Consider the following 288,358-nt stretch of genomic DNA (forward strand, 5'->3'; position numbering starts at 1 on the left):
TCCTCTCCTGCCCAAATCCAGATCTAACATATAAAACACCCCAACAAGTAAAAATATTTATTATATAATTGAACACAAGCACTTTTTTTTTTTCAGAGGAATTAGAGGGCAATGAGTCACTTGTCCCAGCTGTGCCCACACACAGAACATACAGACCTGATTTTCATGTGTGTCACTTCAATGGGGGCCTGCTTTAAAAGAAAGCTTCCTCTGAACAGTGTCATCTTGAGCATTAAATACATGCTTCATGCACATGTATTTTTAACCATGATATGAAAGATGAGCAGCACTAGGCTAACAGCTTTCTATATTGTTCCCCAGGGTTTTTCTGGCAGCCCTGCTGGGGCAGGCTGTACTGAACCCACTCCTGCAGGCCTAGTCTGTCCAAATGTTGGCACAGGACAAGGCCTTCCTGCCCCCCCACTCCACCCTGCCCTGACCCGTGTGTTTCATTCCATCCCTGGCTTTGCCAGGAGGCCTGAATGTCCCTCTCTTTTTGGATGCTCCAAATCCAGAAGAGCTCAGACTACGGGAGCTTAGAGCAGACATCCTTGAAAGTATAGAAATGAACCCAGGAGAAGGGAGAACTTTGGGCAATAACGCCCATCACAAGCAAGACACTTTTGCAGTCCAGCAAAAGCCAAGTATCATTGCTGATAACCAGGATAGATAACTTCCATTCTGCTCTCTGGGGCCATGGGAAAATGCCAGAGCCTTACAACCATCACTGAAGAATGGCAATCCCGTGCTCTTGGTAGGCTCCCAGCCTCTCATTCGCAGCAACTGTTACGCTCAGACTGCTGCAGAAACCTAAGAAATTTGGCATACAAAAGGTCAGTCAGGCCTTGCCTGCCAGGAGTCTGGAAGATTTGGAAACCGTCAGGTGAAGCCTCTCTGGCTCTGCCTTTCCACAGACTCCTGAATGAAATCTGCTTATTTATCCGAGGCTTTTATCTCCAGCCTGCTCAGCCTAGGCAACGCAGCCAGGTGACATGGGTAGCACAGCACATAACCATCTAATGAGAAAGCCCTAAGGATAAAACAACGTATCTTGGCCCTCTGCAGTGCCGCTAGGCTGCTCTTGTGTTTCACCCTCATTGCAGAATGAGCTCACAGCCTGTTTCAGGCACAGCTCTCCTCTAAAACCAGGTGTTGGTGTTCTTCCAGGACAAATCCATGAAGATTGTTTTCCTCAGATATGAGAAAGCAAAGTTTGCTTTCTGTCAGTGATGGTACCTTTCCCCACTGCCAGCTCTGCAAGCTGCATGCATTCCTAAGAGTCCTGGAAGTATTTTTCCCTCCCTAAAGCAAGTGGGCTGGGCAACAGTCTGCATTTCCTAGGAATGGCCAATACAGACGATGTTATATCCTGATGCCATCCTGCCAAGGGATGCTTCCACAGAGCAACGCCATCACTGTTGTACTAATAAAATAAGCATTGCCAAGGACGTGGGTTAGGACAGTGCCAAATTCCAGCCCTGCCAGGTGCAGTTTGGGAGCTGCCACCGAGTGTTCCCAGCAAGTAGCCTGGATGCAGCCACTTGGCTGGGAGGATAAGAGGTTTTCAGCTCATATCAGGAGGGATAGTGCTTCTTCCCTTCCCACCTTCCTGCATATGAGTGCACAGATACAAGCATCAGGCAGTAAGGGACACAGACAAGCAACCCTGAGACAAATAAATAGAAGAGATGCTTCAAAGAGGTGACTATGCCATCTAGGCAACACAGACTATGCTGAATGGCATTTCCTTCTTTTGCACACAGTCTAGTCTGAAACTAGATAGGAGTAGGACAACTAGTGGGTCATCTTGTGTCATCGGGTCTCTCTGAAATGGTATCTTGGGTTCTATCAGAAGAGGGGTGGCCAGCAGGGACAGGGAGGTGATTGTCCCTCTCTACTCTGCTCTTGTGAGGCCCCATCTGGAGTACTGCAGGTGTGGAGCCCTCAGTACAAGAAAGACAGAGAGCTGTTGAAGAGGGTCCAGAGGAGGGCCACAAAGATGATCAGGGGGCTGGAGCACCTCCCCTATGAAGGCAGGCTGAGGGAGCTGGGCTTGTTCAGCCTGGAGAAAAGAAGGCTGTGGGGTGACCTCATTGCAGCCTTTCAGTACCCAAAGGGAGCCTACAAACAGGAGAGGAATCAACTCTTTGAAAGGAATCAACTCTTTTCTCTTTGTCCTGATAACTGCAGGACAAGGGGAAATGGTTTTAAGTTGAGGCAGGGAAGATTTAGGTTGGATGTCAGGGGGAAGTTCTTTACAGAGAGAGTGGTGAGGTGCTGGAACAGGCTGCCCATAGAGGTTGTGGATGCCCCGTCCCTGGAGGTGTTCAAGGCCAAGTTGGATGGGGCCCTGGGCAGCCTGGTCTAGTATGAAATGGGGAGGTTGGTGGCCCTGCATGTGGCAGGGAGGTTGGAGATTCATGATCCTTGAGGTCCCTTCAAATCCTGGCCATTCTGTGATTCTGTGATTCTGTGAAATATGTTACCACTTCTGTTTTTGGAGAAGATAAGGGTAGAGTGGGTGTGCAAGATGCAGGCTGGTTAGAGATGGATGGGAAGGGAACGTAAAAGCCATGAAATATGGAGAATGAATTCTTTGTCCCATTCTCTGTACCAACTTTCAGTGGTGCTGATGGCTGCTCAGGTGCCAACGCTGAGCCACTTGCTAATGGCTGAAGAAATAAAAGAAGCAGGGGCATGCCCAGTCAAACATGAGCCCCGAAAATGTAATGTAGTTGCATTAAAATGATATAAGTCTAATGGCACTGGCTAACACAACAATTAGCTGGTGGGAAGCAAGACAACATCACTCACCTCTGCTTCACTGAACTGTGTATGTCTCTGAACTGGATAATTTTATTTTCTGTTTTATCTGCTCTTGCTTTTTACATTCCTAATAAGCTTACCTCTTCCTGCTGCATTTGGTTGTATAAGGCATTGACTTTGGATGCTTTCCCAGAAAAGCTCTGGTAGAACATCCCCTGCATTTGACACCAGCAGGTACTGAGTTGCCTGGGCCTTATGTTAGTTTAAATGATGCAGTGTAAATGTTTGCATGACTAATTATGTGGGCTTTCCAAACATGAGCAATATTGACTGCTGATACTTACCATTAAGGCAATCAACTTGGTTGCACCACACTGTAATTGCTAAAAAATGAATTTACCTTTGAAGGTTTAGGATCTTAGTACATATCCTTGTGGGTGACTACGGGATACTTTGTGAGATATAATAAGCAACTTCAGTGCATTACATTATGGTCCACAGACCCAAATGTTGACACATAGTAACAAGCTTGAGTTGGATCCATTACAAATTTTTCAACAACATTGTGACAGAGTTTTAAAGAGTGGGATTTTTAAGAAAGATTGGCTTTTTGCATTTTACATAGAATGTAGTGCTACTTCCTCTCAACTGAAAGAACTCTGTCCATCTGAAACTGCGTGGAATGCATGGGATAAATATTTCAAAGCAAATACCATTTTCATGAACCCCAAGTGTAAGATTCCATACACAAGTTAAGTCAAACTTTGTAGCAAAAATGTTGATCCCCATATGAGCCCCCTGGAGTAACTGAAAAGTGTAAGACTGTCCCCAGATGAAGGAAAAATCTCATTTAAGGATCAGGGGAGCTGGTAGATCTGGAGTTCTTTTTTTTTTTTTTTTTTTTTTTTTTTTCTTCCAACAAAGAGTGGAACTGATGTTATTTTGAAACATTTGGAAATTAAATTAAAAGATTTTGCAGATGATCCAGTCATTAGAGATGCAGGAATTTTTAATTTGTTAAATTGTTCTAGTGACGATGACTCCCTCAAGACCCTGGGAGAAAGAAATGCTTCCAGCAGCTTGGTGCAAGCACCTTTTGGAACCTGAAAGATACAGAAGCACCAAACTGTTGCCACAGGAAAAAGAGCTTGAATCTGCATCCTAAAAGTGAACCCTGCACAGATTGTTTCTGCACTGTATGGCAGAAGGTATTGATTTCCTCATTTATTTGGAAATCATGAAGTCGTAGTAGCATTTTTGCCTTAAAATTGCCCTGCAGAATCCCAGCAAGTTTTGCATACTTCAGAGGGAGTTTGTGTTCCACTGAGTGTTCATATAAATAAGGATTAGAGAGCAAAACAGATGGAAGCTTTTCTGCTTTACTGATTTTGATGGACAAAGATAATGCAAATATAAACTAACTGCATCAGTGTCTGTTTAGATGGTCCCTCACACCAAAACAATTTCAGCTCTTTATCCTGTTACACAGGACCACATAAAATATAGAAGAACTTAAAGTTGAGACTAGTTGTTCCTTGTATTGTTATCCAACCAAGCCCCCTGCTTGCTGGGCCCCAGGATGTCTGAAGTCACAAACTTTGCATTGGAAGCTGGGGATGATGTGTGTCACCCTCCCAGTTACTTCATAATCCATTGGTCTGCAGGAGTTACACAGGAACTAGGAGGTTCATTATACACAAGTTGATGAAGAGACTTCCACTTCTTTGCTGACAGTTTCAATTAATACACGTTATTAAAGCTGATTACTGCTTTTTCTATTTATTTCTCTTCCCATTTTTCCATGGAAGTGGTGAGCCAGTCATCTGCATCCCAACACATAATTTTGTAATATCCAATAATGCATATGTACAACATATACCTTTATGTACATACTAAGCACTGAACTGATCCAGGTTTCACTAGGACACCTACTGTAACTCTTAATTGGATGCTTAAACATAGGAGACAGCATCATAGACCACCTTCTGATACTCCTTTAACAGTCTCACATGTGCCTTAACTCTACAACTTTCTTGTGCTACAAATCCATACTTAGTGCTCATCTCTCTACAGTCAATACAGAACAAATTCAGGCATCTTCACAGGTATGCCAGATTGGATGCTACCACATAACACCTGTCCCCTATTGGATTCAACTGTTTTGGGTTAATGTTGACATATCATTAACATCTACTTCCTTCTTTCTATACAGCTGATCTGTATTTTCTTTCTTTGTTCTCTTTTATTTCATACATCTCAAGACCTTTTGTCATTTTCTTCGAAGTTCGCTGTGCTCAGTTTGTTTTTTGGCATCCCCAGTAGCATTCCATTGCATTCTGAACCACAGATAAGTAGGTTAGCAGATTAAAATGATCTGTTAACTCACTTTTCCCTATTACCCAGTAAGTCTAACGCTGTTTTTTTTTTTTTCCTTTCCACTCTTGCATAGCTGCAAGTTACAGTCTTCCTCTGCATTCAAATCCCTAAACTTCTTAATGGAGATTATTTTACTGATAAGTCCAACGAATTCACCACAACTTCTGCTTTCAAAATCACAGAGCTTAGTTGCAACACTACGATGATTTCTTTTCCCTTTATCTGAAGTTGATTCATCTAGTGACCACTTAGGTCAAGGCTATTCCCCAGAGCCATATTTAAAAAAGAATACATTTCAAAACCGAATTTGAAATTACATCAGTTCCTGATGTTTAAATTACTGTTCAGAAAATACTCTAGTTTAATTCTACCACAGTGACTCCAAATCTCATAGCTATTTACTTTTTAGGTCAAATTACCAAGGTTAGTGTTCCTATGCTAGATGGTCTTTATCAGTGTGAGTCACTTTGACCGAAATGGTTTCTTGTTTAGCTACATTTTCCTTCCTTATTTTTTTGCAATCTATTTACAAAAAGGACTTGCAAATGATTGCCTCTTTCCCTTTGTCTAGAGCAGCACATATCCCACAAATCAGTATTTCGCTCTTAATTTCTGTGTCACTGTTTTCATGTCTAGTCCAGTCCTAATCTTAAGTATTTATCAGAAGAAAGTACTCAATGGCAAAGATGGAAATTCCATTTTTTCACTTAGAGAAGACAAAAAGCACATTTTATAACATGATTTTCAAAACATTTTCTGTCTAGGATCAAGAAGTGGCGCTAGTATTCAACAACTTGAGACGTGAAGGAAACATGAAAGGAAAACAAAACAGATGAGTAACTGCAGCTTTGTGGAAGGTGTTAACACAACAGCTGCTGTGCTGACCTCGGTGGAGCTATGGCAGAATGAGGCTCTTCTCTTGGAGCTGGACTTTGGACAGAGAAGTCTGAAGTATGTGTGTCACGCAGCTGAACGTGGTAGGTCAATAAACACTTTCAAATGTGTTTTTTCTCTTTTCTCTGAATGAGATTTTGTACATTTCCAGAGCTGAGGAGGTGGCAGTTCAGTAGTTACTCATCAATTGCCCTTCTCAGTAAAAATACAGCTCTTACTTCCATCAAATCCCAAATAGATCGGCGATTTAAGATTATAAATCAGTAGCAAGGAATGAGACAATGACACCTTCAAACAATTGCACTTTCTTGCACAAATTATAGAGATGAATTGTACTGCACTGGAACAACAACAACCATTGCAAAAAGTATGTTTTTCACCACTGCTGAAATCTACAAGCTCTCTATAGGAAACCAGAGATTGTGGTCAGAAGGTGATTGTTACAGAAGAGGTTTCCACTTAGTCCCTTCCAAATTTGAGAACCATTTGCTTTCTGGAATTTGGCCAATGATAGCCAGGGAAATAAAGAACTGGAAGGATTGTAGTTGTCAGCCCAAATGAAAAAATGTTTTCTGTTCTAGACTAATTGAAGCTATGTCAGCAGTCTTATTTTGCCTAACGTCTATTTGCAGTCTTCTCTTTTAGAGTCCTTCCTCAAAAGCATAAAGGTTTCCAGGCTAAATTGCCTCTTGCCTGATAACAAAGAATTCAATATTAAAGAAAGACAAAAGGACAGTTTTTCCTTGCAAAATGAAATGTGGCTTAGACAATAAGGTGATATTGACTTGGACAGTAGCAGTGTTTTCGAAGCTCTTTCCCATCAGGCTCCAGCACAGTACTGATCAGCTCAGCCACCCAAAGTGAAGATGGTGGTTTTGTTCAGGACTTCCAGGAGCAATAAACACAGGCAATATATTTTTGGGACATAACAGAAAAGCTGTTATTCCTACTATGAGATTAACATGGACTTCAGCTCTAGATATTGACCCAGTGAGTGTACCAATGGCTACCCATATTCAGAAATGGATCAGCACCAGACAGTGACTGACTGCAGAATTCTGTCCTCCTCTCCCTTTTCCTCTTCCCTTTCCATCTTCCGCTTTCCTCACCTCTGTTTCTGGTCCTGCCAACAGCTTGTCTTTCAGGAGGGAGGAGGTGGGGAGAGGGAGAGGAAAAAAAGTGAGTTCCCTCAGTCCAGGGCCAAGGACCAGATGGGAGAAGGGCACAATTCTTCTCACATGCACTTTACTCCTGGAGTCCTGAGAAGCTGGCGCCACATAGGAATACACAATGATCATCTCTGGCAAAGCTTAGCCTCTCAGCAATAAAACTCTCATTTCCCAGCTACTCTTCCAAAAGCTTCTCAGCAATAGCAGCCCCCATTCCTACCTTCATCTTTCCCTTCCTCAGCCAAATGTAATTATACCAGTAAACTACCAACAGTAGCACGATGTATATAATGATAAATGTAGTTTCACAAGAAGGCACTTATTTTTCACTAATTGCAAAAGTAGTTGAAACCACAACATTGAATCAACTATTCCATATAGGAAACGGTGGGACCATTGCAATATTTTGATTTTCAAGCACTATGAGACACATTTGGCTACTTCTGTGGAATTAAGCAGAGCACAGAACAGGAAAGGATGTTCCGTAAATCTGAAAAGGTACATCTGATATAATTCCAGGGTTTAAAATCTTAAAGAGGAGTAAGTTTTAGTGTTGGTTTCAGGTGGGAAGCAGTTAATTTTCTTACTAGTAGCTGGGATGGTGCTGTATTTTGGATTTAGGTGATGAGAATAATATCCATAACACAATGATGTTTCAGTTGTTGCTGAGCAATGCTTACAATAAATCAAGGACTTTTGAGTTTCTTGTGCTGCTTTGCCAGTGAGGAAGTGAGAGTACACAAGGAGCTGGGAGGGGACAGAGCCAGGACTCAAACAGGCTGAAGGGATAACCCATGCCATATGGCATCTTGCTGAACAATGAAACTGAGGGAGCTGGGTTCAAGGGATCTGCTTCTTGGGGAATGGCTGAGCATTGCACATCTCTTGTTTTTTTATTCTTTTTTTGTTTTGTTTTGTTTTTTTTTTACCTTTCTTATTAAACTGTCCTTATCTCAACCCACAAGTCCTTATACCTTTCTCCTTTTTTCAATTCTCTCCCCTATCATGCTGTGGGGGAGTGAGCAAACAGCTGTTTTGTGCTGAACTGCTGCCAAGTTATACCACAACAAAATGTTATTCGACAAGTTGTTCCCAAGTGGACTGGATTTACTGTGCCAAAGCAGCTGTTCATGCGCAAGAGTGATTGTTTAGGATGGCCTTGTTTCTTCATTTCCAAGGACTAGTACTTATACCAAGGCTTCCTGTGCTTTTCCTTAAAAAAACCTTATTACTATCTTTCATTTGGAATGATAAGGCAGAAAGTGTTTCTTTAATATAATTAACATCAAATATTACTTTATTTTAACACACTCCTTGTGATATATCAGATAATGACACACGAGGATTGCTCAATTTCCTGTTCTGGAAAATCATGTCTTTAGAAAGTACTCAAGAGTAATAACTGAATATGAGTTTGCAATGCAGTGCCATGGAAAAGAAAGTTAATGAGATTCTTCTGGATTAAAAAAAAAAAAAAAAAAAAAAAAAAAAGAGGAAAGGCACTGGTGCAGGAAATATCAGATTATAACTTTCAATTTTGGTGCCTGTAATTTGACAAGAATGCTTAAAAATTGGAAACAATCCTAGAAATTTTCTGAAAGTCCAAGAAGATACTTGATGAAAGAGACTAAAAGACTTTTTCTGTTCAGTTTATAAAAACTAAAAAGTTTGCAAAAAACTAAAAGACTAATCTGTTCAGTTTATAAAAACTAACTGAGGACCATTTATGTACTGACTCCTGTATAAAATTGTTTCCAGAACAGTCAGTGCTAAACGGCTGTTTGATAAGCAAAAGAAGAGACACAGGATGCTGACAGTGAATTTAAATACTGAACAAACCATGCTTGGAGCAAACTGCTCAGTAACACATTCCAGTCTGCAGCTTCATCCATTAAATCAGAAGCAAATGCCTTTTCCTAAGAAAGACTAGTCAGAATAGCCCCACTGAAAGGGGGAAGTGGTTGAAATCTAATTCAGGTTGGGATGTATATAAAAATGATTTTAAGATAATGCAGTAACAAGCACTGGTAATGTATATGGGAGACAGCTAATGAGCACTGATCAAGATGTGGCATAGCAATTCTTCTCTTATTCTGTATCTTGCCTTACTAACAGTAAAATGCTGAGCAGGGCCAAGGCCTCAGTGAATAGCCAGCTTTCTGGCTACTCTCAGCACTGCGTTCATCTGCTGGTTTCTACAAGATGAGTGAAACTTGCCTCAGCCCATGGAGCACCATGACTGTGCCCTTCTGGATCCTGACAGTTTTGGAAGGCATTAGTGTGGTTAAGTGGTTCTCAGTCAGGTGTGTGTGTCATGGGCGACGGACTGCCTGGATGTGTTTTTAATTAGCAGCAAAGGTGGAATTAAGAAAAGAGCTGCAGCCACTGGCTATAAGTCCAACTGGGTGGCAAGCTATTTACATACCAGCAAACCAAGAGCTGTGCCTCTGGCTGATGACACATGCTCTCCACATGATCTGTTTGGAGATGTGAGGCAGATGTGTGTAGTCACCTTACTGCTCCTGGACAGCTTGCTAGGCAGAAATATTCAGAAAGGCTGTCTGAACAGTGCTATTTTGTCTTTGGTTTTATACTTTAGGCTCTGGACAGGATTATCTGCCATCAACCATGGCTTGGCCTAATACATTGCTACCTGAAAAGTGAAGAGGCACGGGACTTTTGGGGTACTGCAATAGACTTTTCTTTGAAAGAATGATTGGAGACCATCCAGACCAGAAAGCTAATTCATGTGTGTGGTGTGAAGCACTAGGTCTGGGCTTTTCAGCAGACTAAACAGTACTGCAAGATTCAAAATGGAAAAATAGAATATATAACCCCATGAGTCCTTTCCTGAAAAGGAAATGGTCTGAGACAAACATGGCTGGAGTAAGAATCCAGTACTTTGGGCTGTTCCCAGAAGAAATACTGGGCTCTTTTGCAAGACAAATCTACCAAAATGCTGGTAGATTTGACCCAAAAACCTTGGGTCAAGTGATGAAGAGTTGTATCTTGCATGACTTGGACTTGGAATGTCAGCAGGGACAAGAAAATATCTTAATAGCCCTATTGTAGAGAATTTCTCAGTGACATAAATGAGTTAAACTACCAAATTCTGCTTTCAGAATCATATGAGCAAGTCATAGGAATTGATGCCTAAGTGTGTATGCATAGTTCTTTGTTCTGCACATCAGCTTTAGCAGAAACCACCTAGCTGTTGTTGGAGAAGTGGTATTAAAGGGCCTTATGTGAATAGGAGAGGTTGGTGTTTTATGTCATGTTCAGTATCTGTTACTGCAGATAAAAAATCTATCTGTTCTTGTGAGCAGATATGTTTCTCCTGCCTTCAGGCAAAGAATGACTAACAGCATTGCAAAAGTCCCTGGAGCAGCACCTGCCCAATGAATGTAGTCATTCAGAAGAGAGGTTGGTTCCCTGCCACACCACAATGGGAAGCAGCCTGGGTGGAGGCATCCTCGTGAGAGAGGTGTGGATGGGAACCGGTGAAGGAAGGGAACAGCATTTTTTTTCCTTCTTGCCTGTGTGAAGCGACAGTATCCCAGAGGCCTGGTACCACCGCAGGCTGGCAGACAGAAGAGATGAGTGTGCTCCATTCCTTATGAGCTAGGCTGATGGAGAGAGTTTTGAGGTCTGATTGAGTGTTGTACTCTAAAGAGCTATGTTATCAGGTGGAATATTGTGGAGGCATGAAAATATTTTCTGATCTGCAAAACACAGTACTAGCGGTAGTCCTTCATTGACTCATTTGCATTATAATTTTTATATCATTACTTTATGCCAAAGTATCTTATGCAATTATGATATGCAAATTTGACACAGTTGGACCTCATCTTCAAAATTTACACTACTGTTTCATGGATATTCTTACCATTATATTTTTGTAGCTTTCCTGTTCTGTGCCTGTAACTCAATCATGTGTCACAGCATTCAGAAAAGAATGATTTCCATATACTTTCAAATGCACTCATTCGAAGTTAGTAAAAATCAGATAATGTGAATTATGCATTGACAGGATTGCCGATTAGTCAGCTCCACCGTAATTTTGGCCACAAACAGACAGAGATTTAGATAATGTCTTCTCAGGGCATGAATTCCCACGGCAGGTAGGTGGCAGGGCAGGGCCTAGCAGTCAGTCCCACTGCCCCATCTGGGAGCCGGGCAGATGGGGAGCCATAGTCCGTGGTGACAGTGACCTGGGTCAGACAAAGCCTTGGTGGGCAGGTCCGTGGGATGGGCCAAGTCTGAGGTCAAGCCGGGAATCAAGCCAGCAGGTCAGGGACAGGGTCCATATCCAGACCAATGGTCCATGGCCCAGCACAGGCTGGGCTGCAAGGTGATGGGAGCAGGAGCTCAAGCAGGGGCTGTCCTCTTTCCCAGTATCTTCCTTCTTCATGAGTACTGCAATCATTTCACTTTGTATCTGCTGTTTCTCAAAGCACCGAGCTCTGGTCCACTGAACCCTGAAGCTTGTTCACATGCAATCCTACTGCTTCCAGTAATGCTACCAGCACACTGTAGCACAGTGGTTCTAACAGCGGCTTCATTTGATGAATTCACTCTATTTAAACATGATGTCTTCACTGAGCACCTAATTTTATCAACGCCTGTTCAGAAGATCTCATAAAAGCACAGTTAGCTTTATTTCATCCTGGCTCGCAGCACTGATCCAACATATGACTTGTCCTACAATTTCAAATTTGCTGCATTTTAGTGTTTTGCATTTCTTGTAGTTTTATCTAGATACAACCATTTCGACTTTCTGCTACTCACTGCAAGTCTAGACAGTATGCCAACAATAACAATGTACTTAATTACAGTAAATATTATTAACCTAAATAAGTTTGCTAATGTCCAGTGTTAACCACATAAATCAAAAAGTGTAAAGCAAGAGTGACCGACTGCCCTATTGCCCAACTCATCTGCTATCCTTAATGTCCAAGTAAGGAGAATGATGAAGAAACAAGGTTAATCCTGTGCATTTTTATTCTTCCATCAAAAATTCCCCCACTTGTGTTTGCAATCCCACACATTCCTGGGCAAATACTCAAAAAGTAATAATATTACATGAATAAGTAGTTAGCTTATAAAAAAACTAACATAAAATGCTTACAAATGTTGTAAAGCATAGCTTGTATTTTCTATATTGAATACATGCGTATACTGATATGCACATGCATGTATATTCTTATAGACACATAAACCTAACTGATATAAAGTGTAAATCCTGAACCAGGCTACCCTCTGTGCCTGTATATCCTCAAAATCTTTTTCCTAGTGATTAGAATATGAGGCTTCTCTTTCCATACTGTATCAATACAACATCTGCACTATGAATAATAGGATTATACTACAAAATATAATACCAATATTGTAACTGTATTATTACATTGTCTCTGCAATGCTCAGTAAAAAACAATGAATTTGGAATAAGACTCTGAGGTAACCTCCTCTAGCTGTGTAGGTCACCCACCACCTTTGGAATAAAAGGTGAGCAGCAAACACCTCACCCTACAATTACTACATCCAGGTGTAACTGCATGTGGTCCTTTTGCTAGAGAGGTGTGAAATTGCCAATTCCTATAGTGTTTGCATTTCCAGTGATTTCATTGCCCCTTGAAGCTCGTCTATAGTTTTCTTCCATCCAGCTTTGGCCATCTACTCTGTCTACCTAGTTTCTAGGAGGCATTTATCTGGAAGGAACAGCAGGAATTGGAACCTACTGGAATGCAGCCTTCCTACTTGCAACATAATCTCTTACTTCACTGCCAGTTCTCAGGAACCTATTTTGTGTTTGTGCTATTAGCCCAATCATATTTTCACACAACTTAGCCCTTCCCTGTACTGATGTCTTCAGGCCTTTTGATTACTTCACCATATTAGACACTGCTTTTACTTCTTCAGCTTCTGCAGAAGTCATGAGTCACAAATTTGTCCCTGTAAATCTTTGTTTTACTGCTTGTCCAACTTTTTCACAGTTGTATAGGCCTACCATAACCCCTCCCACAGTGCCCAGGATCAGCTTGTGTTGTCTACCTGTGCTGCAGAGGGGTGGATTGCTTCAGCATTACTGGTTACTTATCTAGCATGCCCTCCCTGTGTTACCTGAACTGTCTCATTTGAAGTGCTCTCCTTTTGCTTATCCAGACAATGTCTGGAACAAATTGCATGTAGTTCTTTTGTTGATTTTACCATAGCTATCCTCACAGCTAATTTGGTTTAGCAAAGTGTGTATGTCTTCATGGGGAAACCATATGTTGTCACCACTCGTATCTGTATCAGCCAACATATCAGCTTTGGGAAATCTTTACTCCTCTAGTGATCAGATTACAACACTTAACATAGGCATCATAAGCTGGATGCTACAGCTTACCATTGTTAACGTCTTTGCCCTGATTTTTGAGCTCCAGTAGATGGTTTCATATGCAATGCATGCCATTAAAATGGACATTCTGGAACAGCATACTTCGTACAAAGCAGTTGTGTACATAGGCACATAATTTCCAGCATGTGAATATTTGCACTGTATTCCCAGTGCTTTACTTAATTTCTTCATATACCAAAAAGAGTACTGGTAGCTGTTACAAATCTTGCTGTCATGCAAGATATCTGCAAAGGTATCAGCCCTGTTTAAAATCTGGGGCTGGACTGATTTCCAAAGGGAGTATCTGTAGTAACAGTAGTATCACACAATAGAGCTGTATATGTCACACAATCAGATAGTGTCTTCTGTGGAGTTTTTGAAAAATGGTTCAAGAAAGGCCTGTAGCAGTGCTTTCCCTTTTCCAGCTTTATACTTAAACACTCATTAAACTATCATCTGTTTTCCAACTGTTGTCTGTTCAGTAACAAAGTAAAGAAGTTCTTCTTGTAATGAAAAACACCATTAACAGGTTAACTTTCAACTTTCTCTTGAACTTCTTAAATGACTGATTAACTTGCTTCCTGACAGTTTATAGAAGAAATGAGGGTTGTAAACAGGACTGCTTACTTCTTTCTTATCACTTAAGTATCTGTTTAATTTATTCATCACTCACACAATAACTGCCCAGAAACATTGCTTGGTGAAAGTGTGTCTAACCATGAATTCCGCAGAGTCATCCACCAAATGAGAATTGGGAGAAAGGCCAAGAAACCACAAAGTCCTCCTCAGGCCTGAAAAACATAGTCCAGATACAGTTCAAGTGGTGCCTATGACTCGTGCAGGCACTTTGTAAGTGGTCTTGAGTGTCCCATGAACGCAGCACTCGTGTCTGAATGTGTACCAGAATGGGCCTTCGTGTATGCAAGAGTGAGAAGGGAAAAGTGCTTAGGATATTGCATCAGTTGACTAGAAACAGAAATGTAAAGCCCCTTCCTATCTAGATTCTGGTTTGAAACAGAGAGATGTCAGAGAGGAGGCACCATTGCCTTTGGTTCATGTCATGAAGAAGAAACTATGGAACCTTAGTGGCTCGTCACACACCCCAGTGATAAGGCACACTGCTGTGCATTACAAAAGACAGAGTTGGGAGGGATAGGGCAGCATTGGCATTCAGCCACCTTCAGTTTCTGAGCCCAAACAAGCCAGCATCAGCCAGGAGAGCACTCAGGAAAAGTTCTGTCCTGAATTCAGTTGCAAATCCACATTGGTAATTTGTGAGCACTCAGCCAGGACCATTGTCACTGAGCTGATCTGAAAAAATGGGTATTAGTTCTCTGGAATCTGCACCAAAAGTGGGCCATTATCTGTCAGGATTTTCTTGCTTTAAATTTGTCACTCCATATCACATTCACAGACACAGCCTCCAAGATATTACTGTCTTACGGCTGTCTGTATGATGGCTGGCTATGGGTGAATTAATTTCACAGCCTTTTAAGAATGCATTTTTCAACTGTTGTGTGTTTCTTCTAAAGTGTTATGGTAATCTGTTAAATAGCACTGTACAGTTTGGACTCTGGACTTCTTTTGCTAGATGTGATGTTTTTAGGTTTCCAATTAACTAAAAATTAAGCATTAACTGGAATAATGAAATCGAAAAAAAAAACGATGAAAAGATTTTAATTATTTTTTACAATTAGCAATCAGTAAGTACCAGTAATTAGCTCCCATAAAGTTGTACCTTGTCTTTCATTCTAAACATTTGCAATGCCCGTGGCCTTTCTTAAATCACTCAAGCATGACAAATTCTTTCAGCCACATTAACTTTCTGTAGCAAGAAGAACTGAGCTTGTTCAAGTATAATTTGCTTATGTTATGCCTTTTTCTTACTCACATGACTAAAGCATTTTTTTCTCCACACAGTGGCATTACCCAGTCCTTGGGTTACGGAGAAACATGCTAGGAATACAGATTATAGCTTTTATATTTTCTTTTTGTGGGTTAGCAGCCACGATTGCTGCTACTGCATCGAATGAGTGGAAAGTCACAAGCCGAGCATCATCTGTTATCACTGCAACCTGGGTTTTCCAGGGTCTGTGGATGAACTGTGCAGGCAACGCGCTGGGTGCTTTTCACTGCAGACCTCACCTTACTATCCTCAAAGTGGAAGGTAAGTGGAATTTAACTGCAAAATACACAGGGTTGGGTTTTTTTTCTTTTTTTTTTTTTCAGGATGGGAGCCTGAGGAGAGAGATTATTTCAGCTTGTGCAAGAGATCATGATTAAAGCACTGCTATGAAAATAAGGATAGCATAGGCAGAATGTCAGAAAAAAACACGTAGATATGTACTTCAAGAAAGAGTGCAAAGCTCTACTGGGTGGTCGGTAATTCAAGATAAATACTCTGGACAAATTTCCAGCAAACACGCTATCAGTAGCAATCCAATGTGAGTAGAGAGATGCACAGAACTGGCTTCCAACTCTAACTTCCATGCAAACATAAGCATAGTGCTTGCTGGATGGGGTGAGGAGGAAAGACAGCAAGATCTATGACAGCAATCAGTGCTTTTTTGGTATACAAGGAAACTAGGTAGAAAAGCACTACATCCACAAATACTATGCAAATACTCACATGCAGAAAACTAAGTGCATGTGTATATACTTGCTGTATCACAGGCTAATATTTTAACTTTAGAGATCAAAGGTGTATTATTCCCATTTTAATGGTAAGCATTGTATTTAAAGCCATCTATCAGAGCACGAAAGCAAATGGGGGTCTTCATACCTTAAATCAGGAAAGGGTTTCCTCAGGGACAGGGGCTCACTGAAAGTCTACAGCACAACAGGTTTTCTGTATAAAGCAGTGTGTGAAGAGATTTGTTTTCTGTTTGTTGAGCCTTGAGACTGTAGGTAAGGTGGTGGTCTCAGTGAAACTGCGTAACTTCTGAGGGCAGGGGCAGACGTACTGCTCTTTTCTGGATATGAGCGGTGTAAGAGCAAGATGGGGTCAGGCTAGGGTAGGAAAAATGTGTCAAGACACAGGTGTTTTAGGGAAAGAGAACAGAAATCCAGCCGAAATAGAATCAGTCATGCAATGCTTTTATGAGACCAGCAAGAAGCACGGTTATGAAGCGGGCGCAGGCAGCGGCTGATACAAAATGCACGGCTGCTTGGTTGTTCCCATATGGTGTAAGCAGGGCTGTGCACACACGTCCCCACACCTGGAAACACAGGGATGCTACAGACCCATGCATTGCCTTCCCCATCCGCCACATCAGACTGCATGCTGGGGCCTACAGATCAACCCCTACACGTACGGACGATTTTGAGATTTTGTGCAGGTTGCCATCCCTGCTCAACACCATCACAAGTGACACGCAGGGGATCTGAATGGGTGAGGTGATTTGCACTGCTTTTATAGAATGCCGACAATCAGAAATGAATTAACAAGCATTAAAACTCAATCCTACTTTGCTTTAAATGTGAATGTTATCCTTTTTGCAAATAACAATTTACACATTATTTTTGTTGAGATTTAAATAAAAAGAAACAGCAGATTCTTCTCAGGCACACATAATCAAATTTGTTTAAAGCACTTTAGTAACTATAAACTTCCATTATTCCTCTTACAATTCATATAAAAGCTGATTTCAGAATTATCAGCTGTAATCCATTTGCCACTTGCACTTTGTATTCTTACTGTTATTATTTAGATCACAGGCAGACTGAAATTCGAATAAACAAACTGCACATCAGTATGTGAATATCTTTTAAATAAATACTTAGGCATCTGAGTAAGATTTTGTTCATTTGCTCCTTAGAATAACGTAGACAAGAAATCTACAACAAATTAAAGTTGCGTGCTCTTGTTAAAACAGGAGGGTGGCAAACTTCTAGACTGACATTTAAGAAGTCTAATTTTAAACTGCAGGCAGCAGCACAGGGTAGTGTTACACGTAGCTTAAGCACTACTGAGAAAGAGAGAGGCATTTTGTTTGTTTGGAAAATCTGCTAAACATAAACTCCTGCTAATCCAAGGAAATCAAGAGTTCAGCAGGGAAAGAGCTTTCCACTCTCTGTTCTTCATTGTAAAACACTAAAATGTTTATGTAAAAGACCATCAATTCACCATCGTTATTGGCTTATTGACTTTGGGAGGGCTGGTAAAATAACTTGTACCACTGCACTTTTATGATTTTATGGAGTCTGGTTGCAATTTGTCCTCCAGCCAAAGACAACTTTGTTACACAAGCTCCTCGTTGCACTCCAGTCTATCCTTAGGTTCCCCCACAGAAAGTAATACCAGTAAATAACAGAAGTCACTTCTACTCCAAAGCAGATTCATTTGATCATAAAAGTTTTTATTGCACTTTTCAGGATCTCTTACAGCAGAGGCTTCCATACAGTCTCTATCAAGTTTTAAGATGTTTATTTTTCTCCATATTGAAACCACAGCAAACAAACAATGAAAAGAAACAGATTTCAATGATCTTTCTTTGAGCAGTACTATCACGCTGTCATTGGCAGTATGTGGGTATATACCAGAACTGACTTTCTATGCTGATAGGAGCAAAGGCATGAACATAGCCTGTGCAGCCCAGACTACCTGCTACCCCATCTCCCCCTAATTCAGTGCTTCAAAGGCAACAGTCATCTCTCCTCTTCATGCTGATCATGCTGAATTCATGCAATCTCCAATTTTTTCAGATTTGTCCCCTCTCCTATGACACTTCCACAGTCAATCAGGGCAGCTGCTAGACTTCTTCAAATAATGAGTTCAGCATTTGGCACTCTCACCCTATGGCATGGACTCCTCTGCACTCTGGTTTTCCCTGTCATGAGTTTCTGGAGGTGTACCAGAAAGCAGTAGAAATGTACTTTCCTCACCCTTTGCTTGATCAGATCTTTCACTGGCATTTCTTAGTCTTGTCAGTGTCTGTCTGAGTGCAGTGAAGTAGTGCAAGTAGAGCTATCCCAAATGGCAGCAGAACCAAAAGGAGGATGCCATGCATCAGATGTAGCACTGAGGAACGTGGATAGTGGGCATGGTGGTGTTGGGTCAATAGCTCGACTTGATGCTCTTAGTGGTCTTTTCCTCCCTTAATGATTCGAAGATTCAGAGCTGCCATTTCATGATGCTGCAGTAAAGCTGAAAACAGGAAGGAAGCTGCAAAAGGACAACCAACTACTATTTACTGCATGCAGGCCTGAGGCCCCCGGTACACAATTCTGTGATTCTGTGACATGGAGCTCTTGGAGCGGGTCCAGAGAAGGGCCACTAAGATGATCAGAGGGCTGGAGCACCTCTCCTATGAAGAAAGGTTGAGGGAACTGGGCTTGTTTAGCTTGGAGAAGAGAAGGCTCCAGGAAGACCTCATTGTGGCCTTCCAGTACTTGAAGGGAGCACATGAATAGGAAGTGGAACGGCTGTTTACGAGGGTGGATAGTGACAGAAGAAGGGGGAATGGTTTTAAACTGAGACTAGGAAGTTTAGGTTAGATATCAGGAGGAAGTTTTTCACACAGAGGGTGGTGATGCACTGGAACAGGTTGCCCAAGGAGGCTGTGAATGCCCCATCCTTGGAGGCATTCAAGGCCAGGCTGGATGTGGCTCTGGGCAGCCTGGTCTGGTGGTTGGCGACCTGCGCATAGCAGGGGGGTTGAAACTGGATGATCATTGTGGTCCTTTTCAACCCAGGCCATTCTATGATTCTGTGATTCCATTGCAGCCCAAAGCAGCCGTGCTCAGCCGGACGCCATCCAGACGTGGAGAGCAACGCCGGTGACGCTGCTGCGGGGTGACCCGGGGCGAGGCTGGGCCCGGAGCACCCCACGCGCTGGGCTCCCAGCTGCCCGCTCTCCATGGTGCTGCAGGCGCGGCCCAGGGCAGAGCCGGCCGTGCCCAGGGGCGGCAGCGCCTCCGCCGGCGGGTGCTGCGATCTGCGGGGTTCCCCCTGTCGCCGTGAAGGCAGCGCTGCTCGGGCTCCGCTTTCCCTGTGGAGCGGCCAAGGGAGGAGCAGTGAAGCTTGCCGCCGAGTGGTGGCAACGCGGTATAGGATCACAGAATTATAGAATCATTGAGTTTGGAAAAGACCTGTAGGACAATCTAGTCCAACCGTCAACCCATTCCCGCCATGCCCGATAACGATGTCCCTCAGTGCCACATCTACACAGTTAAGGAACAGCTCCAGGGACGGTGACTCCACCACCTCTCTGGGCAGCTTGTGCCAGTACCTCACCACTCTTTCAGAGAAGAAATTTTTCCTAATATCCGACCTGAACCTCCCGTGGTGCAACTTCAGAGCCCATACCTCATGAAGTGTGCTTTTGGGAGGGGAGATCAGAAGAGAGAGAATACACTAGGATCAGTAGCTCAAATTCGAGAATAGGGACCATGAGACATGATGTTTATGGCTTAATCCCCAAGCATTCTCCATTTCTCAGTAGGCAGAAAGGTCAGCATTTCGACTGATGGAAATGCTGGTTCCAGTACAGAGTTTTGTTTATCCAGAACTATCAGGTTTTTAATCTTGGTAATGAAAGGCTACTAATTCTGGCATTAGATTACTCGTTCTTCTCTCCACTCAACTGAGACAGCTTGAATGCATGTTTAGTCCCTAGAGAAAGCTCTAAAGATCCTCAGATGTAGTAACAACGTACAGCAAAGTTTTGGTGTTATCCGTAACATATTTCATATCACTGCCCTACTTTTGAAAAAGAAAGAAGAAACTACATTAAATAGTTCAGCCTAGGTAGGAGATAGTTTGAGAAATAATGAGTCTTGGTAGAGTGGCTTCAAATAAGGCAAAAAATTCATTTGTAGGGCCATTCATGAAGAGGAGCCATGTTTGATATAACAGCCCCTTACACAGTGTGTGTGAACTGAAGAAGGCTAACTCCCTCTATCCAAGACATTTGCACTCAGGGATCTCCAGCAGCAGTTTTACTGTAGATCCAGAGCAAGATTCAGGGATTCCTTGTGGCAGAGTGTTGCTGAAGAAGCATCTAGAGCCCAGGAGTCCTCAAGAGCAAGAACAACTCTGTGAAACCTGGATTTTTTTAATCTCAGAGCTGAGGCATTGCAAGTTAGAGATTTTGGAGTGGTTCTGAATCCTGCTGTCAAATTTTGTTTTCTAGCCTTTTGTTTCCAAGATTTTAATCCATAAGCTCTGAAAATTCATTAATCTAAACCACAATGAATCACTGCTTGCTGTGATTTACTACGAAGACACTCTGAACCTGGCCGGTTTGTTGAAGCAGAATAGTTCAGCACTGTGGGAGGACTGGAAAAAGGTGTGCCTACTGGGAGGATGTATGACCACAAAGATATAAAAGATAAACAAATGGGGTCCAAGAACTGCAGGGCCAGACTGCCCTACGGCCTGATGGAAAACATGGAGGTGGAGGCTCTGACAGTCAGTTGCCAGTTACAGGGGGGAGCAACTGACCCATAAGTTACAAAGAACAGATTCTGATACTGCCTTAAAATCTGCGGGATTCTAGGAAAAGGTAAGGCATTACAGAGCAGCTCTCTTTTTTAGTTCTTTACAACTGGAAGTTTGTCAGCATTTCTGCAATTCTGTTTTTATGCTATGACCATCCTGCCTTCCCATTTCTGTAAATGAGAAGATGTTAAGATGCTGAGCATCTTTCTCACTTTTGTCAAGATCAAAAAGTAGTGCTGCCTGTGCTTCTCTTCACTAATCCTCACTCCAATGATTTTGCTTGGGACAATCCCAAACGTGTGGTCTTTATTTGCAGAAAGTTGGTGAGGAAGTCTGGAAAGTGCTGGCAGTTGCCAACATGTTTTCCACGCAGCTGGTGCAGGGATGAGAATGCAAAGATTGTTATTGGGGCATTAATAATAACGCTCTTTCATCTTCGCTAGAAAAGATTGTAATCTCTGGTTTGCTTTTAGTTTTCTTTGATTACTCCTACATAGCAGCAGAGAGTGTACTGCAAAATGAATAGGTCTCTGCAGTAATTGGTATGGAGCCAATGCCTTAAAATACTTCTGTTCAAACAAGTTTTCTACCCTGGTCTGCCTTGTGAGCACTGAGGTGGGTGCAGGGAGCTTTCCTGTTGCATGCACTGAGGAGCCCAGAGCTAATATACTTCTAAATTTTCGGTAGTAAGACCTTCATTCAAAGTCATGGAGATAAAATCCATCATTTTTGAAAATCACTGCAGCAGGAGAGAAGAGGAAACCCGGCAAAAATAGCCATGCCAGATGGATGGGAGAGAGAAGAAGACAAGTGCAAACCCTTACAGCTTATCCTTTTGGCATTCACATTTAAGATTTAAAATCTTCAGCCTTCTAGTATATCTGACATTTCCAAAGAGTAGTGGGAAAGGGAGGAAAGAGGCTGAATGAATGGTTTGTGAGTAGGCATGTGAGAATGAGCATAGCCAACTGCTACAGGAGCAGGAAAAAAATCTGTGTGCATAAAAAACTCCACTGTGGAAACTGTGGACCAGGCTGGGCAGGTGTGAGTGAGGAGTGAGGTGCTGTGGCGCTCACTTGTGGCTTGGAGGCTGGTTAGAGTATTCTTTAGGCACTGTCATAGAGGATGTTACACGCTTCCCTCATAAGAGAGAAGCAGCAATATATTTTATTGCTATAAGATAGTGATTTAACAAAGTCACCAGGCTTAGAATGGACCCAATGGCCAACATTTTACATCTAAAGGATGATACCGCCAATTGATCCTTTATATCACTCAGTACCTTACAGCCTGTTAGCAAACTATTAGTAGATCAGAAATCTCAGCCTTGCAAGAAGTTTCAAGAAGTTCACTATTAGTCACTTACCGAGTGTCTGCCACAGGTAAGGAATCCCTCAGCCTTGAGGAGCAACCCTGAGAGGTGTCCCTGCTCAAAGACAGACGCTGGTATGCAGCCCTCAGCCATGCAAGGGGAGCTGAGCAGGCTCTGTACTGTCCCCTATTTATGGACTACGGTGATTGACCACTTGTCATTTTTGCATACCAGCTATATTTGGTGGGTGCATGCTATCTGCCCTGAATCCTCTTTGAGTCCAATTCAGCTATCACCACTGGATGCACCCACCACAGCCATCACTGATGGTCGTCATCGGAGCAGGGTTACAGTAGAAAGGTCAGGCTGGGGGGAGGAGGATGTGCAGGGGAAGCACACCACCACACTCTACCCCATGACTATAGATCCTCCTTACCGTCACAGAGTCATGGTGCAGTCACCTCTTATCTCTGTACCATTAGTAGTATATTGATAGGCACTTACAGATCCATGGGAAATAGTGCAGTGTTGCTATTAGTTATGCACTCCTTTGTATCTTTTGGGTGGTTGAAGCTGGGTTATTTGCTTTATAATGTGCCAAAGTTTTATATACAGTATGATTATAAGCAATAGGTACACTAACGTTAGAGTCAGTACTATCACAGCTGGATGAAGCATGTAATTAAAAATTCCTGTTGCTCTCACTGATCACCCAAGAAGAATTTTCCACCAATTTTGTACTCTTCTCAGTTTTTCCAGAGCATGGTGTTTCTTTTCTGCACCATGATAAATAGTGATCAGGGGCTTTGTCCATTGCTTCAGACATGCTCTAGCAGCTGATACTATCAGGTCATCACCTTGCAACATTCTCACCAGCATGAGATTTGTTCCAATAGAATCTGGACTCAATGTATCATCAGACTGTAATAATTATAATAATAATAACAGGAGCTGAATAATCAAATTTGTATTGTATAATTATAGTCAAGTTACAAATACAAATATTTGAACTACTTATATCTACAGTAATATTTTCTACATATATAAAATCACAAAGATTTCTCATACAAGAGTTCCCTCACATCCCTTTCCAATATATTCCTGTGCAGTTTCAGGGCTTTAATCAGAATTATTTGAATATGAGAAACATTATGTTCAGTGTCAAGACAAATATCTCACATTACTGTCACAAATAAATCCTCGTAGTCCCATGCAACATATGCGTTATCATCAACAGTTTGCCATTTGTTTCTGTCTTGTTAGCTTTTTCTTGGCTGTCTTCTGTGTTCTAATGAATATACTTCCACTGAGATATAATCCTAGTGCAATGATTGAGTATATGATATATACCAAAGCATTGCGTATGTTAAGACAAAAGCAGTGGCTTTTTTTTTTTATCACAGAGAAGACCTCCTAAGACCATTAAGTTCAACCATTAATCTATCATTTCCAAGTCTAGCTCTAGATCATGCACCTAAGCATTATACCAGCCCACCTTTTAAATATCTTCAGGGATAGCAACTCAACTAATTCCTTGAACAAACTGTTCCAATGCTTAACAACCTTTTAAAGGAAGACTTTCATCCTAATATCCAACCTGAACCTCCTCTGGTACAACTTGAAACCATTTCTTTGCTTTTCCTAAGACTTATTCTCTTGACCCCTCAGCAGCTTTGTTGCCCTTCTTTGGACACGCTCTAGGACCTCACTGGCATTCTTGCAGTGAGGAGCCCAGAACTGAACACAGTATTTGAGGTGCATCCTCCCCAGAGCTGAGTACAGAAAGAACAATCATTTGCCCTAGTCTTGCTGGCCACAAAATTTCTGATACAAGCCAGGATGCCACTAGTTTTCTTGGCCACTTTGGCACACTGCTGACTCATGATCAGCCAGCTGCCAACCACTAATCCTAGGTCCTTTTCTTCCAGGCAGCTTTCCAACCACTCATTACTCAGCCTGTAGCATTATTGTTACCCAAGTGCTGGACCCAGCACTAAGGCTTGTTGAATCACATATAGTTGGCCTTGGTCCATTGATCCAGCTGACCCAAATCCCTCTGTAAAGCCTTTCTAAGCTCAAGGAGATCAACAGACCCGCCTGACTTAGTGTCATCTGCAAACTTACTGAAGGTATGTTTAATTCCCTCATCCTGATCCCTGATGAAGATATTAAATAGAACTGGCACCAATACTGAGCCCTGAGGAACAAAACTTATGACTGACCTCCAACTAGATTTAACTACATTCACCACAGATCTTTGGGCCAGGTCAACTTTTAGCCAGAGGAGCGTGCATACATCCAAGTTATGAGCAGGCACTTCCTCCAGAATGATGTGGGAAACACTGTAAAATGTTTTATGAAAGTCTAGGTAGAAAATACCCACAACTTATTCTTCATTCACTAAGTAACCTAATCGTAGGAGATCAAGTTAGTCAGGCAGGACCCACCTTTCATAAACCCATGCTGACTGGTTCTGACTATCTTGTTGTCCTATATGTGCCAGCTGATAGCAGCCAAGATGATCTGCTCCATAGCCTTCTCCAACACTGAAGTCAGACTGATAGTCCTGCAGTTCCTCAAGTCCTCTTTCCAGATCTTCTTGTAGATGGGTGTCACATTTGCTAGCCACCAGTCAACTGGGACCTTCCTGAACAGTCAGAACTGCTGATAAATTATAGAAAGTGGCTTAGTGAGCACCTCCTCAGTTAATATCCAAATCCATTTATATTTCAGTTCCATTCATGATCTCAGTGGAAAGATTCAAATCTTCCTTACTAAAGTCTATTCCCATACATCCAATAGACTCACATGAGGTTAAGACTATGGCCACTCTAAGGCTCTTTGACCACAGATCAAAGCAACATTACTGGTGTTTTGGAGTAACAGCATGAAAACAGCATTTCTGCCTGCTGTACTGGAAGAAAAGTGAGTTTTTTTTTTTTGGGGGGGGGGGGGGAGGAGGGGGGGGCAGGAAGAGTCTGAACAAATAAGCAAAATCCATTGTGAACTATTTTTAGTTTTGCACCACTGCTATTGGTAGTTTCCCAGACAAGTGGGACACCAAGCTTAGTTAAGGTCATAGGCATAGCATCAGTGAACGGTAAATTGATCATCACAGGCTGTCTTTGATGTATTTTCTCAACTTGTTTAACTGCTTGGAGTAAAGATAAATGCTCCTTTCCCCATTCAGGTTATTGTTGTTCTATTCATTTAAATGCAGTCGAGCTAAACAGTTAAGGTCTCTTTGGGTTTACCAGGTTCACTTTGGAACAGATTATAGTAAATAGCATGTTTGGGACAAGCCCATTTACCTATAATAGGGTCATAGGGACATACTGGTTCCAGTGACTGTTACGTTCTTAATTCTTCAATTAGAATTTTGACTGTCTCCTTATGTTCTGATTCCCAATCTGATATTCAGTTGTCAGATGCTACTTCTTGACTGGTTTCTGAACTGGCTGGACTGGTGAGTGGATGGGGGGTGAGTTCTGGAGATAAGTGGAGTGAGTTCTGTCATTTCTCCCAGTCAGTTACAATTGGATATTGTAGTACGTTGGTAATATTTGAATCAGGAAGTGCAGGGGCTGCACAAACTACATGCATTGCAGCCTCCCTATTTTTGTTGGGCTTGGGATTGATATTAGCCAAAAGACTACATTTAGCAGGCTCCAGATCCATCTATTCAAAGCATTGAAACCTAAAATATTTTCTTCATGGTCTTTAATTGCAAAACAAATAGCTGACATGCACTTACTGAGTGGGAGCCATAAACTGACCTTGGCAGTTTGGCAAACAGCTCTTGCTCCATTCACACATATAAAGTTAACTTCTTGCCATCTGGGTCTCACACACAACTTCTTGGCATCTTGTTGTGATTAGTATTGAAATTTGTGCTCTTTTATCTATTCAAAATTTCACAAATTATCCTTAAGGACTAACTGGAATAAAAATATAAGTGATAAGTGTCTACTTTCCAGATAGACAAACCCAATTGCCGCCAGACAGTGCTCATTTATTTTGTTTCATGCCATGCAATTCCTTGCTAAGGGGGAGAAAATGTTCACTCGCTTCCCAGGAACTGGTGCCAAAGGAGTCAAAATGCACTCTTTCTCTCCGCTGCTATCTAATTTCTGGAATATTTCAGTTAGACTCAAAATAATGCCAGTGGGCTGACCTCAAGTCACAGTCCTGAGAATACTGTGAGATTTCTCTGTTTTTGAAATTCTGCTTGCAAGGGTTTAGATTTATTTTCTTACAGCTTAGTTTCTGCTCCCTGTTTTACATATCTCACCCTATGATCTCCTTCCCAAGGACTTGCGTTTTGTTTTTCCACTAGTGCATCACCCCAGTATATTTCACAGCTGTCATTAACAATGCTGTGCATTAATTCTGCCCACGTAGGAGTCGCCTGAGAGCATAACAAACACTGTCACCTAGTGCTTCATTATCTCTTATGTCTTGTCTTATTCCATCCCATGTCGCAGTTAGATAGGGATTAAGAATTGCCAGGGCTCCCCTAATTAGTGACTCTAACATCACAAAATCTACAGTAACAGACAGTGGGAAACCAAGGGGCTTTTGTTTCTGCGTGGCTTGTCTTCAAGCAGCTTCTATGTTGGCTGTAGAGAGCTCACTTAGAGAACTGATGGGGATTATGGTTCACCTGTTCCCCCAGCCCAATTCACTTCTTGGCTGGTGATAGAATCGGTATGCTTGCCAGGTTGGGTCCCAAATTTAAGAAAACTTCTGGACCCCAGTGGCCATTTGCTTTGTCCCCGCTCAACGCTATTTGTCCCCACCACTTAAGCATGCTTGTAATAAGTATTCAGTTTCAGTTCCACCTGGATTTCTGCTGTATCTTCCTTGCAAATTTTTCAATTGCAATGGGTCCCACAGGATGGTTCATATAGCATGTCACAGAGCATTACCCCAAGGTCCCTCAATTCTTTCTGTTTTAATAGCAGGTCTGGCTTTGTCTTCAGGAAGAAACAAAGGATTGTTTTCCTCTGGCCCACTGTCATCAGGTTCACTCCAGATGTCTCCATCCTGGTTTTCTGGGGATACTGTTGGTTTCCTAATCTGTGCTAAGGGGCTGGAGAGCATGCATTAGAAGGGGGTCCCAAATTGGACATGTGAGATTGGGCAGGTATGGCAGTGGGGTGCCTGATTAGCAACAGGATACTTCTGCTGACATTTCACTATTCAAGCGAAGAAGCCACATCTCCTTTTTGAAGGTATTCAGGTATTCAGGATTTAATAATGTTTTAATGACATTATAATCTTTCTAGATTTCACTACTATTTAAAAAACACACATATTCAAAAATAAAATTCAAGCCACATAGCAAAGCATTCAAACCTTCCTTGGTTTCTCTACCGCTAATACACCAGCACAGTATGTCTGCTCCATTGGAAGCTTTCTGTCACAGGAACAAACTGAAAGGCATGAAGGAGACAGAAAAAGAGATATAAAAAAGAACTACTTAGTGGTTAAGACATCTACCAGAATCTGTTAGTGTACAGCTGTAGCCAGCTGGCATTTAGCTAGCTGAGATCGCTCAGGAACAAGGATGGTGGCTAAAAGGAAAGGACCTGTAGAGTAAGATGGCCTTGCATCTTCATCCAGTGCACAGGACTGACAGGGGATGAGTGAATATCTTCAGCTGGCCTGAAGAGAAAGATAGAAAGCCAGATTCTTTTCCTATCACTTCAGTGATTCTCTATGGGATACTGGGAGACAGTGTTGCCTGTCCAAATATTAAAGAAATCAACAGATTAAATTTTAAGGCCTTAATTCAGCACAACACATTTTTGCACTCAGGCATGCTCCTGAGAGCCTTTTGTTCATCTCTTATCTTAAATAACTTGTACAGGTCACTGAGATATTTGGCCTTTAATTCTTTTAAATGAATCTGAAAAAAGCAGAGGCATTGAAGACCACATCCAACACTTCGCTGATATGATCATTTTACAGTTACATTTCTTATTTACTTTGTTAACTTTCCTAAAAAAAACATATCTTATTATGGAGATAATTAGCCAAGCCCTCAAATAAAACATGCCCTCAGTATTTACCTTCTTAAAGACAAAATGTGTGAGTTTAAATTCCACATCTTGAGCTGAGATTTATGTTGTACCCTTGAACAGTTTTCCATGAATTAAGACTTCCATGTGGTAGCTTTTAATAAGGTACACCATCAACCAACTATTTCATTGACCTTATTTTATAGTATTATTTCAGGCTGTATTTTCCCTTCTAGCCCTCATTTTCCCAGAAGTTAATTACATAGACTATCAGTATTTCAGTGGGGGAAATTACATAGTCTGGCAGTCAAAACAAGAAAAAAAAAAAAGAATATCTGAAGATTCTTACAAAATTTGCTCTTATAGTAATATATATAGTGATTTCTACTGGTTATGCCAGTCTTTATACTTGCCATTATTTTTGTATTTGGGAGACCAATTGAAATGTGTGGCCATACCTCTCCAGTTACCAGTCAGCTGCAAAGACATGTCTCAGGCTTACATTCTGCTGCACAGTAAATCTGTCCAGGGCAGTGCACACTTATATTTCCAAAGGAAGTGAGTGCTCAGAAGTTCTAAATTTCTAGCACAGATGGAAATCTGCCAAAATATTCTTGTATTTGGAGACTGCCTTTTCCTTCTTCACAAATGAATTTATAAACAATAACACAGAGTGTCACATAAAAGCCTTTCTATTGACATTTCATCCTGGAAGCAGCAAAAGCAGAAACCAAACCCCATCCACTAAGAAACAGTGAAAGTGACTCACCGACTGTTACCTCAGTGCAGTCTTTAGTTGGATGACCAGGACAAACAGCCTCTCCAGAGGCATAAACATCTTCTTTGCTGCACACCTACCACAAGCCAAGCAGCTGGCATCCCTCCCCATGCACACATCCCACAGCATGCCGGGCCCTGAGCCAGCCACGCTCTGTTAAAGGCAGATGTGGTTATCTCACAAAGCGATGAGAAGAGGTCATTCAATCCACTAAGTAACAGTTAATGGTATCTGGCTTTTCCATAGCATACTTTTAATGGCAAAGTACCAGTTTACAAAACAGATGATATTAATATACCCCAGCAAAACCAGTGCAGTAGGCCATTTAACTTAATTTACACCATGTTTCAACATCTTGATGCTGCAAGTAGTTTCGTTTTATTAGGCGGCTATCTAACAATTTCTTAACACCCTTCCTGGAAACTCAGAGGTTCACATTTAGTTTCATTCACGTTGTTCACATTGCAGAAATTCAGTATTTTAAAGTATCAGCCTTCAGTAAGCCATAATTGCATGGAGCAGGGCCAAAAGCCCCATAACCCTGCTGGGGACATGCTGCCAGCAACCTGCCAACATCAGCGTTCCCCACAGCACAGCCATTCTGCACGTTCCCTGCTTTCCACAGCCTTCATCTTGTGTTTCTCCCTCAGCCCTCTTCTCCCAAGGTCATCTCCTTTTGTGACCACCATAGGGCTCCTCTGGCGTTTCTGGACAACTGAGGGTCTGACAGCACAGGCTGCAGAGGGGCAGTCACATTACTGCTACCTGGGGAAGGGCAGGAGGGGGACAGGGCTCTGCTGAGGTATCTGAGGAGCAGATCTTTTCAGGAGATACAGAGCCCTTCAAAAGTACAAGCCAGAGGGTCCAAAGGCAAAGAAATAATCAACAGCTGGGAGGGGCTGTATTTGGTATGGTCATGGGAGACGGGTGTAAGAGACACAGGTGGTCAGAATCGTTGTTCTTCCTCACAGGCAGAGGCTGCAGGGGGTTTGGCTACACAAGATGGCAAATCCATCTCCTCAGCACACATGGAGCAGAATGCTGTCACAAAGCAAAAGGCTGTGTTCATTACAGGACAGGAACAAGCATAAGTATTTCCAGCCAAGGTACTTCATACACTTAGCCTGTTTGCCAAGTGGCTTTGCTGCCTTCTTTAGTTCAGAGAAATGTTGTTGCTCAAAGGAGAAAACAAGTGGGATTGTTTTCCCTCCCTCACCCTTCCTGTCTGCAAAATCAGACATCTTTGGTCTGTAGTTCCTTATAAACAAAAAAAAGGAGCTTTTGTGGAGCCTGTTGATAAGAGAGACTCCACACCACCACGCATCCCACGTATTTTTATTATTATTTTCCTGGTTTGCAATGATATGCAAATATTTGATTTCTTCCTAAAGTCACTGGCTAGTTGCACCGCAGCGTGGGAATTACTGAAACTACTGGGGAGACTTAAGGGAAGACCCAGGGCAGATAAATTCACAGATTGGTTTTCTTAACTATCTGGCAGGATTTGCACTGCCAGCAAGATCTGAGCGTGCAGTTACATCTCCACACTCCCCCACAGCTCTTTCCTAGGAACAGTTTGCAAGGAGACAAAACACTTGCAGCCAACTGAGCCCAGTCAGGATCAGCTGGGCCAAGAGGCAGGGAGAGAGCTCTCGGCAGAGCAGGTAGGCCACAGCTACCTAAAAATACGTCAGCTTAATGGAAGCAGATCACTAGGAAACTTCAGAAACTAAGTGGGTGAGTTACACAGAGACAGAGAGAAAAGCAGTTTTATTAGTAGCTTGGTGTAAAGAAAGAGCAGATCTTCAGTCAGCGTTACTGCAGGATGTCTACCTGCCACAACCAGAACACATACAGTCACCCCCAAAGAAGCACCAGCACGAGCCTCCGTGTGCTCGCAGTCTTTGACTTTGACTTCGTCCTGCACTGCACCTTCACTTCTAGAACATTCACTCCTCCGGTCTGTTACCAGAGGGGTATCAAAACACAGCAGAGGAGTTGGCCTAGGCACAGGAGTAAGGCTAGAGGCAGAAAGTGTCTTAATGAGGACATGCACTCAGCTTATGGCTCCTCATTCATCACTACTCTGAACTGGTAACATGCAGACAAGCTGCTGGAAAGCAAGAAGGAAGCTTGAGAAGTGCAAAGGCTCTGCCTTGTGCTGGTGATGTCAGTTTTGCCACCGCTGTCAGTATGGGAGGCGCTGGGCCCAGGCTCTCCACAGTTTCAGGAAAGGCTAACCAGGAGAAATCAGATCATTTCCAAAATGTTCTAGCATTTCAATCAAAAGAATGAGTGGGAATTCTTATTTAAGGAGCCTGAGTACTTCTGATCACTTATCCTTTACAATTTTACCACCTTGCTTAGTTTCAAACTAAAATAAAATTCCATGTTGTGCTCATTTCCTGGTGTGGCATTGCAACAAAATGGTTCCAGCTTGCAATACCGAAGTGAAAGTACTGATGAACAAAGGGAGAGGAATTAGGAAATAAAGAAAGGTATTTCAGATGTGATAGGCACTTCCGTACCTCCTTACAAGAAGAAAGAATGACAAGGAAAAGTCAGTTTCCTAACACTCATTTCTATTATGTATTAGTCATGCAAAATGATTTTGAGAGCCAGAGCTTTTTTCACTGGCATCGCTCACTTTCCTCAGTAAGTGAAAAAATAGCATTACTTCAAGTTGTGAAGTTCACTGAGTTACATCTGCTTTCACTCAATTCTACCAACAGCAATATTTTCTAAATGGATCAGTTTCTTTTTCTCTCAACATCTTTGCAGTCTTAGTGTCTCCTTCACGATACTGGGAGAGACAGGCTCATAACTGTTCAATGTTATGTCTGATCCAGTGCAGTTGCTCAAATAACGTTTGTATAACGTAGCACCTCCTTCACCTCGAGTTATGCACCTTCTCCTTTCTAAATAACGTAATGGAAACAGCAGAAAAAACAATCCTGCATGCTTCTGGCCAGCTATTGGTTCTGTGTAGTTGGACCAATAGGGATTAGCCTTAATAGGGATCAAGAAATGAATGGCATAGAGACTGTATTCTGTTGAAAACAACAACAGAAAAAAAAAAAAAGAACACACACAAAAAAACCCCAAGAAAACAACAAACAACAGCAAAAACCCACGAACAAAAAATTTCACAGAAAAAGAGACTGTTCAATGTGAGATGGTTTCTGCTTGTAAGCAGAAGCCTCTGCTGCAGTACTGTGTCCACTTTGGGTACTACACTTTTAAAAAAAGATGCAGAGCACTTGGAAATAACACAGATAAGAACAATCAGAATCCATGTTTACAATGTGACTTATGAAGGAAGACTGGAAGGGTTAATTGATTTGTCTAAAGAAGGCTAAACTGAATGTAGGCATGAAAACCTTCAAATACGTAGAAAGTGGTTGCTAACAGGAAGGGAATAATCAGTTCCTCCTGTCTACTAGTAATACCATAAGAAATGGTGAGCCTGAGTTACCATGAAGATCTTTAGTAGTTTCATCATTATGCCCTAAAAAAACAACCAGTCCCTTTTCATCTTTCTACAGACAGACCAGATACAACCTCCTGCTTAATTTTGTTATTCTATGGTTCTTTTTCTGTGCAGTTACCCAAATCAGTTCAACCTTGTATCCTGTGGTCTGTTTGAGACACCAGAAGTGAAATGGCCTCTTCTCACTTCTCCTTTCCAACCTTTGGGTGGAAAGTTTTATTCAGAAAAGATGAATTATCCAGTACCTACAGTCCACTTGTTGGCAGACCTTGCTCTACAAAGGTCTTTTAGTGGAATTCTGGTCTGCAAATGTTGGCAAATAGTATTAAATCCACTTGCCCTTTCTTTATATATATTTCATTTTTTTCTGAATTCAGAGTAGGTATTTTTGTTCTGTGCTTGTAATTTGGCCTAGATATTGCTGAAGAATCTACAGCCCTGAGCAAAAACAGCACATTCACATTTTTCCTATTTTACTTCTCTGTGCTATTTTCATTGAAAAAAATATCCTTCTAACCTATCTGAATCAGCACAAATGGAGGAGAAGAGGAAACAATATAGGCCAAAATGCTTGAACTACACAAGCTATGCATATCTTCCTTGTATCAAATATAAACAGCATTTGGACTAGAATTTGAATAAAAAGCATCCAGCTAATGGCCAGCTCAGTGAAGAGTCAAGCAAGGCTGGCAGAGAAAGGTGATGCTTTGAATAAGCTTAAAGTCCACTCTGCAACAGCTGAGATTTACCATGAGATCATGTGTACAGTGCTAAGATACATTCATAAATAATCTTAAGTGGTGTACATTCCATACTTCTTTTTTCCTACTGAGGCAATGTTGTCCTGCTTCTCCAGGCAACTGAAGCCAGTCACAGATGTGCTAAAATTGCTGTGCTTGATGTTAGATGTAAGCTTGGGATTTATGCCAGTCCATGCCAGAAATCTGTGGTGTACAGTGTATGTATGTGAGCTGATCACCTGGAGCTCCATTATATTCATCAGGGACAGAACCCAGAAGGCGACCCAATCCATCCCCACCCCGTGCTAGATCAGAGGAGCAACCTATACATGCCAAATGACAGTAAAACCAATACTGACTTGGGAAATTATAGACATACCAAGCAGGATTCAATTGAATCGACAGATTGACCCTGACTCAACGGATACCAGCAGGTATCCCTGCCTCAGATGAGTTGGATGTCATTTATACCTACAGTTTTCAATCCAAGCCAGAATGCGCGTGGAGAACAATTTTCTCCTTTCATACTATGCTAACTTTCCCACATTTCACATTTTCCCCATATCCCCATATCCCACGCAGACTGCTTGAAGGGAGCAATGCCTCACCCAAAGCTGCTGCAACCCCTAAAATGCTACCTTGGATCCTATCCTACTGTATTTAGTCCTCACTGAGTAGACCTTTAAACTTAAACTATCCTTGATGTGCAAAGCCCTGTTGTTGTCTCTTTTCAAACAGCTAGGATGCCCCAGCAAAATCCATGTCCACTCATGTGATGATGAGCACAAGTATGGAAAACAAGTCACTGACAGCCTGGATCTCACTCATGCAAGAGAAAACATCAGCTATTTCAAAAACTAAGCCTGCCATTTATTCTTTGAATTGAGCTCTTACATAAAACATGCTCTGTGTGCACAAATGTGAACTTGAAGTCAAGCTGTCTCTCATGGTCTCATAGGTTTTATCCTCATGCAGAAATAATGCTATCAGTCTTGGAAGATACTTCAGTGATAGCAGGATGGTGGAGGAGTAGCTGCAGCATGCAAAAAGGCTAATCAGGAGGAAGGACTTGTTCAGCTCGGTTGTTAAACACTGTGTAGTTGGCAGGATGCTTTGAGGAGTCAGTGGCTGTTTTCATAAAATGTTTAATAGTTAGAATGCACTGAAACAATATAAACCCTGTCCAAAGGAGCCCTTTGTTGAAGTTTTGGCAGTATATCTTAGGCTGGAGTCAAATAAATTAGTCATCAGATAAATCAGTCATGCCAGCTATGCGAGTGATACCAAAATAAATAGAATGTTTTAGTCAAATCCATGAAACAAAAGGATCAGCAAAACTTATTTAAAATTCCCCCATGCAACTGATGCATAATTAAGTTTCTAACATGAATGCAAGTGTGCTGTTCCAGAGTATGTGATGAGGAAGACTGTATCTTTGAAAAGTAAGAAAGATCTCCAGATGCTCTTAAAAGTAGTTTCTGAGTTGCTGGTTTCAACTATATAGTTGCAAAATTCAAGAAATTCAAGTAATTTATTTCTAAATTACTGCAGTTTTGATGTCTGGGCCACCAGGCTCAGAGTTAATCAAGCTCTGGGAGGGGAAAAAAGGAGCATGGGAGTCCACCCACTGAATCAGTGTGACCAGGCTGCAGTTTGTAAGAGAAAAGAGGTACTTCTTTTAAATGGGTTGAGAAAGTTACGATGTTGTGAGGAAGTTTCTCTTTTGTAATGTTTGTTTCTTAAAAGCTGCTATCTCGGACCAGAATAATATACTTCAAGCACCTCATGTTAGTTAAGTACACAGCCTAAATGTCCTTGTGCATAGTGGATATGGTCCTGAAGGGATGTAGGGGGTGATTCTCCATTACCTTGAGTGCATTTAAGCACATCTCACAGATTTGACATATCTCCCACTGCTCTCCCATCATATGCTTCCCTATGCTGCTCTTGGCATTCCCCTCCCAAGCTGTGTGATGTGGTTGACACCCTGGAGAGCAGGGATGCCATCCACAGGGCCTGTGACAGGCTCAAGAGGTGGGTCTGTGTAAACCTCATGGAGTTCAACAAGGCCAAGTGCAAGGTCCTACCCCTGGACTGGTGCAATTCCAAGCACAGGCTGGGTAGAGAATGGATTAAAAGTAGGCCTGAAGAGAGGGAATTGGTGAGAGATTCAACAGGAGCCAGCAATGAATACCTGCAGTCCAGAAAGCCAACTGTATCCTGGGTTGCACTAAAAGAAGCATCATCAGCAGATTGACGTCATCTACTCCATTCCCTGGAGACCCCAGCTGGAGTACTGCATCACATTGTTGTTTTTGCCCCCATCACAACAAATGCAAAGATCTGTCGGTGCAAGTCCAGAAGAGAGCCATTGGAAAACCTCTCCTACAAGGAAAGGCTGAGGAAGCCTGGCTTGTTCCGCTTGGAGAAGAGAAAGCTCCAGGGAGAATTTATTGTGGCCTTCCAGTACTTTAAGAAGGTCTGTAGGAAAGATGAAGAGGAACTCTATTGGGAAACGTAGTGGTAGGACAAAAGGTAATGGTTTTAAATTGAAAAAGAGTAGATTTAGATTAGACATCAGGAAGAAATCCTTCACTCAGAGGGTGGTGAGGCATTGGAATCGGTTGCCCAAAAAAGCTGTGGATGCCTCCTCTCAGGAAATTTTCAAGGTCAAGCTGGAAGGAGACATGGGTAACCTGATCTAGTGGAAGGTGTTGGGGGTTGGAATTGGATAGTCTGCAAGGTCCCTTCCAACCAAACTTTTCAGCTGTTCTGTGAAACCATGGCTACCCCTACCCTGCTTCAAGTCCCCGTTGATCAGGTGCAGCTGATGATTACGTCCTTCTGGCAAAGGGCTGTGTGAGGAGCCAGGAAACTTCCACCAATATAACTGTTCTGTTCCCCACTCCTCCTTCTGTACCCTGTCCCCTCCACAGTCGCTTACTACAGATGGCACCTCAGACTATGCATCTATGCCAAGTCCTCGGTCAACAACATGGAGAACAGAAGTGTAGTGGCTTAAGTAAAGTTGTTAAGGAAAAACCATGCCTGTTATTATATAACTCCAGGCAGCCACCTCTGCAATGTTACTGTGGATGGCTGTGCTATTAAAAGGGCTGTAAAGTTCCAGCCTTCTCTACAAGCACCAAGCACCAGGAGAACAGCTCCTGGAAGCACACTAGCCATTTAGCACATTGGATCTGGCCATGACCAGCACTGGATGTGCACAGATATTAAAGCAAAGAGCTGTTTATGCGTTTTATTACAGCTGGATGAAGGGATTCCTAGTAGAGGCTGAGGAAGTTATGATTAATGAGCATTTATTTCCATGATATACCTTTTTTGCAAACTGAAAATGCTTACCAAGTCCGTTAGTATAGCATATCCTGAAAGCAGCAGCCTTTATCACATTTGCTCAACACACATATACAGAAAAGAAAGGCTGTTTCATCTGTGTGCACTCATCAAGTCCTACTGAATAGTGACTATAGAACAAGCTTTATGTTTATGATTTTTAGTGGAATATCCTCAAGGCAGAGAAACTTTGTATTTCCTGATGGAGAAATAGAACTATCATTGAGATTTGCCAATCTGGCCACTAGTGAAGTTTGTCTCATGTTATTTCCTTTTTTAACAATCACTTATGTATTATTAAATTCCATATCTATATTTTAATTCCATCAATAATGACTCATTCTTTCTGTAGAAGGATTAGATTGAAGTCAATACTGTATTTGCATTGGAAAGGCTGTGCTGCTTTCATGATTACCACAAAACTACAAAGAACTGACAAATATTACAGAGCAAATGATCCACTGACCCTCAGTAGGATCTTAGGGCATCTGTGAGTTTGACTTTGCCTCATTAGGTATTTTCACTGCCTTGCCGATGGTCAGCTGTATTTGCATACTTTCAGGATTACATCCCTCTCATGCAGAACTCCACAAAGGAACCAAACACAGGCATTGTGCTTGCATTGCTCTTATCAGGAACTACTGGAACTAGAACAAATGTTTATTATCAATTATTATTATTGGCTTCTAGGACTACATCTTGTAACTGGTATTGCGCAAACAACGAATAGAAAGGCCAACTGTGTCACAAAGAGTTTATGATCTAGGGAATAAACTTCAAAAGAAGTGGGTAGGTTTATTCTGTAAAGGAGCAGGAAGAAGAAGGGAGAAGAAGATCAAAGTTGTTTGATCATTTTACTTCATAAAATGTGATTAAAACATGATTTGGATCAGTGGAATTTGTAGGTCCTTGTTAAGCTGTTCCTTCAGCATGTTGGGAGTTACTCCATCAGTCACCAATGCATATCTCACTTTGGAATCATTTCTGTCAGAAAAAAATAGACAGTGCAGTACCCTGGCTCTCCTTTTGAAATGTTTTATTGTTTATAGTTATTCTATGTCTTAAAGAAAAGGATCAAAATGTCCAATCAGACCACACCCAAAAATAAGATATGAGCCAAAGGCGTTAGCAGCAGCATGACTGCTGGATAGGAAGCAGCTCACAGAACAGCAGCAGCCAGGAGCTCAGCAGTGCCTGCTCTGCAGGTGGGCAGCCTGTGAGCTGCAGACATTAGGAACAGGACACTGTCCGCCCCAGCTCCAAGTTCCACACAACACCTTTGTGCATTTTAGTCCAAAAACAGTCTGTGTAAGGAACAGTCTTCTGGGGAAACTGGCTGCCCATGGCCTGCACAGGTCTACCCTTCATTGGGTAATGAACTGGCTAGAAGGCCGTGCCCAGCAGGTAGTGGTGGATGGAGTTCAGTCCAGCTGACGACCCGTTTCAAGTGGTGTCCCCCAGGGGTCAGTACTGAGGCCCATCTTGTTTAATATCTTTATTGATGACCTAGATGAGGGGATAAAGTGTACCCCCAGTAAGTTTGCAGATGACACCAAGTTGGGAGGTGGTGTTGATCTGCCTGAGGGTAGGGAGGCCCTTCAGAGGTATTTAGATAAGCTGGATCGCTGGGCTGAGGTGAATGGGATGAGGTTCAACAAGGCCAAGTGTTGGGTCCTGCACTTTGGGCACAACAACCCCATGCAGCGTTACAGGCTTGGGGATGAGTGGCTGGATGAGTGTGAAGAGGAAAGGGACCTGCTGGGTTTTGGTTGATGCTCGGCTGAACATGAGCTGACAGTGTGCCCAGGTGGCCAAGAGGGCCAACGGCATCCTGGCTTGCATTAGAAATAGTGTGGCCAGCAGGAGCAGGGAGGTGATCGTCCCCCTCTACTCAGCACTGGTGAGGCCGCACCTCGAGTACTGTGTTCAGTTTTGGGCTCTTCACTACAAGAAAGACATTGAGGCCCTGGAGCGTGTCCAGAGAAGGGCAACGAAACTGGTGAGGGGTCTGGAGCACAAGTCTTATGAGGAGCGGCTGAGGGAGCTGGGATTGTTCAGTCTGGAGGAGGCTCAGGGGAGACCTCATTGCACTCTACAACTTCCTGAAGGGAGGCTGTGGTGAAGAGGGGTTTGGAAATGGCCACAAGTTGTATCAGAGGAGGTTTAGGTTGGACATAAGGAAGAACTTTTTCTCTCAGAGAGTGGTCAGGCACTGGAATGGTGGAGGCCCAGGGAGGTGGTGGAGTCGCCGTCCCTGGCAGTGTTCAAGAGGTGCCTGGATGAGGAGCTGCGAGATATGGTTTAGTGCTTGTGGTAGCAATGGTGATGAGAAGACAGTTGGATGATCTTATGGGTCGTTTCCAACCTTGTGATTCTATGATTCTATGAGATTTTTAGATGTTTGATCAATGTTGGGGCTAGAAAACAAGCCTATAAAAAAGGAAATGATTGCGCAAGGATGAAAAACTCAGGTCTTGTACGTAGCACTCTGAAAGCCCATGGCCACTTTTACAATTTGTTTAATGATATTAGAATTGGTGTTAGCACCAGAATATTGGTGCCAGTACAAGAAAGACTCATATGGTAGCGCAACTCACAACTTCAGGCAGGTCACATACGAAATTGATTTATCTGTTTTCCAAGGACGAAATAATTTAAACACATAAATGGTTCAACTGTTCAGCTCCAGTATGTTTTGCACAGATAACATTTTTCAAGGTGCCTTTTGAATTCTGATAGAATTTCTTGAGAAGAGGACATAAAACAACAGAGATTTCCTGGGAAAATGATGTCTCCAACTTTCACACTATCTGAACAATACATCCGAGACCAAGAAGGATATGTGTAAGAAACATTTATACAATTAGATTAAGAATGAAGTTCTGATCATACAGATTACCAATAACTACCACAGTTCTCATTGGTAGAGATGCCCCATGCTATCCCAGAACCCTTCCAAAACGATCAAGGATCTTGTCAACTGACACAACTTAGGAAGATATAAAGATAGCAGACTTCATCAATAATGAACTATCAATCAAAACATTTGAAGTCTATATCCTGTACAACTGCTTGGCTTTTCCCCTTTGGTACAATTTGTGTTTCTGACTTTGTTCTCCTCTTTTGTTGTGTTTGGAAAAATTAATCTATGAGCACTGAAAGCAGGCATCAGTGTAGGCGCCAGTCTGGTCCTAACCGTCTGAGCAAGAATTTATTTTGGCCACTTAGCTGGGCTTCTGTGTTACACATAAGAATAAATAGAGTATTTCTTTAATTCCGTGTTTGCTTTTGTGCTAATGATCCATTTATCATCGCCCTCTAACAGGTATATGACAGAAGCTCTTATATGGCCAGTTGTAGCCAAAACCAAGGTCAAAGAAAAAACCATTAAGGGAAGGGCTTTGTGTACACACATCAAGAGTTAGATTTGGTGACAGGATCAAAATTTTTATTTGGGGATTAAAAATCCTAAACATCTTATCCCTCGGATCCACTTGCTAAACTACATTAAACTCTCGCTGAGTTTCCCCTGTTTAGTTTTCTGTTTGCCTCCACTCTTGTCTAAATCTTAAATATATGCTAGAAAAACAATAGAAATACACTTCGAGTTAATATCTTTTGTCCATTTTTATTGATTAGTCAACATAGAATGGCTAGAAGATATTCAGATATTTAATAAACTAGTTATAGAATCACAGAATCACCAAGGTTGGAAAAGACCTCCAAGATCATCCAGTCCAACTGCCCACAGTCACGAAAAAGAGTTGGCTAATTGTATTTAACAGGCAGTGCTGACTGTTGTCTCAGATGCTTTTCTCTTCACTGTTTAAATAACCAGTTTTCCTTCCTTCACATCATGAATGGGAAGAGAGTAATAGCCACAGCTAGGATTTACTATTCAAATCCAGATTACTGTGATACATGAAAGATCTTTCTCACTTACAGACAAAGAGGACACAGTGTCACATTACCCAGGCACAGGTGTTTCTTCTTTCTCTAGTTCCTCTTGATCTTTATGTTGGCATTTTCAAGTGGACTTTACTTGGAAAGAGGAGAGGTTTTACAGTCGATAATCCTTTTTGTCCTTGAAATACCTGAGACTGTGAACCTTCCTGTCTTTTTTTTTCTTTTCTTTTTTTCCTATGAATTTAACTCTTATCCCTAGGAATTCCAAAGCTCAGTGGTGAAAAATAAAATACAATTAGTCTGTTAGGATCATCAGTCCAATTTTGACTAAGACAATGAAGAGAATACAAATCTGGTAACTTTTCCACAGCACATAAAACACTGTTCACGTTTCCTCTGAATGCCACTCTTGCATAACCCTTGAACATTAGCATGTGTTATTAAAGTTTAAAATTACACCCTCGCCCAGCACTTGTTAATCTGTTTACAGCATCCTTCAGCAATTTCAGTGAAAAGGGATACACCAAAGCTGATGTAATTAATCTGATTTTATATGATTCTAGGACATGGCATCTTGTTTAAGACAATACCGGGAAGTCGCCCCTGCTTTCATAAGCCTGAGAACTCCAGCACAGGCAACTAGCAGTAAAGTAGTCTGTGTTGCCAGGACAGCATCTGCAGAGAGAGCAGGGGCTGCCATGGAGCTAGGCAGAAGTCTAAAAATGATCTTGCAAGTCATGTAACAGGATTGGGAATACTTTAATTTCCAGGCCCTACGTTTCAATAGCTTGTGTTTTAGCTCTGCCAGCATTAACAGAGTTCTGTTTGCTAGCTGTGTAAACAAAGCACGCAATGATAGCACATGAGGGAGGATTCCCACAAACTCCTTCTGAGGTTGCCTTTGACAGAAAGCCACTGAAGTTCAGTGAGAGTCTGGGGCTGCTAATTTGTGATAATTTCATCAAACTTCATGCTGCTTTTGCTGAGCATAAAGAACTCAAGGTATACAACATTTAAGTATGTCCTCCTAGACAGAAGGCCTTCTACTCCATCAGGAAATAAGTTGATTGATTTGACAAGAATAATGATATATAATAATCTGTTCCAGAGTTTATGCAAATCTTTATTGCCTTACAGTACTTACAAAGAATTTATTTGATTATGTATTCCAATAATTCCAACAATAAAGGCTATGTTATAAATTTACAATTCCCTGATGTTCCTCGTTTTGCCAATTAGAGGTCGAATGCTAGACCTCATTTCATAGACTATCTTCCACCTTCTTTATCTAGAAGCATATGTGCTGAAAATGATCAAACTTCTCCAAGACTCTTTCAGACTCATAATTCCAGGCTATATATAGGACATCTGCCTTCTTCCCATAAAACACCTCTGGCCTGCCAAAAGTGCAGCACACAGGTATGCTGTACTGGCTCAATGCCCATTGGGGAATGAGTGCTTCATGCCACAGATGCATAGCAAGGGCAAAGAATTTTTCCTGTAAATATCTCACTGCTATTTCTGATCTTTATAGATCTTTAAACAGTTTTTAAAACTGTTTTTAGTATAAAAAGAACGCTTCAAACAACTAGAGTTACAATGTCAAATGTATACTTCTTCAGATACGTAGTATTTAAAACTCAACCGCTATGATTTTGGCTCTAAATCTCTATCAAGGTATTTTTCAAACAAAACTATTGCCTGATGCCTCATATGATAACAGACAGAAGTCAGGAAGCTTCAAATCACAGATTTATATCAAATCATGCCTTGTGTTATAGGACAGAAAGACTTACCTTTCCAGACATGATAAGTACCACCAAGATAGTGCCCTCTGTGCTCCTGTGGTTCTCAGTCATCACCAAATCTTAAATCTAATCCTACTGTCAAGTGAGAATGCTGAAGGAATAGTAGTAAAGGTCAGCAGCAAGGTCTCCTTACACAAGCAAATTGAGCTAAATTCTTAAGCCTGGTTTCCCTTGTTGTGACTAGAGCTCTCACCTAAGGATAACGTGGAGGATGTTCAAATTTGAACCAGAACTACACAGAGTTGGAGACAACAAGCACAGTGTCTCAGTTTCTGGTTTTGTGCAGCAAGATCTCGCAGTCTGTTCATGCAAAATATTTTCCTCTCTCTCCATGGATTCTTTGGATCTGCTTCCCTCTAAAGGCCATTCAACGAATTATTCTGTTTCCCATAACATCGATCAAGCCTTTCATTTAAAAACAATGCTCAGGTCTTTTCCTTATCTGGAGAAGTGTTTGAGCTCTAGGAAGTAGAGGAATAAATATTTTAAAGGTTATTATTTTGTCTTAAGAGACAAAGAAACAAGATTTAAGTAAAGCAATAGATTTTATCAGCTAGCAGTGCTTTTCACAGTAAGTTTATCTAAAATAAAGTCTCAACCCTAAATGTTTTCTGGTACAGTGTAGTGAACACACACTGGTTCTCTGGTACAGTGAAGTGAACCACAGAGGTGAACTGGCTTGTCCTGGACAGAAACCTGAATCTGGCTGTCTTCATTCCCCAGCTTATGCTCAGAGGATGTTTGACCTCTCAGGCAATATCAGTGCAGTTTCATGTGATCCTGGAAGGAACTTTTTGTTGTAGTAGAGTATGAGAAATGTCTCATCTCAGAAGGTGAAATTGCTCTCTAATCTGCCTCATTTCCTACTTCAAGTGCTCGAGTAAGGCAAATTCCAAGGATGCCAGAATAACCCCGTTGGTCTAGGAACTCGGTCTCTCCAAGGATGGAAAAATGTAGGATGGACTCTTTGACTTCATCACTTTCACCAAGAAAAACGCATCTCACTGAAAATCAACAAGATTGCCCAGTCTTTCAGCTTGATGTTAGGATTCTGGTTTAAAAAAGTTGGAGGCACAACCCCTGCTATAACGAGGCTTGGATTTAAATCCAAGCTGTGAAATCTAGGCTTTTAATTGAGGCATTATGGATGACTCCCAGTGTGGATAAAAAGGTGCCCAAGTAGGAGTGGCACACTGGCAAGTTGTAATTTTGTCTGATTAATTACGGGGAAGAATAAAAGGAGATTAAAATTTACCTGTTTATTAACTGGGTAGATTGTGAGAAATAAGATTATTTCTTACTTGTAATCTGAGTAATAAATGTAATCAGCCTGCATTTATGTTCAGATTCATTACTGTTTAGACAGCTCCAGCGGGAGGTACAGAGGGTAGATTGGATTTTAGGTAAATTAAATATCTCTCTCCAGTCCTTTCTGTGTGGGAAGTGGAGAGCAATTATTCTCCTGAGGTAAAACGAATGAATGAGTGTGTCAGAGTGGGGCTTATTTGACTTAGAGAAAAGGAAGCAATTGAGATGTTTAAGCACAGGCCATTTTAAAAGCTCTTAAAATATCTGACATTTTCCACATGACTGGCAAAAATGATATAGGAGGCCCACACTCTTCACTCAGGGCACTGGAAGATACCTTAGGGCATTTAAAATGTCACAATACATAAATGTTTAGATTCCTAAATTGCTCCATAGTTGTTTTATCCAATGTAATTGCCCTAATCAGGCAGTAAGGAAGCAGCAACAAGGCTCTTTCTTAGTGTTTTAGCTTGCTCCAGATACAGCCTAGTGACTCCAGGCAGCTCTCAATTTGGGTCCCGAGTTCTCCAGGTGTTCTGAGTAGAAACTGAGGAATCGCTCTTGCCTTTTCAAGCTTTTCAGCAAGCCCTTCATTTTCCTCACCATCGTTGCCCACACTGTGTCAGTTAGTTCTCTTCCAAGACCTCATTTGTAGATAAATGTAGATGTCCTTGCTTGAGCAGGGAAGCTGGACCAGATGACCAGCCCAAGTCCCTTCCAACCTCAAGCACTCTGTGATTCTGTAATTTTGTGACTACTCATCTGACCAAAACATAAACCAGGTTGTAATTCTGAGAACAGCAGTCTCCACAAATCATTACCTGTAAGTGACACCTTCTCTTGCACATGCCTAGCTATATCTGATATGAAAAGCTTAAAATTCAGTTTCATGATATGAAAACACCGAAAAAAAAGAAACACCTCCAAAATTCATAATTATGACTTTGGATTACCACTTCGGGCCTAGAAAACATCCAAAACAATACAAATGATATACAATGTTGTCACAGACAATTTTCTTTAACAAAAGACAGTTAGAAGATATAAGCCATCCTGCAATTTTGGCAGCAGTGCCTATAGCCGTGTCAATGCAGGCTGTATTCCATTTGAATTTAGGAATGCAGCAAAGCTGTGTAGAAATGCAGTGTTCAAAGAGGCTGCAAAAGAACATTCTTATTCGTTTGCAAAGCAATTGCAACTAGGAACCTGTCAAAAGAGTTAGTTACAAAGGTGTTGTGAAGGAAGTTCTCTATAGATAGACCTTTACCCTCTTTAAGGCAGATGAGCAAATTCAAAATTAAGCCCCCTTACTGATAAATATACTTTGAACTTGATCCAAATTCTGAAGTGCTCTATTTTTTTAAGAAAGTACACCTCCTTTGCTCTTCAAGCTGATTCTGAATCTAGCTTCAGTGTTTCTTAAGACCATCCATCTTGGTTTTTCATGCAGAGTGCCCTGCAATCTCTTGCACTTAACTGCTGCTGTTGAAGAGTGTGCTTCCATAAGCTTATGACTTTCTGAGATAATTCCAAAAATATACAGCCCATACAAGCAACAGAACATTCATAAATAAGAAATAAGGAATTAAAGTAGGTGAGAGATTGCCTGTTGCTGAATGTGTTTTGGAACAGCTACAAAACATTAGACATAACCAGTTCTGCGAGAACTGTGTCCAGATATCTGAAGTGTCCAAGCCTCTGAGAACAGAGAACAATATAAAGTAAAATGAGAAATCCTGAGCACTGCTTCGTATTATTTACAAAAAAAAAAAAATAATAAAATACCGTGTTCTTTTGGTGAGTGATGGGGAAGGTTAAGTGGTGTGAAAATGGGAAAGCATGCAAGATAAATCTTCTAGTAAGAAGTTGTTCATACAAAGAAGTTGTGTAAAATCAGTAAAGTTTTATCCCTGTAGACACAAATCTGCCTACAGCAGTGAAATAAGGAGATAAAGGGGTTAGTAATTAGATTCATTAGAAAGCACTGCTCAGAGCGTGACTTGCTTGCAGGAAAACTGTTCTCAAAAGTATATAACAGACATTAGGGTCACTAAAAATCAGTTCTTCAGATATTTCTTCTCCAAGTCTGTATGCACAAAGTGCAAACAACTAATCCTCTCTCTCTCTATTAGTGATTAGGTAAATCACTAATTCTGCAAACATTAAGAAAAAGATACCACCTTCTTTCATACGCTGTATGATTGGACGTGTGAAAGCCCTCTAATGTCCAAAGAATAGAGGAAAGAGATGTTAATAATTGAATAATGCATTTCTACTCTTCCTGCCTTCTAGGGAAAGAGGGAACTCACCCAACCTATCTCAAACAACTCTTTTTGGATAGCTGTCCTCCCCCTCAAATGTCTCTCTTTTGTGTAGAAAGAGAGCCTAGACAATAAGAAAAACTATCCACTGAATCTTATCATAGAATGAATTATAGAATGGCCTGGGTTGAAAAGGACCACAATGATCATCCAGTTTCAATCCCCTGCTATGTGCGGGGTTGCCAACCACCAGACCAGGCTGCCCAGAGCCACATCCAGCCTGGCCTTGAATGCCTCCAGGGATGGGGCATCCACAGCCTCCTTGGGCAACCTGTTCCACTGCGTCACCACCCTCTGTGTGAAAAACTTCCTCCTAATATCTAACCTAGACCTCCCCTGTCTCAGTTTAAGACCATTCTCCCTTGTTCTATCACTATCCACCCTTGTAAACTGTCCAACTTCCTGTTCATGTGCTCCCTTCAAGTACTGGAAGGCCACAGTGAGGTCTTCCTGAAGCCTTCTCTTCTTTACAAGCCCAGTTCCCTCAACCTTTATTCATAGGAGAGGTACTCTTGTGTTAGAACATAACAGTGCAAGTTTCTTTAATAGCACTTCATCCTGCAGCTATAGGATAATCACCTCTTGAAAGTGAGTCTGTTATCTATTTGTGGCAGTGACAGTTGGCCACAGAGTGCTGTCTTTAATGGCTGTTATGTACCTCTGTGCCTTCCTTAAGTTATTGTTCAAATAATGTAATCTCTATAGTGTGAAAGCAATGACTGCAAAGTCTTTATGTTATGTTCTCAGATATTTCACATCTCAGGACCGTGGAATGCAAAGAAGGTGCCTGGCCTAATTTTATTGAAAGTTTCCAGGAAGTAAAGTGCCATGCACTCAAGACAAAAAATCTGGCAGATTTTAGGAGAAAGTTCACTGAGACCCACTTTGATTATCTTAGGAGCAGTTGGTATTAGCCCTGTTAACTGAAGTATCACAAGTGTCTCAGCCAACAACTGTTGAAGCACTACAAAGTCAGGGCTACCTTTCTTCAGCTCAGCTCTCTGGGTAGCACAGGGTTACAAATACTGTCCATCCACCCGCTAGAGGGAAGACCTTCCATCACCTGAAGAAAAATGTAGAGTTCAAGTGAAATTTTAAATGTTCCTTACAGAAGTGGCTCAGAGCAGTACCCAAGGTTTGGGAGATGAATCTGTAATACTTTCCAAAACTCTGGACTTTTAACACATATGTTGCTCTGCTTTGCCTTGTTGTCTCTGGTGACTGTAGACATCACCCGTTAGAAAGGCTGAGCAGAAAGCAAGAGCAGCTACATGAACTAATACTGGGATGTTCAAACATGAGATGCTTATAGATGGCTGAGTCCAGCCTGGTATGCATCTGCTACCTCCCAAGTCCTATACAAAGTTAAGGAAAGCTCTATACAGGCAAAATGTTGGATGTTAGAGCATCTGAAAGAATGATCTGTCGATGAGAAAACAGTTTGTCTTTAAGATAAATTCAAAATTCTCTGAGAAAAGATGTAGAATTTCTTCAAGCAAGACTCAGCTGGGAAAAAATAATATATGATGATAAAACAAATGCTTTCGTGTACCCAGAAGGACCACAGACCTGGTCACCCACTGTGATTTACTTTCTATTGTGCTGAAAGGCTGAAATGTAATAATGCTGATGGTTAGGAGGACAAGCAACTGACAAACTCATTTATCAACTCCAAATAGTAAAATCAACATTTAAAATTTACCATCAGAGGATCAGAGAAATAAATTATCTGGAAAACAAAACAAAACAAAACAACAAACAAAACACAGATGTAGCAGATCAATACTATGTCAGCTCAGCTTTTTATAATGACAAGACAAAAGCAACAGAACTTCTCTCTCCTAGACAGTACTTTGCCCTGCCAGAACAAAGACATTTCCTGCCCAGGAAGGGTAGGGCTATTAATTTTTTGCTTTGAATATAACTTTCTTTAAAAGGGGTAGTGAAGGACAGCTTCATGGGACAGCTCTTATGAGAGGTGGCAGGTGGCCATTTCGTGATGTTAACAGCGTGTTTGTTTCTGTATTCCTTTCTCTCAGCCCTAACAGGACAAGGGGAAATGGCTTTAAACTGAGAGACAGGGGAGGACAGGGGAGGTTTAGGTTAGATATTAGGAGGAAGTTTTTCACACAGAGGGTGGTGATGCACTGGAACAGGTTGCCCAAGGAGGCTGTGGGTGCCCCATCCCTGGAGGCATTCAAGGCCAGGCTGGATGTGGCTCTGGGCAGCCTGGTCTGCTGGTTGGTGACCCTGCACATATCAAGGAGGTTGAAACTGGATGATCATTGTGGTCCTTTTCAACCCAGGCCATTTTGTGGTTCTGTGATTCAATGATCAAAATGTGAATGATTCACCACATACAAAAAACTCTTGCAGTCATTTTACAGTTACAGTGCAGCTGAGAGAGACGATTTCTCAAGGGTAGAAAATAATTTTCCTTGAAATATAAGGTGCACTATTACAAAGGAAGTATAATTTGCCTTAACATCTGAAAATCTTCAGTGCAACACAGATACAGCTGAGGTATCTGAAAGAGAAAAAAACAGATGGGTAAAAGTTGAACAAGCCACAGGGGAAATTAATGTTCTTGACCCCAGGGCTGTGAAATGTAAAAGTAAATACACAAGAAAAACAAAACTAATGAGAGAAGGGTAAAAAGATTGCCAGAGACTTGAGGTATGAAATGAAGCAGGTGGAAAGCGGTTCCCTCCTGCACTGAGATGCCACAAAGTGTCAAGAAATTCATGCACAAGTCCATCAGATAATTGAGCTGAAGAGCATCATGAGAGCTTGGTAAAAATCCAGCATACAGCAGTGTTTGCAGCAGTAGAACTTATTGGGAAAAAGCATTATTTTGGAGACAAAACCACTCACACTGGAGCTTCCCTGCTACCCCAATAAATACCAGAGAGCAGAGAAGCAAAGCAGACATTTCCTTAATGATCACTTAGCACAGAATAGGCTTGTCTCAAAAGCTCTGACAAAAATCCTGTCATTCCACACAAAAAAAATGGAGCAGTCTATTAAAAACAAGGTATCTATTAATCTGTCCCCAGTTCTGCAAGCGCTAAGTGGTGAAACTCTCCTGCACTTCCATCCCTCTCCACCTGCGAATCTCCAGAAGCCAGAACTAGAGGCCTGAGCAGCAGCACCTGCCATGTTTTGCCCTCAGTAGTAAATGACTCGATGAACAAGATCTACATGAATAGATACTTGAATAGATGGCAGTAATTCAGCTGAAGGCAGAAGCAGAGGAAATGCCAATGTAAACACATTCCACATGGCTTGCAACACAGTGTGAAATTTCACCTCACCATAAATAACACAAACGCAAATGTTACATTTCCTAACGTACTGATCAGACACAACCTTTTCCTCTAGGAGCAGGTGTGGAACAAATGTAGCATCCTTGTTCCTTCACCCCAAAAGGCAGAACAGGGAGGTTCCTGCTGGGAGGGTGGCCGTGCTTCCCAGAGCTTCCACCTGCTGCCTGCTTGGGTAAAGAAAGATGCTTTGAAGCTGAATGATTGGGCAGCCAGCACATACAGATGGCAAATCATATAAATGCTAGCAGCTTCTGGGAGGACAATGAACAAAGGTGTATTCCTTCCCCTTTCCCGATGTGACATTTTCACTGTGTTCAAGTTGGCTGCACTATGATGCCTCTTTCCCACCGTAATTTGGTGCCGTGCCCTCCCTCACGCGTACAAGCCAACCCAGCTGGCTAAAAGCTGCTCTTCCAGAGGAGCACAGGCAGTTCTTCATTTCAGCAACATCAGCCCTGATCTACGTACTGGCTGGGAGATGGAACTGACTTCACTAATTTTAGCAGTCCTAAAGATGTGTCTAAGGCAACCACTTTTCTGCAATGAGTGAATACAGACAGACATCCCCAGAGGGCAGGCCACATGAGATCGATGAGGTAGATGGTCTTTTGGAAGCACCTGTCCTTCTCTGGTGACTAGATGGGGTGTTTAGAGTTGGTGGCTTAGGCTAAGAACTTAAACTTCAGACATCTAAGTTCAGAGAGACAGATCCAATCCAAAATGAGTAGATGGCTTAGACAGGCAGCTCAAATGGTTCATGTGCTGTGGATTCCTCAAGGATCCATATTAAAAGCCCTACAGAATGGAGAGTAAGTCTTGCTTACAGAATGACCATGCGTCTCCTTTTGCTGCATCCTCTTCCAGAATGTAAGTTCTGAGGAGATCTTTCTCAGGCCTTGCTCTTCCTTTTTACGTCTATGTTTTCTGACCCAGCTGCAGCATATTCCAGTGTGCCACACCTTTCTGTCTCCTATGACCATAGAAGCTTTTCTTCTGCTTTCTCACTTTTTCACCTTCAATTCCTATGGCAGTCTCTCTGATTTATAGCTGAAATTATAACTGTTTCAAGATCCAACCATTTCTTCTGCTCGCATTATCTGTTGCCACATTTCAGCTTGTTCAGGAAGATGGGATGTGTGATGTAGCCCTGAGAAGTGCCATTTCTTCTTACAAGTGGAATAATAATTTCTGTTTGCTTTTTCTGTGACTGCACATGGGATCTGATTACTCAGAGCTGCATAAATCTCAATGCTGTAGAAACTGAGTGATTTTACTACACAACTGTCTTAGTTGAGATCATATTTGGACTTGTCAGGTCATTTTCTTCTCTGTATCACCAGGTCAGCACATACCAAAAGACTTTATTTTATGTATATTTATCTTTAATTTCCTATGATTTGACATTTTCACTTCAAAGTCATATTTCACGGAGATCACAGTTTGATTAACCTCATCAACAGATAAATTCCCAATTCAGTAGCCTTATTTTCCAGGACTTTAAGTGAGATGAATTCAAGGAACAGTACCTAGTAAGCTATTCATTGTGCTTAGTCTGTTCTAGGAAAATGAAAAGAGATCTTAATGCTACAGAGGTTTTTTTTTTTCCTTCTTTTTTCTTCCATTATTTTTTAATTACATCAATTTGTCATGGATTTTCACCAGGAGAGGGCGCAAAATTCATACTAAGCAATGCAGAAGAATGTGTAGCCTGCCAGCCTGCATTTGTGTATTCCAAAAGCTTTTCAGACTGTATTCACAGTGATAAATATGAGATTCGAAATTCAACATAGCAAAACTCCTACCCCAAGGTATTTATAACATAGATGACTATGTATGAATCAATCAGTCCTGGTTCCCTTTAGAGTCAGTAAAAAGAAACAGGTACTTCAGGCACGCAGCTCATCCCATTTCACTCTGTTCAGCTGAGTAGCTCTCCAGCCTCCTTGGAGTATATTGCCTGGAGTTCCATTAATCCTGTGGGACCCGGACACCTACACCTAATGTGTGAACACTTAACACTAGATGCCAAAAACCAAGTGTACGCATGTTGGGTAGGATTTAGCTGACCTGTTTTACGTATTGCATTGATTTCCTTTCCTGCTCTGCAAAAAGAGACAAGGTAGATAAAGGCCAGATGTGAGGAACGACACTTGTGATGTCTAAGTCCAAGAGAATCCCTCCTCTTGTGTTCGTCAAGTCATGCTCTGCGGTGAAAGCCTGGGATAAGTTTACCCTAACTGTCTTTGTTGCCAAACATCAATTATCATATTGCATCACATTCACTGTAAATGTAAGCGAACTTACTGGAAGTTCTGATTACACCAATTGTGAGACTATTATCAATGCTGCAGTAGTGACTGAGATGAACAGTGCCTCACAGAGGTGCTGAGGAAGTTTCGATGAAACCCTCTGGCAAGGGAAGAGGAGTGTTACCGTGGTTAGCACACACTGCTACTTAAGCCTGCCATGGCACAGGTTAATAGCTCCATTTATTTATGTATCATCAATCCCTGTTACTACTTCACTTAGCTGTTACCAGCGTTCCTCAAACTCCACAGATCAGCAGATCATGAGTAGGAGTTGAAAACTTTCAGCCGGAAGACGTACCTCTGCCCCTTAAGCGTAGACACAGCAGTCATAGCACAAAAAGGCTTGGTGAAAGTGTCTGCATACACAGGTGTGAAGAAAGCATCATGTTTCTAGCCATCACTTCAGCCAAGTGGGGAGGTTCCACAGAGTGCCCTCCTTCTGTCTCAGCCTACAAAGGCGGGGAATGTTTTGCATTTCTCTGGGTTTTCCCATCTGAACATTGCTTCCTGGACACAAACTCATTTTAACGTAACCAACTGCTCTGAGCAAACAGGATAGCTAATAATTCTTTAGTAGCGTTGTCTGAGTTTAAGAAACAAGAAAAATAAAGCTAAGAGAAAAATAAGGCTAAGAGAAATTCATGAAGGATGCTAAAGTCAACCCTTACTACCATAGTGTAGAGATTCTCAATTAAATGGGTGCCAGGAAAAGGCAGCTGAAGAAAATGCATTCACAGTTCCTTTACATTACCATTAGTTTTGGGCCCCTCACTGCAAGAAAGACATTGAGGCCCTGGAACGTGTTCAAAGGAGGGCAACAAAGCTGGTGAGGGGTCTGGAGCACAGGCCATATGAGGAGAGGCTGAAAGAGCTGGGAATGTTCAGCCTGGAGAAGAGGAGGCTCAGGGGAGACCTTATTGCTCTCTATAACTTCCTGAAGGGAGGTTGTAGTGAGCTGGGGGTCGGCCTCTTCTCTCGTGTCATTAGTGATAGGACCAGGGGGAATGGCTTCAAGCTACGGCAGGGGAGATTCAGGCTGGACATGAGGAAGTATTACTTTTCAGAAAGGGTGGTCAGGCACTGGAATGGACTGCCCAGGGAGGTGGTGGAGTCGCCGACCCTGGGGGTGTTCAAGGAAAGGCTGGATGTTGTGTTGAGGGACATGGTTTAGTGGGAGCTACTGGGAATAGGTGAACGGTTGGACTGGGTGATCTTTTAGGTCTTTGCCAACCTCGGTGATTCTATGATTCCATGATTAAAATATTACTAGCACCTTAACAAACTAAATCCCTCACTTACTTACCTGTTACAGTGTTTATCCTTCAAAAATGGTAATAAAGCCCACCAGGATTCAGGCTCAGAGTGGAGAAAGAACCATTGTCAGTTGGTTTTGGACGTGAACTATTTAGTGAGTTAGTCATGAGAAAAATCTTTCAAATAAGGCTATAAATCACCGGATGCACAGTGTAGAAATAATTTTGCAAGCCGACTATTCAGAAGGAAGATAGGAGACAATGTAGGACTACAACAAATTTACATAAGTTAGCAACTTCATCCAAAATCTGGCAAGCTCTACTGATAGTGCAAGTTACCCCCAAATCATGCACAATGGGAGAGTAATCGTACCAGTATACTGTCAAAGCTCTGGGTACTCCGAAGCTTACAGACCTGTTGGGGCAGTAGAGGTAAAGTCATTGACATTTATGGGACTCTAATTGAAAAATACTGTATAGAACATGCCCACAGAAATGCTAAACACCATCCTTATTGCCCATCTGAGTATCAGGAAGGGTTTCAGATATCTTATCTAGCCAGGTGTGACTGCTACCATTAAAAAAAAAAAAAAAAATAGTTCAGTCGACATAAAGTGCTGGTAACCAAATGGAAAAAAACCTCAAAAACACCTATCAGTTCAGGGCTGCTACAGCATTATTCAAAACAGAGATTTCTCAAGGAGCTTACTTCCCCATTACAGAAATCTGGGCTACTGCACAAACAAATCAAGTCAGAATGTCAAACCTTTCTGTAACCCGTTGTTTGAGTGGCGATGATGAAAGCAGTGACCCACAATTCACAAATAGCTGATTTAGGAAATTTTTGCTAAAACGTTTAGCACATCAGTGCAAATTCTTAGCAATAAGAACATAAATAATGGGGGGCAGAGGAGGGGGGAGGGCGGAAAAATGCAAAAAGCAAAAATTAAAGAAATGTATGTCTTGATGGGCATTTTTCGGTCAGAGTTTTTAAGGTGTAACTATGAAGGAAGTACCTCTCTGTTTTGCAAGTGAATCTAGGTAATTCCCGATAAGACTAATGAATTGCCGTAATTATTACATAGCCAATACACTGCTAGCAATAAAAAATCCTAAGGATACAGAGGTGGTATGTAGCAGTATGTAGGGATACCTAAGGCAGAGGAAATTGAGTAAAGAGAAACCCTATGATCAAGTGCTATTTTTTGTCCCTAGTTGTGGCTTTCTGTAAAAAGGAAAAAAGTGTGAGGCTGGGTTGCTCTATCTCCAAGTCTTATCCTAAATCTTTCTTTCTCTTGATATTTAATGAATTGTCTTTATTGCTAGACAGTAATTTGGATCTTATACCAAGGAAATAGCAGTTTTGAGAAGACTGATCTCTCCCCGTGATGCTGAGATACTAGATAGAGGTCAGGAATATAACAAAGTGTATCATTCTTCCAGTATTTACAAATGCATGAATGTGAGAGTATATGTGCGTTTTTTTCCATAATGTGTTTTTCATTGGTAAAGATCAGTGATTTGTATTTCAGTCTGTATGGTAACCTACAGGGCAAACTCTTCTCTCAGGGACACGCATCCTAGCCTAATTACTTTATTGTATTTACTCATATACATTAACATACATTGCAGTTGGACTAGATGTTCTTTGAAGGTCCCTTTCAACTGAACAATTCTATTTTCTTCTGTTCTATTTAATATATTCAACGATGCACGTGTTGTATGAAGGACCTGAGCTAGTATCTCGGCATCATGCGTATGTGGCATGAATCATTGCTCAAAGTAACGCTACAGGTTTTGATCTACTTCTGACGGCTTCCTCCAGTAAGTTTAAAGTTCAGAAGTTCAAAGGCACATCTCATTAGAAATTAACCATGGCACTTTAAAAATGACAAGGGAATGACTTCTGCACGCCTGAGAAAACTTGGCAGAGGCCTTCTCGCAAGGCAGCACACAATGGTGAGCAGGGAGCATTGCAGGGAAGAGAGCTTGACTTCAGGGACAAACAATGAAGTGATCCCTTGCAGTCCCTCCTTGGAAATGAAGAACCTTAGTTCTACAGGCCTTGTTGGAGGACTAGGCTTGCAGCATGAGCTGTACTGGGCTTTTCTTTATATCTGACGATACTGCACTGACCAAGTGGTAGATCCCTCACTGAATATATGGATGGGGCTCTGTTTATACAAACCAATGACTGTCCTTGCAGCAGCTACTGATTCCCCATCGTATGCCTCTGCCTTTTCCTCGTGCTGTTACAGATGGCTGAAACTGTCCTGTTTTGGCCTTTGAATACATGACCCAAACCCAGAGAGCTTGCAGCTGTGGAGAGAAGTTTCTGCAGCTTTTCCTCTCGCTGTTTCCCTTCCACAGAGTGGCTGCCACTCCATCCCCAGGGTCTGAGCACCCCTGGGGCATCATATAGCCCTTAAAGTCTAAGCAAATCTTTAACTTTTCCGTCTTTTCTGGCATACTGTGGCTGACAGTTGGAGGTAACAGGTTAATCACTCAACCATAACAGGGAAAAATGACCAGCAGCCACAAGAAAAGAGTCCAAGGATGCCGCTGATCCCTGTGAAAATCCAGGAAACGCACCAGCGCCCAGGAGTTTCACTGGGCAAACGGAGCAGTTTCTGCTTGCATGAGGGGCGGTGCGGCCCTTGGAGACGTGAGAGAGGCAGAGGGTGAGGGCTCAAAATGCCTGAGCTGCTACCACCATAACTCAACGTGTACATTTATGTGAGAGGCCTGGCAGGGCTGCCCGAGACCAGGGCAATGGCTGGTGGCACGGGCAAGGGAAGGCCTCTTGGCTTGTGCTCCTGGTGCAGCCCTGGGAGTGAGGCCCGGGCAGGGTTCCGCTTTCCCTTTGTTGCAAGCATAGCTTTTCCATGCTACGCTTTGAACTTGGTGCTCAGAAGACATTTCTTTTGCCTCTCTGACCACTTTGTGTAGATGTGGGGTATAATGTCTACAGCTTCTGGCCGATGTCTCCCAGAAGTGGTGGCTTCAACCAGAGCTGCTATCTGGCTGTGCAGAGAGCATTAGGCAGGGGAGCAGACGGGAGCCTTGGGTTGTGCTTACAAAACCTCAGCAAGGAGGAGGTGTGCCTAGCCCTGGATGGGCTGACAAACAGCTGTGAGAAGCATGGGTAAAAACGTCTGCTAAGCACAGGCAGCATAAGGACTTACAGCAATCACAGGGATCCCAGGCTGGGATCTGTGGGATGGAAAGAAAATTGAAACTAGTTCAAACAAGCGATCCCAGAAATCAATATTGTCACAGCCTGGGGCATGTGACAATGTCACTGGAAGGTTCCTGAAGAGCACAATGGCTGGCATGAGATGGCAGCTTCATGAGGCTTCAGTGTGCACCCTCAATCACCAGCCTGCACACAGGCACCCATATGCTCACGCCTATGCTTACGCCCACTGTGTTGGTTTCCTTCCTGGTCAATGAAATGTTTTCCACCAACTCGCCTATCTCTAAGGACAATCTGCATTTGATGGGGCCGTGTAAGCTGGAGGAAAGTGGGAGTTGTGACTGTGCGATGAATTCCATACACGGTTTTGTTGTTGTATTTCATACAGAAATGCAGTGTTTTGCATTAGCAGTATGTTAAGCAATAACACAAATACTTCCTGTACCTGTACTGTAACACGTATGTCAAGTTTGTTAACAGATGCAGCAAACCTCTAGCTTTTGTGTGCCAGATTATGTCCTCTCCATCTTTTATAGGATCAGGTTTTTCCCGTACTTCCCAGAACTATGACATAAAAAATGCTTTGGGCCATCTTTCCAAATAAACCCTTAATCCTCAGTCAAAAAAAAAAGTCATTTTTGTCAACTATCCCATAGGAAAAAAAAAAAAGAAATGAAAAAGAAAAAGAAAAAAACCACCAACAACAAACAGTTACTGCAGTAAGCACTGTTGTCTTCTGAACTCAATGAATTTGCTGTTGGAAGATTTTCTGTTTCAAACCTATGCATAACACACAAGATGAGAATACAGACACTGGAACAAAAAAAGAAACTGAATTTTTGCAGAGCTGAGACAAAGCATGCAGACTGTTCAATTATCCCATTTTCTCCCAGTTTACAGCTGGAATAAGAAAGTGCAGGGCAATATTTAAATCCGAAAAAAGACCATCAAAATCAGAAAAAAGACCATATACATGGGAAGTCCCTCAGTGCTGCAAACTTCCCTTACAGGCTGGACTTAAGTCAAAACAATTGAAAAATATCTCACTTTCTAAATGTTGAAGTGCACTTTTGACAAGAAAAAATAAGACTAATTTTAATGCTAAATCTCTCAAAAGGAGAGATTTCACCTGACTCACAGTTGAAATGAACAAGAAAGCTAGAACAAACACATAAATGATCCACTCAAATAAGGAGTTGGCTGATAAAAGACACCTGAAGAAAGTGAAAAACAGAAAAACACAGTGCAAATATTCTATCATATACATTATCAGTGCAAAAAGGTTTATTTCTTTACGAGGGCAATGGAAAGGGAGAATGATGGTAATGTAATAAAAGAAAATATCTTCACCTTGGAAGCATGAAAGCATTAACAAAACAGGCAGAGTACATTGTGTACTGTTCTTGGAAAATGGCTTGGAACATGATCCCGCAAAAATAAGTCCAAACAAACTTTCTCTGAAATAACATAATTGCTTCATTTACTGCATGCAGTAGACACATGAAGGAGAACTAGGCATCTTCCCAAGAGCTACTGGGAGCACCACACAGCGTGGAGGAAGACCCCTTGCTGCACACAACCTGTACACGTGCTCCCTACCCAGAGAATTCCCATTTATTTGGTCAACGCTTTTCACTCAAGTCAACAAATCCAGCTTTTAAAAAAGATGGCCCTACTGGATCTGATTGAAGACCTAAGGCTTTATTAACTAGTTAAAATAGTCACGAGTGATTTGATTCTATAACCGAATGGGTTTTCATAAAATAATAATAATAAAAAAAGAACACAACAAAACCAGAACAGACAAAGCTGATAAGCACATGCTTCAGTTAAAGGGGGATGATAGCAACTGGAGGCAGCAGTGGAGGAGATGGCAGCACGTGATGTGACAGCAGCAGGGCATGGCAAAGGAGGAGGCAGAAGCAAGGCACAGGACAGCAGCAGGGTGATAACTTACACTGCGGTCTTTGTACCCAGCTCTAGCAAGTGTCAGCACAGAGCTTCCCCTGCTTCCAACATGGAGGCGAGGGTCTGCTTCATAAGTTCTCACCAGCTTCTCTACCTGAAAGGAAGTTTTCCCCTCCCTCAGCTCCAGCTCCTTGCCCCGATTCCCATAGCGGCCCCTTGTTTACTGAGAAAAGGGCTGTGTCACCAGGATGGTGTTGTGGTTTGCTGTCACTGGCCCCACTGTTTGTTAGGCACCAGTCATCCCTGCCAGTGGCTGTGAATAGTTTCGTTTAACCAATAGCACAAAAACCACAATCTGGAGCAGAGCAGCTTCTATAGCGTGACTTAATCTGAGAGCAAACTGGCTGGGATCAAAGAAGGTCATGGTGACAAAGTGGAGTTAAAAGTTGACTTAAAACAACACGCTCAAGCAGCTCTGAAACAAAGGGAATAAGGAAATCATGTGGCTTTTTATAGATCAATACAGCCTTTAAAATATTGATAAACAGAGGTTCAAATTAATGTGCATTTAATCTATCGGTGATACTGCTTCTTTTGATCCTGCTGGTCTGACTTCTTTTCTGAACTAGTGTAGGCATTGAAATAAGTGATAGACAGACTGGACTCGACAGAAGCACTGAGAAGAGGGTCTGTCTGCAGCCACAGCAGCAATTCCCCGATGAAGAGGAGAGATCTGAAATCTGAAGGAACCAAAGGAAAGCTGACAGTAACAAGGTGTGAGGAGAAAAAAAAAGGCTTTAAATATAGATTCATTTGTGAGCGCGCATGCATGTGCAGAGGGATGTGGTCAGGTTCCTCTCAGAGAACACTGCCTTGCCAAAAATTAAAGGGCTCAAACATACTCTGAAGCTTTTTAGGGTACGAAGCAGTGCCTCTGCTCACTTGGTGTGCCATCTGCATGCGGTTATGGGTCTCCCTGTTCCCACATATCGTGTGGTGTCCCCCATAAGACTTGGGAAGTGTGATAGCTGGGCACCACTAAAGGCTCAAAACAACTAAAATAAGTCAAATGTGGATCCCCTTGTTAAACTTGTTGCTTCGGTGAGGCCACAGAATGGTAGGTAATAGAGTAATTTGTGTTGGAAGGGACTTCTGAAGGTCACCTAGTCCAACCCCGTCTGAAAACACAAACAGTCTTGTTTTGAGAAGTCATGTGTATTTTTGGAGCTATCCGGGTGGGTACCTGTGAAAGATGACAGACTGCTCACGTCCTGCTCTGCCAATTGCTCACAAAAGGGCACAGACCAGCCATGGTGTACAAGGGCAGAGCTCAAGCTGAGCTGCAAAGTGTTCCCAATGAGGGAACGCCACGATATAAGGCCTGGACTGAGCCTCTTCATCTTTCCAGCTTGCTGCAAGGATCGCTTCAGGAAACAGGCTGCTTTGGAAGGACATAAAATCTTCTAAGTTTCTCTAGAATACAGAGGTCTTTCATTTGGCAAATCCATTCTGATCGCCGTTGCACAGGTCAGTGCAGGGGGACTGGAGTAAATGACTTTTAATGGTTGTTCTAACTCAAATGATTCTATGATTCTATGATAAAATCAGAAAGTTTCCCCCAGTTTACACTGTGATCTACGTGCATTTGGCAAAACTTCATTGTGTGTGGAGACAGCTTCTGAACTGCTGAGAGCTGCAGCTGTGCTGTTTGCCAGGTGGAATGCACCTCAAGTGAAGTAGGGGATGCATTTCTTCAAGTTTCCTGCTCAGTTTGTTAAACAGGTTATATCTATTTTTAAAAGCATTGTATTACAAACTTTCAGGGAACAACACAAGATTTTTTTCAGCAAAATTAAGCAAAGCTGAAAGAAAAGAATACTGCATTAATCTTGGTGTCAAGAAACAAAGTCTCTAATGTCCAAACACGCTGCACAGAATGGGAGAGAGGAAAGTTTATTGACTCATGGAATGCAATTTTTCACTCCTTTAAAATGTGTTGGGTTGTCATTTCCTATGAAGTTCTTACTTTTGGTTGCATATACGAACCATGTAACTTACAATCATTCTTGTCCTGATGGTTTACAGAAGACAGGTAGTAATTTAATTTAATTTCTGATAGCTTTACAAAAACAATGGTGGTGACCCAACATAAGCAAGGACTGGTGATTATTAACTGATGTTCCCACTCTGATGGACTTTTTTAGTTGATACGGAACAGGGAAACAAGAAATATTGCTTTGTCTACTCTGCAGTTGGAGAAGATTTAGTTGTTCTTATTTTAGGCAGCACTTTAGTGCTCTACAATTCAGAAGACTGCAAGTCTTCCCATCTGTAGTCATTCTGACCTCCTCCACTGCTAATGCCAAGCTGAGGTGCATTCCCACTGGCAGCACACCTGACCTTGGCTTGGTACTCAAGTCCTACTATTCCCTGCAAGTTTGCATTACCTCTTCAACGTTCAGTTTCTCAGGAAAACCCTGGCAAACAAGGAAGTCGTCCTTCAGCCTTAGAAAAATAAAGTTGTTGTTTTTTCTTTTGAACAGGTGCTCTAGGCACCCTGAAATTCATAACACAGCAGAGCCAGGAAACAGCCTCAAGTTGCCCAACCTGCGTATGGTAAAATTACAAGAAAAATTACTCCGGCACAAAGGCACGATGACCCCAGTCTGCTTATCCTGGCCACAGAACAAAAGGTGTTGTCACTCAGTGTTTAATTTATGAGGCAATAATGATTGCCTGTGATTTTGATCCTGCAGAAGCTAAAATAATATCCTGTATTTCAAACTTGTTAAGAAAACTATCCTGAAGGACACTTCTGTACATAGTAATACAATAAGCTTTTATATGTTATAAAAATTCAACTGTTGAATACTACATAACTGTTGAATACACCATTCTGATTTTAAAAACATGTGTGGTATACATTTACTAAAGCTTACTAATCAGTCTTTTAAAATGCCGTTTTCATGTCCCAGACCAGTGAGACTTGTAACAGAACAAATGAACCCCAAGGGACAGCTTTCTTACAACAAGTTTCAAGCACCTCTCTTTCCAGGACTGAGGCAATAAACACACGCTCACTCAAACGACTTAGCATAAAACTGCATTAATGCAGTGATCTGCTCAATTCGCATACAGACATGAGCAGGCATCTGACACACAGTGACCTGTGGAATTCAAAAATATCCCTGAGTCATAGCTGGTCCCAAAACATGGTAAGAAGAAACCAAGCAATGGCTACGCCTTTCACTCTACTACACAACTTGAAGGTAACTAAGACAGTGTGAAGGATGATGGCAAGAAGGCAGAGGTGGAGTCTGAGGGGAAATACAGGCCAGTATTTATGTGCCCATCATGCTCCTAGAACAGCAGCTGGGAGAAAAGAGGCCATGATTTCCTGAAGTCGAAGACCCTGGAGTTAAGATCATGACTGAAGACCTTGTTGTTGCACAGGAGAGAGAAGCTGATGTAGCATGGGGACAAACACAACCTCACAGATGAGTGTTTTCCAACAACTAATGCCTGCAGATACTTGCCAGTGCAAAGAACATGCCATGGGGGAAGAGTATCTATTGCAGCTTCTGCTAACCTTCATCTGAGTAAACACTCAGTTGTGCATGATGTCTTTTTGGGTTTGCACCACCAGAGGTGAGATTAGAAGCTTAACATTTGGCTCTGATTTTGGGTGAGAAAGACAGCAATGATCAAACAAATGACGCAAACATTTCCAGAGGTATTTCAGGAGCAGCAGTGTCAGGCTGGAAAAGAACAGGAGGCTTTCTCTGGAGCTAAACTGAGACTCTCGCGTACACCAAAGACACTTCATATTTCTCTGGGTAAAAAAGGGTACAGGCGAATGGGCTTACAAATTAGGCCTGCTTGGTAGGTCTTTGGTCACAAGCAGTGAGTAGGTTGAAGGTGGAATTAATATCACCTGTCCTCAGCCACCTGCCCAGGCTTCCTCTGTGGTCAGTGGAGGTAGATGGATAATGGTCCAGGAGACATGGGTTTGTACTGTATATCAAAGCCAAAGCCCAGCTCTGTCCAAAGTAGAGAGCCTGGGAGAGCAGAAGTGATTGCTGACGGTCACAGCAGGGAATGTGTTCCCTGTGCTTGATGGAAAGATCCTCTTCCTCCTTCTCTTCCTCCCAGGGCTCAGATTTGGCCCTAGAGGTATTAGTAAGCATGCTCAGTCTGCCCTCCTGCTTTCAATCTAGCAGCACACTGGAAATCTTGCCAGGGCCTTGGCCAAAAGCCGCTCAGGCAGCAGATCTTGGATCCAACACATGACACCGACCCAAGCAGCACTACCAACAAATGTACAGGTGAGCTTCTCACACCAGGAGCATGCAATTACCCAGATTTGGGATTGAATCTCTGACTTTCTTCCCATCACCAAGACCTCAAAGTGCTATGAGGGGGAAATAAAATAAACAACTTTTAAATGTTGTGTCTGCTGCCCTGCCCTCCAACAAATAAATCATGCTGACACATAGATGAGACTTTGGTCTAGAGCCATACCCTCTTCCTTGACCCAGGAGCACTTTTTTTCTGAGTGCTGGGCACAGCTGACACCACAGCAGTGTCCTGCAGAGCCCGGCTCAGCCTGCTGGACACCAACAGTTCAGTTTTGAGCCCCTCACTACAAGAAGGACATTGAGGCTCTGGAGCGCGTCCAGAGAAGGGCAGTGAAACTGTGAGGAGGCTGGAGCACAAATCTTATGAGGAGCAACTGAGGGAACTGGGCTCTTGTGAGGCCCCATCTGGAGTACTGTGTCCAGGTGTGGAGCCCTCAGTACAAGAAAGACATTGAGATTTTGGAAAGGGTCCAGAGGAGGGCGACTAAGATGATCAGGGGGCTGGAGCACCTCCCCTATGAGGACAGGCTGAGGGAGTTGGGCTTGTTCAGCCTGGAGAAGAGAAGGCTGCGGGGTGACCTCATTGCAGCCTATCAATACCTGAAGGGAACCTACACCCAGGAGGGGAGTAAACTCTTCAAAAGGGCTGACAATAGCAGGACTAGGGGAAATGGTTTTAAGTTGAAGGAGGGAAGATTTAGGTTGGATGTTAGGGGGAAGTTCTTTACTAGGAGAGTGGTTAGGCCCTGGAACGGGCTGCCCAGGGAGGTTGTGGATGCCCCGTCCTTGGACGTGTTTAAGGCCAGGTTGGACGGGGTCCTGGGCAACCTGATCTGAATGTGTATGTTTGGTGGCCCTGCTAGGCAGGGGGGTTGGAACTACATGATCCTTGAGGTCCCTTCCAACCCGGGTGATTCTGTGATTCTGTGATTCTGTGTGATTAGTCTGGAGAAGAGGAGGTGCAGGGGAGAACTCATTGCTCTCTACAATGACCTGAATGGAGGTTGTGGTGAAGTGAGGGTCAGCCTCTTCCCCCAGGTAACTGACAAGACAAGAGAAAATGTCCTCCAGTTATGCCAGGGAAGGCTCATGTTGGGTATTAGGGAAAAAAATCTTCTCCAAAAGAGAGGTGATGCACTGAAATGGGCTGCCCAGGGCAGGGCAGTGGTAGAGTCACAGTCCTTGGAGGTGTTCAGGAACCGTGTGGATGTGGCACTGAGGGATGTGGTCAGTTGGTCGATGGGGATGGGCTGACAGTTGGACTAGATGACCTCAGAGGTCTTTTCCAACCTCAGTGATTCTATGAACAGGCTGACAGCAGCCTGCAGCCACTGGGCCCTGACCGGTGCCTAAGGGTACGCCCAGCCCTTGCTGGGTTTTTCCTTTCTTTTCTCTCCTTCCCCCACCCTCCCCCCGTCGTGAATGGCCATATAGCAATAAGGTACTCATATCCAGGTTTGTTTCCACATGGCAAAATCAAACAGCATTCATCACCGTAGAATGATGTAAATGTGGCTTCTTATCCTCCAGTGATTGCCTGTCTGGCAAAAAGCTTCAGAAAATGTAACAATAGTTTTGAAACAAACAGGCGGAAAGTAAAGACCGGCAGTGTACTTTCCACATCAATAGCAAATACACTACTGATGTGGAAAGCAAACAGCTCCTGACCAGAGGAGGGCCGGGCGGATAGTTTCGCCCCGCGGGCTGCGGCAGGGCTCGGTGCAGCCGCCGCTCACCGCTGGCATTGCAACACGACGCCGAGCCCGAGCAGCGCTGCCACCTGCGCGCGGGTGGCAGAGGGCTGAGAACCCCTTCCTGCAGTCGGTGAGGGGCGTTCCGCAGGGCCGGCACGGCGCACGGCCGGCCCAAGGGGGAGCGAAGCGCTCGGACGCGCGGACCCCCGCCGCTCGGTGTAAGCGGAGGGGACTTGGGCGGGGCGGGGTGGGGCGAGGGAGGGGGCGCGGCTTCCCGGCGCAGCCGGCGCCGATTGGTCGCCGCCCCTCAAGCCCCGCCCCACCCTCCGCTCCGCGGCCCCGCGCCGCTCGCTCGCCGCCCGCTGCTGCCGCCGGGCCCGATGGCGAGCACGTCGGCGGAGATCGTCGCCTTTCTGCTCACCATCTCCGGCTGGGTGCTGGTGTCCTCCACGCTGCCCACCGACTACTGGAAGGTGTCTTCCATAGACGGCACGGTCATCACCACCGCCACCTTTTGGGCCAACCTCTGGAAGACCTGCGTGACCGACTCCACCGGCGTTTCCAACTGCAAGGATTTCCCGTCCATGCTGGCTCTCGACGGTCAGAACCCTCCGCCTTCCGCCCCGGCTCCCCCGGCCCCGGCACCGCAGTCCGTGCCTGCGCCGCGATCGCGCGTTGGGGCGAGCGGGGCGCGTCCCGGGACCGCGTCGGGGCGCAGCGCTTGGGGTGATGCGGGCATGGGGTTATAGCGGTGTGTTGCGCTGCTTTGCTCTGTTCTTCTTAACTGGGATGTGTCCGCTCGATGGGCGGACGGCGGCGTTGGGCTTTCCCGGAGGAGAGCTCGGAGCTGCAGCGCCTGGAGCCGAGGGATGAGGCGGGTGGGTGCTGCGCTCCGTGCCCGCTGGGGGGGATACGGCCGATCGCTGCGGGGAACCGAACGCTGCAGCCCGCACAGCGGGCAACTTGCCGCCAGTTAATATGATAGCTTCGGGAGAAAGAGTGAAAGTGCGGCCGGCCCTGGTTTATAGCCTCAGGAGTGGCTGTCAATAAAGGGAGGAGAGGTTTTTAAAATAATGGCACCTTTTCCAAGTTTCTATGGTCATAAAGGAATAAACTATATAGCCTGCCCGTGGCTTTGATATTCCAAAAAAAAAACCAACAACAACAAACACGGTTCTGCCTCCAGGGCACTCCCTGCGCAGGGTCCAGGGCTGGTCCACTTCTTGGGAAAGTTCGTTGAGGAAACATCTGCTAGTGGGACACTGATGCTGTTACAGCAGGGATTAATGCTGCCATTAAGCAAATGAGTCCCAGTATCAGAAAACCTTGAATCCACCCTCAGGACGTGCAAGAGGTCAGGGTGCAGGCAGCCTTCAGGCATCTGTGCTTCAGATGCTGCCTGTGGATGGAGGAGTATTGCACCCAGAACCCCTCTGCCCCCACCCCATGGTGGCAGAGAGCTTTGCTGATCCCACAGCGGAGTGGATCAGTGGCACCACTCAGGGGCTTGGTGTAGGAACCAGTGTTTTCCAGGCTTTGGTGAGGAGCTGTGCTCTGTGAGGGAGCACTGCACGATCACTGCTGAGTGTTGGACCCGTGGCATCCGTTGTTCAGCTGCTTGGTTTGCAGTGGGTGGATCTGGTTTTAGAACGAGAGAGGCAAAGTTGCAAACAAAGTATGTGGGAATGTTTAAAATCCTCACCCCCCACCCACCCAAACATGAAAAAAAGAAAACAGCAAAGCCCCTTTTACTCCCCACAAACCCAGTTCAGACCTAGAAAACGTTGTGTTCTGGGTGACATGTCCCAGTTCTCCAAGAAATGAGTGTCTGAGGCAGTTGTCTGTGCAGGCGTGCATCTGGCAGAGTATCTGAATCCACATCTGGACAGGGCTCATCCCATCCTCCTGACAGAGGCTGTTTGATAGTTTGGCTTCAGTGTCCTTGATCCGTGTCTTCAAGTGAGGCCAAGATACTGATGTGCAGGCACAGTAAAGGAGACGTGGGATGCACATACAGCAGTGTGACCCCCAGCACAGGGTAGGCCAGCTGAGGGTCTTGCTGCAGCCAGAGCTGCCTCTGGGCTATTGCCTGGCCCCAGCTCTGCTCCTCACAGCAACGGACTCTGCTGTGAACCTGTGTACCTTCTCACCCTCACCCTTCCCTGGTGTTGCAGTATGGCAGCTCAACCTCAGATGGTGGACCCAGGGAAAGCAAAGAAGGACAGATCTGGTGCCCATTCTGTCCCAATAGAGCAGTTCTTGGTGAGCAGAAGCAGCAAACCCTATAGAGCATGCTCCATTCCTTGAAGTGGTGGGGCAGGACTGGAGAGATGCTTGGACCCTCCTGTGGGGTGCAGGAAAAGGGCTCCCTTCTTCCGAAAGTGTTGTAGCTTGGGTTAGGAGTAGCCAGGGGTCACTCCCTGTTCCCAGTTTCTGATGTGCATCATGGAGTGCAAGTTCCTGGCAGTGACATGGCAGCAGGGCAGCACTCACAGCTTTGGGGCCATCGCACTGCGCCACTGGCCACTGGAGAAAATTACCTGTGTTCCTTTCCACCTTCATGCATTCTTGTATAGTAAACCTGGCCAACCACTGTTAAGGGCTGGCCCCTTATTACAGACCCCATGTTTTGTGTGTGAGCATAAGTATTCTTGCAGGACTCAAATCATTTTGGGTTTGCTTTTGCTGGTCGTAGACACAAACTTGGTAGTGAAACCGCCTCCTATTGCTGTATCCGTTACCGTGTTCTCAGCAGTGTATCCAGTGACCTTTAGAAAGAACATAGCTGAACAAAAATTTACTTATGATATAAAAGAAGGTATTGGAGCTTAGAAAAACATACAAAGGCAATGGGTGTGTACTTTTAGAAGGAACCTGAGCTGTATCTGTAAGGTAACCACTGCTACTTCACATGATGCAGACTGCAAGGTGCCGCTGTGGGTATTCATTGTGAAAGTGGCAACCCCCCGTAACAGTATGCAGATGTTTTTGTGAGAATCATACAGTATGAATGTGTGAATTCCTCATAGCTCCTTGAGAGTGTGAGAGGCAAGCATGAGAGTGGAGAGGCAAGAAAGATGATAGCCCAACAAGATTAATTTGAATGCAAGACAAAACACATTTGTTTGAAAAAAATACTTGAAATAGGTTTCTCTTGGAATGCTGCTAAACATGACTTTATGAGTAATACATGTTTGTCTACTTGTCTGTTTCAAACATATGGCTTCTCGTTGCTTCAGAGCTTTGTTTGGGTGGTCAGTGCGTACATGACAAGGTACCAGCTTCCTGTAGATGCTGATGAAAGTATGCATAGCACATTTTTGGGAAGGAGACAATCTTTGGTAGTAGAAGATTCCCAGTCTCTGCATGATGAACCTTGGTTCTTGCTTTCCAGGAAGCAAAGAAAAGGTGCAGTTACATTCACAGCTGTAAGTGGCCTGTTTTATCCTAGGTCCAAGCAGTTGGGCTGAGTTTGATCCTGAGATTGATTTCACCCTTTTACGCATGCTTTTGCCACAGTCAGCTTGGTAGAAGCAACAAAGCCTTCTACTCTTCTATGTTTTTGGCATAGATGATGACCATTTCAGTTATTTTGTTTTAAAAATGTGTGGCAGTTGGATAATTGCAGTGGTGAGCTGAAACAAGTCCCACTTCACTTGGCCTGCAGAATTTGGTGAAATATTTAGTGAGGAAGGTTATTCATTCAGCAGAGCTGAGCCGTGCTCCAACTCATGCAATTATAGTTGAAAATGATTTCTGTTGAGTGAGTTAATCATTTCTCGCTGTCTCACCCCCTCTACCTATTTTAAAGCTGTGTATTGACCTTCAGTAACAACTGAATTTCAACCATGTTGTTCCGAGCATATGCTGGTTATTTTGGTTGGGGTGAATATTTATTACTTCTCCTCGGAGGCTCAGGCATAAATAAAGGTTTAGAGGACCTCTGGGTGGATGTGTTCATGGTTCAGCACCTTAATGTGTCAATTAACTACTAACGGTGTCAATAAATTGGACCTGTCAAAAATAATAGTTACCTCACCAGTTTGCATCTCCTGCTTCACCCGGGTGCTACTAGAAATACGTTGTATGGAAAAGTAATAAAGACAAATTTTTCCATGCCTACTGTAGCAAAATTAGCGAGGGCACCGTCTTCAGACTTGGGCCTTTATAAACTGAGAGAGCTACATTTTGAAGTCTTACCAACACTCTTTACCTACTGACATCTTTTGGGTTTTGCCTGAGGGGGAAAAAAACAAAGGAGTAAAGTTACAGAATTTGACACAGAAGAAGTTTTAATTATTGCTGGAATTTGAAGCAAGCTGTTTGGGAGTGCAATTTTATTTCACTGTTGAGGAAACAGTTTACTTAGCAGTGGTAGTCATCTCACCTGGTATTAGATAACCACCAAATAGCTGTGAGTCACCCTTAGGCTCACTTTACAAAGCTTGCAGAAAAAAATTACGTGTAATTAATATGATCTATTGTAGATATAGCTCTGTTAGGATTAGGTGAATTATGCCTTAGAAATGCCAAGTTTTATAAACTGGTTGTACAGTCCAGCGAACATCAAAAGGTGTGCTCTACTTTTTATTTTCTTGCAGATCCCAATGAAAAAGTAAAATATCTTACATAGGACCTGTGAGAGGTGCTCAAGGCAGATGGTAATCTTTAGATGTGGTTTCGTATATCTTCAGTCTGTAATTCTTCAGCTGGATTTGTCTCAAACCTTGTCAGAATCCCTATACTGTAGGATGTTGTGGTGCTTCTCTTTTCCGTTCAGTGGTATTTCGGGTGAAAGCATCTCCTTTGTATGCCATAGGATGATGTGATTTTTGATTACAGGTTTAGGGATACAAGAGGGACCTACTCAGAGAGACACTTGTTATGGTTCCTGACTCAGGGCTGGAGGCTCTTCAGTGCTGAGTGGAGAAGGAGAAGATCAGAAGCAGCAGCAGTTGCCTAACTAAGGTTTCAGGAGAGCAGAGGAAGAGCTACCCTTTTTCTTTCTGCTACAGCACTGGGAAGTACTACTCTTCACTTACATTCAAGAGGTTTGGAGGTACAGCAACGTGCCACTAAACATTTCTGCTTGAAGCCTTTTAACCTAGGCTATTTCACAATTACTAAGGGAAAATATAAGCCTTATCAAATTATTCTGCGTCAGTGTGCTAATCTGGAATGGGCTGCTCAGGGAGGTGGTTGAATCACTGTCCCTGGAGGTGCTCAAGAAGCGTTTAGATGTGGTACAAATGGACACAGTTTAGTGGGGAAATATTGATGGTGGGTGGGCAGTTGGGCCAGATGATCTTAGAGGTCTTTTCCAATCTTGGTGATTCTATGATCCTATGATTCTAGTAGATAGACTCAGCACAACAGAAAGGAAAAAAATTGATTTGTATGCAAATAGCAAGATAATTTTTCAGCTCAAAGCTTGAACGTGGTAGTAATACTGAAGTAACACCTCATTAAGGAAAAATATTTTGAAGTGTGTTTCTGTAAGAATGAAACATTTCTTCAATGTCTTTTATCGTTTATTTTTTTTTCTAAAAATACAAATTTTTAGGTATTATTGCATATAGACGATAAGGGCTATTAACGTAATTGTAGATATCTAAAAATTAGAAGTCAACTCTGAGCTGGTTACCCCATGTTTCATTTATTATCAGTAGTGTAATAAAGGTTTCTCCAATGGACAGCTCATCCAGCTACCGTAGGAGTGTGTCTTATAGTTCAGACTTTAATTTTAATGACTGTGTTAGACACCTGAGCAGGCATAAATGGCTCTCAAATTCCAACATGAGAGCCCTATGACAGTTACGGTTATTAAATTGTACACTGCATTTAGCAGGATAGGTTACAGAATCATGTTATAGGCATGCAGATGGATGTAGATAAATGCCGCTGGGTTTTGTTCCAAGACATGCAGTGAGCACCTGAATTCTGTAGGACTGATAAAATGCAGTGTTAGAGAATGAGAGAATGGCTTGAGTTGGAAGGGACCTCAAAGATGATGATCTAGTTCCAACCCCTTGCCATGGGCAGGGTTCCCAACCTCTAGATCAGGCTGCCCAGGGCCTCATCTAACTTGGCCTTGAATGCTTCCAGAGATGGGGCATCTTGTGTGCTGTGTCTTATGCAAAGTTGTGAAGCAGTGAGTTTTTTTAAACATTGTTCAAACACGGAGTCGTCATCCTGAAGCTGATATTCCTCCAACAGCAACCAAAGCGAATGCCGCTAATGAATGTGGAAGAAGGGCAAGCACCTGTGATGGCCTTTTGCAGTTCAGGGACCAGCCAGCCAGACACACATTTCTTCTAACTGAATTTATCCCATCTCTTTTTGCACCTGTGTACACTTCTAGCATCCAGATAGCCTATGGAAAAGAGTCCCACAGCTTCATTGTATGAACAGTAACACCTTTTGGTTTGAATCTATGGCCATCTGTTTTCATTGAATGTCCCCTAGTTCCTGTTCTAATAAATTAATTTTCTACATATTAAGGGCTTTTATGCAGGGTTTTTTTGTTTGTTTGTTTGTTATTCTGTAAAAGTAGGTGTAATAAGCAATGGAAACCTGGCTTGGCTCTCAAGATTTCCACCCACTGGAGATCAAAGAGAAAAGAATGAACGCATGAATAATGGAAGCGCATTTCCATTTTAAATGAGATGTAGTAGGTTATGGAGAAAAACATCTTGTGACAGTTACTCAGCTGTGTAAGACTGTGGCGTTCCACGCAGTGGACAGTACTGTGTGATTATCACAGTGTTTAACTGTGAAAGAAGAAAAGGACAGGTAATCTCTTGTCCTGTGGGAAAGTCCAGCTGCTGGGCGGTTCGGTTTGGAGCAGGCAACACAACTGAATGCAGTGGCAAGGCACACGTCCAGTAGTTTGCTTTATCTGAAGGATCACTGCTATCCATGACGCTGAGAATGTATTTGGACTCCTTGCATAACAACGATCTTCTTAGCTGATCCAAATGAGATCAGAGTGGCACGTCCAGCCAGGCTCACCAGCCTGCTGCCGCTCCTATTGCATCTATGGCACATGCACATACAAGACTTCATGCGCTCTGAGAAGCTCTGCAACCTGTGACAGGCACTGTGCTCTTCAAAACCCAGCGGTCCAGCCTCTTGCTGATGCTATGCTCAGTGCCACAGGATTATTTCTTCCAGCTCTGATTGCCATAGTATGTTTCTTATGTGCTGGGCTCACATGGCGATGCCCACTGGAGAACACTGTCATGCCATCGCCTAGAAGAACACGCTCAGTAATCAGGTGGCATTACTCCAGCCAAGGTTTGATTCTGTTTGAAATAACTAATTAATGCCTGTTCCTGTGTGTGATGAGGGAAGCTGTAGTGAAACCCGGTGTGGTCCGTGCCCTCACATGTATCTTACCCCTTCTCATTGCAGGTTACATCCAAGCCTGCAGAGGACTGATGATCTCCGCTGTCTGTCTGGGTTTCTTCGGTTCCATTTCTGGACTGGTTGGGATGAAGTGCACAAAAATCGGCGGCTCTGATAAAAATAAAGCAAGAATAGCTTGTTTAGCTGGACTGATTTTCATACTGTGTGGTAAATATACCTTACTTCTCTAAGTTTGTGTTTTTGGAGTCATACCAGAGCTTTGCACACACCGTTCTACGCCACTTCATCGGCTTCAGGGTGAGGCCCAAAGCTTCTCTGCCCATTCCACTGAATGGTTTGTCTTATGCTTTTCAGGGCTGTGCTCCATGACTGGTTGTTCCCTGTATGCACACAGGATTACGTCTGAGTTCTTTGATCCTACTTATGTTGCACAAAAGTAAGTACTTTCCTATACCCATAAATCTTTTGAAAAAGTATACCTTAAGTTTTGTGCTGCACGCCAGAACCCATTTATACAGGAAGCAAATGCTTCTCCTGTTGGGCAGAAAGGGAAAGTGGGATGCAGTTTATTTGATCATGTTTTCCAACTGCAGTAACTGTGCTGAAATGTAATGAGCTAACACCTCTCTGTAGAACGATGGGCCTGTAGTCTTTGTGCCCAGGCTTATCACAGCTTGGTGGGGCTCTGCAGCACTTGTTCCAGAGCCTACTGGATTGGAGTAAGCTTACGTTTATGTCAAAGGTGCAAAAAAGGCATTTCACAAGACAGAGGCACTCATTAGGTGCATAATTCCATAGGAAAGGAAGAAAATAGTTTTGATAGAAGATAGTTTCCATAACAGTGTTGAGGAGTGCATGATCTTAATTCCATTTGAAGGGATTTTTTTTTTTTTCCCCGACATATTTTCAAATCCAGATGGCTAAAACTTGGATCATAAAATCACAGAGTGGTTTGGGTTGGAAGGGACCTTAAATCCCATCCTGTTCCAACCTCCGCTGTGGACGGGGCTGCCACCCACCAGCTGAGGCTGCCCGGGCCCCATCCAACCTGACCTTGAGCACCTCCAGAGATGGGGCATCCACAGATTCTCTGGGCAGCTGTGCCAGTTCCTCATCATCCTCTGAATGAAGAATTTCCTCCTAATATCTGATCTAGATCTCCCTTTTTTTTAATTTAAAACCACTCTCCTTTGTCCTGTCGCTATGTGAGTAAAAAAGCAAGACATCCTCCTGTTCATAAGCTCCCTTTAGGTACTGAAAGGCTGCAGTGAGGCCTCTCAGGGGCCTTCTTTTCTCCAGGCTGGATCATGAACCTTTTCAAAACCCATGATCATACAAGACTAATGTCAATGCTTTGACTATACATTATGTAATTGAACATAAGGAAAGAACTTGTGCTTACTGAACAGCGGAATCCTTACCAGAAATAGTCATCCATAAAGACTCTCCTTAGAGCTGTGAATGCTTAGAACTTTCAAAGGCAGCAATTCATTCATGAGCCAATGTTTGAATTTTGGAAGCATGTTTTATCCACCCAGATTGAAAACATTGGCTGCAAATTAGAGCATCATAGGCTTTCACACTGTGGTTTCTTACGTAATGTAAACTTATCTTTAAAGAGAAGATTTTCAAAACGTTCTTTATGTTGACTCCAGAACATGTCAATCACTGGATATAAATTTCCTTGAGATCCAAGTAATGTATCCTGAGCCTCTCCCTTACTTTTTGATGGAAAGAAGGCAGTTTAACTGACTAAATACCTTTAGTTGGTATCACGTTTGCAGCAGGGCTGACGCTGCTTCTCTTGAAAACAATTTCATAATACTTTCCTCCATAATTCTCCTATAGTTTCAGCTTGTTTGATACGTTAAGGACAGGATCCAAAGGCCACCAAAAGCTACAAGGATGTGAGCTACTGTGAAGAAAATGGAGTCTGGCTATGCAGCCACAAGTTAATTATTCATCAGGCTTGCTGTTTTCAGTGAAAAATACTTCGGCTGTTGCCAGAATTCCCTTTCCTTCATTGTGTTCCTGTACAGTTTGGTTGGGAAAAAAACAGGCAAAGTTTTACTGTGAACAAATGAGAAAATAAAGGTCATAAATCATCTTTTGAAGAAATTACATTTTTTCCTGAAAGAAATAGCATAGCACAACTGCCAGCACACATAATTGCAACTACAAAGAAAACAGTGGAGAGGGAAATTGTAATTGGACTTGCACATGGCGTGCATGAGGTGTAGCTCATGCAGTGATCTTATGTCAGATTAAGATAAAGGTAGCATTTGATTCCTTTCTCTCTAAGTCAATACGAAATTTATAGGAGCAATTTATTTTGCTGCCTTCTGGGAACTCTTACTTTGATGTACCTTGCAGAAGCATTGAATATGCCTTGCTAGCATACTGTTGGAATTTGGCTTTTGTCTTCACTGAGAGAGGTTGCTGCATTGGTTTCAGCTGTTCACTGCTTGCTGCACATTTTCATCTGTCGTTATTCTGGTGGTGTCCAAGAGAGGCTCGAGATACTGTTAGTGGAAAATGTTGGGAAAACATGGGATGTTTAGCATCCTTGTAGCTGTCTTTGGATGGCAAAGAGGTGCCCTGAATGCGTACATGTGCAGGAGGAATCAGAGAGCTCCCCAGAGACACTTCTGATATGAATTTGTGTATAGCTGAGAAATAACGGTTACTCTAGGATACCCTGAAGTTAGACTTACTTAGAAAGAAGTCTTACACAGGATTTTATGTTCCAACACAGTAGTTTGATTACGGATGTAACACTGCTCCAGAAGTGTTCTTTGACCGCACACAGTAACACAGAGACTTGGTGACTCTGGACACCTTGGTGCTGGATTTCATTTATCTTCAGACATATCTAGTAGAAAAAAAATCTGTGCATCTCTCTGATGCACTGCCTTGCTTATGTTACTTCCAGAGCTCATCTTCAGAGACTGTTTTGTCACTTTACTACTTCCAATAAAAGCTGTGCTAGCCTTCATCCTTTTTGTCCATTGCCACAATTTGAATTCATGAGCATCATCGTTCTTCCAGATGAATAGGCTGAGTTTATCCAAACAACCTGACCGACTTCCCTTTTTTGGAGAGAATCATTTCCCCTCGACCTTCTTTTCTCTGGATTGGTGGAGTTCACACAGACCCCCTTGGCACTGTCCTGCTGTCACATTGCTCCGAACCTGCTTATCATTTTCCATAAATTGTAAGAACTAGACATTTAAAATATATATTTCCATTGGATAGGTGTGTTGATTTGCTGGGTGGTTAGGTTTGTTCTGTACGTACGTCCCAGAGTGCACCCAGTTGGCTAATGAAGCTATAACTGATTTGCTTCATGGTCCCAACATATCTGATAACCAGGATGTTTTCTTTACTGATATTAATGCTTACTTTTGTCTCAGGAATTCTGCCTCTTTGGATTATAATAAAATATCTGCTCCCAACCTGGGTGAGTGTAGCTGGAGGTAGCTGTAGTAGGTGGGGGCTGTGTGAGGCTTTGGAGACTTTGGAGTGTGGCTACTTTGAGCCTTACAGGCAAGAACCATAAAAACAGAAGACTTCCTTTAAGGGTTTTAATGATAAAGAGAGAAGGAAAAAATAAGGAATAGAGAAATTTCTTCTCCTCATATTAGTACTTTTTTTCAAGAGGCATCAAAGTACAGGGTGTTTTTAATCCAATCTATATTGGATCTTGGAAGGTGGGGTAGGATTGACTTCTTGGCTACTAAAAAAACCTGGAAGACTGGATTAGATAAAATCCAGGGAGCCATACACAGGTTGACGTGCAATTGAAAATTCCTTGTAAGCACCAGTGTATATCAAAAAGTCTTTTATCTGTCTGAAGATGTGAAGGAAGGACCAATTAGGCCAGCTCTGCCACTCATTAACATGGCATACCGCCATCACCCAGGAACGGTCTATACATGCCAACTGCTTATGCATGTTATAATAAATGTTGCTTAGAAAGTACAAACAGTCCCAAGACCAAAGGCTGGGTTCCATGCCTTCACTTCCCAACTGTTACGAAAAGGGCAGACCACCTTTTTCTACCCAATTAAACCCAATTTAATATTGATCTCTGTCCAACTGAGGAGCTGCAAGAGGGAAAGTGGCAATTGATTATCTTGTATGACTCACATGAGTAGCGTTTCCCATGTTTTAGGCAAATGGTCTGTCTGTGGAGTTGTTACAGCAACAGCCTTCCTGGGTCTGGGTCCAACTGTGTCCTCCAGCACCCAGTGCTCTGCGCAGGCTTCTGAGGGGTGCCCAGCTGCACACCATGCACCGCGCTGTGCATGGAGGCATCCTCACATGGGGCTCACACTGTGCCACTTCCCATCTGTGCTCATTGCTTTGATCCACCTCTGTTGGAGCACACCGAAAAAGGCACTCGAGGCTGTGATTCAGCAGGTGTACTTTGGAGTCGAGTGCGTATTTCTTGAGTGCTGACTGTAATGAGATCCTGGGTGATGAACTCTGATGCAGATATCTGCTTTCAATCAGAGAACTCCCAGACCTTGAACAGACAGAAATCTGCTCAGTCGTCTGAAAACTGTAGCACAGAGGTGAAATAATTTGAATGAAAACTTCATGTAGTAGTGGAGTCACTGTCCCTGGAGATATTCAAGGACTGTATGGACGTCGCACTGAGGGATGTGGTTAGTGGGCATGGTGGAGATGTGTTGATGGTCAGACTGGATGACCTTAGAAGTCTTTTTCAACCTCAGTGATTCTAGGAATCCATGATTGCACCTGCCTATGATGTATATGTATACAAACATCATGTATGCTCAGTCCAGGGCATGGATGTGGAGAGGGAGAAATGCAGAGAGATGGAGGGGCGTGTTAATCAGAGCTGTAGGCAGTTGCTCAAGTCATGGGGCTGAACGGCCTCAGAGGAAGACTCACTGGAAGCTGCAGTCAGGACTGGGATACAGTGAGAACAAACGTGCATTGTTTCAAGGGGATGGGAGCCATACAATATAAAAGGGGGCCAAAGAATCAGAGCCTCTCAGCCATCAGTCTTGAAGAGAGCTGGGAGGCAAGGCGACCCAGCTGGCTGCAGCAGTGTGCCATGGGACAGATCTGCCTCATGTGCATGAGGGAAATAATGGAAAAAATCTAGCTGAGCATCACAGCTCAGCTGACTTTGCACGAAGAATGTCTGTCAACTGAAAAAATATATATGAAGAAAAAAAAATCAGTTTTTCTACTCTGAAAAAGAATGTTAAATTAATTCTCTGTTAAATGCATTTATTAACTCCTGTAGGTATGAATTAGGAGCAGCTTTATTCATTGGATGGGCTGGAGCTTCACTCTGCATCATTGGTGGCAGTATATTCTGCTTCTCAATAGCTGAGAACAGTAAATCTTCAAGGTAAAATCCAAGTTGCACTTAATGAAATAAATCAACATAGCACCTTTGTACCTGCTGTATGTATGCAGTTTGATTACTTATCAGAAACACTTTGCTGTGAGGTCAGAAAAGGATTGTGTGCTTGAAAGAAAATAATGGGATTCTAGGATAATTTTCTTTCCATCATTCATGTAACGAATGTAATTAAGAAAAGCTACTTTCTCAGTACAAATACTGGTATTATAAATACTTGATACATTTGCTATAGCCGAAAAAAATTCGTGCACAGATGGAGGAGGAGTGTTCAGGGATCCTTACATGAATTGACAAGTTTCTTTATTCCCAAATCATCAGATAAAAAGGGAACGAGCTGGGAGAAGAGGGATGGTAGTAAAGAGGCATAGCTGGAGGAGTTACTGCTCACCTAATGTCTGCTACAGCCTCAGTATTTCATCTGATCTGGCACCGGTTTACTTGGCTGTGAATGAGGAATATCAGTCTGTATCAAGGGGAATTACAGGAAACGCTGGAGGGGAAATTGAATGAGAGCACACAGGGGAGGGAGGTGTCACCTGCCTCCAGCAGGAGGAGCTTCACGTTGCCATACCTTCATTCTAGCCTTATAGCACTACAGTGCTTGGATAAGGGATGTTACCAGTCTGTGAGATGACTGTAAATGGCTGATTCTCTTCTCTTTGCAGGAGAGCGTATGCATATAATGGAGCCGCATCTGTGATGTCGTCTCGTACAAAGGTTCACAACAGTGTCCCAGACCAAACCTCACCAAAGCACTTTGACAAGAACGCTTATGTTTAAGTGTACTTTTCTAAGATACAAAGCCAGTTTAAAAAATGAGTTTGTATGTTTCATTCAGGGTGATTTCCCCCCCCCAACCTCCCCAAAACACAATGGAATTACCACTAAGACAATGAATTTGTAAGGTATTATCTTGCCGCTTTTTCCACGTTGATGTAAATTTTATTATATTTTAAGATTGATGTTTGTATTATAAAGTTTATACCTGCAAATCATGCATTGATGCTGCTTTCTAAAAAAAAATAAAGAGGGTATTTACAGATGCAGTCTGTCGGTTGCTTTGGCAATGGCAATTGCATGCACTGTATTTACTGTTGTGCATCGCTGCAGCTGATTCTCAGATGGGTTCAGTGCAGGACAAAACAGTCATATGCTGTGCAGGTTAATATGTAGAATGTCTCACCACTGATCAGCAGAGACGTTGGAATTGCAGAGGACATTGTAACTCTGTTGCCAGGCAATGGCAGTCAATGGGAATACACAGGCTCTTATCTCCTTACAATATTGCCAGGAGTGTGAGAAAGTCAGTCACTTCAGTGCCACAGGAATAAGAGCAAGAGCCTGGGTAAGGTGGAAATAAGTATGTAATCTGGGGAGCAGCACAGTGTAATCAGGTGCTAAGGAGAGTCAGGGCACGATGTTACGGAAACAGTTACTGGAAAGGGACTCACAGAGTGTGAGATGAACGCACACGTGATGGTGACCACATCACGGGGACAGAAATGGAGAGAAGCTGCAGCCTTGGGGGCATTCTGTGGCAGGCAAGACAAGCCTCAGAGCCTCCTACACTCTGAGCTTATTCCAACCCTCTGGATTCCTGTCCCACGCAGCACTCATCTGCCTGGTGGCACATCACTTACATTCCCCTCTTCTAGAATCAGAACCACAGAATATCCTGAGCTGGGAGAGACCACAGGGATCACTGATTCCAGCTTCAGGCTTCACACAGGAATGCCCAAAATCCAACCCCTGTATCTGAGAATCCAAATTCTTCCATGAACTCCAGCACTCGAGGCCGTGCCCACAGCCCTGTGCATCCCGTTCCATGCCCACCGCCCTGTGGTGCAGCCCCTTTCCCTGACCCCCAGCTCCCCTCCCCTGACAGCTCCATGCCGTTCCCTCAGGCCCTGTCGCTGTCACACAGAGCAGAACTCAGCGCTGCCCCTCCGCCCCCTGTGAGGAGCTGCAGCCGCCATCAGGCCTCCCCTCAGCTCCTCTGCTCTGGGATGAGCACACCCAGGGACCTCCTCATGCAGCCTGTTTTCCAGACCCTTCTTTTTTGCTCTCCTTTGGGTGCCCTCTAATAGCTTTATGTCCTTACATGGCAGCCTCAAAGCTGCACGCAGTGTGGAGGTGAGGCAGCACAGCACAGAGCAGTGCGGTACAATCCCTCCCCTCACCCAGTAGCAGTGCTGAGCCTGATGCACCCCAGGGTACGGTTGGCCCTTTGGGCTGCCAGGACACACTGCTGGCTCGTGTTCTACTTGCTCAACCAGAACCCCAAGGCCCCTTTCTGCTTGGCTGCTCTGCAGCTTTTCATCCTCCATTCTATACATGTACTCAGTGTTGCCTCTCTCCCAGGTGCAGAACCCAGCACTGGCCTTGTTAGACTACTCACAGTTGGTGATCACTCGGCTCTCTGACTTGTCAAGATCTCTGCAAGGTCTCTCTACCCTTGAGGGAGTTAACACCTCCTCCCAACTTAGTGTTGCCCACAAACTCAGTATGCCTTCAAGTCTTGCAACCAAGTGATTTACAAAAACATGGGAGAACTGGCCCTAAGATCAAGCCTTTAGGGAACCACACTAGTGACTGCCCACCAGCCTGATGCCACCCCATGTAGTGTAGCTCTTTGAGCCCAACCCATCATGTAATTCTTCACCCATCATTTGATGGATTTGTCTAGCTACACACTGAGCATTTTGTCTAGAAGGATACTTTGAAAAACAGTCTTGAAAACCTTGCTGAAATACAAAAGCATGACATCAACTGACTTCCCTTGGTCAACTACGTGGGCAACCTGGTCATAAAAGGATATTAAATTCATTGAACAGAACTTTCCGCTCCTGAACTCATTGGCTGTGACCATGACAGCACTGTCTCTTCAGATGTTTTTCAATGGCTTCCAGAGTAATCTCCATAAACTTGCCAGGCACCGAAGTGAGGCTGACATTACCAAGGTCTTCCTTCTTGCCGTTCTTGAAAACTGAGACAATGTTTGCCAGTTTCTAGTCCTCAGAGACCTCTGTACATTTCCAGCCATTGAAAAAGAAATGAGAGAACTTGCAACAGCATCAGCTCTTTGAGTACCCTGGGATAAATCCCATTAGACCCATAGACCTATATGGCTCCAACTGCAGGAGCAAATCTCATTCAAGTTCAGGATTAGCTGGGAGTTTGTTATTACCTACCTCTGGGCTCTGGGAATCCCAGAACCCACCATCAGTATCGAAGACAGAGGCAAAGGAGGCATTAAATGTCTCTGCTTTGTCAACAGCCCTACTTGTGAGGTAACCATCCTCACCACGTAACAGAGTAATGTTACCTCCGGTCCTTCACCATTAACGTGTATAAAAAGTCCTTTTGTTTGTCTCCCACAGCGCTGGCCAGATTCAACTCCCATTGAGCTATGGCCACATAAATTTTCTCTCTACAGCAGCAAACACCACCTCTGTAGTCCTTCCTGACCTGACTTCCAGTGGCCATACCCTTTCTTTTTCCACCTAATATAGATCTCTGCCCAGCCAAGCCAGCCTTGGCTCCAGAGTGGCTGCAAATAACCGGGTTAAGAAACTGAAGAAAGAACAAGAATGGAATACCAGGTGGCTTGCATTGGGAATGAAATTCCTGCAGTGCTGTCATAGTGCAGCAGAGAGTACTAAAAAGAACCATTTTGGATAATCTTGATTACAGCAGTTCAAAAACTCAACTCATCCGTTTTCTGTGCCTGTCTACAGAGATGTCATGAGTGTCAAGATAACATTTATACAATGATTCAATAAAGAAGGTCAGAGATTACAAATCTCTGTTTCTAGACTAAGATGCTAAAATTAGGCAGAAACTCAGGTCTGCCATGAGGTTTGAACAGATGCCCCCTTAGAATCTCACCACCATAGCTATTTGGGGACAAAGGTGTGAAAACAAACAGGAGATACTCCAATTTATTAATGGCACAGCAATACAGAAAATTCTGTATCTGACACCACCTAAAATACACTGGAATTACAAAGTCACTCGTGGCTCTTTTTATTTTGCCTATTTTTGAATTTAAGTCAAAACTTCACTGTGTCTTCTCAAGAAAGTGGGCACACAACAAATATGGATGTATGTGCTCAACTGAAGGTCATTATTTTTCCTTACAACAGATTGAAGTGTTTTTTTGCTTTTATGTTAACTAAGAGTTGATTCTTATATGGGTGGAAAGGGTAACTTCACAAATAGGAGGCATTTAGTAATAACTTTTATTTATGAGGCCTTTTTTTCCCCCTTTGGCATTTACTGTAAACCATGTTAGAAACTTAACATTTAATACATGGAAACAGTCTATTTGAAATGCTCACCATTTTCTATAAAGTTTATGATAAAATACAAGAAAATATGCATTTAAAAAAATCTTACAAAGTAATACTCTGCAGTAAATTCTGTTCACTGGTGAACAGGTTTTCTTCTAAGACCAGGTTTGGTCTTTAAAGTAAACATTAGAGGCAAAATCTTCACCTCAGCGAAATCAAGGACTTTCACCACTGACTTCACAAGGAAGAACAATTTTCTCAGTTTCCAATACTGATGGCCAGCGATGTGCATATGAAAATTCTCTGTACAAACTGAGGACTGAAAGACACAAGAGCTCTGTAAGCAGTATTCATTGTTGTCACTTGAACAGCATGAGAAATGAGCAGGAAATACTTGATGATTTCAATTACATTTTCAAACTCAACAGAATCCAAAAAGCAGCACCTCCCATCAGGAATACAGCTATTATATATCTGAAGAATCACTCCAATCTGTGACGGTGACTAAGCTGCTTTTTAATGTGCTTGTATTATCAGCCTCACGAGGACCTGTCAAAATAACAGCAAAAACAACAACAACAACAACAAAACATTAACACTGTTTGGAGGCATTTTTAATATACAGTTTTCTATCTATAAGAATCATGCTGTGTGAGCAAATATCTCACGAAGTCCACAACTTCAGCCACTGAGGAAATTATAAATGTTGGTAATAAGAAAACTCTTTGTCATAGAATAACGATGCACAGCACAAACTCAGTGCCAACATTACAATTCATGTTATTTTTAAAGAGAAAAGTCAGCATGCAGTTTTAGCCTTTAAGCACGCTGAAACGGTAGAACTAGAAGCTGCTGTGTGAGATTGAAGCCATTTCCTTACCACTGGTTCAAATAATATCACAACCCAGCAGAACACCTGCAGAAGCATCCTGAGTGAACCTCGCAGCTGATTATCATTCTCAAGACCTGCCCATAGCAGAGGGATGGAACCAGGTGATCTGAAAGATCCCTTCCAACCCAACCCATTCTATGTGTTTTAAGATCCCACGCTTAAGCTTCCTGACAGCTTATATATAAATACCACACACGTTTTTTTTCCTGTACTTCAGTATATGGTATTTTACAACGTGTAATATACCATACTTAACGTTTTCCTCCAGGTGTGCCAGGCACTTAAGATTTATAACGTAAAAGAATGACTGTGTTACCTTCCTGTTTTGGCACAGTCTTCTTTGGAAGACCCCACGCATGTACAACAGATGCGGCATTTGACTCATTTTTCTGAGCTGTTGATCCCTTCTGACCACTGTTATCTTTCATCAACAAATAGTCTTCTTCTATAGATGAGACATCCCAGTCATCTTCATCTACTTCCGTGAACTGATGGAGATAAAATGTGCATTTGTTTCTGCCTTTCCCAACAAGATCCTCTGAGATCAGGCTCTCCAAATAACTAAATAAATAAGTAGGCCTTGAAGAAAAATACACTGGTTGCCCAGCCTCCGTGACACCTAGCGCCATCATTGTAACTTCCACGTTTCAATAACTTATACATTATATACACATATTAAAAGGGTTCTTTCTTCTGCAAAGTTGTTATTCCAATGAGACGGAAAATCCTTTAAACATTAGAATGAATACTGCTTACACAGAAATAGAGACGCTGTGAGAGACTATGAGACACTATGATACCATGCAAGGTTGTACTTGAGTTTGCTATATAAGCTTTCTGTATTGACACTAAAAAAGTAATGCTGCGATAAAGGCCATTTTAATCTAAAACTCATTTATTTAAAGGGAAAATTAAAGAATTAAATTTAAAAACATGGTGCTCAAAATTGAAATATGTATTCCTCCAAAGACCAACTATCAAGTATACAAGTTTGATTACTTTTAATTAAATGATGGATTTGCATATCGAGTTCACAAAACTGTCAAATCAAACAGATTAAAAAGGCACGGACCTGCTGCCTTCGGGTTATTTCATCAGCCTGAGAACCAAATATCGTCATCCACCTTTGAAAGAAGAGCTACAGCATTTCCCCATTTGCCAGTCAGTGGGGATTCAATGGAATTAGCCATTATTCCAGAGCTCACCCATAGTACGATAAAGATCATTTCTCACAGAGTTATAACCTTGTTTCACTACAGTCTCTGTTACAATAAAATACAGGAAGTGCTTCCGCTGCACAGAAGAAAGGTTCCAATAATATCAGGAAGCAACCTAAGTTACGTTCATACTGGAGAGAAATCCACAAATATGAACACGTAGTGTGTTCTGAAAAAAGAAACCGGAGTAATGCTGGCTTTTTTGCAACATAATTCAAATTTTTTACATTCGTAACTGTTGCAAACAGCTTTTCAGGAGCTGACAGATTTGTGTGCTGTATTATTCACATCCCAGGATTCAACATTTTGCTATTTCAAATTATCTGCATTTGGAGGGTGTGGCAGTGAGAAAGTCAGAGTCACGCATACTCAAAAAAAGTGTTTCCTCATTCGCTCAATCTTAGCTGACTTTAAAGTGCAAAATAAAGAGAAAACAACCAATTTCAAACACAGTTCAGTATTGATCGAGTGTAAAATAAATGGTCCCAGTCAAAATTACTAGGCAATTTTTTTTTTTTTTTTTTTTTTTTTAACTCAAAGACTCACATCAACAAATCCCATAACTCATACAGTATGTGGTAAACTCAGATAATGCTTGTACACCTTCAGATAAGCACAAAGTCCCTCAGATGTTCCTCAAGGATGTTCTGGTAAAACATGGGCCTTTGTTAAACACGACAGTGGATGTATTAGAGAGGTATTATAGTATGGTGGGTACTGAGAATGACCATTAGCAGCTATTACTACTTAAGCCTCCTTATGCTAATAAAAAAACAGACCTTGAGAGAAATCACCTAATTGATGGCATTCTGCACATATATTTTTAGGCACCTTTGAGAATCCTAAGTAAAATGTAGAAAATTACCTTGAACTTGCCTACATTTAAATGTGGAAATATTAACCTGAAGATACACACGTTCCTATATAATTAGCAAAGAATGCAAGGTGGGTGTGTTCTTTTGTAAAGATTCCAGAAACAAAGTAGCAATCCTTGCCCTGGGTTCATAAACTCATTTCTAATTCATTAAATCCATACCACAACATGCCACTGTATGTTCTATTTTAAATGAATTACAGCAAAATTACCTTTGCTGAACATAGATTTTAAGGCTTACTTTGCTATAGCTTTTTGCTCTTAAGCCCACATTTCCTAATGCAGGGGCCAAACACTTACAGATCGTTATTAAACTAATGCCCCTAAATGTTACTGTGCCTGTTTTACGGTATCATATCATCTGGCTTTGCAGAGAATTTGAAAATAACATTAGACCTAAAACTGCATTTTAATTGCCATGTCTGATTTGATAATTTTGACCTTGGTATGATGTGCAGCTCTCATACAGTCAACGGACAAGTTAGGTGTCAGCAGTGGCAACTGACAGCACCCTACCATTACACCTGCCATTAATACCATCACCCCTTTCTGGAATAGAAACTGGAATAGAAGCCGTAAGGTGTTGATTTTATTATGGATAACTGGATTTTCAGTAATCATTATTTGTTTATTAACAGCTAACGTACATGAATGTATTTGCTTGAATGATAGAACTAGTATCTGGTCATCTGCTTCAATAACCTACTGCAACTGAAACTGCATTATCTGCTGCTGACTTCTGATTTGGAGCAACTTTTGTTCTTACTAAAAATTGTTCAAGTAAAGATCAATGTGCACCAAGTGACTTGCTGATTATAAAACACAATAGTGAGGGGAATTCTGGGGTTTTACTGGGGGATAAAGAACAAGTTACGTTAGAATTCTGATTGTGAACACATGTCATACTCAGTGAACCAGTATTGAAGTCTAAGAAAAGTATGATTATTAACTATGTACAGAAAAACAAAATACCAAACTCAAAAGTACAATCTGTCCTCTCATTAAAATGCCATTTGAAGTTCCCTATTAGATAGAGCTCTAGAATTAAAAATACTCTAGGATATTAGATTACCCAAAAAGATTACTTAGCTGTATCTCCAAAAACATCTTTGAGAATTAAGATCCTCACCAATACAGGTTTAACATGAAATAAATGTAACAGATCTTGCTCAATTACTTAATATTCAGTTCAATTACTTAATAATGTTATTAAAATTAATACCTTGGGTTCTTGCACCTCTTCTTTCTTAATAAATGCTTGTGCAACATCTATCCCTCCGGCTGGCCTGCTCTTATTTCCGTGGTTAGAAAGGCTCTTTCCAACTTGTTCAGTCAGTTTTTGAATAACAGCTCCTACAAGTTCATAAAAAACCATTACCTCACAATTTTGATTCAAAATGCAGGCATGATAACTGTTCTTGAGGCTTCACTGTAAATCTCCTGAAAATCTACAAAGTAAAAGCCTGAGAAAGACTGTTTTGGAAAAAATCATAGAATCATCATAGAATCACAAGGTTGGAAAGGACCTACAAGATCAACTAGTCCAACCTTCTACCTATTACCATTACTACCCACTAAGCTACTAAACCATATCTCAGCACCTCATCCAGACGCCTCGTGAACACTATCAGGGATGGTGACTCCACCGTTCCATTCCAATGCCTGACCACTCTCCGAGAGAAGATTTCCTTATGCCTAATCTATATCTCCTCTGGTGCAACTTGCAGCCATTTCCTTGGGTCCTGTTCGCTGTTGGGGAGAAGAGGCCAAATCCCACCTCATCACAACCTCCCTTCAGGAGTAGAGCAGAGTGTGATGACTCTCTCCTGAGCCTCCTCTTCTCCAGACTGAACAGTCCCAGCTCCCTCAGCCGCTCCTCATAAGACTTGTGCTCCAGACCCCTCACAGCTTTGCTGCCCTTCTCTGGACACGCTCCAGGACCTCAATGTCTTTCTTGTAGTGAGGGGCCCAAAACTGAACACAGTACTCGAGGTGCGGCCTCACCAGTGCTGAGTACAGGGGGATGATCACCTCCCTGCTCCTGCTGGCCACAGTTTCTAATGAAGGCCAGGATGCCGTTGGCCCTCTTGGCCACTTGGGCACACTGTCAGCTCATGTTCAGCTGAGCATCAACCAACACCCCCAGGTCCCTTTCTTCTTCACAGTCATCCAGCCACTCAGCCCTAAGCCTATAGTGCTGCATGGGGTTATTGCAGCGATTGTGCCATTAGCAAAGGGCAATTACTGAGGGTGCACTCAATCCCCTCATCTAGGTCATCAATAAAGACATTAAACACGATAGGCCCCAGTACTGACCCTTGGGGGACACCACTTGTAACGGGTCACCAGCTGGGCTTAACTCCATTAACCAGTGCCCATTGGGCACAGCCCTCTAGCCAGTTCCTCACCCTTAGAAGGGTAGACCTGTCCAGGCCACAAGCAGCCAGTTTCCCCAGGAGAATACTGTGAGAGATCGAGTCAAAGGCTTTGCTGAAGTCTAGGTAGAATACATCAACAGCCTTTCCCTGGTCTACCATTCTGGTCATACAGTCACAGAAAAAGTTTAGGTTGGACAAGCACAACCCATGCTGGCTGGGCCTGATTCCCTGGTTCCCTGATTCCTCTCTCCCACGATGATTTGCTCCATAACTTTCCCTGGTACTGAGGTCAGGCTAACTGGCCTGTAGTTCCCAGCATACTCCTTACAGCCCTTCTTGTAGATGGGAGTCACATTGGCAAGCCTCCAATCCTCTGGGACCTCTCCAGGCAAGCAGGAATGCTGATATGTGGTGGAAAGCAACTTGGCAATCACCTCTACCAGCTCCCTCAGCACCATAGGATGAAGTCCATCCAGTCCCATGGACTTTTGACAGTCCAGATGGAGGAGGAGCTCTCTAACTGTCCCTACCTGAATCACTGGGGGTGTATTCTGCATTCCATCCCAGACTTCCAGATCAGGGCATAAAATGCCCTGAGGATAACTGATCCGACTATTAAAGGCAGATGTAAAGAAGGCATTGAGAACTCAGCCTCTTCCTTATCCACAGTGGTCACATCCCCTGTTGCATCAAGTAAAGGATGGAAATTCTCCTTGTTTCTTCTCTTACTGTTAATATATTTGTAAAAGGACTTCTTGTTCTCTTTTACTGCAGTGGCCAATCTGAGTTCAAGCAGGGAGTCTCATGGAAGCACAGATTGTATCTTTCTCCGCATGCATTCACCTACTTGGTACTCATGATTTTATTTGACATCTCTAAGCATTACAGTAACATAAATACATTACCAAAAGAACAAATTGCATACAAATACACATACATAAGATACACACTCTGCCTTTTTTAACACAGGAATATTACCATAAAAAAAAAATCATGCACAGCTGTTACAACATACATATATGAAAGAAGTGAAAATACCTTTTGAAGTTTTGACAGGTGTTCCTGTTTCTTCAGTTTCACTTTCCTCTGTCCCATCCAGATCACTTTTGTCAGAAGCCATCTGAAAAGCACTGACTTTGCTGCTCGATGTTTTTGACTGCTTTTGCAACAATTCTCGTGATACGTGCAACTGTTTGACATCATCTTCATCTGCTTCTTCCTCTGAACTGAATGGTGGAGTTCTAAACAAAAACACATAAACCTGAGCACTTGCTGAGTTTCAGTGACTGCACTGACATATACATCTTTAAGATTTGTTGTATTTTCCTTTACAGTAACACAAGCATTCTCCATATGTAGAAGAAAAACAGAACTCCCATAAATTACAGCTATCCATAAAAGCACTCAAAAAGAAATTCTGCTGCTAAGTAAACTCAAGAGGTTATTATAATATATCTCTTATATTTTGAGATCTCAGAGATCTCTTATCTCTTAGATGTGATTATTTCCGCCTATGTAACTACCTTTACAAAACCAACACACCAACATATAAAAACTCTTGCCAAGCAAACAACAATAGGCTTTCCTGTGAGAGCAAGGTCCAGGGCCATGGAATTTGCACCACACAAGTTCTGTTATGTATTCTGTATGATGAAAATAATTTAGGAATTTTCCATAACAATTAAGTTAATCAAGTTAGAATAACTGTAGAGTTGGTAATTAGATGTTAACAGTCAGATCCAACCTACTTCTGTCTTGATGAATTTAGAGTTGCATCACTAATGTTACCCAGAGAACAAAAATTACATAACAATAAGCTCGAGGAGACCTGAAATATTGCACTTAATTCTGGTTACAATAATAAAAAAATATCAACAGGCTGAAAAGATGAAGGTGAGGTCTTTAAATGCTTCCAGGAGGCTAGGAAGTTATTGATTTTTGATTTGATTGTCTCTCTCTGGTTCCCAATAAGGAAAACATCTGCTGAACTGAGAACATTCAGGGACTGTAACAACAGATTCGGATCGGGGGGAGAGGGAGAGTCCAGAAAAGCGTCATTTGTCATTTGAACTTCGCAATGGGTCTTATGTTGCAAGCACCAATAATGTTTTCTTCAAAAATACAATGGGAAAAGAAAAACATACGTGATACTAGATGTCTTTCTGGAAGCTTCGTTTCCAATGAGCTTCCTGCACCCAAAAATAATGAAACAAGTCATGTCAATGCTGACAGCCAACCAGTTAAAGTTTATATAGAAAAAAAAAAGAATTACTTTCTTAATTCTTACAATATACTAGCATGAAATGCATTAGGTAAAAAAAACATAAAAAAATCACACCCACAGGGGATTTTTACCCAAGGTATGAGGACTATGAGAGCAGCAGTCTTACTTTGGTGTAGATGTATTCTCAGCTCTTTGTTCAGCTGGGCGGACAGCTGTCAAAGACCGTTTTACTGGTTTTTGTGGTATGGCAGAGGAGGAAATTCCCAATTGATTGAACTTCTGTTTACCTGCAAGTGAAGTTTTCTGTCTCATTATTAGAAGCAATGCTTGGCATCTTTAACATTAGCATCTAATGTCTTTCAAAAATTAAAGATGTCTGTACTGCAGATTATGAATTTATAGGGGAAAAAAAAGTTTTTCTTTTTTCTTCAGAACAGTTCAGTTCCGATGCATCTTTTCCAATACAAGAGGTAATTTTTCTGCAATTAAACACATCATCAACAGCACTTGGAAGGAAACAGCCTAGTTGGCCTTAACTAGATAGAATAATTAGATGAAAAATTCAGAAAGCAGCTACACACAAGCGTCTCTAGAAAAACATATCTAGATTTTGTTACTGATAAAACATTACGTACCATAGTAGCAGAACTTAAACTAAAATACATACATGTATATATATATATAAAAATTTAACCTTCAGAAGGAATGTAAGGACTGGAAACAGTTCTGTTAGACAATGTTGATCTCTCTACAACCCTAAAGCTGACTTGGCGTTCAAGATACTCTCGAATTCGTTGAATGTCAGGCTCTTGCTTCAGTTTGTGCTCTCTAGCAGATTCAATGGCACGCAGGATTTTATTTAAGCGATCATTTGGGATACCACGGACACCCTAGAGAGACAAATTGCATTGTAAACACAAGAGCTATTGTTTCTTGAATTTATTACCCTAGAATTATAAACGCTCTTTAAACTTCAAATATTAAAAAGCTTGTAGAAGAATCATATAAGCTGAAAGGACTGCTAACAGGTGCGGTCATATTGTCCACAGCTGTAATTGGCTGGAAATTCCCTCAGGTTAATGAATTACACTGATTTATAACGGTTGGAAATTTAGCTCTGGATTTTCTAGGTTGAGTGTTGTGGTATAGAAATGAGAAAATAATAAATAAATGAGTCAAATGTTATCAGTCTTTTAAAGAACACAAAATAATCTCACTGCTTTGATTCCCAAGGATTCCAGTTTTTCCTCCAGGGCTTGCTCCAAAACAACTCTTAATTCTTTAGTTAAAGAAGGATCTGTCTTCAAAGCATTTATTAAATGTTGGTTACTTCTACCTGTTTTAAGTTCGTCTTTCTCGATTTCTGAAATAAGAACGAAAAAAGTGCATTTAAAAGGCATCTCAAAAAAACCTGCACTACACAAGACAGTTAAAAACAGCATTGAGGCATGCATTTTTTATAAACACCACAGACATACAAGTCCACTTTTTGTCTGCACAGAGTCTATTCTTTTTAAAATCTGGTCAGCTCACTTGGAAACTACCTCAGCATCAAGCACTCACCATCAAAACCGCCTTGTTTTTTCTTGTTGTAAAATTGCCGTAAAGATGCATGCTTGAATATTTAACCACAAAGATCTTAACTTTCAGAACTGTTCTTTGGAACTTCTGATAAAGACTCTCTTCTGATAATTAAGTCCTCTAAAATTGCTATTTCAAATGAACGCAAGACTCTAGTAGCAATTAGAACAGGAATACAGCAAACCTGTTCAGAGGAAGAGAATCAAGCAACAGTGATGTCTCACGAAAAAGACCTACTGAGATCTTTGGAAGGTCCTTACACTTTCAAAAATCTTGGTAAAAACAAAGGCAGAGCATGAGGCAAATCGTTTCACAGAATATACGACTGATACTACTTATCTTTAAAACTCTTTCAAATACAAAGTTCAGTGTCATATTTTCTACTACAGGTCAATGACACCATCATACATACTAAAGCAGACAAAGAACTTTCTACCTCTTTCCCTTATTTTAGGTGTCAGTAAAAACACCAACTCTCACACAAGTTAAAAAGAATCATAATACAGACTCTTAACCTAAATTAAAGACTGACATTTAAGTTAAGTCAGAGTATTAAAAGGTCATACAGGAGAGTGAAGAAGCAAAACACACCCACCTAGAACCTGCCCGTGAAGTATCTCTGCCAAGGGGGAAATTCTACCGAGTGCTACTTAGACACTAAGTGAAGCAATAATCAGTGGTTCCACAGTACCTGCTTCTGACTGGCAGCAGTCAGCACAGGCTGCAAAGCATACAGAGGCATACAGAACATTGCAGGAAAGCATGCAGTGAACTGAACTCCCAACTTCCCTCTCTAAAATAGAAGGTAAATCTTGGGCAGGAGCTTCTCTCTTTCCAATTTGCTTTATAGAGCTCTGGTGTCACTTGCCAGCCCAAAGACAAAGATATAACTGAAGGAATAATGCCACACCATGACTTTCAAATGTTTTCTTTTTTTTCTTTCCAAAAGAAATGTGCCACTTTTCCTTCTACGTAAAAAGCTGTCCATTTAGTTCTCATCCAGAAGAAGAATTGAAAAAGCTTCGACATACACAAAGAATATCTAGGTTATTCTAGGATGCTTTCACTGAATCCTGGAAAGAAAGAAAAGAAATAAAGATTGAAAGAGTCCAACTACCATGCTACAAGATCTGTACTGAAAACAACAATATCTGGCTAAAATATTATCTGGCTTTGGGAACTTCGTGGACAACTCATTCCTCAACAGACATGAGGTTAAAAGTTACGTGGCTGGAGAGTCAAGTCCTAGAAGAGGTAAACTACTGGTCAGAGCTGAAAGGTAGAACTACTGGACTGTCCCCAGTCTGTAAAAGAGGCAATGAACAGTATGAAGTTCTCCCAGAAAGCCTGATGTGAGTCATCGTACATTTTAAGCGGATGGCTCCACAGAGCTTAACAAAAATCCTGTCCTTTCTGATGTTAATCCCCACAATAAAATAGGTCCATCTAAAATCATTTTTTATTCACAATTACTTCATACACTAATATGGGTAACAGGACTATCCAGTATTATCCTAATTAATGACAATATTAGTTCTTGTTAATTAATTAAAAACAAAAGCTTTTTTTGTCAGAAGCCAACTATTTAAGGAACTGTTTTCTTACTCATTTTTGTTTAAAAAAATGAACAAACCAAAAAAGCATTAGATTGGACAGCTTTGAAGACAAGGGATCTCAAGTGTGGTCCACTGCCTCAGCTTCTATATAACCCTGTGAAACAATCTGCCGAGTCAAGAATTTTCACACTCTCCCTTATAAATGGCTGTCATTGCAAACAAAAAAAAAATCTAGGTCTAACCTTTCAGACTGCATTCTTTCTTTCTTTTGTACTGTAGGCCATGCCTGTAGGCACAGAAGACAACAATCGATCAAAAGAGATGATGGCAAGCAAAAGAAATAGCAGAAAGAATGGGAAAAATGTAAGCAGTCCTTATTTCAGACTGGACAGAGTCACTGGGTTTTCCCTGGGGAAACCTCTTACTTAACCACAGATGTATTCAGATGACATTTTTGTTTTCAAAGCAGCATTATTCCTACAACATTTAAATTCACTGACTATAAAGTTCAAAACTGAGTTTTATTTTATTGTTTATTTACACACAGCACAGGTTATCATGCTCGGCAGTCACTTGGATTTTCATCTAAAATACTGCTAGCTCCCTCCAGCAGAACACCATGCAAAAACGAACCAACACTTCTTGATCTGACACTGTAAATGCGGCCTTGCCCAAGTTTTCTTCAAATGAAGCAGAGGATCAGCTGCCAAGTTGGCACTGGCAGCTATCAACATGTGGCAAGTCACCAACACTGAGCACAACCCTGGCTGGAGTTGTGGCTGTGCAGAGGTAGGCATAACATAGATTACTTGCAAAAAGAATCTTTGGTCCATGTATAAAAGTTGGCGGTTTCAGCTTCCACCACAAACTTCCTTCCTCTATCTGAACTATTTATGTGCTTATGACAAGTATGTAAAAGAAGTGAGCATACATTGCAATAGCATCAACACCATCAGATTACACCAAAGAATTTCCTAGTGATGGGGCTATTCCTCATCAATCATTTTTGTTCTGCTTATCTTAACTGCCTTTATACATATGGAATATACCTACTTTAAGGAATTAAGACTTCCACAAAAACATATTGAACTTGGATAAGGAAAACATAATATTTACAAGCACCAATGGCAAAAAGGAAATTGACATGTACAAGGAATGTTCCCACCCAAACCAGATAAGCATACTCGAGCACAATGAAAAATACTGTACACATAAAATAATATTCACATTTTTATTTTCAAGAAAAACATGCCACTACATTTTGTTCTGAACCAACCATTACCTTTTTCCTCTTCTGAAAGCTCCTCTATGGGCTCCAGCATATGTACCAAGGGGGCCTGCTCTAATAACGAGGAAGAACAGGAACACCAGACAAACAGGACAGAAAAAGGTCAAGGTCCAGAGAGGGACAGTAAGGCAAAAAAAAAACACACTGATGTCAATTTTCCTGACTGCTTACAACTGCTTATTAATCATAATCCCAATGCAATATGACTCTTGAAGGTCATAAATACTGCCTTGATAGGAAATATTTGCAGAAGAGATCCTAATACAGTGGTTACTTTGAGAGTGATTCAATTGCCTAAGCTTGCTGTCCATCATCTCAGATACATCAGCTTTAAGCCACCTGCACGGGTGGCTGATAGGTCACACAACTCTAGAAAACCCGTGTCTTCTTGGAATGGTAGCCAGGTGGAATGGTTTTAGGCATCTTCAAAGACAAAGCCATGTGAGAGCAAATAAAAGTATATTCTCATTCATCATTTTCATTTAAAAATGCCTTCATAAATATTGCTTCTGTGCATTTTGTGTCTTAGTAGTTTACAAAAGGCAGGTGAAATGGATGGATGTAGAAACCCTCTAAAATTATACATATATAAAAAAATCTGATAACTCATTAATCTAGAGAATTAGTAAGCAGTGAATCCATATGCGCAAGATGCAACATTTTTCTATACAGATGTAAATCACTGAATATTTTAAAATAAATTTTGTTGAAAATGTATTATCTGCTTTAAAAGAATCTTGAAACATCTTCTGCTGAAAGAAGGCTTCCTAAAAACACTGAAGTTATTATTCCGTAGGCTATCAAGAGTAACTGCTTTTGCACTAGCGAAGTCAGAGGACAGTTTATTTACCATTCTATGGACTTCATATTTAAGAGATGGATGAAAATGCTTTCACATCAACTAATAAAAAAACAAGTTCTTAAAATGTTAGTATTTACCTTTCATGAATAAAGGAATTGCAATAAAAACTAAAACCTGAGTTTCTTCTAGGTTTATCACAAAAACAGAGAAATGTGCAAGCAATACTTTCAGCATTCAGCTACTGGCAGTACAAAAGAATATGCACTGGCCAGTATTTTGGGTCAGCATACATTTGCCTCAGCTTCCTCAGGAATCCTCTGACACTGTAAGTAGTTGCCATGCTGGACTGGTGGAAGGAGAAGAAGTGACATTACTGCAAAGATGCCTGTTCCTCAGCACGTCCTGTACAGTAGGGTACAAGTATCAATGCTCTGGGACGGGTTATCACAGTGAATTGAGCACTTGGAGCTAAATGATACAATGTCCCATTTCCAATATTCTCCATCTGAACTGGGACTAAAGAGTCCAAGTTACTGAACTCTCAAAGCTGTTTTTGATGCACTGCTGCCCTTTACCAACTTGGATGCAAAGCTATGACTCTGTTTGGGATGACAGAGACTGAAGCACAGATGAGTGATGCTCTGGTGCAATTTAATTCTATTGCCTGGGCATAGGCCCCAGCATTTTTGTTGGCTAGACCTACTAGGCAGCCAGTTGCTTCATAATTGGATTTAATCTACAGTCATTTCACGTCTACTTTACTCGGATGCAATCTACTTAAAGGTGATGACTCGTATCACCGCAGCCTTGCTGGGTAACTTAATTTTGAAGAAAAAGCCCAGCTCCAAGAATTCAGAATTGAAAGTAATCTGGAAAAAAGCTGCATGTGTATCTCCCTCAGTATACTAGAAACAGAAGTTAAAACCAGTAAAATAAGAAATGGAAAAGCAAAAACAAACAAGTATCACCACTGTGGAAAATAAGTGAATAATGTGTGCTGCATGACGACAGGAGATCGAATCCTAACACATGGAGTGGAATATCTGGGAATTTCAACTTCTCCAGTGTAAGCAGGCCTTTCTTTCACTGTACTGTACACGTATTCTGTTTGATATTTACCAAACATCATCTCAAGAAAAAGCAGTTTCATTCACCACTCCTGTAGTTTACAGAAAGACAGGTGTAGAGATGACTCCCTAAGGAATTGCACTCCTGAAGTTTACCAGAAATTTTTTTCTAGCAGTCTGATCAGACCTCTTAGCTCTTAGCTAATGAGCAGCACCTAACTATTAGCAAGCCTACTGTTAGCAATCACTTAAGTACCAGGGTACTGGTAGTACTGGAGATTATATCAGTCTTGCAGTTCAGATGTATCCTCAATTATAGTTCGATCACTGACATCATTTGAACCCTGACTCTTAGATCCACCCCTTTCTCAGTTACAAAACAGATAAATATCAACTTCATACTTAAACCTATTCAGGCAAGCTCTGCTGCTGCTACATACCTTAATTGTTCCATCTCAGCTCAACTGTAACTCTCTTTTGCTGATCAACATCTGCCTAAGCCAAATTCTAACCCAAGCGCAGTGACCCCTGTAAAACCTTTGCTCAGCAAAAACCAGATGTTCCTGGGTGAATTCAGCATTTTGCAGACCCTGTTGCAAATCATTTTATTTTTTTCCTTCTGGCCTTTACCACTGTAACTCAAACCTAATTCTATTTGGCACTCTCCAGCAGTCCCACACCTGACCCTAACCAAATGGCTCACACTGATATTGTTGCTAAATCCTCCATCTAGCCTATAGAGCAAGCTCTAGGCACGTCTTCATCGCTTGTCAGCAGCCAATATCAGCCCTAAACATAACCCTAGCTTTATCACCAGGTTCAGATGTGAACCAAACTAAACAGTAGCTGCCAACACCAGCTTACTGCAAACTGGTTGTCATATATCACTGACTTGCTGGCCTGAACCCAGCCATATTAATACTAATTATCATTAGGCCAGCAATCTTACGATGACCTCCACAATGATGAGAGTGTTTTTCTGTATCTTTTAGACTACGTCTTCTGCCAGCTGATACGTGTGAAGAGATAATTGCGTCTGGAATACTTTGATTAATCATTAAATTTCTGTTTTAAGTAATACTTGATGACAATTTCTATACAGGAAGAATAGGAAAATGTAATAACAATAGTGAAGAATTCAGCCTGTTTGTGTTTCCAGCACATCATATATTACTTGTGTGTTTTTACCTAAGGGGAAAAAAAAAACAACAAAAAAACCCTCACAATATTTCAATAGTACTAGTGGAAAAACCAGTCTCTTGGTCCGTACCTGAAGCAGAAATCCTGTCTATTTATTCTGAGATATGAAATGTTAAAGTACTTCTAGGCTGAACAGAAGTGTACAACTGTACAACAGGGAAGTAAGGCCCACAGTAAGCACTTCGTGCTTGCAAATAAAAACCAAGGATAAATAGAAATATGCCTCTTTGCTGTAATTTGACGCGAGGAATGCGAGCCATGGTTACAGTCATTGCTTACTCCTTGAATTTTCTCATTTATACTCACATTCTGCATCCTAAGAGCTTAATCCCTGATTCCTGTCTCTTTGACTGCCGTTTTTGAATAATACATTTTCCTCATAATTAATCAACAGGTAGTCATATACTGCACATAAGCAGCATAAATGTAAATTTCAAACTACTACTCTTAAATATGATACATTTCAGTCACTTACCTGAGGTCTCTAAGGTAGGAATATAGTCATCTCAGACTCCTACAGTCAAAGAAGAGACACAGAGCAATTCAGCTTCAAAGAGCAATTCAGATCTTAGTTCAGCTGAACCAAACTCTGAAGGTGTCCCTTTTCTTTTCTCTGTTAACTGTCTAGGAAGACTACTTTGACTAATTTTTCCTCAGTTGCTTCAGATATGTCAAGACTGAGTCAAAGGTTTTAAAGACAGTAGCTAAAAAGCAAAAGATTAATTAGATTGCCCATTAATTCAACCCAGTATTATTGGCCTACCAAAGATTAAATATTGAACAACTATCAAGATTTCAAGAGCTATCTAGAAGCCAAAGTCCACTTAAAAAGAGATAAATTATAATTCACCTGTTGCCTTTTAATGAGATAGGAGTCATCTTTGGAAGGACTTCAATTATATCTGGGCAAACCTACAGCTGCCTCAAGAGCCTGAATAAGAAATCCACATCATCGTCACAAAAGCACCCCGCTAACACAGTTACTCCACCTTACACCTAGGATGGCTCATTTGTAACGTGAGTATCTTTTAAGTGTACAGCTTTGAAACACACAGAAGTAATCTTGAACTGGAAAAGTTCCAAGCAACTTTGAAAAGTGTCCTTAAGCTGTAAAAGAGCTCTCTCCCACATTAATTTTCTCTCCAACAAGAAAGAAGAAAGACAAGAAAGATATTCTGAATGCAGGTAATTGTTTGGTAGGAAAGCTTCAGCTCTTCTGGTTTCAGAGATGATGTACACTAAATAAACTTGTATACAGATGTTACCAGAAGCATTTTCTTTTCCACAGGGCATGAAATGTGGCCATGATATCTTAACTCCATATGTAATTCAATCCCTTGAAGAGTCCTGAAAGTTTTGGGAAAAGTCACTATAATTTCTGCTAACCTTTTTATCCAGAAATTAGGTAAGGTAAATTTTAAGAAAATCCAGAAGGGAAGAAAGGGGACAGACAGAGAGACCTGCAGAGATAAATAAAATAATAATCAGCATAAGAATGTGAAGGAAATGCCTTATTTGAGGTTTCATAGTAAAGTGATTGTGAATCTTTTTTTATATCAATGGCAGGAACATACATTTTATCTTGAGAAGTTTCATAAGATGTCAAAAACTCAATATCTAGAGCAGCAAGAAATCAGGAAAGGTAACTGAATAAGCTGATTTAAACTGTCAGAGCACAGAAAATAGTGTTCATAGAATTGTTTTCTCTCAGTCGAAATGAAAGTGAATGACTGACAAGCATTGTCAAATACATAAGTCTTTAAGAGCAGAACTATTGATGAAACTCAGTTCTTAAATTCAACCAAAGTACTTCCTGTGAGATTTCTCAGCTAGAATCAGCACTGCTGCATTGGTGGAATGAAAGCTGTTTTGAATGAAAACATTAATGGATTATTTATAGTACTATTATTAATACTCTACTGTATGGTACTACTTTTCTCCACACAACAATTCACTTTGGTACACTTTAACTTAAGAAGCTTCTAGCAGTGAACAGTTGTCCAGTGTAAGTTAGTCAAAAATATCTGTCTCATTCAAATAACTTCACTTAATAAAACAAAAATCCCTTTTTCCCTAGTTTATTAATTACTACAAGTATTTTGACATCAACTGTTCATTTTTTAATCTTTTCACTCTTGATCAAATTATGTAACACTTCTGCTGCATTGTGCCCACTCTCTTCCCCATGTCTTTTCAGAAGTTTCTGAATTTGTTGAAAAAGTAAAATTATGTACTTTTTTTAGACAAATCACCTTTCTTCTCTAACAGGTTTTAAAAATAAGAGAAATTGTAATAATAAATCTGTATATATGTCAATAATTCAAATAAATAATAAACGAGTGCTTTTAAGGTTTAAGCATTTTACTTGCTCAAAGTTCATTATTCATATTACTTTATTACTTGAATTGCAAGTAAGAATTTAACACAGACTATTGCTATAAAAACAATGCCATTAGTTTGCATAATGAGAAAACGAAAACTGTTTTCACAAAGCATCAAACAATGTAAATTAAGGTTCCTGTTTTTTCCCCTACAGTTGTGGCTTTCAGTACCTAAAGGGAGCCTACAAACAGGAGGGGAATCAACTCCTAGAAAGGGTAGATAACAGCAGGACAGGGGAAATGGTTTTAAGTTGAGGGAAAGGAGATTTAGGTTGGATGTCAGGGGGAAGTTCTTTACAGAGAGAGTGGTGAGGTGCTGGAACAGGCTGCACAGAGAGGCTGTGGATGCCCCATCCCTGGAGGTGTTCAAGGCCAGGTTGGATGGGGCCCTGGGCAGCCTGGTTTAATATTAAACGGGGAGGTTGGTGGCCCTGCATGTGGCAGGGGGGTTGGAGATTCATGATCCTTGAGGTCCCGCCCAACCCTGGCCATTCCGTGATTCTGCAACATCATTTTATCTGTATCATCATATGTGATCTATTTGAGACCCTGGAAGAACCACCTAGATGTGATGACTGTCTATTTTGATTATTAGTGCTGCTCTTTTTCATTCTTGACATAAGTCACATGAAAATCACAGTATTTCAAAGCTTATAAAACAAATATCTCCACTTATTTTCCTCTGTAGAAATTCCAGTGTATGCATATACCAGCAAACCAATTTCTAAGAGAAAAAAAATATATATATTTCCTCTTCATTATTATTTTCATTGACCTTTATGTACTTCAACACTGTAAGAGCCTGCTAGGAAATACTCTCAATTCTATTGTTTTTCCTTTTCAGTATATCCCCTTCCAAGTAATTCAAAGGAATCCTCAGTGCAGTCATGCAGCAAAGTGATTCAAATTGCATTCATTAAATGTAACTGTTCTCACAGCTGTGATCACATTTGAGAGCAGTGTTAAAATTCACAAATGCTGAATCTGAACCTATTGCAAAAACTCACCATACATCACAGGTAGACTTGATTTAGATTCTTCAAGATGCTCAACTGCAGAGTTTGCTAAAAGAGCACGAAAGTGAAAAATAAAGTAAAAATATTGTAACAAATAATAAGAGACAAAGATTCAGAAATGCAGCAATATTTAATCATTATTATGAGCTACATAATTTTTTGCTTTAATGGGAAAAGCAAGTAGCCTGCAAAGTAAAAAATGGTCCTTTACAACAAATCTACCACCTCTGTGTATGCTCAATAATTATAATACTCCCAGAAGCTGGAAACAAAGCCAGTAACAAAACCATCACTGAACTGGAACACAAAACTTCCCTGGTCAGATCACTTCTTTGGTCACGTATGCATGGTGTCTGTGTCACAGGGAAGAAGCCTTGCCCCAAAGCAAAGTCTATTCTGATCAAGGCTTTTATCTTTACTTCTTCCACACTTCCTACTGATCAATGCAAACCCTTTCTATACCATGTGTTGTGCATAATTGTTAAGTGAACTTACACATCAATTCTACAGTCTTAGGCTCCCTGTTTTTGAGCCTAGTGTTTCACAGTATTATACTTGTCAATACTGCAGCATTGCAGAGTACGACCAGGTCCAGCTGAGAAGCTCTACAGCCATACTGTGGTTGTTTACTCCTCAAACCAACCTACTCCCTGCTGTTAAGACTCAGTTCAAACCAGTGTCCAGCTAATAAAGCAAACTGAGCTCAGAATTAATCCAGCTCTCATCATCCATTGCAGTAAATCTATTCCAAGTCACTACAACTGCAGCATCAACAACAGGGACACTCGTGGTACAAGACCGCATCACAAAAATGCTACTAACAGGTTTAGCTACATGTAATAAATTTCAGAAGGCATTGCATAGACAAAAAATATCATTAGAGCTCTCACAATTCTGTAAACATAAGCATCTTAACTGATTCATTAATCCATTTTGTCTGCCCTTTAAGTATTTCCCCTTTTGTGGGCTCCACAGGCTAAGGACAATCAGGCATGAAGACAATTAAAATGACACTTCATAAGAAAAAAACCAGAAGTTGTTTGCACAATACAAAATAGTGGTACTGTACTGCTTTCACATCTCTTCACTACTCAAACCATAAGCTTTGTATTTCGCATGCTCTCAGAGCTGCAGAACATGAACTTTAGAAACCAAGAGGCACAAAAACACTGTTACAGGTAGCCACCCCATGAAAATGAAAATGTTGATTTGATTTTAACATTTAATTATAAAAGTTGATATCTGTTTTTTTGTGACTTATAAGATTCGTATCAGACAACCTGCTCAAATCAGAAACAAAATCTGCTTCTGTTTACATTTTGTACTTACTATGAGAGGGTTTGATGCTTGCAACTGATTTTGTGGACAACTCTTTTATCTAAAAGAGAAAAGACAGATACACAAACAGTTTAAAATGTAATTGCTCAATATCTAGAAACATATATTTAGTATGAAATACCTAGTTTCAGTACTATTCCAGGACTTATTGCTTATGGGAGAAAAATACTGCTTTTCGTACACTTCTGTAGAACTCTGTTCTACTGTTCAATGCGTATTACACTCACGTTTAGTCAATGTTTAAGACTTATTTCTGTTTGTTATCTTAACAGACTCATTGTGCTCCTACTTTACACACTATGTATAATATAAGCTATAAAGTGAAATGAAAGCAAGTTTATGAGTTACCTCAGTACTTAGCATTTCAATACTTCATGCTTCAGCAGTTCACGGTCAGGTTTGGAAGGCCATCTCCACTCCATGGAAACACTAACGTACACACTGACTTCAAATCTATCAACAGTTCTCCCACCTGCTCTACAGCTTTGTCAGTTTGCTTAAGAGTCACATTTTCATATTTCAAACACTAGAACTCATTAAAATCATCTTGTGGCAGACAAAATCCTGTTCACTATCAGAAATTTTTCATTTGCAGAGGGCTTTGGTAACCACAATCGAATAACCCTTTAACTTGGTGTAGAACTTACTAAAACATTTGGTTTGTTAAACCTTTCATTCTAAATACTGTTTTAATCCCTGCATCCCTTCTTCAGGTTTCAGTTTATCAATGTTATTTTCAAAGTGTAATCAAAATACTCCCAGTAATACTCTCACCAACAGGTAATATTAACAGTGCAACTGGAGATTATACAGGAAAATGTTTCTCTGTTTCCTGTGCTCTCTGAAACAGATTGCTTCACAAAACAGACCTGCTTCTTTTGTGTAATAATCAGATCGTTCTGTTCCTGAAGCCTCTCTCCCAATTCTTCTATCCTTCTCTTGTAAAAGGTGTTATTTTTATTCAGGTCTTCTCTCACTGATGATTTAAGCTTCTCAATCTGTGATAGGAGCTAGAAAGCAAAAGCAAAACAGCTTGATAATAATATTGCATAAAATAGTTCAATGCTATAACATTTCAACAAACAAATATTACTTTTAAGTATTTTTAACACTTTTTTCAGCAAGAACGTAACATCCCTTGATTTCTTTGGGACTTTGTCTAAATCATATTTTATTTGCACAACAAAGTCCACCTGAATCTCAATACAACGAAGGGGGCATGCAAACACATTGCTGAGATTGCCTAAAATTAAGATTATGGGAAAAAGCCTATCACAATATAAAAATGTTTGGGTTATAAATCGTGTAAAATAACATTTTAAGGAGAAAAACTGTGAATTGGCATGAAAAACCTAATACATAATGGCTGTGAATGTAGAAGAAAGAAAACAATATTTTAGGTGCACCATCTAAAAAGTAATACTTACATTACTCCTCCCTCATTCTATTCTTGCATGTATGTGGGTGTATCATAAACTACATCCTTTTTGGGGAATGTTCCAAGGCTCCTCCCCACTGCTTTCTTGCCAAAGGAGGAGAAGTAATGGCCAGACCACTATGATCTGCTCAGTTCTTACATGGTCACGCAGATGAAAGGAAAATGAAAAGAAAGGAGGCAAGAGAAACAAAGCAGGAAAGAGATTAAAAAGAAATGCAGACATACAAAAAAAAAAAAAAAAAAAAAGCCCTGAGGAATAAAGATCTGCATAGTAAAATAGATATGCCAATGCAAAACAGAATGCCATGGTATTTTTTCTTTGAAAAGCTGAACAGATTCTGAGTTTGAGCTATAACAGAAAAAGCAGCAGGGAAATGAAAGAGAAGAGGAAAAAAAGACTGTGACATGCTGTAGCTCTATGGCAGCTGAAGGTGCAGGGCAGATGAAAGCTACATATCAGCAAGTTATATCTCAACTATACAGCATATCCACACAACACAGAAAACAAATACAGAGTTCACAGAATTAGTTGCAAGTCCTTCAAAAGACAGGTACAGTTGCAGGCATCTGTTGGATTCTTAAATGACAAATTCCTCTTCAATTCTGGCCTTAATAGAAACTTCAACATCCTGCTACAACTGGAATACAAAGATCTTAAATGCATCTAGGAAGACACACTTTTAGATACTCTTGAGATCTTGGCTTTCTAACCCCCAGAGGATGTATTACTCTACATGAAGAACTACTCCAAGAGTAAGAATTCCATTTCCTTCTAGCATATGTGGCTTGCCATGTCTCTTACCAGGGACTTTTCTGTTTCATGATCTTGACGAAGGGCTTGTATTCTAGACGTCCATTTACTTTCCTGAACAAAACAAAAAAAAACAAAAAAAACCAAATCAGTATTAATTCCTGTTACAACAAATTAAAATCTACTGCAACACATGCAGACTTGTACTAAAAAGATTACTGACTATATGAAATTTGAGTAGCCCCACATTTAAGAGCATTCATCAGCATGTTTTATACATTTGAGCGAGGTTTTTCCTACTGGTTGCTCTGAAAACTACATTTTTGCTTAATACCTTAATACATGAGTTTTAGAGTAAACTGAATTTTCTTTAACAAAATAAACAATGAAGTAGCACTAAAATTTTCCACATCTTTGAGCAGAAGCAACCAGCACTATCTCTTCAAGTTCCCAGATGTATGAAATACATAACATATGTTACAAAGTGTCACGAAACGAGAGTAAAAAGGTTTTTGGGTATTCCCAAAGGCCTCACAACTCAAGCTTTGGAAATCTGGACCTGGATGTGCAAGTGAGTCTCAGTGTAACTATCTCAGCCTCAACCCTTCTCAGCTCTTTCCTATGGTCTGACTTAGGCTTGTCCAACAATTTTTCACCAGCCCAGCATCTGTCCTGGTCAGATGATACAGTCCCAATCCAGAAGCTTCAAAAGACAGGATCAAGTGCGTCGTATGGTTGAAAAACCACAGGTTGGCAAGCACTGTCCAAAAGCATCTTCATATTTTTTTTCACCTCAGAAAACAAGTAACTCCATTTTTTCATTATTTCTTTCCAACAGCCTCACGGATCAGCAGACATAAATGGTTTATTAGAGCCTTCTCGAACTGAACTGCAACCAAACCATGGTTAGTAAAGCTAGATACTCTTCATTATTAAAAGTATAAATAAATAAAAGAATAAAAATAAAGTATAAGGGAAATAATTCCTCAATTTCTATTACAGAGGTTGTAGTGAATTCTATAAACAGCTATTTTAGACATTGATAGGGATGGACATTTTACTTCTGAATTTAAAAATTCTACTCAGAGATGTACAAAGAAAGAACAAGAACAGTCTGTCAAAAGCAATGCATTAAGAAATGGTCTTACCTGTTTTTCAAGAAGTTTAACCACTTTGTGATAATCCTGAGTACTCTGAGGCTTCTCTTCCATGAATTCATGGCTGTCCTTCAGTGTCCCTAAATTGGATTTCTGCATACTGGATGTTTGTAATGCTAACAGTTGCTGAAAGGAGTGGGGAGGAAAATTAAGGCCCAAATATATACAAAGATTTTATTCTACAGAACTGTCATTTAAGGCAAAATGTACATTAGACATAACTACACATAGATCAGAGCAGATTCTTTACTTTTCTCACGAGTTCATCATCCAAACAACTTCATGTAATTATTAACACATACATCCTACATAAACATACATTGCAAATATACACAGAAACTAGCATTCACAAAATCTCAGTGCTTTGTTAATGTCACATGTATTTTTTCCAACCTATATTTTACAATTCTGGTTTTGTCAGAACTATGGGAAGCATTTCTTCTGGCTGTAGTGAAGACACATGCAGCTCTAGTGTCAGGACTATAAGGCAGAGATCAGTCCCCTCCACATCACTCATGAGAATACCAGTATTATGCATGTCCAACAGACAGCAATAGCAACAGCATCGACTAATCTATAAATAGTCACTTAAAATGTTGAGGAGTAGGAAAATACTGACCTGGTTACTGAAGGCATCATTCATCCAAAACGCTGTCATTAAAAACAAGCTGCAATTATCTAGGTAAAATACCCATTTACAAGGATATAGTTACAGCTATGATGTCACCATTATCTATAAGTTTTCTAAGAAGCCCTTTAAGATGACTACATTGCATCATAAATATCTGAAGCTCATCATGTACCGTAAAGGATTCATGTCTTAAAATGTTAGAAAAGCTACACTTACATTTTCTAATGTTGAATTTCTCGAAGACAACTCCTTAAGCTCTTTCATAAACATATCTTTCACTTTTTCTATTTCATCAGCCAATTTGGCTTTTTCTTCTTCTTTCCATTTATGAAATGATTGTAGAATTTCTTCTTCTTTTGATTTTTGCTGTTCACATTCCTAAAATTATTTTTAAAACATTACCAATTATTTTTCCACTCACATATAACAGTACTCCAAGCAATGTGTGAAAAAAAGGCACTTTCAACATTGCAATATTAAAAGCATGGGAAAAAACAAACATAAAAACAAAAAACACCAATACATTTCTGAAGAATTTTGGTGCTAAAACAATACAGGAAAACAAGTAAGGTTCAAGAAGTTTTGGCAGTTCGGTGTTTTTCTTTGAATAAGCACACATGAATGACCTCAAGTTGACATATCAAAAGTGCACCTAATTCAGTACCATATTTCTTAAAGAGGCCATAAGTCTATATGTGGAGAAGGAAAACTGCAGAGCAAGCAAACGCACACTCTTCACAAGGCTTCAAGCTGCCAACCGTTTTCAGCTCAGAGGAATTCCTCAGCCTGATATAACTTCACAAACTTAGCAACCTTCAGTTTATCCTGCTGTATGTTTGCAATCCCCCTCTTTTGGCTGGGTCCATTTTTAGCAACTGCAGCCATCCTTTGCCAATGAGCTCTACTACAAGCTGTGTGAGGAATCAGGCACTAACAACATGCTTAAGAAGAATAAGATCTTCTGTATCCTTTCAACTCAACAGAAGACTGCAGACCAAGAACTTCAAGTTTTTCATCTAAGTTCTTTCCAGCAGCAAATCTTCTCATAAAAGATGTTTTCAGTTATCCGCTGGACACAATGACACCTGAGTTGACTGTGGACTCCCAGTAGACAATCTGCATCTAGTTGTACTTCATATCTCTATCTTCTCTAACATCCCAGAAAAACAAAGAGGTTTCAAAAGCCCAACGTAACGCTGCAGCTTGTAGCCCTAGAACATTTCAGGCAGTCCTCTTATAGTTAAGAGTCTTAGCTAAGACACATGACATCAAAACAGGCCCTTAAACTGCTCTATGCTGCTATGAATAAGCTCCAAACTCTAAGAAAAAAAAAACAACGCTTCAGGTACAGAAGTCTGTTTATATGAGGGATGTTCTGGAAGTAAAGCTTCCTATTTTATCACATTAGCCCAAGATAAAATATTCCACTAGTTTTATGTTTTTGTTGCTCTTCTTATCTTCTAATAAGAAATATTAAAAAAATAAGGTAAGCTTTGTTACTTATATACATTAACTATATTACATATCTTACATGCCGCTGTGCAGGAACTGTAGAGTCAGGGCCTGAACCAATGACTGACCAACTGAGGAAAGGACCAAGTCAGCCATGGGAGCACAGGTGAAGGCAATTCACCCGTGTGAACAGAGCCTGGCTCCACCCCTCCTTATACCCCATATAAGTGCTGACTGCCACAGGGAAACGTTCTCTTTCTAGAGATCTCTCCTCTGTGGAGTCTTTCCTGTGAACCTGCATCTTCAGATATAGGTCAGCATTCCTTCCCTGTTTGTTTCTTTTCCTGTTCTCACCATGACAGTCTTTCCAGCTGTAACATCAACTGAAACAGCAGCCCAAGACAATTCCTCCTTAATCAATGCAGCCTAAGCAAGCCAAAAAGTTGGACGTGCATGCAGGAGAAGTTGAACCTTCCCACCAATACCCCATTACATTTGTTGCTGTGCCACAGATGGTATCAAAGGGTTTGACATGGAAGTGTATGTGAAGTAGAGATGGGTAACTGAATCTCTCCATGCAGAAGCTGTGCTTGCTGACATTCATCAACTCTTGCTGAACATTTCTGGAGACCAAAGAGTGAACATCAGCAGAGTGAGGCTGTGAATGGTGTATTTCAGTAAGGGTGGCAGCAACAGTCAGTCATCTCTGCTGGTGAAAGGTTTTAGGAGCATAGCATGTGGGCTCTTGCTTGTCGCTGGAGAAAATGCTCAGCTAATGGTGGTGACTGAAAATGAGTGCTTCATAGCTGAGAATTTTCTCTATCAAATAGGTTTATTGTACTCTACTTTTTCAACACAATACAGGGCAAACTATAACACCAGGATAAGTGTTTACCTCAATCATTAGAAGTATCTAGTTCTCTTATACCAACAATTTCCTCCTCAAAGCCCTTCTTTCATAAAAAAATAAAAAACCCACCCATATTTTGATGGCTAACTATCCAACTGCACTTACTTAAACAAAAATGAAAAATGTGAAATGATCTGAAATTATGAAGATGAAAAAAAATTAAACAGGCAACAGATTCTTTGTTTCTTTTTACGAGGCAGGAAGCACAACTACAAGAGTCAGTAACGCCCAATTATGCCTTCATTGTATTTACAAATAATTACTGCTTTTAAATCTTTCTGTTTTAAGAGGTTTTTTTAAATTCACACAGCACAAAGACTGCTTTTGCCTTGCCTCTAGTATTTAAATCCTGGTAGAACATGCAAGTTCTCAGTAACCTGCATTACCTTAAATTCTTTTACACCTCTGTTAGTTAGTCTCTTTGCAGCAAAGAACAAAATCTCTACTAGCAAAAAGGATATCTTAGTTTACTAGGTCACATGTGAAATTAGTTATATCTGAAGAAATTTTTAACCATCACAAAATATCATGTTAAATGTAAGTTATATTTCACCACAGCAGGATCAATTCCATCTGCTGCTTTAAGAGCCATGCCTGCCTTATCAACTGTTCAGTGCTAAGAGAAGAGTTGCCTGAAGTATTAATTTAAAGATACATGTAAAAGAAAAAGAAAAAGAAAATAAAAAAAAAAAGAAAGGAGGTGTTCAAAATTCACAGTGGTGGGGTTGCTAAGTTCTACTGCCCAAGTAACATTCTGCCAGGCAGGCAAGCTGTGGATACATTTTTGCTCCATTCTAGCTACAAAAGGAGTGAGCACAGACTAAGGCACTACCTCCTTTCTGAAGTTCATGTCATTCAGTATACATTACCTTGGAAAATCTGACCATGTTAGCTTGCTGTTCTGCTTCTAACTGGGATTTGGTGAGCTGCAACTGCTCCTTCAGTTTCTCAATCTCATCCTGCAATTTGTCTGTCTTCGCTTTCCTCTTTTGTTCTGCTAGGAAAACAAGACAAAAAACCTGATTTTAAAAACATTGGTTGCAATTTCTGTAAAAGTGTCCCTTATCACAAATGCTTCACTATAGTGTGACATCTTCATCAAGCATGACTCAAATAACTTCCCTTCTAACTATCAACATTCACCAAAGAAGCTTTTAAATGCATATGTTCTCCAGACCACTAAAATTATTTGAAGATAAAGACCGAAAAATACCAATATTAGAGACAGGTGAAGTAGTTTTATAAACCACTGGCAAGAACAGCATTATATCAACTAATTTTAAGGTGTACCATAGGAATCTAAACAACACAGACTCTAAGAAATCTCTGTGTCTAAGGAATACAGACTCCAAGAAGAACCTGTGAAGGACTAAGTGGACCTCAATTAATCATTTCTGTTAGGTTCAATTTGTTCTAAGTAATTTTTATAATGAGTCTAGCTAATTATTTATCTGGAATGAATGAGGGGGGAATGCCATTGTGAAGGACTTTAAAAATGTTTCAAGTTTAAAATATGTCAAAATTATAACCTCTTTTATCAGTTTACCAAGGATTTACTATGCTGCTCATCATCTGGGAATCCAAGCACAACGTAGAGTATAACTACATTATAAAGTACGACTACATTACAGAGTATAACTACATTATAGAGAATAACTATGTGAAACAAATACAACAGTTTCTGGCTAACTCTTTATATGATAGTTAGTTCAACTGCCTCTGCAGCTCCTTTCACAACCTTTTTTTTATGAACCATAAAGTCCACGGGAGATTTTTCCTTCTTCCACTCTACCAGTGGAAAACCACTCACTGTTCTTGTTTTTCTTATTTGCTTGATAAGATGCAGTTCACACCTTGCAAGATGATTCCCTCTCTCTTTCCTCACAAATGCTCTTCTTTTTCCTCCTTTCCAGTCACTGCCCCTTTCTGATACATGCTAGTCCTTAGTAGAAATCACAAGCATGCAGTGTACTAGGAAGGGGAGAATTTAGGAATGAACGAAGCAAACTTTAAGAGCAGTACTTTTGAAACTAAATGCTTTTGAATTAAGAGAGAAAAGAATAAAAGTGGTATAGCAACCAAAATCACCACAGATACATGAAGCTGGATTATTCTCGACAGTTTCTTGTTCTTATCATATTTTACAGTCAGCTTAGTCCAGGAGAGTCTGATCCTATCGAAACTGATTTCAGGTAAGCTGGATTATTTCTGTACTAGTCATTCACCTAGATTCACAAAATGAGTTTTTGTTACTGCACTGTGTTTATGTTTACCTACTCCTTTATAACACGTATAGCTAAAGAAAAACAATTGTGCTCTGAGGTCTGCTACTGACTGAAGTATTCAGCAGGAATAGATTGAAAAGGCACTGTAAAGAACTGAAGTACATACCAATCTGAGATTCTTCTGGATGACGCCTTAGCATATGGCCTTGTAAAAAGGAATAGTTCATAAAAGCCTTCTCACAGAACTGACACTACAAAAAACAGATAACAATTATTATTACTTGGTATATATAGCAGTGTTTATATTATTTTGTCCAGACATCAAAAGTATATTGAAAATCTATGCAGAAAGACTGTTCTAAGTCTTGATCTCTCATCTCATTATTATTTTCCCAGACAAGCAAAAAAGGAATTGAGTTAAAAAGGAAAAGAAAAAAAAAAAGTAATAAAAGTAATAATGTGGAAGACACAAACAAAGAAGAAAGTCAAACACTGATAAAAGTTATTACGTCTTGATAGGTTTTGGCTCTTAATAAAAGCCAAGGAACTCTCAGGATAATCCTTCATCATCTGCATAGACAACTTTACTAAGTTCCTTTATTGCAAACTTCATAAAAAAAAAAAAAAACAAAGAAACAAAGCAAATTAAAAAGAAAACAAACAATAGAAAAAGCGATAGGTTTGTTTTATAACTTGTCCTGCATTCTAATGGGATGTATGACAATTTCTACTTCATAGTCACATCTGAAGTCCAACTTAAATTCCAACTGTTTGGAAAAAAGTTTATCACTTTCAAAGTATATCACTGTAACGTTCAGAATATTAGAAACAGATAGAAAATACAAGAACAGGAGCTTTATTTACATGTTCTGGAACGTACTGATAAGACTGTGAATCAAAGCCCCTAACTGATTTAGACAGAAGGAATGAGAAACCTTTTCTCAGAATTCTTTTTCAAGTACTCAGCTGAATCCTTTTCTTTCTGTACTGTGATATGAACATATAAATACTGACCCAATGGATTCCAGACCTCATCATCAAAATCAAAGTTCCAGATTTCATATTTATACAAACTGGGGGAAGATCTCCTTGAGAGCAGCCCTGCGGAGAAGGACTTGGGATCCTGGGAGAAGAGAAGCTGGAGCCAGCAGTGTGCGCTTGCAGCCTGGAAGGCCAACTGTGTTCTGGGCTGCATTAAGAAAGGTGTGGCCAGCAGGGAGAGAGAGGTGGTTGTCCCCCTCTACTCTGCTCTTGTGAGGCCCCATCTGCAGTACTGCGTTCAGGACTGGGGAACTCAGTACAGGAAGGACGTGGAGCTCTTGGAGCAGGTCCAGAGGAGGACCACTAAGATCATTAGAGGGTTGGAGAACCTTTCCCGTGAAGAAACATTGAGGGAACTGGGCTTGTTTAGCTTGGAGAAGAGTAGGCTCTAGGGAGACCTCATTGTGGCCTTCCAGAACTTGAAGGGAACATATGAACAGGAAGTGGAACAGCTGTTTATGAGGGTGGATAGTGATAGGACAAGGGGGAATGGCTTTAAACTGAGAGGTTAGATATTAGGAGGAAGTTTTTCACACAGAGGGTGGTGACACACTGGAACAGGTTGCCCAAGGAAGCTGTGGATGCCCCATCCCTGGAGGCATTCAAGGCCAGGCTGGATGTGGCTCTGGGCAGCCTGGTCTGGTGGTTGGTGACCCTGCACACAGCAGGGGGGTTGAAACTGGATGATCATTGTGGTCCTTTTCAACCCAGACTATTCTATGATTTCATCTAATATTGAAAATACTATCAGTAATAGTGAGGTATCTTCCAGTAAACCCTGAAACTATGAACCATTAAAACAAATTTTGATGGACAAATGCAGACATATGACCCTAACAAATACACGCAAACACAAAAACCAAAGCCAAGACAAACAGTACAACAGCACAGCACTGCTACCAAACCAAGAGGGAGCTTACAGTGTAACAGATTGCACAACACTTAGGGAATTAAATTGGCTGTGAAATCATGTTATTCATTCAAGCGCAAACTTCACGTCAGGTTGGTGCTGCTAGTGAAAGCAAGCTCTTACTGCAGGGAACAGGACTAACACAGGCAATATCTAGGGTCTGAATTATGTAGCACTACCCTTGTAGCTACCAGTCGCTGTGTTAGATGCAATGTGCTGTGTGTCAAGCAACATGGTGCATAAACAGATAAATAATTGTATGCAAAGCATCAAAAAGTGAAAAATGTATTACAATAAAAATTTCAGATAAAACAAAAGGCGTTGGCAAGAGTCATAAATTTAAGACATTTAGGTAATTATCATTTTATTGTAGCAGTTCACAGTTGAATTTATTTTAGTGGTAGATTAAAGCCATTAAATTTGAGTTCCATATTACAGTTAAGAGAAAGAAAGTGTGCCTGCACTCGAAAAACTAAAGATGTGAATAGATATTAAGAGACGTCTACAAAACAACCAAGATTCTGGGTGAACAAGAAGAAATCTGAACTAACCCCAAGGAAAAACTGCAAACATCCTATTATCTGGCACTGTAGTTATGCCAAGACCATAGCACAGATAGATCATAAATTTAACACTTACTGAACACTCTACTGCCTTGCATTTACAAACCCCGAAAAGAGTTCATTTTAACTCTGGCATTCAGACTCACAGTCCTGAAATCACTGCTGGAACTGCAGAATTTATTCAATGTAACACAGCTAACTGAATGTTCTCTTCCCACATGAAACTAAGTAACTTGCATTGATATTAGTTGAGAATTTACTAATAGAGAGGAAAGAGGGAAATGAAACTAAAAATGAGAAATAATTTCCAATTTCTGTGTTACTGTGAATGCCACCAAAGAGAAGTGATGAGCTAAACTTGCTACCAAGTTCTTGAGCTTCCACTGAGACAGCTGCATCCCATGAACATTTCAGGAAGACTCGGTAACATTTAGCTGGCAATCACAGCATGAGAATTACGTAAGTTTGCATGTACAATGCTGCACATGATCAGCTTTCTTTTGCAACTCAGTACAGACACTGCTCTGTAAGTTGTAATAAGGCTTTTTAAAAACGATATCAGCTTGTCCTTAAGACAGTCCATCCAGAGAAGTGGTGGATGTCCCTAAAGACATCCAAGGTCAGGATGGACAGGGCTCTCAGTACCCTGATCTAGCTGTGCATGTCCCTGTTCATTGCAGAGGAGCTGGACTGGATGACCGTTAAAGGTCCCTTCCAACTCAAACTATTCTGTGATTCTAACACTCAAATGCATGCACTGAGGCAACGTTCCCATCAAGTGTACAATATGTAAGTTTACTCCCACGGCATGAAGCCTGCATTTCCTTACAGAAACACTTGAGTCAGCTTAGCAGCTAGAAGTGGAAAATTGCTGCTTCTCACAGTTAAGACTGCTATACCACATTTTGAAAACTGTGCAAACATCCCTATGAATCTCCAACAAAATAAATCCTGTGACTTATGTTCCCTGCCTTTTTGCAGGAAAGGAAGGACCTGTTTTCTTATGGGATACAGAATTGGATGTGGGAGGTGCCTTTCCCCAGTTGCAAGAACTTTGCTAGCCTGAGGACACTGATGCTAGACGGTGAGTCAAAGTGTGGGCATACCATAAGAAAACTTGTATTGGCTCAGTGCTTTAACTACGGTGTGGTTAAGGAGAATTTCAACAACCAGGAATGTTAGTATTCCAAGATTTTAACAAAAGGAAAAAAAAACCACAAAACTTTAATCTTGTAAATAAAAAGAGCTACCCTGAAATCTTACATCAGGTCTTCACCCAGTACACTCCTCAGACTTTAGATTATATTTGAAGCTAGAATCTGCAGTCCTGAAACATGCTGAAGCTGACAAATTTTTAAGCCACTCTACTATATCCAGAACAACAATTCCCTCATCAGATAAATAAATAAGTAAAGATGGCAACACGCTAAGGCTCTTGTGAAATATGCTAAAGGAGCAGACTGTTGTGCTAGGGATGAGCTATGCCACTGGTGTTCTTAACGTGAATTGCTCCTGAGTTACATAAGGGGCAAAAACTTTGTGCCTGGAGAACACTACTGCAGAAAAGTGGCAACTGGCCTGCAGACAGGCTACGCCCTAGCATCAATGCTGCTGTATGTACCCTAGGAATTTCCTGACCATATGGTACACAGGCAACAGAAAGAAGCAGCACCTGTATCGTGGGCTTTTGGGTGTGTGTATGTGTATATCCAACACTTCAGATGCGTCAAGAGCAAATCCAAGGCTATGGACCACTTGACAGTAAACAAGATTTGATACAGATGATGCAGCACTCTCAGATGTCTGTGACAGCAGCCCAGCGCCTGCACTTCAACCTCTCACCTCGCAGGCAACCACAGCCCATCAGAACCAGGCAGCTCAGTGGGGCTCAGAGCCACAAGAATCATAGCCACAAGCCAGCCATAGAATCATAGAATGGCCTGGGTTGAAAAGGACCACAATGATCATCTAGTTTCAACCCACTGCTATGTGCAGGATCACCAACCACTAGATGAGGCTGCCCAGAGCCACATCCAGCCTGACCTTAAATATAAATATGGGCCCATGCTATTCCTAAGGAGGTGAGGCAAACTTTAAATTCAATTTTTCAAAAACAGGGGAGCAGTTAAGCACCACTATTTCCTGGGCAGCCACAGCTCGCCACTGCCTGTAACTCTCACAGCTTATAGCTGAGGCCAATTCCCAGCTCTCTTCACTCACACATACTGGGCAGAGCATTCATGCTAAGGGATACCTTTCAATATTGAGGGGATCCTGTCCGTGACACTAACTAATATATCACATCCCACCTGTGGGGAGACTGACTAAGATTTGCAAATCTCCTCAGGATGGATTAAGGTGAAATAGCACACAAGGTCCGTGCATAAACATCAAGTACAATGGGAGGTTTCCACAGAACAGTTATCCTGTAGACACTGGCCTTCTCACAGCTACATCTGCCTAAGCTCTGTGGTTGTATAGGAAATCAAAGTAAGCCTTGTCTCAATTAACAACTTCAAGAGAAGAAAAGAGAGAAAGAGAGAGAGATATCACCAGTCTTGGATCCAGGATCAGATCAGTCAAAGGGGTTGTATGGGGAAGAGAATCCATCCCATAGCCCCTACTTACATGCCCCAGTTCCAGGATTGGTTAAGACACCAGGCCCTCCCTATGACTTGACCGTTTCTTGACCCTTCTCTTGCTTCAGTTCCAGAAGTGGCTGAGATACCACTCACATTAAATGACACTAGGTTCTTCCCTGTGGCTCAACTGTCTCTTGGGGCACTGTCTAAAGCTCACAGCACAGTCACTTAGGACTCGTCCCTTACATGCCTGAATGATTTAACTTCCACACATTCCTCTCACTACCAAAACACAGTAGAATTTCTGTCAGAAGTTGAATACCTGCATACAATTGAACAAGTCTAAGTAGAACTCAATTTTAGGTTAGGATACCTGGAAGATGTTTATAGGAGAACTAGGTCCCAAAAATGGTTTAGCTGGTTTAATCAAGGTCATAACGACATCACTTGCCAGAATTCATAATAATCAGGCTATCAGCTAACTAACTGAACGTTCACTCTTTAAACATCTTTCCTTGTAGCAAAATAAATTATTCTCAGTTATCACCTACAGGATCATTATGCCTTTCTCAGCAAACTTAAAGCTTCCCATTCTCTTTTTTTCCAAAAATATTTTTAGTTCTTGTTGTCAGCTTATCCCTGTTGTTGTCAGAACCCTTGTTACAGCAGCTGTTTAAGATGAACACAGTCCCTCTCCTCTCACCTGGTGGTAGCTGGCTCGGGCCTCCAGCATCATCTGCTGGGTGCTGATCATCTTCTTCCTGCGCCGGCACTCCTCCTTCAGCCCCTTGACCTCTTGGGCACGCTGGGCCACCTCCTCGGCCAGGCGGTCGCGCTGGGCTTGGGCCCCGCGCAGAGCTTCCTCTAGGCTGCTGAGCTGGGCGCTCAGGTACTCCTGAGAGTGCAGCAGGTACTCGGTGCACAGCTGGGCCAGGCGCAGCAGCTTGAGCAGCAGCGGGTCTGCGGGGCCCTGGCAGTGCGGGCAGCGCTCCCGCTCGGCGCTGCAGAAGGTGACGTGCTCCAGGTGCTCCTGCAGGGCCGCCACGTCGCCCTCCCGCCACACCCGGCCCACGTCCACGGCGCTCAGCCGCCGCCAGTCCGGGCCCTCATGGCGCCCGCGGAACTGGAAGGCGGGAAACGACCCAGAGCCGGCCGCGGCCGCTCCCGCCGGGAAATAGGCGCGCTCCGTGAAGGGCTGCGGGAGAGAGGGGAGAAAAGAGGCGGCTCAGAACGAACCGCACCGAGCCCGGCCGGCCCACCACCCACCACAGCGCTCACCATGTCCGGACCGTCTTTCGCGTCCCGTTCGGTGCCGGCGTCCTCCGCGTTGTTATGGCAGCCGCGGCCCGGGCCTGCGCGGAGGGGAGCGGGGAGTGAGGCCCGGCCCCGCGGACCGTCCCGCCCCGCCCCACCGCCCCGCCGCGGCTCCTACCCGCTGCCCCCTCCCGCCTCTTGCCGTCCTGCAGCGTTCTCCAGCCCCGCCGCAGGACCGGTACCTGTGGCACTACTCTCAACGTCCATCCGCTGCGCCCCACTGCCTCAGCTGGCTGCTCCGTGCACAGACCCCAGTGCCGCTCGCAGCCTCCCTCCTGTCAGCCGCTGTCACCGACTTTCCACGGCCCCACAACATAGAATCATAGAATCAGTGTGGCTCTGGGCAGCCTGCTCTACTGGTTGGCGACCCTGCATGTAGCAAGGAGGTTGAAACTAGATGATCATTTTCATGGTCCTGCTGATGGTCCTTTTCAACCCAGGCCACCCTATGATTCTATGATTTATTACTCTTCTCCAAAAATCTGCTCTTCCTGTCACTGTTTCTTAATATGTCATTCCCCAGTGCTGCCTCTGCCATATTGTCACATTCTATGTTTTCATCTACCTGTCCTTACAGTCCTTTCCTCACACACACTTTAAACACACTTGGGGTCCTCCCCAGGCACATACCTCTCCAGTAACATTCACACAGCATACACTTCTAGGTTCATCTACATCCTGTATCATAAACTCACAGAAATATTGTTCATAAGAGACCTCTGGTAAAGTTCCAGTCCAACCCTCTTTTCAAAGCAGAGCAGCTGTGGCTTCTGCGTGGCTCCAAAAGCGAGTCCATGACCTCTCTGGGCAACCTGATACCTGGCTGTGCTATCCTCCTGGTGAAAACATTTTTCCTAGTGTCTCACCTACCATCTCCTACCACCAAGGAAAAATTGGTTCTGACATCTTTGTAACTATTTTTCAAGGAACTGTGAGACTATTACAATGCCTCTTCGCTTTCCCTTCACCAGACTAAATAAACCCAGCTTCTTCAACCTCATTTTGTTGTTCATGTTAGACCCCTAATCCTGTTAGCTCTCCTCAGCCCTCTTTTCACATCCCTCAGGCTTCCCTTAAGATTTTAATCTACTCAACTCCTAGGAATTCCTCACACAGAACTCGCAATGAGCCTCACCTCTCTCATCTACGTTTTTTTACAGTGCCCACTCCAATAAAAACAATGGTGTGACAACCACTAAATCACAACATATGTCTACTTCCATGCAAATTAGAACAACACTGTTTTATGTACTAATGTAAGAAACGCAGGATCATAGGATGGTTGAGGTTGGAAGAGACCTTTGGAGGTTATTTGCTCAACACCTAAAGCCAGTTGCCCAAGATCACATCCAGGTGACTTCTGAAGATGTCCGAAGAGGCAGACTCCACAACCTATCTTGGCAACCAGTGCCAGTGCTCCATCACCCTCACACTAAACTGTTTCCCGGTGTTCAGAAGGAACCCCCTGGATTCCTGCTTGCTTTCACTGTCTCTTGTCTTGTCACAGGGCACTGCTGACAAGAGCCTGGCTCAATGGTTTTTTAGCTTTAACTTCCCTTTGAAGTCACAAGCTCTTAGTTTTATGTAGCTTGGTAGTTTAATACAGTTGTCTGCTGTGCCCAAAATCTTTTTTACTTTTCCCACATACGTGAATTGATCTAATGAAACACACTAGGTGTTCCTACAAACATAGCCTCCCCTCATTTTTGCAGACACAGTTTGGAATACATACATCCAACCAATGGTCATGGTAATCCTTAGGACAGAGTTACTCTGTGCTGCCCACCACAACTTTTTTATACGTACTCTGGCTATCTTTTGACTGTGCCAGGAGGCAAGCAGGGCTGCACATGGCCTTTCCTTCTAAAAGAAATGTGGGCATGTAGCAGACTCGTGCAGCAAAAAGATGGACCTCAGGTGAGGAGAAATGCAGGTATGATACTGAACACTTGTACCTTTCCTGTAGTCAGCGACCAACACACACACACACTTGAGCCACGACGACAGGATGCATCTCTGGTTCACAGCACAGACCCTGGCCTTTCCTTCAGCCCTCAGCTATCAAACTCCAGCCAGTATCAGAGAGACCCAGACTAGTCACAGGGAGAATCACACACACTTTAGCAACAGAAGACTCAAGCACTACCAGCCTCCCCAATTTTTCACGCTCCTGCTCAAAGGGAAATCTGAAGGAAGCTCCTTCTTTTTCATATTCACAAAGAACCATGAGGATGTCTCTCTTGCTTTGTCGGCACAAAGAAAAGTTACACCCTTCTGCCCCTCGCATGCTTGTAAAACAGTTGAAAATCAACCTTTCCAAGAAAATACCTACGCCCAGCAAAAGGTCTCATTGAACTACAGAGTGAACTGAAATATAGTGGAAGCTAGAACAGTGAAATTAGTATCAAGAATGAAGGACAGCAAGCTCTCCCACTTGTTGGCTCAAGCCACCATAGCTGAAAGCAACCTTTTAAAAGATTTGGCACTACTGCCTGTTTTTTGGACCATCTACCTTAAGCCTGCTGGTCACATTTTACTACAATAACTATGGTTCAGGACATGTTCCCTCATTATCTTCCATCACTTGCAATGTCATTTTTTAAATTTCACAAAGATATCTACAGATGTGCTGAAATGACAACATTTCAGCAAAATGTAGTATTAATCTCAAATCGGGTGAGAAAGCAGAATTTTCTCACATACACTTTTATTTGCAAGTAGCTAGATTTAAAAAAATGCTCAAATACTAAATAAGTGCCATGAACACCTTAAAAAAATTTCGAAAATTTATAGCAGAGTATGCTTCTAGTAATAGGAACCACAAAGTTACATATAATGAAATCCATCACCCCAAGACCTTTGAGCCTAACATGCCCTATACGCTTGACCTAAGATAAATTTCTTTACTTAGAAAACAAGAGAATTTCATGAACTACCATGCCTGCAGCGTGTCAAGCAGGAGCTTGAAAAAGCATACATGACATAAGAGTCTGACTTTAACCCCTATATGCACAGGTTTAATTAAAATACAGTTGTTTGAAACCAGCAAACTTAGGCCAAACCAGTGGATTATCTTCCTCAACTGACATATTTAGTCAGGAACATCCATGCAGAGCTTCATGCTGCCCTGACTAAACACGCTATAACTGAACCGTGACAAGCGCTGCCTGTGTGCCTGTCCTGGGTGAGTCCTTGCGCTGCCCAGGTGGCCCTGGAAAGACACAGGTGGATCAAAACCCACATTTCTAACACAGCCTCTGGACACGGAGCCTCAAGTGCCCAAACGAGCACTCCTCAGTTCTGAGGAGGCCGCGTTAAGATGCACTCCATGCTGAGGCTTACTCCACGACAGGGGCAAAGCCATCCCCCTCCGAGCAGGAGCCGAGGCCCCGGGGTAGGACGCCGGGCTGGGCTCCTGTCCCCCGGGCCGCCCGCTACCCCGAAGCCCTGACCGCGCCCGCAGGCCGGGCCCGCGGCAGGCGGCTGAGCAGGCCGGGCCCTGCGGGAGGCCCTGAACCGAGCTCCATCACCCGGCCAAAGCCGCCGGCTCCGGCGGGCGGCCTTCCCGCTCCCGCTCACTTCCCATCAGCAGGGCTGAGCCGCGGCGCAACAGGCGCTCACCTCGGGCGGCGGACGGGGGCACACCGAGAGCCGGCCGCCGGACGTGGAAGGGGCGCGGGGCTGCGGCTCCTGCCCGCCCCCGGCCCGGGCGGTCCCTCACGCAAGAGGAAAGCTCCCCTCTTCCGGGGCCTCCTCCTCCCCTCCTGCTCTTACTCGTGTGGATCCAGCACGGCGCGCTGTGCCGCAGAGCCTTTCAGCCCGGCGCTGTCCGCATTCAGCTTGACACGCAGGCTAATCGGTGCAGCAGGGCAGGTCATGCAGAGTCACAGAATGACTGAGGTTGGAAGGGACCTCAAAGATCACTGAATTCCAGCCCTTTGCCATCGGCAAGATTGCCACCCATCAGCTCAGGCTGCCCAGGGCCCCATCCAACCTGGCACTGAACACTTCCAGCGATGGGACATCCGCAGTTGCTTGGACAGCCTGGGCCAGTGCCTCTCTCCTCTTTTAGTTTAAAGCCACTGCCCGTTGTCACTATCAGACCATGTAAAAAGTCGGTCCCCCTTCTGCCTATAAGGTCCTTTCAAGTACTGGAATGCTGCAATGGGGTCATCTCAAAGCCTTCTCAAAGCTGAACAAGCCCACTTCCCACCACTTCTCTTTACAAGACAGGTGCTCCAGCACTGACCACCTTCATGGCCCTCCTCTGGACCCATTTCAACAGCTCCACATCCTTCTTCCTGTACTGGGAGCCAATTTTCTTCCTCTTCTCCACAGGGGTTCTAATTACTCTTTCCAAAAGAAATGCCATGCAGCTTACATGAAAGGGAGGAACATTTGAAATAGTGTATATTTAAAGAAAATAATTCTGCAGATGCAATGGAGGAAATGGCTGCTGCATGTTCACAACACCTAATGTCCATCAAGGAGTCCTGTTGGTTCAGAGTGGCATCACTGTTCTCCAAAGTACATTGACACCAAGCTCTGGAAAGACTTTTTCCCTCAAGACTTGCCAGTAGACTTGCCAAGACACCCAGTTTTCCTTCCCCAAAAATGAAATTATCTTGAGAACATCTTGATGCGGGCACACATGCTGTGGACACCAGATTGGAAAAAAAGATATGAATGCTTCAGTTTTGTATGTCCTAAGAGTGCCTGAGTATGCTGCAGTCACTAATGACATTCTGTCCACAGTATCAGGCTAGAGTTAGTCTGACATAAAACCTGAACATAGGTGAAATCTGGAAATCTAGTCCTCACTACTGACTATTGCTTCTGCAGATCTGCTGCTCATATTAGGCTGCACTAACTGCCAGAGCAGGCACTGCTAGAGGAAGATGACAGTATTGAAGCTTTAGTGTGTTCAGCCTTAATTAATACCAATACTGAAGAGAGGACTTTTTGAAAACAAAAAGAATCAAATTTCTTCTGAAAGTGTCTTCCTTCCTCTGTAGCTATGCAATGTCACAGTCACAGCTTTTATGGGCAATGCTTAGAGGCAAATAAAATAGACAATACAATTTAATGAGTACATTATGGGAATGGCTGGAGCATTCAGAAAGCAAGAAGTGCATGCTCAGTCCCTTCTGTGCCCAAGAAGTTTAATACCTCATGTCCCTCTGGAAGTGCCCTAGCTGTTACCAACACCATAGGCTGTTCAGTTTGCATTTTAAGGATCTATTGCTAAAGCTGTTTTACATTACATAAATTTTGTCTGGGTGAGAAAGTGTTCAAGGTTCTTGTCAATTGATTATGGGAGGTGTGCATTAAGTGTGCAGATTCACTTGGATCTCGGTTGCTTATTACAGTATCTGTTTAATATGAAATGCTCAATCAGGCCTTGCAACAAGAGCTAGAATAAAGTTTTGTGTTTTGTAAGGTTAGAGACATCACCATGTCTGCTAGAGAAAGTCTCATTTCCTCTTCTTTCCTTCCTTCTAGAGCTTGATTAATCTTCAGTTACTTCCTACAAGTGGTACAGCCTAACTTGGCAAGGTTGGTTTATTCTATCCACTTGCTAATGCCTGCTTCCTCCTTCCTTGCCTTATATCATATATAGCTTGGTGATTAAGGTACTCTCCTAAATCCTGCATGGATTTAGCAGCAGAGGAGACCAAGAGCATTTTAGTCTTTCTCCATCTGCTAGACTCAATGCAAGAAGCTTATTATGGCCAGCAGTCTGTTTTGAACAGACGAAATTATTGTTCAAGCACAGACAATGGTGGACAATCACCATAAATCCCAGATATAAATCCCTTCCCTTTGCTTTCTTCCCATCCCCTCCCTCCTCTTCCCAACCTTTTCTTAACGGTAATAGATGGTAGCTGAATGCAAATTTGGGGAAGCTAAAATAAGGGCTGAGGCATTCAAGACTTTCTAGAGTCCTAATTCAAAATATCTTCTTCCCCTTGCATTTTTTTTATTTCCAGTTTGTTTTACCCAGTCCTTTTCACACTCTTTCCCTGTTCTAGCCAGTATATCTCATTACTTCCTAGCATTTTCTTTTCCACATGCCAGCCTTCTACAGGCTACAGTTAAATAAAGATCATTCCCAGTTAGCAGTCCAAATTTATCAAATAATATAGATTTAATGTCTACATTAATGTACTTAAGTCTACATTACTCCTTTAATCATCTACTTAATGTAGAGGACTCTGGCACTTAATGCAGTCCTCTAGAGGTACTTTGTGTGCGTGAGGGCTTTATGGAACTGTTTTGCATTATCCACTGTTCTGGAAGGCTTTTTCATGCTCTGTTGACACAGCGTGTTGCTGACTGTGCTTTTTCTTAGTACAGTACAAGAACAAAGAGGTAGGGAAGAACAGAACTTTCTAGGAAGTAGGAAAAAAACAACTATGGGGCTGCTGGTGAGGAGAGCAAAGAACTAAAGAATTAAAATAGTACGAGGCGAGTGATTTAAAATGCAAGAAGTAAAACTCAGTCACTGAGATTAAAGAAAGGCATTTATGAGGCTTGTTGAGGGCATCTGCAACTGGAGAACACAAAGAGGGGAGGTTATTCTGATTGTGGAGGAAAATATCGTAACATCTTGGCCTCAGCTATTTGGGAAATATCCTGGCTAGCAAGGGAAGGTGCCAGGGCTTAGAATGGCCACCTGCTCTCCACAGGGTCTGTCAGGACAGAGCCTGTCCCCACCCACCAGGGAGCAGGGCAGATGAGGAACAACTCCCTGCGGCAGGCAGTAGGCTGAGACTGGGCACGTGGGACCATGGCTGCCCATAGCAGGACAAGCATCAGGCGTCCTGGGCCCTGGGCAATACTAGGGACAGCTGAGCAGAGACAGTGAGGCTGGTGGTGTCCTGGGGGCCCTGAGGAATTATGTTAAGTGAAGTAATTATCTGCATGTTTTGTGGAATGGAGGAGGATACCTCCTGTTCTGCAAGATGTTTTAATTTGAGAGGACTGTGGAGAAATTGTCTTGGGAACTGAGAAACCGACTCTTCACTAATCTTTCTCTTACAGCGATCTTGGAGTGACGCATGCCGGTAATCATTAACTGGTGGAAAGCTGACTTGAACAGCATGGTACGGGTACAATAATAAATCTGGCCAGATTCTCAGTTTATTTAATCTTTTCCTTCCTGCCAACTCCCTCTACTGCACATTTTTCAACATCAATACCTATAGTATTTACATTCTTTCAATCTTACCATCACTTAGTTTACATGAGGAAATCATTTAAGTACATATTCTCATACACAAAAACAACGCATTTAAAATAAAAGAAAGGTAGGACGAGCCACTCTCCTAAATTTCCTCGGTCACAGTCCTGTGAATCTACCAAATCCCAACACACAATTCTAGCTATGATCTAGTAGCTTGAAGAAACGCAGCCTCATTTAGTTTAATGAATTTCAAGTTGAAGTACTTTAGTCTTCTCTAAGTCTTCTTCTTTTCTTCAAATATTTCTTTTAAAGGTTTGTCTTCATGCAACAGTTCTACCTGGATTTTACTGAGACAGCCATACAATTTATTTATCTTCCTTTCTCCCAAGCATGGAGGGAATTCAACTTAACTCTAAAGAAATATCTGCAAACACACTGATTGTGCGTTTTATCTACTTTAAACATAGATATTACTGGAATAGCTTCCTGACTTTTTTATTTGCGGTAATACTTAAGCCATATGCCAAGAACAGCATTGTGAGTTTTTTTCATTTTTTCTTTGGTGAGTGTAAACCGAAATTACTGGCTTGTTTCTGATGACTTTTTGCCTTCCCATTACCTTTTTGTCAGTGTACATACAATGAGGTAATTACAGGTATTTGAAAGAGAAATGGTATCATAGCTTTAGCACACAAACCAATGCTTTCTTGACCATTCAAACTCCTTTCTTGACCTGTCATGGTTTTTGTATGTCCAAAAGTCTCAGGGCACATGCTGCATGCCTCTGTGAGAGGAGGAGTGATGCCAGCTTCAGCCTGGCTCACTGCCTGATGTAGCTATGCAGTCAGCATATCCTGTAGCCCTGTCACTCATCTTGGGATGCTATGCTGAATTGCATTTGATTTGCTTTCAGGCAGTCTGCAGCACAAGACAGGGTAGATATCTCCATTCCAACACATGGGTTTCACTCAGTGAGTTTCACTCAGTTAAGCTCAGGTTTGCACTCAGAAAAAAACATCTACTGTCTATCATATGACTTATGCGGTATTTAACTTGTTTGTATTTAGAAATCAGTGATATAATAGGAGCAATAGAAAGGTCAATAAACACTGAAACTGAATCAAGGACTTTTAACGCTTTGCTGGGTAAATTTTTAATGGCATGCAATGAATTGTAACTCAGTTACAGGGTTTTTTTTCTGTGACTGGGATGTTTCAGCATTTTTGTTGAACAAGAAATAAATTGTATGAAAAAGGAAAAAGAACCACCGTTTCTCAACTTTAGTACCTCAGCCATGAAGGCTTAGATCAAGTGTAGCATAGTGTAGAAATACCAAAATATTTTAATGTTTGAAGCAAAATTTCTTGACTTGTAACTTCATAGTAGAATTTTTATTTTAAAATATTCCTTGCTGCAAGAAATGAAATGAAAAACTGCTTTAAAAGAGGTAAGTGTGTTTCATATGCTTTGCTTTGTTAAGCCTTCACCCCATCAAAAATCCACAAGAGTGAGTTTTTGTCTGGAATCAAAAGACTTGAAAAATACAACTCAGGTTTAATTGTTTCAATTTTAAGTTAAGTTTAAATATGAATTGCTACTGGAATATTTCTTGTTCAAAATAAACCCCACAAAAGTATCTGCTACTCATCTAACTCTTACTAGGAATCTAAGATGTCAAGGTAAAGAGTAATAGGGGATTTCTAGTCTCTCCTGCCCCATTTGATGCTTCATTATACCAGAAGTTTAAGTTAGGCAGGAGATAGCAACTGAATTTTGAGATATCTGGAATTTGTTGCTGCTACCATGGCTAGGGAGAAAAGTTACAGACATGGTATAATTCCCCTGATTAAAATACATTTAAAATTAATTGTAAGGAAACATGCATGTCTTATTCCCTTTTCCAACATCTGTCCTACAACCCTGTTTATAATTAACCATTGTGGTATAGTTTAGTGAATAAGTCAGACTCAAGGACCCATATTAAAATAAGCTTTACATAAAAAGAGACAAAATGACCTATAAAATGACCTATAAAAAGCATCTTTATAGCAGCATAAAAAGCAGGTAGTAGCTAGTATATAGATATAACATCTAAGCACAAGGTTGAGAGCTAAATAATTCCACTCCAGAAACATGGTTCTCCCATCACAGATGTGCCAAAGACATACCTGTGGAATTTTGTTAGGGCAATATGGAGGGAAAAGCATTTACAGAGGCTAACCTTACCCTAAAGAAGAGTGGTCCCTCATGTTCCCTTTCAAGTTTATGGATGAAGATATGCTTTTCCAAGTGGAAGTTTAGACAACTTTGTGTGTAGAACTGCAGTCTGTAGGAGCTTCTCTGCTTCCATTTGCTGCAAAAGGACCTAGAAAAGAAATAGGTCTAAAGCAATCACATTTAAATACCAATCCAAATGTAAAACTACAGAACTACTAAAACAGGTGGCTACATAAACAGCAATTCTTTGTTATCCACGTATGTGGATACTACTACTATCCCATTTAGCTCCAAGTTTCTGGTGGAGATGTGAACAGAAGAAAATAAAAACAAGGTATAAAGTCTCAGAGATTTCTTGCAAGAAGGCCTTGAGAATAGCATCTCTGTTACCATCTTCTCTCTCCTATATTTCCATACCTATATTTTCATACTAGACTGTGTATATAAGGTAACAGCTGCCATACTGCCTCTTCTCCTGCATCGGGAAATGGTTTGGTTTGCTTGAGTGTTTCTGGAAACAGAGTTACTAATTAAAACATTAATTGTCAAGCATATTTGCTCATGGGTATTGAGCAGGGTCCTTCCAGTACGTTGTGTGTTCTTGTGTGTAATGTAGACAGTATCTTATGATATTTCAGTAGGTTTCTCAGTTAATAAACAGAAATATAAACTTAATAGTATCCCTACACCATGTCGCTCCATTCTGTTCACCTGCCTTTTAAACAGCAATGAGTGACTTACAAAGTCATCCCTTGCTAGTGGATGCCCTCTGCTGTTTCTCCATGTATCACCACCAGCAGTAACAGAAAATTCCTTGTCTTTAAACTTAGTTTTGTCTTTGCCATCTGCTCCAAAACTGCTACAGAAACTTGCTTCTGATGCCAGCCTAATTTTGATTAATCATTTTAAAAGACTTTTTGCATTACAGTTGTGTTGCTCTGCTACTTTTCAAATTCCAGAACATAATGTTCACGTCATGTGCACAAGTCTTTTCTTTTTCCTCTCTTGCACTGTCAGCTTCTGAAGTTGCTAAAGAGAATACGTGTTAAAGATATATTCTTTTTCCTCTCAAGTCTATAGTTACATTTTAATTGAACTATAAATGTTTTAGGATGTATGATCATCAAGAATATTCCTACATGGTTTATGGTTTCATTCAAGAATTAATGTGTAGGCATCTGTGTGCCTGATGAGATTTTTATCACAAACAGTTTTACTTTGACTACATCATTCAGTACTGTTGGCATTACACACTGCTCTTTACATTACTGTATCAACCTGAAATATTGACCTTCCAATAGCTGCTCGTCAAGCATCTATCCAAAATGCTATTTGATACTTTCGTCATAGTACTTTTGTCTTGTCTTAAGGGATTTGAACCGTTGTGCTTGGTATTCCAGTATTAAATACTGAGTTTTATTTCAGATTGTTGCTATTATTATAGAATCATAGAATCACCAAGGTTGGAAAAGACCTAAAAGATCACCCAGTCCAACCGTACACCTATTACCAACAGCTCCCACTAAACCATGTCCCTCAACACAACATCCAGCCCTTCCTTGAACACCCCCAGGGTCGGTGATTCCACCACCTCCCTGGGCAGTCCATTCCAGTGCCTGACCACCCTTTCTGAAAAGTAATACTTCCTCATGTCCAGCCTGAATCTCCCCTGCCGTAGCTTGAAACCATTCCCCCTGGTCCTATCACCAATGACACAAGAGAAGAGGCCGACCCCCAGCTCACTACAACCTCCCTTCAGGATGTTATAGAGAGCAATGAGGTCTCCCCTGAGCCTCCTCTTCTCCAGGCTGAACATTCCCAGCTCCTTCGGCCTCTCCTCATATGCCTGTGTTCCAGACCCCTCACCAGCTCTGTTGTCCTTCTTTGAACACGTTCCAGGGCCTCAATGTCTTTCTTGCAGTGAGGGGCCCAAAACTGGACACAATACTCGAGGTGCGGCCTCACCAGTGCCAAGTATAGGGGAACAATCACCTCTCTGCTCCTGCTGGCAATACTGTTCCTGATGCAAGCCAGGATGCCATTGGCCTTCTTGGCCACCTGGGCACACTGTCGGCTCATGTTCAGCCGAGCATCAATCAATACCCCCAGGTCCATTTCCTCTACGCAGTCCTCCAGCCACACCGCCCCAAGCCTGTAGCGTCGCCTGGGGTTGTTGTAGCTGAAATGCAGGACCCGGCATTTGGCCTTGTTGAAACTCATCCCATTGGCTTCAGCCCAGCCATCCAGCCTGTCCAGATCCCTCTGTATGGCCTTGCTACCCCCAGGCAGATCCACACTTCCAGCCAATTTGATGTCATCTGCGAATTTACTGAGGGTGCACTCAATGCCCTCATCCAGGTCATCAATAAAGATATTGAGGAGGACAGGCCCCAACACCGACCCCCGGGGAACACCACTCATGACCGGTTGCCAGCTGGATTTAGCACCATTCACCACCACTCTCTGTGCCCGGCCCTCCAGCCAGCTCCTTACCCAGCCAAGAGTGTACCCATCCAAGCCTCTGGCTGCCAGCTTCTGCAGGAGAATGCTGTGGGAGACAGTGTCAAAGGCTTTGCTGAAGTCTAGGTAGACCACATCAACAGCCTTTCCTTCATCCACCAGATGGGTCACTAGATCATAGAAGGAGATCAGGTTGGTCAAACAGGACCTGCCCTTCACGAACCCATGCTGGCTAGGCCTGATCCCCCAGTCACCCTGCACATGCCGCATGATCTCCCTCAAGACGATCTGCTCCATAACCTTCCCTGGCACCGAGGTCAGGCTAACAGGCCTGTAGTTCCCTGGAAATTCTTCCGCTAATCTTGTAATTGAGGGCCTATTAAGTAAGCCATCATTCATGATTATATTTTTGGTTATCTTAGGGGCTTGAGGTGCTAATTGCCCCACCGTACTAAATTTATATGGCTTTGGTTACGTTGTTTTCTTGGGTAAAATACTGTAACAGCTATTATATTCTGGTTGGTTCATTTTTAAGCTTTCTTATATTGTCTTATCCATAGCGCAAGAGTTGTCAAATTCCAGCTCATGCTGACATCTTCAGAACATCATCAATTATTCATTTCACATCTATCACTTCTCCTATTATTTCAACGTCTTATTTCTGAATATTTTCTGCAGGTCAAGTTTCAAGGTGACACTCTTGAAGCACCATCTTACAAATGAAATGTTGGAGAGGGATAACTTGCTTTTCTCTTATTCATTCTCATCTTTCAAGAAAGCTTGCAGATTATACCATCTAAGGTGAAAAGAGCAAGGTGACCAGAAAGAAAAAGGAAATTTGTGGTTGCTGCATCAGACTCTGAGACTCAGCTTTGTCATTTGCTTAGCAGAATTCGTGAGAACTATATTTTTATTTTTAAGCATAGGTAGGCTTTAACATTATATAATACAGCCCAAAATTAATTGTTTGTCCAACAACGCACAGCAGATAACTTGAAAAAGCAAGCAACTTGGCACATACACCGTTAGCTTCTCTCTACTAAGAAAATATGCGTTTTAATTATGGAAAAAAGGGAAAATGTCTCCAAACATAAGCCTGATAGACTGCAAGCTATCTCACACAGGCATTAGTTTCAGTGTGCAGGTCAAGAATGAACCCCTACCATGAGAACACTGTGCTCTGTTCAGTCACATCACTGATTTTTCTACAGTTCGGCAAGTTCCCTAGTAGTGTTTGCATGCTGACCATCTTAGCAGCACCCACTTCGGTGGAAATCTGGATTGTGCCCCAGGGACGGTAAAAGCTATAGTTTGAAAACATGCTCGCTTCTCTCAGCAATGAAGAGACAGCATCAATTTACTTGTGCGTTATTGCTTGCTGATGTAGAATACGAGCAGTCCTGAGATAGCGCCTTCAAGCCAGGACGGGTAACGGCAATCATCTGCATTGCCAGCCGTAAGCTTAATCTGTTTTCCCAGCTCCCCTGCCCCAGGAGAAGCCCACCTACAACAGTAGGGAGCGGGCACAGAGATAGCAAACGCTTGCTAACCGGCTTAAGCAGCCCTCAGAGGAGCAGCCATCTCCACTCAGGGCATCAACTGAGGGCAGCAGCTTCACTCCGCCCCCAACGCACGCGCCGCCCGAAGAGGCCGGGTGGGACGATTCAGAAGGACGGCTGCTCTACTGCGCATGCGCCGTGACGACGGCGGCCTCGCCTTCCTGCAGCGCACTTCCACCTTCCGGGAGTGCGAAGGGGCGGGCGGGCGCGGGGCGGCCAATCAGCGGCGCCCACGACCCTCCCTGCACGAGTCGGAGCCGTCGGGCCGGAGCGCCGCCACTACGGCCGCGGGTGTCGGCGGCGATGGTGTCGGCCGCGGCCTCTGCTGGCCGCCTGGGCTCCGCGCTGCCCTTCCTGTTGGTGCTCCTCGACCTGCAGTATCAGGGTGAGGGGGGCGGGGAAGCGTCGTGACAAGCGGCGGGCGGTGTAGGGCCCACCCCGCCGGCAGGCTTCTGGGAAGCCCGGCGGCCGGGCCGGGAGAGCCGTGGCTGGCAGCGCCGTGGCGGCGGGGCGTCCCGCGGGAGGGCGCTTCTGGGAACGGCACGGGGCGGGAGGAGGCCGGGAGCTGCCACCTCAGCGGGCCGAGGGCGTAGGGCGGCCCTTCGCCGGGGCCCTGGCGGCGCCGTGCGTGCCTCGCGTCCCGGGCGGCGTCCCCCAGCGCTGCTCCTCGCGGCTCCGTCCCTTTAAGTGCCCTATTCGGGCTCCCGGGGCGTTCCCGGCTCTCTGCCTCTGTCGGTGCCGACCTGCAGCTTTGCCGATGCTTCTTATAGTTGTGGTGAACTTGTTTATATTTTATTTGATCGTTTGCTTTCCTTCTGCCTCCCCATTAGTGTGTGAAAATCAGCAGACCGGTTTTATCCGCCCCTCCCGCGGCCTCGTTTTCTTTTCGAGTACGCTATCAGTAACACCTGTGCAGTCAAACTTATTCTCAGGCTGCTGTGAAATGTGCAGCTTGGTTATACAGTGGTGCAGGTAATTCAACTTGAGGAACTTTCTCTCACAGGTGCTGGCAGGTCAAGGTGCAACTGAAGCCATCAATGCTCAGGATAAGTATCCAGACTAAGGGCTGACTTGGGCTTGTTATTAGAAGTTTGCTCCTTAAGGTGCTAAACTAAAGAATAATTCAGCTGGCCAAGAGGTGATATGGGCATGTGGTGGCAAAGATAGCCTGCTGTCCAGGTGTGCTCCTCTGTGGTGTTGGATGGCTTTTCTTGGATGTGTGCTCAGGTGCTGCTAGGGGAAAAACAGTGGTCACTGTCCACGTATACTTCTTTGTCTGAGTGCGACAGCGATGTTCCTTCTAAGGATTCTTTCCTCAGTGTTGACCAGTTTCAAGTGTGCAATTTAAAGGCTATATAGAATTACTAATGCTGTGTTTCATTATTTGGAGAATATTTTCGTAACTTCAGTTCAGTATAGAAGTTTTGAAATAGAGTAGTAGGCTGAGGAGTGATGTTTCTGGAACTTAGGGAATTTGTTAACACCTTAATCAGAAGTTCGTTTTCCTGAAAATGTTATTAAGGAGTTAAGAGTGTTTTTTTTTCCTCACAGTATTACTTTTCTCTAAACTCAGAGGCATTTGCTGACTTGATTGTAGAAATGTCTTGTGGCAGTTAATTTGTGAGGCAGTGAATAAGTCAGGCTGCATTAAAGTCAGTTTTAGTTATTATCTATGAGTGTGAATTACCATAGAATCATAGAATGGCCTGAGTTGAAAAGGACCACAGTGATCGTGTTTCAACCCCCGTGCTGTGTGCAGGATTGCCAACCAGTAGACCAGGCTGCCCAGAGCTATGTTCAGCCTGGCCTTGAATGTATCCAGGGATGGGGCAATTATGACTGACTATTAAATGAATTCAGTTAGAAATATTTTTTGAATCCTTGGTGTTGTGGGAAGTTGTGTTTTGCCCCTTCCTGTCCTGCTTCTTGAATTCCTTCCCATTTGATACGAGTTGACTCTTGGGAAGATTGATCTTTCAGGACTTGTGCACACTAATAGTGATAAAACATGACAACTGGAAGGGATAGAGGGGTATTGTTTCTCTTTCCATGCTCTGTCCTCAGACAAAGGAAACTGAATAAAGGGAAGTGGGTTTCAAGCATACAGAGCTCAGTTCATTACTGTGGGTACAGTTAGGTGTTTCTCTCACTCCCATTCCGTATCTTTTTGTCCTGAGTTTGGGAAGGTTTTGAATCTCACCACAAATTGTGAAGGGTAGTTGTGTGGTGTGGGGTGAGGTTGCTGTGCTCTGAGGCTTCTTCCAGGCTTGTTTGTGTCAGTTATGACACTGTTTGCTTGTCCCCTTCTTCCTTTGCTCAGACTTCTCGTTGAGAAACTTGCTTACATGCATACAAAACTGAAGCTCAAACCTATTTAAAAACAGCAGCAAACATGACACCTGTATTGAACACATAATCATTCAAATTGGAACCATCCCAAAACAGGATTGCTGCCTCCTGTGGCAAAACAATCACTCAAGTTCTCTGCTAAAATGGAAAAAGAAAAGTTTAGTAGTGTACCATTCCAAGGCAGGAATCTGGGTAAATGCAAAATTTTGACACTGTTCTGAAGTTGGAAGGCTTTTTAAAGCTTTTTACATTAGGAGTCAGACTGATTACATGAAAATGTAACTGGAAGTTCATATGCACGTAATAGCACTTGTTACTGAAATAAAACAAAAATCTTCCCAGGAAGCTGTGATTTATTTGAAGTGAACTTATTTAACTGGAAAAACGAGTTAGCTGCACCTGTTTATCTTTCCTCCTGACCTCTTTCCTTTCAGGTGTCAGTACTGGTGCCAGTTCTTGTTGGGAGTGCATCTTTCCACTCCTGTGTTGGGGCTGGCTCAAGCTCTGAACCTATTCCAACTGATGCTCCAGCAGCTGGGGCTCCTGTGTCTGCTGGTATGAGCTCATCAGGCACCTTTTAGGAATAATAATATCCAAGTTAAAATAGTGCAAGTGTTTACATAGCATGCTTGGACATATCGTTAGTTTCATGCTGGAGCAAGGCTAGCTTTTCTAGCTGTAGTACCGAGCTGTCTGTATCTGGCTGACTGATATCTGTCTGCTGGAAAGACTGGCTGGAGTTGGTTCTTGTGTTTCCCAGACTGAGGAGCCAAGAGATGCCCAAATGCCACGCACAGAATTTGGTTCCTTAGGGTCAGCAGCACTGGCTCCTTTGCTTGGTGCTGCTCCTCAGCTGTCTGCTAGGGCAGCTGATTCAGAGCCACCATTTGCATGCTGCCAAAAAATGCGTAAGCCATATAGTTATATGAAAAAGCAGCATAATGATCAGGTCTGTGCAGTGTTTCAGTGCACTAGTGGTATATGTCAATTTTCTTTGTGGCTACACTGGTTGTACAGGCTGGAGACTCTCCATTGATTTACCACATTCAGCAGCTTTTAGGGTCAGATTTTAATGCAAGTCCAGTAACAAGTTCCGTTTTGCAGGCAAGGAACCTGCAGTCACTTGTACTTCTGTTGTTGTTTTTGCTTTGCCTTATTTCTCTACCCAAGTTACTCCTGCTTTTCTTACTATTAGCGGTCACTTGCCTCATTTCCTTTTTTTTTTTTTTCTTTTTTTTTTTCCTGTTACCATCTTCAGTGTTTTCAAGGAGAAAGATCTCTCCTGATGAATGTGTTATGTAACTGTAGAACTGTAGCAAGCGTTGTGCAGATGAAAGGCTCTGAATAGTACAGGCACGTCCTGTAGTGGAGGCTATTCTTAGGGCAGTGCCGGTGTCCCTAAATCTGAAATAAGGATGCTCAGTAAAAACGGGAGATTCTGTGAAACCTGAATGCCTTTGTTAGGGGTATCAGAGAGCAATGTACAGCCTGCTTCTAGGTTCCAGCTCCTTGAGTTTGAAAGATTTCAGATATTTCTATGTGGGGAGATCATTTCATGTTTGCTTGTGGTATTATCTGACTTGTTGCCAATTTACTTCTGGCTATAGACTTCATATCCAACCATGTGGGAATCTTTATGTCATCTTGAAAGATGATGGGTGGACAAGTTGATGATGAAAGGTTTAGGCTTTAAAAGCAGGAAAAAAATCCCCATGGTGCAAAATCCAAACAGAATAGCAGTTTTTTTTTTCATGAAAACGATATTCACATGAAGACTACCTTGAAGTGTACCTCATCTACCTCTGTATATGAGAAACTTGCTGTCAAGAAATACTTCTGTACCACTGTCAGCTAAACTGTTTGTATTCTATGCAAAACACCCAGAATAGACTTTAAAATGTGTTTTAAAACCATTCCCTAAATGGGCTACATGATAAGTAGTGTTACCTTTTTAACTTCATGTATTTAAACTCCAGCAAGAAGAATTCGGGGCTTATTAGTTGTTTTCATTAACTTAGAGGAATTTGCTTAATATTGGGATTATAAAGCAAATGATAGCATTGAAGCCTTTGAATTCAGTCACATGAGTTCTTACCAATAACAGGTAGAGCTTTTTTCAGTGGATACAGAAGACATCTTTTTTTTTTTTTTTTTTTTTTTTATGGGCAGCTCAGTAGTTTCCTTACAGTGTGTAAATGAAAGAATTATGATCTGTACTGAAGAGTGAGAAAAGAAAAATAAGATCTCGGGTGCTGAAAAGTCTTAGTTCTAAAATACTGATGACTTGATGTTCAGAAATTACTGTTCTTTTATTACAAATATTTTGTTGCTTGATCACCTTTCTGTGAGAAATTTTGATATCTTTCCTTTAATGTAGTTAGATAATGTAGCTTTTACTCAGAATGTAAAATAGCTTCAAGGTGCTGCTGTTTTGGGGTTTTTTTTATTTGTTTGTTTTAATTCAAGATAAATTCATAGAGTAATAGGATTATGGGTGGGGAAGGATCTTAAGAATCACCCAGTTCCAACCCCACGCTGTGAGCAGGGCTGCCAGCCACCAGCTCAGGCTGCCCAGGTCTCCATCCAGGCTGACCTTGACCGCCTGCAGGGATGGGGCATCCACGGCTTCTCTGGGCAGTCTCTTCACTGAGCCTGAATTGGTGTATCTACAGCATGGACTTAAAAAATCAGCTCCTTCCTTCATGACAGCCTTCTTTCCCTGGTGACTGAGCAGCAACGATTCATTAGTTTTGAACTAAAAACCTGTCCCTTCCAAAACATATGGCTTGAATGTGAATTTCATACCACTAGTTAAATGGAAGAGGATTGATTGAATTTGCACCGCAGAGACATTTTGCTTGGGAAGATGTGGATCTCCATTTCAGCACCAGTGCTGATGCTTATTGTGTGGATCAGATTATTTCTGTATGTCTTTTGTATAATCACACTGCTCAGTCAGAAAACAATCTTTGTTTTTCTTGAAGGAGCTGAGTGTGGAATAAATGCCGAAGTAGAAAAGCAGCTTGAAATGGGGAAGAAGTTATTGGCTGCTGGACAACTGGCAGATGCTCTGTCTCATTTTCATGCGGCTATAGGTATGTATTTGAAGAAAGTGATGTTTATGTTGAAACAACTCTGATTTATAAATTTTCAAGTAAGTTTGATGGTTCACATCCTTGAATTGAAATACAAGCACACAGACAGCACCAATAAAAAGCAGTGTTTATTAACACTGTATTTTCTTGGTCACATATTGTGGGCTTTAAATTGTTGGACTTTGTTGGAATACATGCATTTACAAGCACATTGTTTTTTCTTTGAAGTGAATAAAATCGTGGTGCTACACAGAAAAGTCTCAGTAGCACAGCTCATTACTATCAATGTCTTGGTATAAAACTGAAATGTGAATGAAATATCTGCTGATTCTGAGCTCTTAGTATTTTGTCCTAGTTCTGTAAGATCAGCTTCTCTTAAATACAGAAAGTGAAGGGAGTCTCTTTTTCAGTGCTACGGCAGTGCCTCGTGCTATGGAAATGGTCTCTTACTCCCTTTGCCTCTATGTGGCTGCCAAAGCCACATGTTTACTTTAAAGCTCAACTGTAATCTCAGATGAGGTAAACAAGGGACATCCTTGGTTTGTTCCTTAGATGCGTTTTATTGTCTGTAATTTCATTGATAGTGAAAAGGAGTGTATTTTTGAAATCCAGTAAATAGTCTACTGTCTTTTACTGCATTTTGTTGTTTGGGTGATCTAAATTACCTTTCCTTGAGAGCCTACAGTAACTGTCGCTACTTCTTTGAAATACTGCATGGTGAGGAGTATTAGGAACTTAAGTGTTGTTTTCAGAGGCTTATGTTCTCTTTCTGTAGTGGTATTTGTGCATGTGCTGGGTTTAAAGGATGTTAAAATTGCAGGATCTTGCCAGCTTGACTGGCAGAACACGTATTGGCCTTGAAGTTAGCCTGCAGGTTTTTATGTAGTGCATGTTTTTCCTCTGCCATTGAGAGGGTGTTGGTGCCCACCATATATTAAAGGAACGAGTTGCTTCTGTCTAAATGGGTGATGTAAAGGGTTTGTGCATCTGTAATGACATTGGTCTAACGTATGGGTCATTTTGGGATTACTTGTTTGCTTTTTATACGATGAAATGGGCAATGATGAATTAACATGCTTTCAAATGCAGGCCTGCAGTTTGAGATAAAGGGTTAGTATTTGGGAGCTTTTTTTTTTTTTTTTTTTTTTTTTTTGTACAAAGCTGAAAATATATGCATATTTCACCTTTAGAAGTCTAAGTTATTTGGAATATACTGTGTTTCGCTAATCTTTATTGTGCAATAATTAAACTGCATAAAATTACTTGGAAAAAAATGTTTCATTGATAAATATAATTTTTCCAATGGCTTAAAACTCAGGAAATATATTTTTAGTCATTACAGTTCAGCTGTACCCAAAGGTTCAGTTACTTTGGAGGCAGTATTCTGATTGCTGTTCATTTGCTTGCAGAGGGAGACTCTGATAACTACATTGCTTATTACAGAAGAGCCACAGTGTACTTAGCCATGGGCAAATCTAAAGCAGCAATTCGTGATTTAAGTAAAGTGGTTGAATTAAAGCAGGACTTCACATCCGTAAGTATTCTTGAAATTGGAAACTGTTCAAGCGTAAAAAAGAAATATTACTTCAAAGGAGGTTGTTTGTCAGGTTTTGCTAAACAGAAATAGAAAATACATTATAACTCAGAGCTTTAAATACGGTAAAGTAATAGCAGTAGTGTGTGTACTTGAATTTGCAAATACTCCAAGAGCAGTCTAGACTTATTCTGGAAACTAATGGTTTCATTAAGTGCATGTTCCTTGTGGGTTTGTCCTGTATGCTTTCCTTCTCTCCTTTGCAGCTGTTCCATTTTCAGTTATGCTGCTCTCTCAGGGGTGGGGAAAGGGAGAGCAGATGCCTCTTCTCTCTTCTGTCCTGTTACTTGATTTGAGGCATTTCTCCTCTCCTGGTCTCACTGCCCTCCCGTGGGGCAAGTCCTGACTTACTCCTACCTCTTTTGTGCTTATTATATGAAGAGAGTCTGACTAAGTAGTTGGGTGATGTCCTCTCCACCCAGTTCCCTCATTTCCATTTTCAGTAGCATGTCCTGGATAACTTCCAGTAAAGTAGTAAGTGTTAAATTCAGTGTTGTATTTGTATCATAAATCAAATCATATAGATCATTAACTTGCCTCGATATGTACTGGCTGTTGCTCTGAGAGTTTAGTGGAAGAACTCAATGTGGGAAATTTTAAAAATTATTTATTTCTGTTGGTTCAAAACAAATCTACGAGAAGTTATAACCAGGAAAGCAGCTGAAGGTTAACGTTCTAAAAGTTGTACGAAACAAAGTGAGCAAGTTCTTTTGCTGATGTCTGGAGTTACTGCTATTTATTAGAAAAGTGTATCTGTCTCAGCTGTGGTGCAAAGTAATTATTTACTGTCAGACGCCTCTTAAGAATGCTGTTGGTTTAAGAAGGCAAAGAGCAGGTGATGTTGTCTCTGACTCAGCTTGTTAGCTGCAGTAAAATGAAATCATTTTCTTCTGCTAAAGGTAATAGAAACAGATTTTCATAATTCCTTGAGTTCTAATGTGTAAATAGAAAACAATTGCCTTCTATTTCATTTTAGGCAAGATTACAGAGGGGACAGCTACTGCTCAAGCAAGGAAAATTTGATGAAGCAGAAGATGACTTTAAAAATGTGGTAAGTCGGAGTCCTGAATTGGAAAAACTGCTTTCCAGCTTTTAGAGTTGGCTTCTAAGGCAAGATCTCAACTCTGATGTTTCAGAGAATGTGAATGTATACATAAGTTCGTGTCTTCCTTGTTCTTGAAGGGTATTGCAGTTAAGCTGCATCGTGTGAATAAATGACCAATGTTGGGATGGAATAGAGAAGATGAAACCAGAAGGTGCTGCATGAAGCAGCACAGCACTTTGAAGAGGTGTTTTTTTTTTTTTTTTTTTTTGTCTATGTGCCTAATGCTTTGTGATCTCTGCTTGATGGCATCTATACTGGAGATCAGTCTTCAACCAGAAATGTAGGGTTAGTGATGTGTGACTCAGTGTAAATCAGCATTCAGTTACATGCTTCATGATAATCAGGTGACAGTGGGAAATAACTGGGTGCCCTCATGGATCAGGCTCTTTCCAGTGATTGCCAAAGGATCTTAGGCTCTTAGTTCAGTTACTGTGATGTTAAAAATTAGGTAATTCAGTGGCACGCATCTGCATCTCTTCACATTTGCAGAGGAGTTCTGCATCCCTCATGAAAGTGCTGACAGCAGTCTCTCTGTGATCAGAAAGTGCCCAGAATTTCCATACAAGTCTGGCTGGCTGTTATTCACTTGAGTGAGTTTTTATTTCAGTGGATATTTTGTGTTATAGCAACCTTGTGCTGCAAAAACAATCCCTGGAACAAAATCAACTTCATCTTTGGGAAATATGTAAAATAAGCTTCCCTCTCTGTTGCATCAAATTACTGTAAGAACATGAATAAATAGGATTAATTATTATATTCATTTATTCTTCGGCATTTGCTAGTTTAAACAGCTCATCTGTCCTTTATACCAGCATAAATAGAATTTGCAGGTGTAACTGATGCTGGCATTCTTTGAAGTGTGTGATGGAGAAAGCAGTTCTGTATTGCAGATTAGAGATGCTACATGGAATCTTTCTAGTGAGTCTGTAAGTGGAAAACAGAAGTTTACACTTGCAGGGCAGCTTTGTAACCATTACGATAATGAATGTGCCAGGTGATGCTGGTGTTGGCAGTAAAGCTGCAGTAGCTTATCCTGAAAGTCATGTAGCAGTGGCTCCTGCTGCTGCTTGCTCAGTAAGGAGCAAGCATTTGGTCTACAGTTGCACGTCGAATTGCAGTGCAGCCCTGCTGTTTGCACTGTGTGAGAATGTCATCCAGTTCTGATTAACTGAGGCTATAGGTGCTGCAACAGCATTTACATGATGTCAGTGTTGATTCTGAGTGTGTGTATGCATCTTTTTCCAGTGACTCCTTTCTGGACTGTTGCATAATAACATGTAACATGGAAATAACATAGAAATTACATGGAAATGCTTTCCCAGTCAGCTGTGGAGTAGCTTGCTTTTTTCTAAACCAACTGAAACTCCAGTCATAGCTGCTTTTCTTCAGTCATGTCGTTTCCAACTTCAGTTGGGCTTCAAGACAGCAGTAGAACAGAGTTTCGTCTCAGTTACTGAGTGAGATTCTGTATTGGTCCTAAAATCTTAGCTCCAGTTTCCTTGGTTCTCTGAACAGTGTTGCTTATGTGCTTTCTTAGTGATTATGTTAAGTGGTATGTTTTGAAAAGAATATTTTGCTTGAACATATTGTATTGAACTGAAAAACATGATACTGAATTAATCCTTTATAATAGGTTTCTTTATTCATTCAGTAGAGAAGATCCTATTATTGTATCTTGACTCCAAAGTAAAATACTTCTGTGAAGGCCTAGTGAGAGATTCCTCTTGCTTTCTTCTAAGTCTTTCAGGTATGTGGTCAGGTTGTTCTCTCAGTTCTTGTTCTGGCAACGTGCTTACTTCTCAATATGAAAATGTTTAATCTTAAAGTGAGAGGAAATCAAAGCACAGTATTGTGAAACATTAACACTCTGTTTCTCTGTGACACTGATTTATGTATATGTGAGAAAGGGTGAGGTGGTGGAAGACTTTTTAGAGATTAAATGGTTTCTAAGTGATTTTAAGACCTGGACATCCAGACTCTCCAATTAGTTGCTAACGCAACAGAGGAAAATTAAACAGTAGTCACTCAAACTTTTGACTCATACTGCAAGTCAGTTGTCAAGGACTGAAAAGGAGTAAGTAATTCATTGCTCAAAGTAAAACTTCATTCTATGCTAGTGCAGATATGACCCAAAGAAGTACCAGTGGGGTCTCTGTAGCTTTTAGGCTAGAATTCAGTTTTGGTCTTGGATTCCTAGAATTGTACATTTTACGTTTGAACTGAGTATATAATTTCCGGTCTGCTTTTTGGCTGAGTAAATGTAGGTAAGGGCCTAAATGGCTCTCTGACCTTTCACTTTGGCTGGATAGCTGCTAACTAGGCTGCTCTCATTCTCAGTAAGTATGTAACACATCAGCAAATGTAGATATCCAGATCAGCATCTAAATTGCAGAGAGGCATTGACTGTCCCACATTTGTCATGCATCTAAGTCTGCAAGCAGTCACTGTAACTCAGTAACCACGTAGAGGAACCATGCAGCAGTCTGATCATATGACTGAGCCTGCAGAAATTGAATATCATGTAAAGATGGGAAGAAAGTGCTGTGTTTCAACATCTTAATATGAAGAAAAATAATCTGCTTTCTTTAGTATGGAGATTTTCAGGACATTGTGTGACGTATGTGGTTCTGAGGACATGATCTGCTTGCTAAAATGATTAAGGAGGAGGTAAATGTGAGAGTTAGCTTTCATGATTTTCCCCCCTCCCCCCCAGGAAAATTTTGTGGATGAGATGAGCTTTCTTGAGATAAAGCCAATCATTTTGGTTGTGTGCCCTTGGCTGACAGTAGATGTGTTCCGAGGTGTGATTTTGGTGATGGTGATTTGTTTTTGGTTTAAGGCAGAGAATCAGCTCTTAAGATGTTCCCCACTTTTGAGTTAGAGAAACCAGCTCAGTATTTGGAAAGTAAAGAGAGTGATTTTACTTGGGCTACTCGAGGACAGGCATGTAGGAGGAAGGCAGTTTCTACTTCCTTGTATGACACTTGAGTCACTGTTGCCAGTATTGCTTTCCCAAAAGCTGCAAGTGGTGTAATGTGAACTGCCTGTAAATGTTATTTTCTCATAGCATATTCCCTCAGTCTGTCAAATCCCAGTGGAAATACTGAAATACCAGTTTCTTTCCTATCCTTCCTCCATTCTTTCTTAGAGTTGTGCTCCTTGAAAGGATTGTCTGAAGAGTTCAGCAGATGAAGTTGTTCTTAAGAGAAATTCTTTCTACAGTTTTATTGTACATGGGAAAAGTTTGTGAGGACCCTAAACCTCTTTAAAATTGTATTGTTGCCAGATAGAGCAGTTCTTCTATTCAGATGCTTCTACCTGAAACAGTACTGGCTGTTTTAAGGGCATTAGTGGCATTGTGAAGGCAGGCAGTGGGAATGCCTGACTGGGAAGGGTGGGAGCACTGCTTTCATCTCTAGAGCCTTTTGAGACCTCAGCTTTTGTGCCATTGTTTTACAGGTTGGTGTTGTTTTTTGTTTTGTTTTGTTTTTCCCATTTTTCCTTCCTGCATTTCCCTTTTGGCTGAAGTTAATCACTTTGGTTTTGGATAGAGGAAATGATTCAGACTTATCCCTTGGTATGTTAAGGAAGACTGTGTTTATAGGAACTCTTCGTTTTTGCCAACGGATGCACCAAGCTGATGAGGTTACAGCATGCACTAGGAAGCATTTTTTGCCTAGCAAGACCAGATAACAGCTTTTTACTCTTTAGAAAAGTAGCTTTTTCCTTCTAACTCAGCTGTCAGAATGGAAATTTAGCATCTAGATGGTAATAAAACTCTTAATGGATGTCAACAGAATGGTCTAATTCTTGTGTGCAGAGTGCCCAGGATGAAACAGAGGTAAAGCATAAGTCCTTGGGTGAATTTATTTATTTTGAAGTTGTTGCTTACAGTGTATGAGTAGTATTTGCTTCTCCAATCTCAATTTTGGTTAAATGCTCCTATGCATTAATATCAAGTTCATTTGGTTCTGATTAGTAGCTTCCAAATAATAGCTGTCAATAGGGTGAATTTGGGAGTGCATCAGTGCTCAAAACTGAGGCCTCAGCCCGTGAAAGCCCCGGAATATTTATTTGTCTTCAAGCATGTGATTTTTGAGTGAAAATAGAAGGAATAATTATATCCTCTGGTTGTCACATTCCTTTCAAATCCTCTTTTTATTTTTTTTAGGACTGACTGTGATGTTCACAGTTGCACTGTGCTGCAATAAATACTCCCATTTGAGATTTCCTAAGTACCCTTCCAAGGGAGACAATTGCATGAGCATTTAAAAGCTGGAAACTGAAGTTTCCACTTGCAGCTCCACTAGATGTCAGCCAAAACTAAGTGGCTGAGCATGGTGTGTTTGCAGATGTTTGTTTTCTAATGTAGTGAAGGCTGTGGTTGCAGAATGCACTTTTTTTTTTTTACTTCAGTCAGCATTTTGGATGTAGATGGGAGAGACCATCTTATGTCACTGTAAGTTACCAAATGCAAGTTTGCTTAGTATCCAGAGTTCTCTTAAACTTTATGTTACATTACGTTAACCGTGAATGTTTCTCTCAGATGATATGATCATCTATAGCTTCCTGGGTAAAGGATGTATTTAAATACTTTCTTTTTTCTGTCTAATATTATGGCTGTTATCTAATATATCACTCTGCCAGTGCAGAGCTTTCCTTTGTGCTCTGTTCTTGTGTGCATTGGTGTCTTGATTTCTAATAAGCTACAGAAATTCCTGCAGCCCTCTTTGAAACATCTAAGTTCGACAGGACCAAGTGCTGTGTCCTACCACAGCAACCCCAGGCAACACTACAGGCTTGAGGCAGAGTGGATGGAAGAGTGGTGAAAGAAATGGACCTGGGGGTGTTGGTTGATGCTCAGCTAAATATTAGAGCCAGCAATGTGTCCAGGTAGTCAAGAAGACCAATGGAATCCTGGCTTGTATAGAAGTATAGCAGTCAGCAGGAGCAGGGGGTGATAATCGTCCTGTACTCAGCTCTGGTGAGGTTGCACCTTGAGCTCTCTCTGTTCACTGTTGGGCCCCTTGCTACAAGAAAGACACTGAAGCCCTGGAGTGTGTTCAGAGAAGGGCAGCAAAGCTGTGAGGGGTCTGGAGCACACATGTAATGGGGAGCAGCTGAGGAATTGTTCACTCTGGAGAAGTGGAGGCTCAGGGCAGTTCCTATATCTCTCTGCAGCTACCTGAAGGAAGGTTGTGATGAGGTGGAGGTCGGCTTCTTCTCCCTCATAACTAGAGACAGGACAAGAGGGAATGGCCTCAAGTTGCACCAGGGGAGGTTCAAGTTGAATATGTTCTCTGAAAGTGGTCAGGCACTGGAATGGTGTGCCCAGTATGGTTGACTCACTGTCTCTGGAGATGTTCAAGAAATGTTAGGTATTGTACTAAGGGATGTGGTTTAATGGGGAAATATTGGTGATAGGTGGATGGTTGAACTGGGGGATCTTGGAGGTCTTTTCTAACTGTGGTGATCTGTGATTTTTCATAAGCCTCATCAATTTACTTTCATTATCAGTGTATTCACAAGCACGATAAGCAAGAAAAATGCTGAATTTGAATTGAATTCCTGGTATGTTTTTCTCCACTGTCTTGGATACAGCATGGTAGTATAGCAAAGTTTGGAGTCTTGCCTTTGAGATGAAGTGCTGTGTATGCCAGCTTCCTTATGAGCAGTGGAGAGCTGGAAGATGCACATGTAAATGCATTTAAAGCTCTGCTTTAAAATCGTGTGGCTCATGCTTTTGTTCTGTTTAATGTCTCTCAGCTGGGTGGGGGGAAAGGAGGGTTGTTTTTTTTTTTTTTTTGCCCTGGGATGATTCTCCACTTTACTGAGATTAGACAGTAAAATAACACAGCACCTATAAGTGGTAAATCTGCAACAGAAAATTACTTACAATAACAAAACCATTCCCACATGCTGGCCTCTGTTTTCTCTGAAGGAATTATAATTTTGGGGTTGGTTTTTCTTTTTGGTAGTGAATGTAAGCTGCTGTAACAGATGGCTAATGCTTGTTGCTGTAACTTAAACTGCAACTAAGCATTCTAATCCAAATGTAGTAACCATCAAAGACAGCAAAGGATGCTGTGGTGAAAAGCAGCGGCTGTGTTCTGGAACATGTTCACCACTAGCAGTGTGCTTGCAGAGCACAGCTTAGGATGAGCATGCAGAGAACTATTAGATTTGCCTTAGATGTGTATTAGCTCAGCTGAAGTGAGATTTCTTTAATACCTTACTCCTTTCTAGGAAATCTTACGTGCTTAGTGCAAGCAGTTGGTCTGTCCAGCTTCACTATTCCAAAGGAAAAGGATGAATAACTGAAATGTTATTTGTTATCAATAGTAGTGTGATAGTCTCCTGATCGCTGGGCAGAAGGACAGAAGGAACTTGGAAAATAAACCAAAATTAGAGTATCAAACAACTTTTATTTCCTGCTGTCCCTGGGTGCTTTATGAAGAGACTTATTTTTGTTTTAATTAACATGACTGATGAAGACAACATATTAGTACACTAAGTAATTACTAAGAGCCATGAGTGTATATTTTTGTCATATAGAGAGCATTAAACTAAAGCTTAATGGCTTAACTTGAATGGTAGCTTGAGAGGTTTTTTCCTTTGCTTTAACTGGACAGTTTGTACTATCTCATATTATCTGGGATGCTTCACTTAAATGATCTCTAATACGGTTTGATTTGTCTGTATGACTGTAACATTGCTTCTCCTATTTTACTGGTAGTTTGGTCCAAATAATTTACCGTGTCTAAGGAGTGCGGTAATGGATAAAGCTTATTTGTAGAAAAGAGTTGTTAATTTTTAAAAGAATAATGCTGAGAAATTGAGGAACAAAATTGGGTCAGTCACAGAACTGAAGAATTCAGAACTTAAAGGAGGTTTCTGATCTTTGAACTTTTAAAATCACAGATGTAGATATTTGCCCCTGTTGTATTCTCCAGTGCTGGGAGAGAAAGAGGATGCGTGCTGGTGAGGGTTTATAAGCAGAATTTCTTTTCTAACTAGGAGAAAAGCTTTTTGAAACGTGTATTAAGAGTCGACCTACAAAGGACAGAACTCTTTGATTGCCTTCCTCTGTTCTTGCAGAGAGGCAGTGTAAAGGAGTACTTTCAGGTCTAAGTACGACTTGATTTCCACCAAAGTAAAATGAAACAACTTCATAAGGTACAGAAATACTTTATGTAAGGCATCTAAGACAGAGGTGAGACCTGGTCGAGCTTCTCATGTTCCACTGAGGCTTTTCCCTTTCACGTACTTAAGTGTTAGAACCAGGGGAATTCTGTTGAAGGAGTTCTGAGGACTAATGTTGAATTGCATTAGAGACTTGAGCACAGAGTATGAGCATTTGAAGAACTTACGTTCAGGAAAAAAAAAAGGAAGGGCCGACTTGAAGATCCAGGAGGAGAGGAAAAAGTACAGGATGACTTTGAGGATATGGTAATTTCAATGGGCATTCTGTGTGTAAAATACGAGGTAGTGCAAGTTTTGATTTAAAAACAAAACCAAAAAAATCCGAAGTCCTACTGATTCACCCCCTCTAAAACTCTGGAAATCATAATGATCAGCTGTAAGTGTGAAGCTACTGCTGTTGTCTAACTGTATTAATTTTACGTATGACTTCCTGGCTGTGCAAGGGAATGGATGAGATTTTTCCTGGCCCTTATTTGTTGTTCCAGTTCCAGTAGCAGAGTTGCTGTGAGAGCTGTTTGGTTTACTTCTTTGCAAATAGAAAGCTGCCTAAATAAATGAATGCAAGGAAAATGCAACTCCTTGGTCGGAGGGAGGAAACTAGTCATAAACAAAACCTTAGGCTTGTGTAAAACCACATATGAAGTGAAGTGCCTGAATTCCTAGCTGATCCTGGTAAGCCCTCCCTCCAGCTGAAGCCTTGCTGCTGTTGCCAGTCTTCCTGGGAAAATCTAAGAACCACAGCCTCACAGTGATACTATCTGTGACATGTTGCAGTTGTTTCTATGTGTTGTGCTTAAAGTGGGATATGTGGTTGTTATATGGATATGCTTCCTACTGATGCTGAGGAATCTTGTATTTAATAACTAACTGCAGAAAGATTAACTTTGTTGCCATTGAGAGGACCGTGACTTCCTAAGGCTGATGTAAAAGATCTCTGGTTGTGTATTAATTTGTCCAAAGGTGAGTGATCAAGCCAGAGTGAGAGGAAGAATTAAGAGTTTTTGAACTTCTGATGTCTTGTATCAAAGCTCAAAATGTCTGTCTCTGGAATTTAAAGTTGGAAACACTTCTGGTGGAATTTTAAAACTCTTTATTTTCAGCTTTAATCAGTTTTCCATGTTATGATTATTAAAGGGACACAGTGATTTCTGAGCAAGCAATTCAGTCCCTCTTCATATTAATGTTTTCAGCTCAAATCCAATCCCAGCAATAATGAGGAAAGAGAAGCCCAAACTCAGCTGACGAAATCCGATGAGCTTCAGCGCCTGTATTCACAAGCATTGTCTGCATACCAGCAAGAGGATTATGAAGCTGCAATTCCTCTTCTTGATGAAATCTTGGCAGTAAGTGTTATGTAAAATGGTGCTGTCCACTGGGATAGTAACCTTTTGCTGGAAATCAGCTTAGCAGGGAGATTGGACTCAGTGATCTCCACATGTCCCTTTCAACCCATATGATTCTGTGGTACAGTAAAAAGGAAATAGGAACTCTTATCTGTGTGCATTATGGTTTAGCTTCTTCACTGATGAGAAAATACATGATGTAATTGGCTTCAATTTGAGCACATTCTGAAGTTGGAGAGCGTAGAGCATTGACTGCAACAGTATTTTAAAAAAGATCATTGTAGTTATGGGTAAAGATACGGCTTCAGCCAAACTTCTGGGCAGCTCATTCTCCATTTTTCTCTAAGTTAGTATTTTGTGAGGGAGCTTGTTCTCTAAGTAAATTTTGCAAATGTAGGAGACGTGTTTTTCATCTAGATTCTACTTTGTTGATAACACAGTGCAATTTGTGCTGAATACAAAACTTGGTAAAGGGTAGTTTGTTACTAAGAAGTGAGTACTTCTCTTGTCTTGAGAAACAAAATAATAAAAGATCAATAGCATCACAAAGTTCAAAACGTACATAGCTACCTGTATTCTCAGCCTTTTCCTTAAGATGTGTTTGTTGAATCCCACTCAATAAAAGTAGCCTGATAGTCTGTGTGGAGTAATTCAGTCTATAGGCACCTGGTGTGTCGTATAGAAATATATTAAATGACAGTTAACTGCTGTGCTGTTTTACATGCACGGTAAAATCATTCATTTGGAGTTTACAGCTTGGGCTTTTGGTGAAGAAACTGCCAAAATGTTTGTAGGGAGGGAGCATAGAGAAGTAGAAAATTCTTGTTCTCTAAAACCAGGTTTTATAAAGCAAATGATAACCCAGAAGAAATCCTGTAAAAGGAATTGCCTGTCGTAATGTATTGTAAGTAATTATCTTTGTCCTTCTTTGACATGGTTAATTCAGTGTAAATCTTTACAGTGGAGGTACTGAGGTCACGTCTTGCGTGGCTGAAGTTTACCTGCAGGCCTCTTTCTAAAGGACAGCTGACAGCTTGGTCTTTGCTGTTCGTTTCCCTGCATTCTTTTGAGAAGTTGTATTGATTTATGATCCTGATATCCTTCCCTGGAGGCTCAGCAGACTGTCCCAGTTTAAGCAGGGCCAGTGGATTTAATTCATCTCCCTGTGTGAGCTCATTAAATCATTTAGAAAAATTTCAGGCCTTTGTTCTCTATTTGGGCAGGTGCGTCACAGCATCCACCAGGAAGCAGAGATGCTAATTTTGTGCACTCTGCATGCAACTTGAACCGTATGCTATTGCAGTTGGCAAAATGAAATTTAATGGGATTCTTCTGATGTTGGGGAGGAAAAGAAGTGAACTGTTACGGACCAAAGTCAAGCTTTAATTTTGATTTCTCAAGGTTTGTGTTTGGGATGCAGACCTACGAGAACTTCGAGCTGAGTGTTATATAAAGGAAGGGGAGCCAAGCAAAGCGATTAGTGACTTGAAAGCTGCTGCCAAATTAAAGAGTGATAACACTGAAGCCTTCTATAAAATCAGCAGAATATATTATCAGCTGGGGGACCATGAATTATCACTCAGGTAATTTTATTGTTTGCTGTAATTGTAAGAACTGAAACCAAATGTAACGATGAAAGTCACGATAAACTGTGAAATAGCTACAGTGTCTGGTTTTTGGATGGTACAGCAGCTCTGGTATGGACCTGGTACAGAAACCTCCTTTCCAGAAGCTAAGAACTGTGAAGACTCCATGTTTATTCTTGTCAGATCAACCATCAATTCTTCCTAGCATCTTGTTTAGATGCCACAGAGCAAAACTGTCAGAGTTGCTTACATTTTCTGCTGCTGTTGTATTTTTCTGTCCTGGAAGAAAGTGTTTCTCTAAACTTGCTTTGTTGGAGATTATTTTTTAAATTATTTTCAGTGAAAACAGAAACGTACTAAATGTGTCATAGGATGAGATTTGTATCTTCAGGAGTGGAAATGAAAGTTACTGGTTTAAAAATGGAGTTAATAAATACAAAAAAAAAAAAAAACAGAAGTATCCATGTTATCCATGTAGTGGATCTAGAGCTGCCAAACTTTTGTTTATCCTTTCATTCCTGTTTAGTTGAAGGCATTGCCATACATTCCTAGGCAGTCCTGCAGATAACTGTGCTTGCCTGATCTACACTGTTAACATTATTCTCCTTGTACTCAGCTGTACAAATGCTATGATCTTTTTGTATACGAGTGGCTTCTGGGAAGCTCTTGATGCCAGATGTGTTACTAGAAAAAAAACTTGTTTTTTTCTTTTCTTTGCAGTGTATGACAGGGGCTGGTGGATAAAAACTGCTTGATTAACTTTATAGAAATTGATTCTGCAGCTGGTCAAAGATTCTTTTTTTGTATATTCAACTTAGTAAATGTCAAATAGCTGGCTTGTTTGCCTTACAGGCCCCATTTCCAGAGTATATTTAATCTGGTGTATATAGCTTGCTTCTGTGGTGATTTTTCTTTTTTTGGTGGCTAGTATTACTTAACGTAATGATCATGGAAAGCATTGTTTTTGTCCTCTGAAATCCACAGTGGACTTCCTCTCTTTAATAACCAGATCTTAAGCTTTGATAAATGCTTATTATAAATGATAATATATTTGAATGAAGGGGAAAATTGTATGGAGAAATAAACTCTTGTTTGGACAGCTTACAAATGCTGCATTGTGTCTCCAGATTAAATTCCATAATATATTTCTTCTCTCTTGTGAAAAGTGAAGTCCGGGAGTGTCTGAAGCTTGACCAAGACCATAAGCAATGTTTCTCTCTTTATAAACAAGTAAAGAAACTCAATAAGCAGATTGAGTCAGCAGAGGAATTCATCAGAGAAGGCAGGTAAGTGTTCATTGTATTAAAAAAGAAAAAAATGAGTGCTGAGGTGTCAACAAATTATCGACTGAGGAGCTGATTAAGTGTTGCTTTTTGCGTCTGTTAGCTGAAGTGGATAACTGAGCACAGCTATCAAATTACAGTCAAATTACATTGATTCATGTAGTCAATTCTGAATTCTTTTTGATACCACTGTCTTCTCTTTACATACTTTATGGAGCAGGTATAAAGGTGAAGGTAGGGATAAAATTTATCAACTCTCAGGTATTATAAGACTTCATCTTTGGACTAAAAAAACAGGTAATTCTGCAGTGCCTCAGTAGCTGAAGTGGAACTGGTTCATAGGTTTCTCTTATGTATCCTGTTCAGTTCTACTGTGTTCTTCTAGTTCATGCTTCATTTTGGTTTTACGTGTTCCCAGGTGCACAACATCCAACTGTAAGGAGCTCTAACAAGTGATTAAACATTTTCAGAGTGACTTTTTAAAAGGAAGTACATCAGGAATGCGAGTCAGCACAATGGAGGACAGTTTCATTAACTCAGCAGTTCATTTGGGCTCTTATTCTAGTTTTTTATTTGATCCAGTATCAGCACATTTTGAGGGACTCTTCTGAGAGCTTGCATTCCTCCTAGTTTGTAGCAGCGTATGAGTTCAATCACACATTTGTGTTTTTGAGTGAGAGTTTTAATCTGTTTCTTATTAACTGTGGAACTTGCATGTCTTTAAACCCTTACAGCAGAAATATGTTTTCCTTTGTGACTTGCTGAGAAGGTAGGGAGAAAACAAACTTTTTGACTGAAGCTGGCTGCAGTTGTTTGGCTTTTTTTTTTGGGGGGGGGGGGAAGTGGGGGGGGGGGGGAGTAGGGGGTTATTGGTAGTACAAAAGGCAAACAGGACAGTGCTCACAGCAAGGCTCCAAACTCGGTCCATTTCAGACATCAGAGAGGGAGGGTTTTCTTCTTTTTCCACCACAAGTGCAGAGGCACGTATTGGACAGGAAGCAAATCAGGATACTGTTGTTTGTGCACATTGAGGAATGGCAGTCATGGTCTTCTGCAGAAACCTGATGGTCACAGTGCTTGCTCTTGTTGAAGGGAATGGAATATAAATCTTAAAATGGCCGAAATTTTTCTTCATAATGTTGCCTTACGTCACATCTTTAAGACTAATGCAGCCAAATTGCATTTTAAATAAATTACAGCAGTCTTAATAGTATGAAATGTAACTACTTATGCTTTATAAAACAGATACGAAGATGCTATCAGTAAATACGACTCTGTAATGAAAACTGAGCCAGATGTCCCAGTTTATGCTACTCGTGCCAAAGAAAGGATCTGTCACTGTTTATCAAAGGTAATTCTGCCTCCACTTCTCTCTCCAAATTTCTTCAAAAACAAAAAGCATAACTCCACCCATCTATCTTGTTTTCCTTTCTCATTTTCAGAATCAGCAGGCTACAGAAGCCATAAGAGTTTGTACACAAGTTCTGCAACTGGAACCAACCAATGTGAATGCTCTGAAAGACAGAGCAGAAGCTTATTTGCTGGAAGACCTTTATGAAGAAGGTACACTTGTATGCATTTTGTACATCTCTGCAGTCAGTATTTCAAAATTTTTTAACATGGGCTTTGATTCTGCACTATGTTGTTTATCTTTAAGCAGCACAGTTGTAGATCTAGGAAAGTATGTGCTGTTAATTTTGTCTTGATTAGTACAAGTGGTATGCACTTGTTTTATCTACAGTTGTCTTTCTACAGTGGGCTACGTTTGGGATCTTTTGTGAGAGCATACAGCTTATTCAGACTCAAACATTTATTTCAACAGCATTGTTAGACAATTGCATTCGTAGATGAAAGATCACTATAATTAGGGTCACAGAGACCCATTCTGGGAACTCCTTACAATGTTTTTGAACGATAGCATGAAATGAGATTTTCCTGTACCCTACCTACCACGTGCTCATCATAGAGGAAGGCATTGGCCATTGTTTCACCACCATAGATCTCCTTTCTGCTGCCAAGAGCAGTAAGCTGGTTTTGCTTGAGGCAGCATTTTGTGTATGGGCTTTGCTTTCCATTGAGCTTGTAGACTGGCAACCCTTACCATTGGGTTGTACATAGAAACATACCAAGAAGTGCCTCCAAAAAGTTTCTTTTTTTGACTGAATTTTCAGGTGTTCTGAGGAAGGTAATGGGCTGACAGATGTTTTGCGGGATGTCCTTGGGATGCTTTGTTGGAAACTTGATATGTTGTGGAGAACCAAATTGCATGAATCGCCAGTGCAATTGTTACTGGTGTGCATATGCACTGTGAGAGAAATGACTAGCTGTGTTAGTGTAACTGCTAAAGAGGCAAAATGCCTGTTTATGTGTAGGAAGAGGTTCCTGTGGAGCCTTGCTTTGTTAGGATGGTGGAATTGTGCTGATATGGCTCTGACTGAAGGATCTCTCAGGGCTAGCTGTGAGAAAGCAACTATGTACTGCTACGAACTGGATGAATGGTGAAGGTGTTGTCTGCAAGTAAAAGCAAATGTCATGAGGAGATCCCAGTTTACAGTTCTGCTTCTTTGTGTGGCTCAGGAAGATGGAGTTGAATTTGAGTTCTCTGGATTTCCTTATAGCTTATGGAAAAGGTAACAGAAGTCAGCTGCCTCGTGGACTTTCCCCCACTCTGTAGCAGGTGTCCTTGCTGCTGAAAATTGCCTACATGAACAGCATTATCAGTATTCATTTTCCAAGTGGCACTGGTTGCAAATGCCCTTTGAAATCTTCCCATTCAAAGAGCACACAAGCTGTGTGATGACTATTTATTTTTTTCCTGCACCCAGCTCTGTAGATATTCTGTAGGCATTGAGACTAAAAATCACCGCTAGAGCAGGAAGTGACAAAGTGGCAAATGTCTGCTGGGGTTGTGCTGGACCCACTGGCTGTACCTCACTTCCTTTTAGACAGAGTACCATGGGAATGTTACTTGCTCCATATTCAACCTCGCAGAGGAGGGACTGAGTAATTGTCTCCATTAGGTAATGTGGCATCTTTCAGGGTACTACGTGCTAGTGTACTGTATGAATATTCATCATGTAGCTTAGTAAGTCTCATTTCCACACAAAGCCACTCTTAAGAAGGAGGCTTACACCATCTATCTGTTCTGTCCTGTGCTCATTCGTGTAACAGTTTTTGAAGCCTTGGATTGCTTCAGTTAAATATGATAGCAAAAGAAAATTGTAGTCTTTAAATCTGCTGGAAAAATAGTTCCATTCATTTTAATACTTATAAAATAGCTTTCCTCTTCTGTATTCTGATGCTCAGTTGTCAGCTTTACAACTGAACAAAAAAAGCCCTCTTCATTTTAAACATTGATGAGACAGCTATTCTCATTAATGGTATGCTCAGATTTTTTTTTTTTGTCTTTTTGAGAAATTATCACTGAGAGAAGATATTGCTCTCACCTCTTGAAGTGAACTTCAAAAATGAAATATGCTTTTTACTGCACTGTTTTAGGCCTCGTTGACTCAAGTACTTGAAAACAAAGTGTAATGAGGGCTGTACAGCTTCAAGTAGTTGTCATTATCAGCTCTGTAGGCTTTGTGCTTCAGAAGCTTGCCAGTCCTTCTCTGCTGATGCTGGCAGGCCTCCTTGCTCCTTATAAGAGAAGGTGGAATACAGCAGCATTTCTGAAAATAACTGGCCTTTATGCAGAGGTATGACTTAAAGTGAGAAAGCTTATTTCCTGGGCTGGACCCAGACTTGGACTGGGCTGGCTCTTGGGGATCACCAAGCTCAAGTGGAACGGCACTCCTCCAAATCCTTGTTGATTAGTGCATCCCTTGCCTTCCCTCTGCCCTTGACAGTAATCAGATGGTTGCAGTTATGCTCCTCTTTCCAACAGTGCCTTCATAAACAGTTTAGTTCGTTAATGTTAATATGCTTGAAGGTGTCTTCACTTATCCTTCACTTTTAACTGCTGTAAAATGATGGTTATTTCCTTTCTGCTTCGGGGAGCAGTATGGAGTAATTAAAATCGTGGTCTCATATTAAGGTAGTAGATTGATTTTCTTTCTTCCCTCAAGAAAATTTCAAGCTGTAGGCACCTATCTCCTGTTTAAGGACAGGAAATTTCAAAATACTTATAATTCAAAACTTTGAAGGAGATTATTGTTACATGTTCAAGATGTACTTCAGAATGTATAGCTGCATTCTGATTCCCATTAAAAGGTTCTAATTACTTCATAATCATATGGGATTCAGGGATTGTCTGTGAAGACAGATGTGTGATGAGTCCTTTTGTGGCTTACCCTATAAGCACAAGAATCTGTCTGTGAAGTATCCAGCACACGTTTTTTTCTGAGGAAAAAACACACACTGCTCCAAAATTGCTCAGGAAATCTTTCTCTTGAAGAGACAGTCCCTGTTTCAAGAAGAGCATTGCTACTGCAATTACTCCTCTAACAGATTTTACGTGGACATACGTTATCTACAGATACTCATGTTTGATTAGAAAATTAATTCTGCATATGGAATAATGGCTGGTCTTGTGTAGGCAAGATAAGGGAAGACAGCTGAGATGTTTAGAAATACGGTGTAGTTGCTGCTTCAGAGATTATGAAGACTCTTGCATTGAAAGCAGAGTGTTAGGTTTGATTAAAATATTTAAATTGAAATGGATACTCAAAGCTGATTGTTCCCTTGGTGTTACGGGACCGGATGAAAGGAAGATAAGATGTTCTGTAAAGCAGCAGGCCAGTAAGAAGCAGTGATAATTCTTGTGTTAGCTCATGAGGTATTAGTGCTTTTAGAAGTAGTGACTGAGAGGAGCTGATTAAATATCTCATTCAACATGCCTTGAATGGGTAATAAGTCTCTTGGTTTTGTAGCAGCTTTTCTGCCATCAGAGAGCTATCATCCTGCTTCAAAGGCACCTGCTCCCAGCTCTCACCCTGTAGCTGGGTGGGGTTCAGGTCTGAATGAGAAATAGTCCTATGCTGGAGAATACCAGCAAAACTGGAGTGTCTTCTAGTGGAAAGGAAGTGCATAATGTAACTTGTGTGCTGTATCTCAGCAGCACGTGTCACAGCAAAACGTAACTTCTCATGTTCTTAATGTCTGCAACCAGCAATAAGGGAGTCCATTTTTAAAAAGAGAAGGCCAGTGTGTTTGTTGCAAACCATTGACCCTTAAGGAGCTCAGCTTCCAGCAGTAGAGCATGCTGTAGATGCTGTGGTGCTCAGCAAAGCTGAATGACCTGATCCACATTTGTGGGGATGGTGTGATTGGATGTGAAGCAGATGAAGTACGTTAGTGCTTAAAGTTATTGGGGTGGTAAAACAGTGTAATGAAATCCCTGCATTTGTGTATATTTTTATCAGTTTCATCAGTGTAAATTAGGCACACATATCAGCAAAGGGTTTTTTCTTAACGAGTGGACAAATCATTGGAAAAAAAAAAAACAAAAAAAAAACAGCATAAAACAAAATATTTTGTTGAAGCAACAAATGTTTGGTGATATAAAATGAATAGAAATTCAGTTTCTAATAACAGATGAAATTGTTGGGGCACTGGAGGTACTTGAAATTTTTTTCAATAACAAAACAAGATTGCAGTGATATCAGATGTCTGAGTAGTACAAATTCATTAGCACTTCCTGCTGTCTTGCTCAGAAACAGTGAAAAACAAACGTAACACCTGCTGAGAAATAGCAGCTGCTTGGAAATAATCTGATGCAAGTACTTTGTCTAACTTGAGAAACCTAGGAGACTTGGATCTGCAAATGAGACTGTGAGGATTTTAACAGTGAAAGAAGAATAGCTTCATTAGAGGCTTCAGCAGCAGCTTCCCTCGATAAACGCTGATAGCAAAGATTGGTGTTTTAAGCTTTCAGTTACCACTTTAAAATAATAATATGGTTTACATAAAAATAAAAAGAGGAAGAAATGAGGTCTCTGCAGAACTCAGAAATGCATTACAACACCCCTCATGCTTTTGTTCCTGGCAAATGTAACTCTTGAAATAAAAGTGAGAGCCTGCCCCTTGGACGTGGGGGACAAAACACGCAGAGCTTAAAGTATGGCTGTCTGCAGCAATATTTTTATACTGAGGCATAAAAAGAAAATGGTGAAATACAGCTAATGGTTATAATTGTGGTGTTTGTATAGATAAACTTGCTGTTAATCTAAAGTCTTTATTGCTGGTAGAGGAAGAAGCCACTGTAGTGCCTGAATGCACAAGGTGGAGAAGAAGGAATAGTAAGATTCTGTATAATGCATCCCTCAATGTGTGAGACTACTGCTGTGCAGCTGGCTTTTCCATTTCTAGTCACTGAAACTCACTTCTTGATTGCAGTTACATCCCAAGCCTAGCTGTTCATGTGTTCTCATATCTAGTGAGTGTTCTGACCAGCTGTTAATAACCTTTTCTCTCTTTCCCAAAAACATGGTTAAGCTAAAGAAACTTCCCTAAGTTATACATTGTCTTCTCTGTTGCCTAATTTAAAGAAACATACTTGGCAAGTTGAAGTTCCACTGTTTATAAACTGCAGTAGCAAAACTTCAGTTTTGGAAAGCGATTGAGTTGTTTAAATCAAGGTTTGTGAGAAGTTATGTAATATGCTTCCTTCGCTTTCTTTTCAAAGCTATTAAAGACTACGAAACGGCTCAAGCCAATAGTGAAAATGACCAGCAGGTTCGAGAGGGGCTGGAAAGAGCTCAGAGGATGTTGAAGCAATCACAGAAGAGAGACTACTATAAAATTTTAGGAGTAAAAAGGTGAGGCATTAATATTTGAGGAGATGATGTTACATTTGATTGATTAAACTAGCTTATCTGGAGCTGATGGTTTGCCTTTGTTCTGCTGCAGCTTAGTTTTTGTCTTATTGCTTTCACTTCCCTGCTGTACTATATGGGCTAAGTGCTAAGTACTTCAGTAGTACTTGTTTAAAATTCTTCTAGAAAGAAAGGAAAGTAACTACCAGTGGGCAAGAAGGAAATGAGTCCTTTGGCAAAAAATCCTTCGTACGTATGATCACATATATGGTGAATGAATTGGGAAGAAAATAAAGACTGGAAAGAATTACTGAAAGCAATAAAAAATAAAATTGTGGCAGATATTACAGTGGATTGGGAGAGTTTGAAAAGACTGAGTAAAAGTGGTATCTAAAACCTTTCTGCCACTAATCTAGGAAAAAACGAATGGCTTCTCTTTTTAATGACAACCAAGCAAGTGTCCATTTTCTACTCATGTTTTTTATGGCTCACCTTCCTGTAAATTCTTCAGCCTGGGAACTTTACTGTGTATGAAAACTTACAGTTGCCTCTTTCCAAAGAGTAAATTTAGGATGGTAAAGGAAACCCAGAATCATAGAATGGTTTGGATTGAAAGGGACCTGTGGGATCATCTAGTTCCAAAATCCCACATCTAGGCAGGGATGCCTCCCTCTAGACCAGGTTGCTCACGGTCTCATCCAGCCTGGCCTTGAATGCTTCCAGAGAAAGGGAGGATGACTCTGTTTAAGGTTGCATTCTGCTACCTCTGTTCCTATGTAAATCTATGGTTTCATATTCGGAAGATTAAGTAGCCTCTCATCATTTTCCCAATGCCTTTAATTACTGTTCCAGTGTTTAAAACAAGCCTGTAGATTTAGTATTGTGTTGTAGGATCAGTTAGAAGACTTCTAAGTTACCTGTAATTTTATCTATCCAGAAATGCTAGAAAGCAAGAAATCATAAAAGCTTACAGAAAGCTGGCATCCCAGTGGCACCCTGACAACTTCCAGAGTGAGGAAGAAAAGAAGAAAGCAGAGAAAAAGTTCATTGATATAGCAGCTGCTAAGGAAGTCCTTACTGACCCAGGTAATGATTGTACTACACAGTGGCTTCACTTTTTTATTCCTTTTTTTATGACACTGTAAAAATGCAGCAAGTGTAAGTTATAACAAACATTACAGCTTCCCTCTTCTGTTCTCTCTTGACCTGCTTGAGAAAGCAGTATGCTCAGACTTGCATCCAGTCCACTGTGTGAAGATAAAATTCCTAGAATTATTTATTGTGTTTTAGTGACTTTTGCTTAAAATGAACTTTAAAAATTGTTTCAAATGTATCTTTTCCTGATACAAACTAAATTTAGATCAAGTCTGGCAGGTCCTGAGGGTGGGAAGAAGGTGGGGAATACAGTGACTCTGTGGTGTGGAGATCATGAGATCTGGTGTCCATCCTACCAAGAGATAAGCTGGTGGGGTGGGCCATGAAATCTAAATAGTGTATTAGAAAATGAGGCAGTGTGTAGTTATCTTAGCTCACTTTTCTCCTCCTCTTCTTTTCCAAACAAGTAAAAAAAATTGCTCAACCAAAGCCATCCCTTAGGTTTGTGTCTCTAAACTTTTCCCTGTATGGTTACTGGAAAGAGAAGCACATAAAATGGTGGATGTCTGAGACTCTTGTTTCATCTTCAGCTTTTCTAAGCAGACTGTCTAAGTGATAATTGGGTAGATGGGCTCAGACTTTCAGAGGAGAGGTCTAAGAGTGAACTGCATTACAAACTCTTATGGTTAGTAGAAAGCCTTTTTTCTGTGCTAATGCAATCTTTGTTTATAATTACATATATAAACCAGAGGTTTTTTACTCTGGAAATATTTGGTAATGTTACCTCCTTCAGAGCACGTTCATCTGGTTTCTCCTTGACGCTGTTTCTGATGTCAACTCCACTGGGCAAGTGAAGGGATTCTGGTCACTGATTGATCATCAGAGATGCTTTGTGTTGCTGCCGTCACTACAGGGCCTTCCTTTCACTTTGGTTTTGTTTCCTTCAGAAATGAGACGAAAGTTTGACGCAGGAGAGGACCCCCTGGATGCAGAGAGTCAGCAGGGTGGGGGCAACCCCTTCCACAGGAACTGGAACACGTGGCAAGGATTCAACCCCTTTGGTTCTGGAGGAGGACCATTTACATTCAAATTTCACTTCAGTTAGAGCCAGGACTGTTCCAGGTGGCTGCTGCTGTTTTTTACTTAATTTGTTCAAAAAAATAAAAACTCTCTCAGTTCAAGACCCAAAATCTTAATTTCTAATGTTGTCCTTAACCCAGTCTTACTGCACTAGAAGAAAGCTACTTCTTTCTTTTAGTATTTGAAGCAAATTCATGGTGAGCTTGACAAGCTTATACTGGTGGGGGGAGGTTGAATGAATAAGGGTTTTGTTACTGCCTATGTATTTGTTGTGGTTATACAGGAGATGTGTTTTTTCCATCCATAGGAATAAACAATAAAAGGCTAATTAGGACAACACTTAAATGCAGCTTTAGGACTCAAGTATATGCTTACAGGTAAAAATGCATGTAAATATTTTTTTTGAATCGGGGCCTAATAAATGTGGGAAGGGTAGTTACAGTAGTCTCTGCGTTAACAAATTGTTTGTCCCTGTGCTCAGCAGAACGATCCATTTCTCAGTATTCTTTAAAGGAAACCCTCATGACCACCCGTTGTATCACCGTGGGCAGTGCCATAGGGAGGGGGAGGAGGCTGCGCACTGGCTGAGCCCCAGCAATCTCTTACAAGGATCACTTGTCAGGAAGGATTTGGAAAATGTCTGCTCACCTTCTTCATTAACCTGGGATTAATTGGGGTAATTTTCTTGGCTGCTACTGTCAACTATGAAAGCTTAAAAAAAAAGAAACAAAAACAAAAAACACTTTTGCTTTTCAGGAGACTGTTGTTGTGATTCTGAATGTTTAAGCATCATTGCATCATTTTTGAGGAGTTTGCACTTTAACCAAGTATTTAGTTGAGATCTGGGCAAGGCAGCACAATGTGACATTCCCACCTCTACAGCAGTTTGTTACTTCTCTGTACGTAAATTCTGAGCCAGCACAGGTTGTGAGGTGACTGTATGTGAACTGCAGGAATAAAATGCGAGCTGTTGCCTTCCCCATGTGATACAGCTTCCTTTCTGTCGGGTGGTGCCACAATGAATTAATGCTGAAGTAGTTTGAAGCAACTTTCTGTTTTGTGTAACAGCCACAGTGCTGCAGAAACAGCTGCCTGTGTACCAGGCTGACTTTGCATTGGCCAGAAGTGTGGTACAGTCTGGTGGGCAAAACAGTATGGAACTGTGTGAGATGGGAGGCATTCCTAGGGCTGCAGTTGCTGCAGGTGAGGTGGTCTTGTCATTCTCTAACTGAATATGTTGAAATTACTGATGAGTTTCACCAGCAGTTGGGTTCTTAGAATGCATAAAACTACAACTCTTTAATTGACTGACTTGAATTTTAACTGGAAAACTACAATCAGTCAATAGGGATCTTCTCTGACTTCAGTTTGTGGCATTTAAGAGCAAGAGCAGCCTCAGCCAAAGCAAATGCAATCTTCTATCTGAAAGCTATATATATATATGCATATATTTCTTTAATCACTGTAAGTGCAGTTGCTTTTGAAGCACAGCCCTTTTCTGCTGCCTCAAGTGCTTTACAGACCGAACTGTGGCTTTGGAAAGTGTTTTTTTCAGCAGCAGTTTAAAGGCCAGTGTTTGGTCAGCAGAAACTTATCTTCTGGCTGATGAAGTGTGGAGGGGGGGGATTTCCAGTAATTGATGGTACAAAAGCACTGCAGCATCATATTAAAGTTCAGCATCAGATATGTTCAAGTTGAATGACTTCCTAGAAGTTTGGCTTCTGCTTTTTGACACATCTGAAGTGTTTCTGCTTAAATTCAGTAGCAGCTCAGGATGCTTCTCATGTCCTTGTGAGGTCAGTGAGGCTCCCGTTGGACCACTGGGGCCCAGGCATAGGAGCTCACTGCACAGTCCATGCCCAGATGCTGTCCTGTGGTGGTCCAGGCAGCTCTCCTGCATGTTTTTGCTTGCTGTGAGCAGAAGCTGAATTCAGTTCTGAGCCACAGGCCCTGGTTGATGCACCCCTTGCTGTGGTGCAGTAGAGCTGAGGGTTCATGGTGTGCCGCTCTGTGGTTGTGTGCTGGCCCCTGCCTGGCATCAGCAGTTCTGTACCACCTTGCCTGCTGTAGGAGGGGCTGGTTTAAATACTCCTTAATGAGCAGTGTGAGCAACACGTGGTGATTTTGTAGTTAGAACAGTGTTCAGCTGCAGGACACAGTAAATACCACAGCCAGTCACTCTGCGTGCTGGAGAAGTGCTACAAATGTGACATGTGGAAGGACTGCCTTCGTGCAGCTTTTTGTTCTTATCATTCTTCCTCCTCTGTTTTAAAAGCTATTGCTGATATTTTCCTTTTTAATTTTCTTCTTTTTTTGGAAAGGAATAAGGTGGTCCCTCGTAGGTAAACTGTTCATAAAAGGGATTGATATTAGAGCTGTGCGTATTCCTTTCTCTAATGCGACGGATGCTTCTGTAGGGTGGAAGCAGTCAGGAACAGAAAGGACTACATTTAATTCTGACAATGAGTTGCGAAGGGAAAATTGCTTATTTTTTTCAGGGGAAAGCTTGAATCCAGTCAGTGGGAGATGATTAATGCTTGAATGCTGTTCATGTAGATATCTCTTGTGAAAAACAGTGTCTTGGAAGATGAAGAAAAAAAGATGACAATGGAGAATGAGGCTTTCTGGTACCAAGCAGGTGCTGCTCCCGCACACGTTAGCACCAGCACTGCTAAGCAAGCTGGCTGTGAGCTCTAAGCTGCCTCTGACAACAGAGGAAGACAAAATTGTGCCTAGAAAGAAAGGAGAAGCTGTTAGGTTTCGAGGATTTTCAGATGCAGCGATGCAGTTCCTGATGTGACTTCAGCAAACGAGTGCTGGCACCGCACTGAGTGCTGATGGCATGCTGTGTACGAGGAAGCCCAGTTCACCTTTTTGTTTATAATGGGTGTCTGTAGTGCAATAGTGTTCAGTAACTGAACACTGAAATAAGTCTCGGTGGTTTGTGAAGCCTGAGATGTTCATGAAGCATCATTGGAGCAATGGGCCTCTGTGGAGATGCACACTATTTGTGTTGAATTCTGTCTTGCAGTTTGTCTAAACCACTTCCCAACTTGTTTTAAAATGAAGGAGGGGAGCCGTGGCTTATCTTGCTTTGAGGTATGCTTAGTACTGATGTGCTGTAAATCAGTATTAAACTGGATGCAGAGTGAATTATAAACATAAGAGCTTGAACTTGTGGTAGAAAACCTGTTAGCTTAATAAATAAATAATAAGAGCAAAAGCTTGTTATTTCAGCCTCCAGCCCGGTGCTTGGAATGAGAATTACTCTTTTGTTTGGGGCTGTGATTTGTAGGAGCTTTGCTGGGCATCAGCCAGTATAGCGTAGCAGGTTGGTTGTATTTAAAAGTGCCTTACTGTAAGGTATGGTTTGTTTGCTCTGTAATACACACTCTTGTCCATTTAAAAAAAAAAAAAAAAAAGAAAGAAAAAGGAAAATGGGAGAATTTTTTCTTTGCCCTCTGCAAATTTTGTTTTAAGAAGGATAAGTGAAGTTAGCTGGAGATTTATCAAATGTCTCAAATTACGTCTTTATATGAAATCATAAATCTAAAAAGCAAGAACTGTTTTTTCTAGAACGGTGGGAATTATTTTATGGTATTTTTCACAATAAAGATATTTATGATGACAAGAAAGCATTGCTGTGTGTGTGTTTGTCTGCCCTTCTTTTCTCATCGTGCTCTGCAGTGTTGAAAAGTGGTGTTCCTTGGGCGTGTGGTTAATGCTGCTTAGGGGTAAATTGTAACTGCTACTGGTGCAGAAGCCATCAGGCTTCACCAAGGCATTGTAAGAGGGCTGAGTTAACGGAGTAAACATAAGTTGGAGTGCATTGGGCCCAGCAATGCCAGCTGAGGGCTTGTTGTGCTGTGCTGTGCAGCCTCACCTCCAGCACTGAGTGCAGCTTTGGGGCCACAATGTGAGGACGTAAAGCTATTAGTGTGCATGCAGTAAAGGCTGCAAACATGGAGGAAAGGCAGGAGGGCAGGGTGGTGGAAGAGTGGCTGAGGTGTGCTTGGAGCAGAGGAGCTGAGGGGAGGCCTGGTGGCGGCTGCAGCTCCTCACAGGGAGTGGAGGGCAGCGCTGAGCTCTGCTCTCTGTGGCAGCACTGAGCAGGCCCTGCCCTCAGGGGGCTCCCAGGAAAGTTCCACATCAGTGGAGCCAGACTGGGAAACTGACTTTACAGGGCAGTGCCTGCAGGGTAAGTTGAAACAGAGACTGAATGCTTTCAGGCCTGCAATTTTATATAAATCCACATTTTGCAGCCATCAGAGCCCAGAATCTGGTAGAGGAGCACTGTGCTTGGGAGGGCAGCAGCAGGAAACTGTGTGACTTGGCAACAGCCACTGAGAGGCTGCCAGGATGTTTCTTTCATCTGAAGGAGTGAGAATTCAAACAGAACTGAAAACTCCAGTGGTAGAGAGAAATGTAGATACATCAGCGCTGATTATGGTTTTAACTGCTTGAGCTGTGCCTTCAGGTGTGGAATTCATAAACCAGATTGAGACTTTCATCAGAGGAAGCTGAGAGAAGTCAGAAAGTGCTGCTGGGGCACAGCTCTGGTCTGTCTGAAGTACAGAATGAAGTATTAGTTAACAGAGGTGTGAGTTTAAGAAGCAGCCTTGCAAGAGACTCCTCCCCAGTGAAGGGGGATGTGTCCAGCAGTCAGCAGGGCATTGCACCAGGAGCCCAAACCAACCTGCAACATCAGAGTGTTCTCATGGCACCAAAGGAGTCAGTGTGTCACTCCAAACACAAATCCTGACTAAGAGGCAGTAGGAAAAGCATCCCGCTGTCCTTTCACAATCAGAACACTGCACTGGGAAGGCAGTTCTCCCACATGTGGCACCACGAAGTTCCAATGCTGAATGCTAACCTCTGCGAGAGCCTTGGTGCTGGATTAAACTGATAAAGGATTTGATCCTATAGAGTAAAATCAGATAATGTTACCCCGTCAGTAAGTGGGGTAAATAGGCATTCTCTGACTCTACAAAAGTAGAAGTGAGCTCATTGACACTAACCAAACATTTAGTGTTCATTGTATAATGTAAAATAGGAGAAAACAGTGCTTTTTTCCTCTAGCACAGTAAGGAAGCAGTTCCTTTATGTAGAGACTAACAGTGTATAACAGGAAAACCACCGACTGTATAGTAGTAACTGCAGAATGAAGTCAGTAAGAAGTCCATCAGTGTTCTAGAAACGCCAGCATACGTAATTATGTTGTGTGAGGTTCCAGCATGTTTCACTTCATGTAGAATCATAGAATCACCAAGGTTGGAAAAGACCTAAAAGATCACCCAGTCCAACCGTTCACCTATTCCCAATAGCTCCCACTAAACCATGTCCCTCAACACAACATCCAGTCTTTCCTTGAACACCCCCAGGGTCGGTGACTCCATCACCTCCCTGGGCAGTCCATTCCAGTGCCTGACCACCCTTTCTGAAAAGTAATACTTCCTCATGTCCAGCCTGAATCTCCCCTGCCGTAGCTTGAAACCATTCCCCCTGGTCCTATCACTAATGACACGAGAGAAGAGGCCGACCCCCAGCTCACTACAACCTCCCTTCAGGAAGTTATAGAGAGCAATGACGTCTCCCCTGAGCCTCCTCTTCTCCAGGCTGAACATTCCCAGCTCTTTCAGCCTCTCCTCATATGGCCTGTGCTCCAGACCCCTCACCAGCTTTGTTGCCCTCCTTTGAACACGTTCCAGGGCCTCAATGTCTTTGTTGCAGTGAGGGCCCCCTCCGGTGTTCTTCTGGATTACATTACTTGTCATGAGAACAGGAGCAACAAAACAAACATTGCAGGGACAGAGAGAGAATGGAAATTGGTATTGGCTGATCGATGAACACTGCTGGGTTTCACAGGGAATATCCCATTGGTTACTTCATACAAATAAAATGCCCACAACAGACCTTTGAAAATCCATACCGACGTTTAAGCTGCTATTCAAAATGCAGACAGGTAATACGACATAATATATAAATGCCTGTGAAAAAAATTTGCATGTTTCATATTACTGAGACTTGAGAAATGTCAGGAAAGCATTATAAATAGATTATAAATACCTGCACTTAAGGGAAGCAATTTCAAATAACCTACACCTGAGCACAATGACTGCATACGAAATGTGCTCCATTTTTCTTACCCTTTATGCTCTTATTTACAGGTACAGAGATATGCAGCTCACGATGGATTTACCCACTTAGTGCAAATTACATTATCTTTTATAATTACAAGCACTTACACTGAAAGACTACATTAAATCGTTCATGGAAGTATTTGTGGTTATATCCAGACTGCTTTGAAACCAGCACAAAGGAAACAAAAATGATATGTACTTAAGGCACCAGATATCAGTTTCATAAATAAATTTTCCTATTTGCAAATGTGTACTACCAGAATTTTTCACTGCAGTTTTAGTGCAATCAAAATGTATTGACAGCCCATTTGAGCAACAGATTTTTGAGTGAGTATTGGTAAAATAACAGTAGACACCACTGAGAGTGAAAAATAAGTCGAGTGTTTTATTACTTTAAATTCTGGACAGAATAATGATAGTCAAAACTGAGTGGAAACAGCTCTCAGGCACAGACCTTCTCACCTTTTCTTAACCAAAACCACACAGTGGAATCTAATGTACCATTTGAGTGACAAAGGAGCCCAAGAATCAAAAAGGATTCTTTCAAATTAGGGCAGTAATCCTGCATCATGAATAGAGAATTACATTTCTGACTTGGGCAAGCTTCGAAGTTGGATTCATGTGGTCTAAATTACCCAAGCTATTTTTTTTTTTTATATTGTATCTTGGCTACAATGAGAATTTGGCTTGTGACCACAGCTTTCCTCCAGGAAAAAAAACTATAGACGTATAACCAAAATACTTTGTGTTTAAATACATTAGACTAAATGAATGTAATTTGCATAAAACAGTTTTCATGTAACTATTTAGTGCCTTCTCCCCCTTCTCAATTGCTGAGGCAGTGCGTCTTTGAAGAGCTGAATGCATCATTCTTTATACTCTAAAATCCCCTGGGCAGATTGTCTTCTAGAGAAGGAAAAGAAAAACAAAGAAATGACAAAAGCAAGTCTACACCGACTTAAATAAAACCAAGTGCCTGTGGATTTCTCCCCTCTGGTCTCTGTTTCTTATGTAAAACTCTTTAAATTAAACACCATAAGTTACAAAATACTTCACTTTACACTAAAGAATGTTACAAATAGTCCCAAGGCAACTTCCGCGGCTTCCACTCCATCTTTTGCAGAAGACAATACGCTGTCACCATCACTTCTTACAGGCCATGCTAAAGTTCATCGTGCTTAAAACCTGCAACGAGAGGAAGAAAAATCTTAAAAAGCACAAGCATGCAGAAACTTATCGCCTAGCTTTGTAAAACATGGAGAAAGCCTGCCTAGTTACTGCCAAAACAATTCAGTGACATGAACTTCATTTTTAGAGCCTTGCCACAAGCAGACCAAAGATTTCACAAATAAATAACAACTACTTGGAATTCCCTGTAATGATAAGGGAATTTATTCTCTGACTCAAGACTGGAGACCAATATGAGCAGGAAAACTGCAGGCTGAAGAAAGAGAAACGCGTTGGACAAGCAGACAGGGACACGGGCATTTCTGGAGAGGGGGAGGAACATCAAAAAGGAGGGGAGCATAGGGGGAGACTGACTGCTAACCAGGGAGCACAGAGAAATTGAAGGAAAACGTTCTGCTCAGTCAGGAGTGAAAAGGATGAGACAAATGACCACAGAATTGTAGGGGTTGGAAGGGACCTCCAGAGATCATCGAGTCCAACCCCCACTTCACTTCGAAAACGGTGGGCTTCAGTTATCTTCATGGTTTCATGCTTGGAAATCCTTAGTTTTAGTGGAAAGTCCAGCCGTACTCATTGCACCTTTCTACCCATGCTAAGGTACCCTTCTGAATAGCCAATGTCCTTTACTTTAGAAATCTTCCACATTTGTACTGCAAATTTAAACTTGCGGAACGGCGTTAAGAAGAAAGAGCAGCAATATGAAATAAAAAGATTATGTATTTGAAAATGTTGTCCTCTTGGGCTTCGGCATGAAACAAATGGCTTGTTTCATCTTAGCATATCTTAGCATAACTCCAATGTAAAGAAGCATCACACGACTCTTAAAACCCAGCCCATTTCCCACAGAGGGTGAAAAATTATTAAATACAACTCAACTTACATGTCTACTGACCCCAACCTTCATTTCAAACAAAGTCTTTCAAAGAAGTAACAGATAAATATGAATGTAAATTACCTTTTTTAGAAGATGATTTTTTACTTTTCTTCTCCTTCTCAATCTGCTGTATTAACTTTCGAATCTCAGTGTCGTAGTCAACCCATTCAGGAACTATCCGAGCCGCAGCCTCTAATTTTGGTTCTTTGGTTTGGGGATTGTTGCACTGAAAGTTTGAAACACAGTGAATGTAAACAAAGCCAATGCAAAAATAATACCTTCCCAAGGAACTGTAAGTCATCATCAGTGACACCATGCAGTGTCACTGCAGATACACTGTTAAAAACTAGCCAGGTAACCACAGGTTGATTAGGACAATAACCTGAGTGTTTAAAAATGGTCTGCAAATAACCCCAATGTGAGAGATAAGCCTCAGACAAAAACTACACTGCAGCTAATTATGAACCTTGTCAAGGAATTTAGTGTTGTAAAAAGTCAACAACACACAAAAAAATCTGAAATATTTTGCAGAGAAGTGCTACTTACCACATTTCCTAGTCACCATATCTGGCTAAAATTTTCATATTTTATAGCAAGAGGCATTTCTCAGCAGCCCAGAGAAATATCTTGTCTTCAACACGTTTTTTTTTGCTGTCAGTTATCTCAGATCTCACACCTAACAAGTGTTTCTGTCAGCATTTATAATGTCATTTTCTAGAATGGAGACTACCCATGTTTAGTGCACAAAAAAGCTTGTTTTAACTGTATAGGCACAAAATAAGTTATTTACATACTGGATATTTGCATCAGATTCCAATTGCCTGCTTTTGTTCAGAATTATGGCTCCAAAGGTTCACTCATGCAGAGCGGAGGGTGACAAAAATTAATAAGAGGGGAAAAAAATGGAATGGGGGTAATAATGACAAAGCAGAACTTTTTCTGTTTCAATTCCCAAAGAGAGAAGCTTCCTTCTCTCTAAATGTGGGTATGTCTCCTCAGCTTTACTATTTTTAAGCTATATATAAACTATGCTTTATCTTCAGTTTACAGTGGTGAAATGGACAGAGAAAAAGAGCCTCTGCATAATGGGTTCAGCAGAGGCAGCAGCACACAATACTCAGAGTTTGCAGTACTTAATTAGAATTCCAATAATATGGCTGAATATGGAGGAAAACGGGGGAGATATAAATACAGAAGTAAAAAAAACCCCAGTACCTATCGAATTAGAGATAGCAACTCTTCATTTTCAGGCAAAGTTTTCAGCTTCAAAATAAGGAGATTTTCTACAGAGCACACAGAAGTGGTGCTGGAGGAAAGAAGACATTGTATATATTCAAGTATCTATCAAAAGCAGCCCAGTGCTCCAATTCCCTCCAGTAAGGCTGGCTCCATGATATCAAAAATTAGTGTATCTCAAAAGCCACAGAAACTGCAATCAATTTTTTAATCTATAGAACTAATTTAACTCAAAATCAACTCACCAAGTCTATTGTTTTAGCCTTTTTCTTAGATTCATCATCACACCAGGTTTCACACCAAAGCCACTCTTGAGGGAGAGACTTGATAGCTACTTGATGAATCATATTATTGGGAAGATCCTGCACAAGTGTGTAAAATCATGAATTAGCACTGAATTTTGATGTAACTGGTTATCAAACAATTACTTATGAGGCATTCCAGATAATAGCTCTGTCTATTAACCATTTGTTACCAGTGTTACATGTGGTGAGGTGGGAATTGGCCTGTTCTCCCATGTAACTAGTGATAGGACCAGAGGGAACGGCCTTAAGTTGTGTCAGGGAAGATTCAAGATGGATGTTAGGAAATAATTCTTCTCTAAGAGAGTTGCCAGGCACTGCAATGGGCTGCCCAGGAAAATGGTGGAGTCACCAACCATGGAGTTGTTCAGGAGACACTGAGATGTTGTACTGAGGGACACGGCTTAGCGGGAAATACTGGTGATAGGTGGATGGCTGGACTGGGTCACCTTAGAGATCTTAGAGGTCTTTTCCAACCTTGGGGATTCTATGACATCTGCAACTTTTTATGTTCCCTTTTAAGTAATTGCTCACCTGGCTCTTCTGCAATTCAAAACTTAAGAATACTAATTTTGGTGGCCAATTCCACCTCTCCATTTCCCATAAAGAATTTTTTTTCTTGCACTTACGTCTGTTCATCCTTAGTTGGCATAAGTAATGCCCACAGCTCAGATATTACGTGCCATGCTCTAAACACTACTGAGCAGAATGAGTGAAATTTTTATAGCATGTCTTAACCATATTTCCCTTCCTGACATTTGCAAAAGCAAGCTCAAAACCATGTAATGTGGAATTATGGCACTACTCTAACGTTAGCTTTCTTTAATGAAAATGGATTCCAGAAATGTGAGTGTGAAAAGGAAAAGCTATTACACTGCTACTCTGGCTATCCTCCTTCCTTTCTTTTCTTTTTTTTTTTTTTTTTTTTTTTTTTCACCTTAATTGTACACTCAAATACCCTCATTGTAAAAATACTAATCTAATATCATGGTGGGAATATTGCTTACAAAAGAGAAAAATCCCGGGCAGCCCTACAGTACAGGTTCTCTGTCCACAGTTAAAAATAACAAGTGTATGCTGTAGATACTTTCATAAGCTCTTTCATATGCACAACCCTGACGTTACATTTAAAAAATAAATGTCAGTACTCAAGTAAGTAGTAGTTGGGTGTTACTTTGCCAAATCACACTGCTAAATGTGACAGAATAAAATAGTACATGTAGCTGTGCTATAAGAAGCATATAACTTAATTCAAATATAGACATTAGCATGGAAAAATACACTAAATAGAAGTACAATGAGTCAAGATGTTTAAATGTTAATTTAAATGTTTCCTTTTTTTGGAAAACCTCAATTCTATGAATATTAGGAATCAAATGTTTTATTGTCACCTCAATTTCAAGGGAAAAGAAGTGGTTTTTTTTCTGTTGGGTCTCTATGACTTTCTGAATGAAACTGCAATTCCTAAGTTAGTATTACAGCTCTAAAAGATATGAACTTAGAAATCGTTAAATAAAGTAGAAAGACACCTGCTAGATCCAGCATTTTAAATATATACAGAAGCAAACATATTTTTAAAAAAATTTCCACAAAAAGTTGTTTTTTCTTTCAAATTAAAGTGACTTATCCTCAAAAGCACTAAGATATAGACATACTTCCAAGTGAATCGAAGAGGAAACACTCATGAGTCATAAAAATAAAAGATCAGGCTGTTTATACTGTCATTGCAAAAAATCTTGATCATTCAAAACACGTAAACCGATGAAAGTTTCCTGGACTTCCACAAATAACACACAAAGGTTGCTCTTCAATTTGATTTGCAATATGGCGTCTCTACGTTTAGTCAGATAACCTACATAATTTTAATGGTGTACTCTTCAAATGCAACTTTTTGCATTAGAAAATAAAACCTCACTTAAAAAAAAAAAAAACAAAACATTTTCTGATATTAAATATTTTGCTATTACATTTCCTCCACTGATTGTAATTCTGCAGGTGAAGAACAAGATGCTTAATTAGCCATTTTTTAATGAAATTGTATTTACTATAAATATTTGCCAATTGCTTTTTTCATCTTTACACAGGTGTTTCTTTATGCTTTAATCTTCTCTTTCAACAATACAGTTACATATGCTGTACTGGAAGTCTAGCTTTCACTATGTGTAATTCTTCGCCCTACCCATTCTTACCATCTTTCTTTGTCATTTGAAAGTACTTTTCTTTTTTCCACTCTCTCTACTTCCATTTTGTGGTTTATGTCAGCATATCACAGAATCAAAGAACTGTAGGGGTTGGAAGAGACCTCCAGAGATCATCGAGTCCGACTCCTAGTACCCCTAAAAAGCAATCATGAAGGCAGCAGGCCCAAGTGTGTCACACCACTGGTAAACTAGCAGAGGTTGAAGGCACTCCAGTCAGATATCTTAAAAATAAACGTCTTAATTCACCGGTAGCTACACACTCTCCAGGACTCCAGTAAAATATATCACACTATGGTTTGTATTTCTAGGAACGATGCTATATTTGTGGTAAATGGAGCCAGGAGGTGATTCCCACCAATACAATCAAGAAGCAAATTAGTATGGAAATATTACTTTGAAATATCTCCCTTTCCACAATAATTCCAATTCCATTCTGCCAAGATTCAGCTACCTTAATGTCTGCTTTCAGTACCCATGTGCTGAGGGAAGGGTACGAATGGCTTTTGATGTGATCCAACAAACTTCTACATTGAGGCTATCAGCTATTGAAGCTGCTGTTGAAAACATAAGAATCTCAAAGACGAAAGATGCACATTATTGCTGCTGTGAAGACATTACGTAAAACTAATGACTATTTCTGAGAAGTGGCATAATGTCAGAAGACTTGTGAGCAGCTTCTGAATCTTGAAGGTCTTTCTGAGTGGATAAGACTATGTTTGAAAAGCATACAGCTCATTGCGTCAGGACTCTCCAAGCGCAGGAGCCAGCAAGTCACTTTACTATTCCAATTTCTTTATAAGTTAATACTCAACTGTTGCTATTATATCAGTCCTCTGATCTTCTCAGCCACAGACGAAGGCTGCTCTAACTCCTCGTGTTCTGTTCAGTCCCTGTTTGTAGTGTAGGTGTATTTCTACTTTTCTTTGTCTGGTACCGTAAGAATGGCTTATTTTATTTATCTATTTATGGGAAAAACGTGGCAGTGAGAGATGTGGGCTTTTCTACTCAGAGGTGCCTTCACTGCAGTAGGCAGATAATAAACCTTTTGTGCTTTTAATAATTCCACAAGATAAATTACAAAAACAATGACAACCTTACTTTTGAAGCCTTGTGAATTTCACCCACAGACATAAGTAAAAAGTAATATTTACTCAGGCAGAAACCATATGAGCTGTATTATCAATCTTCCACTGAGCTAAGGAGTCTGTGCTAGAGAAGAAGAGACTAAATTGAAGAAAGTTCTGCATATCTGGAATCTATATACACACTTGTGATTTGTACCTTAACTTATCCCACCTAGCTTTAAAAATTGGTGGAGTTAGATGAACAAAGACTGTAGTCAACCCATGGCGACCATGTACAGCAACCACAAGAGTGCATTAGCACTTAGCTTAGGTAAGTTAAATTAACATTAATGGAAAAACAGAAGAAAAACAAGAAACAGAGGGGGAAAAAAAAGCCAAATATTCTTCAGAACTATAAAAAAATATATTGAGATACAATAATTCTGTACATATTGAGAAAGATAAAACAAGAGCTGAATTTCTTAAGCCCACGTATACCTGATCTAGATTTGACAGACTGTTTGGATCTTGACTAAGAGCCTGGTACTGGCCCCGAAGCCTATCTCCTGCTGCAATCTTTCTGAACTTCTTAAGATCCACAACATATAAGGCACTGCAAAGGAAAAATATACATCAAGACTTCTGCAGTTTCATATCCTTCTTTGTAACTTTAATCAAGAAGTGACAAGAAACCTGAAACTGTTCACATGCTAAAAGAGTACTATTTAAAGCAAACAGATGAAGCTATTACCATATATCATCTGAACTCAGATGAATTCATCTCTTTTTGAGAAAGGCTATTGGGTAGCTGCTTGTGAATGCCTCGGTGGGCAATATCCAGAGCCAGATTTTAATCAGTTCTACAAACTGCACAAAATATGCAGTTCTCCTACCTAATATGGTATTTCTTTTTCCCAAGATGTGAAGCCCAGTATCCTGATTTCCAGAAACGGTACCCATCCATTTCCTTACGGCTGTCACAGAAAGGTGTGTATCCATAAGGAGCTCCCTTCAGATCGAGATCTCTGAGTTCTTTCAGGTCACTTCTCACAATCTGAGTAAGAATAAAATTACATTTATTTTTACAGTTTAAAAATATAATGAAAGTTATACTTTCACAATTTAATACAGTTTTTAAGATGTGTGTTGCTATAACTAAATTCAATTTATCTCTTTTAGCTTTGGAAAAATAATAAAACATAGAATATTTGTCTGAGATTTTTGATAACCACGTGACAAACTCTTCAATATCTTCCCTGAGGCAGCACGTTGCCTTTCAGTACATGATAATTTCTGAGTGAAAGACTGCAGACAAACTTGAGAACAAAAGAGACAGGATTCAACTCAAAAATTCCATCCATCGAAGAGTTGGTCTGAACTCATCATCTCAGACACCTCCCATAGCCAATGAAGGCTGCTCATAATCAGCCCAGAATCTGAATCACCCCAATACGCCTAGTGTGAAATGCACCTTTAAGATCACACTTACCTCTCCAAGTGCCTTTGTCCATCCACAGGCAATAGAAACAATTTACAGCACTGTGTGTGATGAGACTCTTTTAATTTGGCTTAATTTGGCTAAAGACAAGCCAAATTGTTTTGTTTCATGTTTTTGCAACACTACTGGTTCTGCTTGTACAACTGCTGCAGTCCTGGGAGACCAACATTTGAACAAAATGGCCACAGGGAAATAAAATGGATCAAATAAAACAAAACAAACTCCTCATACATTTATCTAATATTGTTTTTTCTTACCTGGTCAGCATCTACAAAGATTATTTTATCTACAGCCAAAGGGAAAAGAACGTCCAAAAAAAGGATTTTGTAGCCCCAAATAATTCTTTGCTTTTCTGTCTGCTGATAAAGCCAGCGGGGCCACTTATACTGTACTAACTCGTACTTGAATCCATATGTCTCAGCCATGTGAGGGATAACATCCTAGAAAAAGATTCAGAAACTATAAGTTGCACATGTATATGACATACAAAGAGGCAGAAGGTGATGGAGGAAATGCTGCAACACAGTTGTATCTCTGTTGGCCATGATCAAGTCACATGATCACTAGCCACATGAACACATTTAATTTTAGCAGAATCCTCAGCTATAACAATATAAAAAGGATTTCTTTCAAGCTCACTGAGTCCATCAAAGGAAAATAAATTATAATCTATCGTTGGGATTTGGGCTCCAGAAAAGAAAGAACTTACACATGATGTCATTTCCAACTGTGAAATTTAGTTTTTAATTATCTGGTTACTCAATAGTACTAATTTGCCTAAGTATTTCACATTTTAAAGAAAAGTTATTGAAAGAATGGTGTTTCCTGTACCTTGAATGTTGGAGAGAGGTAGTTTTTCAGAAACCAAAATTTAACTGGTGTTTTGGTATGGCGTAGAACAGAAAGCATCATAATTCTGTGGAAATACAAGTCTATAATAAACAAACGAATACACACAGGTCATTATATTTCAACTATACTTCAAAGAGGCTAACACTTTCTAATAAAAACTTTTCTTAACCCGATTTAAGTCAAAATTTTTGTGTATTTTTAACAGCAAGTTTTGAGATCAAGACCACTTTGAGATGGATGTACATGATCCATGCACATGATATTGAGTACGAAATATTAGAACAGTCTCAAATGTGGATCGGTTAATAACTTCTACTGTGAGAGAGGTCCTGAAAAAATAAAAGTACAGATTGATACCTACTATTAACTATGCTACTGAGATGATATATTTTAGGATACATTAGTAAAGTTTAATAGGTTGCAAAAAGGAAATCAGTGAGAAAAAGAAAGCACAGTTCAAGCTAAGATTCTTTTCAGAAAGCTCTTGATAACTCCAAAAAATTCAGGTGCATGGAAAAAGATGTATTTCAAACTGTTTTCCCTCCTTTAAAATAAACAGATCTTTCCCTTTAATAAAGTTGTTGAAGCCTGAAGGAAAAAAAAGAGAACACAGGCATTCCAACTCTGTCAGACTACTAGGAAACAAAATAATACGTACAAAATACTGCTTTCCAAACAAACATAAATGAAAGAATTGTGAAAATCCACTTTGGGACAGGAAAATTACTAGATCTGACAGCTATAGACAAGCACTCACAGGAATGAGAAAAATAACAGATGCAGTGGTGAACGGATTAGGCAATACTGCAAGAGTTCCTTCAAAGCAGTCATTGCTTATCACATAATCCATGAACACTGAGATATTAAACAGAAGTAGGGTCATCTAAGCATACAGAACCCATATTTTGGAATAAACATAAATAGATAAAAACTCTAATGAGGTCTCTGCTGCTACATCTCCATAAAGAGAGATTCAGCTCCATCTTCTATTTTCTCACATAGCACAGGCACTCACGACAGGCATAAAGAACATTCTTCTTTCTCCAAAGAACAATCAACTTCTAGAATATCTATCTACAGTTTGTTCTCTAAGAAATATGCATTTGGGCCTTCTTCATGTCTTGTGGTTTTGGCTGGGATAGAGTTAATTTTCTTCATAGTAGCTGGTATGGTGCCCAGTTTTGAGTTTGTGATGGAAACAGTGATGATAACACAAATGTTTTAATTGCTGCTGAGCAATCCTTACATGAAGACATGGGCTTTTAGCCTCTTATACTGCCCTGCCAGAGAGTGGGCTGGAGGTGCTTTAGGGGCTGGGAGGGGACACCAGGGGGCACCATCAGCTCCGCTGATGACTTAAACTGAACAAAGAGATGTCCTACACATGGTTTCATACATAGTAATAAAACTGGGGTAAAGGAGGAGGAAGGGAGGACAGTTGGAGTGATAGCATTTATCTTCCCAACTAACCATTACATGTGATGAGTCTTTGTTTCCTGGAAGTGGTCTGCTGAGGAGAAGCAGTGAATGAATGCCTTCTTCCATTTTGTTTGCATATGCAGTTTTTGCTCTACCTCTTGAATCTCCCCCCACACCCATCCTGCTTTGGGAAGAGTCAGCAGCTGTGTGGTGCTGAGGTGCCTGCTGATAAAATGGTCAGCTTCATTATGCTGTTTAATTTTAGGATGAACTTTTACTTACCTTAAAAAACGTTCATATAGATGGCCTGAAGCGACTGAAAAAATGTTAAGTACATCACTTTTATTTTCCTTCTCTTCTGGTGAAATTTCTGAAAACCTAAGAAAACAAATGGATTATCAACTAAGATATACATCTAACAGAAAGAAAACTAAGGTTGTAAAGAATGAGAAGTCTGAAAATTCACAGAAGAAATACACTGACAGAATGCACTCATATTTTACTTCCATTACACATCTTTATGATTCCAAAATCTTTTACTCCACTCCTGGAGGCATTCAAGGCCTGACCCAGTGTCTAAGCAGCCTGGTCCAGAGGGTGGCAGCCATGCCGACAGCAGGGGTAGGAACTCAATGGTCTCTAAGGTCCCTTCCAATCCAACCCATTCTGTGATTCTGTGACTCTTTTGCAAACAATAACAGCTCATACCCACTCACTCAGAACAAATTTTTCTTTACCAAAATAGTGCTGAGGTACTGGAACAGGCTTCCCAAAGGGCAGAGTTGTGGATGCTCCATCCCTGGAGGTGTTCAAGGCCAGGTTGGACAGGGTGCTGGGCAGTGTGGTCTAGTATTGGATATGGAGGTTGGTGGCCCTGCATGCGGCAGGGAAGCTGGAACTTGAGGTCCCTTCCAACCCAAACCATTCTATGATTCTATGATATTTGAAACCGAATACATAAATTCTAAAATACTGAGCATTACCTAAAGATGACCACACTGGGTCAACCCACATATTTAGCCCTGTACCTTGTTGTCAGCAATGACCAACAGTAAATGATGAGGTAAAGGAATAACAGTCAGCAGTCTGTGGTGATGGGATATTCCAGGTGTTTTTCATAAATTCATTCCATTCCTCTCCCTATAGCAACTCAGGTTTAAGGTAAGCTGTCCAGAGCTTTTCTTTTTCTGCTGCACGGTATTCTTTGTTTGCTTTAAATTTCAAAGATTGTTCTTTAACTGCATATTCCTTCCAGCATGTAGAGGGAAGGAATCATAGCTGGAGTCTCCCTCAGAGCACCACTTTAATAGGTTTCTGAAGAGGGAAGGCTGCCTTAGCCAAACTGGTTATGTTATGGATCAGTACTGTTGGAGATTCAATTCAGAATCATTTTCCAAGCTGAAGACTAGGATGGATGTGTCCTTTCACATTTTTCTTCTGTTTAGATCCCTTTTAAAAACAAATTAATTTGTACCTTGTAACTGATTCCAAATTTCCTTTTTCTGTTGTTCCATCAGTAAGGAGATCTTCATTCATTTTATCAGGCTTTTTCTGTACCTAGTCATTAAGATAAAAAAAAAAAAAAAAAAAGAATTCATGTCATTTGTAAGTTAGTTGATAATAATTACTACATTGGTTGGAGTATCTAACTATGGTGGAATAACAGCTTCCCAATTCCTATCTCAGTAAAATAATTACTGAGCCGCATTAAACTAAACTGTAAAACTGTCATTTCATACTTTTAAGACCTGCATAGAACTCACTACTATAAGAAGCAAAGAAACTAATTATGAAAAAATAAAGTGATGAATAAACCAAACAGCATGTTCAAACACTCTGTACTTCTTTACTCCAACAGAAACTAAATGTCAGCAGAATCATAGCTCATTTTCCTCCTTTACAGAAGACTCTGCCATGATTCTGTGATCCAGCCATCAGCTGCCAGAAGGGCAATAGGGTGTTGAATCATGCAGAAAACTTCTCTGAAGGGAAACTGTGATTCTCATAAGCCTTTCAGAAGGAGGAAGTGACCAATCTGTTGCTGAATCAACTATACAGGTTGACTAATTTCTGTTGTCTCAATCTAACTAAAGGTGCCAGGTTAGTTTTGGGTGCTGACCTTAATTTCCGTGATTAGAAGATCAGTATTTTTGAGACACACACATTTATACTAAGCTAGCACTTGCAGACTTCTTTTCATGTGGTGTCTTCTTAGCTGCTGAAGCCATATTCTAAATAACACTGAAGTGACTCTACAGTTTAACTGAACGATACAGCTTGCATGTTCCAGTTATTATTTTAAACCACACAACCTTTCAGATCCAGTAAGTTTCCTATTTTGGCACCCTTGCAGCCTTTCTCCGTTGCTTAAAGGCAGACCTCTCACCCTTCAAAAAGTGAATTCTCTTCTGATGATTCTGGAAACTTTCAGTTACAGGACCAAGGGAGAGACTCAGAAAATAAATGTTTTTTTAAATACCTCTTTCTATTTATGTTTACATAATTCTGCCATTCTCAGTGTCTAACATCAGAATACATCCATACATCCTGAGTACACCTAAACAAAATATTATTTACATAATGTAACATATTTTTTCTGCATTTAAGAACAAAAGCCAGGTAATTTCGTTTACACAGTTGTGGTAACTGCAAACAGAATTCAGTGGGCGTCTAATTTGAGCTTCCACATTGGCATCTGGACTTGATGTCAAATCCCTTCCCAGTCACAGGGCAGAACTGGATGCCTCAAGAGGTGGTCACCTCAAATTTAAATCAATATGTGAGCTGGGACAAGCAGTCCTCTGGACTGTCTTTCTATTCTATTAAGCAGAGAGGGAGTTTTAGGCACCAAGTTCAGACTGTACGCCAGTATTAAACACCTTAAACCTGATGAGACAGATCCTATCTGTGTTATGCTGACAACTATTTAACAACCTCCACACAATTAGTATAACTCTATTGGATCAAATTAACGACATTAATTTGCATACCTCTCTCTATTTAAATTTACAAAATCTAGATGATACATTCCACTATATAACTTCCAATTAAATACAGCCTAAGACGTGTGAGTATTAGTCACATATAATGAAATAGTGCAGACAAATATATCTTTACATACTTGGACTTTGATTATTTTGCTTCTGAAGTTGTTTAAAACCACAATAACATCTGCCTGGTCAGCTACAGAATCTGTTCCTTCATGGCTGTGAGGGGAAAAGAAACCATGGAAATGTACTGACTCATTAAAGCATGAATTATCACTTGGGTTCAATTAGAGTATGAGGTTTAAGATTCCTGGTATTTATAGAAACAATATTTCTTCATTTGCACCTAATTATACCCTAACTTCAGAAAGTTTCTGAGCTTTGTTCAGAGCTCGTCGTTGCTCACAGTTCTAAATTAAGAAGTGAGGGTTAGATTTTCACATGAGATTTTATCAACCAATTAAAAAATGCAGCAGTCTAGAGGTGAATACGTATTATGCATTCTACAGGTAAATACAGCATTAAAATATTAACCTGTGTTTATCAAAGATGGAAAACATCTTAGAAATTGCTGAGTGATGGCACTAAATGTACTTTTAAAACCAATCTGCTTTAGAAGGTCTGGGGAAAGTTTCATCACAGTGCTGAAATAGCACAACTAGCAAAAATGACCGGGTTTGGCATCAGACAGGGTTATAGGACAATAGAAACATAGAGCCATGAGAATGGCTTGGGTTGGAAGGGACCTGAAAGACTGTACCCCAGTCCACTGAGTGAAAAGTATGAAAAATTTAGCTGATCCATTGTAATTTAAGAGGAATAAAACAAAACTACTCCACTTTTCAGTTTGATTCAAAGGAAATTTATCTGTGTTTTTTTTTTTCTGAAGACATTCTTTAAGATTTTCTTTAAGTAGTAGAAATGAGCTTAACTGAGCCCCAGTAAAAAAAAAAAAACAATAATTGTTGAGAAATCTAAATAACATCTATTTCATTTAATTTTTAAGCCTATGGCAGAGTAGAGGGGGAGCATAACCTCACTTGACCTGCCAGCCATGCTCTTTAATGTGTCCCAGTTAATATAGGTGCTATCTAAATGCCAGTTACTGAAGTAAAATATGACTTTTCCTACACAGGGCTTTCTTCCAAGGGAGGAATGTGTGGTGCAGTCAAGACAGAGCCAGGTTAGAGAAATGAAGAGTGCCTTTAAGTCCCAAGGTTAGGGTGTAACCACAGTGACAAGGAGGTGACTGGAGATCCACTGTCATCTACCTGGACTTCTGTAAGACCTCGGATAAGCTTCCACACCACATCCTTACCCAGAGAGATGCGGATTTGAAGAGTGCTCTATTTGGTGGATGAAGAATTAGCCAAATGGTTGTAGCCAAAGGCTGCGGTCAATGGCTTTATGTCCAGGTGAGGGCTGGAGATGAATGGTGCTCTTCAACATCTTTATCAATGACATAGACAATGGATTTGAATGCATCCTCTGCAAGTTTGCAGTTGACAGCAATCTGAGTGGTGCAGCTAATAGAACGGAAGGAAGGGACGCCATTCAGAGGCACCTGGACAGGCTTGAGAAGTGGGTCCACATGAACATATGAAGTTCAACAAGGCCAAGTGCAAGCTGCTGCAACTTGGATTGAGGCAATCCCATACTTGAGCTCAAACTGGGAAAGAAACATATTGAGAGCAGTTCTGTGGAAAAGGACTTGGGGGTTCTAGTATGGATGGAAAGCTGGACATGAGTATGGATATGATAAAAAGCTGGCATGCCAGAGCAGTGTGCTCTTGCAGCCTTGAATGCCAACTGTACACTGGGCTGCATCAAAAGAGGGGTGGGTGGCCAGCAGGGAGAGGGAAGTGATTGTTCCCTTCTGCTGTGCCCTCATGAGTCCCCATCTAGAATACTGTATCCAAGTCTGGAGTCCTCAGAACAAAAAAGGCATGGACCAGCTCACACAGGTCCAATGGAGGCCACAGAGATAATCAGAGGGGTGGAGCACCTCACCTATGAAGACAGGGAGGGAGGTGGGATTGCTCAGCATGGAGAAGAGAAGGCTTTGGGGAAGGAGATTGACTTTGTACACAGGCAGGTGGTGATAGGACAAGGGGCAATGTGTTTAAACTGACAGAGGGGAGATTTACATTAGATACTAGGAATTTTTTTTTAAAGCATAATGAATCTAGTAGTTCTAATGTTCTAATACAATTTAATGGGAAACTGCTGCTCAGAAAACAAAAGACAAGACTAAAAATCAGTAAGGAGTAATTAGCTATTCATTCTCAGGAAAGAGGTCTTAGAGACTGTAAATCTCTATATTAAAGAATATCAGCTCAATATTGCTAGACCCTAATATTGCTTAGGGTCTAGCAATATTAAAAATGAAGACAGGGTGCTACTATTTCACAGAAAAATGAACCAGTAAGGAATTTAACAATACTACTGCACAATAAATCAGTCTTTACTTACAGCTACCCAACTCAAAACGATAGGGCAGAATTAAAGAAGACAGACACAAAAGCAATGAGGATGACAGAAATATATGGAGATCCTCTGAAGGAGGAGGGACCACACTCAGAATTTTAAACTCAGAAATGAGAAAAACAAAGGAAAAAGAAAGGCTGATCATACTCTGAGTGTAAATCTGTCTGTGTTTATTACAAATAAATACTTCTATTTATGTAGAGTGTATTCACAACAAAGCTGCAGAGTAAATTAGTTGTCCCTCTTTCTTAATAAAGCATGCCTTTTAAACAATACTTTGAAAACTATGCCTCTGTAAATATTTAATGCTTCTGTTTTATGTTCTCTTTCAACTGAAGAAACAAAAGGGATTTTGTGTTTTAAATCACAATCTAGCACGATATAAACAGAAGAGATGTCTAATCAGATTGGGGTACTTACTGAACAAAACAAGAAGGAATCTAATACTAAAACAATACTGAAAAAGATCAATGTCTAAAACAAAATACACCAACTCAGTAACTGTTTCAGAAGTGCAAGAAGCAGATGGCACACAACCACCATCACAGAACATGCATTCTGAAATGAAACTGCAAACATTCAGTAGATATTTCTATTCAGAACCAGACCTTGATTAAAAACAAGTATCAGCCTTTCAGTCATGGATAAAATTTCAGAGATAAATGTCATTCAGCAACTTCCAAAAATGTAATTCCAGACAAAAGTAAAAAAATCGTTACATTATTTAGAATATTAAGGATACAATACAACCTATCACATAAAGTTGCTCTGTTTCTCAACATACACATGCAATTGTAGATCATTCTTGAAGGAGCGATATGAAATTGTTCTTTATTCTGTTACTTAGCCATGCAGATGATATATACAAAAATTTATAGGTAGTGTGCTGTAATTTATAAAAAGTCTTCCTGAAAAGACTTTCAAAGCTGGTCTTAAGTTTTATTAATTCCTTTTGCTTATACTTTCATGAAACAGGATATCTGTTACACACATTAAATTTGGTTCTTGTTCTACTTTCTCATGTTATTTTTGCTAATTTTTCCTTCGATACGTGCTTTCAAAATACATTGTACTTAAACAGAATCGTTTACAAGTACATTTCCTAAGCACAGATTAATACTTACGAAAAAACCCGATAAATGTCTTCAGATCTTCCTTTACGCAATCTCAGTGTCCAAGCACCTGGATTTGCTTTCAGCTGAAAATATCCCTGTGAAAAAAAGACCCGCAATTGTTCTGTCATCATTTCAAAATCAGCCATATACACATATAAACATCAGTTATCCAATGTTTGGTGCTGCAACCGAGGTTAGTAACCATTCATTACCTACAGCCATATTAATCCTGAAAGTAATATGGCAGACATGCAACCACGTATCACTTTGCTGTATGTCCACATTAACTTCTCCCAGTGTTCCACTTAACTCTAGCTAGATTTGAGATGTATATAAAATCTCCATCCAAAACAATAAGTAACTGAGCATACAATTCTGTGATTCTGTGATTCTGTGATTAAAGAAGTAAATTATTAAACTCAACCTAACACAAAAAGCTTCTTTGAAATTTAAAATTTTGTCTATAGTAACTTCCAAGTAAACACGGCTCTTCTCCAGTTTAGGAACTCTGCATACAACTAGAAGCTTTAAAATGCTGAAGACTTTCTACTATTGAGAAAGTATTCAGTACTGGTATTAAAGACTCAAAGTTTATAGAACGTTCTCTTCCTTGTGATACAATTTTCACAGAGAGCTGAGAATAGCAGACTGATAACAGATCTTATTCATCAAAAGTAATTTTTCCCTTTCAAATTAGACCAGACAAAATACATTTTCTCACTTCAAAAATTACAAGATCTACAGACTGCTGCCATCGAAAATAATTACTTCAGGCAACTAGAGCAATTCTGAGGTGTGGATTTGTCTTACAGAGGCTTTAAGCACTTAAGTGAAGCATCTAAAATAGGAGTCTCCTTTGCCTGGATCATTTGAAACAAAAATGGTTATCTTAGTCAGAAAGTGATTCACACCTTATGTTTGTTGGTGGAATCACCAATCGTATGAAGTTATCTGCTTCCTACCATTGACTTAAGGCAATGAGACTCCCACTTTAGGCATTTCAGATAAGGGTCTGAAATTAGGAGAAATCCAAATCTATTTTGGAACATAAGAACGGGGTTTTGTAGATGGTCTCAACTTCAGGATACGGTTGTTATTTTGAATACTTCTAATTTTGCAGTAAAAGAAACAGATTTAAAGAAAATGAATTTCATAATCTTCTAATTGTAATGACTGTTTTTGTACTGAATACCTACCAAGTTGGCCATCACAATAGTATCAACCATGACAGGATTATTCTTTGTGCCCAGAGTGAACTGGAGCCCTCGAGGAGGTTGTCCGGTTGACATGTCAAAGCAATGTCCTTCAAGCAATATGTATTCCAGTTCATATTCTGTTACAACAGTTCCTTTTATCTGTGGAAGGAATATCTTATTACTAAATCATGTCATTTAACTATGTGGGAAAATGAACCTACCACAAGGACAAACACAATGTATGAGATTTACCTCACGTTCAACTGCCAAACCAAGAGAATGCCCTTCCAGGGGGAAGTTCTCCCAAGTTTAAAATAAGTACTCAAGACAAAGAGGAAAAATCACTATCGCAAGGATCCATCCCTCCACTTTTGAGGAAGCCGAACTTTGGTAAGGCAATCCCCAATCTTACCTTCATCATACACTCTCCAAATATACAGTTTTGGTGGAACAAACACCTTCAACATTTTACATAAGAATTGTGAATTAAACAAATTTAGTTATTATGAAACTGAGGATTAAGAATAGAATTTTATAAGATCTGAACTAAAAAAGGATAAAATATATTTAAATCTATATTTTAATCTGTACTAATAAACAGCAATATAGTTAGACTTATTTGAAGATACAGACATCATATTTCTATTACTACACAGAAACACTTAACCAATATATTTTTATCTCAAAAAATGAATACTTCTGTAAAGAAAAAAAAGCTCAACACAGCAGATAAACCAATTTTACTTCTATTCTGCTGCCTTTTTAAAAAATTTAATTGCTGCCTTTAAACTAGCCTGATCTAGTGGTTGGCGACCCTGCCCAGCAGGGCAGCAGGAGAGCTGAAATTAGATGATCTCTCAGGTCCTTTTTAACCCAGGCCATTCTATGATTCTAAGATTAAAATACTTGTTTTTGTGGGGTTTTTAAGAGAGAATGTGTTGGAAAAAAACACAATAAAATAAAAACAGTAAAAACTGACCAAATTATCAGTTACCACAGAAAGCATTTTTGGAGAACAGAGCGAAATCCCATGACATTTTCTTTTCCTTCTTGTGGTGGAAAGCCCAGTACAAATTTTGTAATGCTTACAAACTATTACTTACATCCTGCAAATGAATGTTATCAAGATCACAGGAACTGTTCACTGCTTCAACCAACCAGCTTTCAGGAGTGATCATATTTAAAGTCAAAAGGGGTGATTCTGGCAATTCTATGAATTTTGCCACAGGTTCAGAAGGAAGGTGTTTGTTGATCCCGTATGTTATTTCTGGTTCCAGAACAAAACGATAGAAGCTGTTAAAGAAGAGTTCAAACAAAACCACGTTAACTCAAGTATGAAGTCTGAGTCACAAGCATAGTATTCTTCCACAATATGTTATCAAGTCAACATATACCAGCTGTTTCTGATACTACCAGCAGAGAGCAGAGGGAAGGAAAGGTCTCTTAGTTCCTTTTCAACTCTTGTATTCTCCAGTGAGATCATTCTTGGAACAACAGAATAACAATTATTTCCTTCCTCTACCAATATCCGAGAAAATGAGAAGAACCAGAATCACAGAATCACACAGAATCACACAATCACAGGGGTTGGAAGGGACCTCCAGAGATCATCGAGTCCAACCCCTCTGCCAAAGCATGAACTGAGGTAGAAGAGCATTGAAGATGGAAGGCGTGAGCAATCAGTATTTCATATGGAAAAAACTTCACTGTGGAAAGTAAAAAGACCTGTAACCATCAAGAAGAATACAATTTTCCCACACAGTACTGGGACTAAGGTGTATATGGATGCATTTCATATGAAACTATCTCTGTAAGAAAAATATGACCTGTCCTCAGGGCAGGTTCCAGAACACTTCTTCCTTTCACTTTCCCAAGTATGAAAACCTGGATAGTGTAGCTACCTTTATAACTGACTGTGACAACATTCAGACAAGACACTCACAAGACTGATGATGTAGTTGCTCTCTTGCAGTGTAAGAGACATGAGATCAATTTTTCACAAACTGACTAGAAACTAAGGACTTCTGCTTTGTGGGTAACAATTAATTCTCTTAGGCTACCAGCTAAAGGGCAGGTGCTATCATCAGTTCCCTCCCACAACATGATTACAGGTAAAATTTCTGATCAATGGATAGCAGCACTCAAACATGCCTCTTAGAGGGAAAGGAATCCTCTCTGGGAAGTTCACGTCCGTGTAAATGTAACAGAATGAGTGAACTCTGAACTTAATTAGTGGTCTCTATAGCCAATTAAGAAAAAATTCAATTTAAAGCTTAATTTAAAGCATTAATGACTTAAAACTAAATCTCAAATATGGACTGTACACATGTTTAGATGAATTTTGTCTTCAAATTAAGTGTATTGAATCTGAAAAATTAATTATACATTCAGTGGATTGCGTTCAAGTTAGGCAGACAGTCCTGTTCTACAAGTTTCTACAGGCATGGAAAACTCTACATTGAATCCTATAGGGATTGCTTCTAAGAGGCAAACTTGATGGACTAGATCACTCCTCTCTGATGCAATGTTTATTTTTTCCTAGACAACTAATGCAACAAAAGAAACCACAAACATTAATCACCATTTCTTTTTTAATGGAAGATGTACTTTTAAGGCTTCTTTTTTTTTTTTTTTCTTTTTAAGCACACCATCTGAGAACACATGCTTGTAAGGAAAGCTATAAACTACTCACCTCGTCAGTGGCACTTCTGACAGCTTAGATCTGCAGCTCAAAAACAACCTGAGTTTCACATTGACAATGTCTTTCAGTACCTACAGAAAAAAAAACACAAAAAACTGGTGTAAAACAGGGTTCTTCTTGATGACTGCCAAACTTCGTAAATCAGCCAAAATTATCATTGTGGCCTATTGTTGTTTCTCAGACTTCAGTAGAAATCTCAAAAATTATAAAGTTCTAAATATGTCTGATAATTAAGGTATGCTGTTATCAATTCCAAATAAAGATTTGAATATTTCTAAAAGTTGGTGATTTAGCACACAATATTCCAGAGAGTCAAATCAGTAATACGGAGTCATAGACTCACAGAACATCCCAAGTTGGAAGGGACCCACAAGGATCATCGAGTCCAACTCCTGGTATATTTTCAGCAATACTGATTTTTAAAGAGCTGTTCTGAAATTGCTCTTTTTAGGAAATTGTAGAATATAGCGAATTTCTGAAAATTATTTTAATATAGCCAGCAATTGATAAATGGTGTGTTTGAACTATTTTACTAATTTCAAAATTTCAAGTTATTGTAAGTTTTTCTACTTCTTTTTTTAGTTTATTCATCTGTTTATTACTAAAATGCTCATCTTCTGGATGCTATGAAATATATGCTATATAGAAGCTATGACAATAGATTTCATTATTATTTTCATGAGCAATCTATTTTGTTTAAAATTAAGAATTCCTTTAAGTACTCTTAGAAACCTTTAACAGATTATCCTCATTTATGTTGTTTCTGATTAAAAGTGCTTATTTGAAAGTATAAAGCAGTTTTGTCTGCCTTTATGGATATTATTAGAAAAGCAAATAAGATATTAAAGCTAAGTTAAAATATGGATACCACTAAGGCTAACAATTACTATAATGGTAAGTAAGTTTGGAACAAAGCTAGACAACGGCTTCCTTAAATCGCTCTTTTATTCAAAGTAATATTTTTCTTTCTTTACTCAGCCCACAGCTGTGCATTCTTTACTACAGTGGTACAACTTTACATAGACCAAATACTGCTCACAGTTTGTCACCCTCATTTTGTGTCACCTGAATACCAGGACTGAAAAACTACAGAACAAAAAATAAAGCCTAGGAAACAGCATAAAGGTGAGAAAAAGGGAAGAAACAAGAAATGAGAACCTACACAGCACTAATAATATTTATTACCTGAAAAAGCTTTTAAGATTAACAAATGAATCTAGCATGGATAAAGCTCAGGTAACTCTTCTCAGACAGAGGAACCTTGAGGAATAATGTCAGGGCAGAATAAGGTTTAAGACTTATTACAGATATTGCCTGATATGTGCTTTTAAAAGTAGCAACTCATAATAGTAAGAATAAATTAATTAAGCAGCAAGTACTGAGGAAAATTCTTCCGCAGTCAATAAACAAAAGGAAATTGGAAATCCTCTTATGGCAAAGTATTAAAAGAGTTCAGCCTGTTTATGTGAATTAAGTAATTTGGATTTTTTTTCCAGGGAATATTTATTTCTGTAACAATTGGCTGAGTTATGTAGGTTTACGTGTCTTGAAAATGATTTAAGGCCAAGTTTTATTTAGCGTGTGAAGTCACTTGGCAAAGTGCTTACAGTCAGTTATTACCACAACTCATCTGAGAAGCATTAAGTCACTAAACCACAATAATTCAACTGATCACTTGGAAGTGTGTGTGAACTTCAACTTAACGTGAAGCATTTATACTGAAGAAAAATTCTTACAACAGAATATTCAATAGAACTGATGAAATGATCAGAAGATGAATACATAAAGCTTGGAGCTAAATTACAAGCTATGGTTCTGAGTTAACAGTCAGATTAATTAACCATTGGAAATACTCAGCAAGAACTGTGATCTGTACTTTGCCACTTGGCAATATTTAAATTAGGATTAGATTGAATAAATGATTTATACTTCAAATGTGACTGCTGTCCTATCTGGAAATACTCAGTGCTGAAGTGTATGACAAAACCTTTTGAAAAAGGCAAAACAGTGCTTATATGGATAGCAGTTCTTAAGATACAATTCACTATATGTTAATACAATAAAAGAAACAAATGAACAAAAATCTCCATTAAAATATTTCTGATTTGTTTAGCTTCAAGAATATTATTCTCTCTGATAGGTTGGCTTCCTGAATAAGAAAGCTGCGATGAAGCAAGTAGCATCTACAATAGCTGAAGAGCTTGGTACACCCATGGGAGTCATTTGCCTAGACAAGCATTTAGGAAGATATTGCTCATTAGAGAACCTGCTGGACTACCAGAAATGGAGGCTCCTGATTCAAGTTACAAGGACTTCAAGGCAACTTAACATACGATGGACTTCTGCCTGAATGGAGATTCCAGTGAACTCCAAAACCAAAACATTTTCATTTGTTAGTATCAACATTTCATTTTAACTGAGACTGGTGAAATGAAAGATCTGATTCTAGAGAAAAATTACTATTTCAAGAGTCTCAAACCAAAAGAAGTACTGTAAGATCAGAATTTCATGAAATTTTAACGTTTTACATTGCTTCATTATTATGTATGAAGAGTGACTCTCAACTCTCAACATTCCATACAAAATGCACAATAAGGTATGAAAATGGGAGCGAAAAAGTAATGTAAGAATTTATGAAACTTTCATAATTATTGCACAGAAAAAGATAAAACAGGACACAGCAAAAATTAAGTTGCAGGCTTCAGAACTCTAACGGACTATAAAGTGAAGACAAATTTACATTTTTATGGAAAACTATAAAGGAACTGAGGTAGAGTCATATTCTGCAGCTAATGAAAGAAAACCATTTTAGGAGCTATGCTTTTAGGACAGTCTTTCTTTGGATGATCAATAGCTACACACAATGGAAGACTTCTAGATACACCCGATAGCATTCATCAACTGAGAAATACTCTTCCAAGAGCTGAAAGGTTTATAGTCCAATCTTCTTATGATGACATTACAGGTCAGATTTAGACCACCTCACTTAGGTACCTTGGAAAACTAAGGTGATGTGGTTTAATGGAAAAAAATATATGCCTCTTAAGATTTTGAAATGGGAGATCCTTTCCCTCTATGTAACACAGATGACTTCCTCCTTTCCTCCTATTCACTATAAAGAGCATTTATGGACTCACTTCTAAGGGGGACTGGTTCATGGGATATCAGAATTTTAACTACAAATAAGGTACTTACAAGGATGAACTAGATCATCCCTGACCTTCTAGTATGAATTTTAACAACCTAATAGATATTTAAAAATATTTAAATTCTGCTTGCCACCATACATGGAAATAAGAAGTACAAATTAAGAGAAATGACCACCATCTTACAATCAATAAATGAGCCATCTTCTGTGCTTCCCTTGTCAATGGATCAACAATAGCAATAACATCATAGAATGGTTCATTCTCTTGGGGTTCAAGTTTTACTACGCTGTTAAAAAAACAATTAACAAATAAGTGACATGAAAATCCTGAATTAAATTTGTAGAAATAACATTAAAAAAACCACAACATTTGTAGGCACTTTTTTGTAACCTGAGAGACGCTCGAGATTTCACTGCTTATGAAGACATTTTCCTCTTTCCAAACAGCAACCACTAAAAAAGCCCAGCATGAAATTTGATCATGTTTCTCGTGCAGATGTCCTTTCAAAAACTGTACCTGTCTTTGCTCCAGAAGGTTGGCTCCAGCTAAGTTAAACTTAAAATGGCTATTACTAGTATCCCATGACAGATGTAAATTCTAGTGTTCTAGATCTCATTCAATAACAGTGACAGCCAAAGCTTGTGCTTCTGGCATACTCACTTTCTAAATCTAGGATCAGAAACACAAGGATTCAATATACACCCCTGAGTACAGAAGTGGCACTGTATGAGCTGGCCAAGCATCAACCTGTCAGCTGAAGATAGTCCACTCATTTTTTTCATAAGGAACCAGATGCCAATAAGCCACACAATTTGCATTTCAATGTAATCTAATGGCATTTTAGGATCAAGCTGAGAACAGGAATTAAGTGACCCTGCTAATCCACAAATTGTTATTTAAGTATGAACATGTGTATACTAGCCTTGCCAACGGCAATCAGAATGAACTGAAAAGACTGTATTGGAGTTTTCCGTTTTAATGAAGAATAGTGGGGGCTTACAGACTTCTGATCTGTGAAGTTGACTCTAACATTTTGGGAAATGCAAAGTATGTATTCCAATCTTTCCAACTCCACATCAGCACTTCTATTCACACAGATTGTAATCCTTCTTCAATGAAGGTAAAGGATGGAAAACCATTAGGTATTACTACTTTATCTATTAAAAGAGAGGTAAAAATGTGTGACACTAGGACAGACAGGCACACAATCAGTAACTTTTAAAACAGACATGCTTATCCACGTTTCTAAACACCCACTGTAATAATCAGGACATTCTAATTGTAATATGGAAATACTGTGAGTGCATTATAATGAGAGACAGAACTCACCTGTGCTGCTCTCTAAGTAATTTAGCATCTTGTCTCATCTCTGTTTTAGGCAAAGACGACAGTAGAGCATCTATTTTCATAATCAAATCACTGCCACTGTATTAAACAAGGTACATAAATAAGGTACATGCAGTTTGCAAAGAGTTTAATCAGAAAAGGAGTAAAACATTTGGATTTTAGTGCGTGTCTGTCTACATAAGGCTTATTAAAATGAAGCAATATAGATTTATCAGAATTGACATTCAGGTCTGCGATTTGCATTGTGTAATCTACTGATATTTCCTTATTCTATTCTTTTCTCTATGACAACACCTAGGAACAAACATAACTGAAGACAATTTCTGGTTTACTTAACCAGATCTTTTAAATTTTTTGCATTTCTTACTGGAATTTCTTTAGCTATCTCAGTGGTTCTATTTCATCATCACTGAACATTTAATCGCATTTGATTAAATGCTTTTCCTCTCACTACTTATCTCCTTGATAATGCTACCTCTTCTCAATTTTGTTTTTGTGGTACTTATTTGCTCAATTATGCCAGTGCTTCTAAATAGCAGAAATGACACTCAGACACAGGAATGCAATATTTCTCTGCAGTCTTCATGTAAAAATAATGTGATTTTTCTCTCTTCTCTGAACACAAATCAGATGCTTAGATTAGAAGCTGGCTAGAAGCCAACTTTGTACCTGTTCAACCAACAGATGTGTGAATACTGCCTAGCAGGATATCAAAGCACTACATCTATCCATGCCTCTACAGGCTCCTTTCCTAAAACAGTGCACTTACTTCAAATATCAATATTCATATATTTCTTTGTTTTAAAGATGCACTGGATATTACCAAACTCATTACTATTCATCGTAATTATCTTTAAGTGACAATAAGGTGGTAGGAACTGTTTACAGGAAAAGGTTAGAAGGAAAGTGCTAAAAAGGAAACAAGGAACCATTAAAATTGTCTCCTTAGAATACTTGGATGCTAAGAGGACAGCAAATACATAACACAAAACAGTAAACCCTAAGTGCAGATATGGTGTATATACAAGTATATGGTATGAAAAGTACTACTGCTACACATTTGAATCTTTGTTCATATTCCACGTGCAAAAGGATTATTACTTTGTTACTATCAATAAACAGAGAACTTTATCGTATGTTTGGATAATAAACCCTCAAAATCCAAAATAATTTTACCTTTTACTATTGATTCCCATCTCTTTGACAACTGCTTTAATCTTCTGTGCTGAGGTACTGTATGTTATTCTTTCTAACAAATTGAAGTCTTCTGTCTGGAATTCATTTTCACCTAAAGGACCCAGTATCTAGGAGAAAAAATGATGTTACTAAGCACAGAATATCCTAATACTGTTTTTATTTTATTTTATTTTATTTTATTTTTTTTAGCAAAACAGTATTAATATTTTAAGTGAATGCAAAATATTCAACATGCAACTCCTTACAGCCCTATATACTTTCTGTGGTTTCATGGGTGGAATTTCAAGTAATATCACAGAAGTCATTTAGAATGTATAAGAGTAGATAAGTACACAAACTAAGAAGTTTCCAGTAATGAGATACCAGCATATCATTTTTTTTTTCCTAATGGTGGAGTAATAAAATAGAAAAGACTGAAGGAGCAATTTATACAAAAGTACATTTGTACTGCAGGGCATTGATTGCCACTAGCAAATACTATTGAACCCAACACTGTATTTTCAATCACAGTCAATTTACAGCCAAACTGCAGTAAGGGCTATTGATTTCAGAATAGACATACTAAAAATTTAAAGACCAAAAGTATTATGCTTGAATATTAATACTACAGAACAATGTAATGCTTATAAACATTTTTTTTTCCTTCCTAAAACAGAAGAGTTTGAAAATACTGCTCTAGTCAAGGTAACTTTATTTTGATCATAAGTTTCTCCTGCACCAATTGTGTGAAATACAAGTAACATAAGGATCAATATTTACTCCTAAACATCATCAATAATACATCAAGCACCTATTCAGAGAATTTTGTCATTTATTTCATCAGATTTTCTCTAAAAGAGGTGTGGGCATGACATAAGTACACAGATAGTAATGTCAGTGAGATGGAACTAATAAACAATTCAGGAAGAAAGCAAATAAGAAATAAAACAAGACAAATACTCATGATGATCTCTAACAACAGGCTACAAAAGTGGGAAATTAATACCTTGCATTTTCTTTAGTTGGAAACTGAACTTCCGGGAAATAAAAAGTAACCACAAAAAGACAGAGAGATGACAATTCATTTCTTACCCTGCCATTGCTCACAACAGACATTTGCCCAGGGAGCAGCTTAAGAACCTCCTGACAGAACATCTGGTGGGTTTTAATTATATCCAATCCTAAAGTGTTGTACTTCTTCTCAAAAGCATCATCATTCATTCCCTAAAGCAAAAGTAAAGTACAAGACTGTGAAATGATTCAGCAAAACTAAATTTTGTAACAGCTGAAGCAAGTTAAACAGAACTTTAAGTTATGTGGCAACTAAAAATCAAAATAAAACAACCACCTCAGCTTCAATTTAAGTATATGTTATTGGTGCAGAGCCATGGTCTCCCAACTGGTTGGTGCACAGATTCTACCCTTGAGCAATCATTGATAACCATGAAAGGAAAGCCAAGCCCAAAGTCAAACACTTTGAAAAGTAACACTTTCTGTTAACTCTTCAAATGCATTCTCATCTGTAGGTAAAAAGTATAAAAAATACTTTAAAAACTAACACCTATTTTAACATGTTCATTTCATTCAGCTTAAACATAGAATGGAATCATAAAATGGCTTGTACTGGAAGGGGCCCCAGGGATCATCAACTTCCAACCCCCCAGTCACAGGCAGGGCCATCAACCTCCAGATCTGGAACTAGACCAGGCTGCTCAGGGCCCCATCCAACCTGGCCTTGAACACCTCCAGGGATGGGGCATCCACAACCTCTCTGGGCAGCCTGTGCCAGCACCTCATCAATCTCTTTGTGAAGAGATTCCCCCTGACACCACTGTGCTGGGAAGGGCGCCGGATAGGACAGGGGCGAAGCACTCCCAGACATGTTTAGGGACTCCAAAAGCATCCAGTAACACACATAACCAAAAACCAAAGTGGAAAGAAATGCTGGAACTCTGCCATGCTTACAGTGAAACCGCAAAATGCCTCTCAAAATTATCTTTCTATATTAAACTGTACTGATATGTACTTTCTAGGTAGAAACATGCAGACTCGTTAATGTAATTACTCATTAATAACATACCCTACGTTAGCTAACCTTGTATCTTTCAAAGTTTATTTCACAATGAAAGAACAACGGGACCCAGAAGAGCCAATCAATTATTTTTCCAAAACGGTGCCTGAGAGTTCTCCTAGTCTTTCAAATATTTTTTGTTCTAAAATACTAAACTGCACAGCTTGAGAAACAAACTGTAGTTTGCAGCAGTTATTTGGTAACTCAGATTTACTCTATATTCAAACTTTGAAGTCAGAAACATTTGTATTTTCAGCCAATGAATTTTCATAGAAATGCACCAAGAACTGCTGACCAACATATACAACGCTCATTCATCTCAGCTGCTTCAGTCTGCACCTATTACATGACTGCAACAGCAAGGTAAAAATAATTAGTTCTGAACCCTTAACTCTTGATAAACATTAATGAAGAGCAAGCTTTGAAATAATGATGAAAAATAAACTATTTTAATCTCAGTAATCCGCTATCCGTTCTATAGTTCTCAGTATTCTTGTATTTTCTTCCTTTACCTTAGAGAAAATGCCTATTCCTCATCACATTAAGGTTGTCAAAAAGCACTGAATCTGCTGGCCCCGAAACTGTGAAGCTTAAATCTGTTCCTCTCAACTGCATGCCCTTACAATAAAAAATAAAACATTTGAAATGAAAAAGAAAGTAGCCCACTTCAGTTTGCACTCACTGGGAGGAGGATTTTAACAATTTTAGTTCCAGCTGCAAGGGATTTTGCTGTCTCTTCCTTTGTGAGTTTACTTAGGAAACTTTTTAAGCTTCTGTTGCTTTGTGTTAGGAAAGCTGTCAAAATTCCTCTTGCAATGGCTGTGTTCTCTTCCTTTATTTTTGATGAAGGATTGCTCAAAACCCCGATTCGTATATGACTGCTTGTTTTCTGCAATGAAAAACACAGAGTAATGCACAATTTTACAGTTCCATCTGCTGTTACTAAATGCATGCATATGTATTATAATGCCCTTAGTTTAAAATGTCCTTTACCCTTTAAATTTTTGGAGCAATTTGTGTTTAGAAAATACACAGGAGTGCCTAATTCAGAACTTCAACTACCAGCAAAAATGCTATAAATAAGGATTTACCTATTCTGTGACACATTAGAGGAATTTTTTTTTTTTTTTGATAAAACAATTACCTTCAAGCATTCTACAGAGTACAAATGAACAAATGTTCATTTACGGACTTCAGGATTGGTTTTGTAGATGCGCTTTTAAATTGTTTTTTCAAAAAATATCAAACTGAGCACAGAATGGATACAAGGTAATTTATCCACTTATCACCTTGCCCTTAATCAGCAGGAAACTCTCTCACTGGCTAAAATAATTGATGGCACTTAAATCTTAGTATGAGAGACTGATGACTCTAGGATAGGACCAAACAGTGTCACTAACTGAAGAAAAGGTAAATACACTCCACTGTAATAGAGAATACAAAACTGAAGGATGAATCAGTGGTTGTCAACGTAATTAAACTGCAAAATTTAAACATCAGCCCTTGATAAAAGGGTTCTTCAAACAGAGAAGGGTGCTCTCTCACTTGCAGTAGGACAAGCTGGGCACCATGCTACGTTACGAGATGCACAGCAAGCCAATGAAAGCAAGTCATAATTCTTCTTAACTTGATGCTGCTGCACCTGGCCTTGCCCCCCACAATGCAGTACATATGCTGAGATGCTGAAGAAGTCTCTTCCAGCCAAGACATTGCTAGTTTTTTCAGATTAAGTTAAAATACACTGGTTATTTTCAAAATAATATTATGATACATGAGCCAGAAACTCACCAGGTGTTTCAAGGCATTAGAAAGCAGTCGTCTCCCAGATGGATGATCAAAATCTGCGATAATCCAGACAGTCACAGCATATAATGCATCTTCATCTGAAAATTAGAGATAATCCTGCTTTACATTCTGGAGAATCATCAACAATGAATTAATCTGTTCAAGATTTTGAAGTCTGACTGTAGCTGACTGCTAACTTCAACTTTAAGACTTCAACTGTAAGTATCTGATGTGGCAAATCAGATAGAAATAAAATGCTCAGGAGGAACTTTTATTACATTAATACCAGAGTTTAAGAAGAATTTGGATAACACTCAAATATAGGGTTTGAACTTTCAATAGTCCTGTGTGGGACTACGATGTGGACTTGACCATCATTGAAGGCCCCTTCCAAGTTGGCATATTTTGTGATTCTGTGAATATGAAACAGTCATTAAGAGTTGATCTGTTCTTATACACTGAAACACTACGGCCCCAAATAGTAAGCTAGCTTCCTTTAACAAGACCCATTTTATCAGAGGTTTGACATAAACCTGTGGAGAAGTTTGATCGTATAGTCAGACATGAAAATAATTAAGTAGTTATAAGAAAGCTGTAAACATAAGTTTGGCTATTCATATTCCCCAACAGCAAAGGCAGAGTCCTTCAACAAGAGCCCTTCAAAAGCAGGGTAAAAATTACTGCATCTGGGTATAAATGGGAATATATCAAATACAGCCCAACATAGGTGTGTATTAAGAAACTATAACATAGTTATATAACATAGGTGTGTATTCAGAAAATTTTCATTTTTCCTGGTCTACACGTGCCTGTTCTTTATTCTTCACTGAAGAGCAATGATTCATGAAAAACATTTACAAAATCATCTCTAGAAAAGAGAGTCTGCTCAGATTTACTGTATGTTCCCTAAATGGTACAAGCAGATATGAGAGTGGAATTTTACAAGGTTCTGGTGAGATTCTGGGAAGAAGGTGCGGTTAAGGTTTGTTCAAGTCCAGAGAAACACAATGGCAATAGAGATTGGAAATGCAGCCTCCAGCTTATAGTTTATAGGATTACAAGAGATCTATTCCTTTGAAATGAGCCTACAGATTGAAAACCAGTCATCATTTACAGCCAACTCATACATCCCTCTGCTTTAGATGGAGAATCAAATAGAGATGAATAAATTTATCCTAAAGAAATGTTAAATATGTTTCTGATAGCGGAGCAAGTAAAAACCATGTAAATGCCACATAAATAATTACTGAAAGAATAGCACTTTGCTAACAGAAATATTCTGTTCCATGATGGGATACTGTAAATCAGCAGTAGTCAACTATGACAAGATGTTCTCACAGTGTAACTCAGAGGGATATACAAAGTATTTTAACTGTACAAAAACCCATGGGTTTTAGCAAGATAAAATGTACAAGTGACAATCCATCAGAACACATTTTTTTTCCTTTGCTATAGAAACATGAATCTTCAAATACCAAAATCTAATTAGAGGCAAAATAAATAGGAAATAATAAATAAAATCAATCATCATCAAACTGCAGAAATGCGTAATTTGCATATAGATATTACAAAGAACTCCAGCCTTCATATTATAATACTGTAAATAAGAGTAGTCTGAAAACTGAATATGCCCTTTAAAATCTAAAATAACTACCAAGTTGTTACCATTTATGTTTACAACAGGATATAATTTGGCTCCTAAAAGGAGATAGCTGGGACACCAAACTGTAAGCCGAAATAGCTCAGCTGGGAGAGCGTTAGACTGAAGATCTAAAGGTCCCTGGTTCAATCCCGGGTTTCGGCAGAATATTTTATGGAACAGATCCTTCCAGAAGCAACGTGAAGGCACACGCAGGACAGACTGCCTCAATCCGTCCCTTAGCTTGCCTTCACTCAGGGCAGACCATGCCTGACCAGTCTGGTGGTCTTCTATGCTAGAGTGAGAATACGTCAGTTGCCCAGGGAAGACCAACCGATGTTGTCATCTTCCTGGACTTCTGTAAGGCCTCTTTCATGCTCCCACAGCACATTCTTATCTCTAGTTGGAGAGATTTGTGTTCGAAGGTTTGACTGATCAGACTGATCAGTTTGACAGCCAGAGTTGTGGCCAGTGGCTTAATGTCCCGATACAGAGGCCAGTGATGAGTGGAACCTCCTTCAGGGATCCATCCGCCTTGGTGGCCAGCATCATGAGGGAAGTGACTGCCCTCCTCTGCTCTGCCCATGCGAAGCCCCATCTTGAGTACTGCATTCAGCTCTGGAGCCCGCAGCAAAAGAAAGGCGTGGAGCTTTTGTAATAGGTCCAGAGGAAGGCCTCAAAGATGGTCAAGAGGACCTGGAGCACCTCTCACAAAAAGACAGGCTGAGGGAGCTGAGCTTCTGCTCAGTCTGGAGAAGGCTACAGGGAGACCTCACTGTGACCTTTCAGAACTTAAGGGGGTTTATAAAGAAGATGGAGTACAAATTTTGGATGGTCGGATAGTGATAGGATCACTGATAACAGCTTTACACTAAAAGAGGTTAGATGTTTGGTGGAAACTTTTTACTGAGAACGTGGTGAGGCACTGGAACATGCTGTCCAGAAAAGCTATGGATGAGGCATCCCTGGAACCTGGATGGGGCACTGAGCAGCCTGACCTATTGGGTGGCAACCCAATCCAAGGCAGAGGGATTGGAATTGGATGATCTTTAAGGTCTCTTCTAACCCAAGCCATTCTGTAATCCATACTGGGATATTTTTCTACATACTTGACATTTTGGAGACACTTATTTACTTGGGATATTTCACTGTCAAGTTTCATCAGTTTGTAATACCCATACACACACCATATGCACACAGTCATATACTCTAACAAAATTAACGTACCCTTTTTTGTTAAATACTTCATGCTGTCTGAAATTACAGCACTTTTATCTTGTGAGTCCAAAAAGGAGAAAGTAGAGAAGTCCTGCACATCAAATGGAACTGCAAAATGTAAAATACAACGTGTTAGACTTAAACAAGGAAAATAACAGTAAACAATTATGCTGAGAAAAGTAGTTACCAGATGTAGATCTGAAATGTAGGTATCTCCTTTCTGCTCCAAGAATACTGGGGTTTATATGAGAAACGACATTGTTCTGATCCATAAGAAAATCTACTGCATCTATGTGATCATTTAACAAACCCTGTATTAAAAGGGGAAAAAATACAGAAATCAGTATCCTGACAGTTTTAAGACAAACAAAGACCACCACACATTTATACCGTCTGTCAACAGAGTTTAAAGCTAAATCTATAAAAGCTATGGACAGCTTCCAGTCAATAATATGTCACACAGGTAGCAATTCAAAATATCAGATGCACATTTTCCAAAGAACAGCTACAACATGTTCTCAGTTTCTGGTTGAAAAATTCCATGTGACTTGAATAAGCTTAGTTGCTCCTTATATCTGTATAATCTAAATACACTGTTTCAAAATAATGACCGTAAATTTAAATAACAACGCAACTTCAGCCTTCATATTATTAATTTTACACCAACTCATTGCAAAAAACACAATCCACAACTTAAATTGCCAAATAATTCATCTTGCATTCATTTAGAAATTTTAAGCATACCATGAACACTGCCCTCTGGAAGAACCCACTGGCATCCATAATTCTCTGCAGAATAACGGCCTCTAACTCTGCAGCATTCATCTCTTCTTTGTTGAAGGGCACACCATTAAACAGAGCTTGAGGTAATGGACCCAGGCCGGTCTTTTTATAAAAGGTTGCTCCTGCCTGAATATATCAGAAATATCACAGGATTAAATGGACTGTGACTGACTACAGAAAGAAAAAAAAGAAAAGAAACTAGTACAAAGAGACAACAAACTCAAATCTCTCGGTACTGCATGTTATCACAGATTTTCATGAGTAGCAAGGACAAAATGGGAACTGTTTGGAAACAAATAGGACATGCTGCACTCAATTCTGAAAGAGAATGACAAAGCATTTGATTTGACCTCTACATGGATTTTAAAATTTCTGCTCTTATCATCTTGCTGAGAAATATTATTTTATTTTGCTTAGTATTCTCAGCCAATAACTTCTGAGAAAAAGCCTACATTGATCCACCTCAAACTACGTTTGTATCAAAGCCCTTCTCCAAAGGCAGCATCCCAAAAACCCTCAAAAGGTTTTCACATTTAGAAGCCAAGCTTATTTGAAAGGCAAGCACTACCAAACTCAGTGACAAAAATGCAAACAAAAATGGAACCAGAGTAATTCCCTTCACCTTTTATGGATGGCCACAAACTCTATGCAGTATCTGTATCCATCTTCCTGCCATCCCACTGTCTCCTCTCAGAATTTCACTGCAGTCCCATAGTCCTACTGTAGAGGCAGCTTAGTCCCTGAGTTGTCCTTCCCAAAGAAAACTAACCTGAAAGCACAACTAAAGGAACCAGCAATTTGCTGAGAAGATGGGCTTCAGCTCCTCACACAGAACACACAGATAAACAGTTTCTTGAGAGTGGGAGACATGCTTACCAGGAAAAAAAAAAAAAATCTGCTCCTGAAAACAGTTGGCAGTAGTAAATTTTAACAGTGAGAGCTGCAATACAGAAACCCTTTCAGCATTTCCACTAAAACTGATCGGTGACTGAAGAAAACTTCAACTCAAAGCTACCGTATTTACTTGCTTTAATATTTAGTAGCCTTCCAGCTTAGCAAATGTAGAGACTCAACTGTGTACAAACTGCAATATTTCTTACCATTTAGCTCTCAACATACCTTCCTCCCTTCATCATACTCAGAATGAACACCTAGTATGCTCTGAACATCAGCATAAGGGTATTCTCTTCTAAGAACATTTTTCACATGATTCACTGTCAGAACATTTCCATCTTTCACTTCGTGGTACATCTGTAAACATTGTAACAGAAAAAAAGTAATTTCTGTAATAATAAAATCCATAAAAGAAAATAAAAATGAAATAAATCTCATGTTTTTATAGTGCTGCAGTAATTTTTATATTGGTATAGTATTATATTGCTTTAGTTGCTGTACTGCAACCTTTATATTCCTTTAGAAATTACCACCATCACACATACACACAATTTTTCACTGTTTTGATAAAGCTACTTTTATATCTTTAGTTTAAATTTGAAGAAGGAAAGAAAACACACTTATGTGAACTAAATGTAAAATCTTATTTCCCTCCACCGACGAGAGAAGGAATCTAAATTCTTAATTTAGTCTACATAACCACCATTGGTTACCTGAATCTATATGGGATGAATTCAAACCTGAATAAGTAATCAATATTTTTTCCCTACCTCGCTACTTTATTTCATAGCATGAGATTTCATTACTTCCATCAAGCATACAAAATAAATCTGAATGAGGAAACAATTCTCATTTCTTTTCAAATGAGATCAGTCTAATCCATTTATCTCTACAGCTATGGGTATCTCTGAGGCTTTGTTTTACCGAATCTTATTTTTGTCAACCTATATTTATCATCTCTTTTTCATATCATGATATTATGTGAAATAGACTGGAAATATGAAATAGAAAAAATGCTCTTTAAAAAAAAAAAAATAAAGCACTGTGAAGTGATATTTTTAATGTGGTCATGGATAGCAGTCATGACTGTGTTTCAGATTCTAACACTCGCAGGTACTCCTCATGACTTCAATTCTTTTTATCTTTAGCTTTCTGAGTTTATGACATTAGAGTCGTAGAATGGCTTGGGATGGGAGGGACCTCAAGGATCACCATGTTCCAACCCCCTGTCACAGCCAGGGTTACCTGCAGCTGGATCAAGTCATAGATCAGACTGCCCAGGGCCCATCCAACCTGTCCTTAAATACCTCCGGGGACAGGGCATCCACAAGCTCTCTGGGCAGCCTGTGCCAGCACCTCATCCTTCATTTTACAACCATTCCTTCTTGTCCTATCACTATCTACCTGTGCAAAAAGTTGATTTCCTTCCTGTTTATAAAATCCCTTTAACATTAGTTTTTAGGCACTGAACAGAAGAAAAGAAAGTGTAGAAAAGAAATATAATGTATTAATAGGATACTCTGTTTTCATTCATGCTTGAAGACTCTTCACATAGACTGTTCACTTTATTTCCCTACAGTCACCTCCTCCTTTGTCTCTGAAATTTTTCTCTCTACATGAATCTACATCTTCTCTACTTGTTTCTTAAACTGCAACTCTGCAATATTTCCATGGTTTTGACACTCAAAAGCAGCCTAAGCATAACCCAGGACAACTCATCTTACTCTGCTGCGCGTTCTGTGCTACAGAATAATGAAGGTTTTCCAAAGCATATAAAACTGCCAGAGCAAGTTTACAATGCATCTTCAAGAGATGCAGAACAGAGACAGGTACATGATGTTGCCAAGAATAATACCAAGAATCATTTTTCCACATTTCCATTATGATTTTCCAAATCATTTTGCTGTTTCTCCACATACGTAAGATACGTGTCTACTTCTTTATGTCCTCAAAGAAGCCTATATATAGCTAAAACATGAATGTTGGTTTCCAGAGAAGGAAAATATTTTTTTCAAATAATTATGGGGTAAATTAATGCTATACACTTCTTAATAATTTGCTTTCATGTGAAGTAAATGCAAATCTACCATGTTGACACAAGGCAGCAAAATCCTAACTATGTAGACAAGTAACCAACTTTAAAAAAATAGATTTCTTGTAAAATAAACTAACATTAATTATGCAGGTAGTGGCTTGAAAGGTGTCAGATTCCTCCGCAACATAATTAAAAGTTCTCCAAAGAGCTACTCCAGCATCTTCATTTCCATCAATTTCTTCTTCTGTATTTAAAATGAAAACAAATCCAATTCTATAAAGAAACAAAAGGATCACACATTTTAAGAAAACACTGATTTTATACACATTCTAGTACATGAATTCAAAGGAGAAATATAAAAGTTTATGCACTGAAGGTTGCTAAACAGTCAGAAACTGTATCTAGGTCTGAAATTCTTTGACCTCCAAACGTATGAAGACTGTGAAAATATTCAGGCAAAATACCCAGTTGGCCTGTTCTTTCTCAGGCAGCTCCTTTCGGCCTATTGCAGACAAACTGATCTAAATTCTTCTTCGGTCTGACCCCATTTGGCTGCTCTTATGTTGTTTTGTTCCAGGAAAGGCAAATTAGGTTCTGTGATACGTTCTCCTCAAGGACTGAAGCAAATAGTGACAGAGATGCACAGATAATATCTGCTTTCTGTTACTTTTTTTTTTTTTTTTGTCACCAAATAATGATAAAAAATGCAAAAAAAAAAAAAAAAAAAAAAAAAAGAAAAAAAAAAAGAAAAAAGAAAAAGATCAGAACTAGTAAAAGTTTAAAGGCAACTTAAAATTTTAGATCCTGTAATTTACTGGGGAAACAAAAGCTATTTCATTGGAAGATTTTTAATATTGAACATGGACTTCATCTTGCTGAACTCTGGATCTCGTTTGGGCACCCTCTCACAACCTGAGAAAACAGATGCTTCAAAGAACAATTCATTTTGTCATAAAGTAGGCAAAGGAACAGCTGGAAAGCATCTCCTCCTCTTGGGCGATTCCTTGTTCAGACTTTTTTTTGGACGACCAATTTCTTCTGAGGTCAATCTCAGTTTGTTCTTTAGATATTTTTAAAACAACAAAATTACATACAGTAAACACAATTCAAAGAACTGAAACAAACAAAAAATCTCAAATTGTGTTTTTACCAATTATCTGCCTTCTTACAGGATATTCATTTTGCTTAGCATGCAACTTCACATGGGCATCCAGCAGGAGTATTTGAGAATATAACTTTTTATCAGGTGTTTGCAGTACATCTTTCACACAGTCAGGTATATAATCTCTTTCAGCTCATTAGCTTCAGAATTTTTAACACTTCACAGGCTTAACGAGAGTAGCATACAGATAATGGCTTATTAGAATGTTGTGGCATTGGACTTCATTGGAATTCACACCTTTGCCTACAGAATAGAAGATGCAAAAAGGAAAGCAGCTTCCTTTCAAGACTTTCCTTCAATACTTTCAGGTTTTCCTTACCGAAGTGGTACATTGTGATGATAGAATAATTCCACCAGTTTCATATAATCGTCTGTATCTTCTTGGACAGGATCAACAAAAAGTACCTAGTAAGAGAAAAGATATTACAGACCAATGTTTTTTCTTCATGCTAATTTCAGCGCTATGCACTCCAACTATTTTCAATTTCCTATAACACTAATTGTAAGAAACCATTAATAGTAAAAAAGAAGAAAACTTCAGAATTAATGAATTTGCAGGAAATACTGAGTCACCGTTTTATTTTTTTAATTATACTTAAAATAATGTAATGCTAATTTTTCCATTAGTATTTGCATCTAACTCTCTTCTGTCGTGAAAACCAAACTAAAACAAGTAAACAGAATATGTTGACATAAGACTTTAACTGAAAAAAGGAGAACTGGAAGAAATTCTTCTCTCCTGTCTCACATAGGCTTGTATTCACTGTTTCACTTGTTGAAGCTTGAGGTATAAAATACTCTTTTAAGCATACATCGAATCTAAATCTGGTATTTGTCTGCATGGATAGATTATACTTATGCAGATTTAATCATCACATTGGTACACTAAATACTTATGCAGTATATATTATACACAATTTGTGCTTCATTACAAATATGCATTTTTTAATCATGTTGTTTGCATTTTCATTTTCTTTTAATACACTGAGCTTCACACAAATTCCTTTTGTAATTATTTTAATTTAAATCTGCAATAGCTGCTTCCTTAACTTACTAAGTCATACATAATTATACATAGAGGAAAAAATAGGCTACAGACCTCTATAATTAGTATGCCTTTGAACCTAATCTTTCTGTAACATGGACAATTAAGCACCATCTTTAGTCAATAATGTTCTATGCAGAAAATAAATTGATAATTGGGAATTATCTATATGTACTAAGGAAAAGCTCCTGACAAAACAATGCCCAAGTCAGATATTGCAGAGTGTAAAAGGAAGAAAACAATTTTATGGGGAGGAAAAAAATGGAATATTGATATTTGGTTCAATCATTGAGTAGAAACTATTCTTTGCAGTGCATTCAGCAAATGTCCTTTGGAAAAAAAATGTGTTGTCACGAAGGTCCAAGAATTACAATACAGCAGAAGGAATCAGCAGAGCTACCCCTACCCCCCAAAACAATATTAATTTTGTGTGATTTTAAAGAAAATAATCGTAAGCACTTTTTGTTAGGTAAGCACTAATTATACACTAGTAATAATTAAAAAAAAAAAAACAAACCGTCATTGATGCTTTATTCATTATGTGGAAGTAGCTCATGATTTATTTTCCTCTTTACTAAAAAAAAATTAAAAAAGTTTGCATTTCTCTGTCAAACTGCAAAAATACTGCATTTTGATTATCATTTATGTAATTTCCTTGGCAGAGAGGTTGAAGAGTGTTAATTATTTTATCCAACAATTCGGAAGAAATTCACAACATTTTTTTCCTTGCAGGGCTTGAATAACTCCCTTCCTGCATCCTTCAGTGCTGATCCCATGTATTCTTTCCACCTCTTAAACTATGTATCCAGGCAGATCTTTCATTATTTTGCATTTCCACGTGTAACTCTTCAACGATATATAAAGGCAACCTAATTGCTTGAGAAGGAAACCTAAACCAGAGGTGAGTCTTCCAGGAAACTGGCAACACTTTCTAAAACAGTTTTAAAATGACGCTTTCCTCTAGAAGTTGGTGGCCTGCTGGTACATAATTTCCATCTTCACCTTTTGTCTCTTCATAGTGCTGTTTACTTACTAATCACAATGGTGACTCTATGAAGGATAGTCTCTTCTCACTGGTGACAGGATGAGGGGAAATGGCCTTATGTTTCCCCACGGTAAGTTTATGTTGGGTATCAGGAAACACTTCTTTACTGAAAGGGTTGTTAAGGACTGGAATAGACTGTTGGTCTATGGTTGAGTCACCATCCTTGGATGTGTTTAAAAACCATTTGGATGTGGTGCTCAGGGACATGATGTAGCAGAGGGTTGTTAGAGTTGGGGTAGTATGGTTAGGTCATGGTTGGACTCAATGGTCTTTAAGGTCTTTTCCAACCTGAGCGATTCTATGATTCTATGTTCTATGATTTCAGTAAACTAAGAGGTTAATTTATAATGAGGTCAGTTGCATAGCATAAACAGATTAACAGCTTGCTTGCAATGCCTCTAAACTAAAAAATAAATAGGGAATTAAAATATTGCTTTCTATGGTAGCATCTATAATAAGAAATTTCTCAATTAACTAATCTCAGTTGGACATTCACAAGTTAACTGTTGTGGGAAATCAGACAGATTTAAAAATAATTTCTTGTTGCTCTGAGCACCCTGATTTAGCTGTAGGTGTCCCAGTTCTTCGCAGGGGAGCTGGACTGGATGACCTTTAAGGGTCCTTCCAACTCAATTCGATTCTTCTTTGACAAGTAATACACAGCTCTTATAGTAAGCTTACTTTAAGTAAGGTTCTTGAACTCCAGTTTTAGAGTCTTCACTTATGACCCTTTACTCTTACCTACTTTGAAGAATTTAATTTGAAGATGCAGTACTGTATATTTCTTCTGTCTTTGATCATTAATATCCGTTGTCTATTATCCATGGCCAAATGTACACAAAATGTACCAACATACACATACTTACATCATGACTAGAAAAGAAGTCTAGGTTACCAAGAAACTCTTTTTGCAGAATGCAATATTTAATATTAATTATAATTCTGAGATGATTTCATATAAATAAATCACCAAAAATCTGCTATGCTCAGTAGATAAAAGAAATAACACTTCTAGAAATCATGTTAATAATCACATAAGACTGACAACACAAGCAGCAGGCTCACAAACTATGTGAGTTTTTCAATAAACTGTCTGTGCATACAGCAATACATACATACTGTGCAAAAAATCAACTTCTCCAAACTTACCAAATTATATAAATTGCGTCTGATCTGTGGTATAACTCCAGGAAATGTGGGTTTTAGCAGTTCCTGATAGCTTGCAGGCCATGTAACGTAGCTGCGGTCCTTTTCTATGTTGTTAATCCACTAAAACAAAAAAGCCAACCATTTAAAAACACACATTACCTAATGGATAAAATATGGATGTACAAATAAAGCTGTACTGAAATACACAGAAAATCCGGAAAAAGTAAAATCACTTACCCTCTTTTCTTAATTAGCAACAGAAAATAGATTGTAAAATTAATAGATCCTTTACTTTCAATAACACTTCATTTTTTTTTTCAGTTCACAGTATGTTATAAAACTAATTATGTAAGGAAGAGGAAAAAAGATCCCTCGTGTTCTGTACCAAGATGCAAATAAAAACATTATTTCAAGTGTGAAAAGTACTTTTGCAACACTAAGGTCTTAACAGCTAATCAGGCAGGTATGTGTGTAACAGAATATAACCATACTGGAAAACATGCAATGTTTATCTGTCACCTGCTGTAGCACTTACTATATATCAGAATAACTGAGTAATTAATATATTGTCAATTTCAGTCTATATTTATGTGTCTCTAAAAATACAGTTCCACCTTTCCCTTTCATTTTCACATTATTATTATTAACTGTGTACTGCTCTTATACCGTTTTATGTGCAAACTATCTAAAACTGGCAAACAAAAGAAAGATACAGGCTTCTTTCAGTTGAAAATTTTGATGCCTTTCCATTTGCACATAATCTTTGTTTTGAAAACTAGGACCAAAGATAAACTGAAAAGTTGGACATTGGACAACTGTGAGCACCTCTACGTTCTCCACAATTCACTTATCGTATTTGTAAGGTACACTTTGCAGCCTTCCATAACACAAAGATGTTACACAGCGAGATCAGTTGCTTCAAAGTCAAATTCTACTACGATGTGCAACTACTCTTCAATCCACTCTTCATTTCTTCTAAACATCCTACACATTCCAATTTTACTGAGGCATACACAAGAGAAAGTTAACCCTAAAATACGCTGAAGAGATTCCACCCTCAAAAATATGTTTTTATGCGCAGTATTTCAAAACAAAACCCAAAAACCCAGGACTTTTCTTAGATAGGGTTAATAAATATATAGTATTTAAATAAATAATTCTTTAAATACTCACTATTATTGAAGAGTGACGAATGTCTAGTGCATAGCTGTTATCTGCTGGATGAATATGCAATCTCATAAATTTACTCAGGATTTCCTCCTGGATTCCAAGTTCATGAAGGCCATGCATTACTTTCCCTTCCACTTTAAGTGTCTCTAAAATACTTTTTCAGGAAAACAAAATGCATAATGACTATATAGAATTCTTTTCAAAGCATAAGAAGGAAAAATATTTCACAGACTCTTAATCCAAGGCTTATTTTTAGCATTAAAAATAATTCTTATGTTCTCCTGCTGTCACTGTCAAACCCAAAGTTTATTCCTACCACTGCACATATGTATCAACATATTTCAAAACAGAATTATAACAGATCATATAACTCCTGTTTATTCACATTTATTTTACACAAAGGAATTTCCTCTATCTTTAAGAAGAAGTGGCAGGACAGCAAACTGGAAGGCTGCTTGTTGCACTGTCCTGGTTGAGGCAGAAACCCAAGAGTGGATACTCTAAGCAGCAGCTTTGCAGACCTGGAGATAGGCAGCAATCAATGGAGACAAAGGCAAGCCCTATGTCTGCATCAAGGCAGGGCTATGGAAATGGTGGGGAGGAAACACATAGCCAAGGTGATGTGAAGAAAGCCCCCAGAGGACTCTGTAATACTTGCTGCAATTTGAAAATTCAATATAGCAACAGGAAACAAGCCTGAAATACTTGCTTGTTAGAACACAGATTTTACGTGTCTTCATTTCCATTTCATTCGGAGTTTTCCCTATTCTGAGAAGTTTCTTCTAAATTAATTGAAATTGGACTTAGAATTATCATTTTAATATGCCTACTATTATTTGCATCATTATTAATAAAAAGAAGATGCAACTGTCTCTACTCAACACTCTGGCTGAGAAAAAAAGGTAAGTTAAAAAAACAAAACAAAACAAAACAAATACAAATGCTAGAATCAATAAAGTCTATGTATCTCCATGACGGAGAATGCACTGTGGGTGAGAAAATAAAAAATAAGAATTGCAGGTTGCCAAATCACAGGATAGGGAAAAAAAAAACAAACCCTTCTGTCTTACTATCAGAAAATTTATGGACAGTAACAACCAACAATGATGATTTTGAAGTACTCATGTCCGTCCTGCTGTTGACAACATAAAGAATGGAAAATGTCCACAAATTTTGAGAGGCAAATCATAGGAAATATAATTATACTGTAATTACACAAACTGCAAAAACATTCTTTAAGCCAGATCATAACAACAGAATTCATTGGAAAAAAATTACCAGACACAGACTCACTGACATGCCTGAAATAATCCAGCTGAATGTAATACTTATTTTTTTTTTCCCCTGACTCTTATAAAATGAAGATGAGACAGCACTTTATTTATTTTTTCAGAAGCATTCTTCCCATCTTTGTATGCATACATGTTGAATCCCTTCCATTTCCAATTAATTTTAAGTGGGAAGACATGAAATTATACTTAAGTTACAGAACACACATTCCTAGAAAAAATACTTTTTTCAATTTCTTCCACAATGTTGGTACTCAAAGCAAAACTCTCTTTTGGAATATTCCCTGGCTCCCAGAGAGCAACACATTGTCACCATGAGCACAACTCCAATATTCTTTGTAATTCTGTAATTTTCAAGACAAACATATTGTCTTACCTAAATGGATCATGAAAATCCAGGTCAATATGAAGGCCATTTAGAAATAAACGTGCTTCACCAGGTTGGATTCCAAGTGTTTCATGAAGGTGCTTAGAAATGAAAAGCATGGCTAATTATTTAGGTATACGTAAACACTAACACACAGACACAGGCGTATTGTACAAAACTATAAGTAATCCTACAGAACAGACACATCAAATCTCTTCAGCATGGTAACTTCTTTTATCTGAGTGTTATTAGTAAAAATACTGAAAGCATACTTCTACGCTTCCAGACCTTCAGGAAATATAAGTGAATATGCCCCAAAAAACAACCTACATCGCTCCTACTTGTACACATTCTCAGTGTCTACTGACCAAAAGTGAAAATACACACATATATAAAAATACGACTCATATTTTTTTGAAAAATTACCCCAAGAACACTCTTCCTAAAATCCATTAACTTCCAAATGGAGACCCTATATGTGGCCTTCAGTCCTCTACTAGAAACCAGCTTTCTCAATATCTTCCAGCATTCAAAAAATGTGCAGTAGCAACTTGGGGGAATACAGTAAAGATAGACTAGAAGCAAACAATCTCATTTATCAAAGGTACCTTGAAAAAAACCAGACAAGGAGCAGAAGCATATCCTTGCTTTCCAAAGAAGAAAAAACTCCATAATATTTTAATAAAGGAGTGAAGAAGGAAGTTTTTAGTACAGACTGCCTTATAATTTTTTTTTTCCCAGAAAGCAGTGAGGCACCATGCTGTTCAAACTAACAACAGTGGCCATAGCAAGATAACAGGAGCAACAACAGCAGTTTACTTAAGCTTACATCATGAGGAACTGTCAGATTTCCACATCTGTCTTAATTCCCAGAAGAGAACTAGGAAGTGGGAAAAAAAACCCCTTCTTTTTCCCCCCATTTAGCTTTCACTTATTGCATAAAACAACAAAAAATACACTTTCAAGAAAAGCACACTTAGACCAAGCAGCTTGTACTGTATATTATTCCACTTATAAGATTGCATCTGTAGTTAGCAAATCTAATTCTGACCATGGTTTCAATACCAGAGTTGTGCCACAAAGTCCTGTAACTACAGAAAATTTCCCATTAATGTCACTTGATTCAAGGAACAGACAGCAAACATAAGGAGGATTCCAGTCAGGGTGAGACATCTGAAGCACAAGCCTTATGAGGAGCTGCTGAGGGAACTGGGATTGTTTAGTCTGGAGAAGAGGAAGCTCTCTACAGCTGAAGGGAGGTTGTGGTGAGGTGGGGATTGGCCTCTTCTCCCGGGTAACAGAAATAGGATAAGAGAGAATGGCCTCAAACTGGACCAAGAGAGGTTCAGGTTGGACATCTGGAAACATTTCTTCTTCAAAAGAGTGGTTAGGCACTGGAATGGGCTTCCCAGGGAGAAGGTTGATGCATTCAAGAAATGTTTAGATGTTGTACTAAGAAATATGTTTTAGTGTGGAAATGTTGGTGGTAGGTGGACAGTTGGACTAAATGATTGTGGAGGTCTTTCCTTGATGATTCCCATCACCTTGATGATTCTATGATTAATAAGATATCAATAAAACTGCAACTGGCTGATTTAGGGCATACAAACATTAACTTAGCAAAATGTAAGAACAAAGAAGTATCAGTCACTAGATACTGAAATGGGACTCTGAAGGGTTTCCTTCATTATCACTGCAGGAGAACTGAGCTGAATCAGAGCTGAGACATATTACATAATTTTGATGCTAGGCATTTGATCGTTCAGTTCATCCATCTGCCTTAACAAACAATGACAGAAGGAGCATTTAGGCATCCAGGACTAGAATTTAATGCCCATAACATCCATATACTATTTTCTTGCTAAACTGTCAGCAAATTATTGCACTGGAAGTTTTGTTTAACTGGACCTTCTTTATTTATATATGAGTTCTTTGTCTATTTTTTAGTTAGTTATCAACTAATTACATCTAAGTCATCACATGCCTTTCAACTTTTAATACCTTTATTTTCTCCCATTACATTTACTATTCAACTTTCATTATCTTGAGAGGGAATCATTCAGTTACTCACAGCATGAGATCATATCTCTCCTGCTGCTAGATGGATGTACTACAGTTCAAGAATGCACATGTCAATTTATTGTGCAGTGTTCAGGAAGTTTCCCTACTTTTATTCAACATATTTTAGTTTTTAGCTGTGTAAAGACCTGTTGTCTCAAGTAGGATGTAATATGAAACATAAACTTAAGTACCTAAGATCCTGTTATAGTTAATGTATTCAATACAGTCTATGGAATCATAAAAGTGATTCACATAATCAACCACAAAGATTTCCAATGTCATTTGAGATGCTGCAAGGTTTCAAGATGAAGTTTGGAAAGTACAAGTCATGGAGAAAGGATGTCCCCATATCATGATCACCAGACTTGTGTGGCTATCTCAGATGCCCTGTGGCATCTCAAATGACATCAGAAATCCAAGTATAAGCAACTCAGTCACACCCACAAAACAACCACTGAGTAGCTGAATTGTTTTTCATGTCCACTGACTACACCTCCACTGTTATGAGTTTAGATACTGATATAGATGTGTCTAAGTTTAGTTATCCCCTTTCCAAATCAAATCTTATTTACTTGCCTAGTCCTCATATTTAATAGTAATATTCATTTTAATTCCTGATACATGTTTAATTTTTCTGCATTTTTGGGGTAGAGAAGTAGATCTTGCTTAAGAAATTGTTTTTTGTTTTTGTGTTTACAGAACTGTACTTGAAGCAATACACTGTAAAGACTTCATCAAGTGGTATGGAAGGACCTGATCTTAACATTCATATACTCTGAAGAAACTACGACAGGGCTACGTTTTGCTTTATCTTGACTATGCCCTTTACAACAAGGAGATACAGAAAAACACGTCTCAGATGTCTCAGAAAAACACATTTTCAGAATGAAAGCCATGGAGAGGGGTGCAGATACTGCGCTGCTTCTATGAGCAAAAACTATAAAACTTTTCACTAGAGGAAGAAGAAAGAAGTCTCCATAATGCAAAGCTCACCCAAAGATCTCAGAGAAAACACCGAAATGCATCATCTACCCAAGAATCAATACAGCACCTTGGGCACAAGAAGGGTGAAGGGCACAAGATGGTGAAAAAATGGCAAAAGAGGAAGTTACAAAAGTTGCAGAGTGCCTTAAGTAAGAAATAAACTCCATCACTGCACTGGCTGGTCAGTCTTAACATTCATACAAAAACGTTCTGACCAACAAAAGTTACAGACTGAAAATCAGCTGGATGTTGCCTACTCAGAACTTAATTGGCACACAACAAGAAATCAGATTTTCCAAAACTAGTTACAGGGTTTGTTCATCACTCTCCCTCTTTGACAGCAAACAGCCACTTGAAGAAATGTCTGCTTCTTGAGTACACATTGCTTAACAATGGTTGTCAAGTCAATAGCAATGTCAACTAAAAACTGGGTAATAAATATTAAAGAAAGATTAAGTACATGGATATGCCATCCAGTCAAGGATGACATTTACATGACCAAGTGATACAAAAACAACCAGGTCTTTACACGATTTGTTAAAAACAAAAGAATGATCATTTATCATTTCATGTGACCAAATCTAAAAGCTTGGCGGCTGTTGTTTAATACTGAATTTGAAACAACAAATCCAAACTCCATACTGAGACAGAAAAAGCAAAGAGGCACCTTAGCATTGACCTGAGATCAGCCAAAACACACAGATGATTCTCTGTGTGATACAACGAACAAAAGATGCAGTGCAGCAAGGATGAAAATAAATCCACCATTTATCACAGATGATGTTCAATATAGCCTGCAGAAGAGTTGTGTAGGTGACTCCAGGAATGTGGAAAGCTCCAAACTGACACACCCTGTGAGATGAACAGCAGACCTAGATTCAACACCAAGTAATAGAGAAGATTAACAGCTATAATAGCATACAGTGAAGGACTGAACACAGTGCTCCATAAAAAACTGTCTGTCCTTGCCTAATTCTGCAAAGCAAAAAGGGTGAAAGGCAGAAGTGCCACAAACAGCAGAAAATAAAAATAATGAATTGAGAATTTCAATATTATTTATGCAGTACATGATGATAACACTTCTGCTCTGAAAGAAACCATGTGAAAGTTGCTGCACTCATACAGATGTCCAAACGCAGCAATACGACAGTAACTCAAATGGGTACTGGAAGAAATAAAAGCAAACCTTCTGATTTTCTTCTATTTCATTTCTCATTTGCTTGTCGACAGGCACTCTGGTCAATGATCTGTAAAAATAAAATACCAGCCACACTCAAATGTTTTCATTTTAAAATTAAATTAATGCAAAATTATTTTAATATCATATTTAATGTAGTGAATTGAAAAATGCTATAATTGAGACAAAATGTCTCAATGCATAGTCTTATGTTTTATTTTTAAAACAAATATCTTCTCCTGTGCTACTCTAGTTAATGTAAGTTTCAAAGTTATGCTGTGTTGTTGAAGTAGTATTATTACCTTTTTTTACACAACACTCAGTCTTTCCTCTTACCTATCTGAAAAATAGTATGCATACTATAAAAAAGTAAGTCATATGATCATCTAAAATATTACCTAAACAAATCTCATATTTGTATATTTTAAGTTATGTTAGTAACTCATTGCTACTCAGCGTTAGAGCACAGGTGGCCAAGGACACAATCTGATGCTTTGCCCTTTCTTTTGCAAAAACATACGCAAAGAATGACTTCTTTAAAATTGGCTGAGAGATTAGAAAAGAGATTTACTGATTAAGAACATGTTGAGTATTCACAAGCAGTTGAAAATTTACTTTTCTTAGCCGTTCTACTTCTAAGAGATAATCTTCTTTTTTATCTTATTTACCTTTCAAGACTGTTTTTCCTTCACCTGCCACGAGGTCTGAGTTTATCACTATCAGGCTAAGGTGAAGTACACCCAGAGGAAAATTAATCTAATCAGATTACAAGAAGTCCCAAGCCATATTAATCTAAATGTGATTATCCTAATAAGTGCTAACATAATTACTGTCTACATATTTTCTCCCCAAACACAAAAAAAATGTACGTAACTGTGTATGGTTTAGGAAATCTGGATGGGGCTTAAAGAAAAACTGAAGTCATTCTAAATCTGAAGATTAACCAAACAGAATTAAGAACTAAGTCAACTTCAATACTCACAGTAGCAAAACAGTTATTTATATACAGTTATATATGTACAGTATAACAGTTATATATATAGAAACTCTCACTTCCACTCTCTCCAAAAAAAAAAAAGGTTTAATAAATCTTATTAATAAATTCTCTCTACTCTATGTCAGGAATAATACTTAGGATCAGTTTACTTCAAATAAAAATTCAAGCGATCAAGGAGACCTTGTTACGAGCAAACAATGTGATTTCCACATTTTGTTTGCAGAATTCATCACAGCTTAGCCTTCTCTATGTAAGTTCCTTTTTCCCCTGATCCCCTGTAAATAGTCTGGTAGGTTCTTTTTGTTACCACGAATCCCTTCTGGAACGTGAGATGAAATGGCAGTAGGTGGTCAAGAAGGAACTGTATTTATACAAGCCCGTAGTTGGCTTAAAATTGGCCAAAATAGGAAAGGTGTAACTCAAACTGTGATGTCAAAGACAGTGCTAAACAACAGTCAAAACACCCTCAGCAGTCAGTGGAGGGTGAGCTTAACGACTGTTGTGTATGATTATTGCTTATGATTATAGGAAGAAACCTAAGAGTATTTTAATTCCTGTTACTGTATTCTTAAATAACAGATATTTTTGAAACATAAATAACAAATCAAAGCTGTAAATTATCTTATAAAATCTTATTAAAACATCAACATGAAATGTATCATTTGTTAGACTATTCAATATAGACTGATATTTTGTAAAATCTATTTCAGCTGACACAGAAATGCAGGTTATAAAATAGAAAGTGGAAGAAACTTTCAAGGGACGGCATATTAATTTTTATGGCCTAGAGAATCCTTCAATTTTTAAGGAACATATAATATTGAACTTCTATTTTCATAACTATAGTTCTAAAATTTTTATACACCATTTTCAAACCAAAATTTGCATAATGAAAGAACAGGCAATTTCATGTCTAAACTATGTGGAATGTAAAACAATTTTGGACACTCTTTTTAGACAGTACCCCTCTGATTTATGATTGTTGTCAATGGAGACCTACTAATTTTTTAAATTATTTAAATATTTGTAACCTTTCACGTTCAAGATAACAGTAAATTATACAGGGCGAGAATTGAACTTCCCTTTTAGTAGATTTAAAGTCTTATATTTTTCCCCAGAAAAATCAAAATAAAATGGTTCAAGAGTAGGTAAATTGTTCTGCAGTGCCACAAACAGACAGTGGGAGTTGGAGTGGGATATAACAGTTAATGGCTTTTGAAATCAGTGACCTGAATGCCACCTAGACTATTTCATGCTGTCTTCTCTCCAGTACTTTACAGAATAGAACTGACCTTGCAGTTCAACATCATGTACATTTCTACTCCTTTGTAATGAAAAGCTGCATTTCCTAGTTGCTAATCCATGTGTAAACTCGTACCTTACCATTTTGTAATAATTATGTTTCAGGAATTTTAAACCTTATTTTACTTCCATTACAGTGCAGATTTTTGCTAGCAGAAAATCAGAGATGACGTTGAAACATTACATGATAGTTAAACAAAAGTTATAAAATGTGAAAGCACACTGAGTTAAAGACCGTATTTAGCATCATCTTTAATTCAGTACTTCAAGCAAATAGTGCTGATAAATTACGTGAAGAACTTATTAGATGCAGAGAAAAACATTTCTCATTTGCAGTACAATTGTCTTGCAGGAAAGCAATCCTTGATATTAGCACAAAGGAAATTGTTATTAATCTATTTACCTTGATCTTTTGTTAACTAACCTGTAATTGAAGACAGATCCTTCCCTGTAAAAACTCTAACATACAGAAGCCAGGATCATATCTAATAAACAATATTGTACTTAGAACTAAGCGTGGGTCGATCTCCTTATGAAAGTAACAGAATTTTGTCTACTCTTAGTGCAAGTAGGTCTGCTATTAATTCAACAGAACTTTGCATCTGTGAAAATGTAATTCCAGTAAAAGCCAGGACTAGGCCTTCAACCACAAGTGCATGAAGGATTAGGATGCCTATAGGATACCTCATGCAAGAGAAGGAAAACATTTAAGAGACCAATCATGAACTCTCCGAGGAATTATTATCTACTCAATGAAACTGTCTGGAATGCATCTAGCAAGCTGTAAAACATGAATACCTGACTGCAGAATTTGGGTATAAATCGGAATTGCAGTTATTAAATTCAAAAACAAACATAAAAACAAAATTTGAAAAACAAGTTGAAGTATCATACCTGGCTCTTATTGGGAAGTTCTGAGCTATGTCTTTCATCACCTTTAAGGCATCATAAGCAGGGGTAGACATAATTCGAGCAGCTGCTTGAAAGCTAAGATCTGGGAAAAAAAACACTGGTAATATCAATATTGCCTACAATCAGAAAACCTTTCCATATACACTTTATTTTTTTCTAATGTTTCAATTAGACATTTTACAAGATTATAGAGGTTGAAAAGACAGGCATTTAAGAAGCTGAAAGCACCAAAATCAGGGCTTCCCAAACAACTTCTGTTTGGACATCTTGTGCAAAATATAAATGCAATTTCCAGGTTTTACAAAAACATACTGAAATAAGATAATACATGGCATTACATCAGTATTATAAATACATCATGTTCAAACGTAGATGTGGATCAACCCACTGCACTGCAGAAAAAGGTCTTTATAGCTCCGGGACTTCACAGGTTTTTCAGAGAACTGATAGAATAAATCTAAGAAGTCAGTACTGATTCTGACTGTATTCTGAGTTAGCCTGATATAAGGTGCACCCGAGTGGAATGAGAAGGTGAGTTTGAGAGGTGGATAGTTCACTAGAAATTTCTTAACTTTATAGCAATACTTTTAATAATGAGATCACTGTTTTCATAACCAACATTTCAGATCTCTTTCAACAACCACATGAGCTGTGACCAAGTGAAGCAATACCGAGTTGTTATTGCTACTACAGGTAATAATGCCTCATCTGCTGTGCACTGGGGATGTGTACTTAAAAGCCTTGCATAATCTTTTAAAATTACTAATCTTTTCCATCTAATGCTGAACAGCTTAGAGCACAAATATTCAAATCCCTTTGAGGAAAGCAGGTATGTCTTTGTACTTTCTTGGTTTTCTCTTGTCAGAGACATGTATTTAAAGACCTCCCTGTTTTGGCACTCAACACAGATGAGAGAGCAGTGTAGGGCATCTTGGGGAAAAAGATGAGTCAGAGCTTAAATTAGATCTCAAAGTATGCTTTGAAAGCTAATGAAGCACTAGAAATCAAGAAGGTGCTCACACAGATAAAAGAATGAGTTATTAAAGGGAATATCACATCGATACTCTGTGCATCGTTTTTCATTATGAATAGCAAATCTAATTACTTATCTAAAACATAAGGCTCTTAAACTGGATTCTTGAATAGTGTTTAGTGTTTGCCTGACAGCTGGAGTTTTGGTTAAATTTGGTTAAATTCTTACTTGGAAGCTAAATCAAGAAAACCAGAAAGTAGCTGAGCCACTAACACAGCTAGTATCATTAGCTACTGAGAATGAACTAGAGAAAACAATCACGTCAGGATGACAAGTATCAGTGTACCATACAAAGAAAGAGCTGAAGACCTCAACTAAAAAGGTCTCGAATGTACTCTTCACAAGTCAGCACCAACTTTTCTGGCACTGAACAAACAGCTTCCCAGCTTGAATAATTTCAACACCTGTATGAGCTGGCTGTCCGGAGTGCAGCACCAATTCCATTTCTGTTTATACAGCATCACCACAGAAAAGGCAACCACTAAACAGAAACCTTATACTCGCTTTTAAAGGTAGACACTAAAGAGATCAGAGCAGAAACTAACTTTAACATTTGAGATAACATGTCCATCAGAAAACTGCAATTTCATTTCTGTGTTTAAAATCAGTAAATCTAATATTGGTCCTCCATCACATAAAATGAATTCAACGTTCCTCCAATTTCTACCACATAATGCTAGCATAAGAAGTAACATGTTCTTTTAAAATACCTGATATAGTACTGTTTTTAATGAAACTATATGCTTATTTAATTAAAAAAAAAAGTATTAGAATACTGGTACATCAACATAATAAAGGAAAATACATTGTGATAATACAGAAAACTATTCTACATACCTTGTAATTCCCAAACCTTTAGTGGTTCCATGCTGTTTGTAGTTTCAATTAGATGTTTTTTAAACTCTTTCAGATTATTTTTCAGGTCAGGATGCAATTGTCTATACCAAAATGTTTTAAAATGAAGATAAAATTAATGATATCCATCAATGTCTGATTTCTCTACTGCATGAAACTGAAAGTTGTTATAAACTAAACTGTACAGTTAGTTTACCACAGCACAAAACATACCTAATGGTATATTAACTGTATAATCAACCAGAATTGTGCAGTAACACACAGCTTGTTGTATTACCCATGAAACACATAAGCAAACTAGTGGCAGTAGGGAATGAGAATGCCAGGCAGGAGAATCTTTAATAAATTAACATCACTGCCAAAATCAAGCTACTGAGCACACAAGGCACTAGTTAGACTTGAAGACAAGCACAGCTGCCCAAAAACTTGGCTATCTGGTGAATGCAGATACATCCAGCTGGTGACAGGTCACGAGTGGTGATCCACAGGGGTTGGTATCGGGGTCTTTCCTCTTCAGTAACATAACTGATGACCTGGATGAGGGCATTGAGTGCACCCTCAGTAAGTTTGCAGATGACACCAAGTTGGGAAGAAGTGTCGATCTGCCTGGCAGTAAGAAGGCCCTACACAGAGATCTGGAGAGGCTGGATAGCTGGGCTGAGACCAATGGGATGAAGTTCCACAAGACTAAGTGCCGGGTCCTGCACTTTGGCCACAACCCCAGGCAACACTACAGGCTTGGGGCAGAGTGGCTGGAAGAATGTGCGGAAGAAATGGACTGGGGGTATTGATCAACACTCGTCTAAACATGAGCCAGCAATTTGCCCAGCAGGCCAAGAAGGTCAGCAGCATCCTGAAATAGTGTTGCCAGCAGGAGCAGGGAGGTGATCATCCTCCTGTACTCAGCACTGGTGAGGCCACACCTCAAGTACTGTGTTCAGTTTTGGGCCCCTCACTACAGGAAAGACATTGAGGTCCTGGAGCGTGTCCAGAGAAGGGCAGCAAAGCTGTGAGGAGTTGGGAGCACAAGTCTTATGAGAAGCAGCTGAAGGAACTGGGATTGTTCAGTCTGGAGAAAAGGAGGCTGAGGGGAGACCTCATTGCTCTCTGCAATTACCTGAAGGGAGGTTGTGACAAGGTGGGTATTGGCCTCTTTTCCTATGTAACACAGGACTAGAGGGAATGGCCTCAAGTTGCACCAGGAGAGATTCAAGTGGGACGCTAGGAAAAATTTCATCGAAAGAGCAACGACGTTCTGGAATGGGCTTCCCAGGGCGATGGTGGAGCCACCATCCTGGAGGGGTTCAAGAAACATTTAGATGTTGTACTGAGGAACATGGTTTGGAGGGGAAATACTGGTGATAAGTGGACAGCTGGACTGGATGATCTTGGAGGTCTTTTTCAATCTTGGTGATTCCATGATTCTATGATCTTTTCCCAGAACAGTTGGGCAATGAAGCTTTGAAAGCAAAACCTCAGCCTGTGATACGACTCTCCAATGGCAAACAATCTCCTTTAGATTTCTTAAGACTCTTCTATGAGATTATAGAACAAGAAGTAAAAACTAGCTAAAAACCATATATTTAAAGCATCAAGACTGATTTCCATAATATTTCATCTCACTGTATATATGAAGAAGTTTCATAAGTAATTTTGTGTTCCTTCCCCCAAAATCTTTTTTAGCTGTTGGATGCTTTTTATAAAAGAATGCTACCCTTTCTAGGAAAAAAAAATAAATCATATATGAAGTTTGTTGTTCTGGATTAAAATGAAATCTAGGTTCCTCAAAGAAAGCAGGCTTAACTGAAAAGGGAAGCAAAGACAGAAAACATCTTTTTTCTTATAACAGAAATGAAACAAGTAGAAATGACAAACGTGGTTTGTACTCCTATAAATTCCTCCATGAATTAGCACTTTTAACTAGTTTTGAACTTTCTAATTACGATTTTAACTGTTTTCCTCGCAAATTTATATTGATAATTTTTTTTTTCTTCAGACCCCCAGCTCTTCTGTGAATTAAAGGCAATTGAGTAATTAGACTTAGCTACAGGCTACAATCAAGATTGAATTCTGACGCTTGCTACTTTGTTTCTGTTGATCATTTATACTACAGATCAATGTAAACACAAAATTGGGCACATGTAAAGACTACTTAAAAGAAGCTGTCCTTCTGTGGGTATGTATTATCATGTATTATCATAAATTATGTTATTTTGCATAACCAAGCAGTTATGGATATAAGCAGAAGTTATAACATCTTAAAAAGACAATATTTCACAGCTAAGAGAAGAATAAGCTTTGGCATGGCTATAACTGAGGGACAATCTAAAGATTCTTGTCACATCTCTTTCATCTCCAGTATGAAAAATGGAAAAAATGAGATCCTAGAAACACTGGTTTCTGAGTAATCATCTGACAGCTTCACAAATTGGCAACAGTGCAACACAAAGAGTCTAAGTATAGCTAAACCTACCACAATCCAAGAAGAAAAAAGCTCAGATAAAAATATGCCATAAGTATCTGATTTAACCTGCTGCAAAAGGTCTCTCTACAGATAGAAGAAGCGATAAGAAAGCTTGCACTTCTATCTCAATGTGTTTATCTTAAAAACGGTAGAATTTAGCAGATCAAAACTCTGGGAAGCCATAAAGTTTTGTGAGAATATCTACAAGTTCACTTTTTGCTTTAGAAGATAAGAGAAAATGACACTAAAGAAGACCTACAATCCTGCTTCAGGAAAAGGGAAGCACTTTTGATGGTTGCAATCATGAAATGAATCAATCAATGAATGAACAGAAATAGCCCACAGATCTCAATAGGAGAGTAGCATCCAATTTCTTCTATCAATTGGATTAACAGACTGTAACTTGGAAACAGAAGTTCCTGCAAGAGCAGAACACAAATTAACAAATAAATATATCACCCCTTAAGCCCAGGAAATTTATGACTATTCACTTTGCAATCACACCAATTTTTTCATGTCTGTATCTAAGGTCTTGTTTCTCAGAGGGAATTTCTGCCTTTGAAAATAGTTTATTGCACACATTTGAAGAAAATCAGAAGGCTAAAAGCAATAAATTGAAATTAGTAGACTAAACAATGATTGCATCTTTACACTAACAAGGAATACAATAACGAATTAATCAGAATTTTCAGCCACAGAGAACGAAAGCATTTTCCACACAGATTTCCCTTCTTCTATATATATAGAGAAAGGGACGGGAGGGGGGAGGCAGGGGGAGTGTTCACATTTTGGAAACAAATGCAAGAGTTCCATTATAACTTCTGACAACTCACTTTAATTTTCCAAAGAGAAATCCTTGGACATCACTTTCTTCCTCCTCCTCATCTTCCTCTTTTCTGGTTTCATTTGTTACTGAACACACAGCACATATATGCAGTACAAAAAAAGAAAGTTACTGAAGTACTCCAATACATAATTCTTGCTAATTATAAAACTGTTAACAGAAACATATAATCAGAAAGCTGTCACTCCCAGATGCAATTTCAATTAGATTTATATCTTTGCCTTCATATTTTTGGCACCAGAATGAATCACTTTGCAGAACACACCAATGTTCAATTTATTTTTTTTTTAATTTAGTTCATCTAATGTTTAGAATTTCAATATAAATTAAACTGCTATGATTAAATAGTTCATTTCCCATAAAAGTAATTTCTCAGTTTGATTGACTGGTAGGTACAACTCCTATCAGCCAAATAAGAATCTCCAACATTGGACACAGCCAGAAACAATCTGATTCCTTTAAAAAAAAGTTAATCTACTTCTGAAGCTGCTCAAAGGTTATTGAACCATAGTCTTACCAAAAGAGAGGTAGAAGAATGAAAAATTATTTTAGAAATTAGAAAAATCTGAACTAATTTAGGAAAAAAATCGCCTCACCAGAGATACCAACAGATCCAAAATTGTTGGAGATCAAAGATCAAACAGTTTTGTAGTTATTGAAAGGAAAAAGAGTGGGGTACACTTTGAAGTACAGCAACAGATAACAATAATTGTAGGTTAAGCAATGAACTGTATCCTAAACACTGCTGTTTACAATGTTTCCATGTATTTTAATGCCTTAGTTCTTAATGTGTAAGCTTTCATTGTGTAAAAAGAAATAAATATAACAAGTATAACCTTCAAAAGATTAATGACTTTATAGCTACAAATGACAGCATATTTTAATAGTATCTCTGATAGGATACCATAAATGAAAGAAAAAAAAAAAACAAACCAAACACAACATACCTTTAACCTGTGTGTCATCTACTGCTTTGTATTCTGTGCTCTTTATTGCAAGTTCTACACCATATCCAGATAAATACATTTTTCTGGAGCGTGGTTTCTGTTTGATGATATTATTTTAACAGAACAAAAAAACATAACTTAAAAAACTGTCTCCACAGAAGATTAACAATATGTAATACTATAAAATGTTATGACAGTTGTAACTTAAATTCATCTTTCAATTTATGATTCAAAGCACAAAACAGTAGATAAAGAAAAAATAATGCCAGGCACACTGACAGCATTGAGAACATTAGAAACAGAAAATAAGGACTCATTTTATCTCCTATAGAGCACGGAAAGGCTATCAAAGCTGTAATCCCTTCACATATTATTAGAAGTATTGAAACAAGCAGAGCTGGTAGCACTCTACAATTACTGATGCCTTACAATTAATATATTAAACAGTTCACATATTGCTGTAGTTTTGCCAGACTTTTGAATGTTAGGAGGAATCCCTCTATTTCTGCAGCAGGCTGATACCTTCAAAACAAAAGAGTTAAGAAACTGTACCAAGGTGTTACTGCCAAAATCTTGTTGCCAGTTTTTTCAATAAGAACAACTAACTTTTTCTAACTTTGGAGGGGAAGTCTGATGTTCAACAGGGTAACTACAGACAGTTAATTCTGAAAAAGTGTTCTAATTCACCCAAAACGTAGGAAAAACCTCTTTCCAAAAGGTGATTTGCAAATGCACAACAAGAACTTTATGAAAGCCCTTCAGCTTTATTTTGCGATTTCCAAGAAACATTTTGTGTTGAGACTCCTCCAGCTCACAAGTCAAAACTCCAGCAGCACTGGGGTTTTCTCTACAGGTCATCTAAGCCAATCCCAATGCAGAGAGCTCTGCATTCTCTAAAGACGTTCTGGCAAATAAAAAAAAAAAAGACAGCAGAATGACCATCTCTCTTCCTTCAACACTCCCTCTCCTGGCGTTTAATGAAAAATGAATCAGTCTCAGTGGGAACCAAAAAATAGAAAGTGGAAGTTGTGAGGAAGGAGGAAAAGGGAAGGGCAGTTTTATAGAGAGGGAAAGTGCAGGGAAAAAGACAACAAGCATTTTGTGGGACCACCTTGCATAGACAGGTAAGAGCAAGGAGACTGAGTATTGTAGGTACATAAAAGAGCCAAAAGTTCAGTAAAAACTACAGTCCTACACATCTTAGAATTTAAGTTTGCCTTCCTCAAATTCTCTATTTCATTACTGTGAGCAAACAATTCTGTAAAAAATCTGCAAACCACAGATCTCATTTCCCTGAAATGCCTCGCCTGCAAAAATTGCTCTCGGTGCTTCAGACTATTTTTATATTAGTTGCACTATTTAAAAGCCATACTTGGAATATAAACTACACAGACTTTCTGAGAATCAAAACCAGGAGATGATATGGTTCCATATACTGGAATTAGTTTTGTCTTGTTTCTGTGTTAAGAGTAAGATAGGGAAAACATTCAGAAACATTGTTTTTAAAATACTGACACTATTCCTCACTGACACTGAGGAACACAAATGTCAAAACTGTCTAATGACATTGGCTCGTGACATGCTGCTTTACTATAATGAACACATAAAATTATAAAATCATATGTAATTATTTATTTCATTTTACAGCTTGATTTTCTACTCTAGCTCCCATTTTTCTAAACCTTGTAACTCATTTGCTCTGCCTTCTGCACCTAGGTTCACCTAAGATCCTTATACAGTGTACAAACTCCAGAAATATAACCAGAGATTAGAGGAAAAGATTGATAATATTATCATTTCTTTCCCAACTTTACAGCTGTATTGTCTACCATTTCATCTAGAAAATTTCTACAACAAACTGCAACTACTTGAAAGAGAGGTTGCAGTGCAGTGGAGGTCAGTCTCTTCTCCCACGTAACTAGAAACAGGATTAGAGCGAATGGCCTCAAGTTGTGCAAAGGGAGATTCACAGAACACAGAATTGCCCAGGTTGGAAAGGACCTCAAGGATCATGAATCTCCAACCTGCCTGTCACATGCAGAGCCACCAACCTCCCCATTTCATACTAGACCAGGCTGCCCAGGGCCCCATCCAACCTGGCCTTGAACACCTCTAAGGACTGGGCATCCACAACCTCTCTGGGCAGCCTGTTCCAGCACCTCACCACTCGCATAGTAAAGAACTTCCACCCCCTTGACATCCAACCTATATCTTCTCTCCCTCAAACCATTTTCCCTTGTCCTGCTGTTATCTGTCCTTTCAAAAAGTTGAATTCAGTTTGGATGTTAGGAAATAATCTCTTCTCCAAAAGAGTAGCCAGGCGCTGCAATGGGCTGGAATGGAGGTGGTGGAGACAGTGTCCCTGGAGGTGCTCAGGAAACATATACATATTGTACTGAGGGACATGGTTTAGTGGGCTACATTGGTGATAAGTGGATGCTTGGACTGGGTGATCTCAGAGGTGTTTTCTAACCTTGGTGACTATGATTCTGTGATTCTAAATTAGAACTTGTATGTGTAGTACACATAATTTAGGCTTATGCAAAAAAAACGTATAAAGCATGTTTATAAAAAAAAAACAACAACAAAAACCAAGAAAAATAGAGATAGAATGTTAACAGCTTACTGAATCAATGTTAATTTGAATTGCATACCTCAACATAATGCCGGAGAACATAAACAATTTCCTCCTTTTGTGCCCTCTCAGATAAAATGCTGTGGAATTTAACAAAGTCTCTTGTGCCCATTTCTGCATAAAGAACAACAACTGGGCCATCCTCCTTGAGAGCTGGGTATTTATGATCTCCTTTAAAAAGATATGGCCTGGGTCTGATTTGAGAAACAAATAATTGTGTTATTATGTATTCAGAAGTGAAATAAAAACAGTGGCAGTTTTTCTACTTCAAAATTGAAAAACGATTATATGATAAGCTTATACTCACACACTAGATGTGAACGAGCTACATAAAACCATTTCAAAATAATCACAGTTGCTCACAAAAGAACTTAAAACACCACTTTTCAAATTAAAGTCTCAAAAACTGAAAAATCAGCATCAACTATAAGTACTTTAATGTATTTTATCAAATTGCAACAGAGAGAGCAAAATAAAAAGCACAGCATTGGCATTTGGGGCAATAATTGCTTACAGCAAGAACATTTTAATTGAAATGACATTAGATCTATTAGAGATATGCAGAGCAATCAGTGAGTAACAAAACAGCAGAAGGAAATTCAGCAAAGTTTGAGAAAGCTGCTAACACACATGGAAACTAAGTGAGGTTATCACTCATCATCAAGCTTTCTTAATTTAGTCATTTTGCTAATTTTAATTGCCCACCTACCCTCCTCATTCAATGCCAAGACTGTAGAAAAGTTACGCTTTTGCACCTGCAATAAGTTAAATATTTTCTTAGATGACTGCAAATGTCTTTTGAATAAATAGTGGGAAAGTAACAGATAATACAATTAAGTAATATTCTCAAGGTGCTAATTATTGATAAGCACTTCTTTTTTTTTTTTCCAAAGTTGCTTTTGTAAAGTCACACTGGAAGGATCAATAAACTCTCTCCAAATCTCCCCAAGGCAAGCCAAGAAATTCTAACCCAACACATTCTGCATAAATGTGTGTACTGCAGCTACACACTCCTTCAAAAATCATACTCGTAAGGTCTGAGAAGAATTCCACATGCCACAGTTTCTGTGCTGCAAAGCTTAGGAACATCTTCCTTATAAAATCACAAGAGAATTTACATTGGAAGGGATCTTTGGAGGTCATCTGTTTCAATCCCTCACTCAAAGTGGAGTCAATTTGTATCAAGCTGCTCAGGGCCTTGACATCCTATGTAAGCTTAGTAGGTGTTGCAATAAGAGTCAACATTTGCAAGGCAGAGACCAAAGAAGGAGCCTGGCTTGAGAATAAATTTGTGAGCACGCAGCCATATGTTGCAGAAGTGTCAGGTAAGCTTTCCCCTGCTCACTGCAGGACAAGAAATGCAAAGTAGGTGTCATCAGGACATTTAAAACAATTCTTGAATGAGTAAGCTGTCTTCAAGAACAGATTCACATTTGTCCCTATGAAAGCAAATATAGTGATGTGACTTCTGAAACTTCCTTCCCACACCCAGAGAGAATACAACTGCTGCAGTCATTCACAGGGCACCAAAAACCTAAATAAAGGGAGCTTCTCCTTCCTTCACCAATCACCTAGGCAGAGGAGATGAATGATTCCTGCTCTCAGTAAGTACCAACAGTTGTCTCACTGACAGTCTTAAAGAATGCATTTCATGTTACAGCAACCAAGCTTCACTAAAAACTTAAGCACTGAGTGAAATAACACAGCACAAGGCTACCATAATGACCTGTAATTTCGGAACTAAAGCATTCAGTGAACCCAAGATAAGCCTCCATTCTCTGTTTCTCTTTGAAACTGAATAGCCATGGAAGAATTGGTTTTCTTACTGCTATGAGCTAATTAATTTCCTGCCAAAAGACACTCTCATGTGAATGCTGCCTGAAAGGTAAGGAACAGAAGATCAACAGGCAGAAATGATAAAATAAATGCGGATGTGGGTTCTGGCAGCCATTAGCCAGCTACTAGAGTACTGCAGGCAACTTGTAGAGACAGCTGCAAAAACAGCATCAGATATTTCTGCTCTTGGCTGAAAATGCCCCAAAAATCGTAGTGTTGTTTTCAAGATATGCAAGTCTAATCATTTTACTACTGAAGATTTTTCTTTGAAATGTCCAAGGCTATTGAGCAGCCTTTGCATCTTCACAAAATAGTTCCTATTAGAGCCACGCAGCCCACTGGAACATAACATAAATCAAATCACGGTGGCTGCTGCATAAAGGAATGGCAGAAATAAAACATTGACCTTGACACGTAGACCTTATCCTTTTGGGCTCTCCTTAGTCCAAAGTGCTGGAGCCTTCCTAGACCTCCGACTGAGCTGATGGATCTACACCAAATAATGCTGTAAGCTCTTATTTCTCTTTCACTGAAATTTGAATCTAAAATCCCTAAAAACAGAGTATTTCTTCATGTTCCCATTCCATACAGGGAACTTAAAAATACAACTGAAAACCTAGCTTATACCTGGCTTAACTGAAGGAGTTATGACAGACAAAAGACAAAAAAAAGCAAAGAGCAAGAAGAAAAATAGTTTGAAATAAAAAAGGGAGGAGCATACATCATTAAAAAAATTTACTTGTCCTAAACGCCACAGAGAAAAAGAACAACTGAGATAGAGGAGCCAACAGCAAGACAGAACACCGTCCCATATGCCATTATGTACATCACACAGAAAAGACAGAGGAGCACAGCCCTTTTTATATCACTAAAGCGCTAAGTCTCCAGCACAAGTGACTGAGCGTATGCTACCCAGAGCATAACTGGAAATAACAGTGGAAACTACTTGGAGGGGAATATTTTTTCGTAAAAGTTTAGCTCTGGGAACTCTAAATATCTGAGTGATTCAGCTATTTTTGGGCTTGGTAAAAGTAGAGGAAGTTCAATAAGATTTTGTCCCTGCAGCTATAAGGGTTGCAATGTAACCTGTACACACACACACACACACACACAAAAAACAACCCAAACCAAACACAATCAGAAAAACAACCAAAAAAAACCCCTTCAGTTTTCCTGTGAGTTTTTAAAGTTAATTTAATGATTCCCAGTAGTCTCTTTCAACTTTGAAAACTTTATAATTCTATTGTTTAGTGTCCTAATTTTCTAGAATCTTGCAAATTTGGGAATAGTATCTCCAGAAAGAAGAACTTGCAGAATCCACCTAAAAGGAGCAGTAAACTGCTTTATAAGAACACTATATACAGACACTGTGGTAATTTCTTTTTTTTTTTTTTTTCCCCCACAGTTTACATTTGGTCAAAATCAAACTCCAAGAATTATGGCTCAACTACTTTATCTTTCAGGTTCAAATCTCCTTTTGATACAGGTTAAACATTTTGCTTTCATAATTATATATTTATTTGGATAGGTTCTACATTATCTCATGGCTGAAACTCATTTTGGACTGATGCTAGTTTCTACAGGACAAAACCTGCAGAGTTTTGATAGGTGCAAAGTCTAGCACGAGGTAAGAAAAGTTATGCCAGCTTATGCAGATTCTTCTTTCACTCCTACAGTTCAGAAACCCTCAAATACATTGACAATGACTACATAAAAAACTGCTGGTGGAAGTACTGACTCTGAAGCATGAAATGGTATGTTTGCATACTGTAGAGTAAATTTGACTATTTCACACCAACAAAAAGGGCAAAAAAAAAAAAAAAAATATTCCCATGGTTAGAGAAGCAAAGCTCTGTATTTTATTTTAAAATTGTATTTTGATATGTAATTAATGAATTTCCACAACACTGAGTGTTTAAAATATCCAAGAACCAAAAGTAACTCTTTTGGAATAATGTGTATTTTAAATATACTGTAAGCACTGATTTATGAGGATGTATATAAAGTATATAGAATATGAAGTACATAGAATGTAAAATTCCAAAATACTACAAGTATAAGTGCTATAATGCATTTTGCTTTTTTAGCAATGTATTTTTTTCACTTAAAACAAAATCATTACATTTACCTCTTATTAGCCTTCTTCAGAAGCTTTTTAATTTCATTAGTCTTACAGGTGTGCTTCCCATGGATAACCACAAATGCACTGCAGCCTTCTGGTGGAGGTTCATCAGCTGCAATCTAATATTTCAACAATTATACTTAACCGGAATACTTTGATTGCACTTCAACTTAAACTCACATCCCTCTGATTAAAATAACAGCTGTCATTGAGTCGTGTTTCTAATTAAGCCCATTCAAAGTTGTGTACATGTGAAAACAGTAATGGAAAATATTAGAAGATTGAGACCAAACTTTGTGAGATGCAATCTATTAAATGTGATCGGATTCCAGAAAATGCAAGTCTATTTATGTTCTGCAATGATGGGGTTCAGAAATGTCCTCCATAGGCTGGCGTCACAGACTGTATTAAAGGCATTTTTAATCTTAATTACTGTCAGTATTTGACTACTCTATCTTTCAAATTCTGAAATATTAAAATAATGGAAGAGAATTCCACTAAATAACAGATCTAAATGCTTTGAAAATTTCACACTTTGGGAAATGTCTGAATTCGCATTACAGTATTTAAAGCAATGTAACAACAAAGAAACAAATAAAACCACTTGAGTTTTAAGAAAGAACAATTCAAAAAAATTTACCCTGGAAATAAAGCTATTCATCTAATTAAGCACAAATTATTATTCTGCACAATAAAACTAGCTTATAAAACATAATATAATACTTTTTATAATTCAGATCAGATTTCATTGCAAAAAAAAACCAAAAACAAAAACACCAGCATGTATATTGCTGAACTGCAATAATAAACATTGTTTACTGTGAAGCCAAAATACCACATAAATCATTCACCAAATGTATCTGAGAATATATTCCTTGAATATACCTGCTGAAACATCTGAACAGTTGGAGAATATGCCCGTATGGAAAGCGCAAACTTCAACAGATTGATTTGGAAATTGGATAAAAATTGTCCTGCTTTCTTCAAGATTAAATTGTAATACGAATACTCTGTATCTGTTGAAGAAAAAAAAGGACAAACTTTTAGTATTCAGCCTCTAACTGCATGACGTATCTATCTGTGCAATTGAATATGCAAATTTTACTTCATCACTGTCAAGCACTTCAGTGTTGTCCACTGATAATTGTTGCCTTTACTACCAATTCTAATGTAACACAAATGAACCAGAAGTGAGCAAAACAGCACTAGTTAACACCTGAAGCATTTTCAAAGTACTGAATAGAGCTTATTAATTTCTTTCTATTTTTCAACCTTGTACTTTTAATGCAACATTTGAAGGTTATTTACATTTAATCAGCATTATTTTCAAATTGTTATCTCATATTTAGTCTAGGAACATTTGAACCATACAGCTTATATTAATAAAGCTCCTCTGAAGGTGATATACTTTAGTCTACTTTCACATCCTATTTCTTCCCTAGAAATACATGATGAACAAGATTATGAGAAGTGATGTGGCTTCTTATCCCAGTAACTCAAACAATCTTGCCTTCTCAAAGACAAAATTAGGACTCCAAGTAAAAAAGGAAGGTGAATGTTGTCTGGGAACAACAGAAGATATAATAAGGAACTGTGGCTGGAAATCAGTAATTTCTATTTCTTCTTGAAGTGAAATGTTTATAGAATTACAGAAGGATCTGGGTTGGAAGGGACCTTAAAAATCATCCAGTTCCAACCTCCTGCCTGTGGGCAAGGACACCTCCCACCAGGTCAGGCTGTCCAGTGCCCCATGCAAACTAGCCTTGAATACCTCTAGGGATGAGGCACCCACAGCTTCTCCGGGCCAGCACCTCAACACTCTCATACACCTACCCTCTTCCAGTTTAAGGCCATAACCCCTTGTCCTATCATTACATTCCCTATAAAGAGACCCTCTCCAGCTTTCCTGTAGGTCCCCCTCAGATACTGGAAGACTGCAACGAGGTCTCCCCAGAGCCTTCCTTCTCCAGCCTAACTAGCCCAGCCCTCAGCCTGTCTCCATAGGAGAGGTGCTCCTGCCCTGTGATCATCCTTGTAGTCCTTTTGTGGACCCACTCCAACAGCTCCACACTCTTCTTAAGTTGGGAACCACAGGGCTGAATGCAGAACTCCAGGTGGGGCCACATAAAGGCAAAGCAAAGGGACTATCACCTACCTCACTGCTAGTCTCCCCTCTTCTGATACAGCCCAGAGTTGGGTTGACTTTGTGAGATACACATTAATAGTCTCATGCTCTCTTCAGGCACAAGACAAAGAAGCCCAATTAGAAGAAGCTGTAGTACTCTTTACCAAGTTGTGAAAAAGACCAGTGTCTTCTTAAAGAATTTAAGAAATAACGTGCATCAAAAATTTGAACTGGTCTGTATGTATTATACAGGGCTACATATCTTTGAACACAGAACACAGAGAACAAAAGCTGTTATCATAACACACGTTGTGCACAATCCCTGTTCCAGAGCTTGGTCTTCCACTGAAGAACAGCTGAAATAAGCACAGGCCAATGCAGAACTGACACTGTGGCCAAAAAAAAAATCTAAGTAATCAGCATATATTTTACTATATGAATAAATACTAGCTGTTCTTGCAGCAATTCAGGATCTCTTGCACGTGTAATTACCATATTTTCCTAAATAGTTGAAAACTTATAGCAAGAGCCTCTTCTCTCGTGTCATTAGTGATAGGACCAGAGGGAATGGTTTCAAGCTATGGCAGGGGAGATTCAGGCTGGACATGAGGAGGTATTACTTTTCAGAAAGGGTGGTCAGGCACTGGAATGGACTGCCCAGGGAGGTGGTGGAGTCACCGAGCCTGGGGGTGTTCAAGGAAAGGCTGGATGTTGTGTTGAGGGACATGGTTTAGTGGGAGCTGTTTGTAATAGGTGAACAGTTGGACTGGATGATCTTTTAGGTCTTTTCCAACCTTGGTGATTCTATGATTCTATGATTCTATGATTCTAAGGGAAAGTGAACTTAGGGGAGAAACCAGTCCCACTGTCCAGCTCAAGTCTATCTGTGTTCTTGTATTTTAAAGGTACTCTTTCTGCACAAACGGAATTGTCGTCCCAGAGGGATTTCTACAGCCTGAAAATCATCTCTCATGACCTTACATGTCCCATTTTACCTGACTCAGATGCAGCAGATCTCAGAAATACTTGTATTAAATGATGACTGCAGCTCTCAACATGATACTACTTTGCTATGGTCCCAAGACATATACCATAACCAGCAGGTCACAGTTTCGGAACTATCTGTTAACTGCATCCAACTCTAGATGTGAATAAACTTCTGAGCTTAGAAGTCCTCATGAAAAGGATCTCTTCAGATGGAGTTAAAAAAAAAAAAAAAAAAAAAAAAAAATCAACAAAATCCCATAACCTGGGAGATTAAGGAAAAAAACACACAATAAAATTTGCAGAAGAAATGTGGCAACACTTGATCATTCATCATTACGATACCGAAATATCAGAGTCTTTCACTGTTCCTGTACGGTAATTTTAATTACAGCTTATGTGATACCCTGAGTTTTCATTGCAAGATTTCATTCCCGTTATTTATTAAATGGAACACACCTACTAAGCAGTTTTTTCTTTGCCTTGTTTCCTTGCCCAAGTACTGTAGGAATACTTCTACTATTGCAAGACACCATCTCAACTTCTTTCTTTTCTATGCTAGCAAGGAGTGTTTTCTCTAATGTTTACTCATTAATCTGTATCTCAAGCTTGTTAAGTTATTTTTTAATTTCTGGAAATTATGAAATCTCTCTCTGATACCATAATACTCAAAAATGTCTGAATCACGGAACTATCTTTTCACTTACTATTTGTCTTAGGATTGGCAGTGCTTTTTGTATACAATATTCATAACTAAGCACTTCCTATCCTCTGACTTTCCTTTTTATAACCTCCAAACTTCTGTTCTTAGAGCTTCTAGGACCTACTTTCTGCCTTCTCCTCCTTAAAATTCACTATTTAGAAAGGCTCCACTTGTTATAATTTACTATTTGAAAAAAAAAAATAATCAGGATTTCTAAGGAGTTGCCTTCCCATAAATTGTGTACAATCATTTTCATCAAACTTTAAATTAAATGGACTATTTCTAATTACACTAACCTGGCTCGCTGCATTCAGGCTACAGTTGTACCTCTTTAAATTTCAGCATGTTAAATCAATCCACACCAATAACTATACGAACATGCAAAAACATTTTTTTCTAAGATTATTATATGCTTCAAACTGTTTTCATATAGTATTTGCTTCTTGAAACTTGACAATTGCTTGCCCTTCAGGCACACTGTTAACAACATACTCCATGCTGAAAAGTGGAAGCTATAATAAATTTCTAGGATGTTAGAAGGAATCAAGGAGAAACAGATGTTTTGGTCATAAAGTGTTGCATGATAGCATAGAGCCATTAAATTCATTAACAAAGTTGATTAAAAAAACAAGTGAGATGGCAATGATAGGGATACAGCTCCAGATCTGAAACATCCAAATGTAAATGCACGAGCCTGCACATGTACAGTCTGTAAACTGCCATTCTAACCAATATAGTCCAGCAATCAACAAAACATGAAAAGCTATTTAGCTCACCCTAGAGATGCCTAAATTTGTCAGCTGAATAGCTCTCTAAACTTCTGTAGCCAAGCTGACTATAACAAGAACCGAAGTAGATAGCTAAGAAGTAAGCCCGTATTTAACATCTGCATTTTCTGTCCAAAATCTACAGCTGTATCTCATATAACAGGTAGATTAAATACAATGTAACAAAAGGGAGAGGACCAGGATGGTCACAGAAGGGAAGCAAAGGTCTTTATCAGAGCTCTTGTGATTCCATGCCAAGTAAGAACAAGCACCCCAAAATTAATCTGAAAATATGCTGGTGCCTCACAGAAGAATTGAAAGTACTGAGGCACAGGAGGCAGGGTGAGCAACCAAAAAGGGATGGAATAAACTCAGAAGACCAGAGTGACTTACTGGTTTGAAGTATGAGAGTATGGGGATTGTTCCAAAAGCATCTATATGTGTATTTGTATCTACAGACCCTGTCAGGGTCTGTATTCCCCGTCAGGGAATTAGGGCACCTAGGTAGCAGCAGTTCAAGCAATCACCGGCCAGTTGAAACCCCATAAATTCAAGCCAGATGCCAGTATAAACAGAACAGTGCACAGTATTGCGTGATTATTACGGAAAAGTGCCATGCCTGTGAGACTGTATTATTCCTCAGTATAGTTGGTATGGGCATAAAAACATTTACCTGTTTTAGTTCTGAATTAATTAATGTTTTAATGTTATTATTAAAATTAATATTAATAATATACATTAATGTCGATCTAATAAGTGTGCACTGATAAACTTTCTATATCTGCAAAAGATAATCTGCATTACTGCTGTTTATATGGAATACATTGCTCTATTCTTCTGGAGAAGTTTCCTTATTGGCATATGTGGGGCTATTTGTTCTGTCTGTTTTGTTATTGTAGTTGGCTTTGGGTATTTTTCAGTATTTGTGAGGTAGTTGAAGTCTACATATAAACTGAATCACTTAGGAAGACAATAAGCACTCTGGTTATTGTTTGTCAGCAGGTAACTACTTACCTTCACTCCATGTTCCTAAATTAACTTTTTGAGATACAAAATCAGCAGCAAGTTTAAACTGCAATTTTATTGTATTGTAACAGTGTTTCTCTTTACCATTAAATGTTTAAATCTTTGAGTTCTTTATAACTTACATGCAGCTCAAAATAGCAGCAAATTCATTTCAAAACTTTCCACGAGCCCAGATCCAAATGTCTTTCATAATAAATATACAGAATGTTGTCCATGCTACCTGAAGATCTCAGTCTAATTTAATAGTGCGTATCTCATAATTACCCTTGCAGATATTTTTCATAGCATATATGCTCATTCATGTCCAAGTTGATTTGAGTCATTATTAAAGAAAGTGTTGTAACAGTCACACTAACTCTACAAAATACTCCGCTAAATTCCACACATGTTTTTCCTTCCAAATTTGTTAAATTTCTACATACGCAATAGCTAAGCAAACTATAGGCCAAATTTGCTATGGCTAAATATTTTAAATGAACATGTTAACAATCAATGTTGATTATTCTGAATTTAAAAGAACACATTTCAGAGACTGGTAAAACAACAGACTTGAAATCATCTGAGGAATGACTTGGAAAAAAAAAGGCAGTATACTTGATATTTCTGATTTTCCTATATCTCCTCCAATACTCCATTCTTTTCTAAAATACTCAACAGTACACTGGGATATAAATCTACCATTAAGTCTGCTATAAGCCCAGTTTTTAAGCTTAATATCTAGAATTTCTTAACCCTCTAAGATTTTCTTTTCCTGTACAAAACCAACCGTTATCCAGCTTACCTACTGTTCATATCATAAAGATCACAACTTAAAAAGTCACTTACCTCAACCAGTCTTTTCTACCTACTGTTCACATCATATCAACCGTACCTTAACTGCTCATTTTGACAAAAAAAAAAAACAAACTAATAATAATAAATCTAGAAATGACTTCTAGAAGTCATCTCACCTAAATTTTTACTTAGAGGAGATCCAATTTCAATGCTAGATATAGCTGCTCTGGGCCTTGCACACAGAGTTCCAAATACCTCCAAAGATGCCAACTGTACAACCTTCCTGGACAGTCTGTTCCACTGTTTACTCACACCCACGGCAAAAGCATTTCTCCCACTCTCTAACCAGAATTTCCATGTTTCAACTTCTGCCCACTGATTCCTTTTGTATTACTGCAGATCTCCACGAAGGGCCTGGTTCCATCTTCCGTACATCATGCTATCAGGTAGCTGAGATATAAGATCTGCCCTTACTCTCCTCCCCTTCAGGCTGAATACAAACCAGTTCACGAATCTGCTCCAGATCCCCAAGCACTGTGATGATCTTATCCTATACTTGCTTCAGTATGCCAATGTCTTTCTCATAATGTGAGTGCCAAATTGGCTTAGTAGTACAGAAGCAGTCTTGCAAGTGCCATAGTGAAATAATCACTTTTCTCAACTTGCTTGCCACTACACTCAAGCAACCCAGTACGTAACTGGCCTTCATGGGCCTAATGGCACAATGAAACTCAATGCAAGAATATACAGCTCTGTTTCTCAAGAACTGCTTTCCACTCATCCAGTGCCACTCTTACCCTGTTGCTGAAGTTATTCCAGCCCACGTGCATGAATCCTTTAAGTGTCTTTAATGCTGAACTTTCAGATCTTTCTCCTGGCCCATCTCTCCAGCCTGCCAGCTTCTTGATTTACCCCAGTTCTGTACCACCCACAAGCGTGTGGCAGATGTAATGCAAGACACTACCCAGAGCTTTGATAAACACATTAAACAGTTAGCCACAGTACATAACACAACAAATGCCACTAGCAGTCAGACACAAATCAGACTGAGCTTTGTTCCATTTTCCATATCCTCACACTCTTACACAAACAGCTCCATACAGCATTCACTACTCAGGCTTACTGTAGTCAGTTATTCTCCGATTTTGTTCATATCCTTGACATCAGACTATCCTCAAGTTTTCATTAGCTCACGTAACTTTTTTTTTTTGTTCTTCCAGTTTACATCCCACACCTACAATCACAATTCTATGTACATTACCTGCTTCTACTAGATCCTTTCTGAAAAAATGAAAGGTAATGGGATAAGGGCAGTGAGAAAACAGAACAGAACATCATGTTCTACTCAACACAGAAACACTCCATGCAATCATAAGCAAGCAAATGTTGTTCACTATGCTGGTCTCTGTTCCCTTTCCAGCAATTTCCTAAGTTTATCACTTCTTTGGGCATTGCTAAGCACTCAAACAATGGTCTCACAGACTTACCCACAGGGACACAAAACACTTTTTGACTAGTATTCAGTCATAGTTGCAGAGAAATTGTTCCTTGAGTTCTATTTCCCTCCAATATATTATATTCCAGGCACGATAGGGATTCATTTCCATCATCACACTTACGTTGCTGGTATGATTTTCCTACTTTTCAGCTCCTGATTACTTACTTTAGCATTCAATGTATTTAAAGCTTCTTCTAGTGGTACGTCCTCATGCTCATGCCTAATGAATGCTACTGTTTTCAAATAAAGAGCAAATGAAACAAACTTAACTCGTTCAGAAGCTTTCTCACTTAGTTCATCTATTAAACTTCCAAATAGGCTTAATATTGACTAACCTGTTGAAGCATTTTTCATTATTAGCTCTTGTACTTTCTACTAAACTGTTCCCTAAGATATTTTCTGGGATGGCTCACTTACCTTTACGATTAATTCAGTTGATTTGATCTCAAAAATTCTAGGAACTTAATGTTCTGTCATCACAGAAGGGATTTTATTATGTTTTGCCATCAGTATTATTCTAAAACACTAACATAGCTTTTAACATAGTTTCTGTCAGCAAGAAGTATTAAATATGTCTACGTTTTCTTCCTTTTTTTCCTTTAGCCATCATTCTCATTTTAGCCATGTGTGGGATTCTCTCCTCTTCAAACATACTTCTTCCACAACACATTAATTCTGAATATCCTATAAACTCTTGCTGAATCATATCAGAGGGTAGGTGTATTTAATCTTAGCATTTTTGTTCCATGCTGTAAAAGCAGTTCAGTCCATCTCGTCTTCCTTGTTTTTAAAATAGCCCTACAGTAGTAGAATATTTTCTCTGGGAAAACATAAGCTGAAATTTCTGAAAGATAAATACTTAACAAGCAATCATGGAAGAGAGAGGATTTACCTGACTGCAACTAGCCAATGTCATAGTTTGATGCTCAAAAATTATAGAAAGGTTATTGAAACTGGCATGCTGTTCAACTTACCTCCTTGTTTATAAATTGTTAATTCTCGTACAGTTTCCAAGAACTGCCAAAACTTCTCATTACCATCTTCTGCAATAAATTCACTGTTTAAAAAATAAAAATGAATTGTCCATAGGTTGACTTTCTTCAAAGACATACCATAGTAAAAAACCTCAGTTGTTCTGAAGTAACAACATAAACAAATACCCAGTAGAATAGAGCACTTAATACCTGGTATGTTTTGGTTAAATTTTGAACAAAATACTACCAAACTTTATGGCCAGGGTTGTAAAGTAAAGAAACTACTAATAAACACAATGTATTTTATCTTTATTTTTTCCATACGCTTACCAATATACTGTTATATATGAAACCAGTTGAGAATACAAACTTTTATTAAATAGCAGCTATACATACAAATAAGAACACAGTGTTGGGTTACATTTTTAATTCACTCACAGACTTTTATCCATTACAATGTTTACTTTGATAAAGAAGGGAGGTCCCAACCTCTCAAACACTTTCAAAGATGGGTTGTTCGCTATAATTGAAAAAGGCTGGGGTTACTTTATTCTAAATACAGTTTTACACTTACTGGTAACATTTCTAAAGTCTTTTTTAAGGCAACATCAGGTGCTTTTTTTTTTTCCTTCCCCCTTACATCTGCTATCATGAGTGCATTGTTTTCTAATGTTTACTTTGGAACTTTGCCACTTTGATGACAGGAGCTTGCAATTCTCCCTTTTGTGGGACTCCTTCATACAGCATTAAGCACGTTGAAATTAAATAAACAAAAGATTCTGTAAAACAAACCGGCTCAGGAGCCACAAACATCCAACACTGGAAAGCATCTAGGCTTCAATATTTTGAATTTATGATTGCAAATTAACAGTACGCTTCTAGAAAACACGGTTTACTACTGCAGCTCCTCATCTTCGTTAACGTGTTTCCTTAACTTGGGTGTTCTCTCACTCAAGTTAAGGAAATGTGTTAACGTAGATGAGGAGCTACATCATCGGAGAACCATAGAATCGCTTGGGTTGGAAGGGACCTCAAAGCCCACTGATGTGGGCAGGGCTGCCACTCACCAGCCCAGGCTCCAGGGCCCATCCAGCACGGCCCTGAGCACCAGCAGGGCACAACCTGCAGGGACGGGACGCCCTTTTGCTCAGTTACCCACCTCATCAACTCCACCAGCAAAGCGTCTGAGTAGGTTAACGACAGAATAATGAGAAATAGTACACTGAGGACAGGGGAAAGGGTGCTAACGGCACGTTACAACCGAAGAAGCTGAGCAGTTTTCCTAACTCGAGCAACAGAGAGAACAGAGAGAACAGAGAGAACAGAGACCCGCCCGCCTGCCCCCCGATCCCCGACCTGGGCAGCAAACGCCGCTCCCTTCCCCCGAGGAGGGCGGCGGGGGCTGCACGCACCTCGCCTCCAGCAGCAGTGGGGTCGCCGGCCATTTCGCCGCTAGCCGAGCAGTCACGGCCGGGGAAGAGGCCGGATCCCCGCGGCAGGAACACGGCCGCACCCCCAAGAAGAACAGAAGGGCGAACAGCAGCGAGTCGGCAGCCATAAGACAGCGCGAACCACACTCGGACAATCACCGCCCACACGGCCCCCGCTGCCCGGAGCTCGGCGTGCGCGCCTCGCCCCGCCCACGTAGCCAATGCCGTACTTCTATTGGCTGTCCTGTGCGCTCTCTATCGGACTATTGGCCACGCTAGGGGCCAATCACGGACGGACGGCATATAAATATAGTGGAGCTGTACGCGCTTATGCCTTGACACGCGGCCCTGGAGCTTCAGTGCATGCGTGGAGTAGCGGCTGGTAGAGGGGAGGCGTCGCTACGCGCGCAATGAAATGTGGGTAGCGGTTGGGTGCTGAGCCGGAGTTCGTCACCGGCTGAATGGTCGGTTTTGTTGGTTTTATTGAGGGAAAGATACGAGGAAAGAGTTTGCTGCTGTAAGGGTAGCACAGCTTTGGAGCAGATTGCCCAGAGAGGCGGTGCAGGCTCTGTTTCTGGGCATCCTGCTGTAGGTGTCCCTGTTCATTGCAGAGCAGTTAGACTAGATGGCTTCTAAGGGTCCCTTCCAGATCCAACCATTCTGTGATACTGCTGTGTGCTCCATGGGTCTTTCTACCTTACCTTCATCTGTCAGCTACTGTTCTCTATGAAGCAGCTGTGTTACATTTTATTTTACGTTGATATTTGAGAGACTGCTGTTGCTGCTTTGCTGTGATTTCTTAATAGGTTGTACTTTCTCTTCACACAGTTTATTATTTACCACACAAAAGAACCTAAGCTTTGTTGCCATTAGTTACAGAAATACTACTTTGGATACTGTGGTGAGATAAAGTGGAGCTCTAAATCAATTTTAAGATAATTAGCCTTGGCTGAATTACAGAAAATCATTAATTGAGTTTTCTGTCTTGCAGAAAGATCCTTTCTGCTTAAATGCAGAGGTCTCCATTGGACACAATCTCTTTCCCAACTCATTTATCTCTCCTATTTAGGGTTATTTTTTTATCAGTTGCCTAAAATTGAGGGTCATAGATAAATTAATTTACTCTGTCTTGTCCAGCCTCCTGCTCAGAGCAGGTCTCTGAGGTCTTTGTCCATCTCAAGGATGGCCTACACCTCTTCGAGCGCATTTTGACCCGTTGCTTGATTCTGCTTTTCAGAAGTAAGTATGGTTTTGTCACAGAGCAGCACCTTCCTTATAAAGAAAATATTTGTGTATATCCATCTATGTTCAATATTTATATTCATCTTCCCTTTCCTTTGGTACCTTGACTACATTCTAGCCACAGAGTGCCAAGGTATGCCTTTCAGAAATCAATTCTTTCATATTTATGTGAAGGCAGATTTTAATCTTCGAAGCAGCGTGCAAACCTAGGAGATGGACAGGAGACTTAATCTTCATTTCTCCTGCAGAGTTTTATGCAATTAAGTATTCCAAATAAGAGACTTAGACATTGCTGTATGCACATTCCATATGTATGAGGAAAACCCTCAGTTCTCCTGAACCATTTTTCAGCGGAACAGAAAAACCATTACAATGGAACTTTAAAATTATTCATTTCACAGCTGTGTAAATAAGAATTGATTATCATAGCTGTTTCAGTGTGAATAGAGGAAGTGATTAATGAGGGTTTCTCAGTAAGATGCAAATGTTTTGTAGTGTAAGTCATAGTAAGCTATGTCTACTTAATTGAAACAGTAGTACTAAGTGAGAATAAGTTGAACTTCATCAGTGTAATCAGTTAGCTGAAAATACAACTCTTTTTTTATAGATTGAAAATTTTTGAGCTGAAAGGCTTCCTTTCTCTCTCACTTGGAGGAAAGACAAATGACAAACACTAGTCATGATACTGCTGTTACCTAGTCATTGATTTACAACTTCTGAGCAGTGACTGCTGGCCTCCTTTTACTTTGCTGTGAGTTTGGATGCTGATCTCTTCAGAACCTATCAATGTTGCTCTGCATTATGAACAGAGCAGGCCTTCTGAGGTATTACCCTGCAGAGATTAAGTATGAATTTTAAATACTGAGTAGCTTTTCATCCATTCCCTTGGAAATGAAGACCAACCTGAATTATAAGATTAGCATATGTCTATGTAGCAATATTATGCGATAAGCATATGTCCATATAGTGATATTATGCAATAAACAATGCAGAATTTATTTTATAATTTAACTCTTCTTTATGATTTGCAGAGAAGAGCAAATTCAAAAGCTGTTGTAAAAGTAACAAGCCTGATTTCAGCAGCTTAGAAGCTGTTCAGTGGCAACTCTGGTGATCATAATCTATGCTGCTTTGCTGTAAGCCTACATATGCTACTGTAGTAAATGTTCTTCTCTTTCAAACTTACTAGAAAAAAAAAAAAAAACAAAACATTTTGCTTTCTGAAATGAACATAGAAGTTGCAACTGCTTATGATCCACCTTAGAACCATAAAGAAAATACTTCCTGGGTCAGGTGAGACAACTATGAATCTCTAGGTTTATTTGTAGTACTTAGTGGACTACCAATTTGGGGGAATGCAGCTACAGCTTTCTGCGGATACACCAGCTTAAGTCTGTAAGCAATGATGCAGTTCCGTTTTGCCAACTGGAAAATGTGTTTGCAGTGATTTCTGAACCATGCTGACTCACCTGGGCAACTGACTGTGCCAATGAATAAAACCAGAGCTTATCTTTAGCACAGCACAGCTTTCCTGAATCTGACAATGCCAGATCTTTGCTTACTCAACCAAGCTCATCGTGTAACGTGAATTGGGAGTTATGAACTTACTACCTGGGGTGCTCTCACAACTATTCCTTTATTTACAAAACCTTGAGACATTCTTCTTTGTTGAGAACAAGCATTTCTCCCATTTTCCCTAATTGTGAGTTTGTATGCGTGCTTAGTGAAAGGAACATATGTAGAATGTCATGGGGTTTTAGTGGAGACCTTCATAAATGGTTGTAGATATGTCTGTAATCCCTAGAATGTCATTTTACTTCTGTTCTTATTACTCAGAAGCAAATATGTTTTGTGACACTTAATGTTTGTCCAATCTTTGCCAATAAATTTGACAGGGGTACAGGTCTGTGTACTTCAACTAATTTTTAAATAAAGTTATCAGTGAGCAACCTACAGGCAATCTTATTGCAACAGTATTCTAACTTGCACAGTAAGTTGATGTGGGACAAGTCTGCAAGACAAGTGGGACCTTAATATTTATTCTAGACAGTAAAAAGCATTCACAAAATGTCTGAAAGCTTCAGCAAAGTAGCAGACATAGCAGGTGAGTCTTAGACTGGCATGCATGTATTGTTTCAAAGTTTCCAAATGTGGGGCAGGGATGGTGTGTTTAAAAGATACAGAGTGAAACCAAGCAGGAGTGAGCTTACTCACTTTGGTCATGTTATGCAATTCAAGGAGAGATTCTTTTGGCATCTTTTGCCTTAGAATGACCTGACTCCAGATAACTATAAATCAAGAACTGAAAAGAAGTTGTTTTAGTTTCAGTATTTTTTGTTTGTTTGTTTGGGGTTTTGTTTTGAAATCCAGGTCAAAGATGGCATGAAAATGTCAGTGTTTGACTTAAAATCATAAAATCATTTGAGTTGGAAGGGACCCCTAAAGGTCGTCTAGTTCAACTCCCTTGCAGTGAACAGGGACACCTACAGCTAGGTCAGATTGCTCAGAGCCCTGTCCAGCCTAACTTCGAGTAGCTCCAAGGGTGAAGCATCCACCACACCCTTGGGCAACTTGTTCCAGTCTCTCACCACCCTTACTGTAAAAAGCTTGTTCAAATCCAGTCTCTCCTCCTTTAGTTTGAAATCATTTCTCCTTGTCCCTTAACCTCCTGACCATGCTTCTTTGAATGCAGCCCAGGATATGGATACTTATGATGTGGGTTTTAAATTTATTTAAATAAGTTTGCTTCCTACTGAAAAATACTCTGCAAATGTAATGCTTTCTCTCATGTTCACCATTTCCAACCCAGCAATTCTTAAATGGTGTTATATGGTCTGAAAAAAAGATAAGTGAGTGATGCACCAGTAATACAAAAATTATCTTAAAATGTACTGATTCAGTTAGTGATTTAAATAACAGCCACACACTTATGTCCCAAATGTAGTTTGCCACAGGCATATGTGTGAGAGATTGAGTTCAGCAGGTAAAGGATGTTTATGTAAAAAGTGCTAAGGTGAGGTTTTGTTTTACATCATTATATGATATGCACAAGAAAAATGACTCAGGATAATTCTGAACACATAGGAAAAACAGCAGCAGCAAAAAAGTCTTTAGTGTGATGCTGCTGGTGAGTTTACTGAAACAAATACAGTATTTCCTGAAAAGAAGGAATTCTATTTGCATTACCTGTGAATCAAAAGGTGCTGCTATGTGTGAGGTGCAACAAATGAAGATCATATGCCTTTCCAATGAAGTATGGCAGTGGTGTTTCCTTTTGAGTCAGCTCAGTAACCTGAGCACCAAATCCTTGCTTGAAGGAAGTACATTAAAAACCATAAGCTAAGTTGGAAAAGCGGAGTTGTGTTTTAAAAAGTGATATATATGTTTATATATGCACAATATGCTTAGGTAATACAGGCTTCATGTGGTACGTGGAACGCTTGAGCAACTGGAACGTGCTCCCCATGGCAGTGATTGTGGCACTGAGCTGCTGGAATTCACAGAGCATTTGGACAGCATGGTCAGACATAGCATTCAGTTTTGAATGGCCGTCTATCGGCCAGGGTTGGGCTCAGTGACCCTTGTGGATCCCTTCAGCTTGGGGTATTCTGTGTTTACCCAGGGAGTCCTCAACCAAATTGCTTTTGCCATGCTACCAGAGAGGTAACCTCTGCAGTAACTCCTTGTTCTCTGCTGTCTGGAGTGGCATAGTGACACTGGCTTTCAGTCAGCTCTGGAACTCCTAAATAGGCAACACACTGTTCAGCCTGAGGTACCTTGGAAGTTGATCCTGCTTTATGCACAAGTAGAACAAGATGACCTCCAGTGTGCTGTGCCAGCCTATGTTAGTCTGTGACTAACATAAATATAATTTAATTAAAGCTTTGTGTAACTAAAACAAAAATAGAACAAGTCATGCCGCTTTATTGTGTGAAATACAGTGAATTTGTTACCAGTGGAACAAATTCCAATGCTGCTCTTCAGATTTTGCAATGTTCTTCTCCTCTGTCTATTATTTTGGTAACAGTAGTGAACTAGTATGTGGGCTTCTGGTCTGTCAGGGCTCATTTCAGCTCACTTCCCTAATCTGAAGAAGAACGTTTCTGGATAAGTCATCTAAATCCATTCCTTTCAATAACTTATACTGAATGTATTTAGAGGGAACACAGAAGTATTACTTTTCAATAATGTAAATTAATATTTTATGTCCTTTTCAATTTATCTGAGTATATAAAATTTTCAATTTTTATGATTTATACACAGAGCTAATTACAATCCATTGTCAAGACAGCTTGAAAAATCAATGTAAAAACTAACAGTTACACATAAATGAAATAGAAGCAAAAAGTGCAGCCACAAGCTATTACACATATAATGAACATGGATTTATTGCTTAAATCTCTTATTACCTTCTATTATTAAACCATTAAGAAGGTCCTTTAAGTTTAATCCAAACTGAAAAAGACACATTCGTGTGCATGTATGTATGACATTCCAGTCAAATATGTATTAAATGAACACTTTGAGAATTAAAACTCCCAAAGAAAAAAAATTGATTCCCACATCTCAGACAGTAGTATTATGTATCCATCAATAAATTATAAAATACATACTTTAGGTTCATGAAATATGGCAAAGTTGTTTTTTGGAACATGAATGTATATATTCAATCACAGAATCCCTAAAGTTGGAAAAGACCTCCAAGATCATGCAGTCCAACCGTCCACCTACCACCAGTATTTCCCCACTAAGCCATGTCCCTCAGTACAATATCCAAGCATTGCTTGCACACCTGCAGAGTTGGTGACTCCACCACCTCCCCGTTCCAATGTCTGACCACTCTAAAATCCAAACAAGCACAGTCCTGGTGAAATAACTGGCCAGAAAACCCAACTGCAAAGCTGTGGTTTATGGCTATGCATGAAGAGATTGAAATACGCAGATTTCTGGAGCTTTGCACCTGCATATTGAAGTGATTACATGTAATTAGCAATGTGATTATCAAATATGTTTTCACATACCACGTGTAATTAGACTTACAGAAACACACTACATTTAGAATGTTTTAATGTAGATAAACTTTGAGGGCAAAAATGAAGAGTTATTAACGAAATGTAAATGACTTAACCTCTAATGTGCTAGCCTCTGCATCTCTTGTATCTTTCTCTTGGCAGAAGGATTCCCAGACATGCAAGCTTAACTGCAGACATGAACCACTGGTATGGGTTCTGCAGGCTTTTTCACATCTTATCTGTACTCAAGGTGAATGAAAAAGAAGGCAACAAGATCAGCGTTGGATGCATGCTGTCTTCATGTAGAACTCTTCAATATCATTCACTAAAATAAAATCATGCCTACGGTTAGGTACTTGGCTAATTTCTAATATTAAAAACATATATTTGGTAAACATATACGTAATAGCTAATTGAAAACTAACAAAAAATTATATTTATCCCTTAGTCTGTGATAAAGCTGGGTTCCATAGTGGAATTACTTGTCTTTCTTTCTGTTTTCCACTTTACTTTGGTCATAACTTCCTAGAGTAACTGAAGTTAAGTCAAACGTGCTGCCTGTACTGGTCATTTACATTTGCTAATCTGCTGTTAATACCATAATACTGATAACTATTTCTGACAGCTATTGTAAACAATTTATTATAATAGGCTGATATATGTAGACATCCTGAAAGAATTAATGTTAAATAATAGATGTACTGTAGGTCTGTACTAAAGGAATAAAAAAGAGATACTAGTACTGGCAGTCCCAACAAACCTTTCCAAAGAAGCCTTTCTAAAATTTCTTCCAAAGAAAGTGTAAGCTCCCATCTTCCCTAGGTTTTTACTATAAAACTGTGGTCCTCAGAAACTTTCTTAAAAGAATGCAATTCTAAAATCTCTGGATAACTTTAATATTGCTATTCCTTATCAACTGGAGGAAGAGATGATAATTATTTTAAATAGTCTCTATTTAAATAAAAGGGCATATACATTTTTATGTTATGAACATCAGTTCAAAATGTTTCAATGTCTGCTAGCCCTCGGTTATGCTTGCACATAGTCATGGGCTGTTACTACTGGTAATTGTTCAATAGATCAAATTCTGATATTTTGCTCACCATTAGGAACCTGTTGCCTTCAGTATGACTGTACTGCTGAATGCTACTTCTGTCCTCTCCTACCAACATAATTCATATTCTGTTTATTCCTTTTGCCAGAAAATGATGTACAGTGTTAGTAGTTTGTACGTACATGCACCTCTTTATTAAAACATTTCAGGTGCTCATAGACTCTTGGTCTGCACTAGCTGCTTTGATTAACCTGTATTTTGATCTCCTGTTCTGACTGCCTGAGAATCATTCCCTTGACTTTTTTGCCATTTTAAATCTGAAATAACACTTGAACAGTCTTCATGTCAACTCTGCCTCTGAATTTACAGTTTTCATCTCTAACCTGTCTGTGGTGAACAATTTTTCTTCCCGCTAGTATTTTTCCCTAATCTTTGGTCTGTCTCAGAAAGACTCCAAGGCCAACAGATCCTTCCTTATACTAAGAGCTAGAGAAAAAATTCATATATTTACATTTCTTGCCACAATTTGCTACTGTAGATTAAAGTTCCCAGTTATTCTGATTACTACGCTTCCCAGCATACTTAATCCAAGACCATAAAAAGCAGTAAATTAATGCTGGAAGCAGATGCCTCAGATCACGGCTTCATACTAAGTGTGAGTATCTAACTTGCCACTTAGAGTACAAATAACTTTCATAGAATCACAGAATCACAGAACGGCCTGTGTTGAAAAGCACCACAATGATCATCCAGTTTCAACCCCCCTCCTATGTGCAGGGTCACCAACCACCAGACCAGGCTGCCCAGAGCCACATCCAGCCTGGTCTTGAATGCCTCCAGGGATGGGGCATCCACAGCCTCCTTGGGCAACCTGTTCCAGTGCATATTTCCATTCATAGGTTTTATGAAAACACATGTGGAATGACATTAAATCTTTGTGTATGGAAGAATCGCTGATGACAAAGCTTTAAGTTATTAAAATGAACCAAGAAGAAAAATGAAACTGTGGGGAAAATGCTTATTTTATGAAGACTGTACAACCCTTTTATGAACATGTTTTTCCAATAGAACATTGAGAAGTGTCTCAAGAATTAAAAAAAAAAAAAAAAATTCAAAGAGATAAGTGTAAGCATTGTTTACTTATTGGAAACTATTCTAAATACATCTTCATGATGACCAGCACTTTTGAAATAATGCCTTCACCAAGTGTGTAGGGCTTGCAGAATTTTATGGTTGAATGAGAAAATCAAAAGGAAATACTGAAGAGAAAACAATGAAGCAGTATTCTATCAAAGTGGTGCTACTAACTCAGGTGCTTATAGAACTAGAGGTGAATAAGAAAGAGTTAAAAAAAAAAGTCCCAAGCAAAAGTTGGAGTCTCTCAGAAAGGCCAAATTGGACTAAAAACAACAGCGCATGAACAATACTTGGTTTGTGAATTCAAACTTCAAAGTATCCAAGTCAGCTTGTTGAAATGAATCCAAGTGAGGTCCAGTAAGAAGTGGCAACCCAGAAAGTGATAACAGTTCAGAACTTGCTATGATTTTGAGTAAACTGTTGGAGGTCAGTCATAAAAGAAAGGTTCAGACTTGCAGACAGCTGTGAAAGCCAGATAGAGGTGCTGAACATTGATCCTGATTTACACTTCTCTCCATTTTCCATCTATATCCCACAAAGATCAGATGAAAGAGATGAAAGAGTCTAAGATCAAGTATCGGAAATGGAGACTTCCTGGAAGACTTTTTGTTGTTGCTACTGGAGCTTTTTTGTTGCTTTTAGTTGATTGGTTGGTCTTTAAAATTACATCTCATGGCTAAAAGATGGACAAAAAAGGTTATGTCACGTGGATCAATTCTAATATTACTTCAGATTTATTTCCCAAGAGACACTACAATTTTAAACTTTATAGAAAGCTGAGATGGGGATTTAGATCAAGTTAGACCTCAATTATCCATATGCATACTAAAGTCAATCCTGAAGGAAAAGACAAAGTATGCCCTAAAAAACTTTTCAGACTTCAGTAGTTTGACTTCTAGACACAATCAGAAGTGCTCAAGATAAAGTGATGGTGGGTAAGTTCTATTTGATAGGGATGAGCAAATTAAGATTACCTGAAAGAAAGCAGAATTTTTTTCGTGCAGTGAGAGGAGGAAGAAAATATTGCTACAATGCATGTCACCAGGTGGCAGTGTTACACAGTCTTGCAGCTCCTATGCTCTGTAAGAAAATTTGGGATCTTGGAAGGAATACTGATAGGAATATTTGTTAGTTTTTGTTAGGCAGAAGGAAGTTCCAGTCTCTCTCCGCCCTGATTTTCCTGCATCAGAATCAGTTCTTCGGATGACATTGCAGTCTGGGGACTTGAACATTGGCATGGGCACCATAGTCTTTAAACAAGAGAATGAATTGGATCCTCTTAGGTTGCTCTATAATGGGAAAAACAAAAGACAAAATGCAAATTTAGTAGAGATGTCCTTGACATGATCGACACTGACTGAGTCTGTAGCACTTCTACTTGTACCAGAATCTGGAAAAGTGTAAGTGGATGTGTGCAGATTATCAAATAAATGCATTAAACTTTTTCTACGATAAGGCTAGTGAAGCTTTGGAACAGGCTGCTCAGAGATGTGGTGGAAGCCCCATCCCTGGAGACATCCAAGGTCAGGCTGGTCCGGCTCTGAGCAATCTGATGTAGCTGTAGGTGTCCCTGTTCATGGCAGTGGATTCGGAATGGATGACCTTTAAAGGTCCCTTCCAACTCAAATGATTCTATGATTCTAAGATTCCCTGATACGCCTTTGTTCTCTAGTAAGTCAACAAAAGCAGCCCTGTACTCCAGGGTTTGCATCATAAGTACTGCAGGATTCAAAGGGCTGGAGACTGCCAGGAATGTGTGACAGCAGGTCTAGATTTTTCTCTGCCTGCAACAGAAGTGGAAGAGCCAATTGCTGTGTCTGTCCTGGTAAATGCTGTCTTTGTGTGGCAGATTTCAGTTGTAGAAGGAGCATACCCAAATGACCCTATATTTAGTTTTTTTGGGATTACAAAACAACAACAACAACAACAAACAAACACCACCACCCTGCATTTCATACTGTTTGCCTTCTCCCTTTGCTGAAGGACCAGTGTTTGCTCCTTGTCATTTGATCTTGCACTTACTCAAGTAACTTCCCATTCACTGACTCACCTGGCATATTATGAAGATGTGCACATCTTCTTGAACAGCAGCATCAGCCAGAGGCTATTATTTGGCTAATTTGCAGACAGGGATTACACCTCACATCATTCTTGCTACAATTTTGATTGCAGCTGGACACTAGCAAGACTCGCCATTCCTTGTCCCTGGTGGCCATCATATTCTCTAAGCAGTGAACTCCAGTAAGCCTTTTACATTGGCTACAAAGAGATTTTCTTTGCCAGCAAACACACTGGAATTCAACTTGAATTTTGTAATGCTTGCCTATGTCACAGTGCAAATGGCAAGAGAGAAAACAGTTTTTCCTCCTCAAATTATGAAATATAAATGATCTAGTGGTGTAGTCTATGTTAAATTAAACATTCTCAGAATCTTTCTTGGATACTGAAGCCATATGCCATACTACGACCTGACCTGCATTGATGATCACAGTGACTGAGCGCTGGTTGGAAATGTCTTCTGGAATGGTTTGACTCCCAAACTGTGTTCATGGGTTGTTTGGCAGAGTGCTGGACACAAGCCAAAACCTGTTAGACCACTTTATTATTGTTTACTTTGCTAGATGAACATAAGCGATGCCCAGGAATTATCACTGTTTATTTGCTGGTACAGATGCCTTCTGTGAATCTTTTGCAAGAGCAAAAGATGACCAAGTCTGCTTGGTAGAAAAGAAGTCCATCTATGTGCAGCAAAGCCTTGGCATCAATCTAAAAGATCTAACTCAGAGTTTTCAGAAATATTCCTTTTTGGGCAAGAAACTATCTTCACAACAATTGTTACTAAGAATAAAAAAACAAAAATCCTATGAACAGTTCAACTGAGTTGAACAAAGAAATGAATAAAATGCTGACTGTCCCAGTTTTCCTAGCTCAGTTCTTACTTGTGGAACTATCAGCGAGCAGCAATGTGTAAAGTATGACTTGTAGATGTGATTTCTTATGTACTAGAACATATGAAACGTTTAAGACTATGAAATAGTAAGGTAGTGTAGATATTGTGAACTGCTACTACGTCACTTCCAGGACAGTGTATGAAAACAGCCTTGGTGACTGAAGAACATATTTTAACTCACATTTATGCATCATCATCTCTGCTAGACTGAAAACATTGCTTCTGTGATGTCAATGTTCTGACTAAAGGTAATGAAAGGGGGGTGTAAGTTTAAGAAAGCTACAGAAAAGAATGGCAAGCACAAGAATTAAAAATTAACACATCATAATGAATTACAGGATGGTGGGGCTGGTGGGCGGCATAGATATAGGTATAAGGCATAGATTACTTTAAAAGGAAGAACAAAGGAAGAATAAAGCATTCAATTTGCCATTGAAATAGAAGGTTCAATAAATGCATGTAATAAAATTTAATCTGAAAAAAAAATAGGGGAGGTTTATACTATAAACCTTGCTACAAATTAATCCCAAGGAGATGACTGAAGTTAGTACGAGTCTATTAATTTAGCTATTATGGTTTTACAGTTTGCATCCCTGTGACAAGGGAGACACCAGGGAATTGCTACACAGAGAAAAAAATGTTTTATGGGAAATCTCAACTGTCTGCAAATGCTGAAACAGCTCAGGTCAAGTGGTGATAAATAATTTAAAGAAACCAATGTGGAAGTGTCACTTCAATTTTCCATTAACAGATCTAATAGATTTTAAACTTTTCTGACAGGTAATTGCTGGATGAAATCATACTTTTGTACCTTTGTTTCATAATATCATTTGCTTACTCATGCATTTTATACAAAGCTTGGTGTTGGCACAGACACTGTTTCATATGCCCATCGATTCTGAATAGCCCATGTTATATTGACTTCTAAAATAAATGGTGAGTGTGCCAGTTTTGACTTTTAGCAAGTCAGAAAACCTGTTGTGTGTTACCTGTGAAGTGCCAAGCAGAAGGGACATTCTGTGTCGGAATGTAATACCGCATTGTTCTCATATTTTCACATCAACAGATTCTCTGGCAGAAATGACAAACAGAGTTTTACATGCTGTTTTTAACAGGGGGATGTACTCCATCTGAAATTACAATGAGGAATAGATCTTGCTGTATTTATTTATCTCATCGATTATTTTCTTTGGACAGTTGGTGAACTCTGAGCTCTACTCTGGCAGTATTGGGTCTTGGAGAAGTGTTATGTAAAAAATAAGTGAAACCTCAATCTTGTAATTGTTTTATTTTGAAATCCACGGAAACTCCATTCATTTTGTAAGAGTACCTCAAAACTAGCCTGCAACTAACTAGGGATTTTCCTTAAGCATTCATTGGAGGCTTAAAGATTAGTTATATTTTAAAGGGAGAAATGTTGGGACTTAACAGTATTTGCAGTTCTTATGTTTTCAATCCAGTCATATTCACATTAAATCAGTGGAAACACAACTAGGTTCAAAATGACTCTTATCCTTTCTCTATTGAGGCTGACGAGCTATAGACATTGACTTCTACAGAACCTAAATTTTATTGAAGTTTAATCCCACAGGGCCTTGCACCGTAACACACCTCTCTAAAGGAGAACATAAGATGGTACCAAATAGAAACACTGCGTTCTCTTTATAGGGATAATGCCACATGGGTACCTTCTGGAGACCTTGGCTTCTCCTCCAACTGGGATTGCCTTCAGCAGAGCTGACAGTACTCCTTACGGTGTGACTGAGTGGGGGCTGGATGTACTCTGAGTTGCACAGCTGTATAAAATGCGGTCTGCAAAACATCATTAGGAATATTAAAATTCATAAGTGAAAGGCTGTCTGTGAGAGATGCATAAGCACATTCATTCATGTGTACTTTTTGCCAGTTTCAGAAATTTGACAGGTTTTTAAAAGTCAAATTTTTCATCTGAGCCTGATTATAAATACTCCGACTTCTCCTGTACATCCTTTCTGCCCAATAAAATATATATAGAGATACTGATTTTTGCCAATCTTCACAAATCGGGATCTCTCTTATCCAAGTCTGAATAAATGTTAAATGTAACTGTAATTCACAGTTTCTCTGTTAGCAAATTTACCTTTGATCTCCTTTTCAGGGAAATGAAGGTACTGTGTGAACAATCTGGTACTTAATGAGAAAATCTTAAATTGCAATAGCATTTCTCTACCTCACTAAAAGCACTGTGATAGATAATTCAGTCTAAATACTTCAGCAGTACTTTTATTCCAAATACGGGTTTACCAATACAAGCAATACCAGAGCTGTTTGTTACAGAAACAAAGCTATATTTGATGTTGTTTCTCTATTTTGATGTTTATTTGTTAGGTAATGAATAGACTAAAAGTGAGAACAAAGTGCTTCCTTACCTTACATTTATAAATACACAATTGTCTATGGGAGAGGCTCCCTATCAGCCAGGAAAGGAGAAGGCAATGTGCTTATGTCCCCATTTAGGAGCCTGAGGCTGTGCGAGGTAAACATTCACCAGATAGCCCATGACGTTTTAGTTTAGACAGAAGTGCATCTCTCTTGATGTCTTGGCAAGACCAAGGTCTGGTTGCTCTCACCCTGCTCTCAGCCTAAATCCTAGCAGCGCAGTGGGATCCTGGCAGTGCGTGTGCAGCTTGTTCATGTGGTTGCAGTCAGGTGATGGATGCCATTGCTTCTGCAGTAACAACAATTGAAACCACCCTTCAGCTTGACCATTTTCTATAGCTTTATACTAAGATTGCTACAAAAGCCATGCCTTCTATTTTATCCTGCTGGCCCTCGGTGTCAGAGGCGAATGTTGCAGAAGAGTTGAGCCTTCCCATCAGTGCTCTGTCCCCTGTTGTTGCTGTGCGACAGATGGCAGCAGAGGGGCAGCATGACAGAATGGCGTCTGACATGGAAACATGCATGAAGCAAAGGGGTGTCACTGAATTCCTGTGGCACTGGAATTGTCACAGGACAATTCATCAACACTGACATTCATCAACACTTGCAGAAGTACTGTCCAAACACTCTGGCTCTCCACACTGAAATACAGAAATGGAAATTGAAATACAGAGGCCGGATGGTTTTTAGTTTGAAGTGAAACAGTCCCTTGGGAGGTGCCGTGCTGCTTTTATCAGACCTCCCAAAGGTACCAAGCAGGAAAGTCGTTCTGTGGCACTGCCAGATACCTAATTAATCCCTCGTTAAATAAAGACATTCCGTGATTAAATACCTTCAGAGCAATCAGTTCCGACCTGAAGTGCTTTGCATGTAAATGCATGCTCATCCCGGAGCTGCCCGAGGCTCGTGTGGGATATGAGGCGTTTGTGACAGACTTTGCAAACACGCGGGGAGCTCAGGGCAGACAGCTAATTACCAACAGCGTTCAACCACCGCGCTGCAGGTGCGGAGTGCCGCGGCAGCCCCCGCTAGGCGGGCCGGGACGGCGGAGAGCTTCACACCCCGCTTACCTGGCGGAGCCTCTCATTGGCTGCCTTTCGCACCGCCCTCACTGTTTCATTGGCCGGTCCCTCCGCCCCCTCACGTTCTATTGGTCCGCGCCTGATACCTGGAGGGGAGAGAGGAGCGGCTCCCACCTCCCCCTCATTTCCTCACCGCGCGCTCTCATTGGTGAATCACGCGGCGTGCTAAGCCCGCCTATTGGCTACTCCGCCGGCCGCTCACTTCGATTGGTCGGCGGTCGGGCGGCACCCCGCCCCCCCGGGAGGCTGAGCGGTGCGTTCGGGCCGGAGAGTTGTCGGCGGAGCGGAGTTGGGGGTTGCCGCCGCTCGGCAGCGCGGAGGCGGTTCGCGGTGTCTCGGCTTCTGCCGACCGGGGCGCGGGGATGGCTGCGTCTGGAGGGCCACGCTGAGCCGAGCGATCCCGCGGGGGCCATGCCACTGGCCGCCGCGGGAGGGGAGCCGGGCGGGACGGCCGCCCCGCCAGCGCCCGGCAGTGCCTGAGCCCGCGCCGTGCCCCGCGCGTCGCCATGGACGAGCGCTTCAACAGGTGGCTGCTGCCGCCGCTGCTGGCGCTGCTCTTCCTGCTCATCGTCTACCAGTACGTGTCGCCCGCCTGCCCCGGCGCCGCCTGCCCCCGCCGCCCGCCCGTCTCGGCCCCCGCAGCCCGCCGCGAAGAGCAGCCGGCGGAGCGGGACGAAGAGGAGGCGGCGGCCGCCGTGCAGCGGCTGGAGCCCAAGTTCCCGTTTGCGCGGGGGGAGCTGTGCCGGAGGGTGCGCTTCGACATGCGGGGCCGCGACGTGATCGTCTTCCTGCACATCCAGAAGACGGGCGGCACCACCTTCGGGCGGCACCTGGTGCGCAACATCCATCTGGAGCAACCCTGCTACTGCCGCGCCGGGCAGAAGAAGTGCGCCTGCCACCGCCCGGGCGGCGATAAGGACACCTGGCTCTTCTCCCGCTTCTCCACCGGCTGGAGCTGCGGGCTGCACGCCGACTGGACCGAGCTAACCAGCTGCGTGCCCGCCGCCATGGAGCGCCGCGGCTGCGCCGGCAACCGCACGCTCAGGTCAGTGCCGCGCGGCGGGAGCGGCCCGGGGGAGAGAACGGCCTAAAAGCCCCCGAATAAGTCGGCGAGGCTCGCGTTCCTGCGGAGCTGCTAGCTCTGGGTGCCCTCCTTCCCTTTTGCTGCATACCAGACTTTCGTTTCTCTTCAAACTTCTGTTAATCCCCCGCGTGTGCGGCCGCAGCGAAGGGAGCGAAGCGGTGCCCGGCTTTAAGGCAGGCTTCGTGCGGGGGGCCGCGCTGCTGCTCCGTGGATGTGCGGCCTCTCTGTGTATTCTGTCCCGTGCTTCTGTCGGGTCTGGCAACGAGACTTTGAGTTGCAAATGGAGAAATAGTCGAAGGGCAGCTCCACTGGGTACAGAAAATGCAGTGGGTTGCGAGCTTTGCTCTGGTTTATTTATCTTTAAGCTTTCCCAGGTTAATGTGAGAGATCCTGTCTTTACTTGTGCGATAGCTCCTGGACGTGTGTGGTAATGAGGAAACAGAGGTGTTCTCCTGAACTTTTACACTGTTAGCAATGTAACTTCAATATATGTAAAATACTTAAGAAAAATCCTACTTCCACTTGTGTAGTTTTTCAGATAATGATTCATTTTACCACCCGTCTTAATTTTGAGTCTGAAGACTTGGTATTTTCAGAGGCACCGCTGACATATCATTTTATGTGCGGTGTTGCAGAAACGCATGCGGCCCAATGGCATACAGGGGCTTGCTTTCACTGGCCCCATGCGTCAAGAAGGTATCTTCAACTGCTCAGCCGCTGCCGGTTTATTTGATGTGACTGACAGCTGGCCCTCCTGTATTACAAAGCCAGACACATTTGGCATTATTCCAGTTAGCATAACGTAATTATGATTGCTGAGGACTTGGACTGGACTTGCAGGGTACAATTAGGGCAACTCATACCATTTATATATTTAAAAAATTCAGCTTAGGATAAAACTTTAAAACGTGCTAGCAGGAGAAGAACACAGTGAATGTCTTGGAGTACAAATAATTTAGTGGTAACCCTACAGCTTCAAGGAATATTGAGTAGTTGCAGTGTAAATCAGGGAAGGGAGGACAAAGAACAGTGATCACAGCAATATCTGAAAGCATGCAGTCTGTCTCTGGCTTCCTCTCTTCCTCTGCTGTGGAAAATATTAGTAAGTAAATAACCAAGTGTTATTTTGAATCACAACGATAGCAGGTGGGAAGTAAAATTGGTAAAATAGCAGGTCTTGTACTTTAAAATTAAGAAAAAAAAAATGAGGTCAATTTATGACTTTGAGTTGAATTACAAAAGATGATGTGGGAGTTATTCAGTGGATTGTTAGTAATTATTCTGCTTGAAGGAAGACAAGTAGAGGCACCAGCTACAGCTGACAAGTGTTAATTTTTGTTCTTGTTTGGTTAGTGTAGCATCCTGGGTGAACTTTCTGGGAGGAAGTCCTGTAAATAAAGTTGCTCCTTGTATAATATATGCTGTGCTGGCACCTTTTACTTTTTATCTTTGCTTACTCCATATAGTCAGTTAGCGTGACTTCAATATTTTTCAGTGAGTTTTAGAATGAACCCTAAGGTATGGTTTGTCTCTGCTATGAATGCCTTTGCTGCTGGTGAAGTTGGAGTCAAGCCTAAAATACTTTGCTGGAGGACTGTACTATTAGAGGCATGGATTGAAGGCTTTTTAATGTATGAACTGCAAATTGAGGGCAAGGTGTCTGCATGCCTAAACTAAGCAAGAGACCATCATATGAGCCTAAAGAAGAACACAATGATTTAAAAAAAAAAAAAAAAAAAAAAAAAAAAAAAAATTTAAAGTTGTCTTTCAAAGCTTTTGAGGATATTTGAGGCATTAGACTTCTTTGAATATCTTTTTTTTTTCTTCAGTGTTCCAGCTACAGAGTTAGAAAATTAGACTAATTCAGGTAAATATATGATACTGGATTTTCTTTGTGGGGCAGTGGGACAAATCATATTATGTGTTTGATCTCTAGTATAATACACTTGATGCAATGAGGATGTATCTCTAACTTCCTTTTTTCCTTCATAGCAAGGTATAAACTGTTTCAGATCTCAACGTATGTAACATTAACTACAAATATAGATCTGTGTGTTTTGGAAACTTGCTCCTTGCAGTGCTGGTAATAGTAATGTAAGTCAAAAGGAAACAAGTGAGAGCCTCATATAATCTTGTTCGACGTTATCGAGTATTTCATTTGCTGTTTTCTTAAGTCCTATCTTTCAACACAGGTATTTAGAAGAGTTGATTAGAAAAACTGTACTTTGAATTTGTGGGAGTGCGGACTGTGTGGTGGGTAGAGAAGGAATGGAAGATGGCCCTAAGGGTTTCTGAAATATGTGGAGCACTACCTCTCCCTGGATTATTTCTTTTAAAAATACTGCTCATGAAAGAGATTTTAGGCCTGAAATCTCCTTAAGCTGTTGAAGGGAATTCAGTAGACAGCAGCTACCATTGTGAATCAGTGACTTTGAACTCCTTCAAGCCCAAGCACCAACTTTTAATTTTGATGCCAGTGGACTGTTGTATCTGTGACACAGTGATACGATGATACAAAGTGTGTTGTGTCCAGCTTAGGTACTTCAGTGTTGTAGTGGAAATGCTAAGTGATGGCCTGAAACAGTGATTGAGCACCTGGAGAGAAGGCAGGTCCAACCCAGGGGAGCTCAGATGCAAGCAGTGCAGCTGAGTGACTGGAAGTGGTAGACCCAGGATCCACCTCCCAGACCTCATTTAAGGGTTGGCAGTGGGGATGAGGGTATCTCTTGCTGGAGATCCCTCCCTACCTGAGGCCTTCTGAAGGTAAGCTTCTCTTTTCCTTCATGTCTGACTCTGTGGCTGCTGCATTTGGGTTCATTCTCATTTGCTGTAGCCAGAGACTTTGCCACCCCGTTATTATTGTGGTACTTTCCATCCTATTTATAATATTATAAGTGTGAGAAGATGTTTACTGATTGCACACTAGATGCTGTTCTAGTTTCTAGCGCTGAAGTATAGCTTTCACTTTACAGAAATTGCTATTGTGAAGAATATGCAATTGATACAGTTGTAAATTAAATTATTATTTGCAACTGAAAACTAAAGTAATGATTAGCATAATTAAAGCATTGTGACTTCTCTCACAAGGATGTGGTGGTGTTCACGGGGAGGTTTCTACATCAATAACGCTATCCCCACATTTACTTCAGAGGAAATATATTGCTATATCGAGTGTCTGTAACGTGGGTTACTTTCTTTGTCTTTCAAAAATAGCTGTTACAGTGGAAAGTAATCGGTGCAGAACTTTGCAGCAGTGTGGAAAGGTGAGTGACTTTAGGCTGCCTCTTTAGACAGTGGAGAAACACAGCTCTGAAGGATCTTAGGTGTGATGGAGAGGCAGTTCTTCTCAGGGTAATACAACAGAAGGCTGGAATGAGAGTCTAGATATCAAAAACCTGATGAGGAGTGTTCCTTATCCGGGGCTGCAGTTGGCAGTCCAAGATAATTGCCTCTTGGGTTACCAGATAGAATTTGCTGTATGTGGTAGGGATTGCTTTTTCTTTGCACTTTATGTATGGTAGACTAAAAAGGGACCTTAAGACTTCTTATTAAGGCACACTTTCTCAGTTGTTTGTAATATCATTAATAATTACACATTGTCATTTATTATGAGTTTGATTGAAAGAGGAAGGTGACACTTTAAACCACACACTTGAAAGAATACTTCATTGAAACTGTTGTTGTCTAATTTTCTTATGAAACGGTGAAATTAGTCTAATTCTGTAAACCTCATGAGCTTTATTATTAGTACAGTAGAGTCTTCTACAGTATTGATTTTTTTCATTCATTCATTCACTTGCTTATGCTTTCCTATTTGTAGAGTCTTTTAATTCTGTTACTGTGTGGAAGTATAAATCAGCAGTGAACCCACAAGTTACAGAATTGGGAGAGGTAAATAGAAGCCAGCAGATTCATGTTTCTTCTGATGCAGTCGTATTGAGGTGTGTTTTGTTTTTTTTTTTTTAAGGCTCTAACAAGAGCATAAGATGGACTCCTTCCTTTGCAGCCATGGTAACCATGATCATCACAAAAACGTAAGAGTGCTAATTAAAAATTAGGACTATGCTGAAGGTAGTGGGGAGAAGAGAATAAAAAGCTGTACATGATACTAGTATTGAACCTGGAAAAAAGCACAGAAATGCTCTACCACACCTTGGTGTCTTCTACTGAAGTGAATGTTAGAACCAATGAGCCCTTATAGGTTTCTTTTCTTTCCCTTTTTGTAAGTTTAAGGAATAGGAAGGATAAAAACTGCTTTGAGATCCTGCTACTGACGCTGTAGATTTTTTTCCTTGTGTTGGTCACTTCAGAGGAACCTTTGGTAATTCCTTCAGGGGTTTCATTGTCCTTCTTGCTAGAAGGTGGTGCTGTCTTCCCTCCAGTGCTTAATGTGAATCATTTCTGAGGAACACAGAAGAAAAATGGATCCTTTTCTCTTCATTAGCCTACTGGGTGGTTTGGTTCATAGGAAGTCCTCTTTCAGCCTTCCTTTGGCTGAAGAAAAGCCAAGAAAACTTGGCTGTTTTGCAGTTGTCTGATATTGGTTGTTCAGCTTGAAATTTAGATGCTGCTTCTTTTCTCGAAGGCTATTACTTATATTTCCCATCGTCTTTTTATACAACTAATAATTTCCACTTAATTGTAGAGGTTTATGCTCATCCCCACTGGATTTTACTCCTTTTCTGCCAGTTTACTTAATTTGCAAAATTGATCTGAGTTATAATTTGTCTTTAGCTTTACATCGTGGGTTTATTTAAATGTGTTCTGTATTCAGTGGCTGTGTTGTTGATGTAAACATTGAATAGAATTCAATTCCATTGTAATATATGCTCTGCTTAATTTAACTCTGAGAATTGCTTTCCAGGGAGTTCGGGGGGGGGGGGGGGGGGGGGGGGGGGGGGGTGTTTTTTTTTTTTTTTTTTTTTCTTTCTAGAACATTGGTTTTCTTTCTTAAGACACTAACAGGAAATGTCTACTCATACTATTTTAAAGGCATTTCCTTTTACTTTTATGGTATAAATAACTAACAATTCTACCTGGCTTAATTTCTCACGGTGCTTTTCTCCTGTGAGATGATTGCCCTGCATCCCGCCTTCAGGAAAAGCAGGCAATTGATTGATGGGAATAGGAATCTCCAGTGTCAAGGTTGGTGCAGCCCTAGAAAACCTTTGACCTCAAGCCTTGTCTTGAGATCTCTGAAGCTGCTGCAATAAATCTCAGCAGGTTGCTGTGCTTGGGGACTACAAAAATGATGAGAACTCCATGTTTTCTGCTAACTGCTAGTATTTATGAAAGTTGTTAGTACCAATCTAATGAGGAATTCTTTTTTGGCTTCTTGTGGACTAAAATCTAGGGAAGGAAAAAATAGAGTGGAGCTGTCAGTACCTTCTTCAAAGGCTATGCAGTGTTGTAGGATGGTAGTTGGTTTAACTCTTGTATTAAAAAGCGTCTTATTAATTTCTGTTACCAAGCTGCCTGAATTAAAACTTCTAGTATTCTTGATTATTGATACTAAAACTACTTCTTAGTTTCAGGAGTATGTGTTGTTTTGAGGTCCAATGGGAAAAGTTTCTGTGTAATGTCATTCTGCTGGTAGAGATTAAATCTGTAGACACAGTCATTGGCAACGATAGGGATAAAATTTACTTACTTCGATTTTTCTGAGACTGCTTTGAGGAGGAGGGGGGGGGGGGGGTGGTCTGCCACCTTAGCTCTAGTGATCACAAAAAGCTAAACGAAAAGGGTAAAGAACCATTTTAACTGAATGATTTCTCCCCTCAGGTGTGCTGGCAGTTTTCATATGTTGCCTTCAAAGAGGAAAGCATTTCCTCTTGGAGCTTGGTGCAGCAGTGATAGTGAATTGAGCTCCAAGCATAAAGGCTTTGCTGCTCTCTGTGCAGCATGAGACCTGATAAGAGCAAGGGAACATGTATTCTTTAAAGTATCTAGCATTCAGTATGCTGCCTGCTCTCTGGAAGTACTTGCAGCCCAAACTTAGACTAATTTCTTGATTAAATGTTAGGCTAAATTGATTGTTTTAATGTTCTGAGTTGCTTTACAAGGTATCTTAAAGTCCTTTCAATGTTCTGTTATTGATGAACAAGGTTTTTAAATTCTGTCAAGGAAGCTGATTGGACGACCTATCTGTACATGACCACTAATAAAAGAGAAAAAGATTAACAAGGAAACCTATCTCAGCTTTGTTCAAGATGTGTGTTGATCTTTTGAAAACATTTCTAGTGTGGCAATGTTGATAATTATTGAAACACCTGTGGTCTCTTCCATGAGCAGTGCTTAGGATCTTGGTAATGACTAAATGGTATGAAGTGTGTTCTTACAGTCCAAGCCCAGAGGGCTGTGGTTGCTCTGCTACTGAAGCAGTTATTTTCTATGCATACATAGCTATTGTGCAAGAATGAAACCTTTTAAGGAACATAGTGAAGAACTGATGAAACAAACCATGATATTCATAATTGACTTGATGCTTTGCTACCTGATTCTGTGAAATAATGTGATATTTCTAGGAAGGGGTGGCATGTAGCTCCAGGTGCTGTTTGGTGCTTTTCAGGATGTTAGAGCACTTGGAGGTGCTGACCTCCCTTCAGAGACCAGTTACATCTGGTAAATAAGTAAACTGGAAACTCAGGAGTGAAAGAAAGAGGCATACTTCACATGTTTCTTTCCTCCAGAATACCCAAGAAGAGGTAAGAAACCTGTTCAATGTAAGCTGGAAAAGTTAGGAAGCATTGCAGAAAATGGTGTGACAGCATATGAGTTAAACTAATAAAGGAACTGGAAACATTAGCTGAATGAAATGCAAATAAACTACCAACTCAGCAAGGATGCAAATTGCTAGTTTGTCATCTGGGTGTGGGAGTAGTTTCTTCCAAGTCCTTTGGCTAAATTGTCAAGAGTTTGATAAATGGTCAACTGTGTGACTATAGGAGCTGAAAAAATACTTCATTCTCTTGAGCAACAATCTTCAATGGTATCACAACAGGAATTAAAAATTATTGCCTTGGAAACGTAAAGTGGGGAGTTCAAGAGTACTCTTGTGAAAGAAACTAAATTTCATTGAATTGAAGGAACTTTTGTGGGAACTTCTAAAAATGAAATCTGGATATATGGTATGTAATAGGCATGTGATATACTTTGCTGAAGTAATCACAAATTTAAAGAAATGTAATAGAATATTTCAGGTTGTAAATTGTGTAAGAAATAGTAGTAGGTAGTATGGAGCTGTTCCTCTGTCAGCTGATCTCTCGTAAAAGCTGAACTCGTGTAGATCAATTCAGATTAAGTGCCTTTAGGAGTTAAATCATTCGAGAAATTGGTTGGATGTTTTCTCCAGAACTAATGAATCATAAAAGCCTCCTAAAGGGAAGGTGTAGACGTCTCAACATAGTGTCACATGTTGACTGTATAAGTGTTGTGCATTGTTATTCAAACTCCACTGAACAAAGGAAGGAATATTCAGTAAAACAAAACACTGTTACTGAGTTGCACATTCTTGTTGAGGAGAAAGAGCCCCTACTTTCTTCAATGGTGGCAGTTGTAAAAGTGGCTTGTGGTGTATCTAACATCCTATTTATGCCAGTTTATCCAAATTGCATCATTCTGATAGTTCAAGAAAGCATCAAGAATTCTCACAGAAACAAAGTATGGGTAGACATATGCAATATATCTCCAGGATGATGGATGGTTTTTTTTTATTGACAGTAATGAATAAATTGTAGATTTACCACACGTGCACTAAAATATAGGATACACAAGCAGTTTAATTTTCAATGTTATGATCATCTTAATCAGTCCTGGGGTTATAATGAATTAAGGTTTGCAAAAGTTTTTTTTTCCCATTCTCATATGAGGTGTAACAGTATTAATGGACAGACCTTGCTGAGTCTTAGACTTCCATTTTTAGAACTTAGGCAAACTTAAATGCATGTGGAATAAAACTTCAGAGGTAGTAATGCAGGAAAAAGAGTGCATTTTTCTTTAACCAAGTAACATATTTCTATTGTTATTCTAGCACTGGCTTTTGTTTAAGTGGCAAATAAACTTATATCTCACTTTGTATATTTTCACACTCAAAAGTAGCTATTTGCAATTCTTGACTTCATTTCCATGTATTTGCATACAGACTACAGCTGAGAATTTGGGGATGAGTGGAATAGCAACTGATTGTGTTGGCTGAGAAATTCCTAAGAGTAGGAGGTGAAGTAAAGAGGAGCATAGGAATCAACTGTGAGCATGAAATAAGGGCTAAGGCTGAAAGATACCAGAGAAGGGCTGAGAGCAGAAATACAGCTACAGTCTTGCAAGGTGAAGAAATAATAGGATATCTTGAGCCTTGTATGTTCTTTCCAACTCTCCAAGTCCAACTTTTGGCTTCACATAGAACTACCTGAAATGCTCATTTTTTTTCAGAATATTTGGGGAAAAAAAAAAAAAGCATAGTAAAACATTGCCACTAACGCTGCACTTAGATGTGCAGCAGGCCAGCTGCCTTAGCAAGGAACAGCTACTGTCTTTACCCTGCTGCACCCTGCTCTCTCCTGTCCTGGGCCAGTAGTCAAATGAGTCTAAAACTGTCTTTGAGTGCCCAGCCCTTCACATCAGGCTCACTGGTTGTGCTGATTCAGGGCCATGACATGGGGAGACAACACTTAGGAAGAAGACACCAATCATTTTATTAGACATAAATGGTATGAACAGCATAAACTGTTTCAGAATCGTAGAATGGCTTGGGTTGGAAAGGACTTCAAGGATCATTAAATTCTAAGCCCTCTGTGACAGTACTAAATCAAATTGCCCAGGGCCCCATCCTTGAGCACCTCCATAGGTGGAATACCCACAACCTCTTTGGGCAGCCTGTTCCAGCACCTCATCACTCTCTCAGTTAAAAAAAAAAAAAAAAACTTCTCCCTAACATCTAATCTAAATCTCCCTTCCTTTAGTTTAAAACCATTCCCTCTTGTCCTTTCATTGTCTTTATACCCATGTATAAAGTTGATTTCCCTCATGTTTATGAACTCCTTTTAAATATTGAAAGGCTGCACTGAAGTTCCTCACAGGCTTCTCTTTCCCACTGGCCTCTTCCCCAGGTCCTCCTTCTTCTCCTTCTTATAAATGGGAGTGATAGTTCCCTTTTTCCAGTCCCTGGGGACTTTGCCTGACAGCCATGTCTGTTTAAATAAGATGGAGAGTAGCTCAGCAACCTCATCCTGGGATGCATGTCATCTGGATCCATGGACTTGTACACTTTCAGTCTCACAAGTAGCTCTCAGACTTGCTCTGCTCTTACAATAGAGTGATGTATGCTCCCCCAGTTCCCACCTAGACAGGTTCAGGGATGCCTGAATCCTTGCTGCAGAATCCAGTCAAGGAAGGATCACAGGTACATAATGTGGAAGCTTGTGTGTTTTTTTTTCTTCCAAATAAAACTTGGTGTATGGTCTAGAGCTCACCTTCTGTTTTTCTATACTTGACTAGGAGAGAAAGACCTAGATATAATGAAGTACTTTAAGAACTAGCTAGTTTGAGCTTCTGTCCTACAGACTTCCACATCCCCTACTGTCCCTCTCTCCCCACCTGGCTCATCAAGTCATGTGCGTGTTTTAGTAAGAGAACCAAATGTTAAATTAGGCATTCTCAGCTCTTGTACTGTAAATCCCACATAGTGTAGTTGTAATGTAACTTTTTCATCCATTGACTAGACCTCCTGTTTTAGTTATGGGATTAGGACCATTAGCTTCCAAGAGGTTTCAAACATGAGTGACCTCTTACTGTTGAAAACCAGGCAGAAGAGCCTTTGTCAAGTTCAAGCCATGTCTTTTCTGTTGTTGATTTAACAAGGTTTAGATGAGAAGAATAACTTCATGAATTATTCTGTTTTACTTTGCTACTAGTTACTTTTATTTATTGCTTAATTATTTCAGTAGGATGGGATCTCTGGCAGCCATAGAGCTCAGTCTTCTGCTCAGAAGTAGAACTTGGAGCAGGTTGCTTTGGGCCTCATCCACAGGGTTTGAATCTGTGGAGAAACTACAGTGTCTCTGAGCAACATTTTGCAGTGTCTGACCATCTGTAGAAGGAAAGAGCTTGCCTTTTCACCTAGCTGAAATTTCTGTTTTCTGACTTATGTTTCGGGTGTGTGGTTGAGGAGCTTAGGGACATGGTTTAGTAGTGGACATGGTAGTGCTTGTTGATGGTTGGATTTAGTGTTCTTATGGGTCTTTTCCAAACTACATGATTCAGGGGCCCCATTCTCAGAGACATTCAAGGCCAGGCTGGATGTGGCTCTGAGCAGCCTGGTCTGGTGGTTGGTGACCCTGCATATAGCAGGGTGAAACTAGATGATCATTGTGGTCCTTTTCAACCCAGGCCATTCTATGATTCTGTGAGGAGCTTCCTCTTGTTTGTATCTCTGCAGAGCATGTAGATTAACTGAATGTAGCTTTTTCTTAAAGTGCTCTGGTCCTCTGTAACACGTCATTTTTTTCAGCAAGGTCTTTGCTTTGTTCTCTTGTCGCCTACATCTGCACTCTAAAGCTGGCAGGTCAATGAGCATGTAAATGCACACTGCCTTATTTTGTAGCCCTGCCTCTGACATCTGCAGATTATTTCACATTAGTGTATATCTCTTTTTCTTTTGATTAAATTGTCAAATACCTGACAATATGACAAAGAATCCTATTGTGATATGGGTCAGTAGCAAGCATCTAAACGGCTGCTGGGCATTGGTATAGAGTAATAGTAAAACTGATGGACGGCATCTGACAAACAGATTGACTGAGAAGCTTAACTGCAGCCACACAGAACTGCAGCTTGGATTAGGAGATCAGTTGGGATGGTAAATGTCTATCATTCTTGTTTCATGCTCAATTGTTTGTATTTCAGTCCGTTATGAGATTTTTCCAAAGAAAATATTTAAAGTAAATAAAATGAATTAGGAAGTGTTCATAGTACACACATTATTGTGGTTACATTGATATTTTAAATAAAATAGTCTGTACTTTCAGGAACTAAATTTTAGCACTATGACCAGAGGCTTTTGCTTTTCTTGTGTATGAGTAGGTAAGAGAAGAGTTCAAAAGCACATAGAGTACTAAAGATACCTTTTTCACAATTGTATGTTTTAGTACTCCCACGCCTGTAGGAGAAGGACTTGCTGTTTCCTGTGTTATCCAGGGTTATGTCTTACACTTGTGATTTAACTTCTTGTCAGCCTGTCTTTACCCATTCTCACACATTGCAGCTCCCCCTATTTTGGTTGCTCTTCTGCTTTTGTCTTATGTGCTTTTCTTGTTCACAGTGTACTTGCTTGCTGTGTGTGTACAATGAGCAGGCTGAAGTGGTACTTGTCTCTGTTATGCTTGTTTGGCAAACTGCAGGCTTGAATTGTTCAGTTCTGAGCTTCTCTGACCTGCTGAAGTTCAATGGGGCTCTGGGAGTTTTAGCTCTTTGGTCTGAGACATATGAGGGCTAACTGAATTTACTACTTTAATCTGCCCTAACTTCTTTGTTTTATTGTTCTCTCTGTTCCTAGCAGTACACAAAAGCTGATAAGGAGAAATAACTGCTCTTCTCTCTTCCTGAAACATATTCTCTGTAACTCTGTTTCTATCTGCTTCCTAAAGCTGCTACTCAGTTTTTATAACTGTTTCTCTTAGATTTGTATTCAGTTTATTTAAGGAGAAGAATATTAAATGATTGGAAGCAGTCTCTATGGTGTGTGCTTCATTGTTCTACTTTCATGATGTCTTGGAGAAGAAGGTATTTAAGATTGGTATTGATAGTTATTGTGCTCTACTGTCAACTGTTGGTCGGCAGTACTGAAATCTCTGCTCTATAGGGTGACCCCTATAGAGTAAAGAAAAGCTTCTTTACAGAAAGGGCTGTTAAGCATTGGAATAGGCTCCTGAGGGGGGTGGTTGAGTCACCACCATCCCTGGATGTGTTTAAAACCATTTGGATGTGGTGCTGAGGGACGTGATTTACTGGAGGGTTGTTAGAGTTAGGGTAGTATTGTTAGGTTGTGGTTGGTCTTGATGGTCTTTATGATCTTTTCCAACCTGAGCAATTCTATGATTCTAGGAGAGCTTTTTTCAAAATATCGCCTCTCTTCTGGCCTTATAATATATTGCAACCTTCATAGCCACTAGCTTCATTCACCTTTCCAGCAGGTGAAGGAAGGCTGATGAGTCCCAGCTCTTCCCCCTCTCACAGAAGGAAAGAAGGAAGACTGCTAATGCCCCTGGAGCCCAGCAAAAAAAGGTGGTCGTTTGATGAGACTAGGAAGTTAGGAAGTGAAGAAGTTATCTGTAAGTAGGGTAGGAGATAGTCCTGGGGTATACAGAGGGAAACGTGATCTCACAATAGAGACAAAAGGCAAAAGAAATCCAAATAGTACATCTGTGTTTGCATCAAAACACTGGAATATGCAGAGCTCTATCAAGTGAATTTTCAGCAGCTGTTCTGGCAGGGCAGTGGTTTGTTCAGTCTCGGTCAAATCTGTGTTGCTCTCAAGTACTTGAAAGCTAAATTTAAGCAGTTTACATCTTTTTTCTTATCTCTTAATAGATTTTTTAATTTTTTTTTGCTTCATGCTTCTTGAATTCATGTTGACTATCTGACTTTCTTTCTGCAGTTATAAGTTAAGAAAAACAGCAGTTCACAGAAAATGGTAAATGTTTAATTCCAAGACCTGGAGCCCTAAGAGCAACATGGTATATAGATGCACAGAAGCTGCCTTTATCATTTGGTCATTCTCCTCTCCTTTGTCTTTGAAGTCCTTTCATTCTCTTCTGGCTTCTCAGTTATATTGCTCCCTAGTCAGCATGGTGGTAGTGGCTGTGGTTGATTGATTGGAGACTCAAGTGCCAGGCAGTTAATGAGTATTACATAGAGCAGTTAGTCAGCAAACCTGAACAGGGAGAAAGTTTTTTGCTCTGTAGTTCTGATCACCATGTGTAGTATGTGGTTCAAAGTATGTGTGATAAATAGTTGTTCTGTACAATATATTTATGACTCTTACAAGAACAAACATGTTTTCTCCCCTCTGAAAATCTTTTTTTTTTTTTTTTAATAGAAATTACTTAAAAATTGAAAAGAATTTATGAAAGTAAAATCCTTGTGAGTGACATGGGAACTACAAAGGTGCTGTATGGGAGTCCTGAAGCAAATGCATGCACCTATCAAACTGAGGTGGGCATAGCAGCATAAACAGGAGGTAGAACACAAAGCTGTTCAGTTTTTTAAAGGTCAAATTTTGTCTGCAAGAACAAAGTTGGAATGATCATAAATTCTGGCAGGGTATAGTAAAAATGCAATGCAACTAAGGAAGATGTTTGAGGAAAAACTTTCAGAAGATATAAATTGCACTTTTTGAAATACTCTTGGAAAGTGAAACCTGCTAGAAAATGTATAGGGCTAATAGGTATCTGTCCTTCAGTAATCTGGAAATAAAGCTCAAGAAGTTAGTTTTACCACTCGCATTTGTATTCATCTTTGAGCTTTGAAGAAGTTCTGGATCTTTCTTCAAATTGAAGAGTTGGTAGAGGCAATTATGGAACAAGGTGTGTGTTTTATTTTTTTTGACAAGAACCAGATGGTATTTAAAGGCACCACTTACCACAACCAGATGGCATTTAAAGAAGCTCAAGAATTAAACAACCAAACTACTTCATGTGGATGTGACTTTCTACTTAAAGCTTGGTATTTGGAAAACTTGAAAGTAGTTTTTAAAAAGAGCCCTATTGCTTACTAGTAAGCTTGACATCTGCCAAGGGGAAAACTAGGAGAAAGTACTGTAGGGAATGGAATTATACTCACCTAATATGGCACAGTAGGAGATCCAAGTGACTTTTGAAATATGAAACTGTGCCTCAGTTGTCATGTAAGAGGATTTCTGAAAAGATTAAGAAAATATGTTACAAGGAAGGTCTGGTGATTGTAGTCTGCTTGAGTTGCCAAGGGCATTCAACAAGATTATGTTGGCTTGTTGTTTTTGGTTATTTTTTTTTTTTTTCTTTGACAAAGGCTGTGTGGGACACTTACTTGCTACCAAATAAGAAGGAAGGTTTTGTCTTGAGTGTAGGAATAGTGCTCCTGTATTTTGTTTTTAGTATGTTCACTTTTTTATTTTCTAAAATGCTGACAAAAGAGAAGGGATATCATGCAGAAAGAAAATGAGTAGTAAGATAGTGATACTGTGGATTGTCAAGAAAAAGCTGACTGTGAGGACTTGTGGTAGGTCTTTATTAGGTAAGTCATTGCTAAAATGACAGTTGGCATTCTTAGTCAATAAGTGTGCAGCGATGCTTATAAAATCCAAGTTTTTCCTTGTGCAGTATGAACTTTGAGGTAACATCATACTTCTCTTCAAGAAAGACTGCAAGGAAGATTCAAAGAGCTGCAGGTTAGTCAGTCTCGTATCCATCCCTGGAAAGGTGACTGAGCAAATTTCCCTGGAAGCCACTTCCAACCATGTGAAGAACCAGAAGAGGACTGGGAACAGCCAGTACAAAGTTGAGTGGCAAGCTGTGATGATCCAACCTCACTGTCTTCTGCAATGAGAGGACTGGCTATGAAGACCAGTGGGTTGATCTTAACAAGGACTAAATCAAGCTCTTCCCTAGTGGCATTTGAGCAATATGAATGAGAAATGGACTGGATGGTATATGATATATGGTATATGATGAACTGAACTGTTGCTCTCCAAGTGGATGTGAGCAACCATAAAAGGCCAGGTGGTAGCTGGTTACTTGTGGTGTCACTGAAGAAGTAACACGGGGATCAATGCTTTTTAAAGGTCTATGGTTATGACCTGGATGATGAAATGGAGGTTTGTGGGTAAGTGGAAAATGGGAACAAGAATTCCAAGCAGGAGTGTGTAGACATGTCATTTCTAGGCTTTTGGATGCATACAGTGGTAGAATTTAGTGAATGCCAGAGATGGTCTATGCAGAAGGAAGTTATCTACTTCCTCACTGGCATATCTCTCAAGTGCCTCTGAAGTATAGGATGACATGACTTTGCTAGCCACATTATACACTTGATTCATTACTCACTAGATCATTACAAGTTATGCTCTAGGTCATATGTGTACAGCCCTGGCCCTGGACAGCTAGTAATGCTTCCCCACAAGATTATAAACTTTTTAACATTGTGATGCTTAGCAATATTTTTCATGGATTTGTTGCATGTAGCTTGATTGCTAGCCATGTAGGTGACAACAGAATGCTGTGGAGGGGAGAGAGTGGTGCAGTGCTGACTCCACCTTTTGAGTCTGCCACATGCACTCAGCTGAATGGCAACCAGTGTGTGCCACACATTGCAGGTGCTTGTGCTTCCTGACAGAGTGCAATGATTGCTGATAATATTTCAATCTATCCACTTGTGTGTGCCTATGAAAACGTGTAATATTTGTTATTAAGCAGACTCGTATGTTGTATTTAATTATTAAAATTGGGCTTGTGTTATTTTGTAAAATAACAAGATAGTAAGTTAACACACACATTTTTTTTCACTAAAACAAGGTCAAATAAGTTTAGTTTTTATTGCTCTTTTTTGTTATAATAAAAATATTGAAAAGTTTTGTTACTTACATACACTAACTATATTATCTATCCTATATGCAGCCCAAGAAAATTCCTCTTCATTCAGTGCAGCATAGGCAAGCCAAAAGGTTGAACATCTGTGCTCTAGGTGCTTTGTGTGACCAGAGACTGATATTGTTGAAGGCTTACTTTGATTAATTCCTGCTTTTGTTTAAATGCAGAACATCTACAGGACAATAGTTTTAGGAGGGCATGAATGAAGATTGGTAGAAAAAGAATATGGGATGCACTGTATTTTAAACAGAAGTTGATTGCGAGTGTGGAGTCAGAGTTGAAGAGAGAGTAAGGTTTTGGGATTGCTGAGAAACAGAAACTTTGAGATCTGAAAATGAGTGGTGAAGAGGAGCAGGAGAAGGGTAGGGTCTATGTCTAGTATAGCCTGTAAGTATGTGTGTGGCTCAGCAGTGACATTGAATAGAAGTAGCTGGAGGTTTTAAGAGTTTTGAAAACTGGCTGTAATTGTTTTACATTTTCATATCCAAATTGAACTGCCATCCATGGAACGCATAATTTTTTTTTTTTTTAAACTCACAGTAGATGAGCTTAATGTATTTTTCCTGACTTCAAAAATAATGCAAATCCTAGAACTCGTAGCAGTTGACTATCCAAGATTTGAGCATTCAAAGAAGACTCCTTTTTAGGACAGCACCAATGATTCTCATGGTAGAGAAACAGTTTACAAGGATTTCGCTGCTGCTACTCAAAACTTTTTGAAATAAATGCAAACTCCTGAAGAAAGAGGACATGTTAGTGCCAATTGTTATTCTTTCACACCTTACAGACACTTTGTCACATCAGTTTCAAGTTTATTGGTCCGGTTGCCCATGTAGCACTCAAACTCAGTTTTATGCAGGCACTTGGATTGCAGTAGATGGATTATAATCCTACTAAATCGAAATAGTCATTATGGAATACAGTAAACTTTGAGTGAAATTTCTGTGAGCTGTGTGTATATGCACCTTTTAATCCCTTCCATAATGAAAATGCTTTTTTTTTTTTGGCATGATGAGATGTTGGCATGAAAAGTACTTGCACGTGAGAAGATGCGCTTAGATACATCTGCCGTGGTAAATCCTATTCACCTGAAGTTCTGAATCTGCAAATTCTGACAGCTTTTTATACAGTGGTACAGCTGTTAGCAAGCGTATGTATGATAGCAATGCTTAGAAAGATGTATAAAGCAAATGCTTAAAGATGTATAAAGCAAAGAAATCCTTTACCTTCATTTGGCACTTTTAAGATAAAATACACTGGCTCTTGAAACTGTAATTTTAAATCTTCAACTATGAAGCTTTTTAAAGAAATGATGGGATCTTTTTCAGAAATGCTGTACAATCTTCTAGGACCTTGAATCAGACAGTGTATATTGGTGGAATTATTTCCTCTGTGCATTGCCATCTCCATTTTAATATTGAGCATACCAAACTTTGAAATCCCTGAAACTGAAGTCTTTCTGATAATGCATAATATATCTGACCAGGATTTAAAAAAATATATGAAAACCTCAGAGTGAGGGAGAATCATTTACGAGGCTGGAAAACAGATCTATTGCTTGCTTTAAGTGCCATTCAAGTGTGTTGGCTTTTCTTTAGTCTTTCTTTTTTTCTTCTTCCTTCAAATCCAACTCATTTTCCCCTCTCCCAGTGGTTGCTCGGCTTAAGGCAATCTGCATTTTCCATCTCCTTGTTCAGTCACCTTCTGAGGCTTGATTGCAGTCATGCTTTTGGAAGCTGTCAAGAACACTGTCAGCACTAACTGCTCCAAAGCTTCCTTCCTTGCTGACTTTCCCTTTCTGTCACTTGCGTGCTTGTTTTCTGCCTTCCTAAGACTGCTCAAAATGTGTAGGGAAGAAATCATCTTTTTTCTCTCTTCCAACATATTCTATACATCACAGCATACCAGTATTGGTACTTTTTTTTTTTTTTTTTTTTTTTTTTCTGTTGAAAGTAGGTCAGGACTGATTTTTGGCCCTGTTTAACATAAAAATAGATCATTATTTTCACTGTTAGGTAAAGATGACTGGTTATTCACAGTGTACAGAATGGAGTGGGGACAAGGGGACAAAGTAATTCTCTGAAGTTACATCCACCTACTACAGCTTTTTGTATTTTGATGCAACTACAAGATAAGTTTCCACAGTTTTTTTCCATGTGTTGTTTAGTACTGTTTCTTTTTAAGTTAAATTGCCTGCAAGGGGAAGAGAAAAGCAGGGGACAAGAGCAGGTCTAGAGCTGGAGTGACAGTATACGGTTTCCTTGTGAGGAACTTACATGAAAAATTCCTTGCTTTATTTTCTTTTTTTTTTCCCCACTGTAACGTATGTGAGGCAACATTACTGATTGATTTGGATGTAAATAGCTAGGATATAATTGCATTGCAAAGTCTTTTTATTTAATGTGAATGGAAATAAACTTCATATCTGCATTCATACCTGATGGTTTGAATGTCTAATGCCTCCACTGATTGCAATAATTTATCTTCTAAACTGCTCAAGGAATTTTGATAAAATCTACAATTAACTGATAAGTCTAGAGGAGACAAACTTTATTACATCCTAATCTATGCAAAAGCTGCGTGTGCCTCTGCCATTCAGTTATGTGCATTGTGCAGTTGTGTAAAATAATGTATCCTGTATTTACATCTTCTGGCTGTTGGGGAAAAATGAAAGAGGAAGCAGTTCCTCAGTGCAGAATGGTTTGTTTGTTTGTTTCCTTTCTTATGTGTATCAGTGAGTAAGGTTTGTCAGCAGCATCTGATTTCAGAGGATGGAATGCTCATCTGCGTCTTTCCGTATGCCCGTGTTGCTATTGAGAAATAGTAATTAATGGAAAGGTCAAATCACTGAGCAGTCTTAAGTACTTTATGGCTTGTTGCCACTTACTTATCTGTGTTTGATATTGTCTCACATACTTAGCTAGCGTCATTTGTTCCAGAGGAATTTATAATTTATGCTGTGAAGGTTCAGAGTTGCCTGTGAGATCTTCACCAGTAATACCAGTGGGAGGAAACTCTTCTGAAACAAAGAAATGCAGAGGGTTGCTGTCACTCAGTTTCTTTGATAAGGCATTAAATTTACTCACCTTCTAGTAGAAATCTTCACACAAAGACCCCAAAATAATTTGTTAGTCAAAATAACTTGCCTCTTACTTTCAAGATCTGTTTATTCTTCTGTTCTTACAACTCTCAACAATTTCAGTGACACCACTGAAAGGATCACTTTATCTTTTCAACCTGGAACCTGATATCGCTTAGGGGCAACTTCTTCAAACCTACGCTTTATCGATCCGATGATTTGAGAGAAATCTTCTAGTGGGTAATGAGCTAATTGTAAGCTTGCACAGTTCTGTGTTGTAATTTAACTGTTGTACCAGCTAGTAGCCTGACTGTGTTGAGCTGCTGCTAGCACCTCATTTAAGTGAATAGTGACCCACTCTTCACTGGCTCGTACATGCTATTGTACAGCATGATAATGTTTGGATAACTGAGGGGTTGATTCATTACAGGGCTGTGCAGTCATCCAAGGGAACAGGCTTGAGAGGCGTGCTGAAGAGAATTGTGGAATCAATCCTAGAATTTTTTGGGTTTGGAGGGACCTCAAAGATGATCTAGTTGCAGCCCCCTTCTGTGGGCAGGGTTGCCAGCTGCTAGATCAGACTGTCCAGGAATTTCAACAAGTAGAGGCGTGTGAAGTCTTGCATCTGGGGACTGACAGTGCTAGGACAAGGCGTGCTGGGGGCCGCTCAGCTTTAAAGGAGCCTGGTGGAAAAGGATCTGAGGGATCCCTGTGGACACCAAACTGAACATGAGTCAGCAATGTGCCCTTGCTGCCAAGAAGGCTAACTGTATCCTGAGCTGCCTCAGACAAAGTATTTTGAGTATCACCAGCAGATCTATAGAGGTGGTCCTTTCCCTCTGCTCAGCATTGGTGAAGCTGCACCTGGAGTACTGAATTCAGTTCTGGATCATACTGCCAGGAGTCCAAAGGAAGGCTGCCAAGGTGATCAAAAGACAAGAGCACCTCTCCTATTAGGAGAGGCTGAGAGAGATGGAACTGTTCACCTTGGAGAGGAGAGGGGAATCTCATCGATATCTATGGATCTCAATAGTGTCTATAAATACTTGAAGAGAGGGTGCAGAGAAGATGAAGCCAGGCTTCTTTCAGTTGTGTCGAGTGACAGAACAAGAGAGAATGGACACAAGTTGGTGTCTACCAAGAACAGTCTTTGTGAATATAGAAACATCACAAAGGTAGACTGCCCTCCCTGTAGCAAGGAAATTTCTGTAAGTAACAAACACCATGAGCAGTCAGAGAGCTTTGTCCTTTTTTGTTGCATTGAAAAGTGCAATAATAGTCTGTTCAGGAGTGCTGTAAATTTCACGTGGTTTGTTTCAATGTGTAATTTCAGGCTTTAAATCTTTTTTTAAAATCTAACATTTGTAAAAAATATGTTCTTCTAGAAGGACGTAGCTGCAAATCCACAGGAAATCTTTTAACATTTTAAAAGATTTCTGAAAAGTGTGTAAACCACCTCATTTTGCAGTGGGATGTTTGCAAGCTACTACTCAAAGCTCTAGTTGATTTACAATAGCAATAATTGTTTTTGTGCTAGGGACAATTCTAGAAAATTTGCTTGATCTGTTTTGTAAACACTCAGCTATTGAATCACTTTTTTGTCTGTTCTCTGTTGCTGGATATTATGTATGGAAAAGAACAGGAAGTAAATCAGTTCTGATACTAGGTAATGACATGTTTTCAGTAATTTTAAAGGTTATAAAAAAAGAAACAATATATTGAATGAGACTGAAATTTTTTCAAAATGAATAAAAGAGAAGGAAGAAAGTGATAGAAAATAAATATTTGTGTAAAACACCAGGAATAAGACTCTCCTGTATGAAGTCTAAGCCAAATGTGTAATATTGTGAAGAATACGTGTTTTGTAAACAAACAAACAAACAAACAGTTTGAAAAATGATCAGAGATGGTGGGTGCCTCACTGCAAACATCTAAGGGAACTCAACCTATTCCTACCGGATGGTTCTAGTACACTAGGTACTTGAAGCTGGTTGGTAGATGAAATGCAGTTGGGGATTTTTCAGGTGACCTATGGTATTTTAGAGCAACTTTACAGTTTAGAGTACTGGAGTTTGGTGGGGGGAGGTTACCTTAGAATGCTTGAAGTCAAACTACTTGTCTGCATTTAGACTGAATCTTACTTGACCCTGGATGTCTTCTAGGAATTACTGAAGTGAGTAAAAGCATCTTTGCCTGTACGCCCACTGAACAAGCTGTCCAAGTCCACTTTTAAAGTGGACTTAAATATCACAGAAGTATGAATGTATGCAGGCAAAGGAATAATTATTCTTTTCCATTACCCCAGAATTGCCTTGGTGGATTTTCTAGGACTGTATTAGTTTCTATTTTGCATGTAAGATACATATAATATTAAAATTTTATGATTTCAGTGTCACACACATTACACATCTAAGGTGTTGTAATTTAGTGACAGACAAAAATGTAGCACCAAAGAACAAAAATCAGACTAGGAAGTCTTTTTAAGATTTCCTGTTTTTGTTTTGGTTTTTTTTTTTTTTTTTAATTTATTTTTATTTTTTTGGGAATGTCAAAAATAACCAGAAGGAAAGAAACAGTTTAAGAAACAATATTGTATGCTTCAACATTTTGAAATCAGTTTACCTTGTGCTTTACCAGTAGAGGCTGCATCTGTCTCTGTGCAGAAATGCAGGCACATTTACTTTGGTTTTGTACACATCTTTAAGTACAAAAATGTTCCTCAGGCAGAATCCTTGTTTTTCATTACTGCTTGATCATTAAGATAGCATGAACGTTTGCACTTATACCTTACTTGAAGGCTAAGACATTCAAACAGAACTCTAGTAACATACTCTTCTTGCAAATTACATTTGAGGGTCTTTAAAACTGGAGTATAACATGTCAGAAATAAAATGGATTAATATGCTGCTCAGTATTTAATGTATCCTACTTTCACAGTAATATAATGAATAATACAAGCTGATTTAAAAGTTTCTGAATTCACTGTTAATATATTTTGATGATAGAAGGCATGGCTAAGTACAAGCACAGATTCTTTTAAATGGGCATCAGATACTTCACTTAAGGAATCCCATAACTGAGGTGGTGTGCGTATTTTTAATTTGCTCCCTTGTATTTGGGCAGCATGACTGAACCTCCACTTGCCTATTCACCTGTGCAGCTCTTCTCCTCCTCACAGTCTTGCCTCATTCAGTAAGGACAGATGGTATTCAATTTCATGGCTACTAATCAATACTTTATCTTATCCTGGTTCTGCAAAGTGAGTCTCAGGCTCTGTTTACTATAGGCTATTAAGTCCCTATTACAGTACTTCCAGGTGGACTTTTCTGGTACTCATTGATGTCGTGTTTGAGTACTTCACAAAAAAACATCAACAGTCTTTGGAGATAAAGATATGTTAGGAAGAACACAAGAATATGAAAGATTAAAAGGTAGAACACTGTAGTGTTTGACCCTTACTTTGCAGCTTCTGGCCTAGGCTGGCACACAGTGCAGTGTTAAAAAAACACTTGGAGACCTGCCAAGCTTGTCCAAGCATCTGGCTTTTGAAGATTCTGTGTTTGATTGCCTCAGTAGTTTCAAGCTTGCAAGAAAAGATCCAGTCTTGTCTGAAGAAGACTCCAATTAAACTACAGACAGAAAGAGATAAAAGGAGGATAAGGTGAATGAGGAAAAGAGCTTATAAACAGGGAGGCAAGAGAGGGAAAAGCTTTACATTGTGGATTCAGGACCTCTCGGCCTGTTCAGCTCTGATTTATCCCTAGGGTGGATCTTTCCTAATCAGTGAGCAGGGCAAGGGTTCTATGGAGCTCAGCAAGGATGTTCTTGGAGTGGAGGTGCACAGGGAGTCACACCCAGGTGTATGCAGGAATACTTGCTGGCAGTACTCTGATATTAGAAAACTTAGAGAAACTTCTCATTGGTTTTACAATTAAGCAAGACTTCTTTATCTAGATTTAATCCCTAGTCAGATTACTACTTCTAGCATGCAGCTGGTAAGAAGTTAGTTGCGAGCACAGTGTGTGGGCTAGCTTTGGCTTCTATGGAGCTGGGAGCAACAGTTACAGGAAAAGCATAGGAAACAGAACCGTGTTTACATCTCCCTTTCATATCAAAGGGTAAGAAACCATGATATATCAAATTCACTGCCTTTGTGGGGGGCGTAAGAATAGTTGGTCATAAATACAGGGGTAGGATTAGCGCACATTCTGTGTAGTGGTAGTGGGAGGTGGTATGCTGGCAGCATGTTCAATGGGATAGGCCTCTGTGCCAACCACCAAAGAAAGTGCCCTAGCAAGTCACAGTATAATCCTAGCTACTTTGTTTCAGTGAAACCTTATTTTAATTGAAAGTATCTGGAAATGCTCTCGAATTCGAGATGCATTAGAGAGGACTGTTAGATTCTGTCAGCTCTCTGATTTTTCAAGCTTTGTCATGTTTGCATAAATTCTCTTATTTAAAAAAGGCAAATTCATGATATCCATGTCACCCTCTGTGAAATTTCTCACTTCGTAGTTTAGGGATTTCAAATTTCTTGTGAAGCATGCTATTATGGGTTAATGCTGGTAGGCGGCTCAGCACCACACAGCTGCTTGCTCACTCCCCTTGCAGTGGGATGGGGAAGATAACTGGAAAAGGTAAAATGTGCAAGAATTTGTGGCTTGAGGCAGGACCATGTTAATAACAATAGTGAAAGCTGTGTGTGCAAAGGAAAGGAGAATGAAACATCCATTTGCTACATCCCATTGGAAGACAGATGCTTTGCCATTTGCAGGAAAGCTGGAGTTTATCATGTGTAACAGTTACTTGGGAAGATAAATGCCATGTTTGAATCCCACCCCGTAGAGCACCCTCCCCTTCCCAACGCCTTCCTTCTTTCTTCCATTTTCATTATTGAACAAGATGCAGTATGGTATGGAATATTCCTGTGATCAGTGTAGGGCAGCTCTGCTGGCTGTGTGCCCCTCAGCCCCCTTGCTGGCAGGGCAGCAGGAGAAGCTGAGAAAGCGTTGATGCTGTGCAAGCGATGTTCAACAACAACCATTCCATTGGTTAGAATAGAGTTTTCATCACAAATCCAAAACATAGCAACGTTGCTATGATGAACATAAACTGCACCCCAGCCAAAACTAGTACACGCAGCCATATATATGTATAATCATTTTTCTTGATAAAACAGAAACTGGTTTCACAGGAATTTTTACCCTTCCACTACTTCCTTTACATCTGTCTATGTGTTATTTTGTTGGTCTGTTGCTCATCCTCTCCAAAACATTCCCTAAACTTCATACAGACAGTAAGCAAGATAAATGCTATCTTGTTGGTCAAATCTTAACAAAGTAAATGATAAGGGGGTATGATAGGTGTCAGCCATGGTGTATAACTGTTTGTTTTTTTTTTTTTTCCAATAATAAGACACTGAGAGAAATTCAGTGGCTAGAGGAAAGTTGTGTTTAAGGTCTCTGGACCCAAACTGACAGACATGTATATCCTGGAACTGCAAGAATTTCTTCCTAGTTACATTTTCAAATCAGAAGTAGGATTCTGTTCTAGACTTAATTTTCAGATATTCCTTGCTAGCTTTTATTGTATAATGTTAAAAATGTTGTTGCTAACTACTTAAGGGACTGAAAATAATCAATGTTAGAATAAATGATAGCCAGTGCAAATGGATTCTTCAGTAAATATCTGATCTGTAGGCTGTAGCTTTCTGTATGGATTACGTGCGTGGTGGCAGGTTTACTTCTAGTTGAACTGTTCTTCTTAAAGTAATTTGGATCAAAATAGATGTTTTCCAAGAATTACTAGAAAGTTCTATGTCTGTGCATTGCTGGCAACCAAAGTTTAATCAAAATGTTTGGGAATCTTCACCATATCTCAGGTGTAACTAAGAAAAAAATGCTAAGGGGGAAAGATTAGTTCCCGTAAGCGTTCTGGAATGTTGGAACAATAATTCTTATTTACATGATGCTGTTAAATGTGTATTTTTGAAATACATTAGCTTAGCAATTAAAAACTAAATTCCATGGTTTTTCTTTGCTTCCAAATACTACACTGATCCATTTTCTCCAAGTCAGACAAACAGAGCTGAATATGGTGAGTCACTGTCCTGTTCAAATTAATATTTCAAAATTTTATGTTTTGAAAAAATTACTCTGCTAGCTTCCTCTTCTTTATAATCTGTACATACCACTTAGCTTTCCAACCATTTGTCATGTTTAAGCCACTTGTTGACTGTCAGGATGCAATAAACAGATTTACTGTGAGTATGCTGTAAGAGTGAAGGTGTGAGTACAAAAAAAAAAAAAAAAGTGTGCTTTCCATGGCCTTTTTCAAAGCATGCTTATTCTGAGGGCTTGGTTTTGCTTGAATGGCAATCTGTTGTCATACTAATTCATGCAAAAACTTCATCTCCCAGCTCTTTTGTCATTTTAAAGATGATGTTATATTTCCTAGATTTATACTTCACCAGCAAGAGTGCTTTCGTTCTGTCAGTTATTAGGAAGCTCTTGTCTTTGTTTGATTAGGAATTGCACTATTAACAGCATGTAGTTTATTTCTTGCTTGATAGAAATATGGTAAGTAATTGCATACAACATCAAGTCAACTTGTATTTATAACATTTTATTATTCCCATGGAGTATCATCATGAAATTATTATGACAAGACTTATCATTAGATAACAACATTTTCAAACATTGACTGTAGAAAGAACTTTTCTGTCATCATAACCTTTCAAAAAAGAAGAAAGCTTTCCATCCCTAAGAGCGAATCTAAGCGGGAGTAACATTTAGCTTCCTTACAAATGTGTCCTCCACCTCCTGGAGTTTGAATGAAGACTTCAGCATAACAGAAGAAAATTGACTATTTTTGAAACCAGCATCTAAAATCAAGAGCCACTGAACACAAAGGCATTCTTAAGTGCCTGAGGCGCTTCTGTGACAGAACTGGTGATGCTGATGGAATTTTCAGGGAAGGAAATGTTATCCACAGCCCATGTTTGCATTGTTTTCTTTTGCATCTCTGTAGCCCAACTTGTATCTCTGAATCTTTGGTAAGACCAGCAAAGACCATTCTTTGACTGCTGTCATCGTTTTTAAACTTAAATGTTGTTTTACAGTTTAATTTCAGCATATAAAACATTTGAGATTAACATTCTTTGTGTAAAATCATAGAAGGGCAAATTACCTATCTGGGTAATTGGATTTATAAGGTAGGTGTTTGTAGTAGACAAATGGGGGCAGGGCAGGACTGGCATAGGTGTCAGAATGAGGCCAGGTCATTCTGTACCGTGTGACACCGTGTGGAAGGGTATAAAACCACAGGCAGTTAGTGGGATGAGGCACTGTGATGCTGGCAGAGCACTGATGGGCAGGTGGTGAGTAATTGCATTGAGGAAATACACATGTACTGTTAGAATTGCATTTTTTTTCCCTCTATTCTCTTCTTCTGTCTTAGGAAATAGTTTTGGTCTCAACCCACAAATTCCATTTTGTTTCCGGTTCTCTTCCTCTTCCTACCTGGGCAATGAGCAAATGGCTGTGTGGTGCTGAGCTGCTGCCTGGTGAAACCACAACCCATGTGTTAAGTGGTACTTAATGTTAACCTAAAGGCCTTGGCTGGTCTTTAGCTGTAACAGTGGAACACAAAAGCTGATTCTGGTTGCCAGTGTTACAAATGGACAGTCGGTGCCTTTTCTTCTACCTTGAAGCAGATAGAAGCCATTCAAATTCTATAATGTTGGTCCTTCTGTAAACCCAGTGCTATAAAGGTAACCAAACTCTGAAGCAGCTTTCATAGGATCATAGAATCACAAGGTTGGAAACGACCTATAAGAGCATCTAGTCCAACTATCTCCTCATCATCATTGCCACCACAAGCACTAAACCACATCTCGCAGCTCCTCATCCACACGCCTCTTGAACACTGCCAGGGACGGCGACTCCACCACCTCCCTGGGCAGCCATTCCAGTGCCTGACCACTCTCTGAGAGAAAAAGTTCTTCCTTATGTCTAACCTAAACCTCCTCTGGTACAACTTGCAGCCATTACCCCGTGTCCTGCTCGTTGCCTGGGAGAAAAGTGATCTGAGCTGTAACTGAAGGAGGAAGACAACAGAGAGATGTGGCTATGTGTGAGCTTCATATTGGCTGTGTTATTTTGATATTTTGATTTTCATTTTGGATACATGAATATTGAAGCATATACAAACAAGTGCCCACGCTCTGGTATTCTTAGCCTTCTGTACACAATATAGTTTTCTTCTTGACTTCACCTGCCGTAGTTCATGGAGCATTTGGAGACCACTCTCAGACACAGAGTTTGAATTTTGGTTGGTCCTATGTGGAGCCAGGAGTTGGACTCCATGATCCTTGTGGGTCCCTTCCATCCTGGGATATTCTGATTTGTATCTGAGTGGCTGTGCATGTCACAGAACGATTGAATTTGAGAGCAGTTGGTGGGGATCATCTGTTGAAGAGGTCTGGGATAGGAAACTTCTTAAGTTTAAAATTCTTACTGTATTCCTCAAGAGTAACCTGTTTATAGATATTGCTTAGGACAGTTCTTTTGATGCCTCTGACCGCCTCTGAGGCTTTTGGGGCATGGAACTACTTGTTTTTACAATATTTACTTATTCACAAAGATGAACTACCTGGAGATTTTCACATGTACAGTCACCTGTGCTACATAAATCTATTTGTGTGAATGTACCAGCCTTCTGTGTGTCTCTGTTATCCAATTTAGTAATGTATGCAAAATGTGTGATAGCTAGTTTCTAGCTCTCATTTAAAACAACCTCACAAATGAACCCCAAACTTCTCTCCATCTAACTTATAATAAAAAACACCCTTAACTTTCCTCCCCCCCCTCTGACTTCCTCCAGTCAAACAAATAGTTAAGTATTTTTGGTATGAATTTAAGCATTACTCTCTTGTACTGTAGTGAGTAATGCAAAAAGCGCTTCTTTGAAAATCAAGGATTTTTCTGACACTTATTACTTGAAGTAATACACCACCCTTAACAGCAGAATAGGAAAGCTTTTTCCTCTGGTAAGATATATTAATATCTACACAGAATCCACCATGGATATCTTCTGAAAATAATTACATGTCATGTAAAAATATTTTGCTGAAAGATATTGAAACATAGCAGACATTTATTTGAAGGATGTCATAAATAAATGTTATGTATGAGTATATAGAAAATAAGATTAATTGAAGCCATTGAGGCCCACATAGTTGACATCTTTCAAACTGTTGATGTTTTTCAAACTGTTGCTTAATTAATACTTTAGTCCTACAAGGTGTTAATTCAGATACTTGAAAGGTTAAGGATGCTGTTACAGGAGTTTTTGAGAAGATCTTATTGTTTGACTTGTTCTGTAGCAAACCACGCATCACAGGAAAAGCTGTTGTAGTTTTATCCAATGGTGCTTTCATGTATTGGGGTTCTAGGATTTAATAGAACTGTTGGAATGCTGTAGTTCCATTGTGTTTACCTTTTGCTGTAAGAAATGTTGGTGGGCTAGTTCATCAGTCCTTTGCACACCCAGGAGGGAGTGATGTGGAAAGGAGAAGCCATCACTTTGTTCAAACTCCTTAGCCATGTAGTGGGCAGAAGGGTGAAAGCAGGGACTTGCTTTGTGGTAATATGAAGAGTTTGAGTAACTTGCAGCTGGTTGCAGGACCAATATAACTCCTTGGTTGCTATACAGCTATGGTTGCTTTTGATGACTGTAGGGGGATTAGATTTTACAGTGCAGAGAAACTTTTAAAGTACTGACTGGTACTTGCAAGCATGTCTTTTGCTTTCTCAGATCAGTGTGTTCTTGACTTTGCTGAGACCAAGGCATGGTATCTTAGATGCTTCCCTAAAACTTCAGCTTTGCCAACTTCAGAATAGCAAGTGATGTAGAAGGCACAGCTTCTGTACAAACCAGACCTGTTGAGTTTACTAGTCCAAATGGTGCTTCTCGCTCTGGGTGAGAAATCTGAGTTAACACTGGCTTGGCAATTGCTGTGTTCTTTGGTGGGCAGCATCACTGACATTGATCTTCTCCACTATACTTTTAACTGCCTAATATGCATAATCCACTATGCCTCATTTATGTAGTTTTCATGTTCTAGATGGGTTTGGTTTATCCAGGTTCTCTCTCCTCTTTCCAATCCAAGAGATTGGCTGTCCATGCATGTGGCTCCTGTAGAAACAGAAGCCCTCACTTCCAGCACACGTTTAGTTATTCACAGAATCATAGAATTGCTCAAGTTGGAAAAGACCTTAAAGATCGAATCCAACCATGATCTAACTGTACTACCTGTTCAGAGCTGTTTCTGGAAATGTGATCGTGCAAAGAGAAGCTCTTCATTTTTAAAACCAAGGAAGGGGTTATTATGGGGCTGGGTATATGGTACACAATGTCTTATTTACCATTTTATCTTTAAAAAGGAATTGTGTTGTGGTAAAACATGATTACAACTTTGTCCTGGGGGACTTGTAGGTGTTCATGTAGATAAGTCTTGGGAGCTGATTTAAAATGGTTGTGAAATCACAGCAGAAGACTTCAAGCCAGGATAAACTAGCATTTTCTCAAAAAGAAGTCCAGAGCTCGGAGCTCTCATTTCACATCCTGTGCCAATGCTCATTTCTCTTCCTCTCTCTGCTATCATTTTCCCAAAGCTTGCATTGCTGTGAAATGAATTGGAGAACTATCTATCTCGCTTAAGTTTTTTTGTGCATGCAGTTACATATAAAGGATGGGAAATAGTGTGAGGATAACAACTGGGGCTAGGAGGGCTGAAGTGGTTCCTTCTTGTACCTCCTTGATTAGTGCCATGGGTTACAATCAGTTGAGCTTGTTAGCTGCAGAAATATCCTACATGCTTTCACCTTCAGATCACACTGAAATCAAATTTGATACCAAATTGCACCTCTGAGTCTTAGCATTTTCCATCACAGTTTGCAGCTTGGAGGTTTCACAGTGATATTTTCAAGTAGGGGAGAAGCATGCATATAGAACACCAGGTATACAGTACTAAGGAGTCAAAAAGCACTAGAAATCTCTTATTCTTGAATGTTTCTGACTAACTTCTTCCTTCACCAAGAAGAAATAACTCAAAATCAAGAAAAAAATGAAGGCTATACTCCTTTACTCCAGAGAATATGAAGATTAAATTGGGTTTGGAACATTGCTTAATGAGTGGCATTGTAAATCAGCATTGATACTACAAAAATGTCTAATTTATTTTACGCCCAAGATTTTCTTCCTTCTACTTTTTCTTCTTTTTTTTTTAAAAAAAAAAAAAACTGTTCCTTTTTTCATCTCCTTTTTTTCTTTTTTCCTGGTTGCTCTTCCTAGAATGGATTCCCTGGTTTTCTATGTCCCTATTCTTATTGTCTTCTGTTTTTCCATGTTGTGTTTCTACCTCACCCTTATTTTCTGTTTTAATCCTATTGCTTACTGCTCCTTCTGTCTCACATATCTCCCCCACCCACCCAATCCTACCACCCAGATATAGGATCTAAGAAGCTTACCAGACTGAAGTCTAAATGCAGTTGATATTTGACATAGAAAACCATACTCTTCTGAGGCGATCCTTGAGAAAGACATCAAATAAGCCTCTCTTTTCATGTGTGTCAGAAAAGGTAGGAGCCTCCTGCTCACTGCATTCAGATCCTTCTTTCTGTCCATTATTAGAGAAAACATTTCACATCTGCCCTGTTCCCGTAAGTTGTGCTAAGAAACATGGGATGACTGACCCTGGTAAGTGCAAGTGAAGTGAATAGCAAAGCTGTTTTCTCCTCGTAGCGTGGAGAAAAGGAAAAGCAGTGCTTGAAAGGCATGGGATGCAGATTGGCTGGTGGGGTTGGGTGTATAGGGCTTCTAAGTGGATGTAGCCCCTGGATGGTTGGACAAGATCTGACGTGGGATGGTTGGGATGGGGGAAGGACCTGAAGAGGCTTTGGTCCTTGGTTAGTCAAGTGCTAAGGTGGCCTCAGACATGGTTTTGCCCACTGGGTCTTCAGGGTGGGCGGGGAAGCCTCAGAATAGATGACGTAGTCCTTAGCCATCTCATCAGACTAGCTTTGAGCAGGTGTTTGAACTAGGTGACTTCCAGAGGTCCTATCCAACCTAAATTATTCTGTGATTCAGTGATGTGGAAGGCAGACTTAAATTTTTAGTGATGTATTTCTAATTTGAGAGCCTTTTTATTATCATGTGTGTAACTCAGTCTACGTGTCTTTGGGAGTTACGTCATTGCTAGTAAGATTCACTCTAACGTGTTGAAAAGCATAATGGAAAATAAGGTTTGCCATGCTGGATGAAATGTGCTACCTTGTCTGAATGACTGCTAACTAGCTATCGTCACTGCCAGAGCTTTAAGAGAAAATGAAGAAAAAATTAAAAAAATGTCTGTAGAATCAGTATAGAGTATTATTATGATCTTTCTTCCTCAATTCTGTTTTGCCAGGAGCAGTTGGGCACCTAGATTTTATTAATTGTGACAAATCCATTACCATCAGTGCCTTCTGAATTTCTACATTGACCAGCTTTGGCAATCGTTTCAGAGGTCTTATATAGCACATAATGGTTTTCACTATTACCACTTATTTTGTTGGCTTTTTATTCATTTAATTTACCAACTGTCCTGTTCTGTGTGGAGTACAGACGGGTACCTATTAACTATCTACATATACACCACAGAGGCTTTTAACTTCTTAATAAGATAGCGGATTGTGCTTGCTTGCTTTTATTCTTTTTTTATGGAAACTGTTCTAATTTTTTTTTCAGTCTTTCTGTATTAGATCTTTCATGTGTATTTCTCTGAGATTACTGTGATGTCAGGATTTTTACAGATCTACTGTGTGCTGCATAATAACTAAGTAGTGTGTATGTATACATGTGAATGTATATGTTCATTCCCTCTTCTTCAGTCAGTTCTTTCTGTTTTCTTAGATAATATTTATTTTAAACTGCGACACAATTCAGTTTCATTCAGTTTTCTATGAATTTATAATCTTCAATGGCCTATAAAAAGCTTAGATTTTTCACTCCAAGAAGCCTTCAGTACTGTCAGAAAGAATTAAGGGGTAGGAATGGCTCACACATTTGGAAATCATTTGTCTTGATAGTTGCTTTTTGAGGATACTTAGGATTAACAGGAATTCTGGCATTGTGTGCACAGGCTTCTATTTTCATAATACATTTGTGGATGATGACTCACTGAAATACGTTTTTGTGTGTTTAATGTTGACCTTTGTATATCCTGCGTATAGGACAAATAATCCAAATTCAAAGAAGATGAAATATGGGGATAGTAACAAAATAGAAATCCAAGTCTAATTCTTTTGATAATGAAAATTATGTCATAAACCACAAAAATCCTCAACTTGTTTCTGGTTTTAGTTTACTTAAAAAAAAAAAAGCAAATTTTGATGAGTGTGTCCAAATCATGGAAGTAGGAGGTGAAGTATTCGTTTAGATAGTGTTAGAGATTATTTACCAACAGCTGACCAGAGTGGGCCAGAAAGGGAGACGATAATGCTGCTTGAGCAAAAGGGCTTCCAGTTGCTGGATGTACGCTGATGTTTGGATGTTCTTTTTGATGTTTGATTGAAAATGCTGACACAATGCTTGAATTTTTTGGAAAGTTATTTTTACATTAAATACATTTCATAACATATGGAGTTTTTCTACAATTCTGAAAGTCTAATTTGTTTAATTGCGTGTTCATCAGGTCCTGGATTGCATGTATGTCACAAAGAGCTTTTCAGCAAATGAGGTTTTAATTGTACTTCAGAGATAGTAGGCAATATAACGAATCTTGTCTTTACATCCATATTGGAACCTGATAGGGATTGATTAAATTGAGAAGCTGCTGTAAAATTACTTTCTTATTAACTGTGCTGTTCACTTGGATGCAAAAAATATGCAATGTTCATTAAAGGGGCGTGAAATTAAATAGAAATATGCTAAGACATAAAACTGTACATATGCTTTTTATTAATGAATGAAACCAAGCCTTTGCTCATTCACCTGTGTGGAAAAAGTTAACAAGTAGGGTGCATTTCTGTGTATCTTTAGCGATGAGTCTGTCATGTATGCATTCCTCCTCTGTTTATGTCCCATACTAAGCTACAAGTGCATTGTTTTTAAATGCTTTGTTCTTTGCCACGTTAGACTTACAAAAATAACATTCATTTTTTTCTTATATGTTCTTGTACTTAGTTATTCTGATCTAGTATTAGATATGGAGGTTGGCAGCCCTGCCTGCGCAGTGGGGTTGGAGCTTAATGATCCTTGTGATCCCTTCCAACCCAAGCCATTCTATGATCCTTTTAGAGTGTGTGGGTATGTTCTTATGTGTTCTTGTATTTAGTTACTGGGTGTGTGTATGTGTTTGCTTTTGTCATGTCAGCCTTGAGATATTCATTCTTCCTGTGAAAGTGCATAAAGTTTTCCTGCTGCTCCCAGTAAGATTCTTAATTATGAAGGAGCTAGGCAATAAGTGAAACTATTTGAATAAAATAGAAAGGAAAAGGAATGCTCCTTTCTTCCTGCAGGATAGGATGCTATAGACAAAACTGTTACCGCTTTGTGAATTTGTAGTTGCACCTGTGCTATATACAGATGCAACAGTACAAGACATGTAGTGCCTTTTAATACAGTGCTTAAGCTTTCTAAAAACAGATTTTGGTTATGTTGGATTCCAGCATATGCTTTAATCATTTTGAATGTCATTTCATATCAGTTAGTTAAAACCAGTATTTTAAATGAATTTGA

General features: G+C 40.0%; 5 protein-coding genes, 1 long non-coding RNA gene and 1 other non-coding gene across 13 annotated transcripts in view; 5 read left to right on the forward strand and 2 right to left on the reverse strand.

Moving 5' to 3' along the window:
* Positions 1-15,499: 15,499 nt before the first annotated feature.
* On the forward strand, positions 15,500-77,906 carry CLDN10 (claudin 10). 2 transcript variants are annotated; one of them, XM_042867841.1, is made up of 5 exons: positions 15,500-15,751; positions 71,523-71,684; positions 71,832-71,913; positions 76,759-76,866; positions 77,547-77,906. In XM_042867841.1, exons 1-5 carry the CDS (start codon positions 15,538-15,540, stop codon positions 77,659-77,661), a joined length of 681 nt encoding a protein of 226 aa, XP_042723775.1. In that variant the 5' UTR covers positions 15,500-15,537; the 3' UTR covers positions 77,662-77,906. The 2 variants fall into 2 exon arrangements, with proteins under 2 accessions (XP_042723775.1, XP_042723774.1); XM_042867840.1 differs by lacking the exon at positions 15,500-15,751 and adding an exon at positions 64,486-64,709.
* A 3,198-nt stretch (positions 77,907-81,104) lies between these two features.
* Positions 81,105-116,156, reverse strand: DZIP1 (DAZ interacting zinc finger protein 1). Its single transcript, XM_042867912.1, has 20 exons — positions 116,144-116,156; positions 115,926-115,999; positions 115,351-115,842; positions 109,718-109,802; positions 108,196-108,323; positions 105,181-105,342; positions 104,325-104,459; positions 103,228-103,290; positions 101,857-101,997; positions 100,979-101,027; positions 99,641-99,697; positions 93,178-93,237; positions 89,976-90,121; positions 89,453-89,648; positions 88,925-89,045; positions 88,679-88,723; positions 87,573-87,775; positions 85,379-85,509; positions 82,382-82,553; positions 81,105-81,722 (listed from the first exon to the last, which is right to left on the reverse strand). Exons 2-20 carry the CDS (start codon positions 115,926-115,928, stop codon positions 81,640-81,642), a joined length of 2,472 nt encoding a protein of 823 aa, XP_042723846.1. The 5' UTR covers positions 115,929-115,999; positions 116,144-116,156; the 3' UTR covers positions 81,105-81,639.
* Positions 116,157-129,647: 13,491 nt separating this feature from the next.
* On the forward strand, positions 129,648-158,858 carry DNAJC3 (DnaJ heat shock protein family (Hsp40) member C3). Its single transcript, XM_042867196.1, has 12 exons — positions 129,648-129,768; positions 134,717-134,827; positions 136,237-136,361; positions 137,398-137,472; positions 145,920-146,072; positions 147,474-147,655; positions 148,825-148,944; positions 150,187-150,292; positions 150,384-150,504; positions 155,567-155,699; positions 156,634-156,782; positions 157,739-158,858. The coding sequence occupies exons 1-12, from the start codon at positions 129,687-129,689 to the stop codon at positions 157,894-157,896; spliced, it is 1,515 nt and encodes a 504-aa protein (XP_042723130.1). The 5' UTR covers positions 129,648-129,686; the 3' UTR covers positions 157,897-158,858.
* Positions 158,859-164,370: 5,512 nt separating this feature from the next.
* On the reverse strand, positions 164,371-239,065 carry UGGT2 (UDP-glucose glycoprotein glucosyltransferase 2). 5 transcript variants are annotated; one of them, XM_042867859.1, is made up of 39 exons: positions 238,888-239,065; positions 237,476-237,558; positions 229,510-229,640; positions 228,631-228,743; positions 224,686-224,860; positions 222,032-222,128; positions 221,074-221,152; positions 217,759-217,859; positions 215,871-215,970; positions 212,687-212,747; positions 208,465-208,556; positions 206,803-206,953; positions 205,630-205,749; positions 202,710-202,795; positions 201,366-201,501; positions 199,419-199,550; positions 198,261-198,425; positions 197,704-197,827; positions 197,526-197,624; positions 194,663-194,757; positions 193,557-193,763; positions 191,896-192,027; positions 190,804-190,931; positions 189,610-189,705; positions 188,464-188,566; positions 185,123-185,202; positions 183,534-183,723; positions 182,431-182,589; positions 181,244-181,329; positions 177,767-177,851; positions 176,120-176,202; positions 174,928-175,023; positions 173,206-173,290; positions 172,632-172,814; positions 171,770-171,930; positions 171,375-171,489; positions 167,555-167,671; positions 166,155-166,299; positions 164,371-165,196 (listed from the first exon to the last, which is right to left on the reverse strand). In XM_042867859.1, the coding sequence occupies exons 1-39, from the start codon at positions 239,031-239,033 to the stop codon at positions 165,174-165,176; spliced, it is 4,560 nt and encodes a 1,519-aa protein (XP_042723793.1). In that variant the 5' UTR covers positions 239,034-239,065; the 3' UTR covers positions 164,371-165,173. The 5 variants fall into 5 exon arrangements, with proteins under 5 accessions (XP_042723793.1, XP_042723794.1, XP_042723795.1 ...); XM_042867860.1 differs by having other exon boundaries at positions 238,832-239,002; XM_042867861.1 differs by lacking the exon at positions 189,610-189,705.
* TRNAF-GAA lies at positions 196,391-196,463 on the forward strand. The gene has a single exon. It is a non-coding gene; the product is annotated as a tRNA-Phe (tRNA).
* Positions 239,066-254,306: 15,241 nt separating the features above from the next.
* Positions 254,307-288,358, forward strand: part of HS6ST3 (heparan sulfate 6-O-sulfotransferase 3) — a 281,690-nt gene continuing 247,638 nt past the window's right edge. Inside the window, exons 1-2 of one of the 2 annotated variants that reach the window (XM_042867471.1) lie at positions 254,307-254,426; positions 254,469-254,845. In XM_042867471.1, the coding sequence (XP_042723405.1) occupies positions 254,307-254,426; positions 254,469-254,845 (497 nt within the window). Of the gene's footprint in view, positions 254,846-288,358 lie in introns of both variants that reach the window. The other variant, XM_042867470.1, reaches the window with a different exon arrangement.
* LOC122177765 lies at positions 258,706-259,251 on the forward strand. Its single transcript, XR_006178141.1, has 3 exons — positions 258,706-258,775; positions 258,852-258,918; positions 259,219-259,251. It is a non-coding gene; the product is annotated as an uncharacterized LOC122177765 (long non-coding RNA).

This window comes from Lagopus leucura, unplaced genomic scaffold (assembly GCF_019238085.1).
Source record: "Lagopus leucura isolate 7727_CA_CO unplaced genomic scaffold, USGS_WTPT01 Super-Scaffold_100001, whole genome shotgun sequence".
Classification (NCBI taxonomy): Eukaryota; Metazoa; Chordata; class Aves; order Galliformes; family Phasianidae; genus Lagopus; species Lagopus leucura.

Excerpts from the sequence above, each read along its gene's own strand:
- UGGT2 (XM_042867859.1), bottom strand. The coding sequence starts at position 239,033 with ATGGCTGCCGACTCGCTGCTGTTCGCCCTTCTGTTCTTCTTGGGGGTG. Across the intron at positions 194,758-197,525 it reads GAAGTATTTAACAAAAAAGG|ATGAAGATGCATTATATGCT; the intron begins GTACGTTAATTT and ends TCTAATTTTCAG. Across the intron at positions 177,852-181,243 it reads GACATTTATCGGGTTTTTTC|CCATGAAGGAACAGATTCTG; the intron begins GTAAGTATTAAT and ends TTCCCCTCACAG.
- DZIP1 (XM_042867912.1), bottom strand. Across the intron at positions 101,998-103,227 it reads ATGAAACAGAAAAGTCCCTG|CTCCTATCACAGATTGAGAA; the intron begins GTAAGAGACATG and ends TTTGCTTTCTAG. Across the intron at positions 89,046-89,452 it reads TCCTTACATTCCTTCTGAAG|GTAAACAGAAGTTCAATCAA; the intron begins GTTAAATTTTTA and ends CTTCACTTGCAG.
- DNAJC3 (XM_042867196.1), top strand. The coding sequence starts at position 129,687 with ATGGTGTCGGCCGCGGCCTCTGCTGGCCGCCTGGGCTCCGCGCTGCCC. Across the intron at positions 134,828-136,236 it reads TCATTTTCATGCGGCTATAG|AGGGAGACTCTGATAACTAC; the intron begins GTATGTATTTGA and ends ATTTGCTTGCAG. Across the intron at positions 150,293-150,383 it reads TCTGTCACTGTTTATCAAAG|AATCAGCAGGCTACAGAAGC; the intron begins GTAATTCTGCCT and ends TCTCATTTTCAG.
- CLDN10 (XM_042867840.1), top strand. The coding sequence starts at position 64,490 with ATGGCGAGCACGTCGGCGGAGATCGTCGCCTTTCTGCTCACCATCTCC. Across the intron at positions 64,710-71,522 it reads GTCCATGCTGGCTCTCGACG|GTTACATCCAAGCCTGCAGA; the intron begins GTCAGAACCCTC and ends TTCTCATTGCAG. Across the intron at positions 76,867-77,546 it reads GAGAACAGTAAATCTTCAAG|GAGAGCGTATGCATATAATG; the intron begins GTAAAATCCAAG and ends TTCTCTTTGCAG.